Raw genomic sequence first — 243793 nt, forward strand, 5'->3', positions numbered from 1 at the left:
AAATGGAAGATAAATGGGTGGCCATGTGGTTCAAACCACAGACATAAGAAAGAAGAAGAAATTAGGAAATGAAGAAAAAAATAATAAACTTTTGGGTGCTTGGGTGGCTCAGTTGGTTAAGCGACTGCCTTCGGCTCGGGTCGTGATCCCAGAGTTCTGGGATCGAGTCCCACATTGGGCTCCTGGCTCAGCGGGGAGCCTGCTTCTCCCTCTGACCCTCTCTCCTCTCATGCTGTCTCTCTCTCTCTCTCTCTCTGTCTCTCAAATAAATAAATAAATAAAATCTTAAAAGAAAATAATAAACTTTTTTCAGAATGAGAGAACAAACCTATGATTCTAAGTTGAGTCCAATTTCTTGATGTCAAGTAAATTGTTTCTAGAAAATATTCTGTTGTGAAACTTTATGGAATGAAAATGTCTTCTCACCAGAGGATTACTTGAAAGCCCAATACCTTTCTAGATATAGAAAAGCCAGTATACTTGCTTTAAAATAAGCTTCATTGCTGCTTTTGGAATCTATATTTCATTCGGTCATTTAAATCATTTAAAAATAACTGACATGGGAGTACCTGGGTGGCTCAGTCAATTAAGCATCAACTCCTCATTCTGGCTCAGGGTCCTGAGAGCAAGCCCTAAGTCCTGCTCCACACTCAGAGGGGAGTCTACTTGTGATTTTTTCTCCCTCTCCCTCTGCCCGGCACACTCTCTCTCTCTCAAATAAATAAAGCTTTAAAAAAATAAAACAATAAAAATAACTGATACAAAAGAGTGTTATTTCATAAAAATTGCAATCCATTTCTCTAAAATAAGGGTCAGCAAAGTTTTTCTGTTAATGGCATGTTATTAAATATTTAGGCTTTGCTGTCCAAAAGGCAAAATCAAGGATATTATGTGGAACTTATATACAAAGAAAGAACATTTCCACCATCATTTAATTTTAAAAATTCAAAATTTTATGTATATACACAAAAAGTTAAATTTTATATTATTTTAAACTTTTCCCTAAATAATATCATTTCAATTTTTTTCCAACCATTTCAAAACAAAACAAAAAAAAAAACATTCTCAGCTCACAGCTGTACAGAAAGGGGCAGTGGGCTGGATTTGGCCCTCAGGCTGCAGTTTGCTCATTCTTGCCCTGAAATCAGTCAAGTACTCCCTTTGAGACAACCTACCATTCAAAAGAAATTGAGATTTTGATAGTGAAATGTAACAGTAGGAAAGAATAGCAAACTCAAAGACAAGTTGCCATATACACTTTCAAGAGTGGGTATGCAATATGTAGTCATTTGAAAAAATGAAATGATTAATATGAGTGAGAAGGCAATTCAAGAAAGGAAAACAATCCTTACTTAAAAGCAAAAGAATGGCTTAATCTTTAATTCCATTATTTGGAAAAATATATAATGAAAGAAAGCCAGCAAACTAGAATAAATTTCTCAAAGTATAATGAGATGTCATTGAGACTCATAAAAAAAAATGCACATGAAAAACCACCAAAGAAGCCCTTCTGAATTCCATAACTCTCATGATTTGTTGCATTAATTATGAATTTTGGACTGAAATTGTAAAGAAGAAAAACTCAAGTAATATACATTATGGTAAGGCATTGTATCATATGACACTCAATATCATTGGTTACTGTGTCAGTTTTCTTAAGCTACTTAAATATCATTTTAGTACTTTATAATAGAGTGCCATAAAGTTATTATTTCTTTAAAATAAATGACATTTTGTTTCATTTCTACAGTACATTGGGCTTTGAGTCTGGTTAATTAGATTATTCTTTAATGCTAAAATTTAGATTTTATTTGTATTATTCCCATTTACAAAATAGAAAATTTCAGAAAAAGAATTGATAATGTGAAGACTACTCAAAGTTGAATTTATCTATTCCATTCTCCTCTTGTGAGAGAATTAAGAAGTTTATTATTCACATTTAATGATCTCAAAAAGTATAATAGAGTTTAAATGAAGCAAACACTAATTCAAATTGTACATTTGCAATCAGTTCACTTCAAAAAGTTTTTCTGTTTTGCTTCAAAATAAATATGCTCTATGTGTGATGTTTATTAGCTTTCTAAATTAATCCTTACAATGCAGAGAAACACCTAGTGAAGCAAGGCCATTAAATCATCACAGGTGAGGCGTATTTGGCTTTACAACCTAGGCAGGGATAAGATATCCAACAATATAACAATTTTTACAAGAATACTTGGTGAGATTTTAGTTGGGGTTATGTTAAATGTATAGATCATTTTGGGGTAAATTGACATTTTAATAATGAATCATCTGACCCATGAACAACTTTGCTAAACTCACTTATTAATTCTAGTAGCTTTTTTGTAGATGTCATCAGATTTTCTACACAATCATGTCATCTGTGAATAAAGCAGTTTTATTCCTTCTTTTATTTTTGATTTTATTTTATTATGTTATGTTAGTCACCATACATCATTAGTTTTTGATGTGGTGATCCACGATTCATTGTTTTCTTATAACACCCAGTGCCTTCTTTTTTATCTGAATGCCTTTCATTTCTTTTTTTTAATCTTTCTGTGGCTTGTCTTTTACTGAATACCTTTCATTTCTTTTTCTCTCCTGATTGCACTGGGTAGAAACTCCAATACACTGCTGAATGGTAGTGAGAATGGATGTTTTTCCTCCCCCTTTCCTGACCTTAAGGGGAAAGTTTTCACTGGTTCACATCAAATACAATGTTATCTGTAAGGTTTTCCATAGATGTCCTTAATCAAACCAAGAAAATTCCCTTCTATTCATAGTTTGATGAGAGTCTTTATTGGCAGAGTATTTGGGATTCAAAATATTTTTTCCGTACCATCTAAGATGATCATATAATTTGGTTTTTTGTTTGTTTACTTTTATGATGAATTACATAGGTAGATTTCATATGCTTAACTAATCTTGTATTCTAGGAAAACTCTTGCTTGATCATAATTATCCTTTTAATATATTGTTTGATATGATTTGACATGTATTTTTTAGTTTTTGCATCTATGTTCATAAGTGATAGTGATCTGTACTTTTATTTTTTTTACTTTTTAAAAATTTTATTATGTTTTGTTAATCACCATACATTACATCATTAGTTTTTGATGTAGTTTTAATGTCTTTGTTTGCTATCAGAGTAATTCTGGACTCATAGGGTGAGTCCCTTCTCTTTATTACTGGAAGAGTTAAATAAAATTGGTATTATTTTGTCCTTAAATGTTTAGTAGAATTTACCAGTGAAGTCATTTCAGGCTGGAATTTTTAACAACAATTTAATTTCTTTAATATATATATATAGTACTATTTAGGTTATCTATTCCTTATTGAGTGAACCATGGTAAATTGTGCCTTTCAAAGATCTATCTATTGCATTCAAGTTGTCAAATTCATTGCCATAAAGTTATTCAGTCCTTTACAATCATTGTAATAGCTACAGAATCTGTAGTCATGTTAACTCATTCCAGATAATTGTAATTTGCTTTTTTTTTTTTTTTAATGATCAGTTTTCCTAGAGGTTTATCAATTTCACTGATCTCAAGGAGCCAGCTTTGGATTTCTTTTACTTTCCCTTTTTTTTTTAAGATTTTATTTATTTAGGGCACCTGGGTGGCTCAGTCAGGTAAGCCACTGGCTTTGACTCAGGTCATGATCTCGGGGTCCTGGGATCAAGTCCCACATTGGGCTCTCTTCTCAGCGGGGGGTCTGCTTCTCCCTCTCCCTCTGCCCCTCTCCCCCAGCTCAGGCTCTCTCTCTTTCTCAGATAAATAAATAAAATCTTTAAAAAAAAAGCGATTTTATTTATTTATTTGTCAGAGAGAGAGAGCACAAGCAGGGGGAGCAGCAGGCAGAGGGAGAAGCAGACCCCCCCACTAAGCAAGGAGCCCAATGCAGGACTTGATTTTAAGACCCTGGGATCATGACCTGAGCCGAAGGCAGACACTTAACTGACTGAGCCACCCAGGTGTCCCACACTTTTTTTTTTTTAATGAAAATTTTATTTATTAGAGAGAGAGAGCATGCACGAATTGGGGAGAGGGGCAAAGGGGCAAAGGGAGAGGGGGAAACAGACTTCTTGCTGAGCATGGACAGGCAGGGCTCTATTCCAGGACCCTGGGATCATGACCTGAACTAAAGTCAGACGCTTAACTGACTGAGCCATCCAGGAGCCCCTCTTTGACTTTCTCTTTAATTTTTCTGTTTGTAATTTATTTGTTGGTACTCTTCTCTCTAATCCTTATCCTTTTCTTTCTTCACTTACTTTCAGTTTAATTAGTTTTACTTTTCTTATTTTCTTAAGGTGGAAGCTGAAGACCTTGGTTTCACGTATTTCTTATTTTCTAATCTAGATGTTTAGCACTATAAATTTTCCCCAGAAGAGCTGCTTTAGTGGCATTTCACAAAAATTTTGAGAGGACTGAGCTTTCATTTTTAGTCAATCAAAATAATTTCTGATTTCTTGTCTGATTTCTTTTTTGACTCACAGGTTATTTTGTTATTTTCTTAGTTTGCAAATAATTAAGGATTGATCGTTGTAGTCTTCATTGAGAAGGTGCTTCTTTTTAAAGATTTTATGTATATGAGAGAGAGAGAGCAGGGGAAGGAGCAGAGCTGGGGGATGGGGGGGAGATTCTCAAGCAGACTCTGCACTAAGCACTGACCCCATGCAGGGCTCCATCCCAGGACCCTAAGATCACAACCTGAGCCCAAAGCAAGAGTCCACGCAACTGAGTGCATCATCCAGGTGCCCTGAGAAGGTGAATTTGGAACAGAATTGAAGGTAATCAATGCAGAAGTAAGGTAGGTAATCAGAGCACACACAGCCACAGCAATGTTTTTATTCCACATGGACTCATTTAGAGAATACTTTTCTATAGGGAAAAAAGGAAAGAAAGATTTTTAAAAATTATCACTCTATTGCCAGCAAACTATTTTAATGTCTCTTTCTTCAAGGACTCCTATTTCTGAACCAATAGTTTGCACAGAAAGTTTTAAAATTACTCTTTAATTAAATGTTTTGAGGTTTTGTAATCTGGAATTTTCATTCCAAATTTCTGCTGTTTCTTAACTTTTACTGCATTTAAACAAACAAAAAAACCCAATAATATTGCTCATTGTTTTGTTTTTCAAAACAATGTACTTATCAAAAAAAATTTTTAAATGCTTATATTTTTACCATGATTTTATTTATTTGAGAGAGAGACAGACAGACAGACAGAAAGAACACAATTGGGGTGGAGGAGCAGAGGGAGAGGGAGAAGCAGACTCCCCACTGAAAAGGAGCCAATGTGGCCCTCAATCCCAGGACCCTGGGATCATGACCTGAGCTGAAGGGAGACGCTTAACCAACTGAGCCTACCCAAGTGCCCTAATATACACTCTTCTATTTTTTTTTTTAAGATTTTATTTATTTGACAGAAAGAGCACAAGCAGAGGGAGCAGCATGCAGAGGCAGAGGGAGAAGCAGGCTTCCCGCTGAGCAGGGAGCCTGATGCGGGACTCGAACCCAGGACCCCGGGATCATGACCTGAGCTGAAGGCAGAACTTAACCAACTGAGCCACCCAGGCGTCCCTATACACTCTTCTAATGTAAACATTTTTTCCACAATTTTTTTTATTATAGCTATTTCCCTCAACATTGTATATGTGCCAAAAAGCTGGAAAAACTGGGATTGTCTTAGTAATATGTGAATAAATAGTCATAGCAATCATAAAACCTCCTATCTTTATTCATGAAAAATAATTTATTTTTTCTTTTTTATTCAGACTGAAAAGGAGCCAGAATCATTATTAGCTGGCAGAGAGGAAGGGGAATCTTTAGTTTATAATCAGAGACACCAAGTCTAACAAAAGATGTAAATATTTCGGTGCTTTGCAGATACAGAAAATACATATAAGGGCACTCACTTTGATAAATATGACTACAATATGCATTTCTTCCAAATGTAAAGTAATAGGAAACATGAAAAATACTGAAAATGTTAATGGTGTATTAAGGCGCTGTAAAATAGGAATATACAACTACATGATTTAAATATCCTTACTGTAAAGATATTTCAAAGTAGTGAAAATTGGATATAAGAATAAAATTTGGTTAGAATCAACAAATGGGACCCAAAGGGCACATTTTTAGTTGCTTGTATAAACAATTCAGACTAATATAAAATATTCAAGGGGTAATTAAGTTTTTAAATCAAGAAAACTCAATTATTTTCAAATTTAGAGTGTTGTACATTTTCCAATGTTAATCTTGGTCAGGGTTTTTCAGGCCTACTTTGTATATCTTGTATTATGTTTCCTAAATTATATATTTTTTAGCACATGGATCTCATTAGTATTTAAAGAGCTTAATTTGTATAATATTAATTGGCAATACCACATTTATTAATTTTGCTTATGGTAAAATTTTAGAGCATAAATTTAAAGATTCATATGAAAACATATTAATGTAAAAGAAATATGGATATGGTAACTTTGTATATTTGACTGAACCATATTTTTATTAAAAAGTAATACATTGTCATAATGACATTAAATCCTAGAGCAAGAAAGGAAATATTAAACGGCAAACTAATGAATTAGCAAAGCATAAATCCAGCTCTCCATCTTGTTAATTATAAATAGATTATTATTCACCACTTCATGATAGGTAATCAACTATATTTCAATTTCTTTTTTTTTTATTTTTTTTTTATTTTTTTATTTTTTAAAGATTTTATTTATTTATTTGACATAGAGAGAGACACAGCGAGAGAGGGAACACAAGCAGGGGGAGTGGAGGAGGGAGAAGCAGGCTTCCCGCTGAGCAGGGAGCCCGATGCGGGGCTCAATCCCAGGACCCTGGGACCATGACCTGAGCCGAAGGCAGACGCTTAACGACTGAGCCACCCAGGCGCCCTTATATTTCAATTTCTTGATCAGAATAATATTCTTAGTAAATATATCTTTTTCTTTTTCTATACACCATTTAATACAATAAGTGAGAAACACAAGAATATATTTAAAATATGAATAGAGGAATAATTTTGGAATTACAATATGGATTTATATTACTTTTCTCAAAAAGACTGAGGTCACTGGATTGAGAGTCCTTCAGAGGATAAGAAAATGTGATCACTAGCAGGTTATATCAGTACAACACAGTGGGGATAAGGTAGTGTAGCCAGAATGCAAAAGCCCACAATATAAGAGAGTTTTTAAATGAAGGCTGAAGGGTGAGGGAAGCTCTCAGTGGGAATTCTAGGCCACGGCATTATGGAAGGTGGAAAATAAGGCAGTCTCGTAGAGGTGGCTACACTGAAAAGCCAAGTTTAAATGAAGGTAAAAGTGTAGCAAAAGCATTTCATCGATAAATTAATGATGTGGGGTATCTGTTTACCAGGAAATGGTATTCCATAGGCAAAAAAAAAGTGAACTGGGAGACTGTTTTACTTGTTGAGTGTTAATTAATATTTTGCATTTAGTGAGTAAATAGGTATTCCAATAAATTTTATCTCATTTAATCCTTAAACATCTCTCTAAAGACAATACTATTACATCATCCCAGTTTCAAAAATAAGAAAACTGGGCCTTGGGGATGTTATTGACTAACCTATCCAAGTTTGCATAACTAGTATATTCAAGAGCCAAAGCTCATACCTAAGGAACGTGACTTCAAAGTGTATCCCATAGAGTCTATTCTATGCTTCTCGACAATAAGGTGTGGGATAACCAGTACACCTTGTAGTTTTTCTGAATACTGTTTCTACAAACATAACCTAAGATTTTATGAGCACTATAGGCAACACCATCACACTAACACAAATGGAGCATACAATAAACCAAACATCCCTAAATCTTTTTTTTTGCCCCATTATACCACTAAGCTACATTTTTCTGAATTTGTAATTTTTAAAGCTGTAAACATAGGATTTTACATTTGTCCCTTTTACAGTTCATTTTATTGGATCTAAGACATCATTCCAAACCATCCTAAAATTATTCAGTAATTAAATACATAGGTATCTTTCCCAGGCAAATTTTTAAATAAATTTTAACTAAACCTAGCAGGATGTGAGATGCAGATTATACAAATTTAAGAATGTAACATTATTTAAGGAGGTATTACAAAAGATATTCACACCATTACCAGTAATATCAAAAGGAAAGAATTATAACTGAATGAGGCTCTTTCCTAATTAATCAAAGTTACATGTGTATCTTCTGGGTTACATATTAAATGGAGAGAGGAAGACTCCATTTTAGAGGATAAATACCCAAGAAAAGGGCCACAGGTTGTATTTGGGCCTGGATGTAAAGATTACAAATGGGGGATATGTAATGACTAGGGCAATGGCTATTTCTTTAAAACCAAAAATGGCAGGGGTGCCTGGGTGGCTCAGTTGTAAGCATCTGCCTTCCACTTGGGCCCTGGTCCCAGCGTCCTGGGATTGAGCCCTGCATCGGGGCTCCCCGCCCAGCGGGAAGCCTGCTTCTCCCTCTCCCACTCCCCCTACTTATGTTCCCTCTCTCGCTATGTCTCTCTCTGTCAAATAAATAAATAAAATCTTTTAAAAAAATAAAACCAAAAATGGTAAAGGATCTTTCTATGCCAGTTGTTTGTGGTAATATTAAAATGTTTAAAGTAAGTATATGCCTAGAGTCATGTGCAATATATATATAAAAGATCATTATCTTCAGAAGTGCCTGCTCTATTAAAAAGATTGAACTGAATATCGGGGTAAAGGAGATTCCATAATGTCTTAACTTTGTCAGGTTATTAGAATGAGCCTACTTTCGCAGGAAATGAATCATATCTTCCAATGTTAAACTATGTAATATTTTATGCACAGTTGTAAATTAAACACGATTCAATTTTTTATGTTATAAAATTTACTAGAATCTTTGTGCCCTTACTAATCCACTTGTAGCTTTTTGGCCCTTTTGGAATCACCAAATAAATAAATGAATAGATTAAATAAATAAATAATTCTAATTTTATGTACAGTGTTTTATTTTGTTTTTTTTTTAAAGATTTTATTTATTTGACAGAGAGAGACACAGCGAGAGAGGGAACACAAGCAGGGGGAGAGGGAGAAGCAGGCTTCCTGCAGAGCAGGGAGCCCGATGCGGGGCTCGATCTCAGGACCCCGGGATCATGACCTGAGCCGAAGGCAGTCACTTAACCAACTGAGCCACCCAGGCACCCATATGTACAGTGTTCTTAAATCTTTTGACAAATATTTAGTCTTCAACACCTACCATAAGCCCACCTATCTGTATTTAGAGTACTTTGATAATGTAGAAAACAACGGAATGCCTTGTAATGGATTATCTGCACTTGTCCACAAGTCAGTTACTGAATATATTTCTGAAACCTTCCGTAGCTAATTAGAAATTCCATCAAACCCCAAAAAGGCACTAAGCCTGCTATTCAAAACAGAATTAAAGTATGCACTGTTGTTACTGTTGCTATATAATTCAAGCAGAGTCTTGAAATATATTTGTCCAGCCAGAAAACACGTGAAAATTATTTTGACTCTCCTCCCCCGGCAATGTACAAGTTTGAAAGAGAAATGCAGTTATCTTTCATGTCATATTGATTGCTTTTGGCTTTCATGGACTCAAACAAGGTAGATCAATGTGGGATTTTATACTTTGCTGGAAACAGCTACAGCAAAACATGTTATTATTAGCTTCATTTGCAATTACAATTTTAAAGCCACACTCTGCTGGAGCAGGAAGAGAGGCCAAGGAAAATAGAAACAGTAAATGAGACAGAACTTGGTCATGGATTCAATGTCAGCAATTTATTCAGCTGGTTGGATTCTGGTTGCCTCTTCCCAGTTTTGTGAATAATTCCATTTCCCTCACACACCCTTTATGAATGAATTAAGTGATTGTTTTAAAGGAATTTTAAATTGGGGGAATTACTTTTATACAACAACTAATATACAGGTCCTGGAATATTCATCATGGCCGAAAAAGTTGTTTGGATTGTTCTCATTTAATCCTCTTTATAAATATATAATAACTATTGTTATCCTCCAGTTACAATATTAAGAAGCACCTTAATTTCTTTGTGCCTAGCCATGTTTAGTCAGTTGGTAATAAATTACTTTAGTCAAACTATATAACACCTCTTCCAAACCCCTTGTACTCAAGGACACAGGGTTTTTAGCCTATAACAGTGGTCTTTCTTCCAAGTTAGTTCAGAGTTTGGGGTTTGTAGAACAACCTCTAGGAGTTTTTATTAATGAAATATAGAAATACAGTTAAATTATCAAAATTTTTACTTTGATTCTTCTTTTTGCCTTACAAGTACTATATATATATGCATATATATATATAAGATCAGCATATATAATCAGTATATATAATAATCAGTATATATAATAAGTATATATATACATATATACATGCAAGATCAGTATATATAATCTTTTGTACTTGCAAGGCAAAAGAAAAATCAAAATCAAAACTTTGATCAAAATATATACAAGGTCAGTATACACACACACACCACGCACACCGATCTCTCTCTCTATATATATATAGAAAACATATTTAAAGTATGTGTATTTTGTCTCAGTAAGATAATAAGGGATATTGCTCAAGAATAATTTATTTTGGATTTTTTTTCCCTTCCAATGAATATTGGGTACTAATCACTCACCACCATTTATCTCTGTTGTGACAGAGAGGATTACAATGTACTTGGCATAAAAAAATAATGGTGACAGTAATAGCTTTATTAGTTGTTACTATAGTTGCAGTCGTCTTGTTATTGCTACAGTTTTTGAACATTTCTCAAAGATTTTATTTAATATATCGATTAATGAAGAAACCAGTAAGAGACTAAAACTGGTTCCTATTATTATTTTTAATGGGTGCCTCGGTTTCTCACAACTTTTCCATTATTCCCACTGAATTTGGAACTTTGGCTGACTCAACCTATTTGTCAAACTTACTAGCCTTTGGCAGTCTTTTCCCTTTGGGGAAAAACTCTGTTCTCCATTATTCAGATAGTTTTCCCTAAATCATAAAGCTCTTGTCTATTTAACTTTAAGTGTTGCCTTTCCGATAAATCTGGCTACTGTATCTCATCCATCAGATACAGACTTTTTAATATTTCAGCTGCTATTAACAAATCAAGGTGCTATTCTTCCATAGACCATATAATTTAGACCCCTACTAGCCTCCTTACTCAGGGAAGTCATTCACCTATATAAATTTTTCCCAGCCCAATCTTAATAAATTCTACTTCCCTCTGTTTTGCTACCAGTCCTTCGTTGAGATTCTGGTTTACTCATGGTAGATTAAACATGAGGCTAACAAGAGCACACTTGCAAAGAAGGACCAGCAGTCTGTTTTCAGTTATAGGTTCTTCCACCGGTTCCTAAACAATTAGATAACTCTGGTATCTATTATTATTATCTAATTACTATTAGATAAACCACACCTGTTTTCTCACATCACTAATTAAAAGATACAGCTATGCTGGTAACTGAACACACATTCGTCTTTCGTCACATTTAACCAACCGAATTCTGATTTAGACTAACTAAAAATTGGGCAGTATAATTTTGTTCTCATATTTTATTTTTATTTTTTTAAATTTTTTATTGTTATGTTAATCCCCATACATTACATCATTAGTTTTAGAGGTACTGTTCTCATATTTTAAAATGAACTAATTAAGTTAGGCATAAAAGAAAGAAAACTTAACATGTGGCCCTTGTGTTTCTAACAATAGAAAAAGAGGACGGTGTGAGCCTTGGGTGGGGGGGGGACACGTACCTTTTTTGCTCATGTATTTGCCTACCAAGACTCCCTTCCTACTGTGATTATTAATGTAAGTCCAGGGAGAATATAAAGGAGAAAGACAGCATTCAACTTACAAAATCTTATGATATTTGTTTGGATTAATGATTCCTTTAAGACTTTTAATGTCATAAAGTATCTGGACATTGATTTTATCCCGATTCGTTTCCTACCAGTGTTCTATTTCCCTGCTTATTCCTTATCCTTGATTGAGCCATGCTAAGTTTCTCTAAGTTCCTCTAAAGTGCCAACAAATTTCCTACCTCGAGGCCTTTGCATGGAATATTCTTTCCCTAACTCTTTTTTTTTTTTCAGATCTTATTTATTTATTTGACAGAGAGAGAGAGTGAGAGAGAGAGAGTGAGAGCAGGAGCACAAGCAGGGGGAGTGGGAGAGGGAGAAGCAGGCTTCCCGCCAAGTAGGGAGCCCGAAGCAGGGCTCGATCCCAGGACACTGGGATCATGACCTGACCCGAAGGCAGACACTTAACGACTGAGCCACCCAGGTGCCCCTTTCCCTAACTCTTTACCTAGTAAAACTATACTTTTGATCCCACTTAACCATGATCTCTACAAAGAGGCCTTCTTGGACCCCTAAACTAAATTTCCTATCATAACTAGTTTGTTTTTTTTCATAACGTTTATGTTTTTTTAGTATGCATATGCTTATGTGATAATCATTTCTTTAATATTTATCTTTAATATTTACTATCATTTCTTTAATATTTATCTCACTAAACTGGACTTTCTTAACAGTAAGGAAACATATTGGCTCACATGAGAGCAAGAGCAGAGGTAGGGCAAACCTCAAGGTTGTTTGACCCCGTGAAAAATCAGACTGTAGAATGACAGCCAGAACTTCATATCCTCTTGCTTATATTTAGCAGAAGGGAAAGAGCTGATCTGCAGAGACTTAAGACCAAAGAAAAATTTCCCCCAAAGATTCCAGAAAACCGAATCTATTGAACAATATTGGATCACAAATTTATTCTTGAGCTGATCATTGGCAAGAGAGGTGGGATTTCTTTTAGTCCAATCTGAGCCATCTTTGGAATTGAGTTTGCAATCATATTTCCCTCAGGCAGCGTAAACCATGTGGGAGAGAAATACATACATAAAGTAAGTTAGCATTCTGTTATAAAGAAGAAAGATACTACTGGGTAAACAACTAGCTTATCCACCCTATTACTATAAATGCAGAACTTGTTTATCTTGTTTAAACTGTATAATGTTGTCATCATACTTGATTTTCATTTTTTAAAATGCCATGATCCCATTATTTACTATTCATGTTAAACCAACAAATGTCATTCTGACTATTTTGCAGGATGAGAATTTAGATGCACTTTTATATGTAGCCAGAAGCATATTTCCCATCAAAAACTGCCTATTAAACTTGTTTCCAAAATCTGTGTCCCTCAAACTAAGGTTGAACATAAATAATGCATGATGTTATCTATCAGGAAAGCTGTTTCAATCCAAGACTCTGAAAAATTCAGTTTACCAAGCAATTAGAAGATAAATTCTAGAAGAGGGAATTGGAAAATCTATGTCAAATCATGTACAATTAAAACATCATTAATTCTGCATAGGATTTATGCAGCCACATGGTTGTCTAACATAATAGTTAACTATGAAACTGTATGAACATAAGAATTTAGGGTAGAGAGGGTCAATAGAAAAGAAGGGCATATCTGTGCCTTCCCTCGTATATCCCAAGGTCACATAAGCATAAGAGTCAAAACTGCATCTGAGGATCCATTCACTAGAGTCAATGGGGTAGTTCACAGAATCTGCAAGAGGTTGGATTAAAATCAAACATTAGAAGCTCAAAATCTGCCCCTAGGTCAGCCCAACTCCAGCAGCCTGAGCTATCTTTGCCACTGAAATTCTAATGAGAAAGCAGAATCTAACCTAGAGTGACAATATAATGAAAATAAAATACCTTGTAAGTTCCTCTCTAAAACAAAAACTATTAAAGCCAACAATATAGAAAGCATTTGTGTTTGAAAGAATTAGTAGAGATGAATCAGATTTCATGATACATGCATATGACATCAGCAATTTCAAAGAAGTACAACTAATCAGCTTTGTAAACAAGATCTGTACACATATGATGGATACACACAAGTACACAAACACATATATGTAAATGCACACTTGAACTTAGACCCATTGTAGCTGTTAATATAGTATCCAGGGTCTCTGGATAAGGAAGAGAAATTACAAAACACAACAATAATAATTCAAAATTGATTATCATATATCAGTTGCTACTTCTCTGCTATGTATTATGACTCATCACTGCCATGAGGAAGTTCATAACTGGCTATGAAGCTCCACAGGCCTAGCCTGACATCATCATTTCAGGGCTCCATTTCTTTGAACCAAATCTCTTATCTGAATTCCTTTCTGGTTCGCCAAAACAACTCTATTGAGGACTAGCAGATGGCTCACAATTTATTAATTCTTTATTATACAAAATAATTAAATTCTTGGTTTTCTCAATTTCCTTCATTAAGATGAAATAGGACCAACCCTATCATAATCACTTTCCCTTGGATTAAACCCCTGCTTTCCTGAAATGGAGAAGTGTTCAATTGTTATTATTTTAGTTAGCATCACTTCTATGGATGAGAGAACTGAGACTCAGAGCTCCTGTAACTTGGATGACATCACTTAGAATTCAAAGTCTACTGTCTTTTCATTAATCACTATTTGAAACCAATTTAGCAAACAAGAAGAGACCCCACACATGAACAGACCCTTATATTAATATTTAGGGGAAAACTATTACATGGACTCCATATATTCAACATAATAAATATGATTGAGCACCAGTAGGCAGATCCCTACAATTCAAGGCTATGTTCCACTAGAAGACATTGAACAAATAAACAAACAAATAAATATACAATACAGTTAATGCTAAATGATATAAAGAGAAAGAACAAGACACTGTAAGTCAGTAACAGAGAAGACCCATTTGAGAGTGCCATAAACTATTCTATGTTTTTGAAATAAAATATAAAATTCTTTCAGAGAAATTTTTAATACCTTAAATATTAAGAAAAGCTTAAGAGCTACATGAGTCCAACAGACATATTTAACCATTTTGTTCCTCTCATTTTGAACCTATGTCAAACAAAATATAGGCACATAAAAACAAGCAAGCAAAAACTACAGGCAACCACTCTGAATGAACCACCTACATTCTCGTCTCTATTCTCCAAGCTGCCGACTACAAGTTGAGTGTAAAACAGTGTACTTGTACTCTGTTTATTCCTTTTTAAAAAAATTTTATTGTTATGTTAATCACCATACATTACGTCATTAGTTTTTGATGTAGTGTTCCATGATTCATTGTTTGCATAAAACACTCAGTGCTCCATTCAATACGTGCCCTCTTTAATACCCATCACCAGGCTAACACCCACCCCCCTCCCCTCTAGAACCCTCAGTTTGTTTTTCAGAGTCCATAGTCTCTCATGGTTTATCTCCCCCTCCAATTTCCCCCCATTCGTTTTTCCCTTCCTACTAACTTCTTCTTTTTTTTAACATATAATGTATTATTTGTTTCAGAGATACAGGTCTGTGATTCAACAGTCTTACACAATTCACAGTGCTCACCATAGCACATACCCTCCCCAATGTCTATCACCCAGCCACCCCATCCCTCCCACCCCTCACCACTCCAGAAACCCTCAGTTTGTTTCCTGAGATTAAGAATTCCTGATATCAGTGAGATCATATGATACATGTCTTTCTCTGATTGACTTATTTCACTCAGCATTATATACTCCAGTTCCATCCACGTCATTGCAAAAGGCAAGATTTCATTCCTTTTGATGGCTGCATAATATTCCATTGTGTGTGTGTGTGTGTGTGTATACATACACATACACACCATACCTTCTTTATCCATTCATCTGTCGATGGACATCTTGGCTCTTTCCATAGTTTGACTATTGTGGACATTGCTGCTATAAACATCAGGGTGTACATACCCCTTCGTATCACTACATTTGTATCTTTGGGGTAAATACCCAGTAGTGCAATTGCTGGGTCATAGGGTAGCTCTATTTTCAACGTTTTGAGGAACCTCGATAATGTTTTCCAGAGTGGCTGCACCAGCTTGCATTCCCACCAACAGTGTAGGAGGGTTCCCCTTTCTCCGCATCCCTGCCAACATCTGTCATTTCCTGACTTGATAATTTTAGCCATTCTGACTGGTGTGAGGTGGTATCTCATTGAGGTTTTGATTTGGATTTCCCTGACACTGAACAACGTTGAGCACTTTTTCATGTGTCTGTTGGCCTTTTGGATGTCTTCTTTGGAAAACTGCCTGTTCATATCTTCTGTCCATTTCTTGATTGGATTATTTGTTCTTTGGGTGTTGAGTTTGATAAGTTCTTTATAAATTTTGGATACTAGCCCTTTATCTGATATGTCATTTGCAAATATCTTCTCCCATTCTGTCAGGTGTCTTTTGGTTTCGTTGACTGTGTTCTTTGCTGTGCAAAAGCTTTTTATCTTGATGAAGTCCCAATAGTTCATTTTTGATCTTGCTTCCCTTGCCTTTGGCGGTGTTTCTAGGAAGAAGTTGGCTGAGGTCGAAGAGGTTGCTGCCTGTGTTCTCCATTAGGATTTTGATGGACTCCTGTCTCACATTGAGGTCTTTCAACCATTTGGAGTCTATTTTTGTGTGTGGTGTAAGGAAATGGTCCAGTTTCATTCTTCTGCATGCGGCTGTCCAATTTTCCCAACATCATTTGTTGAAGAGACTGTTTTTTCCCCACTTGACATTCTTTCCTGCTTTGTTAAAGATGAGTTGACCATAGAGTTGAGGGTCCATTTCTGGGCTCTCTATTCTGTTCCATTGATGTATGTGTCTGTTTTTGTGCCAGTACCATACTGTCTTGATGATTACAGCTTTGTAATAGAGCTTGAAGTCCAGAATTATAATGCCATCAGCTTTGCTTTTCTTTTTCAACATTCCTCTGGCTATTCGGGGTCTTTTCTGGTTCCATACAAATTTTAGGATTATTTGTTCCATTTCTTTGAAAAAAGTGGATGGTATTTTGGTAGGGATTGCATTAAATGTATAGATTGCTCTAGGTAGCATTGACATCTTCACAATATTTATTCTTCCAATCCATGAGCATAGAATGTTTTTCCATTTCTTTCATAAGTATTTTATAGTTTTCTGAGTACAGATTCTTAGCCTCTTTGGTTAGATTTATTCCTAGGCATCTTATGGTTTTGGGTGCAATTGTAAGTGGGATTGACTCCTTAATTTCTCTTTCTTCTGTCTTGTTGCTGGTGTATAGGAATGCCACTGATATCTGTGCATTGATTTTATATCCTGCCACTTTCCTGAATCCTGTATGAGCTCTAGCAGTTTTGGGGTGGAGTCTTTTGGGTTTTCCACATAAAGTATCTTATCATCTGCAAAGAGTGAGAGTTTGGCTTCTTCTGTGCCGATTCGGATGCCTTTGATTTCTTTTTGTTGTCTGATTGCTGTGGCTAGGACTTCTAGTACTATGTTGAATAGCAGTAGGGATAGTGGACATCGTTGTCGTGTTCCTGACCTTAGGGGGAAAGCTCTCTTTTTCCCATTGAGAATGATATTCCCTGTGGGTTTTCCATAGATGACTTTTATGATATTGAGGTATGTACCCTCTATCCCTATACTCTGAAGAGTTTTGATCAAGAAAGGATGCTGCACATTGTCAAATACTTTTTCTGCATCTATTGAGAGGATCATATGGTTCTTATTCTTTCTTTTATTAATGTATTGTATCACATTGATTGATTTGCGGATGTTGAACCAACCTTGCAGCCCAGGAATAAACCCCACTTGGTCGTGGTGAATAATCCTTTTAATGTACTGTGGATCCTATTGGTTAGTATTTTGGTGAGAGTTTTTGCATCCATGTTCATCAGGAATATTGGTCTGTAATTCTTTTTGATGGGGTCTTTGGTTTTGGGATCAAGGTAATGGTGGCCTCATAAAACTAGTTTGGAAGTTTTCATTCCATTTCTATTTGTTGGAACAGTTTCAGAAGAATAGGCATTAATTAATCTTCAAATGTTTGGTAGAATTCCCCTGGGAAGCCATCTGGCCCTGGGCTCTTGTTTGTTGGGAGGTTTTTGATTACTGCTTCAATTTCCTTACAGGTTATGGGTCTGTTCAAGTTTTCTATTTCTTCCTGCTTCAGTTTTGGTAGTTGATACATCTCTAGGAATGCATCCGTTTCTTACAGATTATCTAATTTGCAGGCATATAGTTGCTCATAATATGTTCTTATAATTGTTTGTATTTCTTTGGTGTTGGTTGTGATCTCTCTTCTTTCATTCATGATTTTATTTACTTGGATCCTTTCTCTTTTCTTTTTGATAAGTCTGGCCAGGGGTTTATCAATCTTATTAATTCTTTCAAAGAACAAGCTCCTAGTTCCATTGATCTGTTCTACTGTTCTTTTGGTTTCTATTTCATTGATTTCTGCTCTGATCTTTATTATTTCTCTTCTCCTGCTGGGTTTAGGCTTTATTTGCTGTTCTTTCTCCAGCTCCTTTAGGTGTAGGGTTAGGTTGTGTATTTGAGACCTTTCTTGTTTCTTGAGAAAGGCTTGTATTGCTATATACTTTCCTCTTAGGACTGCCTTTGCTGCATCCCAAAGATTTTGAACAGTTGTGTTTTCATTTTCATTTGCTTCCATGAATTTTTTTAATTCTTCTTTAATTTCCTCATTGACCCATTTATTCTTTAGTAGGAAGCTCTTTAGCCTCCATGTATTTGAGTTCTTTCCGACTTTCCTCTTGTGATTGAGTTCTAGTTTCAAAGCACTGTGGTCCAAAAATATGCAGGGAATGATCCCAGTATTTTGGTACCAGTTGAGACCTGATTTGTGATCTAGGATGTGATCTATTCTGGAGAATGTTCCATGGGCACTAGAGAAGAATGTGTATTTGTTGTTTTGGGATGGAATGTTCTGAATATATCTGTGAAGTCCATTTTCTCCAGTGTGTCATTTAAAGTCTTTATTTCCTCATTGATCTTTTGCTTAGATGATCTGTCCATTTCAGTGAGGTGGGGTGTTAAAGTCCCCCACTATTATTGTATTGTTGTCGATGTGTTTCTTTGCTTTTGTTATTAATTGGCTTATATAATTGGCTGCTCCCATGTTAGGGGCATAGCTATTTACAATTGTTAGATCTTCTTGTTGGATAGACCCTTTAAGTAGGATATAGTGTCCTTCCTCATCTCTTATTATAGCCTTTGGTTTAAAATCTAATTTGTCTGGTATAAGGATTGCCACCCCAGCTTTCTTTTGGTGTCCATTAGCATGGTAAATGGTTTTCCACCCCCTCACTTTCAATCTGGTGGTGTCTTTGGGTCTAAAATGAGTCTCTTTCAGACAGCATATCAATGGGTCTTGTTTTTTTATCCAATCTGATACCCTGGGTCTTTTGATTAGGGCATTTAGCCCATTTATATTCAGGGTAACTATTGAAAGATATGAATTTAGTGCCATTGTATTGCCTGTAAGGTGATGGTTATTGTATATTGTCTGTGTTCCTTTCCGGTCTATGTTACTTTTAGGCTCTCTCTTTGCTTAGAGGACCCCTTTCAATATTTCTTGTAGGGCTGGTTTCGTGTTTGCAAATTCCTTTAGTTTTTGTTTGCCTGGAAGCTTTTTAGCTCTCCTTCTATTTTCAATGATATCCTAGCTGGATAGAGTATTCTTGGCTGCATATTTTTCTCATTTAGTGCTCTGAATATATCCTGCCAGTCCTTTCTGGCCTGCCAGGTCTCTGTGGATAGGTCTGTTGCCAATCTAATGTTTCTACCATTGTAGGTTACAGATCTCTTGTCCTGAGCTGCTTTCAGGATTTTCCCTTTGTCTCTGAGACTTGTAAGTTTCACTATTAGATGTCGGGGTGTTGACCTATTTTTATTGATTTTGAGGGGGGGTTCTCTGTGCCTCCTGGATTTTGATGCCTGTTTCCTTCCCCAAATTATGGAAGTTCTCTGCTATATTTTGCTCCAGTATACCTTCTGCCCCTCTCTCTCTTTCTTCTTCTTCTGGGATCCCAATTATTCTAATATTGTTTTATCTTACGGTATCACTTATCTCTCACATTCTGCCCTCGTGATCCAGTAGTTGTTTATCTCTCTTTTTCTCAGCTTCTTTAATTTCCATTATTTGGTCTTCTATATGACTGATTCTCTCATCTGCCTCATTTATCCTAGCATTTAGAGCCTCCATTTTTTATTGCACCTCATTAATGGCATTTTCGATTTCAACTTGGTTAGATTTTAGTTCTTTTATTTCTCCACAAAGGGTTTCTCTAATATCTTCCATGTTTTTTTTCAAGCCCAGCTAGTATCTTTATAATTGTCTTTCTGAACTCTAGTTCTGACATCTTACTAATGTCTGTATTGATTAGGTCCCTGGCAGTCCATACTGCCTCTTGTTTTTTTGTTTGTTTGTTTGTTTTTTTTTGAGGTGATTTTTTCCATCTTATCATTTTGTCCAGAGAACAGATGAATGAGAGAACAAAATGCTAACAGGATAACAATGACCCCAGAAAAATATACACTAAACAAATTAGAAGAGACTTGAAACCAGGGGAAAAGAAAGGGAAAGAAAGAAAAAAGAAAAAGAAAAAGATTTAAAAAAAAAAAAGAATATGATCAAATACGATCAGGCTGGTGAATAGATCAGTGCCACACACTAGATTTTGGGTGTACTTTGGTCTGTTAGAAGAAAGTGCCTCCCAAAATTTTAAAGAAAGAAAAACTTATATATGTACAAAAATAAGGGTAAATACAATGAAGGGATAGGATATGACTGTAAAGAAGAAAATTATAAAAGATTTTATAAAAGGAATTGATAAGAAGTTGGTTGAAAAAAGAAGAGGATTAAAAAAAAAAGGGAGAGAATGTGATCATGCAGGAGACTAGAAAAGAGCCATACACTAGAGATTTAGGATATATTTTGATTTGTTAGAAGAAACTGTATCCCAAAATTTTAAAGAGAGAACAACTTATATATATATATATATATACCAAAAATAAGGTTAACTACTCTGAAATAGGATATATTTTGATTTGTTAGAAGAAACTGTATCCCAAAATTTTAAAGAGAGAACAACTTATATATATATATATATACCAAAAATAAGGTTAACTACTCTGAAGGGATAGAATATGACTCTAAAAATGAAAAATAAAAAAGATTTTTAAGAAAGGGATTGATAAGATGTTGGTTGAAAAAGGGAAAAAGAAAAATTCAAAAAAAAAAAGAAAAAGAAAAAAAATTTTTTTAATTAACTTTGAAAGACTAAAGAATCAAGGGGGAAAAAAGCCATGAATTCTATGTGCAGTATTCCCTTAGTGCTGGTGTTCTGTCGTTCTCATTGATCAGTATACTTGGTCTTGGCTGGCTGTTCTTGCTGATCTTCTGGGGGAGGGGCCTGTCGCAGTGAGTCTCAAGTGTCTTTGCCGGAGGCAGAATTGCCCCACCCTTGCCAAGGGCGGGCTAAGTAATCTGCTCGGGTTTGCTCTCGGGAGCTTTTGTTCCCTGCAAGCTTTCCATACAGCTTCAGAGGACGGGAGTGAAAATGGCGGCCTCCCAATCTCCGCCCCGGAAGAGGCAAGAACTTGGGGCCCCACTCCTCAATGCGCCCCCAGAGAAAAGCAGTCAATCACTCCCATCTCCCCAGTCTCTGGCCTCACTCTGTGCTCACCTGGCCTGTGATGGAGCATTTCTATCTCTGGCACCCAACCCCGTGTGGAGTCTCCAAACCCAGCAGATCCCTGGGGTGAGCTCCCATGCTGTTCCTCCCCGGGGAAGAAGGGGTGTCTCCCCAGATCTGCCGCTTGTTGGGTCCCTGCTGGAGGAGCAGGGGCCCGACTGTGCTGCAGATCACAGTTTATGGCAAACCTGAGCTGAGAGCCGGCACCTCGGCTCTGTCTCTGCCGCCGGCTTCCCTGCTCCAATACCTGGGAGCTCTGCCACTCAGGCAGCCCCTGTCTTTCTGTGACCCCGAGGTTCCTGAGACCACACTGTCCCAGCAGGGCTTCCAGCCCCCGCTTAGCCACCGGAGTGACATCCCTCAGCGGAGCCGACTTCTAAAAGTTCCGATTTTGTGCTCCGCGGCTCTATCACTTGCCAGAAGCGGCCCACGGAGGCCCCCGCCCCCGCCGTCTATCCTCCCGAATATCACCTCAGATTCACTTCTCCGCACGTCCTACCTTCCAGAAAGTGGTCGCTTTTCTGTTCAGCGAGTTGCTGCTACTCTTTTCTTCAATTTCCTGTTGAGTTCGTAGGTGTTCAGAATGGTTTGATCCATATCTAGCTGAATTCCTGGGACCAGACGAAATTTAGGTCTCCTACTCCACCGCCATCTTGCTCCTCCAGCTGTGCTGTGTTTATTCCTATGAGAGATTTCAAAGGGATGGTTGCATCTTCATTGCTACTTTGCTTTCTTACATGAGTTTTGTGTTGTGCTTTTTTCCTCCAGAGAGATCTTATAGAGCCTTTTGTTGTAAAACAGAATGATAATGATATTATATACTGCTTCTAATGCAAGCCTTATTTTGCTTAACTTCTTTCTCCCTGAGAGGATTTGCTGTCACAGAGTAAGAAATAGTTGTGGAATGCTGTGTCTTTGTCTAAATACCATCTTGTTTAATTCCTTTTTTTGTTATTGCTTTTTCCTCAAAATGTCAGTAAAGTTTGTCTTGCATCCAGGAAATTGTAAGACTAATTACTTGTTTCCATTCTTGTAACATGTTGCAAAAAATATTACTATACAGCTTGTCATGGACTAAAGTTTGTGTTCCCCAAAATTCCTGTGTGGAATCCCTAAACCCCAATGTGGCTGTATTTGGAATAGGATCTCTATGGAAGTAATTTGACTTAAATAATGTCATAAGGGTGGGACCTGGCCCAACAGGATTAGGGCTCCTATGACAAGAGTCACCAGAGAGCTCCTTCTCTCTCTGCACACACAGAAGAAAGGCCATGGAAGAACACAGTGAGAAGCTGTCTGTCTACCAGGCAGGAAGAGAGTGATCGCACCAAAAACCAAATCTGCTGGCACCTTGATCTGGGACTTCTAGCCTCTAGGGTATGACAAAACACATTTCTTTCTGTTTTTTAAGCCATATAATCTGTGGTATTTTGTTATGGCTGCCCAAACACACTAATACCCAACTCTTGGAAAAGTCACTAAAACTACCATGTTATGAATCCAACGGGCATTCTTAAGTTCTCATCATACATAAACTGTTTCATTCCTATTGACTGAACAAATACTTTTGAATACCCACCACTGTATTAGACACAAAGAACACTGAAGTGAACAGAAGTTGGAGGTCTCTATACTCATGGAGCTTATATTCTAGAAAGTGAAAGAATGACAAAAGACATCAAGCAAATGAATAAAAATAATATCAAATAGTGGTAAGTTCTATGATGACAATAATTGTGTTACTCGATGACTCTGTTCCCTTGAAACATTTTTTTTGTTGTTATTATTCTGGCTTTTCCCTTCACATCTCAGGCCATTTTTTTCTTTCTCTTAGGTTCATGTTCTGGCTTGTGTTCTCCTAACCATAATTTAGATATTGCCAGTCTTCTAGTCCTGATCTTGAACATTATCATCTTCAAATATGACATCATATTTGTTTATATATTTCAAATAACTCTGAATTTTATACTTTCAGCTTAGACCCTTCCTTGGGGATGAACCTATCCATGTCTTCCCTTGAATATCTTAAATACATCTCAATCTGGTTTGTTCTCAAAAGGCCTGAAGATATCCTAGAAAAAATGTCTCAGCCATCATAATTAATTAATCATTTATTCAAATCCTAAGTGCCTTCCAAAACATTTCTTCTCAAATCTTGGTTGTTTCTTGACTACACTGCTGGAAATCTCAAATAGTTTCCCTCCCCCCACTCATTACTCCATCCTGTTGTGGATCCAGGGTTCTTTTTGTAAATGAAAATATGATTATGGTGTTATCCTATAAAAGACACATCCAATTGCTTTTAAAATAATGAATAAAACATTTAAAATATTCTAAAAGATGTGAAAAATCTCTAGAATCTTTTAAAATGTTATTTTCTAATCTCCTCCCTCTCTAAACTCCACACAGGTCTTTCATTTTTTTGGACACACCATTCTCTTTCCCACCTCCAAGCTTTTGAGCAGGCTTTTCCTTCTGCTTGAGAAAAGATTTTCCCAACTGTATTGCATAATTAGGTACCTAGTCATCCTTAACATTTCAACTCTAATTTATTTCTCCATGAAAACATTCCCTACTCCACCTCCTAACATTACAGACAAAACCCTCCATACTCATTAAACTTTACACATCCTGAGAGGAGAAAGAGGCAATAATCAAATAAAATAAGTAGAATATCAGCAATCCAGAAATTTCACTCTAGAACATATAACCAACAGAAATGTATATATTTCAGGTCGATACATAAAATTATCAAAGACATATACACTAGTGTTTATAGCAATATGATTAGTCCACCACTAGAAAAATCCCAAATGCTCATCTACAAGAGAGTGAGTAAATTACAGTGAATTCAGTGAATTCATATAAAGGAATATCATTCAGCAATCTGCATGCAGCAAATCTGCATATACCAACAGTAATGAATCTCACAAATGTGATATTTAATGAGATAAATAAGAGAATATAAACTTTCTGTCTTATTCCATATATGGAGAGTTCAAAACTAGACAAAAATCCATGCTATTAGAAATCAAGAGAGTGGTTACCACCGCTTTGGGTAGTGGTGACAGAAGAGGATAATGAAGAGTTTCTTGGGTTGTAGTGATATGCTGTTATTTATTTTTGGTGTAGGTTTTATGGGTTTGTTCATGCACTAGGCTGAACTTTTATGGTCTGTGACTCTGCTGCCATACTTCAAAGAAATTATTTAAAATATATATGTTAGATGCTAATTACATTGAAAAAAACAAGCAAAAAATGAAAATAGACATGGGGGGATCATGGTTTGGTAGCATTGGTGGCTATTTTAAATAGGGTAATAAGAAAACATCTCACTGAAGTGACTTTTCATCAGAACTATGAGAGTGAGGGAAAAAGTTATGTAAACATCTGGGAAAGAGTGTTCGAGCAAGAGGAAACATCAGTGCAAACTTCCCTGAGATGGTTGTCAACCTAACAATTTCAGTGAACAATGAGGGAGCCAGAATAGCTAAACGGCAGGATCAAGAGTGGGAAAGGATAGAATTAGGACATGGATTTAATAGGGAAGTAAAGCTTGAGATTTCAAGGTCTTTTCATTTGAAGAGCTTTGAACTTGTGAGTGTTAGGCTTCCCAGTAATCACACTTTTGTAAAGCCCCTTTCCACACTGAAGCCAGAACCTGTGTAAGCAATAGTGTGGCATCCAAAACTTAGTCATAAAATGTCTTGCTTCTATCTAGGTCTTTTGGAATGTTCGCCCTTGGGAAGTTAACTATAATAAGAAGTCTACCTTGATTGAGACTTGTATATTCTAAGGAAGCCCAAGCTATCCAGTGGAGAAGCTGCATGTTGAGAGAGATTCTGGTCAGCCCCATGCTGCTCTGGCCATTCACACTTACTGCACATGTGAGTGCAGAAGTCATCTTGAATGTCCAGTTCCATCAAACCTCCTATGAATCTAACCCCAGCTGCTTTAGACTGAAACCACATGAAAGACTTCAAGAGCCATGCATCCAAACCTAGCCAGTCCCAAACATAAGAGATAATCAACTGTGCTTTTAAGCCACTAAGTTTTGAGGTGGTCTATTACTTTCAACAAGTAATCAAAGTAGGATTTTTCTCTAAGTGAGATAGAAAGCCATTGGAAGATTCTGAGCTGAGAAATGACATGTTTTCAAGGACCACTCATTTATGCTATGTTGTGGAAAGACTACAGGAGCTGTTGGAGGGCAATAGCAGAAGTAGGAAGACTATTTAGTAGGTTATTACTCTCTTTGCACTTATAACCATTAATCACAGTTTTAATTAACTAATTTATTTTGTAACCTTGTAATATATTTCTTTCTGCTATGTTATAGCTTTATGAAAGTAGGGAACATGTGGATCTTAATCATTCACAAATCCTCAGTGTCTGGTAGATGACCAATAATAATTTACTGAAGGAAATTATAACGGTTTGAATGAGTGAATGAATGAATGAATGAATGAAATGAACGCTTTAGGTGCTTGACTAAATAAAGACTTTGTTCCTGGATGTTATTTGTGTTTTTTTTTTTAAAGATTTTATTTATTTATTTGAGAGAGAGAATGAGAGAGAGAGAGAGAGAGAGAGCATGAGAGGGGGGAGCATCAGAGGGAGAAGCAGACTCCCCGCTGAGCAGGGAGCCCGATGTGGGACTCGATCCTGGGACTCCAGGATCATGACCTGAGCCGAAGGCAGTCGCTTAACCAACTGAGCCACCCAGGCACCCCCGTTATTTGTGTTTTTGGTTCCTCATTGTTTTCTAATTTCCATTTCTGTTTTTTTTTTTTTAACTTAATGTCTGGTTTTAAAAATAAACACACAAATAATGCATGAAAATGAGACTTTGGTAAGCATTGACTGAAGAATTTGAATACAGAATAATTTTCACATTTTTAAATCCAAATGCAGATATTTCAGGAAATGAGACAAAACTCTGCACTGAAATACATATTTCTTTCTCTTGAACAATTTAAAGTCTACAGCTTATTAATACATTTTCTATAATACTTTGTAGAATGAAACTGATCATGAATGAAATATCCTGCAAAATCAAAGGGATCAGCACTTTGGAAAATTGCAACAGAATAAAAATTGGCTTATTCCCATATGGCAGATAAAGAGATCACTGCTAAGAGGACATAGAAAATAATATTCAAAAAAGAAGAAAATTAAATATCCACATATCCAATCCCATCAGTTTCAAGAACTATCCACTTAACCACAATTTATCTTTGTCTTATTTTAAATTATTTGTAAATGATTTATTTTACTGTATATGGTTTTACATTTCCACATCTTCCCATCATTACTATAGGCCATTGTTTTACCTGAGCTTCAAGAAGTGATACCAGCGCTGTATTAGGACGAGCTTCAGGTATCAATGACAGGATATTAAATCATGAGGTGTGGAAGAGTTAGCTTTACAGCAAGAACTTTCTCATATCCACTTTCTTATTCTGTCTTCCCTATTTCTATATCCCCCAAATATGTTCTAAGACATGTTCTCCTGCTTGCTGCCAGAAAATATTGGCAAGGTCCTATACCATTTTTAGTTAATAATCTCTTTCTTCTCAAAGAAGATACTGTACTTTCCTAGTTGGGCCAGGTGACATCTTCATAACATCACACTGGTCTAGTATGTCAATGACACCATACTATTCAGAAGCATAAGCAGAAACTGCCAAGTACTATGTACATGAGGGTTAGCCACATGTGGACCACAGTAGAGGAAATAAACCCTAAAAACATACAGGGTGCTTGCCACACTAGTGAAGTATTTAGCAGTCCTGTGATGTGGGGCATGATAGGACATTCTCTCTGTTCCAATTATCCATTGCTACATAATAAATCAATATAACACGTTGTGACTTAGAAAAACAAGAATTATTTATTTTGCTGATAAATCTGCAATTCAGCAGGAAATGGCCAAACTCACTTCTGTCTGCTCCATGCAGCATCAGCTGGGGCTGGAGGCTCACTCACAAAACTAGCAAGTTAAGGCCGGCTGGTACCTGTGAACTCAGTTGGAATTGTCAGCTGGAGACCTCAGTTCCTTTTTACAGGGACCTCTCCTCAGGACTTCTTGATATTTCTCACAACACAGCAACTAGGTTCCAAGAGTGAGTGCCCAAGAGCCCTGGACAGAAGCTACAAATATCACTTGGCCGCAAAAGCCCTGGAAAGTTAGTTTTGCTGAATTATATTCATACAGTAAGTAATTAAGGCCAACCCAAATTCAGGGGAAAGGGAATTGGATTCAACCTTTCAATGAAAGGAATAGCAAAATAAAATTACAGCTATCTTTTAGCTACCGTGTCATCCACAGAAAATGGTAAATTACTGCACTTTGAAAATTCTACAACTAAAATAGCAATAAAGCTGCTAGAAGACCTCTTCGGATTTTGGGAATAGCACATTCTACACCTTGAAGGACTGCTCCATCTCATTTATTGAATGGCCTGAAGAGATGTAAGTTTAGAGGGGAGCCCAGAGCAAAAAAGTTCAGAGTACAGCACAAGTACTGGGTCCATATGACCTTGTCACTTGGGCTATATGACCCAGCAGATCTCCTGGGTTCTACAGTTATGAGTGGTAGAAAAGAACCCATGCAAAGTTTTTGGTAAGCCTTATAGGAGAATTATAGCAGACAGCTCCAAGATGCTGGGGCAAGGCTGTCTGCAGCAGAGGTCTAATCAGGTTTAGCAAAGTAGCTACTGGCATGACACTTGGCCCTAAGACTGGTTTCTTGACTATGGGACATAAAATAATTATGCAACTACCACCATCTTTCATAAGCTGGTTACTGTCGGATCAACCAAATTATATGATGGAAATGGTATATTCAAAGTGGATCATGAGCAGTTTCTAAGGGCAGAAGATTCTCTTATTACTTCTGTTGTATGGACACTAATCCCTGAGTTTACTCCTGTATCTTCAGAAGGTTGTTTACAATCAGCTGGTAGAGCAGGGGGAAAACCCAGGCCTGGTTCATGAATGGATCACAATAGTTGCAGTGACTAAAAAACAGTTATATTATACTGCCATTTCTCTCAAGGAGACAATGGTGAGGAGAAATCTCCCAAGTTTGCAGATCTTTAAGCAGGTCACCTAGACAGATGACTCATCAAGAGGAGTTCAGCCAGCCTCTTTGTTCATACACTCCAGTGCTTATACATTGGGCCCAAGGATGAAACAGCCATGGTGACATAATACATGAGCTCCCAGCAAGGACTCTCTCTTGCTAAGGTGGTACTAGGTATCACTGTTATTGAATGTCAAACCAGTTGAAAGCAGAGACCAATGTGGAGTCCTTGTTGCTGTATCATCCATCAAGGAGACCAACTAGCTGCTTGGTAGCAAGTTGAAAATATCAGACCAGTTCTATGCTCAAGGGAGTAGTGATTTGTTCTTACCTGTTATGGGCATAGAACTGCCTTTCTTTCCCATAGTATCTTGGACAGCATCACTGTTAAAGGACTCATAGAGTGTCTGTTACATCACCATAAAATATCCAAAACCTCTCCTTGGATCGAGGGTTCTACTTTAAAGAAAAGGAGGGATAACAATGGTAAATAAGTATATGCTGTTTCTACCATTTCATACATTATGTGGCTTTCTAAGGTCAGAGATAAGGCAACAGCTTGAGGATGACCCTTTTGGCTTTAGGACATTGTCTTTCAAGGTGAAGTATATTATTTGAACCAGTGACTATTATGTAGGACTGTGTTCTTAACAGCTAGGAAACACGAGTCCAGGGCGAAAGTGGTAGGATTAGGATTGGTCCTTATCATCATCATTCCCAGTTACCCACATGAAGAATTGGTGATTTCCATGCCTGCAAACCTGAGGCTCTTCTGGACTGAAGATCCTAGTTCTTGGAGTGGAGAGGGAAGAGGAATGTATTCTATCAGCATCTTTGGTAAGAGTTCTCACCCCTGAGAGATAGCAGCTCAATAAATATTTGCTGGTTGAGAAAGTAAGTATGTGTGTGTTGGGGGGGAGGATTTTTTCTGTGCTCTGCCTATGTCTTCCATGCCCTTGTACTCTTTTACCTGAGCTTTTTAAGGCTCTCCTGTCCTTGGCTTTCTGAACCTGTCTTTTGGAATTTGTTTTAGTTCTCTGCTTGTAGATAAGGTTTGGTATTCTCTTTCTCTTACTGATGCTGAAGTTGTGGGCTATATGTAGTTTTATTTGCTGTCTTTGCTGATTTCATGTTTATTTATTGCTTTGTTTTGTTTATTCCAGGGAGTGTAATGGAGTATTGGAATCAGATCATCACATTATCCTCCAGACCTAGAGGCTTTCTTCAAGTACGTATTTATAAATTTCTTCAAACTATCTGTGGGGAATATATTACACAAGAAGGACAAACAATTCTACCGTTAAATTGTTTGTTCAAAATATTTAAGATTGTATGTTGCTTTTATAATTATAATTCAAAACAGATATTTTATAGATGTTTAACAATAACAATTTATATTAAACATAATTTTTTGTTTCCCTAGCCATAAAGTTTTATCTTTTGGTAGGTCTATAAAATTATTCATTTTAACAACCACAATGGGATTTCATTTGATTGATCTTTTACTAGTATTTCTGTAACTACCACATCAGGTGACATAAAATGTAACCTAATATAATCTATTTTTTTATTTTACTGCTTGAGGGAATCACATCTTATTTTAAAGTTTTTAACCATCACTCAATACAAAGTAGTATATTAGGAGCCTCAACTGGTTTCCTATTGCCTATTAAGAATTAAAACAAATTGAAAGAAAGTCTGAGTTTATTTTCACCTGATGTTATTGTGCCAACATTTGTTTTCACATAATACAAACAAGGAATTCATGAAAACAATGATTCAAGAAGCAATTAATTATATATTCCATTGTTATACCTCTTGTATTGTTCTTTAGAGTTGGTGAGTTATATTCAAATCCCAGCTCTGATATTTAATAGCTGTATGATCTTGATGAGTTATTTATCTTCTCTGACACTCAATTCTCTTATTTGTAAAAATGACAATATTAATCCTAGAGGCTATTTTAAGGAGTGAATTTAGATGAGTAAGTGAAAGTATTTAACATGTTGCCAGTGGTAGGCCTTAATAAATATTTAGTTGTTTCTTCCTATTTAACTGCCTATCATCTTCTTTCTTGTTTTTCCAACTTTCCTCCTTACTTGTGTTATTTAAATTTTACTTTAATTATGGAGGTATATATAATATACCACTCATACACATATATATCAGTCCAAATTTAATATCATTTTGATATTTTGTCCTTTCCCTGGAGGGCAATGACACATACACTATTTTTAAAAATAGTATACTACATACTATATAGAATGTAACTTTTATGCATCTCCTCCTGGAGCACCAAATCTTGAAGGAAAAAATAATATATCACTATAAAAATATGCTTTTATTTTTAGTTTATCTCTGTATTAATTTGCTAGGGCTTCCATAACAGGTACCACAGACTAGGTAGCTTAAAAAAAATAGAAATTTATTTTCACAATTTTTGATGCTAGAAGCCCAAGATCAAGGTGTCAGCAGGGTTGGTTTCTTTGGAGGGCCATAAAGGGTGTGTTATCTCCTTGTTTTACAGATGGCCATCTTCTTGTATCTTCACATGGTCTCTCCCCCCATATATCTGTGACCAAATTTTCTCTTCTTATAAGGACACCAGTTTCATTGACCTAATGCCTACCCTAATGACCTCATTTTAACTTAATCTCCTCTGTAAAAAGCCTATCTCCAAATACAGCCACATTCTAAGATACTTGTGGTTACAATTTCAACATAATTTTTTTTTTTTCGGCCCATAATGACTCCTCAGAGGTCCCAGAAGCCCTTTTCTAGCTCATCAGTCAACTCCCCCCCATTCCTAAAATACAATTCCAACCATCTTCAATGTCCAAAAACTAACAGAGAACAATTAATCTATCAGATGCTAACTTTGTCAACATTCCTATCTACAAATTCATCTAAATCCGAATCCACTCTCCCTTATTTCTCCCATTCTCAAAAACATTGCCTCCCTTCAGCTCATTCTTCTTCCTGTTCTCATGATCTGATCTTTTGCCCACTCATGTCAAAACTTGCTCTGACAGTCCTTTTCTTATGTTTGTCACTTCTTCCCACTTCCTGGAGCTTGATCACTTTTCTTTACATACGGCACCCAGGCTCCTCCACCCTGTAATTCTGTCACTCTTCTGTTCAAAGCAAAGCACCTGAAAAGAACAGCCCACACTTATGGACTACAAAACAGTCTGTGCTTATTAACCACATTCCCTCTTCCCAGCCACACTCAATTTTTAGTGCACTGTGGAACTTCTACCACAATTTCTCCACCGATACCTCTCTAGTAAGTTTACCAACGATACCTACGTACAAGTTCAATGAGTTGTTCAGTGACGTCATCTAGCTTTATCAGCCTTTGACATCTGATAACATTGGTAATTCTTTTTCCTCACAATGCCTTTTGGTAACTCCTTTTCCACTTAAAAGAAATTCAGTCTATCTTCAAAAATTTCGATCTTAGCCCTTCTCTTTCTCTATTGAAAAAAATATACCTGCAACCATAGATCCCTTTTTTTTTATTTGACCCTCTAATATATTTCTTCATTCCATACTTTTTTTTTCTGGTTTCTAGAATCATATACTGAACTACCTACTTTGAAAATTATGTATTGTGGGCGCCTGGGTGGCTCAGTTGGTTAAGCGACTGCCTTCGGCTCAGGTCATGATCCTGGAGTCCCGGGATCGAGTCCCACATCGGGCTCCCTGCTCGGCAGGGAGTCTGCTCCTCCCTCTCATGCTCCCTGTCTCTCATTCTCTCTCTCTCAAATAAAAAAAAAAAAAGAAAATTATGTATTGTAAAGGAACCTAAGAGTTAAAGGGCTAAAGTGTTTACCTGTAAATCTGCTTCTCCTCGGATCCTTTTTATGGTAAACCCAACTCAATCTACCTAGTTTAACAAATCAGATATGAGATATGCTGACTTTCTCTTTGTCAAAACTTTAAATTCTACGAGTGATTAATGTTCATCATATTTGCCACATCTTTCCACCCCCACTACTACCATGTTAGTTCGAAACCTCATTATACCAAAGTAGGACTGATGCAGTGCTTACCTAACTGCTTTCCAAGCTTTGGTTTTTACTTTATCTTCCATGTGGTAGACAGATATTTTCTAAAATAAAAAAACTTGTTCATGTCACACTGTTATTTAAAGTGTTTTATTGGTGCCTAAAGCTTATAAGATATAGTATAAAATGAAAGTCTGGTAGAGAAGACCTTGATAATATTGTTTTTAAGTGTATCTCTGGTTATGTCTCTACATTCTCTATACTTCTATGATCCCTGTAGTTCTGTAGGGGACATTAGTTTGATATTAATGAGCCTCCATTAATGCTACTCCTTATGCTAGAATAGCTTCTCTGAGGCCCCACTTTTTCCTTGGATCCTTCAAGATTCCTAAACGTTATATCTCTTATGAAGAATTTCTACCATGCACATACCTTACCTTCCTCCCCAGGGAAGACTAACTATACTGTTCCTTTTCATCATCATTTATCTTTTCAAAGTATCACCTCTAACTTTGGCATACATGTTGTCAATCTATTAAACAGCAATCCTTGAGGTTAGGGATCATGCATTACTTAATAATTATAACTTTGTGGGGCACCTGGGTGGCTCAGTTGGTTAAGCGACTGCCTTCGGCTCAGGTCATGATCCTGGAGTCTCTGGATCAAGTCCCGCATCGGGCTCCCTGCTCAGCAAGGAACCTGCTTCTCCCTCTGACCCTCCCCCCTCTCATGTGCTCTCTCTCTCTCGTTCTCTCTGTCTCAAATAAATAAATAAATAAATAAATAAATAAATAATAATTATAACTTTGTTTTATGGTGCCTGTCACATAATGGATACTCAATGAATATTTGTTGAATATGTTGAATTAAAAGATCTTTGTGGGCATTAATTCCAAATGTCTGTATAATGAAGGAGTCCCTTCTACAATATTTCACAAAGATGTTGATTCATCCACTGTTTGAAAACTTATATATCTCATTTCTTTTGATTTTATTTCATTATGTCACTTAAAAAAATATTTATCAAAGACCAATCTACTGTTATGCATTTGGGTTATAAATTGCATAGGAAATCAGTTTATCAATCCTAATTAAATAACATGTCCTATTTTAAAAAAATTAAAGATTGTAGTTTAATATAGGTTAACCAACATGGTAATGCAATTATCAGTAGTAGTAAGTACATTATAGTTTTCAGTTTAAGATATTGTCATCCATGACCCTCTACATAGGGAATTCACAACTGGGGTATCATGTGCAAGCCTAAATATCTTAGAAAAGAAATATTGATGAACTAGAGCTCTAGGAAGAGGGTTTTTGGAGTTGAGAGGCAAGTAGAAACCGTACATGGTAGAAGTGTAATATATACATATTTAACTTATATTTTCCTTCCCCTTAACTTATATTCACCTTCCCCAAAGATGTCACTTCACTCATTTCTTTAATCCTTACAAGAAGAAACAAGCATTAGATGTATTAAGCCTAGAGAAACTTGGTATTAAAACAGAATGGCATAAGCCCTATAGGCAATTCAGGATACTTTAGAATTTTCAGAATTTTTCATTCATTTTCCATTCACCACTGTGGATTTGTTAGTCACATATGAGATAAAATAGCTTGATTCACAGACAGCTACATGTAGACTTTGCTTTTGTTGTTTTTGTCATAGCTTTCCAATACAATATTGCATGCATTAAACAATGTATCCATGTTATATGGATGGTGAAAGGGATTTCAAATGTAATTTTTATTTTAATTATGTTCATTTCCACCATTCTTGCTACCTTCTCAGTCTAAACTACCACGCAAGCTGTAATATGAGAAATTCTTGAGAATCTTGTTAGTTAAAACTGGAGAAGAGATGAGTTGAAAGGAAAATGATAAATGTATTCAAATACTTAAAGAATATCAAATCATGCTCTGGAGAGTGGGGAATAAGAATTTGAACAATTGTGAAAGTCACAAGGAGACACATTTCTACTTTACAGGAAAAAAATGAGTTAACAAGACAGGACTTAACTTTGCTTTAGTGGTGGAACTGAGCTAGATATATATACATAGTTACATACACATAGTTAACATTATATATATTATATACTTATACACATTATATAAATATGTATAATACTATATATAATATTACATATGTATACCTTTATTCGTTCATTCATTCATTCATTCATTCTCTGGATCCAATACCCACCATTATCAATCTTCTCCTTTCTTTTTTTTTTTTTTTTTTTAGGATTCTATTTATTTATTTGACACAGAGAGAGAGAGGATGAATAGGAGAACAGACAGTGAAATAAGAATGAGATCAGAGTATCCCCTGGCTCCCACCTAGGGGTGAGAAGGGGATGGCATCATCTTTCAGTCGAAGTTTGCAGTTACTATCAGGCAGCTCTCTCTGCATAGGTCTCTGTGCCTCTTCTTCCAGTTACTTTTCCCTCTCCTTACCACTTAGGCCTTGGGAGGTCTCCTCTACTATGGTCCAAGCCCAAGGATATTGTGTTATTGAGCATGATTTTTCTACACCCTCCCACTGCTTATAAATAGTCCCCTATTTAAATCTTTCAGACTATCCCAACTTGTATATGACATCTGTTTCCTGCTGTGACATTGATTGATATAGGATCCCTTTGAAAATTTTATGAATGCTAAGAACTTCACTTCCAGAAAAAAAAAATATATATATATATATAATTACAATTCTCTATTTCTCTGTTCATGAACCCAACCAAAACTGTGTATTCATAAATATAAAAAAGAACTAAAGTAACATTTTGCAGCATTAAAGAGAGAGATGGTGTGTCCATTCAATTTCACCAAACAAGGAAATTAATATCAACCCATAGATAATATCAACTAATCTAACAACCGTACAAAATACAGATTTCTTCTGAATATCTGATGGGTGAATCATTGTCCACATGAAAAGCAGAAGATAAAACGTAATTCTCTCAATTCTTTTGACCTTGGCTGACATTTCTGACCTTTCCAGCCGCTAAATGACTTCTGTTATAGTTGGAAAGCTCTTTTGCCACGGTTTTTCAAAGACCACTTATGATCTTTTGACAAGTGTAAATTTGATTCCATAGATTCTACTATAATAAAATGTCAACTTTACTTTTTTTGGGCTGTATTTTTAGAATACATATTCATCACTTGATATTATCTCCTCATATCCATGCAGCAGATAGAATACTAATAGCACAATGCGTGAGCAGAGGCTTCCGATTAATCTGGAGCTTGAAGAATGCAGGAGAACATTTCTAGACAGCATCAGAATGGAAGGCGTCCTTGCCTTGTCACTCACAGTGATTGCTAAAGGAATGCGCTATTGTTAACAGGGCTCCCATGAGAGGAAAAGCACTTTAGTGTCATTTTAAGAGTCTCTTCTCAAGTACTGAGAATAAATGCTAAGACAGGGAAGCCAATGGCTAATGAAATGCTCACCCTTAACCAGGGCAGGCCTACAGTAAAATTTCGAAGCAAGTGGACTTGGTCTTTTACCTCTTGCCATATCTCCTATGGAGATCTAAGATATTCTTTGCTGACACTTTTTAAATTCTCCCTTTGAACAAACATTTGTTTTGCCTGCGCTGCTGCCCTTTCAAAGCTTATTTCTTTAGCATTAAACTTATCTTTGGATATCAGCTGGTAAAAGATTAATGAGTATATTTACATTTTGATAGAGATTTTTAAGGTCCCTGTCCTTGACATGGCCCAAAAATATTTATTGATAAAATGTCAGAATTTCAAAGAAATGACCTCCTATAGAATGTTGTCTACTACAGGCCTTGCACATCTGGTTTCACAGCCAAGCATTTCTTCATGTCTCATTCTATTTCTTTAATTCTCTGGGACATTAGAAGCCGTCCTTGAACCCTGCTCCATCCCCACCCCACTTCATCACACAGCTCAGGTTAACTTTAAAACAGTCCACAAGACATATTTGAAAAGCTGTAAGGAAGATTTCGAGGAAAAACCCTAGTAACGATATTTAAATTTTAAAAAGTTAAAGCTACATTTTAGAAAAGCAAAGAAAACTAGTTGGCAAACTGTCCCCATCCTACAGAAAGGTGTTGGGTAGTAATGCTTAACTGTGGATTCTATCCTGTAATCCCGCAAAATTTATACTGACTGTGCTAGCAATTTTCTTCTTCCTCCTGGAAAAATCCAAAGAAGTCAAGGTTCTGAAAGAAGGAATTTTGAGAAAGGTTTTATTAATCATGACTTTGAATAATTTATTCAAAATTCAAGTATGTTTTTAGCCAGACACTGAGCTAGGTGTTATAGGAAGAAGGAGAATATCTAGCATGTGCCCAGTCTGGAAAAATGTACTTGTACTCAGCAATAGATTAGAAAGAACTATAAATTACTCTAGAGTAATGTAATTCATTTCAAGTATCTCAAGATTACGCAAAGTGCTATCAGATTTCAAAGGAGGAAATGAGGGAACATTCAGAGGAAAGAGATCAATACAAAACTACATTTTTCTATTCATTAAAAACCCTCTAATTATATACACTTCAAAACAAGACACATATGCTGTGTTCAAACAAAATCAGCCATTTTAATTCTCATTGCATTTTTCACAGGTGCTATTTTTTCTTATATTATCAGTAGATTTAACTGGTAAAAATGATTGACTTCTGTCTGCCACACATTCACCCAGCAAACTTATTTATTTCATATGATTCATAAGAATCCCTAAAATAGGAGTTGTACCGCTCATGAAATTGCTAAATACACATGAAAACGGAAATGTTATTAGTCAGATAAATCCTGATTTGAGAGGTAAAATGAAAATATTATTTTATTCCGGTTCTTTCAGCCTAATATTATTTTCTAAATTCAATCTCGATGGAGTTTCTTTGGCATTTGCTATGAAGATAAATCATGAGCTTGAGAATCATTAAAATAAAGTCCTAGAGCACTTTGAATATTAATTTTCATGATGTTTTCACAGTGCTACATGTTTGTTTCCTGAGTAGTTTTAACTCACTTTCTTTGCAAAGTGGTTTAAGGCATTAAGAGGGAGGCTTGTGGGGGCTGGTCAGCCTGCCTGCTTCTGCCTTAGGTTGTAGGAGGAAGGAGCAATTCTTCTGAGTATTCAGTCATATTCAAAACACTTGTCAAAACTGACAGAAAACAGAAAAACTAAGGGACTGAACACCAGAAGGGCTGTTATTGATTCATTCCTCCTCCCAATACCTATCCTACCGGACAAATGCTTCACCATATCTGTATATCAGTTCTGGCATTTGTATATGGGAGTGAAGGTACCATCTTTATGTGCTTTTTATTAGATTGTTTTGAGAATAATGTGATAATGGGAAAATGCTGTACAAAAAGTAGACATGTAATGAGGACAAGGAGGACATGTAAGAAATGTTATTATTGCTTTCCAGAAATATATTTTTGCTTCATTTAGAAGTTCAGAAATAGGCAAAATTCGGTGTAAGTATGAAAACAACTTTTAAGAAAACATGGCATGACTAGAAATCTGTTTCTAAGGCAGTGCAGGAAAATTAGTTTGGCGATTTCCAAGTCTAAGAATTTTTATGGCCACAAGAAAACAAATGCTTTTACCTAAACGAGATGAACTCCAAAATAGAACAATTTGGGCAAATGGATACTGGGCTTAATCCCAGAGATCAACTTCTGTTCCAGAGGTTAGAGGAAGGACTCAGTTTAAATATGTGTCCAAGAAAACAGGTTAAGAAAAAAGGTAAGGGAAAAATTTCTCCTTGCTCTTCATAAAAGGATAAAAATTATTTTCATTTACCCTTTTACCTTATAAATTGGGAAACTGAATTGCCCACCTTCCAGGCTCCTCTCCCTTCCCCAGGGCCCTCTTTCCTGAGTCCTTGATGTTTCTAGTAAATATTATTTATCACAGAATTTTGCTATTTTGTATAACTTTAGGTATCTAAAAGGAGATCAATGAATGTTTGGTGAATCAAGTTAATCACAATTCAATCACCATAGCTCAAAAAGTTGTGATTCCGTAATTCTTCTCATTGTAGATTTCAGAGATGAAAGAGCCAATCTAAAACAAAACACAGCTGAAACTAAGACAAATATCACAGATACTAATGACAGCAAGGTGGAATTACCATTATAAAAGATCACAAAATCATGTGGCAAGATAACTGATAAAAAATAAGTGAATTGGGTTTGTATAATTGGTTTAGGTCCCAATAAAATATGCTTTTCTCTTACCAATATTTTGGATTTGGACAGCTTTGGTTCAAATCCTGGTGCTGTGACTTTTATGTGTGTACAATCTTGGACAGCTTTCTTAGCATCAATTATGTCTACCTTATAGAAGTGTTTGAAGATTAAAGAATGTAAGTAGAAGATTAAAGAAAGAATGTAAGTAAAGTACTTAGCATAATACCTGGAACTTCAGGATGAGGAAAATTGGGGGCTAGGTCTAAAAAGTTTTGATTGGAATTCCTTAGCTAGAAATGGAGGAGGACTCTCCAAATGAAATAATCAGATGAGAAAAGACATATGATGTTTGTTTCATCTTGGAATATTTAGAACAGTGGTTTTCGAACCTATCAAATATCAGAATCAACCAAGTATCTTTTTGTAAAAAAAATTTGATTTTGTTCCTACTCTCAAACATAGGATTCAAAATTCAGCAGCTTGGATATTCTGATCATTGGCTACATTTGGGAACCAATAGTGTAGAGTCTGTGTTAAGTTCCCTTTTAAAATAAAAAAATTCAACTTATGGCCACAATCTTCTATTCCTTTCCAAATTCATTATTAACATCAGTCTCCCCATAACTACTTTTTCTCCCAATCTGACATCCTCTTTCTTCACGACTTTTTCTTGTTATACTGCTGCATACTTTATGGCTTTGACTTCTCTTTTCTGTATTCTCAATGCCCTTGTCCATGTATCTTAGTGCTTTTCCCAGAATACCCTGGGTCATGAGTCAAACTGCCTTCTCTTCTTTTATACCCAAACTGTAGGACATACTGCAGAAGCTAAGAGTTTGACCAAATTGATATCACCACAAATTTATGACCACCTCTTTAGCTGGGCCATTAATATTGCTAAGAACAATTATATTTTAATATTCCTTGATAGGTGCCCTTCACCATCCTCAGAAGTAACAAATCATCCTGTCCCAACAAATAAAATTACCAACAAATTCACAGTGAAAATTGCTGCTTAACAGAGTGCCATTAGCTTTAAATCCCACACCTATATGAATACCATGTATATTTATTTCTATATATTTACTTCTTTCCTCAGTAGTCTGAAAGGAAAATTATTTTTTGCATTCAAAGATAATGCATCAAGCAATTCTACAAATCTTATCCTATCTCCTCAGGGAAGCTGATCCTTCAATTACTCACTCTTCCCCCCCTGTGATTTCCACATCAAAGTATCTGCTAGCTCCCTCTATATAAACTGTAAGTGCATCCTTTCTATCTTTAAAAAATCATTCTCTATAAACCTAAGGATATTTTGACGAATTAAAGAATTCATAATGAAGCACAAATAAGGACATACATAAAAATATAAGTATAAATGTAGTTTCTAATGATTTTAGAGGATGTGTGGAATTATAAACATAAAGATAAAGTTGAAGATAAGGGAATCTTGGTCATCGCTGACACCAGGATACACTACAGAAAGCCTGTCCTTACTAGATTTGTAATTACTGAACTATCACATAAGTAAGCCACTTTTCTTTCCTGGAATTCACTGCTGAATTGAATCCTGCTTAATATACAGATCTCAATGTGTCTACCCTTACCATGTTTTTAACATGTTTACTTTATTTTTCTTTTTCCTCTTGTACTTAATGCAATAGGGTTTTCATCGACATCACTCCACCAAAATGGTTCTGGCTAATGACCTACAGACAAATTACAGGGTTTGTTTTAACTGATGTCTCTATGACATTTAATATTTGTTTGGCTTTCTGTTTGAGTAGCTTCCTAACTTCATTAATTCATTCAAGAGATATTTATTTATGTTTTAAGCATTATTTTGTGCTAAGTTTGAATATATAATGATTAAAATTTTGTTTTGCTTCCAGGGTTTCAGGGTGGGCAAAATGGACGAAAGTGGTCAAAAGGTACAAGTAGCCAATTATAAGATAAGTCAGTCCTAGGAGTATAAGTACAATGTGATAACTACAGTTAACAATACTGTATTGAATATTTGAAGGTTAAGAGAATGGATCTTAAAAGTTCTCATCTCCGGGGGAAAATATATGTGTGGTAATGGGTGTTAACTAAATTTATTGTGGTAAACACTTCTCAATATATACATATCCCAAATCATTATGCTGTACCTCTAAAATTAATTCAATGTTATATGTCAATTATATCTCAATTAAAAATAAATATCAGTAGGGAGAGCCCCTCCTATATCCCTTTGATAGGACCAATGATAATTAAAATTGACAATGTGATTGTGCCTATCATGGTCATACTATTTATATCAAACCATTGATTTTTACTTGTATTAAAAGCTTGTGAATTCTGCAGCTAGTGGATTGTATGATGGAAAAATATTTTTTTAAGATTTATTTATTTGAGAGAGAGAATGCATATGTGTAAGTGGAGGAGGGGTAGAGGGAAAGGGAAAGAGAGAATCTGAAGCAGACTCCCTGCTGAACGCAGAACCTGATTCCACAACCCTCGAGATCATGACCTGAGCTGAAACCAAGAGTCAGACCAATTGAGCCACCCACGTGCCCCACTGATGGAAAAAGATTTTGAAGTTATAAGAAGATTTGGCTCTGTCACTAGCTCTGTGATCCTAAATGAGCTATGTACTCCAAGGGAGGTTTCTGAGAGGGCATGAGATTCCAGTGAGAATAAAATGATAAAATATACTAATGCCCTTTGCAGAGTAATACACATATAGTGCTGAAACCAATAATTCAAATCCATTAAGTTACCAAATCAGAAGACAACTTCTCATTCTCTTACATACTTTGTCTTTGGTACCTGATGCACAAACATTCATAACTACTCCAGACAAACTTGCCTGAGTTGGGCAGTTTCTAAAATAAAAAAGAATTAGGTGGTGGGTATGTTCAGGCTCCTAGCATGGCTTCCTCTGGACTCTGCACACCAAAACCCACCCTGGGTATGATTGTTCTGAATGGTTGCAATGAGGATAAAAATAATTTAAAAAGAATAAATTCTTCTGCTTATGAAGCTTGCGCTCTAGTGAGAAATAGACATATTAGCCAACCAAACACTAGCAATAGAAAGAAAATGGTGACTTTTATAAAGATGAACTGGTATGAAAATTGTGCTTTTGCTATAAGCACATGGAAATCTAGACAAAATATGTGAAAATCTTTTCATATATTGCACACCTGGATATGCAGGACTCTAATTCCTGAGACAAATGAGGTGAGCTTCATGGCTGTATCAACTTACTGTCTGGAGGCAGGTTCCCAGCTTTAGTACAGGGAGGAGGAACTCAAACAGAGGTTGACCATCTTCACAGACTGAGGAGAAAGGAATTGGAGTTAGAAATTGGTTGGGGGGCAGGTCGAGCTGCTAGAATTTGTGTAGTAGAGTACTGAAGAGGAAGGTGCTGCATAGGGTGGGTATTCCAGAGTTATACAAAGGTGATCCCCTCAAACCTACAGCTGACTAATCTGTATATGCATGGGGTACTTATGTCCTATGCCATGGTGCCCCCAAAAAATCTCTTCCCCAAACATATACCTATATTTTATGCTTTAACTCACAGGAAATAGTGCTTTAATTTATGCATACTTTAATTCCAAACAATATCTTTTTCCTCCTGTGAGGTAGAGCTTATAGAAAGCCATGTTTTTCGCTCATTGCCCCACCAAGTAGTATTTCTGAAATGATTATCTGACACGTTGCTTCCTCAAATGGTCCCTTATCCTTTTGACAATTAAAATCAAACTTCCTTAGCAAAATAAAGTCTTTCATGACTGTCCCCATACTTTCATCTCTTATTCCATCTTCCTTGTGCTCTAAAATCTGGCTATAAGTACCTCCTTGTTTCATTGAATGGATCTCGATTCATTTTATTAGCAGTAGTCAAACACTGAAAACAACTAATGTTCATCAACAGGTGAATGAGTAAACAAATTGAGATATATTCATACAAATGACCTATTGCTCAGAAATAAAAAGGCACAAACTACTGATTTGCACAAGGACATGGATGAGCTCAAAAACATGAGTGAAAGAAGCCAGAAACAAAAGAGTAACAACTATATAATTCCACTCTAGCAGGCTTGGAGATCTGCACAAATCACCTAAACTAATAGAGGTCAGACTAGAAGTTGCCTCTACTCAGTGGGAGAGATTTGTTGGAAAGGAGCAAGGACTTTTTCTAGGAAGATCAAAATATCCTATATCTTGATCAGGTATGGGTTACATGGATGTAATCATTTATCAAGACTCATCGAATTGTACATTTAGAGTGTGCACTTGTGCACTTCACTGCCCATAAATTAAATCTTAATTTAAGAAGAAAATTGAGAGATCTCAGATTAGAAAAAAAGTAATGGCCTAAGAAAAGTAATAAGAATAGCTGACTTTTACCAAACACTTGTTCTGTGCTAAAACCATTACTATTCTCTTATTGAACTGAATCTTCCTTTGCTGATGCATTTAGGTTGGTGGCATCTCATATAATGTGCTCAGGTGATAGTAGCTATTATTATAAATGTATAAAATATGTGGAAATACTTTGAGGATAAGGGTGTTATAATACAAACTTCACGGTTGTTGGTCACAAAATAAAACTTTTCTTACTCTTTTATATCCAAAGGGGATAATATAATTGCAATGATACTACAATATCCTTTATAGAATTTGTTTTCATAGCATGCTGGGTTTTTTTCCCCAAATTTTTATCTGTGGCACTTCAATTTCTGATAGTTACTAAAAACTTGAGATGTACTTTTACTTGCAACAGTAAAATGGAAAACCAACTAAAACTGAGGAGGTCAGGACAGTTGAACCAATTTGACTAGCTTTTATAAAAAGCTTAAAGAAATAACCTTCTGAGGCTGGGAATGCCTTTTTCTCTAGAAATGAAAAAGGCATCATAAAAGGACATTTACTGGGCTCATAAAATTCAAATGAATATATTATTACCAAGTTTCATAATATTAAAAGACAGATGATGGAAGGAAAAATAAAATACATGAAAGCAAATTGAAATTGATCATCAAAAAGCCAGAAATAAGAACCCTAAAAAATTCACTGGTAAACCAATTAGAATTATATTACAGTTCAAATGATTACCATAAAACCCAATATAATTTAATATGAGATTTCATTTTTCTATTTTCCCAAGCAAATGACAGAACTTAGCCACATATACTTAAAATTCTTGTCATTTATCAAGTGTCTGGTAACCTAAAATAAATGAAACTCTGAAATGGTTATATGACATAGTTATTCAATAAGATTCTGGTTAATTTGACTAAATTTATGTGCCCTTTATTCATTTTTTATCTAGCAACAAAAATGAACAAAAAGCTATCGTTTCTAGCTCAAATGCTAATCATCATTTGTTCTATGCTCACATCTACTTTGTAATCACTTCAGTGCTATAAAATGAAAGCAGAAGCCAAGTGAAGTTGTCATTGCTTCCTTGACCAATATTAACTACAAAGTAGTCTAAGACACTGCAACTACCCATAAAATCATGCCTTCAGGTAGGCTACCAACCAACAAAATAATTTCTTCTCTTTCCCATCAGCAGCCCTTTGTCATTTAAGTGCTGCTAAAGGAGCAATCACTTTTTTTAAGTACATGGCTACAGAGTTATTCTATACCTTACCACACTCTCTGATTTTTTTTTAAGTAATGCAATAACAGTGCTATTTCTTTTATTAATTCTCTTCATGAAATTAAAGCTTATTTAATATAACAACAAGAAAATAAAGAAGAACTTTTTAAAATTAAATAGACTGCACTTTTAGAGCAATTTTAGGTTTATAAAAGCATTGAAAAGAAAGTACAGTTTCCATATAGTCCCTTTTCTCCCCGCCCCCAGTTTCCCCTTTTATTAACATCTTGCATTAGTGTGTTACATTTTTTACAATTGATGAACAAATATTTATACACTCGTATTAACTAAGTTCATAGTTTATATTAGGCTTCACCTTGTGAATGCATAATGTTTTCTATTCATCATTACAATATTATACAAAATAGTTTCACTGCCTTAAAAATCTCCTGTGCCTCACCTATTCATCTTTCTCCCTACCCCGTGGCAACCACTGATCTTTTTACTCTCTCTACAGTTTTGCTTTGTCTATAAAGTCATATAGTGGGAATCATATAGTATGTAGCCTTTTCAGACTGGCTTCTTTCACTTAGCAATATGCATTTAAAGTTCCTCTGTGTCTTGACAGCTCATTTTTTTAATCACTGAAAGATATTCCATTAAATGGATTACCACAGTTTATCCATTCACTTACTAAAGGATATTTTGGTTGCTTCTAAGTTTTGGTAATTATGAATAAAGCACTATAAACATTTGTGTGAAAGTGTTTATGTGAACATAAATTTTTAACTAAATACCAGGGAGCACAATTGTGGGATTGTATGGCAAGGTTGTCTTTAGTTTTGGAAGAAACTTTCAAGGTGTCTTTCCACAGTGACTGTACCACTGTGTGTTTCCACCAAAAATGAATGAATTCTTGTTACTCCACATCCCCATAAGCATTTGGTGTCATCAGTGCTTTGGATTTTTGCCATTTATTGGATGTAATGGTATCTTGTTTTTTTTGTTGTTGTTTTTTGTTGTTGTTGTTGTTTTGTTTTGTTCTTGCAACTGCCTAATGACATACGGTGTTCAGCATCTTTTCATGTGCTTATTTGCACCAGGGAGTTCACTGGTTAACTACCAAATGATGTAAAGTAGAATGACACCATTTCTCTACAATCTGTTTCAGAAAATAGAACAGAGGGAATATTCCCTAATTCTTTCTATGACTCCAGCATTATCCTTATACAGAACAGGCAAAAACACCATAACAAAGGAATGCTGGAGACCAATATCTCTTATGAACATAAATTGAAAAATTCTCAATGAAGCATTAACAAGTTGAATCCAACCATGTATAAAAAGAATTATGTACTACAACCAAGTGAGATTTATTTCAGGTATCCAAGGCTGGTTCAACATTCAAAAATCAATTACCGCAATCCATCGTATCAATGGGCTAAACAAGAGAAATCATATACCCATATCAATAGAGGCAGAGAAAGCATTTTCTGATGTTGCAACCTATTCATGATGCAAACTCTCAGCAAACTAGGCCATGTTTAGTGCACTGATGAGTCCATAGAAGACATTCTTTATCTCTGTTAGCAATTTTGATTTCTAGCATTTTCTTTTGATTCTTTTCTTGAGTCCTATCTCTTTCCTTACTTTGCTCATCTGTTCTTGCATGTTGTTCAGTTTTCACATTAGAGCCCTTACCATATTAATCACAGTTACTTTAAATACCCAGTCTGATAATTCCAAAATTTTTTACCATGTCTGAGTCTGGTTTTGATGCTTGTTTTATCTGTTCAGACTGTGTTTTTTGCCTTTTGGCATGTTTTGTGATTTTTTCATGGAAAGCCACACGTGATGTGTCAAGTAATAAGAACTGAAACAAGGCCTTGAATGTGAGGCTTTGGGTTTACAGCTAAGAGTTAGGTTGTGTTTACTGTTTCTATAGCTGTGGTATTAGAGGTTAAGGTCTCTCTCATTACTTTGTTTTGTTGCCTCTGTTGTCCTTGGGCTTCTGTCCAGACTCCTCCTTAAGTAGGTTCTGAATCTGTGGTTCTTCCAGCTGTAGCACCTCGTTACTCGTTACTCGTGGGAACTGTATTCATGTGGTTGGACGGTGGGGGGAGGAGAGGCATTCTATAATCCTATTTCAAGCCTCAGGCTTTCAGGAGACTATGTCCCTAGTCTGTGACATTCACAAGTGCTTCTCAGCTTTGTTTCCCCCCACCTGGTGAGACAGAACGGCTAGAGGGGCCAGAATTGGCCTTTTCCTTTCCTCAGATTGGTTAGGGTCTGGTAAAACCCGAATTAGGGTTTTTACCAGTGTTGCAGCCTGAAACCAATCTGGCTCCAAACAAACAAAACAAAAGCAACAACAAAAGGAATTTTTGATGTAAGAATATTGTCCGACTTCCCCCTCAGTTTTACTTTTTGTTCACCCCTAACCCTGACTGACACTCACTTCCTAGAGTCTTTGAAGACAAGTTTCTAGTCTTCTATGATGTAAATTCTATATCAGAGAAGGATCTAGGCTGTTAGAATGAGGCTTCTCAAAGTCCCAGGCAGATGGGTGAGGGTGGGCTAGACTCAGTGGAGAGGAGCTGAGGCTTAGATTGGGGGAGGCACCTAAGGAGACTGATGAGCAAATGAGAGGTTCTAGATGTAATTACACCTGGGAAGTGAATCAAGGGCTAGAGAAGCACATTTTGGAAAGAAAAGCAAAACAAACAAACAAAAAACAAACACTGCTGGGATTATATTTCTGATTTGTATTGTGTTTTTAAAGTTGTAAAAAATTGGAATTCCTTTTAATTGCTGAATTATTCCCTTAAACAATAAGCATTTTATTTCTCCTATTATATATTTTTTAGCTTAAAGCTTCAAATATAAAATAGAAACTAAATTTTGAAAGAGTAGAGATTATCTTGATGCCTTTAGCATAAGACAAGATTACTTAAGTAGGTCACAAAAGTATAAACCACAGTATGGGACTGTAGAGAAATTATTTTTTGTTTCTACACAATTAGAGCTTCTGGACTAAAACACAGGTATGAAAGTTAAATTATGATTGACTAGACAGCGAAAGCTCCAGAGATTTACCCCCCGTTGAGGTATTCGTTCCCATTTCAAAGAAGAGATGACACCCGGCACCATGGAGACATCCTGTGGGTTGTAAACTGGGAGACACTAGTTTCTCCCTGGAGATGTTTATTTACATTCCAAAGCCTATAAACCAAAGATCCTTCTCTATGGGTTCAAATGAAAATTTGTTTACACTGGGGAGATGGAGTTTCTCCTTGTCTCTCAGAGGAGGGGGGAAGAGACAACTGCCCTTGTCCTGTATAAGCTCCTAGATTCTTACTTTGTGGTTCCTTGCCCAGGAAGTCAACACCAGTTAGGTAGACTGACATCAGGCTCTCACTGAGTCACCCCAGAAAGGGGAAATTGGAGTGTGGCAGAATCAGCAGAGTTATTACTATATGTAAGCAAGATTCATCTGACCCTGACCCGGGAACCTTGTATCTACTTTCAGGACAATACAAATACTACAGATTTTTAAAAGCTGATGACCAAGAGAGAATGATTGATAATCTTGACAACATTAAAATTGATTTTTTTTTTGTAGGATGAAAGACATTATAAATAAGTTGGAAAAAGAGATACTCAGTTCTTGGTAAAATATTGATTATGAGCGAAGAACAGAGAAACATTAACAAGGTTAGCTATATAATAAAAACTTCTACACTGTAAAAGATATTATCCATAAAGCTAAAAATAAAGCTGAACCAGTGACACTCATCTATGCATATTAGTATCATCTTGGGAGTTTTTAAAAATTACCAATACCCAAGGCTACCCTGGACCAATTAATTCAGTATATTTGGGGTAAACTGACCTGTGATATATAAAAGAAATACATAAAAATTCCTATGAAAAAATAAGCCCGATATAGTAACATAATAATTTGAAAAATATATAAACAAGCAGTTCACAGAAAAAGATGTAAAAATATTTTCAATCTTGCTAAAAATCAAGAAATGCAAATTAAACAAAGTATAATTTTTATCTATTATGTAGAGAAGATTAACAAGATGGATAATACCCAGAACTTATAGGGGTTCCTGGGTAGCTCAGTCAGTTAAGCGTCTGATCTCAGGGTCATGAGATCGAGCCTCAAGCGGAGCCCTGCACTCATTGAGTAGTCTGCTCTCCCTCTCTCTCTCTCTCTCCCTCTGCGCCTCCCATGCTTGTTCTCTATCTCTCTCTCTCTCTCAAATAAATAAATAAAATCTTAAAAGAAAATACCCAGCATTCATAAATCTAGGGAAAATGGAAACTCATGTAATTTTGATGGAAGCATACATAGTTTGGAGGAAATAAAAAATGGTGATATCTATGGAAATCTTAAATTGTCAAATTCTTTGAACCCCTAATTCAATCTTTGGTCATACAGAGGAAGTATGTAAAAATGTACAGAAGTTCTCCTAACTGACCTCCACTTAGCTAATACATCGGGTTAGCTGACACTTGTTCTCATTTATAAATCACTTAAACAATACCCATGCCTCGTCACAAGCTGGTGAGCCAGCCACTTTCTAGTATGCTTAGAACTAGTATGTGAATTCCTGTTCACACCAATGAATTTAAAGTTTACCAAGTTACCAAAAACCAGTTGTGTTTGTTCACAAACCTGCTGAATTTGTAAATGTAATTATGTAATTTTATTAAATATTACACACACCAGAAATAATATACACCAGAAAAAAAGGGATGCACTTGTTTCTGTTAAAAACAATTTTTTGAAAGTTTTGGGAAGATCTGCAAAATACAAGATATTAAAATACACTTGTCAAATTGCATGCAAAAGAAAAAAATCTAAAATTATCCTGTAATTAATACACTTTAAATGTGCTTAAATTCTCACCGAACTTTTTACAAAAACTGGATGCAAAAGAACAGTGGCTTATGCAAAAGAAGATGGCATGGTAAGCTAATTAGTGTTGGTCCAATATACAGGTAGCAAAAAGTTGTACATTCATATGCATTCATATTTAAAGATTAATATTCTTATATACCATTTCTTATAAGTCTTTAATTATCTTTGAATTTTTCCAACCTTAAATCCCTTATTCACTGAGTAGGAGCACTTCAGTTATCTGCATAAATATTTATTGTACCATTGTAACAAGAAGAAACTGGAATCAAAGTTAATGAAATACACCATACCATTATAAAGAATCAGAGCTAATATAAAGGACCAGGAAAAGATACAGAAAATAAAATGCTAATTAAAAATCCAAAAAACAATTTGTAGAATATTAGATAGAATACATCCCCCAATTTTTTTTATCTTGAGAAAATGATGTCCCAATATAGATAGCATAATACCTAGGTAACTAAACAGAACAAAGGCTGAAAAAAATATTCGTCTAACTATAAACAGTGCTTTCTCTTGTTCTTAATTTTTTTTTTGCTTGATGTACTCTATTATCTGAAAAATGATTTGTGAAAAAAATCGGTATTTGTTTTCAAATAATCAATACCGTGTATAATCAAATTATCCTTTTTTCGTTTTTCTAAAAACTGTTAGTTTGACACTAATAAAATGTATTTCAAGTAAATGACATTTCCTTTCTCTACCACTTTTGCATTTGGAGACTAATGGATGAGCATATAAAGTTGCATGGCAGAGCCTTCGATTTTAAGCAACATGTCAGTCACTTAAATTGCTGATTAATTTTGGCTTGGCACCACTTATCATTTTAAATTGAGTGCCTGATGAAATAATCAGTCATCTGTGCCTCCTCTGAGAAATTAGCACGCATGTTTATTTGTCAAAATGTCAAAGTGAGTCTTTAATTCCATAAGTACTGTCCTGGGTAGCATAAGCCAACATTTCTCAATTTTAAGGGAGTAATACTGTCAAAGCAAGGAGAAGCACAAGCACTTCTAGCAAGATCAGCTTTGTAAACCTTCCTCATCTGTTTTTCATTAGACATTAGGTAGAGCTAGAGCCACAGACTGATGTGATGAGCTCCTCAGAATTTTCATCAGAAACCATCCTAAAACTAAACAGGGTTTTTTCTTTTTTTTTTTTTTTTAAAAAAAAAGGCTACCGGCATTCTTTTATTTAATTGAATTATTAAATGTTAAACAAAGTGCTAATCTAGGCATTCAGGGAATGAGCCAGAAATTATCCTCCTCACTGGGAATGGGGAGTAAAGAGTGCTGAGCTTGGAGTGAGCACTTTGAAATCAAACCAGTTGGTCAATATGTATTAATAGTTACTGAGATCATTATCGGTGTAAAACTTTACCTCTAAAGAAAGCCAATGACAAAAGAATACAGAACTGGCAGGCACAAATTACAACCAATCAATGTCAAACATCAATATAATATGACTTAAGAAAAGGAGTGATGTCATTAACCCACAAATAGAATCTAGGGTTTCAAATACTTTTCCAATAGTAGATGAAATTTAAGCTGATGCAATGTTTCTGCCCTAAGAATAATTCTATCATTAAAACTTGTATTTTTATTCAGCTGTCTGTGGTAAGCTAGTAAAAGTTTTACCATCCTCTAAAGTGTATGACCTGCATCTTAAATATTCCTCTCGTATAATATATTTAGATAAAAGGAAAATGAAGCCAAACAGGAATTTTTGTTAATAATTATTTGTAACTAGATGACTATACTTCCATAAGGGCAAAAAAATTAAATATACTTGAAAAAAAATCACTACTGTCATGATTGGGAAGTATAAAATCAATCCCAGAAGTGAGAGATAGTAGTGTTACAGTTTCTTACTTTTATACATCTTGTAAATGAGATAAATAAGAAAGTTGAATGAGAGAGAATCTAGAGAGTTAGAACATATCAGAAAAAAAGTGATACATAATCAAGTTGATTCCATAAATAAATATTTAGTAAGGATTTATGTTATTATGTTCCAGACACCTGGATGCTCAGCAAGCAAAATCTACTTTCATGGAATTTACTAAATGTAAGCATTAAAAATTACAAATAAGTCTCTATGTGCTGCTTTAGCTGTAGCCCACAATTTGAAAAGTTGTGTTTTCATTATCATCAGTTCAAATGCTTATTTTAGTTTCCCATGTAACTTATTCTTTTACTCATGAGTTATTCAGAGTTTGCTGCTTAATTTCCAAATATTTGGATTTTCTCCAAATATCTTACAGAAATCTGATTGACTGATTATTGATTACATGTAATTGATAATTTTCTAATTTTACTTTATAGTGGTCAGGAAGGATTCTGAATGCTTTCAACCCTTTTAAATTCATTGAGGTTTGCTCTATGGCCCCTCCTGGGGTCTATCTATCTTAGTGGACCATATGCTTTTGAACTGCAGTTGCTAGGTGACAGGATTTGATGGCTTATTGACTGAGGAGTACATGGATGAAGTAGAGTAAAAAAATAATACCATATTTCTTTCTTTGGATGGCATTGCTTCTCACTGAAATGAGAAACAGAAATTAGGTAAGATGTATGGGATGTGGATAAGAGTGAAATTGTGCTGTGCATATACAAGCATGCTGCAGAAGAAAAGATGGTGGAGAGGGGCGCCTGGGGGGCTCAGCCAGTTAAACATCTGCCTTTGGCTCAGGTCATGATTCAGGGTCTTGGGATTGAGCCCCAGCATTGCGTTGGGCTCTCTGCTCAGCAGGGAGTCTGCTTGTCCCTCTCCCTCTGCACCCCCGACCCCTGCTCCTGCTCTCTCTCTCGCATGCGCACTCTCTCAAAAAATAAAAAAAACAAAAGCAGACTTCTTGCATCTCTTGGACATGCTGGATTTTAGCCAATGAGAAACCCAAGCAGATATGTCACTCAGGAGAGAGGTTTAAGACAGAAATATTACGAAAAGAAAAGTGAAGCAGATCCAGGTGAGGCCATATATGTTGAAAAAAAAAAAAAAAGCAAAGGACAAGGTCGTATTTCCTGGCTCGAATTTTGAATTTTGTCACTATTTTGATCAGAAGTTTGTCTTCAGATGAGAAAAAAAAAAATTATTAGTTGCAACTCTCAGACAACATTTTTAATTATTTCATGTAAGGAAATGTAATGGCTTTTTCATGGCATAACATGAGAAAAAAACGGCAAATCTCTTTAGCCAGAGCATCACATTTCCAAAGGCTTTCCTTCCTATAGGAACCAAAAATCTGGGCTTCTCTACTGGGGAAGGTCTTCCTTTTTGGAAGAAACAAATATAGAACACAGCTAAGCCACCGAAATCAGTCAATCAACATGGTCATCAGGGCAGAACAGAGGCCACTGACACGTATCTTCAGGTCTTTCACACATAGGTTACAAAAGCCTTTTCTCTTTATTTGAGTTATGGCCATGAATAATTTTTCCAGGAAAATACGAAGCGTTCGTCATAGCTTCCTTAAGCAAATACGCTTAAAGTCCTTGAAATCACAAGTCAATTACTCTAGGTTTGGAAGTAGTGACATCTAATTAGAATGTTAAATTAAGTTCACTAGGGATACTGCACTTTTTTATACATTCCAACTAATTTCAGTAAAGTAAATTTAGCCAACAGGGATAATTTATTTTGTCACCACCCATTACAATAAAATTATGAAGGAGATTTAGAGGTTAGAGGATGCGTAGCTTACTCTTCCAACTTCTCATTGAAAGATTCATTGAGAAGAAGGAGGAAGAGGAATAGAAGGAGAGGAGGAGGGAGAGGAGGAAGAAGGAGAAAATGTATACCGGAAGACCAAAATTTCTGACTTCCTCGGAAACCAGCAATATTAGTCAATGTTTTGTTAGGCCTCAACTGAATTTCCACTAATCAAAAAATAATTGAGTTCCTAAAAATGCACTAAGAAAACCCCACACATAGCCCTACCACAGTGATAGAGAACATCCACAGGCCAAAAAGTTCCTGTAGACAGCCTTCAACCACTTTACACACTTCCCAAGATTCTGTTTGTTTCTCATGTTTGTAGTGAGAGATCTATGCATGCACCAGCTTGGATGTATTAATCAGGAACTACTCTGTGCCTTTATGACATGAATCAGGGTTCTCCTTGAACTTTCACAAAGCAAACCACTCAAATCTGAATATGTTCTATTTTTAAAGAGATTCAGATATAGATACTAAATCTTTTTTCTGTTCAACAGAAAGTCCTATTTTTATTATGTAACTGAAGTATATTTGTATATTTCTTTTTATGCCAATTCTAATGCAAAATACTTGGTCAATGTCATCTAAACCATGTTATAATTACACAAGAGGCTAACCTTCAGTAAATTTGTGAAGTTAATTTTAGGTTACCAAGTTCCTTAATTTTACACAACTTCCATGAATTTACCTCACAAACTGCAACCCTGTCCTCTAATCCCACTGCAGTGTACTTGGTCAGGGCATCCTGAACTTCCAGCCTTACAGAGGAGTCCATTGTCAAGCCTGAAATGGCTTCATTGGAGAGTAAAAAAAAGCATGTCATTCCTTGTCATATACAATCTTAGAAACTCATCCCAAGGAATGATATCAGGTAGATATAAAGGATGTTGCCACCATGGGACATGGGGGATGTTTAGGAGGCAGAGTGAAATGTTGAATGGGTAAATTTTAATAGAGGGATAAAGTGAAAAAAATCCAAAAAGTGAATCACTGCCTAGAAGTACAAGCCTTGGAGGGCCCCAGATCTCCAAGACAGAGCATGAGGAAATCCAAAGAAGCAGTAAGAAAATGAAGCGAAGTGGCATTGAAAATGTAGCTGAGGAAAGTAGAAAGTAAATAGTTCTAGTATAAATATGACCAAATTGTGAAATAGTGGTCAATATGTAGGTCACGGCGATCTCTACATGTTTTCATCTTACTTAGCAAAGCAATTCATTCATATCTCCTCATCTGGTTGAGTCTTTTCCCCCATCCCTAACTCTCCTGTCCTACAGGGCATCCACTGCATTTGATGGTGTTGATTTCTGACCACCGGTTTGATTGCAGGAAGAGTGTTACACCTTTTCTTTCTTCTTCCTCTTTTACCAAATTGTTATTCATGAGGAAGAGTGATTAGATCTCAGGCAAGTGCAGAAGCCTCACTTCAAACGCAAGATAAAAGTAATCTTTTCCTGAATTTTTCTTTTTAGCTCTAGTCCCTGTATGTGCTCAAAAACCCCAAATCAAATTTTATTGTTAATAAAATACTGGTCAATAAATTTTCCTCTCTCACCTGAGGCTTCTGTGCTTCATATTATAAAAACGTGTTCTTCATTATTTTTAATAAGAGACACAAAAGCTTACTGTTGAATTAAAAATATTATTGGCCTTTATTACCAATGGAAATGAGATTGAAAAAAGGAACTGAATAGCACGATGCCAAACAAGTAGCCCCTATTTTTTATTCTCTTGTAATTTACAAAACAATTGTCACAAAGAATTTTTTTTCTAATAAACAAAAACATCTTGACTTGGATAATTTCATCAAGAGTCTGTGAGTCATTCAAATAAGTTATATTTCTTTGTGTAAGAAATAGCAACAGCAAGATAGCTAAATCCATTGACTCTTTTCAGTTTGGATCCTGCCCAAGTTCTGTATGAAATCAGAAATTATTTCCAGCTTAGCTTGAATGACACTGGATTTTCTTTTCTTTATCCTCTCTTCGTTAACGAAAATGACTACATCTGTATCTCTTATTGTAAACACAACTATTTCACCATTTTAAATATATACATATATAATGGTGAAGACTAGTTTGAATTTAGCTAAAGATGGCCTTAAAATGCAGATTTGTTGAAATCATCGTCATTTTCTTACAGAATGATTGATTGATAATTGAAATTTCTTTATCTGGACAAAAGATCACCTCTCCCAGTCTTAAGTGAAAATAGCCATCTCCGACAAATCATTTCACTGCTTGGGGCCTCCATCTCCTGGCCAGTAATATCTTATAGCCAGATATTCAACTAACATTTTTACATTTTACTCTTAGCTGTTTTAATCTTTAAGCTCACTGATGTCACCATATTTTACCACCTAATTTTCTCACTTCTCAGTACAAAAGAAATCCTAACTGGATTCCTAGCATGGATTATCTCAGACATCTCCACTGAGATCTGTAAACTATTGCCAGACTAACACGCCTTGACATCATCACTGAGTCTCTGGTACTGAAATCTCTTTCTTTCCACACCTTTGGAATATAATTGTGCTCCACTGGTACAAGGAACCACCACTTCGCAGAAGGATTCACTTTCTAAACGTGGCTTTGCAAACTAAGAAATGTGAACTCAGGACAACTTTTCCCTGTTGAAGTTGCAACTAGTGGAAGCGCAACGCCAGCATTTACACTTAATTCTGAGAGAAAAATGTATTTGTCTAGTGGTTACGTTCTCAGTGGGTTTGAACACAGCTCTATGGTCTCCCCTTGTTCATGTGACAGGAAAGTATCCTGGACCAAACTTTGAGGCAGGCTGGAGAAGGGGAGGAGGTGGACTAAGATGGTACTGTAGGATGAAGAGGGGCAAGAAAGAGGTGAGGGTAGCCAGGGACTGTCCTCTTGCAGTAGGCTGTTGGGGTTATGAGGGAGAAGGAAGGTTAGAGATGAGAATAGAGCTGCTAAGTATTTTAAAAATATCAAGTGAGAAAGAAGCATAACTCTGTGTGCCGGAGAAAATTTCCCACAGCCACAGCAAGGATGGACGCACATGGTGAGGATAACCCACACTGGGCATGTTTTACTAGGGAACTACCTCAGTTTCATTGCTGTCTGGAGCACTCATTCCTGTCCCAGAAGGGGATATTCTGAGCTCCCTGAGCATCAGCAGAGTATAGGAGCCTCCTGCTTCTACGCTTTTTTCTCAGTCTGCTGCTTGGCCTTTTGTTCCTCTGGTACAAATCAGTTCATCCTAACTCCGGTGCTTCTGTATTCAAGCCTTAAATAGTTCTCCCAGGACAAAGACCATAAAGTCTTAGTTACTAAATTGAAAAAAAAATGAGTCTTGAATCAGAGGGAAGTTTTAAAAAAAAAAAGTAGGGAAAGGATATATATAATAGATCTATCTCAGCTACATTTGAATCACTCTGCTGTCAGGGATCATGTGTTATAATTCTTCAGTCACCCCCATAGCACCTGGCACAGTGGTGCCAAAGAAAAGCTTGCTAAATTTGTTCCAGCCATTCTTTGAATAAACAGAGTACTCACAAAGGTGCCTGATCCTGGGAATGGTCAGGCCCTCCAGAGGAAGTCCTTCTCTAAAGGAGCACTCAGTCAAGAGGGGGAGACTGATAAGCAAACTAAAGGGTTATGATATGACGTGACAAGAGCTAGAATAAAATGGAATAGAATGCACAAGAAGGGCACCTAGGTCAGCCTGTGAGTAAATCAAGGCAGACTTTTCAAAGGAGGTGATGTTTGAGCTGAGTTTTGAAGGATAAGTAGCAGTGAGCTAGATAAAGGGATGTGTGTGTGTGTGTGTATGTATATATATATGTGTGTGTATATATACACGCACAAGATTGACTCTATTTATAGTAGCAAAAACTAGATAGGCAAAACCCAGTGGGTTTGGTGAAGAGAGTGTGGCAAAATATAATTACCCGTTTAGGTCCTAGAATGTACCAGTAACCTGTTTCTTGTCTATGATTTTAGAATCAATTTTCCACATTGGAATTTCAGTGTAAAGTATGCATTTCATTAAGTCACTTGAGTGGAGTCCTTAGTTCACTGTAGTCAAATTCACCACCACCAACAAAAAACCTTTGTTTTAAAATATATCAGTTTTTTCCCCCCTAATTATTAGCAGAAACAAATCTATACACAAAAAGAAGTAGTGGGTCTCCAGCTAGATCATCAGAACTTCTCTCTTTCCTAATTTCTTCCTCATGTTGAAGACTACTGATGGGTCTGTTCCCAGCCTTCTTTCTTATAGTTTTCATTGTTCTCCTAACTCCAAGGTATTCATGGAAAGAGGTCACCATTTGCATCGTAAAATATCCTCCAGTAACCTGGTGCTTGTGACCTTCCTCTGGCCACACCAAACTGTCTTTTATCCTTTAAATGGCAGTGCTTAGCTTTCCCCAAACTGCAGGGCCTCTCCTGGCTCAGATTTGGTGACCATTCATTCTTTGCACTGATAACTTGAATTACATTTCCCCACCCCATTCCTCCTGAGTTCCTTCTCCAAATGGATCAAGGTCAGTCCCAAACCAACACCAGGAACCGAGTCCTTTCATTTTTCCTTCAAGAGCATCTGTTTCCATTATTCCTCTCACTTGATTACGTTGCCCACTTCCCAGCGTGCATCCACCTTCCCTTACTAACTGGGATTTAAGTTGGTTTTCCTACCACCATTACGGCCACGACCATCCCCACAGCAGTTGGAAGTTTGAACCTAACCCGTCCCCATTCATGTCATCTTCTGTGGTAACTGTATTAATGACCATTTAGCATGTTAAAATGAGAAGCCAACTCACTTAATCTTTCAACAAGCAGATATTGAATCTGTGTTTTAGACACTGTCCTGAAAAGCACTAAATGTTGACAATGCCATTGTCTTTCATGATGCAAAAATAATCTACCTTTCCTGTCAATATTGTGGGATGGCAGAACTTTAATTATGTATTATTACCTACATTTAACATAAAATTTGCTAAATTGGTTAAAATGTGCAGGCATATCACTTGTTTGGGAGAGTCATATATTACTTTCTCTAATTTGAGATAATCTAGTCAATAATTATTATATTACATTGTGCATATTCACATATCCTACAGGGCAAATATTTTCTTTTTTCTTGAAAAATAGACTAGATCAGTTAGTTTAATGAACTATCTATATCTTAAAAAGAAGTAAGGACTAACTCTAAGATAAGCTAATCTATAGTTTAAAATATGCTTACAAGGATTACTTTTATTTAAATATATTATCATCTCTAATATCTATGTTTTTCTTTAAAAATTAAAAGTAGATATTTGCTCTCTGGTCTTTGGAATTTCTGTTATCATAAAAGAAGTAACAAAGCATCATTTCATCTCTACAAATTAGTGTCCCTTACTTTTCTGTGCAGAGATGAGGAGAAGAAAATTAAAGCATGAAAGTGATCACCATTTAAAAATGAAAAAGAAAATGTCTCACAGCATTTTCACTTCCTTTCAACTAATCTTTTAACTTGAGCTCCCAAGATCCAGTTTGGGAAAACTTTTCTTGTTCTCTCCAAAGAGTCAGTCACATAAGCCATCCCACTCCCCTTCTCACTGCTTTCTTCAACTAAATTATGAGCCACACATTTTTTTTTTTTTTTTTAAAGTAGGCTCCATGCCCATCCTGGGGCTTGAACTCATTACCCTGGAATTGAGGATCGCACGCTCTACCAACTGAGCTGGGCAGGCACCCCCACACGTAATTTAAAGTAAAATTCTGGGAATCAAAATAGAAGAGTTTTTATTACCCACCAGTAAGAATTTAATGGCTCCTAGTTGGAAGGCATTGCATGTTACTTTGTAGATAGATAATTACAAAAATTATCGCTTAGCTTCTGCCCAGAGCTGCCTGATCCTTAATACATAGTGAAGTGAAAATTTTGTAATTGTCATGATTTTAAAAGGTGATAATTTAAGTAGTTATCCAGAGGGATCATATGGTCCCCTCAATTGGCAAGATGTGATACCAATGCACACCTAAGGATGAATACAGAGGTTGTCATGGCAACACTGAAATTTGGTGAACTGCTCAAAAGAGCAAATATATTCCTGTGAATCTCAGGAACATGTGACTAATGATTTCTGTTTGCAGGCCTCACTGATCACCTGGTCAGAGTATTGAGAGCAAGGTGCAGTCTGCTTCTTGGCTGTATCTTTGGTTCTCCTGGCTTATGATTGTGAGAAGCTGTGCTCTTTTTTTTTTAAGATTTTTATTTTATTTTTGAGAGAGAAAGAGAGTATAAGCAGGGGAAGCAGCAGGCAGAGGGAGAGGGAGGAGCAGGGAGCCCAATGTGGGGCTCCATCCCAGGACCCTGGGATCATGACCTGAGCCGAAGGCAGACGCTTAACAACTGAGCCACCCAGGCACCCCAAAGCTGTGCTCCTCTTGACTTTTGTTTCACTCCCTTCATCACCATTACTTTGGAAAATATGTACTATCCAGTCAATATCGAGATGGATTGTTGACTTAGTTTATAACAGTGGGTAATTTGAAAAATATAGATAACTTAATGTTAAACACAAATATAAGGACACCTGTAATGTATTAGGAACACAAGAAATTATTTCAAAGGTTACTCCAACTGAAAAACTGTTTGCTTGTTTGGTTTTTTTTTTTCTTTTCTGGGGAATGGAGAAATACAGTTGAGACACATTATTTTATAGACTCAACACAGTTTAGAGAGAAACCAAAAAATATTAATTATTGATTTCACATCTAAGCATACTTGTAAATAAATGCAAAAGGCCTTGCAAAGCAAAGATCTAATTTCCTTTCCTACAAAACAGAAATAGTAAAATGTTTTGTAGAAATTCAATTAAAGAGTCAAGATCATCCTAGCACCTTATTTGGTAATTTTTAGCTGTTTCTAGAGTGAATTTTAGAATACTTTTTTAGAGTTTTTAAGATGTATATCATATTGCACTTTCTCATCAAATTATTTTTCAAAAATATCTCCAAATTCCCCATCCCTGAGTGTTTACTATGGACTTGGTACTACTTGACCTGTCCTCAGAAAACAAAATTAAACAGGGTAGTCGGACATTACCTCCAAAAACTCTGCAAGTGTACGACGCTAAACTCTTAAGTGTTTCACGGCATTGCAGGTGATGATTTCTGGAGGAGAAATTGGAGGAGATGCAGGCAGAGGAGGATGGGACACAAAGTCACTGCACACAGTAACACGGAGCAAGGGCAGGAGCTGCCATGTTCACAAACCAGCCTGGAAAGGAGCAAAGGACCCTTGAAGTGTCAGGCCTGGGAGCACCTGGGAGTGGTTTCAGGAAATGAATTTAGGAAGATAGGTTTGAACCATATGATGAAAAGCATTGAATGTTTAAAGAAGGGGTGTGATGGAATCATACTTGTAACTCTAGTGTCAGTGTGGAACTGGATTGAAGTAGAGAAGATCAGAGCTAGGGAGACCAAGCCAAAGAAAGGGAATAAGGACAGAACCAATAGGGACCAAGAGAAGAAAACTTGACCCATTACAATGTCGACAGACACTAATATTCCCCAAGGGGGCTTACCGTGCCTTTTCAAGCCAACTGCTGTTCAAAACATCCTCTCATTCAATCTACCAGTAGACTCTCCTCAAACGGGATTAGCGTCCCTATTCATAGACAAGATAACTTTCACTGAAAGTTGAAAGAACTTCCCCCAAGACCTTGTCCCCCAAGGTCATACACCAGAAAGAGATTTGAAATCAAATATGACTGATTCCAGAGCTACAACCATTGAATAATTGTAAAGAAGACAATAGTGAGTTAATGGGTTTTTTTTTTAGCAGATCATTCCTCTCCATCTCTGCTTCCTATAAACAGTACCCCTTTCATTAAACACTTTCATTTAAGTAGAAAAAATAATGAATCCTTTGAAATGCTTTTAATTAATTTCTCAAGATAATAAAGAAACTATGGTGCAGTCTAATGGAGACTCATTAACAAATATCAGGATATTATACTACTTTAGAGGCTGGAAAAGACTTATAGAGTATAATGGGGTTTTTTTCCCTAATTTTATCTCCTCGGCCCCAGTACCTAGCACAGCGGACCAGGGAGACACACAATAAATTGTTCAGTGGAGAGGCTTGGACGTCATCTAAACCAATCCCCTTTTTTTCACAACTGAGGAACTTGAGATTCACTTGATCCTGTGATTTGACAAGGCACAGCATGAAGCTCACATCTGACTTCGGTGAGCCCAGGGTAATTTTTATGAAGAGTTCATTTGTTTTAACAGAACACTTACAGGAATAACACAGAGAACCCACATTACAAATGTGTGCTTGTATGTACAAGAACTCAGCTAGAAAAGTATAGTCAATAGATGGAATGTATTATATAATAAGAAGTCTACAAAAACCACTTAGCTGCCACCAATAAGAAATTTCTTGGTTTTAAAATATCTAAAAGCTGTCATTGTGCAGAACAATTTTATAAGTTTATTTATACTTGTTATAATGTGGCATTTCTGAAACCTATTTACTGAAACATTTTGGCTTGCCTTGGTCCTTTATGTCCATGTACTGTCTTAAAATTCACACACAAGTGAAAATGGAAAATTTAAAAACTTGCCAAAATATCTGATTCTGTGGCCTGTTTTCATTAACTATCGTATACTTAGGTACCTTCTGGCTCCATTGGACCACACTGGAAATTACCAATAATAGAAAGAAAAACTTTGTTGTTCACTTAAAAATGAAGTCTTTCCTCTCATGGATGACTTTACCATATTCTCCACATATGCAGTGTGCTAGCATGACAGCTTTTGGCATAATTGTTACACATTTGTTCTAGGTAGCAGATAGGTTGGTGTTTTTAAATGAACCAAGCAGATAAGCTCCACTTTGCTCCTGTGAGTAAGTGCAGTAATAAGTGCAGAAGTAAGTGCAGATAAGCCCCAAGCAAGGTTTTTGCACCAGGACCCAGAAGTGAAGTCTATTAGTCAGTAGACTTCTGATATTATCAATTTCAGAGTGCCGAATTATGGAACAAGTAATCATGAAATGTCTCCATCCCTCCAGCAGAGGGCGCAAACTCACCAGCAGCTTTTGCTAGTTGCCCTCTTGGGTAGAGTTCACCCCATTAGTTGATTTGTGGGCAAGGAGCCCCTGTGGCAATGCTATCAAAGTGTGGATCCCAAACTGGCTGCTGACTGCAAACTGTCTGTTCGTTAGATTGACTATAGATAAGGAGCTGGAGCCAGAATATAAATCAACTATGTAACTAAGTGCACTTTGTATTTCAACTGACTAAATTGTGTGTGTTGGGAAGGGGCACGACTTTCTCAGTGAAGGCACAGGTGTGCTGATTTTCATTCTGGAGCAAGCCAGAGCAAAGAGCAAGCCATCTTTGATCAGGGCTTCAGAGAATTCCTTGCATAGCCCCTTCCTTTCCAAGGGAGATCTGCAGGCTAGAGGCCAGACTGAGGCTAGAAAGCAAAATTTAGGCCCCAGGAGAATTTTAGATGATTCATTTTCTTGACTAAATTGTACATGGTATTATAGTTAACCTAACCAAAGTAAGCATTGCATATTATGATCTTGGGAATAAAAAAATACATACCTTAATTTGCCTTTGATTGAAGATAACATTTGACTACTTTAAATCAATTAAGTTGTTTTCTATTGGCCTTTCATAATTTATTATTTCATCCATATTCATACTAAGAAGAATTGAAAATTAAAGGCGATCCACAGCTCCTAGAAGTTGCCATTAAGTGTGCATACTGAGGTGTTGGAGGGATTAAATACTGATGGCACATTCATGATTTCCAAACTTAGGATCAACCTTTAGATTGTACAATTAAGGGAAAGGAAATTTTGTTTTTAGGCTTTCTATGGATTTCACCCTTGATGCAAAACAGATTTCTCTTTCTTAATATGGGCAAAATCGAATTTTTTTTAATTATTAAAAATGTCTTATAATATTCTAGATTGTCACCCTAAATGCTAACCAGTTGCACTATAACAGAGATTCAGGGTTTTAATGATCCTCGGAAAATAAATTAGATGTATTTGTCCACTTCCTGAGTCTCGAACATATTTTTTTGTTTTAGTTTTTCCCTTCAAAAATCAATTTAAAAAGTGGAGTCAACGTAATATAAATATTTTTGCTTTCACATCAATTTCAAAGATAAAAGAGGCAGTTTAATGGAGTGTGAGAAATAGCATCAGTTATAAAGACTTCTATTATCCGTGTGGAAGTGTTTAAGGACATTCTCTTTTAAAAAGAAAACAAATATAAGAAAAAAATTCAGACGTAACTTTTTCGTCTATTGTTTTACGACTATCGTACTGTCATGTTTTGCACATGATTCCAGATTATTCAACGATCTCATAAGTCTATAAAATTGAGCCAGAAAACCAGCACCATTTCAGGACTAAGCAAGAGCATTATGGAGCACTAACATAACACACTTCATAGTCATAAAGGTAAAACTAGATTCCCTTAATAAGATATGGGATTACAAATTCATAACAGTGTCCCTTACAGATTTTCTTATCCTTCTGATCAGATGTTCAATGGCTTGAAAGCTTGAGTGCTATTAATCAGAGAGTTATATATTATACACCATCTCCTAAAAAGACAACCTTATTTGAAATAGTGGTTCATATGGTTGGTTGCAGACTTTTCAGAAAATGAATTACACCAATTCCAGTAAATTCTTAGGATCAACTAAAATAATCAAATACACATTTGAGCACATTTCATACAATGACTATGTAGAAATCATTAGCTAAAGCATCTGTTGATGGTTAAAATTAGCAATCTTATCTGTCTGCAGATAATAAAGTTTGTGAAAAATCCCTCCAATTAACAGCTGTTGCAAATTATTTTATCTTTTGCATGTTGAGCTGTTTTGAAATCTTTAAAAAAAAATGTTTAAGATGAGCTTTTCATTGGGAAAAAAAAAACAGTTTTGATAACTTCACACATAGGTAAATCTAGCTGGCCCTACTTATAAAAAAGAGGAGTGACCTGCATTCCAAGAGGCAAGTTTTTGCTATTTTATTTTATTTTGGTGAGGTTTTACTTATCAATTTTCCCTCCTATAGATTGTTTTTTTAAATCAAGTCTAAAAACACTGCCTAGCACTAGGTTCTGGATATTTTGATCAATGTGTTTTCCTAAAAATTTTATGGTTTTACATCTTACATTTCTCTAGAGTCCATTTTGAGTTTTGTTTTGTTTTTGTATAAGATGTGAGATTTAAGTTGAGCTGCCTTTATTACGCCTAGGGATATCCAGTTGATATTTCAGAGCAATTTCTTCAGCGAGCTGTCCTTCCTCCATTGAATTGCTTTTGCATCTTCAAAAATTCCCTGAATATGTGTGTGGGCTTATTTTTGTGTTCTCCACTCTGTTCCATTCATCTGCCTATCTCTTCACCAATATCACACGGTCATGCAAGAAGTGCCTGAATTATCTTTTTCTCTCGACTATCCTGTCCTCTCTAAACCTAATTATTCCTTATTTTCCCCCATGACATTTCCAAAGTTTTCTTTCCTTTGTATAAACACTTTGTCAATAAATAACCTATTACACTTGCCTCCCGAGCTTAAGCTTCTTTCATTTATGCTCAGTTCAAATATTAGTCCTGAAACTTTGATTTGACTTCTGTGGTAATATGATCTCATTGCCTTTAGGAGTTTTAATATGTATATCACTTATTCATTGATGGTCTACTCTGGATTCTATAACTGTACAAAGAAGTGTGTAATCGTACCCCTAAAATTAATTTTTTATACCCCTCAGGAATTACATCAGTCTTCTATATCATATTATTTGGCATTGAAAAGTCAAATAACATTATGAGGCAAGATATGATCAGAACAAAATGCATATTGGCAGTTGTACCCTGGACAATGATACCCAGCCAAGGGGCTGCTAATGGCTCAAATTTAGCTCATGCTCCACCTGCCTAACTATATGCACTAGTCGCATCTTCCAAAAGAAGCATGGTTTTCTAATTTTCAGAAAGGTCTAATATAGGCATATAGTTACCTTGTGTAGCACAGAAGAAGTGGTGGTGGCCTCCAAGCTTCCCTCCAGCTCTATAATTCTACGGAAGTTCTTAGGAGGCAGACATCACTGGAGGCTAAGGTGTTGGAACAAGGTTTCATGTACCATGTAGAACTTGAAATGGGCCTTGAATAATTGGCACAGTTTGACTGAAAAGATTAGGCAGAAAGTTGCTAGTGGAAAAAAAAAAGTTAATACCCAAAGGTGAGAATGTATGTAGTGTATTTAAGGAACAGAATTATTTCTAGAAATCTGAAACCCATATTCAGATAGCTATTTTCTCAGTAAATAAACACTGAATGTAACACTATTTATAATATACTGGTCTGTGAAATTTTTTGCCTTCAAAAAAGTGTCTTAATATTTGGACAGGTTAGGCATGACTTCTAAGAACTATAAACGTGACTTCTGCACACCTATAATGGCCACTTTTACTTTTACGTCTAGATAAGGTTAATATAATTAGACTAACATAATATTTTTTCTGACTTGAAATGTGAAAAGATCTGATCCCTTTCCCTGTTTGATAGAAGTATTCCATTCTCTTTTAAATAATGTGACTTTCTATCACTGTGTTTAAAATTATTATTCCATTGCTCTCTTTTAATTTCCATAATCACATTTATAATCCTCTAAAACAACTGCAACATTGATCCCATTTTTTGTTAAAGAGCACTCCTCAAGATTAAGGATGTACTTGTTTGAAGAAAATAATATCCACAAGTATTCTTACTTTCTATATTCATATGTGCATTACAGTTTATTGAGAATGCTAATATATTCATTATAAAAAAGTTAATGCTCTATTACTTTTCTTTTTTTTTAATGTTTCTGTTCTGTGTAAATGAGCCAAATAAAAAAGTATCTTTTAGGAACTGTCACTACTGATGAGATAGTCAATACTGAAATCACCTAACTAGAAAGAATTTTGGGATCTTGCTCACCAAACCCTTCTAGACTACCTGAAACAAAACCACCCAATCTCTTGTCTCTGTTCCTGTTCCATTGGTTTCATATTCTGTTGCTTCCATTAGTATATTGTTAGATATCTGTCAGTTCCACTAGACTGGGTTACCATCAGTTCATACATGAGGTCTTGTACCCAAGCACCAAACTCTAGTGCCAGGTGTTACCAAAAAATACTTGGTAAAATAATGTTGACAAAACAGAAACAATTGGTAGCTTGTGACATTTCACTGTCACATGCATTGATAATGGCAGAATCAAGACTAAAGCCTGTTCATTTCTAGACCAGTTCCTATGGTTCTAACTTTTTTCTGGTTTTTCTGTAACATTTCTTAAAATTTTTTGATTACGAAACTCATTCATATTTATTGTGAAGTATAAAGATAAGGTATAGTAGATATAAGAAAAGATAATATCCCAAAGACAAATACCCAAGGACAAATATCATTAATTTATTGATGTCTTTTCTGTGTGTTTGTGTGTATGTATGTTTAACTGAGGTCATTAGCTATAAAATGCATATTGTTTTCTGGCATAAATAATTACTGGTGCCATTAATTTTGAAATAGGAAATGGTGGGTAGGAATGGTTTAGAAATGTGTATTAAATTTGAGGTTTCGGGCACCTGGGTGGCTCAGTTGGTTAAGCAACTGCCTTTGGCTCAGGTCATGATCCTGGAGTCCCTGAATCGAGTCCCGCATCGGGCTCCCTGCTCGGCAGGGAGTCTGCTTCTCCCTCTGACCCTCCCGACCCTCCCCCCCCCCATGCTCTCTCTCTCTCAGTCTCTCTCTCAAATAAATAAATAAAATCTTAAAAAAAAATTTTGAGGTTTCTAAATTACATCTAAACGGAGGTATTCAAGTAGATTATGCATTTTCTCAAGTAGCTCTCAGCACATTCAGGTGTAAGAAAAAGGTAGAACTAGTTGAGAGTCAGTATTTTGTCAGGCAGGTAGTACAGAAAGGTGGTACAAAACAACACCTTTAAGGCTTGTGCACCTCTGGTTACTATACTCAGGAAGGGAATGATGAAAGCAGGCAAGGTTGTAAAGATAGGACATAAATGTATGACATTGACATCAGTTTGGAAAAATGAAGATAGAAAAGAAATATAATTGGGGCACCTGGGTGGCTCAGTCGGGTAAGTGTCTGTCTTGGGCTCAGGTCATGATCTCAGGGTCCTGGGATCGAGCCCCGCCTCAGCTCCCTGCTCAGCAGAGAGTCTGATTCTCCCCCTGTCCTCCCCCTGCTTGTGCTCTCTGTCTCTGTCTCTCTCTTTCTCAAATAAATAAATAAAATCTTAAAAAAAAGAAATATATGAAGAAGAAAAAAAAGTAAATGAACAGACAAGAGGGAATAGCCAGAAATTAGAAAGAAAACAATGAGAACAATATCCACAAGGTCAAGGAAGGAGATAATGATGGTAAGACACAAGTTTCAGTCAACAGTTTAATAAGAAACATCTACTGTAATTTACCATATGTCCATATGTCAGGTATAGTATTACAGTGTTATAGAGCTAAGTGTGAAGAAAGGAGAAATACAAACAAAAAAAATGAGAAAAGCAAAGCTCCTGATCTCAAGAAGTCCACAAATCAGCAAAAGCATAAGACAAGTACCTCAATTACCATATTTCACATCTAGTAACACGAGCCCTGATTAAGGCACACAATTGTAAGAGCCCTGAGTGAGGAACAAAATGAGATATCAAAGGCACAAATGAGATATCAGTTGGGAAATCAGGACAGATTTCACAGAGGAAGGGTAAAATAAACTTTGAGGGATAAATTGGAGTCCAAATGTGTAGAGTTGAAAACAGGAAAGCAAACAGAAAAGGCTTAGAAATGACTGAGAATGAAAAGCTGGAGCATGGCCAGATGGCAGCAAGCAATGCAGGTGGGAGAACTAAAGGTAGCAGACAATTAAAATAAAGACCTTTTGAAATTTTGAATCAATGGAGGTATTATTTCTTTTGCAGGGTTTTAGCAGTTCAATGCTTCTGTTGTGTAAAAAGGAATATATATATATTCCTATCTGCTAAGCCTCCATGGATGCTGAAATGTTTTTGTCACTGATATTATGGAGAAATTGTTACTCACACACGCAAATAAATCAACCATTATGGCATTTTCTGCTCAAACATAGCTAATTATTGACTATATATATATATATATATATATATATATATTAGCATATTGCCTACCATGTTTGGCAACAATCCACAAGACTAATACCATTTTATGCTTCAGGGTTTTTGCAAATATAAATACATTTTTCAGGGTAGGAACAATTTGAGAAACCACAGTGTTCCTTAGCTCATCATTGGAAATGGTAATTAGCACATCAGTAAATTACCTGTAGAATTTTATTTCCATGAACAAGAAAATAATGTTATCTCACTCAGTGCAGCAGGCTGATGTGAATTATGACTTTCAGAAAAATGAAGCCTTATGATTATCCACCAAAGGTGCAAATTCATGCTGATGATGTTGCTGTTCTAGCAACTTGTTATTCTGAAGTACAGAGTAGTGCTCATAGAATATTCTGAAGAAGTCCCTAGAACAGCTTGAACACAAGTATGTTCTGGTCTATTTCCTTCCCTCTGAGATCAGGGTGCCGAACATTTTACTATTTCCTTTTGTTTAGTTGGTGCCTTTAAATACTGCAAGAAAGCCTCTTCAAATGTATCTACAACAAACTGCTGTTGTACCATAAATAAATTTTGTTAATTAAATTTTAAGAAGAAATACCATTAAAAGGCTAATGAAATTATATGGGCTACTATATATGTAATATTATATATATATATATAAAATTACCATCTTCATAGCATTTACAAATCACTTAAATCTCAAAGTAGCTTTAAAAACTTTTAAAATCTACCTGTTCCTTCTTTTGTTAATGATTATTTTATTTTTTTATTATCAAGCAATATACAGAAAAAAAAGACATGTATATTTTTTCTCTTTATCTGCTAAAAATTACTAAAAAGAAAATACGTCTTATCAGACTGCTTTGAATTTCCCATCTAAGAATCTAAAAATTCCCTTGACTAATTGTTTTGCAGAAAAACAAATCATGAATTAATGGAATTAAAGTACCGAAGTGGGACCTTAGAAGTAATCTAATTTTTAAAAACTACCATGTGCTTAAATCCATTCTACAAGGATGCCAGCAAGTTCTTTATGTCTCAATAACTACAATCACAAAGGACTTATTATCATTAATACAGATTATTCCTTTTTTATGTACTTGTGCTAGTCATTGTTTTTATCCCCATAGGCTTTATATACTGTTCTATACTCCACCATTGTAAGACAAAATAAAATAAAATCTGCTTGTACATTATATTCCTTTACATATTTTTAGTTGAAGATGATAGGGTAAAATTTACATTATCCTAACCCCTCTCAGAAACTAACTAAAAGCAATATATAAATAATAAAATTTAAAGGGGAACTTCATCTTTAATAAAACTAGGAAATAGCTACCAACTCATATCTTAAAGTGGGATGATACATAACAAATTTGGGGAATGGGGCTAAATCATGAGACGATGAAAAAGTAAACATGGACTTTAAGCAACAAGCTGAAGTCTTCAAAAATTGCTGGAATTTGCTTGAAGAACCTACTCAAACGTTGCTGTGTCGAAAAGCAAAGTCTAGAAGAGGGTTTATGTCATGAAGGCAACCTCTGCTCATTTCAAACCAGAGAGAACAGAAGAGGTAGGGCTTATAATGAGTCACCATAAGGCACCATAATAAAAGAAAACCTAAGCAAATTCTTGAAAGAAAGAAAGAAAGAAGGAAGGAAGGAAGGAAGGAAGGAAGGAAGGAAGGAAGGAAGGAAGAAGAAAGAAAGAAAGAAAGAAAGAAAGAAAGAAAGAAAGAAAGAAAGAAAGAAAGAAAGAAAGAAAGAAAGAAAGAGAAAGAAGAAAGAAGGAAAAAAGAAAGAAAGAAAGAAAGAAAGAAAGAAAGAAAGAAAGAAAGAAAGAAAGAAAGAAAGAGAGAAAGAAACTACTGCTAGCATTACCCTTATACCAAAACTAGACAAGGCTATCACAAGAAAAGAAAATTACAGGCAAATATCCCTTATGAACATAGACACAAAAATATTCAACAAAATATTAGCAAACCAAATTAAATAATACAGTAAGAGGCTCATTCACATGATCAAACCTGATTTATTCCAGGAATGAAAGGATACTTTAACATCTGCAAATCAATCAATGTGATACACCACATTAACAAAATGAAGGAAAAAAATAATAGGATTATCTCAATATAGAAAAAGCACTTGATAAAATTCAACATCCATTTATAATAAAAACTCAGCAAAGTGGATATAGAGAAAATGCACCCCAATATAAAGGCCATATATGACAAAGCCCATAGCTAACATCATACTCAAGAATAAAAAGGTGAAATCTTTTCATCTATGATCAGGAATAAGACAAGCATGCCCACTCTCACCACTTTTATTCAATATAGAATTGGAAGTCCTAACCAGAGCAAATAGGCAAGAAAAATAAATGAAAGTTATCCAAATTGGAAAGGAAGAAGTAAAACTGTCACTATTTGCAGATGATATAGTATATACAGAAAATCCTAAAGACTCCATCAAAGAAACAAAAAAACAAAAACCAAAAAAACAACCTGGCAGAATTTATAAAGTTGCAGGATACAAAATCAATACACAAAAATATGTTGTTTCTATACATTAATAATGAACTATCAAAAAGAGAAATTAAGAAAACAGTCCCATTTATAATTTCATCAAAAGAATAAAATATCTAGGAATAAATTTAATGAAGAAAGTGAAAGAAAACTGTAAGATGTCAAGGAAAGAAATTGAAGAAGACACCAAAAAATATAGAAATACATTCCACACTCATGGATTGGAAGAATTCATATTGTAGAAAGAAAGAGAAAGAAAGAAAGAGAGAGAGAGAGAAAGAAAGAAAGAAAGAAAGAGAAAGAAAGAAAGAAAGAAAGAAAGAAAGAAAGAAAGAAAGAAAGAAAGAAAGAAAGAAAGAAAGGGAGAGGGAGAAGGGAAGGAAGAAAGAAGGAAGGAAGGGAGAGAGAAAGGAGGGAGGGAGAGAGAAGGAAAAGAGGGAGGGAGTCTGGTTGTCCCTCTGCCTCTCCCCCTATTCTTGCAAGTGCTCTCTCTCTCAAATAAATAAATAAAATCTTAAAAAAAAAAAAACAAATAGCAAAATTAAATGTATAGTTTAAAAGGTGAGATTAAAGAAGTTTTCCTCATCTTCTCAGTAATCATCACTAAATAACAAGAGAGCTTTAGAAGCACAACTCCATCCTTTAGATCTTAGACAAAGCTCATAAAGCACCCTTCTCCAAAGTGGCATCCTGGGAAAGAAACCAATAGTTTCTTACTGGAACAAGAGAAACAAATACAAAGATCGGATAAGAAAGATAACTTCTCTGACCCCAGTTTGGCATGAAGGCTTGAGAGGTATAAATAAGTGGAGCTGTATGTAATATTAAATTGAAAAAAAAAAAACCAAAAAAACAAAACGTATCTTCATGGAACAGTCTGCTGGTGAAATTGAAAAGGGGAAAAGGCTGCATTGAAAGATACAGCACTCTGTATTCAGACACAACACTCCTGTTATTCTGGACAGCCTGACATTTAGCTCTGGCCCCACTCTATCCCCATGAATCATTTACAAATGGCTCATCTAGAGCAACTCATCATGAACAAGTAAAAATGTAAAATAACCATCATAAGGTATTTCCAAGGATATTCCAACCAAAAGGTTAAAAGGGAACATGGAAAAAACAAATAGCATATTAAGATTGCTCACTAAAAAAAAAATTGCCACAAAACAGATGAAAATATTAATTGAATATACTGCTACTAATAAGTAGGGTTTAATAAAGAAATCTACATAGATCAATAGCACAAAGTATTAACACAAGAGTTTTAAAATGATGTGTCAAGACCTAAAATATGGTCAGGTTTTTTACTATTTTAAGTTGATTGAAAAGAAAGCACACCATATTGGGGTGTAAACTTCAATACACATATATAAGATCTGCCATATTGATTATGTTGTACATGTCTTGCAGGTCTTATTTTTTGTCCTTTTGAGTTGGATTGAGAGAGGTGTGTTAAATATCTTAACATTACACTGTATCTTTACATTTCATTTTGCATTTCTTGTAGTTTCTGCCTTATAATGAATAATTACTGTGATATTTGGTTTTATTCATAGGTTTTACAACTTCATTATAATTTGTAAACTTTAGCATCATTAACTACTTTTCTAGTCATATTTTTCACATTGGTACTCCTCTAGCCCTATGCATCCACCATTCCAAATATCTTTCAATTTCTTTAATGTGCCATGCTCCACATCTGGAACACTCTGCCCCAATTAGTTCACCTGGCACTTCAACTCATCCATAGAGACTTTGCTCAAGGTCACTCCCTTCCTTTTTCTCTCACTAGAGAGAGTATATAAATATCTCTGTGATGGTGTATACTAATATAAGCCAACTATTATTTAGCATTTATTCCCTCTTCAGATAATGGCTGAATGTATTATTTACCTCTGTGTCCTCAAGACCCAGCCTATAGCAAAGTCTCAATGGATATTAATGATTCTAGGTGATGTGACGAGTTTAAACTATATATCAAGCATAAACAAATGCATAGGAAAAGGGGTTTAGTTCCTATGAAAAGCACAGGGCAAGATGTTACTTGACAAAAGCTAAGTGAGTTATAACCACAGCCAGATAGGCTGGCATTAGACTCAGAGAAATCAAAATATATGCTTAGTGCTTAAGTAAGTGAATAATGCTTGATATTAAATAATACCTGGCACAATGTTTCAGTAAATAAAATAGAGTTTAAGAGGACTATTAGCTCCCAGGAATGTGGAGTATACATGCAAAGAAGTCCATCTCAGATACTGGAATTTTGACAGGTATTAGCAGATTTCTAAGATGACTCCAAGATCCTGATCCCTGGTATACATACACCTTCTTTAAGTTATTCAATCAAATATTAATCTAGGTGGTTCTGTGAAAAGATTTTGTGGATATAATCAGGTCCCAAGTTAGTTGACTTTAAGAAAGGTAACTAGGTTAGCATGACCTAATCATGTGAGTCTTTAAAAGGAAATGGGTTTAGGGCGCCTGGGTGACTCAGTTGGTTAAGCGGCTGCCTTCGGCTCAGGTCATGATCCTGGAATCCTGGGATCGGGTCCACATTGAGCTCCCAGCTCAGCAGGGAGCCTGCTTCTCCCTCTGACCCTCTCCCCTCTCATGCTATTTCTCTCTCACTCGCTCTCTAATAAATAAATAAATAAAATCTTAAAAAAATAAAATAAAAGGTAATGGACTCCTTTTTTACAAAAGGAAATTTGAAGCGTGAAAGGGATTCAACACAACAAAAAGTCACCATCTCTGGCTTTGAGGATGGAGAGGAACATGTGGCAAGAGACTGAAAGCGGCCTCTCCCAGCTGAGATAGGCCTTGACTGACAACCAGCCAGGGAATAGGGGCCCCAATCCTATGACCATAAGGAGCTTAGTTCTCTAACACTTGAATGAGTTGGAAATAGGATCCTGAGCTCCAGATGTAAACACATCCTGCAGACCACTTGATCTTGGCCTTGTGAGACCCTGACCTACAGAACTCTGAGCTAGTAAATATATAGCGTTGGTAAGTTTGTGGTACTACACTGCAACAATACTAGATAAATACAACAGGCAGCTAATTTTATATCCCAATCCCTTCCTTAATGTGTTTAGGATTATGTTGAGAGCTATAGATAGGACTTAGCTTCTAGCTTACAGATCTTTGACATTTACATCTGGACAGGTTTAGGAAGGCAGGACTAACTTTAGCAAGGCTTCTAGAGACTGAATCCTGCTACTGAGACTCTGTCCCTATGACTGAAATCCAACCTCTCGAGGTAGAAGGAGATACCTGCTACTTTCAGTGGCCTGCAACCAATCTTCTCCTATGAGTTTTGAAGCTTCACAAATTTCTTTCAAAACCCATTCTATCTTTTAGTTGCTAAATGATCTTGGGCAAGATATTTAACCTTAGCCTGTATTTCCTCATCTGTAAAATAGGGATTAGAATAACTATTTCATGAAGTTATTATGAGGATTAAATGGAATTATTCCTCTAAGCTTTAAGTGCATCCCCTAGAAGGTAGTAAACTCCCATAAGCATTAGCTAATACTAATTCACTATACCAGGCAAATATCTTTCCTTCTCTAATGTTCTTTTCTGGCTTAAAAAACACAAATATGTGTATAACAGCCAGAATAAATACCCATGTGTTTGGGATATAATAAACAAAATTTTGTAAATAATGTCTGTCTGTAAAGGTTAGCATATAAATGCAAATAAACATTTATCTGGCTTCAACAGCAGGTGGATTTAGGTAAGCAGAACACAGTTAAATGAGTGGGATTGTGTCCATTTTATCAATACATTTTGTAATATGCTGTCTGTATTTTAATTGCAACACCTGCTACTGATTTCTGAAAAGAAAAATTTTGTTTATTTATTCTTTAATTAGATTTGGCTGATAAAAATTTCCATGTTGCTACTCATCACATATTCTACAGTTATTTATTATTTCTAGAAAACTACTCACAGTTTTAAAAAGTTCAGTAGTAAAATGCAACTCAAAAATTCTATCAAGTATCCTACTATGCAAGGTTAGTTAGTCTACGTGAAGATATTAAGATAAGTCATTGCCCTGCCCTAAAACTCAGGAGATACTGGGGGTAGGAGATAACTTAGAAAGCTTTTGCAATAATTACTAAAAGAAGCAATAAGGAACTAAGGAAGCATGAGCTAAATGGAAAAGGGAAATAGTGAAGAGAAGATGTTGCTAAGATAAATCAAGCACTTGGAAATTGGCTGGGTGTGGAGAATGAGGAAGAATGAGACATGAGAATGTCTTTCTTCTTTTCCTTATCCTTGATCATTGAGTTAGCAAGCCCTATCAAACCCATCCCCACCACTCTGAAATCAGAGGTAAAAGAACACAATCCTTTTAAATTAGACAGACCTGAGTTTGAGTCTCAGTTCTAACATTTGTGATCAAAATGCCTATGGGAAAACCTGTTAATTTTCTTGAGATTTTATTTTGGTGATGGTAAAATGGAGATAATAACGGTATTTCATTCTCTATCACTCATCTTGTTCAAAGTGAAATGAAGATATGCAAAAGACCCCTTGGATTTTTAGGAAGATGGCAATGTCACTGACGGCAGTAGTTGTAAGAGGTAGGAATGCAGATTCCTGGCAAGCATTGAGAAAGACTGGGCGTTCAGATCATGGCATGTTATATTTAGGAAAACAGCAGAATGTGCAGGTGTGAATATCAAAAAGGCCATTTGAAGATATCCCTGAGAATCAGGAAAACAGTCATGGCTAAACAAAGAAACAAAAACACAAAGCCAAACAGAAAAAAGATTTAAGAATCAACTGTGGAGCACTGATGATTACAACTATGAGATTATATGAGACAGTAAAAGAAGTTTAAAGAATTTGTCATGGATTTAAAAAAGGAGAATAATATGACTAGTTCTTCATTCATTCACCCTTTCATTCACTTAATAATTAAAAAAATATATTGAGTATCTACTATATGCTAAATACAGAGTTAAGTCAGCCAACACAAAGATGATTACGATACATTAGGATGCATTCTTTACCCTCAAGAAGTTCATGTTTTTGTTTTTTATTTTTACATTTTTTTATTGACATGTAATATATTATTTGTTTCAGGGGTACAGGTCTGTGATTCATCAGTCTTACACAATTCACAGCGCTCACCATAGCACATACCCTCCCCAATGTCCATCACCCAGCCACCCCATCCCTCCCATACCCCCTCCAAGCCAGCAACCCTCAGTTTGTTTCCTGAGATTAAGAGTCTCTAATGGTTTGTCTCCCTCTCTGGTTTCATCTTGTTTCATTTTTCCCTCCCTTCCCCTATGGTCCTCTGTCTTGTTTCTAAAATTCCTCATATCGGTGAGATCATATGATAATTGTCTTTCTCTGATTGACTTATTTTGCTTAGCCTAATACCCTCTAGCTCCATCCTGTCGTTGCAAAAGGGAAGATTTCATTTTTTGATGGCTGCATAATATTCCATTGTGTGTATATATACCACATCTTCTTTATCCATTCATCTGTTAATGGGCATCTAGGCTCTTTCCATAGTTTGGCTATTGTGGACATTGCTGCTATAAACATCGGGGTGCACATGCCCCTTCGGATCACTACATTTGTATCTTTGGGGTAAATACCCTGTAGTGCAATTGCTGGGTCATAGGGTAGCTCTATTTTCAACTTTTTGAGGAACCTCCATACTGTTTTCCAGAGTGGCTGCACCAGCTTGCATTCCCACCAACAGTGTAGGAGGTTTCCCCTTTCTCCGCATCCCTGCCAACATCTGTTGTTTCCTTACATGTTAATTTTAGCCATTCTGACTGGTGTGAGGTGGTATCTCATTGAGGTTTTGATTTGGATTTCCCTGATGCTGAGCAATGTTGAGCACTTTTTCATGTGTCTCTTGGCCATTTGGATGTCTTCTTAGGAAAAAGTCTGTTCATGTCTTCTGCCCATTTCTTGATTGGATTATTTGTTCTTTGGGTGTTGTGTTGAGTTTGATAAGTCCTTTATAGATTTTGGATACTAGCCCTTTATCTGATATGTCATTTGCAAATATCTTCTCCCATTCTGTCAGTTGTCTTTTGGTTTTGTTGACTGTTTCTTTTGCTTTGCAAAAGCTTTTTATCTTGATGAAGTCCCAATAGTTCATTTTTGATCTTGCTTCCCTTGCCTTTGGCAAAGTTTCTAGGAAGAAATTGCTGCAGCTGACGTCGAAGAGTTTGCGGCCTGTGTTCTCCTTTAGGATTTTGATGGACTCCTGTCTCACATTTAGGTCTGTCATCCATTTGGAGTCTATTTTTGTGTGTGGTGTAAGGAAATGGTCCAGTTTCATTCTTCTGCATGTGGCTGTCCAATTTTCCCAACACCATTTGTTCAAGAGACTGTCTTTTTTCCATTGGACATTCTTTCCTGCTTTGTTGAAGATGAGTTGAACATAGAGTTGAGGGTTCATTTCTGGGTTCTCTATTCTGTTCCATTTATCTATGTGTCTGTTTTTGTGCCAGTACCATACCATCTTGATGATTACAGCTTTGTAATAGAGCTTAAAGTCTTGAATTGTGATGCCACCAGCTTTGCTTTTCTTTTTCAATATTCCTCTGGCTTTTCAGGGTCTTTTCTGGTTCCATACAAATTTTAGGATTATTTGTTCCATTTCTTTGAAAAAAGTGGATGGTATTTTGATAGGGATTGCATTAAATGTGTAGATTGCTCTAGGTAGCACTGACATTTTCACAATATTTGTTCTTCCAATCCATGAGCATGGAATGTTTTTCCATTTCTTTGTGTCTTCCTCAAATTTCTTTCATAGTTTTCTGAGTACAGATTCTTTTCCTCTTTGGTTAGATTTATTCCTAGGTATCTTATGGTTTTGGGCACAACTGTAAATGGAATCAACTCCTTAATTTCTCTTTCTTCTGTCTTGTTGTTGGTGTATAGAAAATGCAACTGATTTCTGTGCATTGATTTTATATCCTGCCACTTTACTGAATTCCTGTATGAGTTCTAGCAGTTTTGGGGTGGAGTCTTCTGGGTTTTCCAAATAAGTATCTTATCATCTGCAAAGAGTGAGAGTTTGACTTCTTCTTTTCGATTCGGATGCCTTTTATTTCTTTTTGTTGTCCGATTGCTGTGGCTAGGACTTCTAGGACTATGTTGAATAGTAGTGGGCATAGTGGACATCCCTGCCGTGTTCCTGACCTTAGGGGAAAAGCTCTCAGTTTTTCCCCATTGAGAATGGTATTCGCTGTGGGTTTTTCATAGATGGCTCTTACGATATTGAGGTATGTACCCTCTATCCCTATACTCTGAAGAGTTTTGATCAAGAAAGGATGCTATACTTTGTCAAATGCTTTTTCTGCATCTACTGACAGGATTATATGTTTCTTGTTCTTTCATTAATGTATTGTATCACATTGATTGATTTGCAGATGTTGAACCAAACTTGCAGCACAGGAATAAATCCCACTTGGTCATGGTGAATGCAATTAAATTAATTCTATATTTTAAACCAAACAATTAACTTCACCTGAAATCACCATGCCAACAAATACCCTATGTGATGAAAAAGAGAAAAAGAATAGCTTATTTTGACAACTGATATAATAATATTCTGTGTTTAAAAAAGAAAATTCTACCAGTCTGTGGCATATTGCAAAAATGGCAACACAAGTGGCTACTATCAAAAATAGATGAAGGGGATTAAGAAGTACAAATTTCCAGTTATAAAATAAATAAGTCACAGGAGTGAAAAGTATAGTATAGGGAATATTCTCTCATATTTGTATGATAACAAATGGTAACTACACCTATCATGGTGAGCATTTTGTAACATATATAAATGTCAAATCACTATGCTGTACACCTGAAATTAATACACTCTTCTATGTCAACTATACTTCAGTTAAAAAAAAAATCCATGCATTCTGAGGAACTTTTAATTTCAAAAGATAAATATGCTTGTTATCTTTACAGTGCATCTGTTAAGATCCTTACCAAGTCAGAAGCAGCACCACTTTGTGTTACTACATTTGTGTTAAACACTCAATGGTAAAAACCAACAAACAATAAATAAAGCCAAGAATTCATAGACTTTAAAAAGAGATTGAAATCTATGCTCTACCTCTTGGATATGGAATGATCTTGTTACTTTTGCACTGGCCATTCAAATGTGGACTCAACAGTTTCATGTGAATGCCACACCTGTCCCCTATGCACATATCCAGTCTCTTAGACTCCTCCTGCTACTATGTGAGCAAGTCCAAGCTGGCCTGCTAGGGGGTAAGAGACATGTGGGGCAGACATGAGCTGAAGCCATCATTTACCAACTCTCCTCCTGCTGCCCTGCTCACTAGCCACAGTCATATGAATAGGCCCAGCCACGAATGACTGCATAGATAGACCCAGCCCACATTGCTGATCCATAGAAGCAGAAGCAAAAGAAAGGATGTTATTGTAAGCCACTAGATTTTGGAGTAACTTGTTACACAGAAAAGAAAACAGACACAGTCTATAAATTACATGTCAGCAAATGCAACATTTTCATAAACAAATTTCATTTATTGGTCTTTCTCTAACAAACTTAAACCACACCATTTGGCAATCAATCATTCATGTTCAGTTGGTGATTCTCTTATACAATGTAGTAAAAGTAAGGTAGATTCCAGTCATTTGAAATGGTTTCATTCAAACATGGACTGGGGCTGTTTCACTTAGTCCAAGGAAAAGGTTTTGGTATAGCCAGTGAATAATATAAATAGGATTTGAGAGGGAGAATTTATCCTACTTACTAAAATAAATTGTTTTTAAGTACTTAGAATTTTCATTAACATACAGATAACAGAAAAACTAATGGGCTAAGTCAAATCATCCTTATATTCACACCAGTTCATTAGCTTAGAATGTTACAATTTGTACAATAAAGTATTAGAATTGCAGTTGAAAAAATATTCTGTTCCTTTCTTTGTTGATTCAAATGGATTTTCCTGTCATCTGGTATTAAATTAGTGAAATGTTCTGATATTTACCCATCAATAATTCTCCCACTGACAGGCAGTCTTGAACATATTTCACACTTAGGATGCCCTATCTCTCTGTGTCCAAAAATCTAAGTCTCTCTCCTGAGTTGTGTCTTAGCCCCTTGCATTTTTTTAAATTAAATACTCTATTGATCATCTCTAAACGTCAAGTCCATGATCTGAGTGCACCATTCTGTGACCATATTCTTTCATCTAACCTAGAAAGGAAAGTACTGTGGTAATAATTACAGGCTGTGAAATCTAGACAAAGAGGAAAAGAAATATGGGAGAAAGATTTTTTTTAATATTTGACCTTCTAACATCATGACCTTATAATATAGAGTGGTATTTATTGTTTTTAAAACATTCATACTTTCTTTTAATACACATTCCATCAGCAATATCTAAAAATTACTATTTTACTGTACCTTCTATTATATAAGAAATCATCATTGTTAAAACTGTCAATTACTTAAGTAGAATCTGGTACTTTATTATTTCTTTAATTTGTATTTGTTTTGTTATCAGTGAGATTGAATATATTTTTGTAGGTTTATTTGAATCTTTTCTATTCATTTCCTAGCCCTATCCTTTGAGAGTATCTTAAATAATTAGGTTTTATTTTGCTTCCAATACTCCCATCTCTTCTCTCTCTTTATCTCTTCCCCTTATCTTCTTATTTCTCACTTATATTTGCCTTTAAACATTGGGTTTATAATAGTAAATAAAAAGCAGAGTAAATAAATAAAAGTGCAGAGTTGGTGATAGTCAGAGAAAATCTACACCAGGAACGGGCAAATTTGGAAATGTTCTTCCCCTATGCTTACCCTTCAGAAGACATCCATAGTTTAGCCAAGCCCCAAGAATGGACTACTCAGTCCTCTTAAGGAAGACATTTCAAGAATCCCCATTCTGGACAACTTCAGAGAATGAGAAATGAGAAATGACTATAATCCTACCCAGATGATTTAGTTGACCTGTTGGAATGTTGCTACTTCCTGAATTCTTATATATAAAGAACTGAGTGTTTCAGAATCCCAAACTTTGCCAGGAATCAAGCATCTAAAGGAAATGGTAGGAGAGAGGCCGGCCAGGCAGAAAAGCACAGAGGAAGCAGTTATTCAATTCTCCAATTAAAATTCACAGGAAGAGACATGACAAAGCAATAGTTCTCAAAGTATGGGTGCTTGAACAAACAGCAGCAGCAGAGAACTTACTAGAAATGCAATTCCTTTGGCCCTACCTCAGAGCTACTTAATCAGAAGCTCTAGAGTAAGACCTGAAATCTGTGTCAACAAGTCCTTCAGGTGATTCCGAAGCACACTCAAGTTTAAAGACTATTCGTCTTGATAACTAGGTGCTTACCTGCATAAATAAATAAATAACATCTTCTTTCCAAATGGTCCCAGTTTGTCTTGTCTCTCTTGGTACGCAGTGCTTTCATGCTCACCACCATTATATGACAGTTAATTTAAAGTTTCCCAGGGTGGGAGTAATCTAAAATTACCTTTTAAGACAGAAACACACTCCTGCCTAGAAACCAACCAACCTTCCTTCCTTCCTTCCTTCCTTCCTTCCTTCCTTCCTCCCTCCCTTCCTTCCTTCCTTCCTTCCTTCCTTCCTTCCTTCCTTCCTTCGCTCATTCCTTCCTTCCTTCCTTCCTTCGCTCATTCCTTCCTTCCTTCCTTCCTTCCTTCCTTCCTTCCTTCCTTCCTTCCTTCCTTCCTTCCTTGCTCATTCCTGCTTGCCCTGCATGCCAGGGTACTTGCCTTTGACTGGGATACATATAAAAGTTAGCCAACAGATATGGACCATGCCCTCACAGTAACTAAAGTCTAGAAAGGATGATTGATGTGCGTTAAAGTCACACATTCTATATAAAGTCACACTATAGTAAGTATCATGACGGAGAAGTAAGAAAGGGGATGTAATCTCTAAATTCAGGGAAACGTTCCCCAAGTCAGTAGCAAGCATAGTATCAAGACTGTCCTCTAGATGTTTGTCCATCTCTTTAAAGGATAAAAAGAAACACTTCTGGGAAATTTGAAGGGTGGTAAGAAGGGGAAAAAAATATTTTCTTTCTCTTCCTTCAGATGAAGTAAACATAGGAAAGGGAAAAAATGTTTCCTTTATAGTAGTACTGATTATTTCTATCTATCCTGATTACTTTCAGGATTAGTATTATGTAAAAGGTGCCAACAACCCATCCCTTTTGAATGAAAAGGTAAATATGTGTTACATCAACAACCTCCATTTATTATAAAGATGAAGGTGTAAACTGGGTTTTCAACTGAGGGGAGGTGGGGCAGTTCTTATCAGCAGATATGACATCCAGATATGATACGCAGCTACGATCTGCAGCACATGATATAATAAGAATTGAGTCCGTCCATCAAAGCTAAATTCAAATAATTGAGCATATTCCAGTATCCAAGTAGTCAAAACAACACTTTGTCACTCAATCCAAGGAACTTGAAAATAAAAAGAAAGAAATTTTGGTTAACAGCCACTGCAATAAGTAAAAGTGGTCAGCATTGATGAACTCTAAAAAAGCAGATCAAAGGGAAAGGAGCCCCAAATTATTTCATAACAAGTCAATAGAACAAAATCACATTATGATACTCAGTTCTTGCAGTCAGTTGAGGTGGAGGAACAAGTCAAGGTTAGAGTGGTTAGAAATATCCAAACATCTATAGAGGAAGATCAACTTGAAGGTAAGAAAAATGCTTTCTATTTTTTGGATAAATATAATGTGTAGAGTTGTTGAATCACTAGATTGCACACCTGAAACTAATATAACACTATATATTAACTACACTGGAATTAAAATATAAAACCATTAAAACACGTACACACACAAAGAAAATATTTTCTACTGACCAAGATAACATCATTACGGTTTCTACAAAGGAGAGATTCTTCTGTGACCAGAGGGAAAAGAGTACCATCACTCTCCCTGGAAAATGTCAATGTAGGGGTACCTGGGTGGATCAGTTGGTTAAGTGTCTGCCTTCAGCTCTGGTCATGACCCCAGGGTCCTGGGATCGAGTCCCATGCCAGGCTCCCTACTTGGTGGAGGGCCTTTCTCCCTCTCCCTCTGCTGCTCCCCCCTGCTTGTGCACTCTCTCTCTCTGTCAAATAAATAAATAAAATCTTTAAAAAAACAAAAGTTGATGTAAAGTTGGGCTAATCTTATGAGTAGGCAAAATAGAGTGTGACCTCTGCAGTGAGATATATTTTTATATTTGTTCTATGGCTATCCTTTTATTGCATTTTCTTACCTCCAATGTTTTCATTTAATCTTTAAAAAACTAGTGCATTTTACATGTTTCCAAAACAAAGAAATGTAAAGAAACGTATGGATGAAGAAAATCTCCTTCCCACCACAGTTCTCTGTTTGCTCAGCTCTTCTCCCCACCCCATTCTTACCAGGTACTAACATTATCACTTGGTTGTGTATCTTTCCAAAATTCCTTCAAGCATACACAATAAAAATCTCATATATATTTTTTCTACCATTTATCTACTATTTTTACACCAAGCCAGCATGTTACACCCACTGTTCTATTCCTTGTACTTTTCATTTGACAATATGTAATCTTACCATGATGATACAGATAACTTCTTATATTTTACAGTAGGACATCACTGAATTACATTGGACACACAGCATTATATACTTAGGATGAGCGAGGCTGAGGAACTTCTCATATGTTTAAAGAACATCTTGCATTATTTTTATGAACTGCTTATATTATATGTCCTCTCCTCTGCCAAGTTATTGGAAAGTTTGATGTTCAAACATTTGAACAATCAGTTTGGCACAATCACCAGCCAATAGCAAAGGATGCCAGCCTAATCCAAATGGATGCCAGGTGTAACCTGGCATGCCTTTGGCACCATGTTCCAGTGGAAAATTAGACCTGATTGTTGGTCTTTTCCTAGATGCTTTCAACATACAAAGAGTATTGAAAATAACTTTTTCCAAATGTGTCATTTATCTTCTGAATTTGCTTATGTTATTTTTTTGGAAGGTAATACAAACGTTTTTAATTTTAGATCATTAAGTTTTCAAACCCTTCTTTTATGCCATCCACATTTTCAATTAGAGTTTTCCACTCCAGGAATTTGAGCAAATACTTTTATTACATTTTTGGTACACATATTTCAAATTTTCACGCATAAACTTTAAAAGATGTTATCCAAGTACACGCTGTGAGATATAAATATGTCTAAACTTTCTTTTCCCCAGATAGTTACTTTATTGTCTGACCCTACTTATTGATGAGCCCATCCTTTCCCCACTGACTCAACAACAATCTTGCCCATATATTAAATTCCCATATGAATTTGGGCTTAATTCTATACTTTCTATTTTATTTCATTTATCTGTATAAATCCTCATGTACTAGCACCACAGTGATTTAATTAGTAAATCTTTATGCTTTAAATCTTTTAAGTCTTCTCTACCCTCATTGCTCTTCTTTTTCAAAGTTTTCCTATTTATTTTTATTTCCCCATATTAGATTTAGTATCGGTTCAAAAAACATGTTGGTGCTACTCTCATACATTCCTGGTGGGAACAAAAGTATGGAAGGGAAGTTGGTAATATCTAGCAAACTGCATGTTCTCCGACCTTTGAACAAGAAATCCTAATTCTAGCAATCTATCCCTAGAGATTCATTAGCAAAAATGTAAAAAGATGTATGTACAAGAAAATTCACTGAAGCACTATTTGTAATGGCAAAAAAGCCCCCCCAAAACTAGGAAATCTTAAATTATTATCAACAAGTGACTTGTTGAATAAAATATATATATATACACAATGGAGTAAAATAAAGCAATAAACAAGATTAAGCTTGATCTCTATATACTACTAGTGATCTGAGTAAAATTATATCTAACGGGGTTTCTTAGATTCCCTTTGTTTCTCTGACTTTTTTACCTCCTGTCATTTCTTTATGGTCATTTTCTCTTTCTTTCTTCGGTAGATTAATGATTTATCTATTTTTTTTTCTCTCAAAGAACCAGCTATGGTATTTATTAATGTTTGAGGTTGCTTTGTGACCTCTTATCTGATCAATTTCATGAGGATAACAAGGACACTTGAAAAGAATAGGCATTCTATTTTCAGGGTTCAAAGTTTGATATATACCAATCAGACTTAATAAATTATGTTATTTGGGTCACCTATAATCTTACATTTTGTGCAGTTTGATCTACCATAGATTGAGAGAGGTAAATAAAATTCATCTACTACTAGTAAGTAGATACATTTTTCCTTTTAATCTCCTGTATTTTCACCTTTTTATAGGTACTTGTATTTGAGTCAATAACTACTCATAATGTTTATCCCCATTATAAATTCCTCATATTAGCATTACAAAGGAGGCTCCTCTTTCTCCTTGAGTAATTGTTGGCCTAAACTGCATTTTGTTTAATCTCTTAAAAGTCGAGATCCTCACATAATTTTTGTTTGCACTGCATGAGAATACAGTTGCCCCTTTTTACCCCATATTTTATGGATTATTTACTCACTGACTTTGACTTCAATCTAGAGTTAGGTTTTCTCTATTCTCCAATCTGAAAATCCATGTCTTTTAATTGGTGTACTATTTATTGACATGCAGATGTCAATAAACATTGCCTTGCCAGAAATATCTATCTGCTGCACCACTCCAATGAGTGCTCTCAAAAATCTTCCTTTTAGGTTGAGATATTACCTCTCATCTCTCTTTTCTTGGCACCTCTGCCTCACTCTCTACGCGGTTCTCCCCTGGAGATAATGCTACATTCAGCAATCAATTGTACGAGAATACATTAAAAGTCTACGTAAAATGTGCAACAATGAAATGGACTTTTGTATGACTTACGAAGTCATATTCAACACCACTTGGGCTTCTGACCTTTCCAATCCTGGTCCCAAGACTACAGTCTAAGATTTCTACTTTCCTTGGAAATAAACTGAACATCTTGCCTTCCAAATATAGCCAAAATAAAATTCAAAAATCTCTGCCAAAGCACAATTGTCCAATATGAGCCCTGCATTATCCCCCAAAAAGAATCCAGCAAATTGACAGACCACTGTCCCTTCACTTAATTTATTCCCCTTGCCTACAATATCTTCATGGCAAGGAGCTTACTCTTCCTTTAAGACCCACCTTCAGTTTGAAACTTTTTCTTGCCCTCCAGTCAAGTATGCTCTCATCCTCTCCAGAACAAAATTCATTTCAGATATACCACTGAATTTTGCATTTATAAAATTCCTCCTTGGACATATGATATTGTGAAAAATATGTGAACAATATTTTTTTCCACCTTTAAATTAAAATTATCTCAGGAAAATGGAATTTCCTTAAAATCTTATAGAAACATAGTTGTCAGCACTAGTCAAAGAGAGTAGACCTCATTAAATTTTGTCTATAGTTACTAGCACCTTAGTGTAAATTGCCTTTTCAGTTAACTGATTTTAGTGCAGTGAGGAAATGAAAAACTTAAGAGTTGAAGGAAGAGTTATTTTGAAAGAAACTTTAAGGGAGAGATTTAGTGATGAGCAGAAAGCTCATAATCAGCTGGAAGCAGACAGGAGGCAGCAAGAGAAACAGAGGAGCAGATAAAGAATGGGAAAAAAGGGAAAACAGTGTACTTTGTTTAATTCACATTTTTACTGGGGCAATCCCCTTCTTCAAGGTCAAAACTATAAGCTATAGCACACCTGATAAATCTATAAATTTCTAATGTGCTGTTAAATTTCAAACGTTAAACTTTACACCCAGGACCAACTTGTTTATTGATCTCTTAAACCTGGTGTAACTGGCCAAACACCCTGACTTGCCTATGTGACTAGTGAAGCATAAAATACTCTGCTGGGGGCGCCTGGGTGGCTCAGATGGTTAAGCGTCTGCCTTCGGCTCAGGTCATGATCTCAGGGTCCTGGGATCGAGTTCCGCATCAGGCTCCCTGCTTAGCGGGAAGCCTGCTTCTCCCTCTGCTCCTCTCTCTCTCTCTCTGTGTCTCTCATGAATAAATAAATAAAATCTTAAAAAAAAAAAATAGTCTGCTGGAAATTTTTCCTCATGGTCTCCTGAAACTAAGATTCTCCACTCATTTATCAGTGGCTCATAATCCCAGACTAAGTGCATTCTATGAGAGTCAGACGGACCCCTGATGAGCTGACCCTGGGAGTTTCTCGGGCCCCATGATCACCTACACTTTGCTATGTCATTCTCCTTGCCTTGATTAAAGCTTTATGTGAGTACGGTCTGTGAAGTATTATAAGTCTTTTCATTTATCTAATCCTGTGAAATTGTTACATTTATTTACAACAAAATACTTAAAGTTTAAGTGATATTTACTAACTTTTGACAAACTCCCATCAAGACAGAATATTATTCTTGACCCCAGAATATTCCCTCATACCCCTTCCTAGTCAAATATCAAAGGGATAAACTCCAGGGTCACAGGATAAGTGTATGTTTTATTTTATGGCAAATTGCCAACATTTTCCCAAAGAGGCTACTGCATTTTACATCCCCATCAGTAACATAGGAGTGTTTGAGTTACTGCACATCCTAGCCAACATTTAAGTTATCAGTCTTCTTAATTTTAGCCACTCAAATGGATGTGTGTTGGTATCTTATAGTTTTAATTCGTATTTCCTCATGACTACTGTTATTGAGCAATTTTGCATATGTTTAATGAACATTTGCATATGTTTTGTGAGGTGTCTACCAAAAGAGTTTGCCCATTTTTTAATTAGATTGTTTGTCTTTGCATTATTCAGTTGTGAGAGTTCATTATATTCTGGGTGCCAGTTTTGTTTTGTTTTGTTTTTTTCCGCAGTTGTATGTTTTGCAAATATGATGACTGAGGCTGTGGCCTGCCTATTCATTTCTCTTATTAATGATGTCTTTTGAGGAACAGAAGTATTCAATTTTAAAGAAGTCTAGCTTATCAGTTCAAACTACAGAGAAGTAATAAATCAATGAAAAGTAAAAAATCATTTTAAAGTTTTGGGGGTGGCTTGGTATTCAGTAATAATAACAATACTATCCTATGTCCACAGGCTAAAAGTAAAAAGAGATGGTTTAATGTGAAGAGCTCTGAACTATGACTCATGCACACCTAAAAAGTACTGGACAGGTAGAAAACTGAACACTTTTACCATGAATAAATATGAATTATGACTTTTTAATATATTCCCCCATCCATGCATGAATAGTAAAAAATTCAAATCCTTCATGCATTCTACAAGAACTGACACAGAAACTCTTAAAACCTCACAAGAATGGAACTCCACTTTATAATCTTGATCAGCACTTTTTTTAAGTGCTATCTCTTGATAATTTGCTTGACATAGCCAACAACACCTCTTCATTGTGAAAAATCAGTTGACTAAAATTATGTGAACCACACAAAAAAAAACTGAGACTCGAGTTATATAATTATGGTTGTCCTGTTATAATGTAAAACAATAAATTAAAAAGATTGTAAGAGTGCCTTTTCTCATTCACACCAGGGGATAATACTTAATGATATGATAGACTCTTACTGAAGGTATTAACTAATGTCAATGAGGATGCTGAATTTTTTCCCCTTGAGAACACAATTACAAACTATAAGCTGTGCTTGACTGACTTATATTTTAATACAAAGATGTTAACATAATAAAAAAAAAACACTTTGTAGAGAAATTATTTTGTTTTTCAAAGCCCCATGCCTTTTAGAAAAGAAATTAAAAAATCTTCCCAGAGGGCAATCTGAATCTCAGGCAAAGTAGTAAAAAGCTCAATAATTTTCTACTTTACATTTAAAATCATGAAAATATACAGTCTAATTATGAAATGATTAGGTGAGGAGGATAAATTTCTATTTAGTCGTATTTTATTCAGGCTAGATTGGGTCCTTTAAGACTTTATTTTTATCCTGAAATTGTAGGCTAGAATCCGTGTCCATTCATTCATTCCACAAATATTTAGTAGACCAACTGCATGCCAGGCATTTTGAAATCTCCAAAAATAGAACAGTTAGCAAACTAAAAATTCCCTATTCTCATGGAGGTCATTTTATAATGACAGGAAAGATTTAATAAGTAAATGGCATGTCTAGAGATGCTAGGGATCAAGAGCAAAATAAATGACGAAGAAATATTTAAGGGATGTGAGAAAGCAAGTCATTTAGCTTGCTTGAGGAAAAGCAGTCTAAGAAAAGTGAAAAAAAAAAAAAAGGCAAAAGCCTTGGGATAGGATTATACATTCATCCTCCATGAATCCAGTAGGTTGGAGCAGAGTGATGTTACAGAGGTGTAGCTAGGGCTAAGTCAGATGGTGTCTTTCAGACTACTGTAGATTCTTGTTTTTTCCCTGAGAAGGGCAGGCATTATGATTTTGAGCAGAGGACTGACATGATATGACTGTTTTATAATTCACTCTGTCTGCTCCATAGAAAAGAACATAGAGGATAAGAATGGAATAACACCAGTTAGGGGACTACACAATCCAGTTGAAAGATGACTTTGCCTTGGACCAGGAGGGGTAACAGTGGAAATGACCAATAGGTGGTTGGATAAGAAAGTCAAGACTTCAAGGCAGAAGACTGGATTGGAGATATAAATTTGATGGACTACATCAAATGAGTGATATTGAAAGCCTCAAAAGTGGGGTGGGGGTTGGGAGGGATGGAGTGGCTGGGTGATAGACACTGGGGAGGGTATGTGCTATGGTGAGCACTGTGAATTGTGCAAGACTGTTGAATCACAGATCTGTACCTCTGAAACAAGTAATACAATATATGTTAAAAAAAAAAAAAAGAAGAAGATAGCAGGAGGGGAAGAATGAAGGGGGGGAAATCGGAGGGGAAGACGAACCATGAGAGACGATGGACTCTGAAAAACAAACTGAGGGTTCTAGAGGGGAAGGGGGGTGGGAGGATGGGTTAGCTTGGTGATGGGTATTAAAGAGAGCACGTTCTGCATGGAGCACTGGGTGTTATACACAAACAATGAATCATGGATCACTACATCAAAAACTAATGATGTAATGTATGGTGATTAACATAACAAAAATTAATTAAAAAAAACTGGATGAAATCACTTCCTAAGTAGGTGTGGCTAGACAATAAAATGTTGAAGAAGACAGAGAAAGAATTAGCTAAGAAACTAAGAAGTAAAGCCAGAGAGACTATAGGTAAACTGGACAAATGTGGTATCCCACCATGCAGATGAAGAAAGTATATCAGGAAGGAGGTAGAGAGAAATCAACTGTGTCAAATGCTGCTGAATATTCCCCCATCCATGCATGAATCATGCACCGTTTCTCTAAACACACCCACACTTTTTTCCCTGCATCCTGTTTTCAAGTTAGGCTCTGGGTCACAGTAACAATCTGTCATATTTTATTTCAAATACATTTCCATATTTTTTCATTTAATTCAGGCTTGTTTTGTTTTACTTTATTGATTTGAAGGAGTTTACATACAGTGAGAAGCATTGGTCATTTCTATGTTAGTTCTTTCATCCTTTTTAAATTTATTTGGATGAAATAGAGTGAAGTAAAATCAAAATGGATTTTTTAACTAGCTCCTCAATATTCGCAGCAATACATTATGAATGATCCATCTCGTTCACCTGATTCATCAGGTCTCATTTATCATGAATTACACTATAGGATCTGGTTCCATGATAACTATTCTATTCCATCGATCTGCCAGTCTATTTTCACCCACTAATTACTATAGTTTAATCATTTAAATTACACATTTAATTATCCTAGTCTTAGAAAAAGTTTTATCTTAGAGGACTAGTCCCTACATATCATTCTTCCTTTCCAAAAGTTTTGCAATGTTTCACATCTTCTCATCCTTGAAGATATGATTAAAGTCCCTGTTTTTGTTGCCATATTGTACAGTGATTAAGAGCATTGAGTCTAAATCCAGTCTGCATAGGTTCAAAATCCCAGCTCTATCCCATAGCTCTGTAAACTTGGGCAAATTATATAAACTCTATATGCCTCAGTTTTACATTTGTAACATGGGTATAATAATGGAACCTATCTCATAGAGCTGTTATAATGATAGAGTGAATGATTAAATATATATAAAGCACTTAGAATAGTACCTGGCAACATAACATAGCATATTACATAGGAGTGTTTCCTATTATTGTTTAGTGACCTCCACTTCGCTAAGCTTTATATGCATCCATCACTGAACCCCTGCTTGGGCCCACTTCTCAGGACTCTCTCCTTCTGACTTAATGATCTTGTGAAAGCAACCAAGTTAAAATAATTTCGTGTTTGGTCATAAGAATAAGAATAAGCTCACAGGAGCAAAAAAGAAAATCCAAGATTTATTTTCCTATTTCTACTGAAATTAATTCATAGGTATTGTCTCACCTGAGGTTACTGATTCTCTTGACTTTCCAACCCACAGGATGGGAAGAAAACACACAAAGGCTCACAAAAGTGTGAGTGTGTATGTTTAAAATCATTCCCAATTCATTTTGTTGAAACACTGCATTATCATCAGTCTTCCGTTATGATTTTATGCAAGAATAACTCTTTGCAGCCTATAGTTTGTGCCAAGGATGCACTTACATATACATGATATTACCTTAATTGGCCTGTTATGAGGAAGGCCCAATAGTTTGGGTTCTCGATTGCTAAGGGAGAGACAGAGAGGAGATTTACGAGAAGAGCGGGTTAAAAATGAAGATTCCAGAGATTCTGACTTAATAGGTTTGCACATTGAATAAGTCCTTGCCTCGCAGGTGACAGAATACAGATGGTTTCAAGGAGAAGATTTGAGAAATATTGCCCTAAGGAGGGGCATAAAGGCGAGCATTGGCAATATAGCATTGTCTCTAATTGTAATTGCTTCCTTAAGAAAGAAGAAAGAAGACAGACTTCTCAGAATAAGGTAATGTTATCAGTTTACAGTGTGAAACACAATGAGGTAGGGATGGAAAAAAGAGAGACGAATGTAGACATGCTGCTGGCATTGCAACAAGAGCTGCTTAAAATCAGCCGCTGCAATGTCAAGCAGAGTCTGGAGATCATTTCTCTTTCTCCAAGATGTGGAATCACCTGCTGCAGGGAGCTTCCTTCCTCGGTGCCACCTCTTCGGATTTCCACTTCCTTGACAACAACAAAACAAAAACAAACAAAAACAAAAACAAACCACACAAAAGTGACCTGTTAGGAAAAGTACAACCTCCACCTTTTGGATAGTATCTCAACACATTCCCTGTTTGAATTTCGTCTCTTCGTAATGACCCCAAAATTCTGGGGGTAGCTTTTGTGTCTTCACCATCCATGGCTAATGCCTTATTCAAGGATGGCCAGTTTAAGAGGAAGAAGGGGATATCAATAGATCTTTCTATACTTAAACATAAATATGTGGGCATTCTCTTTCAAAATGCTTCCAATGCATATCCAGAATCCTACATGCAATAATTTCTACACGAATTGAGATTTTTAACTCTAGGAATACTATCACCAATATGTTATATAGTATGAATTAATCTGTCCACTTTTCCAGGTGGCCAGCATAGATGTCTTCTCTTATATATATATATTACTTCCCTCTCTTTGCTCACTTCTCCTACCAATAGCACTTAATGGTAATGAATTCTGCATGTCAGTGAGATCCATGGTATTTTGAGAACTATTCTAAGGATTAATGTTTCAGAAAGTTCAGAAAAAGTACAAAATTTGAGAAAGAATTATGAGAGAAATGGGTTCCCAGAGAAGTATTAATCATGTTTAACTTGCATCAAGTTAATATTCCTATGGTCTAACATGCTTCAAGTGTCCGATAAACTTTTATAGGCAGAAAATTATGCCAGTTTTTCCCCCAAAATTGGTTATCATTCCTTGAGTTTCTCTTGATGGTTTATTATTTGCTTAGATCTTTACAGACCATTCATTGAGTTCTGTTAGAAATATTCATTTTTAAAAGATACTTAAGGATAGTAGTTTTAAATACAGTTGTTATCTGGGCATTGATAAAATAGTCTTAGGTAATTACATCCGTCATCTTCAACTCACTGAAGGCAGGTGGCTTTAGTGAATGAATTGTTCATTTCACTGACCAATTTGCTTCACTTAGGGACCAACGTTGGTAGTAACATAAAGCCTGTGGAGCAATACTTTGTAGAAATACAGAATGGGCAAAAAGAATGACATGAAAAGACAATGAACCAATACTTAGAACCAATATCTAAGAACAACAACAAAAAAGGGATTTAGTGAACATTTAAAGTCTGAAGTGTGAAAATAATTAGCTTCTAATAAGAATGAAACAGAAACACTCTTTTTTTTTCCTGAGGCTATTTTTAAGATGCTTTTATGATATTAACTATATCTGAGAATAATTTCCACCATGTCAAGGAAACAATTAGGAACACCAACAACTGACAACATTTTAAGATTACTGGATTACCATTTAGGAAGCGTAATAGGACATTTTAATAGCCTGATAACTCTTTTTATAAGCAGGAATCTTCCCTCTGAAATTTGCCATAGCCTAGTCAATTGTACATACACCAATCATCTAGTCTCTGTGACTCTGGCTTTCCTCACCCCCCAGACTCATCTCACAGACTGGTTTCATGCCGATGGCTACTACAAGATTGTATGGTCACTCTCCTAGAATGCCAGGGGAAACTTAAGAGCTGAAACAGAAAGCAGTTAGCCTGGGAGCACCACTTCCTGACAAGGTCAGGTTTTAGCTGGCTAAGGCACAGTGAGACTAACTCCAGACCTGGGGTCAGAAGTCCCAGGTTCAATTCAGATTCTTCTGTGTTTTATATGTGCCATTTTGAGCAAATCACTCCACCCCCAAGCCTCTGTTTCCTCTCCTAAAACAGTCACGGCTACATCTAAATGTGAAATTGACATATGACACTTGACATATAGAAACTACTTGGAATTGTGGGTGAACCTAAATCTAAATGTTGAGAAGATTCCAGAATCCCTCATCTAATTTCTACTCTCACTCAAACCTAAGAGTTTATGTCCACTTTAAGTGGACATATAAAGTAAGGGACACTTTTTATATGTTATTGATATGTATTGATATACTTAAAAAGAAAATATGTCGAATGGGGTTCGCTTTAAATGTTCACAAAATGGAGGTGCCTGGGTGGTGCAGTCGCTAAGTGCCTGCCTTGGGCTCAGGTCATAATCCCAGGGTTCTGGGATCGAGCCCCACATCAGGCTCCCCGCTCGGCAGGAAGCCTGCTTCTCCTTCTCCCACTCCCCCTGCCTGTGTTCCCTCTCTCGCTGTGTCTCTCTCTGTCAAATAAATAAATATAAATAAATAAATAAATAAATAAATAAATAAATAAATAAATAAATATTCTCAAAATGGATGGGAGAATAGGTGAAATATAAGATTGGCAAAATATTCTTAATTGATGAAACTGGAGGATAGGCAGTTGGGACTTACTACACTATTTTCTCTAATTTGTGTATGCTTAAAATTTCCCATGATAAAATGTGTTTTTTATACATTTTACGCACACACACACACACACAAGGGACACTTCTCCAAAGCATACACAATTTTAGTAATTATCTTGTTTGTTATATACAGGGGGTACGCAGAGCCCTGCCATATATTTCATGTGCAATCCATTTACTGGCAGAAGTGTTTAATAAATGTTACTGACTTGAATACAAATAATAGCAAACACTATGTGCCAAACACTATTCTAAGTGCATTACCTGTATTAATTTATTTAACCCACACAATAAGCTAATGGAAAAAAAAGTTAATTTATTTGTGTGTATGCCTAAAAGCACAGACAACAAAGAGAATAGAATCCCTTGTGTCTTAGAAATGCTTCTAAATAATGAGGAGCCTGATTTTGTGCATCTGTTCTCTGCATCCCCTAAGCTCGTTTGTTTTGAGAATGCAGGGAATCACTCCAAATCCAGGATGCAGGAGTCCATAGAAATGGTCCAGGTGGCTGGCTGTTTAAGAGAGAGGTACATAACAGTTACAGCTATAAGCTTTTGCCGCTAAGGAAGAAAAAAGGTCAACCTAATTCTATCACAATACATTAATCAAAACAACTTTTCCATAAATCACTGGGGATTATAAAGGATAAAGAGCAATTTTCTTCCCTTCACTTCTTAGTCTTTTTTGATTTTGTGTATACTCCAAATCAAGAACTTTTTTTTTTTTTTTTTTACTTTGATGGCCGGTATAGTCTTTTCTCAGGTCCTATCAGATGGTTGGGAGTATTAAAACGATCTCATTTTAAGATGTCAAAGAAAAAGACAAGAAAGATAGGTTCATGTTGAGAGCATACAGTGGCATTTGGTGACACTTTCACCTTTGAAATAGCTGTGCTTCTTATTGTTCTTTTCCTACTAAACTTGAAGCTCAAAAATTTTGCTTTAAAATATGAAATTTTAAAAAATTAGTGTACCATCTACCAGCAATATGCAGCATTTATTATTCAAAATAGACATAAAACACTCAAAGACATTACCAGAATACACAATGATTTTGAAAAATCAACAAATTTTGACCGCCTTGTTTATATTAAATTTTCCAGTATGGTAAAGAGAGAATGCAAATTCTTCTTCTTCTTCTTTTTTTTTTTTTTAACAATACACTATTGTTAATTATAGTTACTGTGGTGTAACTTAATTCTCTGGAACTTATTTACCTTATAACTGAAAGTTTGTACCGTTTGACCACCTTCATCCATTTCTCGGCACCACACACCAAATTCTTCAGCATGTGATTACTCTATTTTCAAAAGTATGTAGCTCATTTTTTATTTAATGTTTTCTTTTTCAGTATAATGCCTTAGTACAAATCCAGGAACTATGTTACTATGCTACCAATGCCTATTTTTCCACATAAATTGGATTCTCTTTCATTATACAATTAATTTTTTGAAAGGGAAACTGTGTTCCTGCTTCTCCAAGTTTATTATTGATAAAGATATTAGGCAGTCATAAAGCTTTAAATAAATTTTTACTGAAAGATTATTTTAATGTTAAGAATAAAGTAGATTTGGGCGCCTGGGTGGCTCGGTTGGTTAGGCGACTGCCTTAGGCTCAGGTCATGATCCTGGAGTCCCTGGATCGAGTCCCGCATCGGGCTCCCTGCTCAACAGGGAGTCTGCTTCTCCCTCTGACCCTCCCCCCTCTCATGCTCTCTCTCTCTCTCATTCTCTCTCTCAAATAAATAAATAAAATCTTTAAAAAAAAAAGAATAAAGTAGATTTCAATTGTTTAAATTATTCTGTATCAATATGATGTAAAGGCTATAGTTACCATTTATTTGGAATATGCAATTAAGAATTTGAGGATTATGGGACGCCTGGGTGGGTCAGTCGGTTAAGCGTCTGCCTTCGGCTCAGGTCATGATCCCAGGGTCCTGGGATGGAGTCCCGCATCAGGCTCCCTGCTCCGCGGGGAGCCTGCTTCTCCCTCTGCCTCTGTCTCTCATGAATAAATAAATAAAATCTTAAAAAAAAAAAAAAGAATTTGAGGATTATGCTAAATAAGATAAAATGGTCATATTCCACATTGCTCTATTTGGACATGCAACTGCCTTTAAAATCCTGGATTACAAAAATGGTTAAGCAGGGGTGCCTGGGTGGCTCAGTCAATTAAGCCAAGGACTCTTGGTTTCAGCTTAGGTCCTGATCTCAGGGTCATAAGATCCAGCCCAGTATCTGGGGGCTCAGTGCTTAGCAGGAGTCTGCTTGAGATCCTCTCTCCCTTTCCCTCTGCCCCTCCCCCTACACTCCGTTCTCCTCTCCCCTGTCTCCCCCAATGCTCTCCAGTGTGCTCTCACTCTCTCTCTAAAAAAAAAAAAAAGGTTAAGTATTCCTCTGATAAAGAAATGGGGAACACTGAAGATGGAAGGAACAATGTCTGGCAAGAGAAGATAGAGGGAGAAAGCAGGAAAGAAACTTAATTATTGCCATATGCAAAGGGCCAGTTACCAAAGAGGACTTGGTGAAAGCCAACAATCCTGAATAAAGGAAATGAATGCATTTTTTATATTGCTGAGGCAAGGAATTCAAGTTGGAGAGCAAGCAAAGGAAGCTTAGGTGAGAGGTAAATCAGAAAGGATTTTTAGAAACCCTATAAACATTACAGGAGTTTGAAGTTCACCCTAAGTCAGTAGTTCTCAAACTTAGGTGTGCATGGGAATCACCTGGAAGGCTTGTTAAAACAGACCCCACCTGGACCCCACCCCCAGAGTTTCTGATACAATAAGTCTAAGGGAAGGGCCTGTGAATTAGCATTTTTTGCAAATTTCTGGGAATTGCTAATTCTGTTGATCCCCAGATCACACTTTGAGAGCCTCCTTTTTAAGAGAAACCACTGAAGGATTTCAATGGGAGAAGAGACTTTCTCTTTAGAAAATTCACCCTTACTGTACAGTAGAAAGGGGATCAGAAAGGAAGCAGTGTGGAGACTACCAAGAAGATGTTGCTGCAGCCCAGGCAAAGCATTTGTACTTACCTGAACATCACTAGTCAAGAGTTAAGAGCACGTCACAGGTAGAGGTCAGAGATTGTTCTCAAGGCCCTGGCTTGAACACCATAGGTGAATGGTTGCAACATTTCCTGTAATAAAACTGGCTGAGGAAACACTTTTAAGGAGAGGAGAGTGTTGAACAGTTAAAGGTTGAAGGATAGTGATGTCCTGGTAATTGTTTAACACTTGCTGTCCAGAGTGGGGGATGAGGGAGGGGAAACCTGATTTTTTAGGGCTTGCAAATTTACATAGGGTAAATATTCCCAGAATGGCTGATTCCGAGCTCCCAACGTGATGGGAGAATAGGGAAGAGGTATGCAGCAACACCTATTACGTAGCATTTCCTCCATCTAAATACAAAGCCAAACTCCAGAACCGAGAGTGCTACTTTGGAGTTGTGAGCATCATTTAGGAGCATATTAAGTTGCAAATACAGCTGTTAAGTTTTCATCAGACAAGCAAAACACAGGCAAGGGTCTATTTGTGACATCAGATCACAGTCTAGATGAGGCCATGGGTGACCAAGGCATTAAGGGAATGTATCTCGGGGCGCCTGGGTGGCTCAGTCGTTAAACGTCTGCCTTCGGCTCAGGTCATGATCCCGGGGTCCTGGGATCGAGCCCCGCATCGGGCTCCCTGCTCCGTGGGAAGCCTGCTTCTCCCTCTCCCACTCCCCCTGCTTATGTTCCTGCTCTCACTGTGTCTCTCTCTGTCAAATAAATAAACAAAATCTAAAAAATAAAAAATAAAAAATAATAAGGGAATGTATCTCAAGAGATATGGGAAGAGAGGGGTGGAAGGGGTAGTCCTAGAAGAACAGGCAGAGTCTCAGTGGGTACAGTGGGAGTCAACCATTAGATAGCATGCCCTTAGCAGTGACCTAGCTGTTGTTTGAGGCCAGAGTTCTTGTCTCCCCAGAACAGTAGCTAGAATAAAGCAGTGACTTAATGTTAAGGAATAGGGATAGTAGCTCACCTAAACAAGGGTTATGGTATGAGGCGAGAGTCCAGGTAATAGAAGAGAGACATTTGATAGGAGTAGATTTCAAGGAAAGTGAAAAACCCAGTTATCCAGACTGGTGTCCAAGGTCAGAGGCATACCAACTATATGGTGTGAAAATGCTGAACCATACAAAGCTGGGTTAAACCAGCCTTGGATCCTGATAGACTGTAGAGTCTAAGAGATTCAGCAGTCAGACATCCCAGGTGAGGCTAACGGAGGGTTTTAGAGGTTGAGAATCAAGGAGGGAGTAATAGTTATTCAGTTTGTATTAGCCCCTTTTAATTATCCTACAGAGTACCCCTTCCCTGTGAGTTATCCCTATCCATGGCCATGCGATTGTTTACTCCCAACATAGAGAAGAAAATGTTTTCTCAAAATGCAGTTTTTATATGTATTGCTTATGCTCACTAGTTAGCAGATTCCATGTAAAATTAGAATGTAATAAAACATAGGCTTCATCAAGTCCTAAATACAAGGAGAGACGTTGAGTGTCCTAATGTTAAATGTGCCATTGGAGGAGTCAGAAATAATCATTGTAACTTGTAGATCTCATAATAAATAAATTCAACAAAAGCAATTGCAAATTATCTGAATTAATAACATCTTGAGGAGGAGGCAGAAACAGAAGAATTTTGTTTTCAGTCTAGCACTGTTTTGGACTATTTCTGTATTGATTTCCCTTATACCCAACTAAAGAGCATGAAAAGTCTGGTCTATTTCTTTTACTGAAACAAATAATTTCAGGTTCCTACTTGTATATTTATTGCACTTACAACAATATAAATTAAGTTAATTTGTTTTTAAAGCAATACACAATTTCAAAGTCAACTTGAATATATTACTTAAAAAAAGAAAAAGAAAGAGAAAAGAAAAAAAAATTATCCAAAAAAACTTTTAAGGGCCCAGCATTTTCACAATGCTGCCGTAAGGGGAAAAAATTAAGTGTTTTATTTTCCCTAGTTTTTTTTCCTTTAGTATTCTGTTTTTACCTCACTTTTAGACTGTTTCTTTAAAAAGAAAAAAAATTAAGTCATTCCGTTTGGTTTCTATAGTAACAAAAACTAATTTCTGGCTTTCTTCATGAGCTATGATCATGTTGAAACAAAAGAGGACTCATGGGTCTTGCAAAATTCATAAAGTTCTGAACAAATAGGACTGCCATCTTCTGGCATTCATCTGAAATGACAGATAATTGTATCAATTCTGCCTCCTAACCTTAAAATTTTCCCCCTCATATTTCCTTCTGTTATTTCTAACACAGCATAATGACCTGGCCCAGTTCAGACAGTTCTTAGGTGACCTCATTAAGTTGCAAATAAGCCTTTTTGTCCCAAAGGGAACATGAAGAAGTGAGGATGTCTTAATGCAAATATTTGTCCCAGAAAGTTGGAAGATAAATACACTGGGAACTGAAAGAATTAAAATCTTTCCATTTCTTTCAAGAGGTTATTTAATTGTTGTAGATTAAAAACAATTCACAACATAAGCCATGAGGTTCAGAGGGAAATTTTACCAGTGACTACTCTGACAGAGCTTTTCTCTCCAAGAAGGAATGGAAGGAGGACTAATGGAAGAGGGCATATAGGACCAGGGGACTTCCTCCCACCCTCTTGAGCTGACAGCAGTGAGTTATGAGGTGTTACTGAGTGAAACAGAGTTACCGTAAGAGCTGTCCAAATAACTTATGGCATTGAATCACAACACCATCTTCAGGAGATAATTCATGTCACCAGTGAATGTTCAGTAATATGGATTTTCTCCAAAACACCATATTTAACAGGCAGCACCATTAATGGCAGAGTGAATTATTTAATAGAATTGAACTATACTCCAACATGGAACAAGAGCTGATTAAAATGTATGCATAGTTGATAAAGCCATTTAAACTAAATACTGGCTGTGGGTAGCAAATAATAATAGGTCCAAAATGTTAAAAGATGTCAGCCAAATCAAAGATTAAAGAGGGTAAAGAGTAATCTAATTAGAATGTGTCTATATTTCAACACTGCCTTTTTATTATTACAGACACAATAGTAAATTAAACTTTAAATGCATACAGCAGATATTATTCCATCAGAAGAGTTTATTGTTCCAATATCTGTTCTTTACAATATTAGGCACAATAAATAATTACTTGAATAAATGATTCACTTACTCTAATATTGATAAGATATTACCATTCCTAAAAGAGAATATTCCTCCATGATTAAGTCCAGAACAGTTGGGAATTTCAGACTCACAAAGTAAAAATGCTTCCATGAAACCTTTAATTTATGAATTAAAGACTTGTGTAAGCTGTCCCAAATATGAGTTAGAAGCTGCTCATCAATAATAGATTGAGATAACTATGGAACATTATAATATGCAATAGTAGTAGTAAAATATTATTGATTCCATTTGAACAATATTACTACCACTTGCCTCAAGCAAAAACTGACTCAAAAAGACCAAAATGAGACTTTAAAGCATTTACCCCCAGATCAAGCCTCTATGAAAAGAGTCAAAGTATTATAATTAGCCACTAGTTTTGGCTCCATGATCAATATGGCATTCCGTCCCAGTAGGAATCCCCACCTCTGAACCATTGTTAATTGCATCTGGTCAGTTTACCCTGCGGGACTATGGACATTTCCCTGTAATTGTTGATGCTACTGAATTTCTCTGCACTGTATAAACAACGAGTTTCTTTCTCTGAAATTTCAGTCTCAGAGTGCCCTTGCACTCTTTCCAGATCAAATAATTTTCCATTTCACAATCTGCTTCAATAAAAGAACTAATTGTACTAGTCAGTGGTTGTATATACAAGCAATTACAAAAGTAAAGAGCAAGTGCCTAGGGGCGCCTGGGTGGCTCAGTCGTTAAGTGCTGCCTTTGGCTCAGGTCATGGTCCCAGGGTCCTGGGATTGAGCCCCGCATCGGGCTCCCTACTCAGTGGGAAGACTGCTTCTCCCTCCCCCACTCCCCCTGCTTGTGTTCCCTCTCTCACTGTGTCCCTGTCAAATAAATAATTTTTAAAAGAAAAATCTTAAAAAAAAAAAGAGTAAGTGCTTAGTACAACTCTATTTATCCTATTGAATATTCTGTGTCCTCTATTTATCTTTAAGTTATCTTTTGCACTCACCATCTTCTTTGTATTTCCACTTCCAGTACCCTCGTTCAGGTCTTCACAGATGTTTTTCTGCACTATTCCGGGCAATAATCTCCACCTTTCCCTAACTACTTCTCCCCTCTACAAACAGTCTTCCATTCTACTTTCATATTAGTCACCTGAAAAACAACTCTGATTAAGTCATCCCTTTGCTCAAAGTCAACAATTGCCCTTAACTTGCAACACAGATCCCAGTCGTGGCATGTTTTACAAATGTGCACACTCTGACAGCAGCTTACTTTCCTAACTCTCCCTTCTACAATTCCATCTGGGGAGTTTATGCTGTAGCCAAAATAGACCACTTACCATTTCCAAGACCTGCCTACTGTATGTTATTCCTTCCACCTGACATTACTTCATCCCAGATCTTACTTACTACCTTGTAACTGTCTTCAAGACCTTGCTTAAATGTTCTCAAAATAGTATAATTATTAGTGCTTATTGTTAGCTCCACCTGGAAGAAGACGAATCCCTTTAGTCAGCTACAAAATCAATTCTCATTCACTCTTTTATTCATAAAGTCAATAAACACTTGTGGAGGACCTACTAAACACCAAGCCCCATGACAGGGGCTTATGCCAACAAGATACCTGCCTTCATGGAACTCACAGTCAGGTAGGCAAACAGACTGTACGCAAAGTAATAAATAAGAAGCCTAGAAATTGGTACAAATTCTATAAAGGAAATAAATATGGTGGTATAAATGTGAGAGGTAATTTTACCTAGGGTAACAGAAAAGACTGCCCTGAAAGAAAGACAAGCTGAGACTTGAAAAGTAAGCAAAAACTGGCTTATGAAGTGCTCGAAATGATCATTTCACCTGAAGAAACTACAAGCCCTGGATATTAATGGTCTGGTACACTTTTAAAAGTCCAGATGGAGTCTTTAATAGGGTTTGCTTTCAACTTGGAAATTTTGTTCTATCAAGTTGTGCAGTTCATGGATAGAGTTTGGGTTTTGTTTTAGGAGCAATGGGAAAACAGTGAAGTTTATTTATAATAGTAACCTTTCATTCATTCAACATTTATTAAGTACCCATTTTATATCAGGAACAATGCTAGCTAGTTATTAAGAACTTACAGTTGAATAAATGAATATTCCCTCTAAGAAAGAGATAGACATTCAGACAAATCATGTAATCTATGTACAATTCAGTCAGAGCTGGTTGCTAAAAGAACACACAAGAAGTAACAATTTCAACAAAGACCATCCTGAATCTGTCCATCCCCTTTCTAAGTGGCATAAAATACTTACCTTGCCTTAACCTGCTTTAATGGCCATGAAATAGACATAAACAAAGGTGATTTCTTTTTCATGGCTATGGTCAATTTTTGGCTGGTACAGTCCTAGAGAAAATTCTGGGGAAAAACATGAATGATTAAAATTAGAGAAAGCCATAGGAAGCTTGATGGTATTGTGTTATCAGATTGATAGCTAAAGTAAAGCACCATGCCTTCCTCATTCATCAAATAATTGGGACAGACTTTATGTCACAGTGGAGCCAGTTAATATATGTAAAACATGAGGAGTGACACAGTATCTCATACAAGATCAAGTGCATCACCACAATAGTAATGACATGGTGATTACTTGTCTCTAGGCTCCTCGTTATTGCTGGCTTTTGCAATATTCCCCAAAATGAAAAGATGAGGAGAGAAAGAATTCCAAGAAGAGCTGGATGAAATTTACTGGTTGCTACTTGGTTATTTCTCTTAAACTTAAATAAAGTTTTGGTTGTTATTGTTATTGTTGTTTGTTTTGTATTTATTAATGATAAAATTACTGATGCCAATGCCCTCTGCTAAAGACCACCAGGAATAACGTTATAGCTGAATGAGTTGAGTTTTTGCTTGTTGCTGTGAGGATAAATGCATATCATAAGGACCCAGGGGTTTCTCAGTAGGGAAGTATTAGGAACTACTTGTTACAGGATTTGGGTTTGTGTTAGGTGATGTGGGGAGAGGATCTAAGAAAGCAGGACTGGGCTCTGGATTGGATGCTCTCAGGAAGCAAGGGTAATTCTACGATTTGGTGTTGTAATAAAAAACCCAGGCTAACCCTGCAATTGGTAAAGAAGCTGTATCTACTCATAGTTAGTCAAGATAGCTTTGGGGCAATTTGTGTGGCTTGGGCAGTACACATATTTTATCTGTGTTCAGACATGACTACATGGTATTATTTTTTCTTGAGCCATAATGGTCACAGTGTTGCCTTATCAGATGTTTATGTTCTGCAAAATTGTTTATATCCGACAGAAGAACACTAAGGGTCTTGCTTGAGTCCAGGCCAGCTCCTGAATGTCAAGGACTGTTTTTTGTCTTTCTATATAGTTGCAGTGGATTGCCACGGCTTTGTTTGTTTGTTTTGGTACACAGAGTAAGGTTTCCCTCATACCTCCATAGAGTAATAGCTGCTTCTTCCCAAGAAGTAAGCATATACATCAGACCCTAGACATAATGCTTTGTCACTGATGCATAGGACACCCAAGAAGGACTTATCAGAATCCTTCTCAGAGACACAAAATGCAGATTGTGAATGAGGAAATTTCTCTGATTCCTCTGATGTTTTTAACTTGGTGCTGCCTGAGATCGTGTGCCCTGAAGCTTGAAGAAGGGTGAGTAACATATTTTTTTAAAAAGACAGAAACAAAGAGGTTGATACAACTTTCAAAAATCATCTATGGGCTTGGGCACAGTTTTGCCTAAAGCCCTAGTTCACCCTTAGATTTCCCAATCATACCAGCCAATAAATTCTTTTTTTCCTTAATCTAATTGTAATTAGATTTTGGTCATTTGCAGTCAAAAGACCTGAAATAATGCAGATATATCATGCACGTAAGTGGAAGTTCTCCATTCAAGAACTGAAGGCCACTCTACTAAAATTAGTATATAATCTGTCAACAATTCCTGACATGTATATTCTCATCCATATCTTGAATTTGACCACTTCTCTCCAATATACATTGCCACCATGTTGATGCAAGACATCAGTGACATCAGTCACTGTCATGTGTAACATTGCTCATCTTCCAGCTTCTCTCTGATCTGTCTTCCACACAGCAGCCAAAATCGCCTTTAATAAATAGAAATAATAAACATACACTGGGCTGGTTAAAACTCTTTAAAACTTCCAATTTTCCCTCAAATAGATTCCAAAGTCTGGAGTTAGGATCACTGCCTAACTCCCAAACCTCATCTCAGTTTATCCTCTCCCTCCCCAACTCAGCTTCAACCACACTGGTCTCCTTTAAGCCCATCAAATAAATCCTGGCTTGCTTTCTCCTTCCTTTCTTCCTTCTATCCTCCCTTCCTTCCTTCTTTCCTTTTTTAAGATTTTATTTATTTTATTTTAGAGAGAGAACATGCAAGCAGGGACAGAGGGACACAGAGAATCTTAAGCAGACTCCCCGCTGAGCACAGAACCCCACAATCTCAGGACCCCGAGATCATGACGTAAGCCAAGACCAAGAGTCAGACATTCAACCAACTGAGCCACATAGGCTCCCCAATCCTGGTTTTCTTTCTGCCATGACAACTTTATAAGCACTATTTCCTCTACCTGGAGCCCTTCCCTAATCATCACTGCCCACTAGACCCAGCCCTAGCCCCTAAATATCAGTCAGATTTCTTTCAGGTAGAATGATGCAATAAAACAATATTAATAATAAGATAATTTTAAAAAATCATTTTGGAAAAAATAAATAAATAAATAGATAGATAAATAAATAAATAATCATTTTGGGAGGCTTCTTTTCATCCTTCTTCTCAGCTTAAACAGGAGAGTTTGTTTTCCTATTCTCACCCAGACATTGTTATTCTCTATCTTGGCCCTCTATTTCTTTAACAGCACCAGCATCACATTATAATGATATGCTGATACTTTTTTTCTTGGTTATTGTATTTCTCCCACACTTCTCTATAAGGCCCATGAGGACTGACACTGACTATTCAGTATAAATAATTTGTTCTTGACTAGTTTTCCACTTTCCATTAATTTTGGAGAATTCTTAATATCCTTCCCCAAGATTTCTCTTCCACTTGAGTTAACCACTATCTGTTGCTGACAATTAAGATGTCTCTGTTCATGTCTGTTTTATTTACACTGTACACCCAGGACCTAATAGAGCATACATTACATACTTGTGCTACATAAATATTTATCAAAATGAAATTTTTATGCTATTTCATGTAGAAAACACAAATCTAAGCACTGTTGCTATAATCCCCCACCAAAAAAGAAAAAAGAAAAGAAAAGTAATCAAATCAATATAGCTGAATGCTTTCCCTGCACAAGTTTTCAGGCAAAGAGGCTTACTCTAAGACCTTGATCTCAGGCAGAGAGAGATTTCAAAATCCTGGAGACCAGTGATTTTCTACATGGCTGGGGCTCCAATCATTTGGGGACTATGAGATTAAAATCAACATCATCAAATATAAGTAGTCATAATAGTGCAGAGTAATAATTGGTTTACAGGAGTTTCATAGGCTTAAATTGTATTGTTTATACATGCCTTTCTTACTATTTGGGTCTGTTGAGTAGTTGTCACAATAAAGTGCCAAAACATCTTGGGAAGCTTAACCTTGAGGTTATCAAAAAAAGTCTTTTCCTCTCTAAGTTGAACAATAACAAAAAAAAAAAAAAAAGGGAAGGGAAAACTATCGAGAAAAATATTCTGACATTGAAGCTGTACATTGCTATACATTACCAGGAAAGCTGTACAGTTGTTTCTCATGGAGCCATTAAAGATAAGATACTTATCTTACACCCAGATAAAGCTTTGACTCAGATCATGATTCTAGTGATCTATGGTTGTTTATGAAGCTAATACAATGAATCTATAAGAAACCACCATATTTAAATTTGCTTTTCAACTCTACAGTTTAAATGCCATTTTACCATGCAGAATTTAGAGATAGGAATAGGATTAGAATCTACATTAGACCAGCAAAGGACAGTCCTGAGTTAGCCTGAAGTGTTAGACTTCACATTTATGCCAAGGTTGATTATTTCCCCCCTTCCTAGTGTTTTATCAATGTCTGATTCTGAGCAACTTTATTTTTGTTTTTATTACTAAGCATAAGAAGATAAAAAAGAAAAAAGACGATCCATGTTAATCTTCATCTACATTTTTTGTAAGTCAATGAAATAGTATCTCTTGATCAACAAAACACCTGGTACCCAGCTGGAGAACAAAAAAAAAGAATTATAATTCTAGCCTTTCTCAGTGCTGTTACTCAATTATACCTGGCCTTTTTTGGGCAACATGCCTTCCAATGGATAAAATAACCGAATGTGGATGGGTGGAAGATTGGTAAATCATTCAAACTATGGAATTTACAGCATTCAAAAGTTTAGAATTTTCAATTCAAGAACTCAATCAGAAAAGCAGACACTCACAGTAGCAAATGCCCACACCTGACCCAAAGTCTCTGGCCTTTGTATTCTAATCAGTCGACTATATCCAACCATAAGTATTTAAATCGGAAAATATTTGACAGGCATTCATAACTTTTATACATTATCTTTAAAAACTTATCTGTGCTATATATAGTGTTAAGAATACAATCTAAGATCATATTACACAGTGACTCTTTTTAAAATATTTCTCACTTACTGTATCAAGCAAAATAGAATGTAGTCAGTTTTTAGTTATAAATTCCTAAAAAGGGAAGAGATTTTCATGAAGATATATGAGTCATATATATGACTCATGAAGATATTTCATGAAGATATATGAGTCATATATATATGACTCATGAAGACCATGAGTCAGTGGATTACTATCCAGCTATAGTAGAGTTATGGTCCCACAGAATGGTTGCTTTTACCTGCAGGAAGGATTTTGGGGTACACAAAGAGATGTTTCCTGATGACCAACTGTGAGCTTTCTTCTCACTTCAAACCACAGAGCATTTAAGATTAAGGTAAATTCGGGGGGGGGGGCGGAGCAAGATGCCGGAGGAGTAGGAGACCTGGATTTCCTCTCCTCTCAGGAATTCAGCTGGATAGGGATCAAACCATTCTGAACACCTACGAACTCAACAGGGGATCGAAGAAAAGAAGAGCAGCAACTCTGAACAGAAAAGCGACCACTTTCTGGAAGGTAGGACGTGCGGAGAAGTGAATCCAAGGCGATATTCGGGAGGATAGACGGCGGGGGAGGGGCCTCCGTGGGCCGCTTCTGACAAGTGATAGAACCACGGAGCACAAAATCGGAACTTTTAAAAGTCTGCTCCACTGAGGGAAGTCACTCCGGTGGCTAAGCGAGGGGTGGAACCCTCCGGGACAGTGTGGTCTCAGGACCCTCGGGGTCACAGAAAGACCGGGGGTGCCCGAGTGTGGCAGAGCTCCCAGGTATCGGAGCAGGGAAGCCGGCTGCAGAGACGGAGCCGAGGCACGGGCTCTCAGCTCGGGGTGGCCATAAACCGTGATCCGCGGCACAGTCGGGCCCCTGCTCCTCCAGCAGGGACCCAACAAGCGGCAGATCCGGGGAGACTCACCTTCCTCCCCCAGGAGGAGCCACGCGGGAGTGCACCGCAGGGATCTGCTGGGTTTGGAGACTGCACGCGGGGTCGGGTGCCAGAGTTAGAAACGCGTGATCACAGGCCGGGTGAGCACGGAGTGCGGCTGGAGACCGGGGAGATGGGAGTGACTGACGGCTTTTCTCTGGGGCCTCACTGAGGAGCGGGGCCCCGAGTTCTCGGCTCCTCCAGGGCGGAGATTGGGAGGCCGCCATTTTCACTCTCCGCCTCCAAAGCTGTACGGAAAGCTCGCAGGGAACAAAAGCCCCGGAGAGCAAACCCGAGCAGATGACTTAGCCGGGAGGGGGCAAGGGCGGGGCAATTCCGCCTCCGGCAGAGACATTTGGAAACCACGGCAACAGGCCCCTCCCCAGAAGATGAGCGAGAACAGCCAGCCAAGACCAAGTTTACCGATCAATGAGAACGGCAGAACTCCAGCGCTAGGGGACTACTGCACATAGAATTCACGGCTTTTTTACCATGATTCTTTAGTCTTTTAAAGTTAATTTTTTTAACTGTCTTTTTTTCTTTTTTTTCTTTTTGAATTTTTTTTTCCCTTTTTCAACCAACATCTTATCAATCCCTTTTAAAAAAAAAAAAAACATTTTTATTTTTCATTTTTAGAGTCATATTCTATCCCTTCATAGTAGTTACCCGTATTTTTGGCTTATATATATAAGTTGTTCTCTCTTTAAAATTTTGAGATACTTTCTTCTAACAGATTAAAATATACCCTAAATCTCTAGTATATGGTGTTTTCTATTCCCCTGCCTGATCACATCCTCTCCCTTTTTTTTTCTTTTTTCTTTTTTTAAATCCTCTTCTTTCTTTTTTCAAACAACTTCTTATCAATTCCTTTTATAAAATTTTTTATAATTTCCATCTTTACAGTCATATTCCATCCCTTCATCATATCAACCCTTATTTTTGTACATATATAAGTTTTTCTTTCTTTAAAATTTTGGGAGGCACTTTCTCCTAAAAGATCAAAATACACCCCAAATCTAGTGTGTGGCACTGATCTATATACCAGCCTGATCATATTTGATCACATTCTGTTTTTTTTGTTGTTGTTGTTGTTTTCTTTTGTTTGTTTTTGTTTTTATCTTTATCTTTTTCTTTTTTTTCTTTTTCTTTTTTCTCTCTTTCCCTTTCTTTTCCCACTGCTTCAGGTCTTTTCTGATTTGTTTAGAGTATATTTTCTGGGGACATTGTTATTCTGCTAGCATTTTGTTCTCTCATTAATCTATCCTCCTCTGCACAAAATGACAAGACGGAAAAAATCACCTCAACAGAAAGAACAGAGGTAGTACCGACTGCCAGGGACCTACTCAATACGGACATTAGTATGATGTCAGATCTAGAGTTCAGAATCATCACTTTAAAGATACTAGCTGGGCTTGAAAAAAATATGGAAGTTATTAGAGAAACCCTTTCTGGAGAAGTAAAAGAACTAAAATCCAACCAAGTAGAAATCAAAAAGGCTATCAATGAGGTACAATCAAAAATGGGGGCGCTAAGTGCTAGAATAAATGAGGCAGAAGAGAGAATCAGTAATATAGAAGATGAAATGATGGAAAATAAAGAAGCTGAGAAAAAGAGAGATAAACAACTACTGGATCACGAGGGCAGAATTCGAGAGATAAGCGATACCATAAGATGAAACAACATTAGAATAATTGGGATCCCAGAAGAAGAAGAAAGAGAGAGAGGGGCAAAAGGTATAATGGAGCAAATTATAGCAGAGAACTTCCCTAATGTGGGGAAGGAAACAGGCATGAAAATCCAGGAAGCACAGAGAACCCCTCTCAAAATCAATAAAAATAGGTCAACACCCCGACATCTAATAGTAAAACTTACGAGTCTCATAGACAAAGAGAAAATCCTGAAAGCAGCTCGGGAGAAGAGATATGTAACCTACAAGGGTAGAAACATTAGATTGGCAACAGACCTAACCACAGAGACCTGGCAGGCCAGAAAGGACTGGCAGGATATATTCAGAGCACTAAATGAGAAAAATATGCAGCCAAGAATACTATATCCAGCTAGGCTGTCATTAAAAATTGAAGGAGAGATAAAAAGCTTCCAGGACAAACAAAAACTAAAGGAATTTGCAAACACAAAACCAGCCCTACAGGAAATCTTGAAAGGGGTCCTCTAAACAAAGAGAGAGCCTAAAAGCAACATAGACCAGAAAGGAACACAGACAATATACGGTAACAGTCACCTTACAGGCAATACAATGGCACTAAATTCCTATCTTTCAATAGATACCCTGAATGTAAATGGGCTAAATGCCCCAATCAAAAGACACAGGCTATCAGACTGGATTAAAAAACAAGACCCATCGATATGCTGTCTGCAAGAGACTCATTTTAGACCCCAAGACACCCCCAGATTGAAAGTGAGGGGGTGGAAAACCATTTACCATGCTAATGGACACCAAAAGAAAGCTGGGGTGGCAATCCTTATATCAGACAAATTAGATTTTAAACCAAAGACTAATAAGAGATGAGGAAGGACATTATATCCTACTTAAAGGATCTATCCAACAAGAAGATCTAAAAATTGTAAATATCTATGCCCCTAACATGGGAGCAGCCAATTATATAAGGCAATTAATAACAAAAGCAAAGAAACACATTGACAACAACACAATAATAGTGCGGGACTTTAACACCCCCCTCACTGAAATGGACAGATCGTCTAAGCAAAAGATCAACAAGGAAATAAAGACTTTAAATGACACACTGGACCAAATGGACTTCACAGACATATTCAGAACATTCCACCCCAAAGCAACGGAATACACATTCTTCTCTAGTGCCCATGGAACATTCTCCAGAATAGATCACATCCTAGGTCATAAATCAGGTCTCAACCGGTACCAAAAGATTGGGATCATTCCCTGCCTATTTTCAGACCACAATGCTTTGAAACTAGAACTCAATCACAAGAGGAAAGTCGGAAAAAACTCAAATACATGGAGGCTAAAGAGCATCCTACTGAAGAATGAATGGGTCAACCAGGAAATTAAAGAAGAATTAAAAAAATATATGGAAACCAATGAAAATGAAAACACAACTATTCAAAATCTTTGGGATGCAGCAAAGGCAGTCCTAAGAGGAAAGTATATAGCAATACAAGCCTTCCTCAAGAAACAAGAAAGGTCTCAAATACACAACCTAACCCTACGCCTAAAAGAGCTGGAGAAAGAACAGCAAATAAAGCCTAAACCCAGCAGGAGAAGAGAAATAATAAAGATCAGAGCAGAAATCAATGAAATAGAAACTAAAAGAACAGTAGAACAGATCAACGAAACTAGGAGCTGGTTCTTTGAAAGAATTAATAAGATTGATAAACCCCTGGCCAGACTTATCAAAAAGAAAAGAGAAATGACCCAAATCAACAAAATCATGAATGAAAGAAGAGAGATCACAACCAACACCAAAGAAATACAAACAATTATAAGAACATATTATGAGCAACTCTATGCCAGCAAATTAGATAACCTGGAAGAAATGGAGGCATTCCTAGAGATGTATCAACTACCAAAACTGAACCAGGATGAAATAGAAAACCTGAACAGACCTATAACCACTAAGGAAATTGAAGCAGTCATCAAAAATCTCCCAAAAAACAAAAGCCCAGGGCCAGATGGCTTCCCAGGAGAATTCTACCAAACCTTTCAAGAAGAATTAATACCTATTCTTCTGAAACTGTTCCAAAAAATAGAAATGGAAGGAAAACTTCCAAACTCATTTTATGAGGCCAGCATTACCTTGATCCCAAAACCAGACAAAGACCCCATCAAAAAGGAGAATTACAGACCAATATCCCTGATGAACATGGATGCCAAAATTCTCACCAAAATACTAGCCAATAGGATCCAACAGTACATTAAAAGGATTATTCACCATGACCAAGTGGGATTTATCCCTGGGCTGCAAGGTTGGTTCAACATCCGCAAATCAAACAATGTGATACAATACATTAACAAAAGAAAGAACAAGAACCATATGATCCTCTCAATAGATGCAGAAAAAGCTTTTGACAAAGTACAGCATCCTTTCTTGATCAAAACTCTTCAGAGTATAGGGATCGAGGGTACATACCTCAATATCATAAAAGCCATCTATGAAAAACCTACAGCGAATATCATTCTCAATGGGGAAAAACTGAGAGCTTTCCGCCTAAGGTCAGGAACGCGGCAGGGATGTCCACTATCACCACTGCTATTCAACATAGTATTGGAAGTTCTAGCCACAGCAATCAGACAACAAAAAGAAATCAAAGGCATCCAAATTGGCAAAGAAGAAGTCAAACTCTCACTCTTTGCAGATGATATGATACTTTATGTGGAAAACCCAAAAGACTCCACCCCAAAACTGCTAGAACTCATACAGGAATTCAGTAAAGTGGCAGGATATAAAATCAATGCACAGAAGTCAGTGGCATTCCTATACACCAACAACAAGACAAAAGAAAGAGAAATTAAGGAGTTGATCCCATTTACAATTGCACCCAAAACCATAAGATACCTAGGAATAAATCTAACCAAAGAGACAAAGGATTTGTACTCAGAAAACTATAAAATACTCATGAAAGAAATTGAGGAAGACACAAAGAAATGGAAAAACATTCCATGCTCATGGATTGGAAGAACAAATATTGTGAAGATGTCAATGCTACCTAGAGCAATCTACACATTCAATGCAATCCCCATCAAAATACCATCCACTTTTTTCAAAGAAATGGAACAAATAATCCTAAAATTTGTATGGAACCAGAAAAGACCCCGCATAGCCAGAGGAATGTTGAAAAAGAAAAGCAAAGCTGGCGGCATCACAATTCCGGACTTCCAGCTCTATTACAAAGCTGTCATCATCAAGACAGCATGGTACTGGCACAAAAACAGACACATAGATCAATGGAACAGAATGGAGAGCCCAGAAATGGACCCTCAACTCTATGGTCAACTCATCTTTGACAAAGCAGGAAAGAATGTCCAATGGAATAAAGACAGTCTCTTCAACAAATGGTGTTGGGAAAATTGGATAGCCACATGCAGAAGAATGAAACTGCACCATTCCTTACACCACACACAAAAATAGACTCCAAATGGTTGAAAAACCTCAGTGTGAGACAGGAGTCCATCAAAATCCTAAAGGAGAACACAGGCAGCAACCTCTTTGACCTCAGCCGAAGCAACTTCTTCCTAGAAACATCGCCAAAGGCAAGGGAAGCAAGGGCAAAAATGAACTATTGGGACTTCATCAAGATAAAAAGCTTTTGCAAAGCAAAGGAAACAGTCAATAAAACCAAAAGACAACCGACAGAATGCGAGAAGATATTTGCAAATGACATATCAGATAAAGGACTAGTATCCAAAATCTATAAAGAACTTATCAAACTCAACACAACACCCAAAGAACAAAGAATCCAATCAAGAAATGGGCAGAAGACATGAACAGACATTTTTCCAAAGAAGACATCCAAATGGCCAACAGACACATGAAAAAGTGCTCAATATCGCTCGGCATCAGGGAAATCCAAATCAAAACCTCAATGAGATACCACCTCACACCAGTCAGAATGGCTAAAATTAACAAGTCAGGAAATGACAGATGTTGGCGGGGATGCGGAGAAAGGGGAACCCTCCTACACTGTTGGTGGGAATGCAAGCTGGTGCAGCCACTCTTGAAAACTGTATGGAGGTTCCTCAAAAAGTTGAAAATAGAGCTACCATATGATCCAGCAATTGCACTACTGGGTATTTACCCCAAAGATACAAAAGTAGGGATCCGAAGGGGTACGTGCACCCTGATGTTTATAGCAGCAATGTCCACAATAGCCAAACTGTGGAAAGAGCCAAGATGTCCATCGACAGATGAATGGATAAAGAAGAGGTGGTATATATATACAATGGAATATTATGCAGCCATCAAAAGGAATGAGATCTTGCCATTTGCAACAATGTGGATGGAACTGGAGGGTATTATGTTGAGTGAAATAAGTCAAACAGAGAAAGACATGTATCATATGATCTCACTGATATGAGGAATTCTTAATTGTAGGAAACAAACTGAGTGTTGCTGGAGTGGGGGTTGGGGTGGGAGGGATGGGGTGACTGGGTGATAGACACTGGGGAGGGTATGTGCTCTGGTAAGCGCTGTGAATTGTGCAAGACTGTTGAATCTCAGATCTGTACCTCTGAAACAAATAATGCAATATATGTTAAGGAAAAAAAAAAGAAGAAGAAGAAGGTAGCGGGAGGGGAAGAATGAAGCGGGGGAAATCGGAGGGGTAGACGAACCATGAGAGACGATGGACTCTGAAAAACAAACAGGGTTCTGGAGGGGAGGGGGGTGGGAGGATGGGTTAGCCTGGTGGTGGGTATTGAGGAGGGCACATTCTGCATGGAGCACTGGGTGTTACGCACAAACAATGAATCATGGAACACTTCATCTAAAACTAATAATGTAATGTATGGGGATTAACATAAGCATAAAAAAAATAAATTAAAAAAAAGATTAAGGTAAATTCTAATGGTATGAGCATCCCATGTGGCTTTCAGGAAAAATATTTCAGTGTTGCTTTATGCCCTCGACATTTTCCCAGAAAAATATAATCCAGATGATATTTTGTAAGAAACCTCACACACTGTGACACAAAAGACACAAAACTATAAAGTTGTATCAGTACCTGACATGGGGAAATCCATGTTTATTGTTGTAGAGTAGTGCAGAGGATATAGGTAGAGTAAAACATAATGAACCTAATACTTCATAGAGTTGGATCAAGTATCTTCTAAATCTTGTTCAGAGGAAGTGTTTCCATTTAGTTCAGTAAGAAGAAGGGGTGCAGGATGATTTCTTGAGACATTGCACAAAATGTTTCCACTCTTTATTTCCAAGTACCTTCTTTATCTTGTAACCCAGCACCATTCTACCCTTCATTTATTCAGTCTACAGTTAGTTCGTGAGCACCAGCTACATTAAACTGCAGTCCAAGAACTGTTTTAAGCCTTGGGGATATAGTATACATCAACACAGATAAGTGGCTGATTTTACAGGACTTTTATTTGAGATGAAGGAGAAAGACCATAGAAGCGAGTAAAGAAAAGATAAGTGCTATAGGAAAATAAGTAAGGACAAGAAAATGTGATGGAATGATTGGAGAGTGGCTACTATAAATTTTTGACCACAGATAGCTTCTCTGACAAGAGTCAACCATGTGAATATCTCAGAAAAGAGAGTTCTAGACACAAGGGACAAGTGCAAAAGCATTGAAGTCAGAAGTTGTCTGTGTGCTGCAGGAACACAAATGAGGGCCAGTGAGGCTATAATTCAGTAAGCTAAGTAGGAAGTGATTTAAAAATGTAGTCAGGAGCCAGATTATGTAGCCCAAGCAAGTAATTTTGGTCTTATTCTAAATGTATTAGAAAGCCAAGGTGTGACACGATTTCTGTTTGCAATATGGAGAATGGATTTAATTGGGGACTAGGGTAAACAGGGAGGTCAGTTAAGAGCTTACTGCATTAATCTAGGCAAAAAAGAATGGTTGTTTAGAGTACATGCTAAGAGTTGAAGAGGAGAGAGAGTGAAAGACTCCAGATACACTTTGGAAGTAGAATCAGCAGGAGTTGCTGATGGATTGGACGTAGAGAAGTGGGGAAAGAATTAAATTAAATTAAACCCAGTCCTGGGCTTATTTTCCTTCCGTAAAGGGTGAAAGGCATGGCATTTACCAAAATATGGAAGAAAGAAGGATCAAGTTTGAAAAGAGAAGGATCAAGTTTGCGAGTAATGAGTTGGCTTCATACACACCAACTTTGGGGTGACTTTGAAATGTCCAGAGCAGATGTCCCCCTAGACAGTGAAATTTGCAGATCTGGCCCATAGCCACTGCCCTCTTCAAGGCCTGCCCAGGACCCATGTCTCTTGCTCTTGGGAAAATCAGCCTCACAATGACTAAATAATCCCTCCCCTTTTCTTCTCTTTTATTTTCTCACCCTTAGTGGAAATCTTTCTTTTCTTACTCCCAAAAAGTTAAAACCGTTCAGCCTAGGATACTATAACATAATTGAGCATAGCTTTGCAGTTTTAAATGACTCCCTATTTGATCCTAAATATACTCACTCTACCAAAAAAGAGTTTATTCTTACTTCTGTTTTAGTAATGACTGATGATGAGTCCCCTTCCATCAGGCTACCCTTAATGCACCAACTTCAGACTGCCACTTCCAAATCAAACCCGTACCCACCCCATCTTTAGTTTAATTGGCTGATTCTACTTAAGTCTTAGGATCCTCTTTAAAGTCTTCACTGCAGGTTAAAACAATAAACAATGTCCTCTTGATTTGTTTCACAAGTGTGGGCATTTTATGAAATATTTATTTACCACAACTATAAAGGGCAGTTTTTAAAGTTTTCTGGAACCTTCATAAAGAATGCATTAAAGATAGCTTATAGTCCATATTAATATGATAGAATGCTCTTTGAAATACATAAAAGCTATCATAGAAAACATTCTGTTTCCCTGATAATACCCAGTAGAGTAAGCACCATTAATTATATTTCTGATTTTTGTCTTACTCTATGAATATTTTTAGGTAAAATAAAAACAAAAACAAACAAAAAATGCTAGTTTCTGCCTTTTCACAAGAAGTTATATATAAGAAGGCAATTTCCGGGGTGCCAGTCTACTAAGCGTCTGACCCTTGGTTTCAGCTCAGGTTTTGATCTCAGGGTCATGGGAATCGAGCCTCGTTTCAGGCTTACTGCCAAAATAGTGTTCTAGGAAAATTATAGAACTTGACCCTAAAACTTTGTGATTTTTTTGTCCTCATATTTGTAACTTCCAACCTAATTTTATTAAGTACTATTTTATTAATTAAAATGAAACCAATATGGTATTCTAAAACTGAGATCAATATAAAATGAAGAACTAAAAAGCATTAACAGTGTTCAAACATTTATCTTTATTTCCTATTTCTTGATTTCATTCACTAATAAATTCTTCTAAAGAAGATGTATCCTCCTGCCCTGTGCAGTGAGATATGCCGAATCATTTTATTTAAACAGTGATAGCTTTCATTGATATGCTTCTTGGAAAACGACCTGGAGAGGGGAAATAGGTTCTAATTTATACTCTAGACAGCTTATTGTAGCTTAGGCTGAAATACAAAACTAATGTGGATCAAGCACAACTGAAATCCAGCATGCACTGTAATATGGTCCTTGTTGAGTCCAAGAGATTTATTTAATTAAACGCTTAGGGAGAAATAATGCTGGTCTTGGTAATTCGGTATTTGGATAAATTTATGTTTTTAAGATATGTTAGAAGTGTACACTAAACTTAATTTCCTATTGAACTTTATTATGTATCTGCAAGATACCACACAGTTGTTTAACCAAACTCTTCTTGCTATTCCATGGAGAAGCTTTTCCCATTGAAAACCACAAACTTAGGTGAATGACTAAGTCTAATGGAGACAATAGGGTTATCTTAAAATGATATGTAGGATTTTTTCCTCCTCCTTCTGCATTCTCATAGGACCATGTTTACATACTCTCTTTTATACAGGCACATTAATAAATGTGCAAAATGATAAAAGATGGGTCATATTGGTGAGGACTTACACTTTTTGGTTTGAAGAATGCAGCAAAATATTACATAAAGTAAATAGATACATTTCTAACATTTAGCAGAAAATTAAAAGCTGTAAGCACCCTCAGGCTCGCAATTAAATTTTTGCAGCATATGAAAACAACAGTTTGAACATTCTAGTACTTGATTTTCATTTTTGATTATGTACAATTGCCAAAATACCTCGAGTGATGACAGGCTTCTCATTTCAAATAGTTCTAAGTACCATTAAATATTTTGTAAAATACTTTTTAGGTCCCTAATTGGGTTCAATTTATATTATTATTCTACTCTTAGGAATAAAGGGTAAGTATTATCTGTTTGTTGCCCAAGAGTAGAATTAGTTCCCAGAAATAAAATCTTGGTTAAATTTTACTATACACTACTTCAAACACAAATTACCCCCCACAGATTAAGACTTGGCTCTGTATATAAGAACATTTCCTGTTTGAAATTTTGGTAAGACACAACATATGGAAAAAATAGGGCTCTTGGAAGAGCTTGGTAAAATAATTTAGAAAATGAAATGGTGTAAAATGCTATAACCACAGAATGTAAGTAATGTTTCCTCCAATAACCATTAAAGATCCACTTACAATCAGACTTTCTTTAGCACTCTTGTTACTCTTTTATAACTTTACAAAAGAAATAGTTTTCTGCACTAAAGCTGACCATATTTACTTACACCTCGTGCCTTGCTTTGAAAAAGTCTAAGGAAAACTTGCACAAATACTAGTTTATTTAAAGTTGAAATACATATACTTATTCTATCTAAGAGAAGCTTAATGGTTGAAACATTTCATTTCTCAGAAATTTAGTGGAAATATTTCCTGTGTGTGCAATGAAGCCATTAATAAAATATTAGTAAATGGAAAAATTATACTTGTTTAAAATCCATTAAGTGTTTTACAGCTCTATACAATCATATAAACATTTAAGACATGTTCTAACAAGCAAATAGTCAAATAAAATATGTGTTTTGGATCAAAAAAGTTCCATTAATTTTTATTATTTCTCTTCTTTTTTTATATATCATGCACAAAATAGAGGAAAAAATTGGGAGCAGAAATTATGGACCCATATTTTTATATATGAAATTATTTTTATAAAAATATTCATATGGGGGCACCAGGTGGCTTAATCAGTTAAGCACCTGACTCTTGATTTCGGCTCAGGTCATGGTCTCAGGGTTGTGAATCTGGCTTAGCGCTAGGTGTGGAACCTGCTTAAGATTTTCTCTCTCTCTCCCTCTGCCCCTCCTCCCTGAGCTCTCTCTCTCTTTAAAAAAAAAAAAAAGTATTCATATGGGTGACCCAGAATTTAAGCTATTATTCTTACTCTAGAATGGATAAACATAGACTCAAAGACCCATTTGTTTTTGTCCTCCATCATCAGGTAACTTCTACATTCCAGGGAAGAAAATGTTCTCATACTTATTTCTATCTTCCATTCTATCTTTCAATAAATTAACTGAAATTCAGATTCTTGGCAGTACTGACCAGAGATAGAATATATGAATTTAAAGTCAGATAAGAGTTTGACAAGCTCTTCCATTTGCCCACCAGTGTATTAACCCCCAGTGTCCACACCCATAGAATGGGAATCAGAATAATGCCTGCCGTTTGAGGTATTCCTGTAAAATACAGGATCTGGCACATAGTAAATTTTTAGTACATTTTGTTACTTTACTACATGAAGAAAGATAACTTTTAAATATAATAATAGAAGCTACTCTTATTGAACGCTTATTATTACTCCAGGAATCATGTGAGTACTTTACATGCATTGCCCAATTTTACCCCTACAATATTGTGAACCCATTTCACAAACAAGACAATTAAAAAAGAGCATTCTCTGGTCCCAAGCATTGCAAAGATCCTATCATGCTGTAGTTCTTTTGAAATACACCTGGTTTAAAGAAGAGATTAACATAAAAGGACATTTATCTACATGAAAAATCATAATTGAGTGGAATTTGCCTCCATTATGGCAGATATTACCACACTAGACATATTTTTTTTCCTAATATTACCTTGAAATAAGATACTACTAGACAGAATTATATAAATCAGGAAACTTACTACCTTTTCAAAGGTCTGTTTCACTGTTTATTTTAACAAATTTGGTTTTGCTTTTTGGTCTACTTCTGACTAATATGCATAATTAGTTTGATTTCCTTCTGTAGTTTGATTTCATAGATAAATTTAGGGTATACTTCTTTTAATTTCACTCTCTGGTATTAAAAACAGTCTTCAAATGCCCGGCAATAAATATTAAAAGCTCAAAAATAAATATGTGAAGCATGTATAAACATATAAAATCTAACCAATGCCAAACCTTGAGTTCTGTTTTAATATGAATTCAATCTCATATGTGTGTGAGAGTATGTATGTGTGTATTAGGCATGAAGTTTTGTTTGACTTGAAAAGTATATGAAAAAAGTAAATATTAAATATTTGCCCTCATCATCCTGTATATGGAACATATGCTAATATATTAATTCTCAAGTGTCTCTCCCAAAGAAAATATTTGAAAAAATGGTGCAATTCACAGGACTTCTTGAAAATGAGAAATCATTATAGTTAGTGAGTGAATTAGGATTATAACCCAGGAGTGGAGGGCAGCAGCCAGATTCAAAACAAAAGTTGCACAATCTTCGGGCGCCTGGGTGGCTCAGATGGTTAAGCATCTGCCTTCGGCTCAGGTCATGATCTCAGGGTCCTGGGATCGAGTCCCGCATCGGGTTCCCTGCTCAGTGCAGAGCCTGCTTCTCCCTATCCCTCTGCCACTCCCTCTGCTTGTGCTCTTCTGTCTATCTCTCTGTCAAATAAATAAATAAAATCTTAAAAAAAAAAAAAGTTGCACAATCTTCAACCTGCTTAATTTATGAACAGAGTTCAAAGTATTGACAGAGTCTCCAAACTTCAGGGCTCAACATTAAGAGAAAGTCTGACTTTCAGTATTAATAGCAACCAGAAAGAAAATTTTTAAATGTAGTCAATAAATAAAAACTTAATAAATAAAATGCAGACCAAAGTTTGACAATATTGATAATATTATATAATCAGACGTGGCTACTGTTAAAAGTCTTTGTTTAAAAGAGGATAACTGAAGTTTGGTGCTATTTTTATTACATTAGTGTCATTACAGAAAAACATTTTTAACAAAATAAGTATAAATTTAAAAAATTTTCTAAAATATTTCCTGAAAATATGTTTTTCATTCCTGAAAAACAAATCAGATAACAGATTATATAAAAACATTATTCTCGTAAACTTTAAATTCTCAGGACTTTATAATTAAGATGAATGTATATCCCTTTAGCCTCATATATATATGTATATATATAGTTTCATACATATATAGCATATATCTCATAATATATGTGTGTGTGTATGAGAAATTAAAAGGATCTTGCAAGATATATTTGCATATACCTTGCAATATCCTTGTATTTACTTTCACCATCACCTTAATACTAGCAAAGAGAAAGATTCTGCATGGACCAAGGATTACCCTTGGTTCTTTAGATTTTAATGGATGAGCCTTAAAAGATTTAAAGACACTCAGAATCCATGTAAAATTTGTGTGTAATATTTTGCACCTTTGTGATGAGTAGATCAACAACTTTTGCAAAGGTTAAGGACAACTAATCCAGATAGAAGAGAGTTACAACTGAGTTGTGATGGAATAGTGGGAGCATGCACCATGGTGAAGCATCTGGTTTTAGATCTCACCTTTCCCACAAGGCTGTGTAAATCCTCTTTAACTTTCTTAATATTTCTGATCTCAATTTTCTAATCTATAAAATAAAGATAATGAAAGGATATATTTCAGAGATGAACTTACCATAAAGTGAATAAAGCCTAAGTTCAGTGCCCTGGCAATGTGTTTATGTGATGGGGTATAATTGTGTAAAATTTGCAAAATTGTGTATTTTTAATAGAGATATTCCTCAAATTGTGTAACTTCATGGCCTACCAAAAATTGATCTTTCTCTTTTTCATGTTAGGGTTTATACTGAGTATTAAATTAGATAAATAAAAAAGATAAAGCTTTAGGATTATGCCTAGAACAGGGAAAACACTTGATTAATGTTCACTACCATTATTATTATCAACCACGATAGGCAGTTTGCTTGTGTTTATTTTTCCCATTGCTACATACGATTGAATATTTCACATCTTAAAGAGTATGGCTTAGGGGTGTTTAAGAAAGAGCTTAGTATATTAATAGAATTTTCCATTTAGCAAATTTGGAAAGAGAAATAGTATGAAATATATTAATTCAAATGTTAGACTTACTGATACAAATTTAAGAAGGGTAGCTTTTAGAATTTAATCAAGGCCATGTTTGCATTTTGGTGAAATATCTAAAATACTTATTCAGAAAAAACTGTGGTACTACACAGAGTAAACTTGCTTAAATGATGTGAGATGGCTGTTGCAAGAGAGGATGAGTAAATGATTGAATTCACCAGAATTATACTAATTATCGTATCTATAAGAAACATCTAAATATCCAGGGATTTAGCAATGTATACAAAAATGGCCATGCCATTTTCTAAGTCATAGTTTGGGGACATATGATAACTAATGTAAAATCAATCATATTCATATGATATCTATTTTACTATTCATAATCAAATGTCATCATACCTTTTAATCACACACCTAAAAGTTACAGACATAAGCTGTCTCTATAAATTATGATTAATCACACAAAGAATCACAATAAATAAATATGGACTTGTGATTAAGCTCTACCTTTTGAATTTTCTATTTTATTTAAACAAAGGAGATAAATACATGCTCTGGTTATGAATAAAATTCACCAGGAAAATATGACTTGTATTTCAAATAATAGGAGTTTGAATATTATCCTCACTGAATCATCAAGTCAATTTAGGAATTCATTTCATGCTTCAAGATGAAACAAATTTAAGATAAATACACTAGTGTTGGCTCTAACAACAGCTTAAATCCTGAAGCAATATTAATTTATACATATGTAGAATTGCATCTTGGATGACTTTTAATGTGAGATATATATTTTTCAATGTAATTTAAAGTCCTGCTCAGAGAAGAATGCTAGCTGTGTTTGTCTTGCCTTTTCTGAGTCAATCATGAAATCACCTCATGAATTAGCTGAGCAATAGTAAGAATGAGGAAATTGTTTCTGCTCTGCTCAATAGAGATAGAAAGGTAAGTTCTTTCCAGGTAGTGAGTTGAATCGCTCAAATCACAATGCCATTTCCTGCTTCATGCTGTGCCCATTTAGTAAAACTGAATTGGTCATCATGTTCTTAGCATTGCTTTTCAGAGATGTCATACGCACTGCAGAAGAGCTGGGAAAGTAGCTGGTTGATCTCTCTTGATAGGACTTCCTCCCACAGCAGAGCTGGCTATTGAAATGTCTCCTGAAGCTTTCACTGAGTAGATAAAGAGCAAATGGATTGACACAAGAATTGCAAAAGCTCAGAACACGGGCAACTAAGGTGACAATCATGTGGCCTAGAGATGGGTCAATCTCATTATAATTGAAAGACCTATACATGTAGAGAATGTGATTTGGAAACCAACAGAAGACAAAGCAGCCTACAAAGACCAGCACAATTTTAGCCAGGCGCTTCCGTGTCTCCATCTGCAAATACAAGGAAACAGTCCCATTGGTTAAAATGAAAATGGAACCATCTGCATGCAAAACATCATGGTGCAAAAAGAGTAAAAACTTACCATGGCATGCAAATGCATCCAAAAATACAAAAATTATTTTCCTCAACAAAGTGATAATTTCAACAATTTAACAAAGCCTGTTTTGGTCTTATACCCTTTCATCTAAAAATATTTGACAGCCTCTATGAGACTAGATGATAAATTATTAATAAATGGCTATGTCTTTTTTTTAAAATAATTTTTTTAAAGATTTTATTTATTTATTTATTTGAGACAGAGAGAATGAGAGACAGAGAGCATGAGAGGGAGGAGGGTCAGAGGGAGAAGCAGACTCCCTGCCAAGCAGGGAGCCTGATGCAGGACTCGATCCCGGGACTCCAGGATCATGACCTGAGCCGAAGGCAGTCGCTTAACCAACTGAGCCACCCAGGCGCCCGGCTACGTCTTCATTTAAAACCGTGACCTATAAAAATTCTCTCTTATTTTTAACTACTTTCCTGTTGCTTACAGTCTTACTGTGTACACTTCAAATATAAATCATTTGTTTGTATTAAATCCATTGAATTAATGAACCACACAATATACTTAAGATTAGATTTTTTTAATCAGGGTAATTGAAATAGAGCATGACTTTTTTTTTTATTTTTATTTTTTTAAAGATTTTATTTATTTATTTGACAGAGAGAGAGAGAGAGAGAGAAGGAACACAAGCAGGGGGAGTGGGAGAGGGAGAAGCAGGCCTCCCGCCGAACAGGGAGCCCGATGTGGGACTCGATCCCAGGACCCTGGGATCATGACCTGAGCCAAAGGCAGACGCTTAACGACTGAGCCACCCAGGTGCCCTAGAGCATGACTTTTTAAATCCTTATTCCACACACACACACAAAACACCTTGAGATTTAAACTTCTGACTCACATAAATCACAATCTTCTGATGTAACTATTATCCTTATAAGTATTACTATATTAGATTACCTTTAAAAATAAAAAGATATTTTCTTTCTTTTCAAAAACTTTACATACTGTGTTCACTGTTTTATAAGAAAGTCTTCAGGAATGTGATAGATAAAATTCAAATATTGGAAATAAATCTTTTTAATCTAAAAATCATTTTCTAACATCTAGAGTTCAAGGTTTAGCTCTTATATGTCTTACTTGCTCAAATATTTAAATAAGGCAACATGAATGTGAAAACTTAATTTATCAAAGGATATTGATAGTAGGCAAAATGATATTTTCTGAGCTAAAACTATTGATAGTGAATTAGAATATTCCAAAGAAAAGTGTAGTGAGTGGTGATGGGGGAAGCAAATAAAGGTGCAGTAAAGAGAAGGAAAGCAAAATGTGGTACCCCAGATGTATCCTGGTGGCATGAGTTAAGCAACCTGGCAATATTAAGGGGCTCAACGTGAAATTTATTATGAAGCAGTGTCCACCCTACAGGTGGAACATGGGTGCAAGGATTTTAGGGCCACCTATACTTGGAGACTCAAATGCACAGGCAGGCTGTTGGCATTGAGAGTACTTCTTACTGATATCAAGCCTAGTTACCCAGCCAGAGTTTATAAGTCCCAATAGAGAAATTCACAAAAACAAGGCAGAACTAAGGCCACTTTAAAAAATAAAAGTGGAGGTGGGAGGGTAAGAGGAACTCAATTTTAGAAACCAAAGCAAAAACTCAAATACCCAAATTGAGATACAAATTGGATCACAAGGCAAAGGAAAAAGTGCATTGAGCCCATGACCTGAATTTTTTTGTTGCAATGATGCTAGATATTTAGATAATAAATCTGTTAACTTATCTACAATTACTTTAGTGACTGATTGATTTTTTAGCTCTTAAAGAAGATGTGGATCTCTGATGTTGATGGTCATTAATAAGTAGAGGTTACTTTCCATGCAAGAACTCTTTCGAGATTCTGTTGTTGTTGAAGTGTGCAACACCCCAGCCTGTGCCTCCTTCTACAACCCAGCAAATTTTAATGATCTGTCATTCAACTTGCCTTTAAATTGGTGAAGAGCCAACCAAACCTCCTTGTACCTATAGAACCCTTTGGAAGAAGTTCCTCCCGAAGAGTCCACAAAAGCACAACTTGAAACTCTGTCCCACTAGACAGTATTTCCATCTATTTGTGGATTAACACAATTTGTTTTACCTTAAGTTAGTATCTCTGTATATTCCTTAAGGAAGAAAGACTATGTAAGGTGCATTTGTAATTTTAAATTAGTATATGATTTTTATAGGACAAGCTATAAAGTTGAGTTAAAGAAAGTATGACCTCTTAATCACTCTCACCCTTGTTCTCTGCCCTCTGTTCCCAGAGCCCCATTCTGGCATCCTACCCAAATGGCATCCCCAGTTCCCAGACCATGTCCTAGAGTCCTTTCCTGATGAATCCTTGTCCAAGACTTTCTGTCATCCTTAATGGGCTAATGGGAGAAGAGACAATAATTAAATAAATTTATACTTGAAATGTGATAATTTTCTGGTTTATTATGTCATTTTTTTGCATGAACATTTGAAGGTAAAGAAAAGCCTTCAAAGACTTTGAATTTTAATAGCTCTGGCCCAGATGGCAGAGAAGCTGGACTTCAGTGGATCTCTACAGAGCTATATATAACATGGCCACATATTGGAGATGCCTCCCCTCCTCCTCCCGGCACAACATCCCTTCTAGTTCAGGCTAATGCAAATCCCGGTGCCCTGGGACTCTGTTTAATCTTTCACGGCATTGAGAACCCACGAAATAGAACAGAAAATAGCAGTTACTGCCTCTGACCCACACACCCCGAACACACACACACACACCCCTACCAAGCTTACCTGTTTTTTAGCATGTTCATTGTATTCTCCAGGAAGATTATGTGCACTTTTAATTAAGGTCTTTGCAATATGATAATAATAAACGCTAATAATAGCAAGTGGTATGAGGAAATAGACCAAGAAGATGAGCACCGAATGAATCTTTGGGTGTAATTCGTCCGTCTGAGGGTAGGGTATGCACGCCGTGAAGGTGGCATTTTCCAAGCTATCAATGCTTGTCACTTCCGAAAACACGGCTTCTGGGACCGCCAGCAGCACGGAGATCACCCAGATCCCCACCGCCTTCACACAGGTCCACCCCACCGCCCTGGACGTTTGGATGTCCATGGGGTTGACAATGGCTCTGTACCTGGAAAGACAACACGCCTCACATTACTCTCTTAGAAGGAAAATGTAAAGGGAGGGAGAAAGAGAGAGGAAGGAAGGGAGGGAAGAAGGAGATCCTACTTGCTAATACTCCATTATTCCCTAGCTGTTTTGTAGTGTATGGAATATTTCATATCTCCGATGTCTGTCTGTCTACAAGTCATTCCACTGCTTACTAGCACAGCAGACGGGAAGAGAAAGGGAAAGATTTTAAACTGTCATTCCCCAAATTGCATTCATTTGCTTACCTCTTTCACAAGTCTTATTCTAAATCAGTAATACAAAAAGTATCATTTATTGAATATTTTTATTTAAATCATTACATTTTCAAAAAAGGCTCTCAATAATGAAATTGCTCTAATATACAATAACTCTAAAATATAAAATGTCTACAAAATAATGTTACTAAGTTCTGTCTTGATACCCTTCTTCAGCTTTTGAGCCTGAGTCTCCTACTTTTTTCCTGAGGACATTAGGAAAAAAGATTAATCGAGACTGGGATTTCTGAGGTAATTCAATCATAAGAACTGAAAGAACTGAAGATGAAATGACATTCTGTCTTTGCAGCTCAAATTTATTTCATGTTGAGACCTCATGAAATCCTCTCTTCCTATATAAAACCATCATAATGGTAAAAGGAACCACACTCCAGGACACAGGGCTTAAACAATCCAAACAGCTAACTCAATCACACACGTTAGGGTAATAATAATGCAAACAAACCAAAATTATATGTGAACACCAAATTTTTATATTTTTCTAAAAGTATTTCAGCTTACAATATACCTAGAAGGTTAACACGAGACAGTAAAAACTGATTTTAGTCAAACAAATCTGAACCATTGTCTCATCTCTGATATCCTTTGGAAAATCACTTAAGGTCTTCTTCATCTGTAAGGTGGGGATAAAAACATTTCTCTCAAAGTTTTTTGATTATAAAAAAATGGAGAGAACACCTATTACTGTGCCTGCCGATTAGCAGATATTAACCATACCATGACTCTGTACCTTCTCCATATTTACATTTGATTTAGTCTGGTGTTCTAAAAAATTCAGAATATTTCAAGCACCATAACAAGCAGGTAAGACATTCTGAGGTTCTATAAAGCTGTTTCCCATTGCACACAGGAGAGGAACAGCTCCCAGCCTGAGGGGAGCCTCGCTTTCTCCTTCCTGATTTGCATCAAGTGTCCTTCCCAGGACCTCAATAAGAAAAAGTCCATATTTTTATCTAGAGAGTCTTCCCATGTATAACAAGAAACATATAAATTTTAAAGTAGAACAACAGCAAAGGGCCTTGACACCAAAGTAAATAAAAAAGCATGCGTAATGCATTTATTTTACCCAGACTTTGCACATGGCAGAACACAGTATACATGTGTTCCTTCCCCATTCTGCTTAATTGCATGTTCTTAAGAAACTAAAAGAAGCATTACAATCGGTAACTAGAATGAACTGTTTTTTTCTGTTTCTTTTTTGTTTTGTTTTTGTTTTTGTTTTAATCAGAGAGCACTATGAGCCTATAAAGAACAATAGAAGCCCCTGATTTCATTTCAGGTCCTGCTCCTGGGTTGAACCAATTTCACGTCATTACCTCCATATGTCTAAGAAATGTCTCTTGAAGTAAATATTATCGACATTTGCTCTCGACTCCTGTTATTAAAGGTGAAGATTTTCTCTCTTATATCACCTCTATTCCCCCCATTACCAACTTCCTGATTTAGTACGCTATATTCAATGTTTATAAAATAGTCCCTATACTGTTATTATGAGTAAACAAGTATCTCCCACTGTAGGATTAAGTAATATGTTATGTTGTCTTTCTTAAACATGTCTCTGATTTATCTAGAGTTGCTACTTGATCATTGTTTTGTTTGCATAATTTTCCATGTTCCTGAATTTACTTTTTTAAAAAATGTTCTTCTACCACCTTGTTGAATAATTGGAATCCCAGTGCTTGAATCTCAATTCCTCTTTCTTAGTCTTTTACTTTATCAAGCTCATCTCCACCTTCTTTTTGGTTTTACTTTCTAAGATACTTTATTAGCTTTAGCTTCCATTCTTTCTTTTGATTTTTTAAATTTCTGCTATCATATTTTTAATTTCTAGAAGTTCTTTCTAGTTTTCAAGTCACTCTTTTACATAGCATCCTATTCTTATAAATACATGTTCTTATTACATATCTATGGAACTAATTCAGAAAATTTTGTTTACTTCTCTTTCTAGTATAGTTTCAATATGGCTAACAATAATAGTAGCACAGCTTCTCCAAAGTTTCAAGCAAAAATTTTTTTTCTCATATTAAAATCCAAGTATTGAATAACTGTTAGAAGAAAACCATTCCCTTCACAAAGTACAGTAACTATATTTTAGTACCAATATACATTATTTTCACTGTGAATCCATTTTTTTCTTTTTACATGTTAAGATGTCCCTCTTTGTTTTCTTTTAACATTAATTGCAAGCTGTTATTCTTGGAATTCATGGAAACATAATTAAAGCAGATATTGAACAAACAAAAAACAAACTAATACATTCAAAGAGTTTTATTTGTTTGGTTTCTTTATGCTAGAATTTCTCCTCAAAAGTTAGATATCTACTACCTGCCAACTCATATTTAAGATCAAAGTACAAAAAGCTAATGGTAAATTCTTTTGTACATGGAGGAGATGAGAAATGACCAGAGAAATTTTGGGGGTGATGATTACTAAAAATTGATCAAATAACTAGCTTTCCTTGTTAGATTTTAGAAAACTCAAAGAATATTCTGAACTTTCTTTTGTGGATTTAAAAAGAAGGAAAGCAGGGGCTCCTTGGTGGCTCAATCAGTTAAGCATCTGCCTTTGGCTCAGATCATGATCTCAGGGTCCTGGGGTCAGGTCATGATCTCAGGGTCCTGGAAACAAGCCTAGCATCAGGCTCCCTGCTCAGCGGGGAGTCTGCTTCTCCCTTTCCCTCTGCCTCTACCCCTGACTCATGCTCTCTCTCTCTCTCTCAAATAAATAAATAAAGTCTTCAAAAAAGGGGGGGGGAGGAAAACAAATGTCACTCCCCACCCCTTATTCCCACCGCATATCTAACCACATAAACATAAAGCATGTTAGGGAAACTGCGAAGAGGAATGAAGGTTATAACTCTTTCATTCTGACAAGATTGCCATAGTAGAGCTAGCAACAGATCTAGAATTCTTGTTTTAGGAGAAGCAAGAAACCTAGTAGGAATGTAAGATATGGGTACAGAAGGCCTTTCCAACAGGGACGATTCCTGGTCATGTCTTGTAAGGAAGGGAAATAGACTTTGGATCTTTCCCTAAATGACATACATGTAATGGAAAGGGGAGTACTGACAATTCTATAAAGCCAGAAATCACAGTTTACATCAATAGATTACTTAAGTGTCATTATTAGTACTTAAACATCACATGATTGCCAGAGAATAAGTTTTACATTGATGTTTCATGTGCATCTTTGAAAGGATAAAAAGTCAAGCAATACAGTGCAAATTAGTATGGACATGTTTAATCATCTTTCCTTCAAATATTTATAAAAATGTAGGAATGAAACAGTCCCTCAGTATGTAAACTATCTCATTAAATTTAGTAGCATAACAGATATGTGTGAAAAGTTATGTTTTTTTCATTCAGATAGTCTCAGAAAGGTATCCCTAATGGAAAACTAGAAAATAATCAATCAAAAGGGATTAAAGAAAACATAATTACCATTTATGTATTAAATATTAATAAATAGTATGCTTCTTCATTAATTTCTGTTTTGAATCTTGCCTTATCATATCTGTGTATAGTCTAAATTTAATGTAAAGGGATAATGGAATATAATCATATTACAAAATATATAATGAAAATTAGATCATTTTAGCTTATATAAAGTCATCTCAATATCTCAAAATCTCCAACTACACATTTCTATAAACCTACTAGCTACATTACCTATAGTTTCTTTCTTTTTCTCATCATAGTTTCATTTATCAGAGGACAACAAAGAATTTAAATGTGAACAATCTGACAAAGGAGAGAAAGGTATTGTGGAAGCAAGAGAAAGAGAAAATTTCAAAAAGATGTATAGACCCTTTGTGTCAAATACTCTGTAAAAACAAAAACAGAAACCTCCTTTTGCTTACTGTTGTATCTAAAGTGCATAACAATGCCTGACCCATAGTCATTTCTCAGTGAACATTTGTTGAACTAATAAGGAAATGTGGCCTGAGCAGCAAGGAGATCACTTATTAAAAGCAGTTTTGGTAGAGTGGGGTGGTCATTGGATAGTAGGTTAAGGGGAGAATGGACGTTAGAGATGGAGACACAGTCTAGTCCAGTGATGCCCAAGCTTTATCAATATTCAGAATCACCTGGAACTGAAAACAGATAAAGTATTAGATTTTTCCCCAGACTTACTGGCACAGAGTCTCTAGGAGGTAAAAATATGAGGTTCTGCATTTTACTAAGATTTTCAAATGATTCTGAATATAAACCAGGTTTAGAAACCACCTTTCAAGAAGATTGACTGTGGCAGTGTGCATCTTTCCACAAGACCCCTGTGAACTTGTCTGGTGCAAAGGACACACATTCATCAGCGGAGAGTATCTGGAATCCAGCGAAAGTTCAGTGTTAAGAATTAGATGCCTGCCCTTTACAATATGTCACATCATGTTTTGTTTTGTTTTGTTTTTAAGATTTGTTTATTTATTTGAGAGAGAGAGAGTGCACACAAGCAGGGGGAAGGGCAGAGGGAAAGGGAGAGAGAGAATACTCAAGCAGACTCCCTGCTGAGCATGGAGCCTGATGCAGGACTCCGTCCCACAACCCTGAGATCATGACCTCAGCCAAAATCAAGAGTCAGCCACTTAACCAACTGAACCACCCAGGTGCCCCACATCATGTTTTATTATTTTAATTCAATTAGCCAACTTATAGTACATCATTAGTTTTTGATATAATGTTCAATGATTTTTTTATCTTTTTTTTTTAAATTTTATTTATTTATTTGAGAGAGAGAGAATGAGAGACAGAGAGTATGAGAGGGAAGAGGGCAGAGGGAGAAGCAGACCCCCTGCTGAGCAGGGAGCCCGATGTGGGACTCGATCCCGGGACTCTAGGATCATGACCTGAGCCGAAGGCAGTCGCTTAACCAACTGAGCCACCCAGGCGCCCTAATGTTCAATGATTCTTTAGTTGCATATAACAGCCAGTGCTCACCACATCATGTTCTAAATGTATTTATAGCTTGTAGAAGTAAAACTTTTTGTGAATAAAATTAATAAATTTATTATTTAAAAATATCTATTCAAGACCATAGAACAGAATGTCTAAAACAATAATCTTTTTAAAATAATGTAATAAGTGGGATGTTACTTTGGAAAGAGTGAGAAATACAGGATTCAATTACAGAGGGCTCAGCAATTCCATTTGTTTTTTACACTCCCCCCACCAAATTACTTTGTTCTTAACCCATTAAAGTGTATGATTTAAATGACATATGAAAGTGTCATGAGGAGGAGAATGACAATGACAAACCGTGTCGGTGAAGGCAACAGGTTGGAACTAGCCAGTCTATGATTAAAGGAATTGGAGAAGGCCTATAGAAGGTAAAGAGCTCATTTTCATTAATTTTACAATAAGCTCATTTTGTTCTTCACTTTAATGTCTATTATCTAATAATTACCTGCATATGTGAATAAATATTGGCTTGAATTAATGGGTTATTTGTCATCCTGACACACAGTTGGCATAGTATAAGTAGTTACACAGCTACATACTGTTTAAAAATGCTTTCACATTAATTATGTCATTTGATAAAATAATCCTGTGCAGTAAAATTAATTAAAGTACCCATTTTACAGAAAATCTCATTGAGATTAAAGGATTAAATGATGTTGAAATGACTGCCAGTATGCAGATGATTGGGGATTCACACAAGACTATCTTGTGACTTCAGGCTATATTTTTTCAGTTTATGGCACATCGCGGAAGATGCAGCTGAAAAATTAAATGCTTTATCTGTTCTACTCATTTTTAGACATTCGATCTCCTTGTCCTTTAAAAGTCAGTGGTATTTTTAAATGGAAAGACTTGACGTATGTCTGTAATCACATTTTCTCAATTTAATGATCATTTTATGGGAGTATTACTTGCTAGTAGTATTGAGGCTCAGTTACTCCCATACTCAATACTACTAGCAAGTAATACTTCATATTTTTTTAAAGATTTTATTTATTTGTTTGTTTGTTTGTTTGTTTAACAGAGAGAGAGAGCACAAGCAGGTGGAGCAGCAGAGGGAGAGGGTGAGGGAGAAGCAGACTCCCTACTGAGCAGGGAGCCCAACAATGTGGGGCTCGATCCCAGGACCCTGGATCATGACCTGAGCCAAAGGCAGACGCTTAACCATCTGAGCCACCCAGGTGCCCCATTTCATATTTTTTAAGTCATCTCTAAAAACTGCATTTTCATCAAATCAATGTAAATACCCACAGTCACCTCCAGGTCATGCTCTCATAATCTAATGCTTGGTTGTCTCTTAAGATGTGATTCCCTCGATCTCGGACTTGTAGACGCCGAGCTGCTCTGCAAGTCGCCGTGCCGCGTGGAAGCCGGAGCCGCACCTCCCGCATGGCCCCTCCGGCCAGCCGGGCACCTCGGATGAGAGCGGCCCCTAGACCAGCGCCGGCAGTGGCCCCACCAGCTGCTGTCGGCTCGGCAGCCAGGTCTCAATGGCCCAGATGGCAACCCGGCAGCCAGGTCTCAATGGCCCAGATGGCAACCACTGCAGCTGGCGTGGCTGTGGGGCACACCAGAGGTCATGCCATCACTGGGGGCTTCAGTGGAGGAGGCAATGCTGAGCCTTCAAGGCCTGACATCACTTACCAGGAGCCTCAGGGAACCCGGCCAGCACACCAGCAGCAGCAGCAGTTGGCCCAGGCCACTCCGAGATGAAACAGTTTCTGGAGTGTGCCCAGAACCAGGGTGACCTGAAGCTTTGTGAAGGTTTCAGCGAGGTGCTGAAACAGTGCAGACTTGCAAATGGATTAGGCTAATCAAGAAGTTCAAATTGAAGATATGGAAAATCATCTCTCATAACCAAGTTGATTTAGCATAAAAATATAATTGAAGGTGAATCTATAAGGTGTAAAACCACCAGTTAAGCTTCTCCTTCATCACTAAATACAGCTTTCTTTGGAATTGGAATGAAAAATGTTGTTCTCACTGTATAGAAGTTCATTGAGGTGGTTTGAATTTGGGGTTGGGCAGATGTTTGTGTGCCTCCTTAAATCACCTTTTGTGATGTTCTCATTTGTGAATTAATTGGAATAAAGTGATTTTCTCCCCCCCAAAATGTGATTCTCTCCCCAAAATTAATTTAAATTAAATCACAATTATTAAAATTTTCATTTTCAAAATATTCCCCCCAAACTTCCACAAACAATAAAAGTAAAGAAGGCCTACACTGAAAGTTGAAAGAATATTCTTTTTTAAAAAAAAAAAGATTTTATTTATTTATTCATGAGAGAGCTGCACCTCTCATTTATTTATTTATTATTTATTTATTCATGAGAGAGGCAGAGGCAGAGGGAGAAGCAGGCTCCCCACGGAGCAGGGAGCCTGATGTGGGACTCGATCCCAGGACCCTGGGATCATGACCTGAGTCGAAGGCAGACGCTTAACTGTCTGAGCCACCCAGGTGCCCTGAAAGAATATTCTTAATGAAAATCTGCAGAAGACAAAAATCAAAACCTAATGGCAAATAGAAGAATCAAGGGAAGGGCTAGGGATAAATAAATGGTTAGCATTTATTCTTGTTCCCCTTGAAGTTCCATGAGTAACTGGAAATAGAAAATACTGCCCAGAACCTCAATAAATCAGTGGTGTTCACAAAGACAGGCTATTAACCTAATAACAATGAGTATTTTGTATCAATAATTAAAACAATAAGTTAAGAGATAGCTCATTAAGTTTGAACCTAGCAATATTAAGCTGGTTCATCACTTGGAGCCTGGACTGAAACTGAAAATAACATTGATCATACAAAAACAAATAAGAATACAGGAACAAAAACAATTTAAAAAAAGGAAATGTAATGAAGACATGTATCTTTTTGTATAGAAAATAAACAAATGAACTTTCCAGTTACCAGTTGTCAGCATATTTGGAATGTGGGTGGACTTAAAATAATCTACTGGCTACATAAATATTATCTAAAACCTATATATTGATTCAAAAGTAAAGATAATAATGGCAAGTAAATACACAAATATAGCATATAACTATCTTGTACTGAATATTCAATCAACTGCTTCCAGAAGAGAATCATATACACCTCATATCAACATCAACTTTTCCAGAAATACAATAAATAAACAAGTCAGGACTAACTAAAAAACTTTAAGTATGAACTTATTGAATGGAATATTATACAACCACAATAAAGGATGAGATCATGTCATTTGTGACAACATGGATGGACATAGAGGGTATTATGCTAAGAGAAATAAGTCAGATTGAGAAAGACAAATACCATATGATTTCTTTCATGTGTGGATCCTGAAAAACAAAACAAATGAATAAAAAAATCAAAAAGCAGAATCAGATCCACAAATACAGAGAATGAGCTAATAGTTGCCAGAGGGAAGGGAGGTGAGGGGATGAGCAAAATGGGTGAAGGAGGGTGGGAGATATGGGTTTCCAGTTATGCAATGAATGTCACGAGAATCAAAGGAACAGAGAATACTCCCCACTTGCCCTTTTACCAGAGTGAGGACTTTTTTATTGTCAACTTATCCCAAAAAAATTTAAGGGAGCTTAAAAATAAAGATACAAACAACATACAACCACAAGAGGGAGAGGGTGAGGGAATATAATCAATGTTATTGTAATAACGTTGCATTGTGACAGATGGTAGCTACACTTGTGGTGAGCAATAGAATAATATATAGAGAAGTTGACTCACTACATTACACACCTGAAACTAATATAACATTGTATATCAACTATACTCAAGTTTTAATTTTTTTTTAAAAAAGAACTTGTTGAGAATGAGAAAATAAAAATGCAATTAAAAATTTTAAAAGACCTTGGAGACTGGTCAACCCTCCTGAGGAATCAGCAACTGGCAGAACAAAAGTAAATTGTTATTTTCATTCCTGAAACACACACAGAACTGTACTGCTGGGACAACTAACAATAAGGAAGGTGTTGTTGAACTTCACTGTCTCACCTCCTGGCTCAACCAGAGCAGATGGACCCTATTTAAATGTAGCACCACAGGCAGAAGACTGACAGATACATCTTAGAGTGTCTTTGTTTCCACTAAGAAGTGGGCCAAATAGATCAGCATAAATTATTAACTGAAAGACTTGTCTGAGATGTTGCAACATGGAGTAGAGTGATAGGTAGAGCCCCAGAGACAGAACTCACCATCCAGCTGCCTTACCAATACTAATGTCCCTTCTCCTCTTTTGGTCTTTCTCCATTCAATACCCAGGTAGGGAAATAATAGGATCCTGGCTATAGTCCCTCAGCTCTACAGTTGAAGACATCATTCTTAATTTGCAAATGAAGAAAATAACCACCTTAAGAGCATGTGTTTTGCATTATTTTATCATCTTCTCCAACTAGAACATCTGACCCTAACAAAGGCAGGACTAGCACCCACATTCCTGGTGCATTCCTTCTTATTTATAGTGTGTCCCAAAAGTTTCAGATCAAGGTGAGTGAATAATCCTCAAAAACTATAAAGTTTTCTCAAAAGCTAGAAGCAATGAATAAAAGATATCTGACTTATTGGAGTTAAATATAGCAACTTTTGTTTAAAAAAAAATGCCCTTTTTGCATCGGCAGATAGAATGCTTGCAGACAAACATGTGACTCACATTTTGTGATAGTATAAGTCAACTTATAATCTTCAACTTTTATTTTTCCTCTACCTGGGTTTCCTCCCTTTTTTATTTCATTGTATGTTGTTTGTATCTTTATTTTTAAGCTCCCTTAAATTCTTTTGGAACAAGTTGACAATAAAAAAGTCCTCACTCTGGTAAAAGGGCAAGTGGGGAGTATTCTCTTAGGAGGTACTGCCAGTCTGTACTCTCCAGAAGAGTTGAGAAATACACTCAAAGTGCTAATGTCAGCACAGAGAAGCAAGGGCTTCTCACCTACTACCCAGGGCTCCAGACCAAAGAAGAAATCATCTGCAGTCCGGGCCAGCTGGTTAATCAGTATCTGAGCTTCAGTCAGGAGTTTTGGTGAAAACCCAGCAAACAGATTATGGCATGCCCTCCCCCCCCCCCCCCCCGCCCCATTACTGGACTGAGACTGATAAAAACGCTTCTGACAGCCTAGGAAATATAGATCCAGGGCCTACATTTGATCTATTTCACTATTTTAACAAATAACTACACTGAAGAGAGTATCTGTTTGCATTGGTATAATATCCAAATAATGTTAATGATTCAAGGTTCATACCTAATAGAACTAACTCAGTTATGGAATTAAATCTGGTTATCTTAACTAGCAAACAAAGGCTTGAAACCATTCATATTTTAGCACTTCAGTCAGATTTGGTGCAAAATTATTTTTACATTCAATCCAACATTGGCTATTTAATATCAGAAAAACAACTTGGTCTGATACATTAAATTAATATTAATTTCACTTTTATTTTTATGGATTTTTAATATTTAATTTATAAATGCATTTTAGTTAACACATAAAAAAGAATAAGATATCTAGTTTTACATTTGTAAATATACAAAATTATAAAGTTTACAGATCAGCACTAGGAATCTGAGAAATTTTTCCTATAAAAGAAAAAGAACTCATTCTTAAAAGTTAGTTGCATTCTAATTAGAGGCCTTTAGAGGCCAAAATGTCTTCAAGAATCAAAGAAATTGTATTCTAAACTTGGAAATGAAGCTACTGTAATAGATAGTGAAGGAGAGATCTATAATGCCAGCCATAAACAAAGTATGTTTATGGGACCCCACCTACTCAGTATCAGCATATAGGTGAGTGTGTGAGTGTGTGAGTGTGTGTGAGTGTGTGTAGAACTGTTATGTGTTTTAACCACAGAGAATATGCAAGTGCCTATAATTCGCTATTTAATGTGAGCAAGCAAACAAGTACATTTTCAAAATACAAAAAAATTCATCAAGATAAAAGTAGAAAACAAACTGAGGTCACCATTCCCACCATCTCAGACCATGCTGTTTAATTTCAAGAGTTAGTTTTCTTCACTTCAAAATGGTAATAATATTAATACCTACTTCATAGAGTTGTGAGGGTAATAAACTCACACACAAATAAGCACAGTGCTAAGGGAGATTAGTCTTCTACTTGTTATCAAATTGACAGGAAATCAAAATATTTGCTTAAATAAAATGTGAGGAGATCAAGTACTTATCAACAGTTGATTACTATGTTCTGGAAGAAAAGTAGACGTGTAGACAATATAGAGCAAAACATTTCCAAAGCATTTTAATTGAATATTGGGATATGTTGGGTCATTTCATCACCAGGGATTCCAGTTCCCTAATTTATGTTTCCAAAACATGCACTAATAAGCAAATCTGGACCAAGTAGAAGAGGCAACCCAGCTTTTTTTATCCTTAGTAAGTTATCTGTGCTGCATTTACAGAGTACTTGACACACATAACAAACCAAAAAGTCAGTAAGTACATGAGGAATAGCATGTTCTCGCAGCTTGGTCAGAGCCAATTTATCTGTGGGTCTCCATGATAATAGGCTGAGAAAAATGGCATGAAATAAACTCAAGCCTTGGATCTTGCTACTCATGGAATTAAAGCACAACAATAGTAATTTTAACTAGTGTAGTGATAGCTATTCATTAAGTTTTATTCTAATCATTAAGTAGAATTCTTTTAACTTTCTAATTAAAATAGGTCCTATAAGGAAGGGGAGCTAAACTAAAAAGTCACATTTTAATTATAGGAGTCAAAGAAAACTTCATAAAAGGTAATAGAAATGGTGTCATATTAGCAAGATAAGGTACATAATTTACCCGAAGTCACCTATTTTTATAGGAACGTGGTTTTAGAAAGAATATGACACAAACCAAAATGTCAATAATATTTGGTTTAAAAGGACAGAAGCTCTCAACTCCCCAGTGATTACTGTCTTTCCTTCAACGAAGAACAGCTCTTCAATGCCAGAGTAAGGGAAGGGTATTATTGCAAATACCAGGAAATTTAGATGGACTCATTTTCCATTAATAACAACATGTAAATTGAAGAAGAGAGTGACCACCACCTTAATCATCCAAGTCCAATTGTTTGTCTAAATAGCTTACGTCCATACCCCATCCCCAAGGGAATTAGACCAGGGTTCCATGCACAGTTGCCTAATTGGACATTTTGTCCCCACCCCCATTCAGACATCCCTCCTGCTTAAAGGCCTGAAAGCATGATCATAAACAGACTGAGGTAGGGGCACTGGACCAGGAGTCAGCAGGCCTGGATTCTTCTCTCTGCTCTGCCAAGGGAACTTAACATTCCCTGGGCCTCAGTATCTTCACCTGGAGAATGACATAGTTGAACTTAGCTGATCTGCAAGGTAGAACAGTGGACACTTCCCCGTGTTTAAAATATGTGAAAAGCAGATTTGATATCAAAAAAATCGGAGGGGGAGATGAACCATGAGAGACTATGGACTCTGAGAAACAAAATGAGGGTTCTAGAGGGGAGGGCGGTGGGGGGATGGGTTAGCCTGGTGATGGGTATTAAAGAGGGCACGTATTGAATGGAGCACTGGGTGTTATATGCAAACAATGAATCATGGAACACTACATCAAAAACTAATTTTGTAATTTATGGTGATTAACATAACATAATAATAAAAAAACAACTAATGATGTAATGTATGGTGATTAACATAACATAAAAAAAAAAAAAGAAGCCTCCATAAAACTCCAAAAGGATGGGGTTTGGAGAGCTTCCAAGCTGGTGAACACATGGAGGTGTTGGGTGAGTGGTGTACCTAGAGAGAGCATGTGCATGGAGGCACTGTGCCCCTTCCCATGTACCTTGCCCTATGTATTCATCATCTGGCTGTTCATCGGTATCCTTTATAATATCCTTTATAATAAACTGGTAAGCATAAGTAAATGTTTCTCTAAAAAAAAAAAGATACTGTTTTAAAGAAAACTAAATATAATCAATATGAATTTGTCTTGATTTACGAAATAAAATGTATTTTAAATGTCAAAAAATGTATTTTTACAGCACCATTTTAAGACACTAAAATTGGGTACCTACCTGTTGGGGGCGTCACTTGACTTGAGGTATTAAAACAAGAATGTATAGTCATCTGTCTGAAGAGCATTTACTATTGTAGTTGTTTGACTCCAAATAGATAACAGAATTTAGTTAATAAGTGTAAACAATGTTTCCCCATATTTGAAAAAAACCTCAAAATCAAATATTTCCCTAATATTAAGTCAGACTTTCTTACCTATCAGGTTACTAAAGTACTGAATAAGGAAAGTGCACTTCTAAAATTTGGGCACACGAGAAAAGTTTCTACATGATAGTTGCACCGCTGCCCAATTTTTCTATAACTTTTCTATGAAATATTAATAAAGATTTCCAATGTGCAGGGGAGGAGGAAGACTGGGATATGCAATTTTAAAACTGCTTTCAAACTAAGGCAGTGTTAATTATTTTAGAAGTAATAATTTTCTTATATATATTTTCAAGCTTCACATCTCAGTCGTTTTAACTCCTTTTACTCTAATTCCCGGATACATTCTCTCTCCCTCTCTCCTTGCCCATCCCCAGCCTTTCCAAACCACCCCCGCCCCCGCACTCCTACGCCTTTCCACCTCTTTTCCAGACCACACCTCCACTTCCTGCGCCCCTACCTGTCGGCGCTGAGCGCTGTGAGAGTGAACACGGAAACCCCCACGGAGGTGAGCTGGATGACCGGGATCAGCTTGCAGCCCACCTTCCCGAACATCCACTCGTCAAAGAAGTAGCGCAAGGCATCCACCGGGACGCAGGTGAGCAGCAGGAGCAAGTCCCCAGCGGCTAGGTTAGAGATGAAGATGTTGGGGACGCTCCTCATGGCGCTGTTGGTGATGAAGATCTTCACCAGCATGATGTTGCCCAGCAAGCCCACCGTGATGATGAGCAGGTAGAGGGACGCGATCGCGCAGCGGATCGCGAACTTGGCGCTGGTCCCGTCCGAGGCGGGCAGGAAGTCCCTCTCCGACACCCCGGGAACGAAGCCGCTTGGATTCTCGTCCGCGGTCTGGGAGAGGTTGCAAAGAGACTTGGGGGGCATGTTCTCCTTCCCAAAAGAGTCCACTGGAGTTTTCATGCGCCCGGGTGCCCTGAAAAGTGCAACACACACTGGGGCTCAATCCATTTCCCTGTCCCAGGCACAAGTGCACTGCCTGGGGCGAGCTAGTCACACCGCCGCGTCCCAAAGAGGGAGTCTGTCCACGCTCCTCCTATGCTTCACTTCTGGAAGGGGCACATTGGCGCCCGCTGCCTCCAAATTTAAAAAAAAAAAAAGGCAAAGCAGTTGCGTCTTTGTTCTAATCCTCAGTGGTTTGTTTTCCCTTGTAGCTAGCGGAGAACAGTCCTTTTGTGAACAAAGATTTATCCCTCCGGAATTAATAAAAGTACCTGCCCCACAGTTCGCGGGGAGGGGAGGAGGTCATCCTGCCGCTGACCAGCGAACCGCAGCTGAAACCTTGGGCGGGCACTTTGCTCTTTCCACAGCTTTGCTCTTGTTTCTGCAGTTCCTGCTGGCATGTGCGGAATTGGGGGGGATCTGAGTCCTCTCTCTCACTCTGCGCCCCTACACAGTTCCATCCTCACCCGCCTCCGAGCGGGAGGAGCTCCAGACAGTTTTGGAACCTCCGAATTCAGGGGCTGGGCTGGCAAGGCCCTGACACTGGAAAACAATTTAGGAAAGAGAAAGTGACAAGGATGGAGCAAATGAATGGAATTCCCTCCCCATTCTTCTTCCTTGACCCAATTTTTTTCACCCCAAATAGGGAAACTCTTTCCAAAAGCTGGCGTATGAGCTTTAAACATATTTTATTGAACTAGAGTATGCACACCGTACACAATTCTTAAATGTACAGCTTAATCTAACCACCATTCAGAGCCTACAATCTACCCACTATCCCTTGAAGTGACCACTATTTATTCTGCCTTTTTTTTTTAAAGATTTATTTATTTATTTGAGAGAGCGAGAATGAGAGAGAGAGAGAGAGAGTACATGAGAGGGGGGAGGGTTAGAGGGAGAAGCAGGCTCCTCACTGAGCAGGGAGCCCAATGCAGGACTCGATCCAGGGACTCCAGGATCATGACCTGAGCCAAAGGCAGTCACTTAACCAACTGAGCCACCCAGGCGCCCCTATTCTGCCTTTTATCATCTGAGATTAGTTTGCTGCTTTTGAGCGTCTTATAATTGGAACCATAAAGTATTTAATCTTGTGTCCAGTTTCTTTCACTCAACATTATGTCTGTGAAACCCACTTGTGATTTTGTGTGTACCATTTTTCATTGCCACAGAGTATTCTAGTATAAACATACCACTGTATTTATCAGTTCTAATGTTGACGTTTGGATTCTTTATAGTTTTAGCTAATTTGGACAATGCTTCCATAAATATTCTTTGCCTGTCTTCTGATGCACATTTGAATCCCAGGTGTAGATTTTTTAGATCACAATGATTGAATATGTTCAACTTTAGTAGAAATGGGGAATTTTCCAAAGTGAATTCCAACTTTTTTTCTTTTGGAAACTTGCTGGACAATATCTACTAAGGCTGAACATATGATTGCCTATGACTGAGCAATGCTACCCCTAAATATACACTCAATACATATAGAATGCACGATTTTTTTAGTTTCAGCTGTACAAGAGAGTGATTCAGCAATTCCATACATAACTCAATGCTCATCATAAGTGTACTCTTTAATCCCCATCACCTGATAACACTATTTTAAATAGGATGTTCCCCAAACCAAAACAACTTTCCAAATTAACACCATCTGATTTTAATGTAAACTTCTCAGAAGTGGCACAGTTCTGAAGTTAGCCAAATAACACTCTTCATTAGAAATGACATTAGGATGGTTCTTGTTTACTAAAGAATAAAATTGTGTGATAAAAAGAAAATTAGTCAAGAACTACTTACAATGATCTAGACATAAGCTGATGAAATGTGCCAACCCATTTCTAAAATGTAAGCAATTTTTAAATATTTCTGGCCAATAACAGCATTTAAACATCACAGTTTCATTAGACAAGATAAACATTTGCACTGTAGTCAATTTTATGTTTTCTAACTTGATTACAAATCCTTATCATATTCTTCTTGGATCTCATTACTTAATTTGTTATTAGGTTAAGGTTGGCTAAATAAAATAAGTTTGAATATACGTATATAAATCACTTTTATATATCATATATATCAAGGCAATTAATATTACATATAAGTTGAGAATGTCTCTAGGAATTTTATCTTCAAAGTTATTATTTACATTTTATCTTTTAACATCCAATCTTATTATGCAAAATAAATTAACTACCAAAGCAATCTCCTATATTATGAAATCTCTCACTTTCAAACTGCAACTATCCCATTCTAACCTTTTTTATGTGAAAACATATTGTAGTCTAGATTGCTGTACAAATATCTGTATTCTCCTGTGACGATGTCTGATGATGCTAAGCATTTAGATGAGAAAAATGTTTAGTCTAAAAACTGGATTAATAAATATGCAATTGTTGGCATTGTAGAAATGAAGCATCTAGATTATTGAATTTTTGCATTTTAAGTGAATCCATATGTATTTACTTGAAGTCTTAGGTTCATGAGATTGGAGAGTGTAATGAATGCTTTAATAATAATAACCTTACTGATATTTTATTAAAATATTATAAAATTATTATAATTATGTATGTACCATTTAGACATATCATCATATTACATATAGGTGCATGGGTATTGTCTCATTTGTATAGAATCAGTATACATCAGAATAAACATCTACCAAATGGGCAATTTTTTTTATTATAGTCTATGTTCTATACATCACATTAAGTTCCTTAGAGTCATATCTAATTTAATGTTTGTACATCTTCTATGAGATACATATTTGAGTCTTAATTTTGCATATGAGATGATCAAAACTCATAGAGGTAAGGTAACTTCCTTAATTTCCTAAAGACTTTAGTAAAACTGTATTTTGAAGTTTATTATATTTGACTTCAAAGTCCACTGTATCTCATTGTTCCAAGAGAATAAAATTGCATGAAAAAATGTGATTTCTATATAATTGAAGGACACATTTTAATACTGAAGTATTCAATGTTTATAAAATATATATTATACATTTCATTGCCCTAAACTGAACAAAATCTATTCAGAAGTATATATAAACATTCTTTGTTGTTTAAAATTCATGAAATAAGCTGGAAATCACAACCAAAAAAAAAAAAAAGAAAAAAAGAAAAAAAAATCAGTCAATGGAAACTAAACCAATAATTATACACATGACACAATAAATAGATAAAGATATTAAAAATGTAACTAAACCTTATACATGTGTTTGAGAAGGAAGAAGAAAACATTAGCATTAACATAGAGAAATGGTGAATATAAAAAGACATATTCAATTTCTACAGAGGAAAAAACAATGTGATGGGAAATAAATTTTATAGGATTAAGAGCATATCAAACACTGCAGAAGAGATCAGTGAATTTGAAATATAGTAATAGAAATTATCCAAATTAAAATACTGAGAGAAAAAAACTTGAAAAAAAAAAAAACAGTGTATTAGTGCACTGTGGGAAGCATTCAGTGACCTAATCTTTCTGTAATTAGGTCCCTGAAGGACAGGAGAGAAAGAAAAAATCAAAATAGTGACCCAGTGTTTTTTCAAATTTGATAAAAGCAAATCCCAGGCAGAAGAAACATGAAGAAAATTCTACCAAGAAGAAAAACTGGAGGCTTTCCCACTAAGATTGGGAACAAAGAAAGGATGATCTCTTTCACCACTTTTATTCCACATTGTACTGGAAGTCTTAGCAATGCAATAGGACAAGAAAAGGAAATGAAAGTTATACTGATTAGGAAGGAGGAAATAAAACTGTCATTGTTCAAAAATGGCATGATTATGTAGACAACCCAAAAAATTCAACAAAAAAACTCCTGCAACTAAAAAGCAATTTTAGCAAGGTTGCAGGATACAAGGTTAATATATAAAAGTCAATTGCTTTTTTATATACCAGCAGTGAATAAGTGGAATTTGAAATTAAAAACACAATACCATTTACACCAGCACCCCCAAAATAAAATACTTGTACCAACCTGAAAAAATATATACAAGATCTATATGAGGAAAGCTATAAAACTCTGATAAAATAAATCACATAGATAAAGGAATGAAATAAATGGAGAGATAATCCATATTCATTGATAGGAAGACTCAATATTTTTAAGATATCACTTTTTCCCAACTTGATCTACAATGCAATATCAATCAAAATCTTAATTTGTGGATATTGACAAAGTGAATCTAAAGTTTATATGGTAAATCAAAAGACCCAGAATATCCAACACAATATTGAAAAAGAACAAAGTCAGAGAACTTACACTACCTGATTTCAAGATTTACTATAGAGCTACAGTGATCAAGACAGTATGGTATTGGCAAAAGAATAAACAAATCAATGGGACAGAATAAAGAGTGCAGAAATAGATTCACATAAATATAGTAAACTAATCTCTGACAAAGAAGCAAAGGTAATACTATGGAGCAGAGTGTCTTCCAGCAAATTGTGCTAGAAAAACATATCCACATGCAAAAAAAAAAAAAAAAAAGGAATTTTACACCCTACACAAAATTAACCATCAACCTAAGTGTAAAACATAAAACAATAAAACTCCTAGAAGATAACATAGGAGAAAGCCTAGTGACCTTGGATGGCAACGTTTTTTTAGATACAATATTGAAAGCCCAATGCGTAATCAATAAGCTTGACTAAATTAGTGAGTCGAAATTATACTTCTGCTCTGCAAAAATACAGTCAAGAAATTGAGAAGACAAGCCACAAACTGGGAAAAAAATATGTCTAAGACACATAGCTGGTAAATGACTGTTATCCAAAAATAAAAACACTTAATACTCAACAAAAAACTCCAATTAAAAAATAGGCAAAAAGTCTGAACAGATAGCTTTTCCACCCACTAACCCCTCCCCCAGCATGCCTTCTGGCAGCATACCATTTACTTCCAGCTCTGGGCTCCTGCTAGGCTAGAACTACCATTGACTCTCTCTAGCCATTGTCATGATCATCTATTGGGACCTCATCAGTCCCGTGATAAGCTGAGTAGTTCCTGTGGGTGGAGGGGAATATGGCCAGTAAGACAGAGTTAACACTGTTGAGTCGCTCATTGGTGAAAATGTCTTCGTTGAAAGCCCCAAGGGCAAAGGTACCCAAATCACAGTGATCACTGGAGTTGATATTGTCATGAACCATCACTTGCAAGAAACCAGATTCACAAAAGAAACCCACAAGAAGTACATCAAAGATTATATGAAATCAATCAAAGGAAAACTTAAAGAACAAAGACCAGAAAGAGTGAAACCTTTTATGACCAGGGCTACAGAACAAATCAAGCACATCTTCACTAATTTCAAAAACAACCAGTTCTTTATTGATAAAACCATGAATCCAGACGACATGGTTGTTATCCTGGACTACCATGAGGATGGTGTAACCCCATATGTGATTTACTTTAAGGCTGGTTTAGATGTGTAAAAATGTTAACACATTTGGCTACACTTTGGATGTTATCATGTGTTATCATAACTGACTGCTATTTTTCATCCACACAACACCAGGACTTAGACAAAGGGACTGTTGTCATCTTGAGCTCTTCATTTATTTTGACCTTGATTTATTTGGAGCAGAGGCATTGTTTTTAAGAAAGAAAGAAAAAAAAAACATGTCATGTAGGTTGTCAAAAAATAAAAAGCACTTAAATTCAAAACAACAATGAGATACAACTACACACCTATTAAAAAAACCAAAAAACTGATAACAGCAAATGCTAATGAGGATGTGAAACAATAGGCACTCTCATTTATTGCTGCTGGAAATGCAAAATGATACAGCCACTTTGGAATAGTTTGGACTTTCTTACAAAACTAAATATGTTCTTATGATAAAATGTATCAGTCATGCTTCTTAGTATTTACTCAGATGAATTGAAAACTTAATGTCCACACAAAATCCTGTGTATGGAAGTTTATAGCAACTTAATTCATAATTGCCAAAACTTGGAAGTAACCAAGATGTCCTTCAGTAGGTGGACATATAAACAATGGTATATACAGACAATGGAATATTATTCAGCACTGAAAAATGAGCTATTGGGGTGCCTGGGTGGCTCAGTCAGTTAAGCATCTGCCTTCGGCTCAGGTCATGATCTCAGGGTCCTCCAATCGGCCCCGCATAAAGCCCCCTGCTCAGCAAGGAGTCTGCTTCTCCCTCTGCCCCTCACCCTGCTCATGCTCTCTTGCTCTCTCTCAAATAAATAAATAAATATTTAAAAAGTGCTATCAAGCAAGGAAAAGATACGGAGGAAACTTAAATGCATCTTACAAAGTGAAAGAAACCAACCTGAAAAGGCTACATATTGTATGATTCCAAATGTATGATATTCTGGAATACACAAAACTATGGAGACAGTAGAAGGATCAGCAGTTGCCAGAATTCACATTATGGAGGAAGCAGAGGAAAAGAGACAGTGCACAGAGACTTTTTAGGACAGTGAAACTACTCTGTATGATATCATAATGGTGGACGCATGCCATTATACATTGGTCAAAAGCCATAGAAAATACAACACCAAGAGTGAACTCTAATGTAAATTATGAACTCTGGGTGATAATGATCTGTCAATATAGGTTTATTAATTATAACAAATATATGAACACATGCAGGATGTTGATAGTGAGGTTGTGTACCTATGAGGGGAGGGGATGTAGAGAAAATCTCTGTAACTTTCCATTTTTTGTGTGAACCTAAAGCCACTTTAAAAATTGCTCTAAAGGGGGCTCCTGTGTGGCTCAGTCAGTTGAGTGACCGGCTGTGGATTTCAGCTCAGGTGGTGATCTCATGGGTCGTTAGATGGAGCCCCACCTGGGGCTCCACACTCAGTGGGAAGTCTGCTTGCGATTCTCTCTCTCCCTCTGCCCATCTTTCCCCACACTCTCACTCTCTCTAAAATAAAGAAAATAAATCTTTTAAAAAATTGTTCTAAAAAATAAAGTCTTTTTTTAAAAAAGATAAATAGAATAAAATCATATTTAGTTATAAGGTGCTGCATTTAACCTAGATATTTGTATCTATAAGAACTCCTTGATAGAATTATCTGTTCTATATTTTAATGTCAAAAGAAGTCTTGTTTGGGATTGTTTTTGTTTTTTTTAAATAAACTCAATAAACTCTACCTGTGGCTTAAAAAAATTGTACCAAGGTACATCATAATCAAATCAGCATTCAATGAGAAAGAGATTTTGCGCAAGGAAGAGATAAGCTATGAAAGCAGAGAACTCCAAAGCTCTCCCTAAGGAAACTTACTGTATCAGGAACAGAGTATGAGCAAGTTCAAGATGAAAGACACTCTGAAAGACAATCAAACAAAGAAAGTGACTCTCACAGTAGTTCAAATCCACATGAAAATCAAAGAATGTGGGTAAATTTAGTTAGAAAGGACAGCATGTGCATATTTCTTCCTTTTTCTTCTTTTAACTTATTTTAAAAAGCAATTGTATAAAACAATATGTATAAAATTATATTGTTGGGCCTATAATATATAAAATATAATAGTATTTGACAATTAATGCCAGAGTAGGTGGGTGGGAACAGAATTATACAGGAGTAAGAAAAGACACTAGATGAATCCATAAGAACAAATAAAAAGAATCCACAAGAATAAATGAAGAGAACCAGGAATGGTAAACAGGAAAGTTACTATAACAAACAATAAATACATACTTGGTCTTTCTTCTTCTCCCAGCATCTTTAAAAGGAATAATTATATAAAGTAAAAATTATAACAATGTACTGTTGGGTTTTTACTACACATAAACTAGTATTAATTTAGTATAAATCTGAAGTAGATTCTGATAAGATATATATGATAAGGCCTAGAGCAACCACTAAGAAAATAACACAAAACATACAGTAAAAAAATTATTGAGTAAGGGACAGGTGGGGCTGGGTAGGGAGAGATAGATAAGGGGCTATGTAATCAGGCTTACAGAAATCCCCAAAATGTGGAGGTGTGGGGAAACCAGAGATAAGGGAACAAACCAGAACACCCTGCCCTAGGCATGTGGGATGGCTGTCTTTTTTATAATAATCACCTGTGTCCAACAAAGAATAACCAGACCCTAAAAAGGAAGTAAGCCTTTGAAGGTGTTATCACTAGTCCTTGCTCAATGGTGATATCAATAGAGATGTTAAAAGGATTTAAGTTCCCTGGTTAGCTTTCTATAAAAGACCAACCCTAAAGGCCCTCAATGGCAACCCTGTTAGGACCCCTCTCACTCTCGAGAGCTTTTTCTGTATCTTCACTTAATAAAGTTCTATTTTACTCACTCTCCTTTGTCCACAAGATTCATTCTTCGACTCCATGAGACAAGAACCTAGCTCTCCTGCATCATTATTTAAAGAATTAAAATGTTAAACTAGAAAATATTTACTTTATACAAAAGAGAGCAATAAAAGAGGAACAGAACAAAAAAGTATGACATGCAAAAAAACAAAAAGAAAAATGTCACACAAGATCCAACTACATCAATAACAACATAAAGGGTGAGTGGATTAAACAATCCAAACAAAAAGCAATGGTTGGCAGACTGTGAATCACAGACCTGTACCTCTGAAACAAATAATACATTATATGTTAAAAAAAAAAAAGATAGTAGGAAGGGAAAAATGAAGGGGGAGGAAATCGGAGGGGGAGACGAACCATGAGAGACTATGGACTCTGAGAAACAAAATGAGGGTTCTAGAGGGGAGAGGGGTGGGGGGATGGGTTAGGCTGGTGATGGGTATTAAAGAGGGCACGTACTGAATGGAGCACTGGGTGTTATACGCAAACAATGAATCATGGAACACTACATCAAAAACTAATGATGTAATGTATCGTGACTAACATAACATAAAAAATAAAATAAAAAATAAAAAAAAACAAGATCAGGGGCAACTTAAATGTCCCTCAACTGATAAATGGATAAATAAAATCTAATATATCCATACAATAGAATATTGTCTGGTATTAAAAAGGAATCAAGTACTGATACATGCCACAGTATGGATAAACCTTGAAAATATTATGGTAAGTAAAGAAGCCAATCACAAAAGACCACATACTGTATGATTCCATTTATATGAAATGAAATGTATAAAATTTAAATGTAATGTCCAGAATGGACAAATCTATAGGGATAGAAAATACTTTAGTGGTTGCCTAGGACTGAGGAGTTAGAGGGAAGGGGCTGGGAGAAAATGTGGGGAAAGTTTAACGGGCTTGGGGTATGTATGAGGGTGACGAGATATTTTCAAATTGATTGTGGTGATGGTTACCCAACTGTGAATATATTAATAATTTAATTGTACACTGTAAATGGAGGAATGATATGGTGAGAATTATATATCAATAAAAGTGTTGAGAAGATGAAGAAAGAAGAGGAGAAAGAAGAGGAGGTGGCTCAGTAGCTTATCATGTTTAATGCTTAACTATGTATAGAAAATCTATGGACCCCCTAAATTATGGAAGTTTCTAACTAGGGCATGTAATTCACATCAGTCTTCTTGACAACAGCTTCCATGGATAGATCAAAATAAGTCATATTCAATTAGGGAACTTGTGGGGACAAGAAATATATTAAATTTTTCTCAGACAATCCTACTAAGAAGTTGATTGGCTATCTCAGCAGACTCTTCCCATTGTGAAACCATTTCAACTTGATCCTGTAACATGATCAAAGATCCTGGCTATGCCCACAAAATACTTGAATTCACTGATGCATGGTCTTTGGTTTCTATCACTGTTGATTTATATCACAACAAAATCTGGTACCTGAGAAGAGGTCATTTTTGTTGAGAAAGGGCAATGAATACAACAGTCATAATCTCTGATTTGTTGATAAAAACCAAAGTTAGATACCTTTCTTAATGAGAAGAAAAAAATGCTCTGATTATATAATAATGTGATTTCTATGAGTTTCCAATCATTAATGTTACTTATAAAAAAATTAACTCAGTTGTCCCTTATGTAACAGTCTCTTAAACCTTAGCCATCTAGAGGAAAGTTTTTTGAAGTAGTTTTATGCATCACTAGTTTCAAGTAGGAGTCACAAAAATGTGAAATTGATCACTTTATTCAAATTAGAACACAGAATTGGGATGGGATTGGTTTTTATTGGAAGGAAATTGAGCTTTGAAAAACTGAGGATACCAGAAATGTCAATGACCACATAATCTGTGTAGAAATGTGACTTCAGAGAACATGCATTAGTATGTTCTTAGTAAACTCTGCTGAATTCCCCATTTAAAACGCAACTCTTTCTTCCTTGGTGAGATACCTCTCAAATAACTTGCTCAGAAGCCACCAAGTCACTTCCTAACACATGAGCAGATGTTATTTGTGAAGCTTAATTGCTAAATTGACAAAATAAGCAAACAGTTCCATCCTTTCTAATTAAGTAGCCTTTTCTTATTCTGAAAAATTAATTTTTCATGGTTCCCATTCTGAATGTTTAGTGGAGCTACAAAACAAAAGGACTCTTCCACCTTTGAACACGGGGCCTAAATGTTGATCTGGTAAACAGTCTGCTAGGTATCCCTCAAAGATAAATAGGATTATAATTTCTTGGGAGTTAGTAGCTCCTAAGAATCTCTTTTGAATTCCATATTTTGTGCTTAAAGGAATAACCACAATGTCATTCATTTTCCCCCCTCTTCCAGCATATGAATGCAAGGAAGTTCAACAGGCAAATGACTAGGCTTAGTTTTCAAGTGAAAGAAGATACTCTATTTTTTTTTTTTTAAGATTTTATTTATTTATTTGACAGAGAGAGAGACAGCGAGGGAGGAACACAAATGGGGAGTGGGAGAGGGAGAAGCAGGCTTCCCGCTGAGCCGGGAGCCCGATGTGGGGCTTGATCCCAGGACCCCGGGATCATGACCTGAGCCGAAGGCAGACGCTTAATGACTGAGCCACCCAGGCGCCCGAAGATACTCTATTTTTTAAAAATATTATGAAGTAGACAAGAAAGATGTTATCTTCAATCTCAGTATAAAGAAGGGATTGGATAAATCTCTAAAATTATTTGATGTGGCATCACTACTCCTCAAATGAGAAACAATGCAATCAGGCGGTTCTTATCCTCCAACATCCTTATTAACTACCAAATCTCGAGCCTTAGGAGTTGACGACTCAATATTTTGTGTCTCATTAGCGCCACCTGCTGAGTGCTGCTCACACTTCGTAAATCTCAGTTATGAATCAACTGCTTGTAAACACATAAAGAACAAAATCAAAATAACAAAAGAATGACAATAGAATTATTATATCTCCAGCAGTTTCTTTTCATCTGCGCTGTTTGAGTATAGGTGCAATAACCAGAGCCGTGACTGTCAGGTCAGAAAAAGAATTAGCTTTGAATTTTATTTATATAACTATGATACTTAATTTGATTAATAGGGGTTTTGCCTTGGCAAAAGCAAATATTATTAAGCTAAAGCTGCCTTACCCATGTCATGAATTTATAATATAAGTTATATAAAATAATGCATGCAAAAAATCTTGGCAAACCACAAAATATTAACAATGTAAAACATTCTATACAATTTAACCCATAATGGAATGGCATTTTCAGTTTTATTTTAATTTTTTTCAAAAATTTTTAAAATGCCATAGCTGAATTTATGATCCAAGCTAGGCTACTACTTTAGGTTCAGCTGAAATATTTCATTTCGCTGAAAAGAGATTTCCTACATTTGATGGTTTGGAAGCCATTTCTTCTATCTTGTCACTTCTAAAAACAAAAGTAAAGGGGTTAGTCTTATAGCCTAAAGTATTTATTTTTCAGTTCTGAAAATGCATTGAATCTCTGAGATTCTGTATGCATAAGAAGACTTCATTAAAAATGCATAAGAAGACTTCATTATTGGGGCGCCTGGGTGGCTCAGTCATTAAGCGTCTGCCTTCAGCTCAGGTCATGATCCCAGGGTCCTGGGATCGAGCCCCACATCGGGCTCCCTGCTCAGTGGGAAGCCTGCTTCTCCCTCTCCCACTCCCTCTGCTTGTGTTCCCTTTCGCTGTGTCTCTCTCTGTCAAATAAATAAAATCTTAAAAAAAAAAAAAGAAGACTTCATTCTCAAAAATGGAGTTGGTAATTCAAACTTCCGATATTGCTGCAACTACTGAGTCATGAAGCACATGAAGAACTTACTGAGTACATTGACTTTTGACTGTTGGTGAGTTTTATGAAACAGAATGATTTCTTGCAAGAAAAGTTCCTCTCACAAACTTTAGTTGTTTTACAATCTACCTGTGGATCATGTCTGAAGTAATAAAATAATAATAAAAAACAAAACAATATAAAATAGTAATTAATAAAATAAAAATGAAATAATCCCATATATTTTATTAAATGCATTCATTACACTCATTTTTTTCAACTATATACATAGTACAGGTAGAACACCAGGACTGAGGAATCAAACAATGCTAACGTTGCTTATTTTCTTATCCACAGTATCCAATTATATAACAAGAAGCCAACAGAATCTGGAAGCATCTAAATATCTCTAAACATTCAAATATTTGTCATTTTTGCCTGAATTGTCAATTTTTACTTGAATGTTTCCTTTTCACATGGAGGTTTTCATATTTCATAAATATAAACATAGCCCAAATATTGAAGTCACTTACACTCTCCAAATGCAAATATATGAATGCTTAACAGATACCTTCCTTTGGCCCAATTCCCTCCAACATTCACATCTTCCTGGCTGTCCCTCTGGATCCCCCAGAGGTTTCTCAGCATGAAGAGCCCAATTATGAAGTAGGAAAGTTTCACTCAAAGCCAATACACGCAGTTACAAAGAGCTCTGGAGAGGTTAAAAGACTGATATGAATTTGGTCCACCGAATATAACCTGCAGCAATATTGCCAGAGAAGACAAGAATTTGAATGAGTCTAGGTTAGAAAAATAAATTACTTTGTCGCCTTGAAGGCAATCTCCATGGGTCAAGGTTAAGGTCTTTTTCTTTGGTGTTGTATAGAGAATCATCTCTATTGCTGTTTTTTCCAGATAACTAGGTGGTTTTGACATTTTTGTGGTCAGTAATCTGATATTTTTTCACAAATTGTCTTTCAGAAAATGGAAAGTGTTCTCATTAGTTGAGTGGGAATGTTTGATCATACTAACAAATGTCTTTCTCAAAATTTACCATAACTTTAAATCGAAGTCAGGGTATTAATAAGACTACTACCTCCCTCATATCTATTTTCTGTGTCTGGTCTTGTATTTCTGTATGTATTGAGCTAATGTCAACAGCAGGAGAAAATAACATCTTGGTTCAAGAAATGTAGTCTTGTTAATATTTATTTAGGAAGTACTGATCTGATAAAGATCATCAGTAAACATTCCAGTCAAAAAAACAAAAATGCATTTGTGTCTACAAATATATTTAATTTCCATACCTGAAACTTTAATTCAAGGAGAAAAACAGACTAGCCCTGAAACTAAGGATGGTAGCATAAAACATAATAATTATAAAGGTCATTACAATTCACTGATTAGGGTTTATATGCCAAATATCCAGCTAGACAATCTACGTTCATTATCTCACATATTAGTCTTAGCAATGGTATGAATTTCATATTATTATCCCCATTTTCCAGGGAAGAAAACTAAATCTAGAGAGGTAAAATACTATACCCAAGGTCAGCCAGCTAGACAGTGACAGAAAAGATAACTGAAGTCTGGTGAATCTGTTCATTAAGCCCCGCATTTTGGCAAAGAGCTCCATCTGCATGGATTAAGAGGTACTTTTCTGGGGCGCCTGGGTGGCTCAGTTGTTAAGCGTCTGCCTTTGGCTCTGGTCGTGATCCCAGGGTCCTGGGATCGAGCCCCGCATCGGGCTCCCTGCTCAGCGGGAAGCCTGCTTCTCCCTTTCCCATTCCCCCTGCTTGTGCTCTCTCTCTCACTATGTCTCTCTCTGTCAAATAAATAAATAAAATCTTAAAAAAAAAAAAAAAAAAGAGGTACTTTTCCCTACCTCACTTAGAGTCATAGTCTGCTCACCGGTTTTTCTAATTTGTTCAAAGATGTTAAGTGGCCTAATATTAGCCCTGTGTATTGCCAAATGTTTTGAAAATTCAGAGAGAAAATTTGCTGTTAGTTCAGTTGATCAGGGATGGAATCATTGACATAAGAAATGTAAATTTAGCCCCCTAAATGGGTAGGACTTTAGTGGGGAAAATAAACAGTATGGTGGGAAGATAAAATAGGGTGTTTTGGAAAATGCAAAGGATCTCCATATGGAAAAGAAATAAGGCACATTTGAGGTGTAGGAGATAGTCTGAAGTGGCTGAAGCATAGATTTTTCTAGAAGAATGGGAGAACAGAGTGAAAAAGGCCAACTTATGGAATACTCAAAATGCTAAATTAAGGTGTGTAGTCTATGGTCCTTAAAATTTGGGAAGCAAAGATGATTTTGGAGGGAAACAACAAAACCATATATAGAACAATTACTCCAGCTTTGGGTGTAGAAGCGTTTGAGCAGGTAACAGAGCAAGAAGAAGACAGTCTCAAACTATTAATACCAGACCTGAACTGCACTAGTAGAAGTAGAGGAACAGGAGGGGAGAGATATTCAATCACTAGAAAGGCATTATTGTTCTTTCTTTCTATGAATGCTTTTTTTTTTTAAGTTCTTAGTTCTAATATTTGGCATCAAATTAAAACACTGAGCTCTTTTGGAATTTGACATATGGGTAATGGTTGTGAAAAATTATCCAAAGACCTTGAATTATGATTTCACAGAAATGTTAAATCAAAGAAAGAATTTCAATACCCATTGCTCTCTGCAGTATCTTAATCTCACACAAAAAAATACACTTATCTAAGCACATATGCCCACATCTACACAAAAATTTATCTTCAGCCTAAAATTATTATAAGAAGCTGTACATAGAATATTTGGCTCCAAGGGGGTATGAAGAACTATTAAAATCTTTTTGGATACCAAGAAATTCAAGGATTTCTATACTTAGAGCCTTTTATAAAGGACTCAAGGATAAATTACTGGAACCATACATTCACCAACAGTCTTGAAACGCTCATAGGTTGTTGATGCTTCTGCTTCTGACAAATCAGCAATCAATGGAAGGTCTCTATAGCACATCTGTGCTACCATTCAATTCCAAATTGCTCTGTCTACTGACTCCAGGGAATACACCCCAGCAAGGTCCTGCTTTTTCACAAGATCTTTTGTGTCATTTGATAACTGATGAACAATTTTCCACTGGGTACTATGGAGACATTCTTTTATTTTCTTATCCATTTAAGTTTCTATTCATAATTCAGTGTTACATATTTTTAACAGATCTGTTGGCACAAAATCATCTTTCAGCTTATTGTTACTGTACATTTTAACTGTTGTTAGCCAAATAACCCCATAATTATTTTCTTTGTCCTTAATACCTTAATATAATTGCTTTTAATAAATTAACTTCTGACATTATCATGGTTAATATAATTAGAAACCTGCTACCTCACCCAAAATAAGCAGTCCCATATTAATTTTACAGATAAAAAGGGCTATTAGAAATTTGCAGCATACAACTCATCTTAAGCTATTTGTATCTCAATAACAAACAATAAAAAATGGGATTGGTTTCCATTCACTGGAGTGTCTAAAAATGCTTGTGATGACAAGTTCATTAGATACTCACAGGGCCTTTTAATACCTTGAAAAGTTTATACCCCTAACATATAAAGCTGGAAAAATCACTCCTTCTGAAACTATCAGAGAATATGCGATGGTTTTAGTTCATATGACTCATAAAACTGAAATAATTATAGTTAGTAGCATATTAATAATGTCATCTCACATATGGTTTCATATTTTACTAGCTCCAGTACATTTCCATCCCAAGATCTATATTAACATTTTAAAGATAAATTAGCACATTCCAATACTTAATAAGTAGGAATTCATAGAAAAATAGCCATTAAATTTTCTTTACAAAAAGAAGCAAAGGTGGTTTATATATTAGGTGTTCAAAACAGAGAAAGGCATTAATCAGCTTTCAAAAGCTAAATTTGTCTCAAGCTCATTATTATTCAAAGCAATGAATTTTCCCTGGTAACATGTCACAAAGGGAATAAGGAATGGAAATTCTAATGATAACCCAGCAATTTAGCACAGGGTTTTAATTCAGTAATCTGGGATTTGTGCACATAAGACTGAATATATGCATTGAAGTTTGATTCTATAAGCATTTCATAAATTAAAGGAATGCTATGTATTTCAAAAATACAAAACATGATTCAACATATACTAAAATTAAGCAGCAATTACAGTACACCTTACCAAACATAGAATCATTAATTTTTCCCACACTAAAGTTTATGACAAAAGTACTGACAATTTCTCAGTATGTCCAACGTTGAAAAATTACAACAAATTGATGACTTATGGAACTTACGCTGATGAAAATTGGAGTGAAATCAGGGACAAGCATCAACAAAGAGTAGCACTAAGCATGAGTTTTTTGAGTTTGACTCTATAGCAAATGATTTTACAAAAACCATTTGATGTCAGGCATGTACCTCCCTACAGATACCTGGTTCACAAAAAATAAAAAAATAAAATTTGGCATGCACGAATTTAATAATTCCGTATTTTTTCAGAAAGATGAAAATAACCCTCCAACTAATAAATCTAAAGCATCCAGCTACAGTGCCATAATACTCACTAACTCTTTTACCATTTAAATAATTTGAAATCACATGAAAACTTGAACATGTTGAAAGGCTCTGCTAATACACCCATATCTGTAGTCATCACTAAGTTACTACTAAGAATATTAATCATGCACACATAGGGGGCGCCTGGGTGGCTCAGTTGGTTGGGCGACTGCCTTCGGCTCTGGTCATGATCCTGGAGTCCTGGGATCGAGTCCCGCATCAGGCTCCCTGCTCAGCAGGGGGTCTGCTTCTCCCTCTGACCCTCTTCCCTCTCGTACTCTCTGTCTCTCATTCTCTCTCTCAAATAAATAAATAAAATCTTTAAAAAAAAAAAATCATGCACACATAGCCAATCCTGATGCCAAAGTTTTTCATTTGTCAATGGCAATTTGTGGTAATTTCAAGATAAGAGCCCTCCAAAATCACGTTTATAGGATGCAGGTTATTTTATAATGAAGAAGCTATTCATTGAGAAATTACCATAATATCCCTTAAGGTTTATCTAGGAATCACTCTTAGGAGAAATGCCTATGTTCTAAAGATCTTTTGGGATATAATGACTATTTTAAAAGTGTCAGGGGGCCTAGAAGTCTTTGGGAAGTTAATGTGAATCTGACAGCCAAAAAATATTCCATCTTCTGGCACAGCTGAGGGACAAACACCTAGGCTGCCTCCAGGGCTTTTTTTTTTTTTTTTTTTTTTTTTTTTTTTTTTTTTATGTCAGGGGACTAATTGGTCTAACTACTGCCCCCTCTTCTACATTTCCTCCATATATTTCCTTCCTTTTTAAGGTCAGGTGCATCAGGCTTGAGATGTATTCAGGAACACATGCTCAGTTTAAAAAGATAAACATTTCCATGTTCATTTGGGTGGCAGAATGTTGTAGTTAAGACTCACAGGGAAGGGAGGCATAGGAAACCATCTGAGCAGTTATACAGTAACGCTTGCTGTCAATACACCCAATTCAGATGCCTATGTCCGGTCTCAGAGAGCGCCAGAGCAATGGGTTTTTCTGCACTGAGAATACAACATCCTCTCATTTGTGTGTGTTTCACACTCATGTTCCCCAAGCATCTTAGGAACAAATTATGAGATGACAATGTGTATGCAGGAGGTTTATTGAAGAATGCTTTTAAGAATTGACCCCAGAAAGAAATGAGGAAGGCAGGACTGAGCAGATGAAGAAACTCCTGCAAAGCAGTTGCACCTGAAGTTTCCATCATCCCAAAAGCTGGGATGGCCTTCAGAGTTGTTCTGAAATAGAATGGGAGCAGGCTTTTAGCTCTTCATCAGCCAGTTTCTGGCTACGTGTCACCCTCTGGGAAGGAACACTTGCTCAGGTGAGACATTTCCCTGCAGCAGAGGGCCTGCAGACTCATCTTCAGTACAACAATGAACAACTTCTCAAAAACAATCATATCAACAACAACACAATAATGTTTTATGTTAATTTGGTACTTACAGTGCTAGATACTATGTTAAATACATAATCTATCACCCTATGATGTGGGTATTATTATTATTTTTTGTTATAGATGGGAAATTGAAACCCAGGGAAAAAGCAGAAATGTATCCAATATAACACAACCAATCAGTCACAGAGATTGTAATGAAGCATTTCAGACTCCCTCGTGCTAAGCAACTGTACTAAATTATCAACACAGCCTGACTTACTGCTGACCCTAAACTACTTGACACTCGGATAGAATTCTGTTGACTTCTTAATTTTAAGTGTAAAGTAAGATCTACTGTATTACAAATACTGTAAAAGTGAAATTATATTTGCTCAGAGATCCCATGATCTTTACCCTTCAGAACATTATTGAGAATGATGAAACTAGTTTTAAAGGCTTTTGTGTTATAGTAGAAATAGAATGATACAAATTGGATGGGAAAACTAGAAAACTGGACCAAAAAAAGTAGCAATCTTTGTAAAATTTGGGGCAGCCATTGGAAAACAAGCAGCACAGTACTGAAGTCACTGAGAAGAGAGAAATAAACCAGGCAAGCTCAGACTGCATGAGCTTATTCCCTAGGGGCAGCTCAGCACCCCTCCCCCCAGTTTAGGAAGTGGAAACCCTAACATTGCTCAGTGGCCTCACTGAATCGAGGAATCAGAAGTCAGTGTTTGAAGAGACAAAATGGCTAAAATTTAGAGGACAGAGTATTATAGAGCCAGGAGCTAAACAGAGAACTCTAGAGATCAGAGGGGGTCCATCTGAGGCTTTGACTGAGTGCAGATCTGCTCATGAATAGAAGAAACTTCTCAAGGTCAGAGAAAACCACCCATAAAGAGTTGAAGTGCAAACTGGGTTGAGAATAGTTTGTGTTTTCTCAACCAGCGTGGAAAGACTTTGTAATGCAATGTGTATCCTATAGAATACACATACATACACATACATACACATACATACTTCTTTAGTTGTGAGCCTAGATTTGCCTGACTACAAGCTAATCTAAACCCATCTTAACACGCTGAAATCAAGCCTGAAGGTATCCAACTGACTCGAGTAGTCTACCTGTGTACCAGGACAAATTCTAATACCAGTGAAAGGAAATCAACAAAATACAGCAACCAACAAAATGTCAGCAATTCAGTTAAAAATTACTAGGCATACAAAAAACAGGAACATATCATTCATAATGAGGAAAAAATTGATTAGAATAGACAAAAAAGAAAACAATTATTAAAATATACCCCATCTACCTTTAAAATGGTAGAGAAAAATATTACATGATGATTGAGAAATGGAAGATTTAAAAAAAAAAAACCCACATTCAACTTGTAGAGCAGGATTGGCCCTAGAAAGGTTGGCAAACTTTTTTCTTAAACGGCCAGATGGTAAATATTTTAGGTTTATGGGCTGTATGACCTCCGTTGCAACTACTCTGACCTTGTAGCACAGACAATACATAAATGAATGGGCATGGCTATGTTGCAGTAAAACCTTATTTTACAAAAGGGGTGGCTGATCCATGGGCTACAGTTCACTGACTTTTGTCCTAGAGATAAATATACAATATCACAGATGAAAAATGCCCTGAGTAGGACTAACTTCAGATGAGACCCTGTAGAAGAAAATATCAGTGACATTAACATAAGAACTATTCACAATGAGAAGAAACATTTAGAGAGGGGATCAGGTACCATATAAAGCACTCTAGCACCTATGTAATTGGAGTTTCAGAATAAAAGGGGAAAAGGACAGAAAGATATTTGAAGAAATAATGGCTGATTTTCCCCCAAAATTTGTTGAAAACAAATCCACAGATCCAGAGAGCTCAACAAATCCCAGCAGTTGAGGAAAATGAGGCTTTGTGTTGTTAGCTAATTTTCCTGAGGCATTTTCATCACAAGCTGTGATTCAAATCTATGTTTGCCGATTCAAGAACCCACGTTTTGACCTATTTGGTGTACTTCCTCTCAAGTTTGATACAATGAGTCTAGTCTCTGTAATAAGAGCAAAAGTAGTATTTATTGAGAAATCAACTAACTAGTGTCAGGCATTGTGCTAGATATTACCTCATATATTCTCTCATTTAATTACAGCAGCTATTGGGTAAGAGTTATTTTCCCCACTTTACAATTAGAAAAACTAAAACTTGCAGAGTTAACACAGAATGTTTAAATAACAACCCTAATGGTAGAAAAAGACACAAATTCAGGTCTTCTCGATTTATAGACTGTATTCCCCTATGGGGCTTGACTGTATGGATGAAACATCTGAAAAAGAAATAAGGCATATGTGTTATATAACTAGAAACCATGCAATATAGGCATATTGGAAATAGGAAATGCACAAACTCATTGATGAAGATGAAAAATGAGGCCTTCAATTTAACCATTAGGTCAAGCAATTATGGTAACATACAAATTACTCACAGTAAATCTCACAGCAAGTATAATAGCTCCAAGTATGGTTATAAGACTTAGAATCATAAAACCATAGAATTGTGAAATTATTGATTGCGGAATCCAGCCTATTCCTTTTGGAAAAATGGAAATGCAACCCAGGAAGTTAAATCATTTGCCTAAAATAACATGATTGTTTATTGACCCTTTCTGCTAAGGCATCCCCAGTTCCATTCCAGAGAATATAAATTATTCATGCAGAAAGACAAACCCAATTTTGGCAGGTCAGAGATTTCAGTGAGATGCGAATTGGTTAAGGATTGTGATTTATGAATTGAGGCACCTGTCCAGATTGCGTATCTCAGCTGTCCTTCTGTGAAATCTACTACTGGGAGTACCTAAATTGATCTCTATTTCATCCCACTCAACAGTCATTGGATATCTCATGAGGAGGAGAGTAAATTACTGTAACACAATGCAAAACTCTGAGAGTCAAAGGAGGAAACTTACAGAGATTATTTCTCCTTGTTTGCCAGATGTAAAATAAGCCAAGATAGTTTGTGACCGTACTCTGAAGGATTAACTATAAATCATGCTTTATTTCAAACAAATTATCAGCATGATAAACGTCAGTCACATATATTTATACATTCATACACACATGCTCTGCTATAAACCCAGTGAAGGCAGGAGCTATATTATTCTCACACATTTCCAACAATGTACATAGGAGCTAATATTTTAGGTACTCAATATTTACTGGGTGAATGAAAAAAATGAAGGTGAATAAGCACAAACATGTAAAAAAACATAGCTCTAAAACAATACCTATGACTAGGTTTAAAGCATTAATTTAGAACAGATTGCAAATAGTAATAATGAAAAAATATTTATGGGTTGATATGTGTTAGCCATCCTGACTAGTGCTTTTCTACACTGTTATTTCATTTGATCCTATCTTGAGTTCTGTGCAAAATTAGAGGTTTATCCCCTTTCTGGGCTAGACCACACAGGTCTTAAATGTTTTTAATCTCAGAAATTTTAGGACTCCAAGAATATCTGGCAAAAGATTATACGTGACTCCTGTAGTTTAGAGCAGGACCGGAAAATAGTAGTAATCAATAAATGTCAGCAATTTGTGTATGCATTTGTGTGCGTGTGTGTGTGTGTGTGTGTGTGTGTGTGAAAGCAGTAGTAGTAATAGTAATAACAGTAGTAGTAGAAAAAGATCTGAACCTGTTTTTACTCCTCTGCTGAAGTTAAAAGCTTTAAGCAAGTTTGAGCAAGCAAGCCTCAAATTTTGGGCCATTTACTCAGGAAATTGATGGAGGTGACTGGGTCATTTTAAAATCTTTGGAGCTGGGACAGCAGAGTTACGTTTTAGTGATTAAATTTACTCAAAGCTTCCCTGGGCTTCAATCCCACTAGTCTTGGCATCTTAGTAGACTTCCCAAAAAAAGATTAAACAGAGACAGAGGAGAAACATTGAAAATAGACATGCATATTTCAAAGTTACTGAAAGAATAAATCTTAAAAGTTCTTATCACAAGAAAAAAATTTTTGTAACTATGGATGGCAACAAATATTAACTAGATTTACCATGGTGATCATATTGCAATATAGACAAATATCAAATCATTACATTGTACACCTGAAACCAACATAACGTTATATGTCAATTAAACATCAACAATTTTTTTTTAAAGTGGGATTTCCATGTTATTCATTCTTCCCAAAAATGTTCTTCGTGGCCAATACAAATGTTCTTTATGTTGAAGAAAGCAGTGACTCTTACTTGCTTAAAGTGGATTATTAATTGAATATTCTGTAGTCTGCGTAACTAAGAAAAATTAATAGAAAATAACAGATGATTTGGGGTCTCATTAAGCACAGGAAGAATGTTTTCCCAAATACTTTAATAATCCTCATACAACAACTCTGTGAGGTAAATACTGCCATCATCCCCAGTTGGAGAAACTGAGATTCAGAGATGGTAAATAATTTTCCCGAGATCTCAGATCTAACCAAGTGGTAAAACTGGTGTTCAAACATAGGTTTTTTGATTCCAGAGCCCGTATGGTCTGCCCTCCTCACATGGATACCAAATGAGAAAGAAATTTAGCTGACTTCATTTCTGTGGAGTCCTTCACATTTCTCAAGTACTCCCCTGGCACGTATTATACTGGGTTAGTTCTCTGCTTGGCTTTTCCTCTTCACATTGAGATCAGGCCAGGAGCATGGGAAAATGGCCAGCCTCCACAGCACCAATAACCTCTGAGCTTTTTGCAGGAGAAATAAGAAAGTCTGGACTTACTCCCCCCTAATTCCTCATGTTTCAGGGTCCTAACAATCAGCCTAATAATATTCTCATGTGCCTACAGCTCACCAGTTAACAATAAGCAATTCATTCACTATCTTTCACTACCTGGTTTTGCCATCTACTAACTGTAACTTAAACTCTCTAGGCTTTGTCTGTAAAATAGACCTATAAGAGAACATATATCACAGAGTTGTAAGAATTCAGGGAGATAATTTGTTTAAAATACTTAATAGCAAATAGAAACCATTCCATAGGCTAATATATTATTATTGGATTTTTATTATAGGAGAGTTTTTTCCCATTTGCTCTCGTTCTTCTCACATCCTTTTCATATCAGGAAAGAAAGGCTCAGTGGACAGCATACAAGCAGGCCCCAAACTTTAGTTTTAATTAACTGATTCTCTAGGAAGAATGCACATATCCTTGACCTCTAAATTGCATTATGAAGCAAGCAAGATTCTTGAATATTAGATTTCCTCACTTAATTACCCCAGTCATGGGGTTGATTGTAAAATCACTACACATGCTTCACATTTCCATGTCCCTGCCATTGGAATGTAACTTCAAATCTTCCTACCAAGAGCTGGAATCCACCCAAGGTTGCCATGAAACTTGCTTTGGCTAGTTGGACCTTAGCAACTCTGAAGCAAGCAGAGGCTTGAAAAGCTCTTGCACTTTTGGCTTTTTCAACTCTCTGTTTTGGAAATTCTGTAATTCCCACCACAAGCAGAAGTCTGGGCCAGTCTCCAGAATGACAAGAGACATGTGCCTTAGTCACCCCGATCACTCTGGCCCAAGTCTGCCAACCTCCAGACATGTGAGTTAAGTCATCCTGGATAATCCACCTGGCAGCTGACCTGTTGACTAACCACATATGCACGCAAGAACCCAACAGAGATCACTAAGCCAGTCCAGACAAGGAGAAATAACCTCCTAAACCATGAGCAAAATAAATGCTTTCTACTTTGGCCATTAAATTTGAGAGTGGCTTGCTATGAAAAAATTCTTAACTGATACAGATATTGGTACCAAGGATCAGGCACTACTAGAACAAAATCCTAAAAATGTGGCATCATCTTTGGAACAAGGCAGTAGGCAGAAGGTGAAAAAGTAACAAAGAAACTATTACCAAAGGCAGGAAAAGCAATGTGAAACTATTAGTGGAAGCTGGAAAAGCATTGAGAAAACAACTGTAGCAGGCTGGAAATATGGTGACTCATATGATATAATACGAAGACAATCAGCACAATAGTCACCTGAAATAACATGAAAGATAAAAAACATACTAATGAAAATTTGACTCTGGCTAAGAAGCAATTCAGAAAGAACTCTAGAAGTTAACAGTTTGGTACTCCTAGCCACATTTGATAAGGTATCAGAAGAGAGTGATGACCTAGTGAAGGGACCTAGAGATGAGATTGCAGGCAAAATTTGGGAAAAATACAGAGGAATCAGGACTTGCAACATGGGAATTCTTTTTGGTTGGTTTGTTTGTTTATCATTTCTAGTGTCCCTGGCATGTAAAAATTCCTAAAGCAAATCAATAGTATGACTATAACATCCTTCGATAAAACTCAAAATATTTAAGACATGACTAATGACCATCCCAATTAGACCAAAGCTATTAAAAATCTTTAAAAGCATGGTCTCAGAGAAGCTTAATCCTTTCTTTAAAACAATTGTGGGTATAACTTTTTTCAAACTAAGTGCATTAAAACTGATATATTGGAAACTAAAAAAGTGATTAAGAGAGTTGTACCAGCAAACAAAACAAACAAAAGCAAAACAACTACTAGTTCGAATCAAATGGATATTAGTCAAACTAAAAAAAGACTTCTGGCCCTCCAAATTTCTGCAGGGAGCAGTCTGAGGAAAATATTCAGCTTCAAATGCAACCATTTTTTGATGAAAGTGGTCATATATTTTCAGCAAAGAACACAGAGGATGGAGCCACAGACTATTGACAACAATGCACCAGGAAACCACTTCGATTAAGAAGTATAGTACAGTAGACTGGGAAGCATCTTTCAAGGAGTAGCACTGTGCCTTAATCATGGGATATTCTCTGCCTTCAGGATAGGGAGAACTGGCATTACGTCCTATGCAAAATTTCAGAATTGCTATGGGCCAGTGACAGCAGTGTGCCTCCTGCTCTTCCACTTTGGAAGTGGAGGTGTCTGTTAGAGTCATCCTATCCCTGTATCACTACTGTGCATTAACGTTGTGTGGAAGATAACTTTTCCTTTTGTTTCATTAGATTCTAGATCACAAGGAGCCACATATCAACCACATCCAGATTTGCACATGAAGCAAATACAAAACCTTGAACTTCAACCCTAATTAGAGCATTTGATAAGACTTTCACCATTCTGGAATGAGGGTGAAAACATGTGCGAGAGATATGAATATATGTGATCAGAGGGCATATTGTGATAGAATATAAAATTAGTCACAAATTTTTCCTATTTCTGTACCTATACCTCTGCAATGTGACTGCAGATCCGTCAAGAGGTAGTAGCTATTTCTCGAATCTGGGTTGGCGGTATAACTTACTTTGTCTAATGTAACATAAGCAAACATGAAGCAAGCAGAGGACTAAATAATGCTTGCATATTGGGGATTGTCCTCTTTTGCTGCTTCTGGTACCCTCAGCTGTTAGCATGTAAAGAAACTCAGGTTGTCATCCTAATTAACAGCCCTACCAATTGCTAAACATGTGAGGCCCAAGTCACTATAGCCACTGTCTTAGCTGGTGACTTTACCTTACGTTTGGAAGGCAAAACTGGGCATTCATCATTTACTTCTTAGCATTTTCCCCTTGGAAGCCAGTTGTCCACAGAGATCAGCAGGTCTACTCTGCTCTTCTCATGCAAAAATCTTAAAGAGGCAGGGAGGCACTCCATGTGGGAAAGGCAGCCGTGATACAGCATTGACGAGGCCTGCAGCTGTGTCTGCCTCAGAATCACACTTTCCCAAAGAGATAAACCACATCCCTCTTCCAACATAATCTTTATGGTAATGAGAGTATAATAAGGGTGATATTTTGGCCTCCATGTGCTTTATCCTTTTGTCTTATGACTTGATTGGATCATAACCTATAAAGGGAAGAGCAGTATTATTTATCTGGTCCCTCATAGATCCCAACAATGAAAATGATACTGTGTTTCTCCCATCTACACATGCAATTAAGGTTCAAGCTAATTTTGTTCATCTCTGAAAAAACACAGGAAGACTTTGATGATTTTTACATGTCTCACCATAGTATATAATGGTCTAAACAAACACATTCATTTTTGCACATGGTAGAAGTCAAAGCAAGATTCCTGCCATGCAAAAGATAGTTTGGCTTTTGGATACCCCTTCATAGAAACCGATACATAGCAAACCTGGAATTCTGTTTCTGAGAAGATGAGAATATACAGCAATTTCTCTCATCCAACAGCTCTGAGAGAACATTACATTGTTTATTTTCCCTATCCAGTACAACACCCTTATTCAACAAGGCCACTGCCCCATGCCCATTGGCTATAATTGCATGTGTTATACAATCACTTCTCTGCTTGCTAAGCAGTGAAGTTGTCAAGAGTTACAACTTTCCCAGATCACAAACAAAACTAAGATGAGGAAGGCAGGTGAAGAAGCAGATTTGATCCACCATTGGCTGTATGGAAGTATAGTGGATAGAAGATATTATACAGATGTATCATTTGGAAGGCATCTCCTTGTCTGTTCTGGTCCCTGCTGATCCCAGCACTCATAACAATCAATGTCTAGCACTTGATGTATTTATTGAAGGACAAAAAAAAAGGAAGGCAGGATTGTTCACATGATTTGTGCTGATCCTGGTCTCATCTTAGTTGGCAGGACACTATCTTTTCACTCAGAATAGAGATCTACTACAGATTTTTCCACATCCACAGTAAGCATTCAGCAAAAAGACAAATATAGCAACATATCCATAATATTCGATGCTGTAATAGCTGTCATAACCTGTGTTACAGTTTCTTAAATGTCCCAGAAATTAGTCCTATTCCATAAAAGTAAACAAGAAAGAGTCAGGAATATTTCCCATGTAATTATCTTTTCAGACATACCTAAATGGTGGGGGGGGCGGGGAAGATCACTGGAAATTTTGGAGAAAACTCTAAGCTTAAGAATCCACTGATTTACATATAGGCAATTCTCAGGTAGTTGAGAGGCACTGAGTGCTCAGAGGCCTTGTTGGACTGGCCTCTTGCTTTGCTGGCACTCCTGTCTGTCTGGCTGGCTCTGCTGACGGTGTAAGTAAAGGGATTATTACATTGACCACATGCCCTCTGCTTTTCTTTGTTTTTGTTTTGTTTTGTTTTGGGACAGAGATAGGAAAGTTGACTGGGGCCCCAGAGATCTATGAAAAAAAAAAAAAAAGAAAAGAAAAGGAGGAGGGGAGAGAAATTTGCAGGGATAAGTGTTTTCTGCTGTAAGAGTCATGAGAGAATATGAGTTTTATTCTGGCAGAAGCGAAGTGGCAATGTGGGTCAAGAATTAACCCGCAGGGATGCCAGGATAACAGCTCCTGAGACATGTCTCTAAATTACATCAAAAACGTCTATGAAGGATGTGTAAGTATTATACAAACAAACAAACAAAAAACAATTGTTTGAGTCTTGTCTTGTATTTTAACCTGATTTCATAAGTGTTGATGAATAAGAACCTCTACATATATGGAGAATAATATAAATATCAACCGTATACTTCAGAATATTCTGAATTTAAAACTATAACTAGAATAATTCAGGAAGTACTTTTAGCTGTTAGTGTTTTAAAGTAGCTCACTCTCTTCTCAATCTGATCATTAAGAAGTGGAAAATAAGCTGTAATGACAATTAAATAAACATCATTTGGTTGTTAAGATACTGTGCATACCAATGAATTTAATATTAGATTTGTTATCTAATTTTCTAAAAGAGGTCCTAGATATTTTAAGATTCTCTTGATTTTATTGCAAAAGGATTACAGGGGTAGGAAGGATAGTCATTGAATTCAGAGCTTTTTAAATATTTCCAAGATTATACATTTGATTAGCAACATGTCCCTATTTGACTGTTGCATTTCATACTTTCAGAGTGCAAAGTGGTGAGCAATCTCATGATGCAGAATTTGCATTGGGCTTAATGAGGTCTAAAGTTCTATCTTGCTTCAAAAATTCATGAATCTTAAATATTTTAAAATGTGAAAATGAAAACATCCTTTAAAATGTATTTCTTTAATGTTTGTTTTCAAAACACCTTTTTCTCCTAAAACCATTAACAGGTGAAGCCTCCAACCGTGATCGGTCAATTCCACACCCTTTTCTTTGGATCAATAAGAATGTTCTTCCTTGGGGTGTTAGGTTTTGCAGTCTATGGGAATGAGGCTTTGCACTTCAGTTGTGATCCAGACAAAAGAGAAATAAATCTCTTCTGTTACAATCAGTTTAGGCCAATCACTCCACAAGTAAGTTTTTCTGTGTGCACGTAAACCTTCCCCTATGCCAGATAAAAATTGTTTTCTTTTTAAATGTAAAATAATGTCATAATAAGATGAAGAATACCCTAACAGGTATTGTTTCTAGAATCATTACTTGTTCTCTAACTGGCTATATATTTCACGTAAATTAATTTTAGTTGGTCAAGAGTTTCTTCCATCTCCACAATTCTGTTATCTATTGATGTTAGTATTATACTCTAGGCCTGTAATTAGAAAATGGAAATTGGGTAGCTACTAAAATAAAATACTTCATTATTATTCATAATTGGTAAGTGAGGACAGCAAAATAGGAATACATTTTTACAGTTACTAAAATTTAAAATTTTAAACATCTTAGTAATTAAATATGCTCAACATTACTATCTTCATTATATTATTTTTATTGCTCATAAGACTTACGGAACGTAGAATTGTTAAGTTTGCCTCTGTTGAGACTCAGTCTCTTTCATGTGTTTTTGGTAATATGTTGGCTGATTTGACTAAGATATTTCTGACATGCTTTAGGTGTTCTGGGCCTTACAACTAGTGATTGTCCTGGTTCCTGGAGCTATTTTCCATCTTTATGCTGCATGTAAAAGCATCAATCAAGAATGCATTCTTCAAAAGCCTATCTACACTGTGATTTATATCCTCTCTGTTTTATTAAGAATTAGTCTAGAGGTGATAGCATTTTGGCTTCAGATTCACCTCTTTGGTTTCCAAGTTAAACCCCTCTACCTGTGTGATGCTGGATCTCTCGGGAAAAAATTTACTGTTATAAAATGCATGGTGCCAGAACACTTTGAGAAGACCATTTTTCTCATTGCGATGTATACATTTACTGTGATTACAGTAATATTATGTGTTGCTGAAGTTTTTGAGATCATATTTAGAAGATTTTGCTTTCTAATCAGGCAATGACCAAAAGGGTAATTACCTACTGTCATGCCATAATTCTTTATCAATCATTTTTTTTTAGTTTCATCTCATTCAGTGAGTATCTCAATTTCAAACATAAATATCTGTTCTTTAAACTTACTTCAGTGTGTCTGAACTTCATGTCTAATATAAAATATTATACTAAGTTCTAAGGCAGGTATTCTCGAACAAACATTTCATTCTATTTTAATTTTGTCATGTAGTAGAAAATATATACAGAACTAATGTTAACTCTTTTTTAAATAGTACTTTTACAGAGTTCTCTCACACAAAACATCTTAAATAATCACAGTATTTTGTGGCCAGAGAAACTTTTATTATCTCTTTTACACAGAGTGGAAAATTGAGTCTCAGGGAGGTAAATATATATGCCCAAAGTCATATAACCACATTAGAATTCAGATCTCCTAAATGTAAAGGCTGAACCCTTTTGGCTAAACTTTGAGGGTGTAATTATACTTGCATTCATATAAAATGTAACTTAAGCACAAAAGTTGTAAATTAATTATTAAGAGTCATTCTATAGTTTGATCACTAACTTAAAGAAATGAAATAATTACATTTTTAGCATTATACTGTTTTCTTGACATTTTTAACATTAAATGATATGGTAATATAGCCACCAAATAAATTTAAAATGCTATGGCAAATATTGTGAATGGTTTCCTTGTTTCTTGTTGAAAAAAAAAAAAAAAACACCTCTCACAGATATCCTAACAACTATAGCTTTTATGTTCAAGATTATTGAACTGAAAAACTATATATTAAATTATACTTCCTGAAGAGCTATGAAATTATTTCAGAAAAACTTTTATCAGTTCAGTGTATTCTTCTGTCTCACCAATAATCACCTTTATTTGATATCATTTAAAATCTTTATGACTGCCTTGTACCGAGGCCTTATTAGTATAGTCAGTCAAATACTGAGATTTTCAATTTTTTCTTAAGCATTATTCAGCCTATGTTTAATATTATGAATTTCTAGATTTAGGATTTTAAATCATTGAGGCTTTCTCCACATAGAAAGCACAGGAAGAGAGCCAACTTATTTTCATTCAACAAAGAGCTGTTAAGTATCTGTTATTGAATATACACTGTACTAAGAGTTCATAGACAAAGATAACTAAGATTTAGTACCTTTATGAGATATTGAGTGAGTAGTCCAGTGGCAACTTAAAGAGTGGAGGCTGTGGGGTTAGCCCACCCTGAAAGGAAGGAGTATTTATTCAGTCTTTGTTTAGAATCACTGGCCCTATGTGCTAAGAAACAGCAACAATGTTTAGTCCACTTTATTATTATTTTTAAATTCTCTATAGATAGCCCACCTTTTATTGCCTGCACCCAGGGTGGATGGCTTTCACCAATCCTCCCACAAACACAAACATGTTTATCTTGGATCTATTCTCCTGCACCTTTGGAAGTAAATTTTTTATTCGATGCCAGACATTGTGTGTTTTACCTTGTTGGATGAGGGATATTTTTTTCTTCTCTTGAATATTCTTAAACTTTATTCTGGGGCACAGTTAAGTTACTTGGAAATGGTTGATCCTCTGTGCTTCCTTTTAAGTTTTGTTAAATGGAACCAGTGTAGTTCTTACTGAAGGATTAATTTTGCCACCTTACCAAGGCAAATTCTTTCTGAGATAATCCTTTGGTATTTTGGAAATGTTAACTTTCCACCACTCTCAAAATTCTACCCGCAAGCTGGTTGACTCCTCTCAGGCTATTCGGAGTGTTATAACAAGGTACCATAGATTGGGTGGCTTATAAACAACAGAAATTTATTTCTCACCATTCTAGAGGCTGGAAGTCTGAGACCAGGGTGCCAGTACAGTCAAGTTCTGAGATCCCTCTTTGAGCTACAGACTTGTCCTGGATCCTCACATGGTAGAAAGAAAGTGAGGGAACTCTCTTGAGTTCATTTTATCAGGGCACTAATCCCATTCATGAGGGCTCTACCCACATGACCTAATCACTTCCCAAAGGTCTGACCTCCTAATACCATCACATTAGGTGTTGGGATTCTAAAACATGAATTTGGGACGCCTGGGAGGCTCAGTCGTTAAGCGTCCGCCTTCGGCTCAGGTCAGGATCCTGGGGTCCTGGGATCCAGCCCCGCATTGGGCTCCCTGCTCAGTGGGTAGCCTGCTTCTCCCTCTCCCACTCTCCCTGCTTGTGTTCCCTCTCTTGCTGTGTCTCTCTGTCAAATAAATAAAATCTTTAAAAAAATAAAAATAAAAAAATAAAATATGAATTTGAGGGGGACACAAATAGTCAGTTTATTGCACTCATGGTTGCTACATAAATTGTTGTAGCTACAGGAAATAGGTCTCTATTTCCCAAAGAAAGAAGGGAGAAGTAGCACAGACATTGTCTTGGTTTGTCTCTTAGGATTTTTCTCAGGGAAGACCTTTTTTTCTCCCTGCTCCCCAAAAAAACCCAACAGGCTTCCTCTTAATATCATTGCCCACTCATAGATGAGCACTGATTTATTCTTATTCTGATTTATCCTCTAGTACATTGTCAAAGTATGACTCTTTGTAAAGAGATTTTTTACCTTGGCTGTTGGGAAAAGCAACTAGTCTCAATCTTGTCTGAATTTTGGATAATGTTTCTTTCAATCTTTTCCTTGAAAGATATTTAAAGACGTTACACTGAGCAGAACTCAGTTGGAGACACTTTACAGGTCTCTGAAGCTCTCTTGTTTGCAATTCTCCCCTCCAAGGTATTCTGCCCTCCAAAATCTAGCCTCCTTGGCCCCCCTGGACTCTATCTCCTTGCTGGACAGGCGATGGCATTTCTAAGCCACCATAGAAACCCTGCTTACCCCTGTAAACAGTACCTGTTGTTATGTATAAGGATACAGATCCAGTGAGAGAGTTGGTTTGGATAATCTTTTTAATTCCTTACTGATCTACTACTTTATGATTTCATTTTGTTGGTAACTATATCAGGATTGTAAGCACACAGTTATATACACCTGAATAATAAATGATATATATAAATATGACATTTATACAGTGTAAATATAAAATATTTATAAAAACTGACTGCTCTAACCAAAATGCAAATGTAGTAAAAATTAATAAGACTATCAATATTTCATAAAAAGCCCATGGATCAAACAAGGTAATTTAAACTAGTTTTTCTGTATTTATAAATGAAGAGCAGTCAGAATACTACTTATTAAAACCCATGGGATAGGGCCAAGTCTGTAGTACACAGAAAATTGAGAGCTGAAAATACATTTATTATTAAAAAGAAATAGTAAATGTAATATAAAAAGTAAAAATAAGAACTTCAAAATAAAACTAAAAAATACTAAAATAATCTAATAAGGATAAAGGCAGAGAATACAGTAATAAATTAGAAAACAAACATAAAAAAACAAAATATAAATACAAAATGGTAAAGGAAAATATAAAATAGACAAATTTGGTGAATCAAATTAAGTATGCAAATATACTAAGATTCTTATATGTGAAGTTTTATATTATCACCCGAAGTATACTGTGATGATTTAAAGATGTATACCGTAACATATAAGATAACTGGTAAAGCAAAACAACAAAATTTGGGCTAAAAAGCTAATGAAGTTAAATAAAATCATAAAATTAGTTAATTAACATTCAATTAATCCAGAAGATGGCAAAAAAGAGAAAAAGGAAACAAAAAATGATGGGGCAAATTGAAAGCAATGACAAGGCACTAGACCTAAATCTAAAAATACCAATAGTAACAATAAATATAAAATGTCTTAGCACCCTAAACAAAAGCAAAGATTGTCTAGATGTTTTTTTTTTTTTAGAAACTAGACCAAACCATTAACAAGAACACCACCTTAAATATTTTTGAATATTTAAAGATTTAGTATTTAAACCATTCAAATATTTTTACAACTAGATAATGAGAAAAAAATGGAAAAAATAGATCATGCAAAAGCATAAGAGAGCTGAAGTGGCTATAATATGAGAAAACTCAAGTAGGTTTCAGGGCAAGGGAGATGACAGGGATAAAAGAGACATTTAATAATGATTAAAGGATAATTTCATCAGGAAGCATAACAGTTCTAAATGTGTATGTCACCAGTTACAGAGTAGCAAAATATATGAAGCAAAACCTAACAAAATTCAAAAGAGAAATAAATTCAGTTACAATTAGAGATTTCAACACCCCTCTCTCACTAATCAATTGACAAAGTAGAAAGAACATCAGAAAAGAGATGGAGTACTTACACGTTACTAATAACTGACTTGCACTGATTGATATTTAGAGAACCCTTCACCTAACCAGCAGATTATACATTTTTTTTTTCATGTACATGTGGAACATTCACCAAGAGGGACTCTTCGCTGGGTCATAAGAAAGTCTGAATAATGAAATCATATGGTGTATGTTAGCTGGTCACAATGGAATTAAACTAGAAGTTAATAAAAATAAGATATCAGGAATATGCCCAAGTATTTGAAAAACTAGCAATAGCATCTATTAACCTATAGATAAAGGAAGAAATTGTGTGGAAAATTGAAAACTACTATAAACAAATACTAATGCACACAGTTTCTCAAAATTTGTGGAAAGCAGCTAGAAGAGTAATCAACAGAATATTAGAAGTTATAAATATTCTGTTAGAAAAATTAAGTTATAAAGTGATTTAAACCTCTCATCTTAGGAAATTATAAAAAGAACAGCTTAAATACAAATTAAATAGGAGAGAGATAAAAAACACAAAACCTTGAAGTAGAAAACTGAAAGACAATAGAAAAAAATCAATGAAATAAAAAGTGGTTCTTTGCAAAGATTAGTAAAACTGTTTTCTCACTAGACAGGTTGGGATAATAAAAGAGAAAATGAAAATGACCCAGATCATAAATGGAAAAAACAGGGATATCACAACAGAATATTTAAATGATCATAAGGAAACATCATGCATGAACAATGTTATGTCAATAAGTTTGATACTTACATAAAATGAATACATTCCTTGAAAGGCACATATTACTAAAAACTTAACAATTAAACAGAAAATATGAATATCTTTATACTTATTAAAGAAATAAGCTTTCCCACGAAGAAAATGCCAGGCCCAGGTAGCTTCACTGGTGAATTCCATCTATGTCCTCCCCTAACTTGCCAAGATTTAAGCCCCAACCTGGAGGGTGATGTGAGATCCTTCAGCAACTGTTCAGAGCTGGATGGAGGAGAATTTAGGTCTTTCTTCATAGTAAGTTCTTCATTATAAAACATCAACAAGAAGAAACAACCTCATGTTATTAATATTTATTTTCTTTCACACCATAATTTTAATGTGCTGTTATGCTAACAGTCTCTGTTACTTTTCTTCCTCATATCAATACTCCTCTCATGATGGGAGTACAGTACTTGGAAAGAAGAGAACATGTGTTGGCAGATGGCATAAAATCCATTTCACTTACTTGCTTATTTTGCCCCTTTCCTCCTTTAGAACACATGCAAATGAGAAAGGGACCTGAGCAACCTCCAGTCTCAAAGGGAGAGATCAGGAGAATAACAGGAAGGTACAGCTTTCACTAGGAATAGAACACATGATTTTTCAGACATAGGATCATTCAATAGGAAAAACTTAAAGTACAAGGATATATTGGTATAGAGAGACATTAAAGTCAATAGTGGTTAGATTCACAGGCTCTGAAACCAAAGGACATGGATTTTAATATCAAACACTCATATTTACTGGCTTTGATCTGCTGCAAGTTACATAATTTCTAAGTGCCTCACTTATCTATAAAATAATGAAAATGATAATACCTTCTCCATAGGGTGTGGTAAGGATTAAATGAATTGATGTTAAGTCCCTAGAAACATACATGATTCATAATAGATGCTCAGCAAATGCTAGCTCGTTATTACTATTCTGTCGTACCAGAGGAGAGGTAAAACAACTCATATCTCATGACCTTAATCTCAATAGCAGGAATTGCAGCTTCTGATCAAGGCAATCAGGGCAGAGAGTCTAGCTTAAAGAGACTGGAGAAACATCAGCTACATATTGATGATTCATTGGGGCATTGGTCCTGAACCCTGGATATACCATTAAAATTTCCTGAAGCCCTTTTAAAAACACTGATATTTAGGCTCCAACCCAGAACTATTACATTGGGGTGGCTTGGGGGTGAGACCTAGATAGGTCTTTGAAAAAAAAAAAACAAAACAACTTATTAGGTGAACTTTAAGAACAACCAGAGTTGACAATCAAGAATAGGAAAAGAATAAATGAGAATTCATAAGGACAGAGAGATGACATTTACGGTTATCACACTTTGCTTTAGTTCCTCTACCAATCCAACTATGCTGACTGGAAGATCCAGGTTCCAGTATGGTCAGGTTCTAGCGAGCCCGCTCTTCTAGGCTGCAGAATGTTGCTTTCTTATTGTATCCTCACATGGGGGAAGGGCCAGCTAGCTCTCTGGGGTCTCTTTTATAAAGGCATTAATCCCATTTATAAAGGCTCTGCCCTCATCACCTCTCAAGGACTCCACCTCCTAATACCATCACATTGGGCATTAAGTTTCAACATATGAATGTTAAGAAGACCCAAATATTCAGTCTGTAGCATATACATTATCAAGTGGTAGTGAATGTTACTGAGATTGGGGAGAATACAGGTCTCAATTTCTCGTCGGGTAAAAAAAAAGGCAGACCCAGAGTAAGGTAATGTACTCTGCAAGCAGAAATAGACAAAGGATGTGGAGTAGGGGTAATCACAAGGACACAGAGCAGTTTCTGCAGTGGGGGGGGGGGGGGGGGTAGATGTTTTGGTGATTAGAGAAGAGCAGGCAGGACAAATTTCAGAGGTTGAGATCTTTTTCCTTGGAGATAGTGTGATTTCAGTGAAAACTAGGTTTTTATTGTTTTGTTTTGTTTTTTTAAAGATTTTATTTATTTATTTGACAGAGAGAGACACAGCGAGAGAGGGAACACAAGCAGGGGGAGTGGGAGAGGGAGAAGCAGGCTCCCCGCCGAGCAGGGAGCCCGATGCGGGGCTCGATCCCAGGACCCTGGGGTCATGACCTGAGCCGAAGGCAGTCGCTCAACCAACTGAGCCACCCAGGCGCCCCAATGAAAACTAGTTTTAAGATGAACCCTCAAAACTGGGAACTGAGAAAATAAAGCAGTACAGATGAAGGTTATTGGAGGAGGCAAATAAAGTGTAAAGTCCTGGAAAATGACAGAATGGGATGGAAAAGAGAGAAAAAGAAGTCACTAATGGTGGAAGGAAAAGCTGATGCCTACAATGGTATGAGTCAAAATACCTGACATATTATTGATCATTCTCCAGAAATAAATGATCTTCAGATTCTTCATGCACCAGTTCGGAACAAAAATTCAATTTTCTTTAAGCTTAATGTGCTTAGTATTTAAGTTGAAAAGAGTCCGGTTATTTTATCCAATATGTCAATACAGAAGAATTCAATATAAAAAAATCAATATAAAAAATTAAACACATCATCTCTCATCTTCCACAATAAGTGAATTTAAAGTTTCCAAAATCAGAAAAGGACGCTATTAAGATAATCTGAGAAACTGGAAGTGATAATTTCTGAATGATATTAAAGGCAATTCACGCCTTTACCCTTTCTCCAATCAACAAACATTATTCTCTTCTTGCTTTTCCTTTCTACCTTCCGTTTTGCGGAAAGAAAGAGGAAGGAAGGAAGGAAGGAGGGAAGGGAGGGAGGGAGGAAGGAAGGAAGGAGGGAAGGGAGGGAGGGAGGAAGGAAGGAAGGAGGGAAGGGAGGGAGGAAGGAAGGGAGGGAGGAAGGAAGGGAGGGAGGGAGGAAGGAAGGGAGGGAGGGAGGAAGAAAGGGAGGGAGGGAGGGAGGAAAAAAGGCATGGGGGACACAAGAAGGTAAAACAAAACAAAAACTCTTTTCCCTCCCACCCGCAGCCAGCAGAGAGCGCTGGTGCCACAAGCGGCACAACGGCGGAGCCGCTTAGCCTTCTCTGGGTTCTAACTGCCAAGAGCGAGATACATTGAGGCTGTCCCTGTTGGGAGCCCGTAGTTGACTTGCTGTCGCTGAGCAACAGGAGAGTGGGCGGGACTTGCCATTCGCGTTCGTGCGCGCGACCTACCAGACGGAAGCGGAAGTGTCGGTGGCGCGCGAGTAGGAAGTGGTGATTCCTGGAATAGAGATGGCCGAGCTTGCTCCGCTGCCCCCACTACCCCCCCAGTTTAAGAGCATACAGCATCATCTGAGGACGGCTCAGGAACATGACAAGCGGGACCCTGTGGTGGCTTATTACTGTGAGTCTTTCCGAGTCGCCGTGCCCCTCTTCACGCTCCAGGGCCCACACACCACCCCTTGGTCTTTAAGGCAGGCCCCGCCCCTTCAGCTTTAGACCTGAGCTTTGACCTCTGGCCTGCCCTGGGAACCCAGGGGAGCGCCGCCCTTTTCAGGGTTTACCCCACCGCACCAGCTCTCCGCCCCCTCGCAGGCCCCAGAGAGGCGAAACGTAAAAAGCGCGGCTGGTGTTCGCCGCCTCTCTGGTCTTGTGCTTAAATAGTCTCCAGCTGGCTTCATGGGCTCCTGAGCTAACACGCTGTCTTGAGGTTTTCTGTGCGTACTCAAGAGAGTCTCCTGTCTCGAAAATAACCTGGATGGTTAAGTAACTGTGCTGAGGCTAAAACGAAGCTGAGTGTCCCAAAGACAGTAATGATGTGAACAGAAGGAAGGTAGACTAATTGAAAACATGGTAATAAGTGCAGGTTAAGTAGGACAACATGCAAGCTCATTAAAAAACTCAAAGATGGCGAAATGGAGAGTAGTTGCTACAAAACTAGCCCTTGAATTTGACCATTTTCCCACCCATGAGAATTTTTTGTCTTGACTTCTTTGAATGATACTTGGGTTTGAGACATTTGGTAGTAATACTATGACTTTGGTTGGTTATGAGAAATAGAGTCTACAGTTGGAGAACAGATTAGGTTGTTCAGACTTTTTCCTTTGCAGTAAGTCCAGTAGTTTTATGTAAACTTTAAACTGACTGCAAATAAAACAAGTGACCAAGCAACTGTAATCTTCTGTAAAGGGTTTTTAGCATTGACAGGCTCAATATAATGTGTCCTCTGCTGTGAACATTGTAAGGTTTGCTAAAATCTGGAGTATTGTCTTCCCTATCATACTCCAGTACCCCATTTTCATTTCTCAAGTGTACAAGGCCCTTTTAAACCTCCATGTTCTTCAGTACCTTGGAATGTCTGTCTGTCTTTTTCTTTCTTCACTTGGCAAACTCCTCATGATTCAAGATTTAACTCCAACGTAATCTCTTCTGTAGGCAGTAAGTTGATTATGCCCTAGGCTCTACTTCATTTTGTTCAAATCATGCAGTATGAGTTCCATTATATTTGTTCTTCCAGTTCCTCAAGTAGGGACTGTTAATCATTTATTCACCTTTTATTTATTGGGTTTTCTTCCTGTGTATCAGACATTACCAGGCACTGTGGCTACGGTTCCTGCCTTCATGGAGCTGGTACACAAGTGGGGGAAAGGGGATTAAACAATAAAATGAGAATATTATATGGAATATTAGAAGATTTTGAAGAAAAATAAAGCAGGGAAAAAGAATAGGGAGTACCAGGATTAGGGTGGTAGGGGGTGAGAAGCGGATTTCACTTCAAAGGTACTCGTGGAATGCTTCACTGAGTTCACATCTGAGCCAAGACTTGAAAGGAGTGAAAGGCAGGCTTTGCATCATTGGAAAAGAGTATTCTCAATAGAGGGAATAACATATGCAAAAGTCATGAGGCAGGGGCTTGCTTGAAGGAGGGTCAAGGAGCCCATTGTAACTGAAGTGGATGGAGGGAGGAGAAAAGTGATAAATGTCAGAGAGGTAATTGTAACAATGAGGTAGGAACCCTTATTCCTGTCTAAAGCTAACTGCTATTCATGAGCTCTGTATTATATACCTGTGATAGCCAGGGGCTTTTATTTTCTGTGTCATCATCTTCTCCCTTTTGCTGTATCTTTCTAAATTTGCCCCCGTTTCCTTTATTTAAAAAATAAAATAAAATTTTAAAAAACTCTCACTGTGACATTCTCCTAAAGTTATAGTTCTGTCTGCCTAACCTCAAAGTTAAGCTTAAAATAGTTGTCTGTGTTGTCTTTACTTTCCTATCTCATAGAGCCTTTCAGCTCATTGCAGCCTACTTTTCATGCCTTTTATTTCACTGAAACTGCTCTCCGCAGGGCCATAGACAAACATTTTCATTGCTAAATCCAAGTGGTACTTACAAAATATTTTTTGTTATAAAACATGCATATTAAAGAACACATACAATGTGTATACAGTTTAAGGAATAATAAAATGAACACCAAGGTACCCACTGTATTTGAAGTTATTAGACTTTTTAATTTTTGTCAATCTGGTGAGCATGAAATTCAAGCTAAATTTGCAATTCACTGAGTCTTAATGAGGTTGAGCATCTTTTCATATGTTAATTACCCTTTGTGATTCCCCTTTGAAATACCTATTTATTGCTTTTGTCCTTTTTTTTATTTCAGTGTTTGTCCTTTCTTAAATGTAGATATTACTCTTTTGTTACATGCATTGCAAATGTCTTCTCCAAGTTCATAGTTTGATTTTTCACTCTATTTATGAAGTCCTTTGATGTTCAAAAGTTCTTAATTTTAAAGTATAGCTAATTTATCACTCTCTTGTAACTTATATTCTGATTTTCTAGGACTTGATTTCTTTTCGTCTACCTTCTTTGGGACTTTGGCTTCCTGGATTTACAGATGGGTATCATAAATTCTGGAGAATTCTCTGCTATTATCTGTTCAAGTATTCTCTACTGAAATTTTGATTAGACATGTGTTGCACTTTTCTCCTTTATTTGTCTCTTAATATTTTCATAGTTTGCATCCCTTTGTCTCTCTGTGCTACGTTCTATGTAATTTCTTTAGGTCTGTGTTCACCTCCATATATCCTATTGTATCACCCATTTATTGAGTTTCTATTTTCATTTTTTATTTCTGGATGTTCTCTTTTTTGTTGTTTTTAAATCAACCTAGCCATTTCTGATAGTCTTTTGTTACTATATTTTTTAAACACTTGTATTTCTTTAAATGCTTTAAAAATACTTGTTTATACTTGCAGTCTCGTAATTCCTGTAGCTGCCATATATATGGGTCTGATTTCTGTTGTGTAAGAGAAGACTGCTCTTGGTGACTTATTGTGATTTGTGCTCTACACATACCAACCAGTGTTCTTCAAACTTCAGTATGCAAGAAATTCTATAGGAATCATCTCCCCAATTCTCAGCTTGTTGCTTCTCTGACAAAGCTCCTTTGATCAGGGTAGCAAAGTAGTATGCTGCTTCTCTTTTCCCACATCCTGTTCAAATTGCTCTTCTCCTACTTTAAAGAAGAAAGGCAAGCTCTCATGTATCATGAGTATTTTTATGGTGTGTTGCCCTGGGAAGGAAGGTGGAAAACCTTCCACGGTGTCCAGAAAAAAGGGACAATTCGAATTACTGGTGTAGTGAAGTCTCTGTTAATTAAGGTATTAAGGAGAGCATCCTGTCTTTCCTGTTTTATATGGAAGAAGATCAGAGTAAAGAATAAGCATTTATTTGAAAATGCAGGGCATGAGAAAGGATGTCAAAAGCAACATTTTAATTTGGGGAATGAAGACAGAACATTTTATGAGGGGGAAGAGGAGGAATTATCCTTAGATATTAGTAGCCATTGTTTGATCATTTGGGATTTTATCTGGAAGGGCGGAGAGGAACAGTTTGGGACCAGAGTCATGTATGAGTGGGTGTGAAAAGATTTAGCTGTGGGGACGAGGACAAGGAAGGACCACAGTGGAAAAGTCTCTTTCATATGTTGCTTACATTTATAAGTATATCTGTTAAGGGTAAAGCCTCATGTTAAAACCAGGCCTGTGTTGCAGTGTTCTGAATTCCCAAAATGTAAGAGTTTTCATGAAATGACCTAACCTTTTCATTTTCTATTCATTATTTTAAAGAATATCATTCCTGATACAAGAGCCAAACAACAAAAGAGAAATGCTGAAGTGGGTAGTGCCTTGTTTCATCCAAGTGCCTTAAGGATCTGTGGCTTACTGAAATTTTGGAATTAGAATTCAGATGAGATGAGGCGAATGCAGATGTGGCTTAACATATTTATTCGAATTGAAAAATTATGTCATATTTTTCTGAGAAAGTAAGCCTCCACTGGCTGGCTGGTTTGGCATTAACAACAGGTTTTACTCTTAATGTTATATGGCAGACATTCTCAAACTAAATGAGCCTAATCCTCAGCTCTGAGGTGTTTTTTTTTTTTTTTTTTTTTTTTTCCAGAAATACATTAAAAACAAGTGATAAGAGAAAAACATTTAAATTGTTTTTGAGTTTTGTTTGTTTTGTTTTGGTTTGGTTTTCTTTGCCAAAGGATGTTGAACAGTATTTCAGTTTTCCCAATCCTGTTGGTGTCTTAGAATAATCCTGTCTCAGTGTCATGAAAGAAAATGATAAATCTTTGTAAGATTTTTTTGTATGCTTCACAGAATTGAGAAAGTGAATAACTCTAATGATGGGGTGACAAATCCTTTTCTAGTTTTAAAATAAATTTTGAAGCTGACCTATATGAAATGTCAGCTAAGAGATTATTAAAAATAGTATTTGATGATAGGTGATATATATGCTTTTTAGCCTATAACCCAGAAGGAAAGGAATTAAAAGAATTCAGTGATTTTGCTGTGATAAAACTTCCATTCTTATCTGCTGCTTTATATGAATGAATTTTCTCTCATGTTAAATTTGTAAAAATATAAGTGGGAACAGAACCAATTCTGGTTCTGTATGACAATAAATCATACTGATTCCTAGATACACAGTTTAGCTGTGTATAAGATGCATTTCCAATAAATTTTACCCTTTTTTAATGATTGAAATGTGTAGCATTGATACTGTTTTGATCAATTATGCATTACAATAATCACATAATTTTAACACTCAGAGGAACTCCAGAGGAAAAATTTTTAACACTTAGCATCTTATCTCACAGGAAGTTTTGATAAGTTTAAACTTCAATTTTTATACATTTTTTGTTGCAGAGGATTATGATAACCAAGTTAGGACTTTTGAGCATACAAATACATTCTTTTAATAAATTCTATAGGATAAGTAAATGGGAGTATAGGTTAAAAAGTTACAAAATGTATTATTTCTGATGTTTAAAGAAGGAGCTTTGTATGTTTTAAAATTATATCAAGTTGTTATGATACAGTTGAAAGAATACTATAATTTTTAGATGTATATATCTGATGTACAGAAATTACATCTTTTATACTTAAACATCTGATGAAAAGTGGTAGGTACCAACTTAAAAATGTGTGAAGGGATGTATTTCTATAATCTTAGTGCAAACAATTTTCTAAATTTCTAGAGCAAAGAATTTTTGGTGAGAAAAAAATCAAGATTATTACACTGAAATACTTGCTGACTGGTAAAGCTCCATACTCTCTTTTACATGCTGCTCCTTACCTGGAATCACTGACTTCCTCTTAACCTGGCTAGCTTATTCTTACTGACTCAGTACAAATTACACTTTTTGAACCGCTTTCATTACCTCATAAGGATGGTCTGGAAGTTGTTCCAGTGTGCCTCTCATCTTACTTACATTGTATCATATACACTGATTTACCTTTTAATCTTCTGGATTCTCCTGGAGGACAGGGATTAATATCTTGTTTTCTCTTACCACCTGGCACATAACTGACACTCGTAAATATTTAATAAATGCCATCTCTCTGAATGTTATTAATATTTCACTAGAGTGTAAGCTCTATGAGAGTAAGAAGTATGTCTTATGTTGGTGATCTTTGAATCTCTAACTCCTAATAGGGTACCTAAGACACTGTGGATGTGTGTAAATTTTGTCTGTTGATTGAATAAATGAACTGTATAGTAACTATATTAATTTATGGCTTTTAACATGTTCTAATTACGGTGAGAAAATGCAATGGAAAGAATTCCAGTGCTCTTTATTTTATAACTTACCCTACTATATTTATAATGAGTTTTAGATTAAGTTATAGGTATGTTCTCAGGATGTACCCATTGTGCCTCCTCCATTTCAGTATTAAATGATTTCCAAAAATGATTTATCTCTGGCCTTAGTGTGAATACTCTAATGTTTTATCATTTTTTAATTGTTACCTTAATATTTCTATATTTCTTTGTTGTTTGGTCTTTTGTTTTCTTTTTAAATCAGGAATGTATATTAAAGTGCTGTGTATCAAATTACTTTTTTTACTATTTGTGCAAGTGCAGATATGCTTATACTTCTTTGAACTTATTAATGGAGTATGTAATAAAAAAAAATAGTAAATGTCCTTCTATTTGAAACACCCCTCCATCCCTGGAAAGAATCCCATTAGTTTTTTTTTTTTAATTAAACTTTTTATTTTGAGGTAATTATAAATCCACATGCATTTGTCAGAAATAAGACAAAAAGATCCTATGCCCTTTACGCTGTGTCTTCCAGTGGTAATAACTTGCAAAACTATACCATAATATTATGACCAGAATATTGACATTGATAAAATCCACCAATCTTATTCATACCTCCCCAGTTTTATGTTTATTCCTCTGTGTGTGTGTGTGTGTGTGTGTGTGTTGTTTAGTTCTAAACAGTTTGTCAGGAATAGGTTCCTATATCACCATGGTCAAGATAGAGAACAGTTCCCTAAGAATCCCCTGTTACTCTTTTGTAGCTACACCCATCTTTGTAGCCACACCCATCCCTTCTCAACCCATTGCTGCCCCGTCCCTTAGCAGCCACTAACCTATTCTCCATTTCTAAAATTTTATCATTTAAAAAATATTATATAAATGGAGTCGTATGTTACATACCCTTGTGGAGTTGACTTTTTGTCCACTCAGCAAGTAGTAATTGCCTGGAAACTCATCTCAGTTCTTGCATGTACCAATACTTTGTTTCTTTTTTTAATGCTCAGTAGTATTCCATGGTATGTATGTACCAGAATTTAGCAGTTTAACCATTGAAGGACATTTGGGTTGTGCTATGGTCTGAATGTTTGCCTCCCCTCTCCCCAATTCATGTTGAAATCCTAACGCCCCAAAATGATGGTATTAGTAAGTGAGGCCTTTGGGAGATGATTAAGTCATGGAGCCCTCATGAATGGGATTAGTACTATTAGGAAAGAGAGCCCACAGAGTTCCCTGCCTTCCTAGTGTTTTATTTTATAAGAAACCGGCAAGTTGTTTTCAAAAAGATTGACTGCACCATTGTACATTCCACTCAGCAACATGAGTGGTGAGTGAACCAGTTTCTCCACATTATCGCTGGCATTTTGTGTGTCACTGTTTTTTATTTTAGTCGCTCTGATATGTTGATATCATGGCTTTAATTTTTATTTACCTGATAGCTACTGAAATTAACATCTTTTCTTGTGCTTATTTACTATCTGTATATTACCTTCAGTAAAATGTCTGTTTTTGCCCCTCCCGCTTTTTAACTTTACTTGGTTTTTAGAGTTCTTAATATATTGTAGTTACAAGTCCTTGTTTTGCAAATATTTTCTCCCAGTCTGTAGCTTCTCTTTTGTCTTTATAACAGGGTGTCACAAAGTTTTGATTTTGGTAGTACCCAGTTTTATCAGTTTTTCTTATATCATGCTATTGGTGTCAACTCTGTGTTTTATCATGTATATTTCTTAATGTCCTAGTCTTTATTTTTTGTTTTTCTCCTGCAAGAAGAGTTCCTAAGTAATACTGATTGAGTCTTTTTTTTTTTTTTTTAAGTGTTGCCATTGTCAGATTTTTAGTAAAGATGTCATGCTAGCTTCCTAAATATTGTTAAGAAGGTTCTCATATCTGACCTGGATTAAAACACAGATTTCTCTTTTTTTAGATTAAAGAAAAGTAATTGATAAAGCAGAACTTTGCGCTTTTGCAGGGGGAATTATTTTACATATTTATCAGTTTCTTCAATTTGAAATATTTTTGGCCCAGTATTGATATATTAAATAAAGTTTTCTGGAATATCTCCCATTTCTGTCAGATTTGAAAATTTATTAGCTAGAAATTACGAATTTTTTGAGATTCATTAGAGAGCACGAGCTGGGGGAGTGGCAGGAGGGGAAGAGAGAAGCAGACTCCCCACAACCCTGAGATCAGGACCTGAGCCAAAATCAAGAGTTGGATACATAACCGTCTGAGCCACCCGGGTGCCCCAAATTACAAATTTTGCCTTTTCTCGCTTCCCTCATATCTCTCACAATCAGTCAGTCATTAAATTTTTAAACTTTTACTTATCTCCTCAGTTTGTTTGGTATATCATGCCCTCATCTTACACCTAAACTACTGACAGGGCTTCTTCCTAGGTTCTACTTCAAACAAGTAATCCCTTTAGCCACCAGAAAGATCTGCTTTAAGTGCTTAGTTTAAAAAGAAAAAAAAAGTAAAAGAATGATAGAGTTGACTGGAAACACTTAGAAATTCTGTATGACCCAAACAGTACAATTAATTTGAAAAACATTGCAAAGGAAAAATATTTCCAGTAGATGAGACAGAGGCCCAGTATCCCGGATATATAAAATACTCATACAAAACTATTTTATAAAAACTAAGATCCCCATAGATAAATGGACAAAGAGCACGTATGTGTAACTACTAAAGGAGGGAATTATTAACATTCAGTTTAATTAGTAATGTAAATTAAAATGTTAATTAGTAATGTAAATTAAAATTAAAATAAAATACAAAGAGCATGTATGTGTAACTACCAAAGGAGGGAATGCTAATTATTAACATTCAGTTTAATTAGTAATGTAAATTAAAATTTTTTTGGCTGTAAAATTGTAACTCAGTGCAAATGAATATATGGTGAAATCGCCATTGACAAGGCTGTGTGAATTGGTACAAAGTTTTGGAAACCATTTTGGCAAAATGAATGGAATTGTAAAAATATCTCTAATTCAGTAATTCTAGTTTTGGAAAGTTTGTGCTTAGGAAATAATCACAAATATACTGAGAGCATTATGTGGAGTCTTCTGGATGATTATTTATACATTTGTGAAAAATACAGAACAACCAAAATATATGTCAATGTGGAAATGGTTAATTAAGTTATCTTAATCTACTGGGTGGAAAGTAATATAATCAGTTAAGAATTACAAAGCATCTTTTGTAACATGGGAAGAAGTTTATATGAAAATGCAGGATATAAAATTATATAATATGAATTGAACTTTTTAATGTGTATATACTTGGAGAAAAAAATTGTGGCTTTTAGGTTCATGGATACTGTTTCTTTTGATTGTCTTTTTTGTTTATTTTCTGTTCTATAAGTGAACATGTTCCATTCCATAAAAAATTTAAAAACAAAAGCTTTATTAAGGACAGATTCATTTTTAAAAGCCACCTATAATAGCTCCATATAAGTGCCCTTAGTGATTTGAACTCTGAATCATCTTTAGCAGTTCTGATCAAGCTGAATTTTATTCTGTTTCTGGAACCTCTCTCATTTTCTCTTGTCTTCAAGCCTTCCAACATTGTATTCCCTCTGCCGTGACAACTCTTTCCTTCTCCACCACCCCCACTCCACCTTATCCTTAGGCACCAGCTTGAATGTCACTTTTTCAGGGAGGCCTTCTCCTAAACTTCCAAAGGTGCTTCTTTTCTGTGTCCTCATTGTGTCTTGTAAGGCTACCTTAATTGCTTTTCATTCATCTATTATTTCTTCCATTTAAACTTCAGGCTTGTACCCTTCTGGGTGCTTTTTATTTATTTACTATGCCATGTAGTGCTAGGCCACTAGAGATATTTACATAATAAAGAAAAGGTGCTCAAAAAAAAGTTTGTTAAATTGATCTGTATTTTAAGGCAACAGTGGTCCCTAGAGGGAACTATGGCCACATAGTTGTCACTGAATAAAGAAACCAGACAACTAACATTCATGTAGTTCTTGGCATTTGTAACAACACTTTCTTTCAGGATATCTGATTTGAACCCCACAATCATCCTGGTTCTTCTCTTAGGAAGTGATGGAACCAGGAACTGAATGGTAAATGCTAGATGAGAAATAACTTATGGAAAATTGTTGATGGTAGGTAGTAATTAGAAAACCAATTGTGGAGTGAGTGAGGGTAAAGGGCCTAGTCAAACTGATGAAAAATGAAAGGGGGGCAGAAAGGCAGTGCAGTAATCTGGGAGATTTCTAATAAATGAAGAGTAGAAATGGAGGACAAGCTTGATGTTATTAACATAACTCTGAGCAGCATGTGTCTCTTTTTTTTTCCTTTAATGAAGCCAGAAAATTTTTGAGTCTCTACTAAATGTGGACACTGTATGATACATATTTTGATTCTATCAGGTTTGGTGTTGTAGATAAAGCTAAACCCATAAAGATTCTGTCCTTTGAAATTTGGTTAAGTAACTAAACATAGTTTCGAGTGTGATTTTTCAAAGTTTCCTCTAGGGGGTGACAGTGTATAATTAACAGACTTTGAATGAAAAGTGTGTAAGTGCTCTTTGAGAGTCATTTGTTTATATGATCACTGGAAAATTAAATACAGTCGTTCAGGAAGTTGCAAATAGGTATGGCCATTTCAATTCTGAGATGTTACAGGACCTACAGTGTAAAATTTTTAAGTTTAATTTAAAGGCTAAATAATATTGGATTTTTTTAATTGCTGTGTTAAGTCAGATGGATTTTAGGATTAATAATCAGTTGCCTATTATTTTTTCTGTTGTTAATGACACTGAAATTGGATCTTTTAAAGCCAGTGAGACAAACTTAACTAAACCTATAAAAGATAAGCAATTTTTCCCTGTTTTTACTGATTCCTGAATCTCTGTGATTAATTGAAGCCCATAGTCCTGCTGTCTAAGTACTTATTTTTTATTATAGGCTGACTCAGGATCCTTTACTGTAGCAATGACAAGTTAATAATGAAAACACAAAGAGTTGGACACCTGATTTATCCATTAACATTCCATTTATTTACCTTATGTTTGTTTTTGCAGACGTGCTGTAAACATGAGTTTTACTTTGTAAAAAATGGTCATTTTAATAGTTACTCCTTTTTTTGAGTAAAGTAAATCAGTTTTTAGACTCGCCTATCCCTGAGGTTGAAGGGACAGGGTCAGTGGTGTCAAGTAATTCGTCCTTCACTGTTACTGTCTTTCTTTGGCACCCATGCAAGTTTAAAGCATCTTTGGTAAGGTTCATTTTTTATGACAATTATGTTTGATGTTCAAAGTGAAAACTGACTTTTTAGCAGCACGTTATTATATAAGAGGTTTCATTGCTTAAGTTCCTGCTTTCATTCAATCCGTCATTTATTTTTCTGTAGCTTGTCAAGGTTTTTTGGTGGTTAGATATTTTTTAACATTAGTTACTGCTTCTCTTTGGGAGCACTTTGGATTCTTTTGTGCCTCCACTATGGGCTTATTAGATACTCCTCTTTGTTTTTTTTTTTAGTAGTTGCTTTAGCATTCATGTTAATTTAGTCTACTACCGTATAATATACCCCCTCACATTCAAGGTAAAAACTTTACTTTCTTTTCCCTTCCCCTGTCCTTTGGCTATCGTTGTCATACATTTTACTTATAAATCTGTCATAAGCCCTAACCTACATTTTAATTTCTTTAGTTGTCATTTTTTTGAAGAAATTTATAAAACAAGGAAATGGAATTTTGAAATACTTTCCCACATAATTACCATTCTCAGCACTCATTACTCCTTTCCCTATATCCAACTTTTAAATCGGGTATCATTTTCTTTCCTGTTGAAGAGCTTTACCATTTCTTATACAGGCTTGCTGCCAGTGAATTCTGTCAGTTTCTATTGTGTGAAACAAGCTTTTATTTCATATTTATTTTTGCTAGTTTTGCTGGGTAAGGAATTTTAATTTTTCTGTTTATATTTTTCTTCAGCACTTTTTTCTTTTTCTTCTTCTTTTTCTTTTTTTTGGCCACACCTGTCCACCTGTCCTCTTTGGGGAATCCAGTTACACCTATTTTAGAACACTTGGTATTTTTTCCTAACTCACTGAGACTCTGATTTTCTATTTCTTTTTCTTTTCGATCCTTTTTCCCTGCTTTGAGTAGTTTCTGTTGCTACGTTCTGAAGTTCACTTAATCTTTCTTTTGTGGTGTCTAAACTGCTATTAATACTGTCCAGTAAATTTTTCATTTCAGATGTTTTTCATCTCCAGACATTCCATTTGTGTTCCTTTGTGCATGTTTTGTTTCTCTCATTTTATTCATGGTTTCCATTAAATACTTCATCATGATTTCCCAGTAATTTAATGTCACTGCTGTTTCTGGTATTTTGTTATTGTTCAATCTTAATTGGGCTATTCACATTCTCCTGCTTATTGCCATCTGTAGTAATTTTTGATTGGTGGCAGGACATAGTGAAGTTTAAGTTCTTGAATGTCTGGATATTATGGCCTTTGAACAGATTTGATCTGGCCAACAATTAAGTTAGTTGCAGTTAAGTGTGATATGTTTGTGTCTTATTTTGTTTGTTTTTTGTTTGGGGGCAAGTCTAAAGTAGCTCTAAGGACAGGATAATCCTACTAAAGCATACCATACCACTTGGGGTCTCCACTAAATATCTTGGGGGAGCATTTAGGACTCTTCACCCTGGTCGGACCTTGAATGCATCTAAGCTTTGGGGATGGTCCGGCTCACAGCTTCCACTCACTCTTCGTCTGACTTTGTGGAGTTCTCATCTACATGTGCATCTTGTAGTATTCAGTTTAGCCTCGAGTTTATCCCAGTACAGATTTCTGGGATTCTTTCCTGCATGGCTTCTCTTCTACAGAACTCTGCCCCTCCACTTAATTGCTGCTTCAGTAGTCCTGAGCTTTAGTCTGTTTTCTCAACTCTACTAGAGTGTATTCTGCTTGAGGCTCCCCCTCCCCGTTCCTTAGTTTAGAATGTGCCTCCAGGAAGAATGCTGGACTGATCATTGGTGGAGTCATCTCATTTGTTTCCTTTCTCCAGGTGTCATGGTTTTCCCATCTATTTCTATTTGTGAAAAAGTGGTTCATATATTTTGTCTAGTTTTTTGTTGTTTATCGTGGAATGTCAAGTCTAGTTACTGCATCGTGGCCATCTGGTCTCATTTTAGTAATCAAGTAGTCGCTTAGCTTTTGCTCTGTACCAGCACAATCTTTTAGTAAGAACTCAAGAGTAGCTCACTTTTTCTTAAGGCTACTATATTATGACAGGAGCTCCAAAAATATTTGTTTAATGAAGGAATGAGCAAAGTAAATACCCTTTATTGAGTAGACCCTCATTCATACTGTCCTTTTTATCTTTGACTCAGTTCCTTCACAAAAGCTAATACTAACCATATAGCAGGTATTTACAATATACTTATGAAGAGAGTAGTATATTCAGTTCTGTTTATTGGAATAAAATCTTTTAAACATCAGTATAAATCATAATGATTCCTATTTGAGTGCCATGTTTATTTAACCTGTCAAAGCATCACTCTTCATAATTGCTTTTATATATCTTTTTTTGTGTGTTTATATCATGCATTTCATAGTTTTATATTTCTTATGTATAAGCAAGGATGTGTTAGAATGTTAATGTTTAGATTTTATGGAACTTTGAATTACACATACCTTCAGGATTAGTAAATGTTTATCTCTTAAATGCCTCACATTAAATTAAAGTTAGGTTGGAAAGTGTTTAATCCTTTTGCAAATGTGCCTCATTACTCATCTTCAAATAATATTTATTCATAAAAATAAACACATTTCTTTGATGAAATAAATCAAATATATTTTCTTATAGATGATTTTAGCTAGATATTTATTCTGTTTTAGTAGATAATTTTCCATGTTAGACATTAATTTTTCATCATCCTGCTGCTGCTACAATGAATTACTTGTCTTGAGCTCTATATGAAAGTGATTCCTTTTTCCATCCTTTATGGCAAAAAGATCTTCTGGTGTACTTATTAATTTTCACAAGTAGATTTAAGGTCTTTTTGCTTTTATTAATATTAAAAAATGTATCACAAGATAATTTTCTGCATTAATTTCCCTGTTTTTACTGATTCCTGAATCTCTGTGATTAATTGAAGCCCATAGTCCTGCTGTCTAAGTACTTATTTTTTATTATAGGCTGACTCAGGATCCTTTACTGTAGCATTTTGAATATGAGATATTCAAAAATGTTAAAGCCAGGCCAGTTTTATCGTAAATATTTCCAATTCTGAGGTGATTCTTCCCAGTTCTTCAATTAAAGGTGTTATTATGTTATTATGTAATAATGTCCTTGTAATTGCAAAGACTTAAATATGCATGTAAACCAAGAAAGAAAGTGCGTGCCTGTGAAACCAATTAACTATATCATCATTACATTGTATTTCAGATAACAACCATCTGTGTTAAGGTTAACTTTTAAAGGATAGGAGCTGATACTTGTTTTTATTTGTGTTGTGAGGGAGGATGATAATGGCTGTGGTGATATGAATTGGGAATAATTTGATTTTTTTTGTAAACAACAGAAGTAGTTAAAAATAATAACAAACTAGAAACTGAGAATTGTACTTTTTACATATGAATAAATCACTTAAATCACTTTCTCATGGTAACAAGAGAACTGCCCAATTAATTTCTGCACGTTTGCTTAATGGTTAAGTCCTAGGTAGATGGCTGCCACTAAAGCCAATGTGAACCTAAAAATCAACCTCATTTTTTCAACCTATCTATGCTGAATAGCCATTTATCCCCAAAGTTGGTTCACCAACTACACTCTACAACCTACACTTCATGGATTGTAGGATTCGTACAGTATTCACTACTCTGTTAGGAAGATAGGAGAAAGACCTCCTAGGAACATGAAACTGTACTGTATTTCCTCACATTATCATGATATCCTGTTGGCCAATAGTATATATATAGGTAGTGAATAATTAATTAATGTCTGTTAAGTTTTCTGTGCATGTTTTTGGGTGAGATGGTTATTAAAATAGATTGACATGTGTTTGAAATAGTCATTTGGGAGGTTGGGAAGGCAAGTATTAAGCTCATTTGAGGTCGATATATTTATATTTATATTTATATTTATATTTATATTGGTGCTCATCTGCCAGTGGTCTCTATTGCTCATAATATAGGCATAGAGAAAGAGGATAGTTGGGTTTAAATATGAGTGTCCTTTTGCCATAAGACTATAGTAAAAAAATTAAGGGGTAGAAGGAGCTAGCGCAGTAAAGTTTTAGAAAAATACAAAATCAAAGCTGGTTGCAGAGAGAAGTTAAAGGAGAAAAGACTGTAATTAAGAAATAGACACCAGTGAACTGCCCACCTGTTTTAACAGACATAGTTTCAAGTTGGAAGAAATGGAAATTGTGTTTAGAGTTGGTGCTTAATATATTGATTTTGGAAGTATAGCAGTTTGAGATTGTAATTTAATTATGGAGTGAGTGGCTTGTATGGGAGAGTGCATATAATTATTAGAGTCAATAAGAATTGAGAACATAGTTCTGTGTATTAGGATTAGATTTGCTTTCTTATTGCTGAAAATCTAAAATAACAATAGCTAAGTTAGATAAGGACTCATTCCCTCATTTAAAACAAAGTCTGATGTTGTCAGTACCCAGCGTGTGTCAATTCCATGAAGTTATCAGGGACCCAAACACTTTCCAATTTCGCAACTACAAGCCAACACATGATTACCATTTCCAAGGTTGCCTTGTGGTCTAAGATGTCTACTAGTGTTTCAGTCATACCATTTCTGTTTTAGACAGCAGGAAGAAGAGGGAAAGGGTCAGTAAGATCTTTCCTTTCCTGTCATTTCCCCTTTAAGATTACTTCCAGAATTCTCTCCCAACAGCTTCTAACAACATAGCATCAGTCTTAGTTGAATGGCCATATGTGGCTTTGAAGAATACTGGGAAATGTACTATTTGACTAGGTACATTACAACCCCCCCTTAATAATATAGGGATCTCATTAGCAAAGAAGGTAGGAAGAAAGAATGTGGGCGGGCAGTTAGTAGTCTCTGCCACAAGTATTGATTATCCATGTGAACAGCCAAATTTTCAAGATGATGGAAGGACAAGGAAGGACCTTGAGGTCCTTGGTCAGTTACAAGAATTAACAAGATCAAGTGGAAGAAAGGGGCTTGAGCTTTAGGTCAGACATGGAGAGAATACTGTAAGTAGCAGTGGTATGCAAAGAAAAAAAACAATCATACTTGCCAATCCTGACATAGGAAGAATTATGTAAGAGAATTTCTTCAAGTGACATCTAGGGTTTAGTTAAGACAAAGAGGGAGAGGAATCTGAGGAGATACAGGGGATATTGCTGATTATAAAGCAGTAATTTCATGTAATATGGTAAAAGAATGGGGCCCTGAGGAAGAAGTATGGGGTAGGTTGGGGTAAGAAAATATAGTTTATAGTTGAGGGGAGTAAGGATGTAATGAGTAATGATTCTTAACCTTATGATCTCCTATCCATATGAGTTAAATTAATCTCTAATATATCATATAAATTATATATTATATATATTGATGCAGATACTATATTCTAAAAATACTGCATGTATTTTTTTTTTTTAAAGATTTTATTTATTTGAGAGAGAGAGAATGAGAGAGAGAGAGCACATGAGAGGGGGGGAGGGTCAGAGGGAGAAGCAGACTCCCCGCTGAGCAGGGAGCCTGATGCGGGACTCGATCCAGGGACTCCAGGATCATGACCTGAGTCAAAGGCAGTCACTTAACCAACTGAGCCACCCAGGCACCCAAAATACTGCATGTATTATTAAAGATACAGAAACATAGACATTTTTAAAGAATGATTAAAAATTACCAGTAGAAATGCTAAAATTTTTTTTCCTACACTCTAGCCAGTCCCTGGGATCATGTAGGTCCCAAGGGCGCAGTTTCAATATAGCATAGGGTAGGGACTCTGTTAGGGGAAATATGAGTAACCTGGCATGGAATTGATCCCTACTCTCAAGCAGAAGCCTTCCTCTTAAAAATAAGATCAAGAACGCATAAAATTCTTGGTAAAATTTTGGTAATACAGTAAGACATAGCAAGATTAAATTTGGAGGACGTTAAAGCATATTATCAGTGGAGATACTGTCATGTGCTAGAGATGGCATTTGATCTGTGATCTGAGCAAATCAAACAGCCAGGAAACATAAAAAGTAAAAATATGCAGGGGCACTGGGTGGCTCAGATGGTTAAGCATCGGACTCTTGATTTCAGCTCAGGTCGTGATCTCAGGGTCTTGGGATGGAGCCCCGCATTGGGTTCCGCGCTCAGTGCATAGTTCGCTTGCCCCCCCCCCCCCCCGCTTCTTCCCCCACTTGCACGCGCACATTCCCTCTTTTTCTCTCAAATAGTCTTTTTAAAAGTAAAAATATATTAAAGAGGGAACCACAAAATCATTAGAGAAAGGAAGGATCACTTATTAAGTGTATTTGAGATAGGTGCCCGTAACTTGTGGAGGAGAGGAAATGCGAGTTGAAGAGTTAAATTTGAAAATTTAAAACCATAGGAAAAACTAGAAAAATCATGTAATTGAATATCTGGTCCCTTGGAGAAAGAACTTTCCCAAGCTTAGAATTTACATGGGGGAGAAAAAAGGAAATAATAACTTTGAGTACATAAATATTTCAAGTCTCTGTGTTTTAAAACAGATTCAGAAATTGAAAGATGGCATATTTGCAGCCAATATGTTTGTTTTCCAAAGAGTTCATGTGATGCACTATAGAAGAAGAAATGCAACAAAAACCCTGGGAGAAGAAACCTGAACAGCTCACAAAGAGGAAGTGTTGGGGAGTTCAGTCACAGATCTAAGAAGAAAAGGACCTAAGACAGGCACAGATCTTGAACAGCTCAAAAGAGATGTGACTGGTTTAAAAGGAGAGGGTGTTCAACCATGCTTTAAGAGGTGTGGGGAATGGGGAGGTGGGGAGAGATCATTAAAACATTATAGACAAATGGGTAAAGGACCTAGCCATGTTGCTAAAAAAAAATATGACTGGTTAAAAAAAGAAAGAAAAAAAATTTGGTCACATTTGTTATCAAAGCAGGAGACATTTAAAATGAGCAGGTTTTTCTGTTTTTCAAATTAGAATTGGTCTTGGGTCAAAGTGATACCCTGTGCTGACTGGTGTGCAGAGAAAAAAAAAGCACTATGCTTTTTATACTGTGTGGCAATGTAAATCTGTACAGTACTTTTGGAACTCCCATTTTTCTTGTTAATGACTAGATGGATCAAACCCTGAAATTTGATCTGTGAAAATAAATACATTAATAAATTAAACATCAAACTCTGTAATATGAGATAGTCCTAAAAGCCTGAGTATTAAAAAGTAGTATCTTCAGATAAAGCTTTTAAAATTAAAAACATAATAAATAACTGTGTATCATGTATATCTTAATATATTTTTAAAGAAGATATTGAGTAGGCATAATTGAATTGGAAATCTTGAGAGTAACTAGCAGATACCAAGCTATGTTATAAAGCTCTAGTAAATAAAGCAGTGATAGGCCAGTAGACTAATGAAGCAGGATAGACAATATACAGAATTGGGCCCTTTTATCCCGTGGAAGCTTAATATATGATAATGAATGATAAAAGTGGCATTTAAATCAGTGGGGCAGAATGAGCTATTCTTTCATCCATGTATTTATCTATTCAGAAAATGTTTATCGAAGTCCAAGCACTATCCTACATGCCAAGGGTACATCAGCAAACCAAATAGATTAAAATCGCCATCATCACAGAATTTAAATTCAAGTTGGAGTAGAGATGGTGGATAAATAAGTAGAAGATGATTACTTGCTGAGAGAAAAGTAAAGCAGGGAAGGGGGATAGTGTTCACAAGATCTCATTTGAGGGGAAAACATTATATCCCTCCTTTATACTGTGTAAAGAACTACCACAAGGCAATTTGTTGAAAAGCAGACAACCCAATAGAAAATTTGGCAGACGGGACACCTGGGTGGCTCAGTCCGTAAGTATCTGCCTTTGGCTCAGGTCATGATTCCCAGAGTCCTGGGATCGAGCCCCGCATAGGGCTCCCTGCTCGTCAGGAAGCCTGCTTCTCCCTCTCCCATTCCCCCTGCTTGTGTTCCCTCTCTCACTGTGTCTCTCTCTGTCAAATACATAAATAAAATCTTTAAAAAAAAAAACTTTTAGCAGTTTTTTTTCTTTTATTTTCATAGCTACTCCTAATTCGTTAAGATGGATATAGAGCTATCCAGTAAATATGCAATACATTTTTAGTAGTGAAAATGAAGTACCATGTAAAATCTTGACACTGATAAGTTTAATAATACCAGTTTTTTTGTTTGTTTTGTGGGTTTGGAGAAATGGTGCTTGCATATGTTGGAGATATAACTGCATATTGGTAATCTGTTTTGGAGGACAGTTTAAGAGTAGCTCTCAAAAGTGAAAAAGATACACATACTATGACCCGGGTATTACATTTCTTTCTTGGTATTTGCCTCCGGGAACTCTTGAATGTGTGCACAAGAAGGTATGGTAACACAACAAGATTTGTAGTAATGAACATCTGGGAACTACCTAAATGTGGTTTCATTAGAATGATGTGTCCATAGCGCTGTCACAGATTTCCAGGACATATTTGGAGAATGTAAGAGTAAATTACAGTGGTATGAACACACCAATGGTAACAATTACCACCAAACCTTTCACAGCTCCTATCACTGGAAAAGCTATTAGGATCATGGTGTCACAGGGGTTTTTTTTAGATTTAGCCTTCTCTCTAATGTTTTTATTAACTTTTTTAAAAGGGTATATATATATATTTTGTATATATAAAAATAACTAAAATAGTTCTCCCTGTTAGCCTCAGCTCAAATTATGTTTCCCAGTCTTCTAGCTCATATTACATATTTTATCAGTATCACTTTCAGGCACTGGTAAGTGCTCTTGTACATGTCATTTTTCTGATTGCCTTAACTTGCCAATTACAGGTCTTTTTGACAGCTTAGGTTCTGGTCTTTTCTTTTCTTTTCTTTCTGCCAAAAGAGAAGGCCTTACTTCTTGATTTAAAAAAAAAAAAAAATTGCTATTATCATGAGTCTGTTTCATTCTTTGGATAATATCTGTGTGTTCTTTATTTTTGTAAATAAGATCCATAGTAAATCAAAGTTTTATTTTTAAATTCACTTAAATTTTAAGTTATTTATTAGAACATGTATTTTAAACATTCAGTAATGGAAATTGTTCAAGTCATCTCATTTTTCTTTTTTTTTTTTTTTAGGTCGTTTATATGCAATGCAAACTGGAATGAAGATTGATAGTAAAACTCCTGACTGTCGTAAATTTTTATCAAAGTTAATGGATCAGTTAGAAGCTGTAAGTTAAACACTGATCATTTATTTTCTGATTAATGTTTTAAGTGGCACTTTATTATATTTGTGTATGTATATTTTGCCATTTTAGTTCTTCCTCTTGGCAGCCATCAAGCCATGTCATTACAGCTGAGGAAAAGCTAGACACAATTTTTTTTTAAGGATTTTATTCAATTACTTGGCACAGAGAGAGAGAGAGCACAAGCAGGGGGAGTAGCAGGCAGAGAGAGAGGGAGAAGCAGGCTCCCTGCTGAGCAGGGAGCCCGATGCAGGGCTCTGTGCCAGGGCCCTGGGATCATGACCTGAGCCGAAGGCAGATGCTCAACTGACTGAACCACCCAGGTGCCCTGACACAATTTTTTCATTTACATCTTACTGCTAAGGGAGTTGTAAGAATAAGTTAAAGTAGATTTCAGTGTCTTTGCATATACCACTATATCTTGTTATCGTAGATGTTATTATAGATGACCTTTGAGTCATTCTTTCATAAGTGACAAACGCTTTGTAGTCTACTTCATACAGTCACATGGATGATTGATTTGGGAATTCTTAAATAGCTCTTACAATAATGAAATGGGCTACTTATTTAGTGAAAGGGACAACAAAGGAAATGGTATCAGTTGCCTATAGTCTCTTTGTCTCACTCTTGGTACCAGGACAAGATAATTTTATGGTCCGGGCATTCTTCCCTGCTAGCAGAAATGTGGTAGGTGATTAAAGTATGAGTCACCTTCTTGAACCATGATATAATTTCACAGGTTATATAGAGGCAGCAATCCAGAGAAAATTGAATGGGTTGGACTGGGTGTTAGTGCAGGCAGGCATGGGTAGCCATAGTAATACAACTTAATAATCAGGACTCTACCCTGTCCTCCCCTGCCCAGCTGTCCTGGTTTTTCTTTTAACAATGTCAGGGTCTACTCCTCATTAATGTATTTCTTTAGAGGCTGTTATATTAATAGCTGCAGCTTTTTATTTATTTAATTAGTATGTGACCTGCTCAAGAGAATTAGAAACCTAAATATTTGACTAGTTGAATAATTTTGTGTGGAGAGACAGAATTTTAGATATATTAAAAATCAAAACATAATAGTCAGCCCAGAGGTTTTATAAATGTTGAAAATTACTCAGATCAAAACCTAGTTACATTAAACAGCCATGGGCAGTAGGGTTCTAACTGGGTATGGGTGTCTGGCCTTCTGACCCAGAGTCCCTGTCACTGCTACTATTAACCATCCATTGGACCTAGTGGCACCGCTGATGGAAATCCAGCTCCCTTGAAGCCTGTCTGTCCTTCCACTTCTAACATGGTTTCTGTAGGTACAGGAAAAATTTGAGTATTCTTTTTTGGAAGGTGAGATTAGGGGGTAAGAGGAGGAATGTGTCTCACACATAGCAGTACATTTATAAAATCATGTTGCTAACAGACTTTGTATAGAATATATCTCTTTATTAATTTTACAATATAGCAGTAATAACTAAAATACCTTATGGATAAGACAACTCAGAATAGTTCTTTATAAAAAGCAAAGTATAAAATCACATTTGTAAAGGGACTCAGCAGGAGTTTATTATTATCTAAATTAAATAACAGGTAAAATAAATCTATTCCATGGTGAGTCTATCCCATCTGCCTGTGCTTTAATATTTAGATTACAGTTGGAAAACTGAGTGTATTATGTTTTTGCTGCCAGATATTTCATGTTGAAGATGAAATGAAGTGACATATTTCCACTTTTTTCTAGAATTAAATCCACTTCTAGAATTAAAACACTTTATAGTGTGGAAATAGTAAACTAGTGTTACATGTGGAGTTTTTTCCTGCTTTTGTTCAGGATAAGTATAGCTAAAACATCCTTAAATTCCAACATTAAATCTCTTCTGGAACTTACATTATTCTGTTGTAATTATGAGAATATTTACTTTGCTGATTTTCTGAGGAATCCTGAAGCTTTTTTTAAATTTAATTTTTTAGTTTATAACGTTTTTGAGAAAAGCCATCTTTAAGCAGTAGTGTGGTACTCCGATCTAATATTCCAGAAAGCCCTTTCATTGTAGAACAACAGTCTGAGTAAGATGTAGGAACTTTGTTGTGTTTAAAATATTTTTTTTTTTTTAAAGATTTTATTTATTTATTTGACAGAGAGAGACACAGCGAGAGAGGGAACACAAGCAGGGGGAGTGGGAGAGGGAGAAGCAGGCCTCCCGCTGGGCAGGGAGCCCGATGCGGGGCTCGATCCCAGGACCCTGGGACCACGACCTGAGCTGAAGGCAGACGCTTAACGACTGAGCCACCCAGGCGCCCGTGTTTAAAATATTTTGAATTATTATATGTGTAGGAAAAGGATATACTGACTGAAAATTTACAGTTGTGAATTGTGTTAACGAGGTATATATTTGTCTAAATTTTAAAAACTTCTGTAATCCTTTTCTGAGTTTGTGATCTCATACTGTAGAATTATATCTGTTTTTTTACACAGTATGCTCTGGGCGATACTCTTTTAGGATATAATGATTTCCATAATCATATTTTTTTATATTTGATAGAAGAAATTGAAATGAGAATAAATTAAAATTTTAAATTATGATTAGAGAATTTCCTGATTCCATTTTTAGGATACCTCATAGTATATTGGCTATTACTTTGAAATATTTGTCTGATGCTTTACATAGATTGTTGGATGTGTTATCTTTTTATCCTTGGTTATTTTGATTTTTAGAGTTAAATTATCCTTTCAGGTTATCATGGGTGTGTTTCTTCATAATTTTGTAAACATTGGTTTTTATTCTAAAAAACCTTGGGCTGAGGCAGAGCAGTTTTTGTGAGATTTCATTCATACCTCTTTTACTGAAATGAATATAAAATAATTTTTAAAGTTTAAAATGATTCTTAGGATTATTTGTACTTAAGCGTACATTTCTGTGAGTCCAAAGTCTTAAGCTTTGTATCTGATTTAATTTTAGCTTAAGAAACACTTGAGTGATAATGAAGCTATTACTCAAGAAATAGTTGGCTGTGCCCATTTGGAGAATTATGCTTTGAAAATGTTTTTGTATGCAGATAATGAAGACCGTGCTGGACGATTTCACAAGTAAGTAAAGCAAGAGAAAAATTAAAATTGTACGTTTTATTACTGTGTAACTGGAATTACCCGGTTTTCCATTGGACACTTTCAGACTTCTTAATTAATGATTTAGATTTTTTTTTTAATTACTTGTAGAATGTCAAAATGATTTTGGGTACAAGAACAAGCCTGTCTTTTTAGGCTGACAGAAGAATAGCCAGGGCAGATTTATTTTTTCAGTAATTATACCTCAAGTAGCAATTCTTTAACATTTAGTAAAATCTAAGAGTTGATTTTAGCCAGTGACAGCCTGGTGCAATGATACTGATTTTTTAAATTATCACAACCTGCTAATTCAAATGATTTGTCATTACTTAAATGCAAAGAAACGCACATGGCTTGATACAGGTTCAGATAGTACTGTAATTGCTTTTTTTTTTCCTCAGAGTGTGTGCATGTGTCGGTGGGGGTTGGGGGGCAGAGGGAGAGGGAGAGAGAGAATCTTAAGCAGACTCCATGCTCAGAGCAGGGCTCGATCTCACAACCCTGAGATCATGACCTGAGCCAAAATCAAGAGTCAGACAATCAACTGAGCCACCCAGCCACCCCTATAATTGCATTTTTTAATAAAAAGTATACTATAAAACCTTGCTATAGTATATTTATTTGTAATATGAATGTTGTTACTTTCTCCTAATAACAGATTACAGAAGGAGTTTCATTGTGTTCTTCAAATCTGATTTTATTTAAAACATTAATTTCAGAGTACTTTTGTAAACACTGGAATTTTTTTTTTCTTATAGTTACATGACTAATTCTGCAGCTTAATGTTTTTCATTTAACTAAACCAGCTTTCTCTTCTCTTTTAGAAACATGATCAAGTCCTTCTATACTGCAAGTCTTTTAATAGATGTCATAACAGTGTTTGGAGAACTCACTGATGAAGTGAGTGTACATTTTTTATTGTTTTGTTAGCCTAAGCTCGGTATTGTTGCTCTTTATGAGTTTTGTAATCGCATTGCTTCCTTAGAGCAGCATGCCTGTCAGAAATGTAGTAGAAGCAAAAAATGTTATTTTAAATTTTCTACTGGCCATACTTGTAAAGTAAGAAGATGAAATAATTCTTAATAATATTTTATTTTTTGTAGTAAGTTCTTTGAATCTAGTGTGAATTTTACAGTTTAGCAGATGCACAGCTACTGTGTTAGGCAGCACAAGTTTAGGGTTTGATTTTATTAAGTGCTTAAATATTACTAATCCTGTATGCTGTTAAATTACTGCACTGTTACCTGGTAAGTAGACTGGAGGCAGAGGCTTTTGGGACTTTTGTTTCTTAATTTCATTTTTAATCAGAAATATTATGATTTGTTTCATTGTAAAGTACACACAGAACTTGATATTTTCTGAGATATTTCATATCCATTTTAGCATTTTGTTTTTCATAACCTCTAAAGTAAGTAGAGCATATATTCATTTTATACATGAGCAAATTGAGGCTAAGTGACAAACTGAGTTTATTGCTGTGAGTTCAGTGTTGTTTTCACCGTAGCACGCTTTACCATTGGCATGGAAAATGTGTTTTTTGAGAGAGATATTAATATAGAAATAGAGAAAAAGCTACAAATGAAACTGATAAAGGCATGTTATATTAATGATTTGATATTTATGAAGAGTATTGCTTTCTGTGACATGATTTTTTTCCCAAATGATGAGCAGCTCATAGTAAAGTTCCAAATAAAACAAAGTATAATCTATCTATGAGATGTTTACATTTTCATAAAACAATATAGCAAAACTATGCAAAAAAATTATTTATATTTAAAACAAAGTTAAGCTCTGGGCTTGATGATATAAGCTAGGTTTTTACATTACTGCAAAAGAGATGTGCAGGACATTTCAAGGTTGTGCCCAATGAAAAACAATTTTTTATTATGTGAGACTATCCCTTTTGTTTCAAAACATCAAGCATCCCCGGCCTTGCCTACACAGCATTTCCCAATCATTCCGCTAACCAGAAACCACCCCCAGATATTTCCAAAACACCCTCTAGGGTATGGGGCAATGCCCGTCGAAAAGTCATGTTTTCTAGTTGCCTTGAGACAGAGCAGTAAAAGAGAAAACTGAGACGTGCAGCATGAAACCTAAAATGCTTCCTAGTGGTTATACCTTTTTTGTATTCTGAAGGCTCTATGGATCCACTCTGTTTAGCTCCCTCTCTACTCCTGTCTTGTGTTATGGCTGATCTGGAGTTCTTTTTCCTCTGTTTTTCTGGTGTGCAGCACTATACTAGCTACTTGAGGATACAGAAGGGTTTAAACATGATGATGGGGTAGTCCTCTTTAAAGTTTTAGATAGTTAAGTATGGTTTTAGAAAGTACCAGGTAGGGTGAAGGAGAATAGAGTTCAGATTAAAAAATAAGTCATAAGACAGATCAGACAGACTATAAAAGGCCTGGAATCTTCAGTTGGTGGGTTTTTTGAATAAAGAACTATACTCTGGTGTGCTTTGTATGATAGGAATCTGTGGAATGAACTAGGCTGAGGAAGAACTACAAGTCATTTGACAAAAGAACTAGTTAATGATTATTGTGGAACTTTGTACAGGGTGGGTTTTTTATTTGAGGAAAAACAATATGGGCAGACAGATTATAAAATCTGAGGTGTAGATATGGCATCCAAGAATAAGTCAGCACAAGTCTCTTGGAAATAAGAAGACAAGAAATCTGCAAAGCAGAGATGGCAATTCAAGTTAGATTAGACACACCCTCACATAAGAGGATAGTTTTGAAAGAGAAGATGGTCATGTAAACATCCTGGTAAACACTTAACATTGAAAATGCAAGAGGAAGACGTGCATACAGAAATAAAGAAGTGGAGACACTCAAGATATCAGAGAAGATCATGATACTGCAGAGCGGCAGAGTAGCAGATCCATTTGCCCAGTACTTCCAAGAGGGCTCTCCTTGCATCACCCACCTGCTCTTACTTAGGGAAAGTGCTCCCCCTATCTCAGAAGAAAGACCACGGTCCTTTGAACTTACAGATGCCAACCATGAGGACCCCAGATAATAGGTAAAGTAATAGATACAGGAAAAACAAAATATCTAGAAGTCTTAAGTGAGTAATGCAGGGTTTGCTTTAAAAAAAAAAAAAAAAAAAAACTTAAAAGATACATACATAACATGCATGCATAATTAGTGTGAGGTTCATCTGCATTTCAGAAAAAAATCTAGGTTTATATTTAGGTATCCTTAACAAAGAACAATTTCGTTAGTTATTTGAACATAGCAACTAGGACAGGGACTCTGAATGGGGCAAATGATAGGGCTTCAAAAGGTATGGGGGAGATTGTTTAGGGACTGAGGATGCTAAAGGATATATGTAGCAACAGAGTAAAGGGCCATGTTCCCAGAATGTTGGCACTCTTTTCTTTCCCTGTCTCACCACGCAACCTGCTACCCGAGCTCTTTTACCTTGCACTGGTACTAGACTAAAGTAGGAAATAGCATCTGTGTTGGTTAAAGGACCCAACTAGCTGGAAGGGTCTGAAATGGTACAGAGAAAAGAAGTTAGGCATTCTAAGGCCAGCCTGAAAGGGAAGTTCTTGTTGTTATTTGATTGGGGTGAGGTTATTCCTTGGGCCTTCATCATGTAAGATGCCATGTAAGTCGTACATACTTAAATCAAGAAATGTGTGTATGCACAATTAGTGTGCAATTATATGTAGGTGCTTTTCACGAACTTTTTTTGTTCCATTATTTTCCATGTCTGGAAATGGCATCTTCATTGTCATTACTGAGATTTCGGTTTTTCAGAATGATGGTGTGAAATGTCAAATAATTGTAAATAAAGTTCCACTGAGTGGAATAGGGAGAAATCCACTCTAGCTGTGGCTTTACCAGCTTGTCATCAGTACAGATGAGCAGGATGGTGATTGGCATCAACCGTTTCCCCTAAGTCCTCATTGTCGTCTTAAGAAAATCTAGGGCTTGGGGCGCCTGGGTGGCTCAGTCGTTAAGTGTCTGCCTTCGGTTCAGGTCATGATCCCAGGGACCTGGGATCGAGCCCCGCGTTGGGCTCCCTGCTCCGCGGGAAGCCTGCTTCTCCCTCTCCCATTCCGCCTGCTTGTATTCCCTCTCACTGTGTCTCTCTCTGTCAGATAAATAAATAAAATCTTTAAAAAAAAAAAAAGAAAGAAAGAAAATCTAGGGCTTGTACTTATTTACTTGTGATTTAAGCCCAGTATGCCTAAAACAAGGCACAAGCTCTTACAACATTTCTTATCTGAAACTAACTATTAAAAAGATGAGCTGTTTTAAAAATTATGGGTATAAACTGGTTACTCAAAGCATTTAGCAGTTTTAACTCATTCCCTGCTTTCCACTTCCACTGTAGTTACAGCCTGTACTTGGAAAACACTAGCAGAGACACAGACAGGAAACAAAGGTGGGAAAAGAATGAGTTTAAGGATTTCAGGTAGGCAAGGTTTTGTTTTTTTTGTTTGTTTTTTTTTTAATATATCCTCCTATAGGTATAGTTCAGGACTCTAACTTATTTGTTCATTTATAAGGTAAGTACAGTACTGCATTTAACTAGAGAATATGCCATAGTTTTTAACAAAGCTAAAACTTTCCTCAAAAATAGTTGTTTTCCTTGCTTCTCAAAGAACGCTGTTTTGAGAAACACTAAAATTTGGAACAACAGAAAATGGGGAGGGGAAAGGCATAATTGTCGCATAATTTTTATTTGTGTATTTTTAAATTCTTTTAATTTTATCATCTTAATATAAACAAGGGAATGGTGGTTTTTAAATTAATGTTTTCTAAAGTTTTTAATTACTACATTTTTTCACTATCAGCTCTGATAATTTATTTTAAAAGAAATAGTGGTTGTGAGAGGCAAGCCCCACTGAACTCAAAACCAAGAAGTCATTTTACTTCTTTGGACTTGGTTTTTCTTCTGTAAAATGGGAAGCCTGGATGAGCAGCTCTCTGCGGTCCTCTGCAGCTCCACCAGTCTCTAGGAGTATATGTTCCACATGTGGAAGAGGTGATGGGAAAGGAACAAAAAACAAAGACGAACAAGCAAAAAGAAAAAGAAAAGGGGAGAGGCAAAAACAGTTTTAGATTAGAAGCTACAAAAGGAGGGGTGAAAACTCTATAGGAGGTTATATAAATGAAAGTAAAAAGTAGACCCACTGAAAATATGATAGCACAAAACAAATTTCTAGTAGGAGGGAGAAGAAAGCCTAGCATTGCAACACGGGGAGTGGGCAAGCTAAACACCTGGGCCCTTCTGTATGACATTTGTATGTGAAGATTTTGAGTCTTCTAATTAAATTCTTTTTAGCTCATGTTCCAGTCATTTTTTTAGAAGTCCACTGGTTCACAAGCTACATGACTGCGGTTTACCTAATTTATCTTCCTATTTGGGGTTCTTTTTCTCTACAACGTATTTCCTCTGTTACTGTTTTATTGAAGGACCTAACAGGGACTGTTCACTTCCTGGCATTGCAAGTCCAGGCTCCGACCTGTGGTACTTCTTCCCAGTCCTCTTTTATGTTCATCAGACCAGTCTCCTCGCTGCCTGCTCGGTTTCTACCACTGATAACTGTTGCGTGTTTTGCCTGCTTGCCTACGCCTTACCTTCTCTTTGAGTCAGCTACATTACTCTCGCCCTTACATGAATTTCCCCATTCTGTCAACTTCCACCTTCAGAGTCTTAACTGAATGAATATTGCAGTATACTGTATTGCTTTAAGTTTTATAGATTATATTTTGGAATAAATTATACCGCAAGTCCTTACAAGAGGGGACTTTGTCTCATTCTACTCTTACATCTTCTTTGGCATTAAGTGTAAATTTTCACCCCGAGTAAAATCTCAGAATAAAAAACAGTGGCTGATAGTTGATATTTTGGATGTTATTCCAGTTCAGCTTTTCATTTTTCTGTCTGTAGATGGAGATAATGTTCAGACTTGTTTACACAGAACTTCTTTCCTAAGTCTTCTAAAATGTAATAGATCTCTTTTACTCACAGCATTTTTCTTGGTTATTTCCTAATATTTTTTCACATCATTATTCATAGATGCACAAAAATAAAGTCTACATTTTCTTTAGTCTGCAACTGTTTTTTTAAAACATTTTATCTGCCACTATTCTGTTTTTTAATTCTCCTATCTCTGTTTTAGTTATACCTATTTAGCTCTTTTAACTGTGCTTTGTATAAGTCCATCTCATTTAAATATGTTGTATAACTTCTAGCATTTCTATAGCTATATAGAAATCAGTGTCCCAGTTTAGGGATAGAATCACCAGAATATATATTAAAATTTTGTATTTTAAAGCAAGGGATGTTCAAAACATAAATATTTTGTTTTCCTCCTATACCATCTTGTTGTAGTCTGTTCATGGCCAATGCTATTGATAGACTTTTATTGTATTTTAGATTTGTTTCACTTCTAGCATGTTGGGGAGCAGACAGCATTTTGCCTTTTTTCCTTCATAAGTCTTTTGTTTAGGTTTAATAGTGCTGATTTAGGAAGAATATAAAAATCGCAGATAAAAGATTCACTTCTAGCATGTTGAGGAGCAGACAGCATTTTGCCTTTTTTTCTTTCATAATCTTTTGTTTAGGTTTAATAGTGCTAATATAGGAAGAATATAAAAATCTCAGATAAAAGATAATAATACTGTTCTTGTCTATTGAGTTTCTGCTAATTTAGGGGGAATCAAATGAATATGGTATGCTTTCCTGCCTTCACAGAACTTGTGTTCTAACGTGGGAAGAGAAGCAAAATAACTAATTATGAGGACCTATGGTATAGTGATGATAGAGTACAAGGAAGACATTTCACTCCTGCCATTTGCCTGGCACAGTGCGTAGACAGTTTAGATATACCTTATTTCACCTTTTACAACTCTGAATTACATTAAGAAAACCAAGAGTCAGGAAAATATAAGTACCTTGTCCCCAGATGCTATGACCCAGAACAGTATTCTCAAACTCTGTGTGATGAACATCCAGCTTTTTTTTTCTTTGTAATTTCCATTCTGTTGCAGACTGATAGTTTTGTAAAATACAAGTAATTATTGAATTATTAGAAAAGTGAAATTTAAAAAAAGACCTATAAAACCCAAGCCTAATTTGTTTTAAGTTTCCTAAATACTCTCGGTGTCTGTACTGTCTTGTCACAAACTTGTAAACAGTTCACACAGTGGGACTGGGACCACATTTTGATTGGCACTGATCTAGAGCCTTCTCTGGAAGCCCCCAGGGAATCCTGTTTTTATATCAATCTGACTATCCCTGCTCAGAAAACAGAGGTTGCAACATCTCTGCAGTGATTATGTATAGGAATAGCAGGTTGGGAAGGAGGTAATCTGTTTAAAGTATCCATTTGCACTGAAAGGTTCTGAATTAAGCAGCATCTTATTGGTAACCTAGAAAGCCATGGTAGACCAGGAGAAATTCATCTGCTTACAAAAGCATGTGTTCAGGACATACACCATACCTTAGGTTTTCATGCTTTTATTGTATGTACATTGAAGGTCTCATTCTTAGCAGTTACAATAACAGAAAAATATGAAGGTAGTATCTCTCTTACTAGAGTAGGAATTCCACATACTTTGAATTCATTTCTGTGTAATAATTGCCAAAAACAGTGTCTTGCTCCTAATGCTTAATTGTGAATGAATGGTGTATGTTTGCATGCAGTGTTAGGATAATGTGACTAAGAATACTACAGGCATTGGCCTCAGAAGTCCATACACCACTTCATAACTGTGTGACTTTGGTAAGTTATTGGAATTATGTAAGCCTGTTCCATGTCTATAAGGTGAAGAAAATTGTAATATCAATTTTATCAAGTACTCCTAGACTTCAAATGAGAAATGTATGTAAAGCCTTTAGTAAATACCAAATGCTTAAAAAACATGAGTTCTTGCTTTTACTACTAGATGAATAACGTTCTAGTGTGCTATACTTACAAAGGGCATCAGCGAATGCATGAAAACTATAATGGAAACTATCCTAAACTGCTCAATTTTATGTACTTATGAATCTATTCAAAAATAGGCATTATATATTATTACTACTATATTTAGAGGTCCAACATGTGCAATTGGAGTCCAAAGAAAGAGAGTAGAAAGAAAATGTAGAAGAAAAGGTATTTGAGGAAATAATGACCATAGATTTTCTAAATTGGATCCAGCAAGTTCAGTGAACCCTAAGTAAAAGAAACCATACCTGAGAACATTATAGGCAAACCAGTGAAGTTGGCTGATGGAAGAGAAAATCTTGAAAGAGCAGTCTTGGCAAACAATACATTATACACAAGGTAACAGTGCTTTGAAGGATGGTTGACATCTCATTTTTTTAAAAAGTGGTGGCAAAAAGATAATGAAATTGACATGTTTAAAGTACTGAAAGAAAAAAAATAAGCAAAAAACCCTGTGAATTCAGAATTCTATATAGAACAAAGCTATCCTTCAAAATATGAAGGTAAAATAAAAGACATTTTCAAACAAATTAATTCACTGCTAGCAAATCTGCTCTAAAGAACTAAAGAACAGCAGAAACAAAGTTTTTTAGGCTGAAGGAAATGATACCAGATGGCAACTTAGATTTATAGGGGGGAGTGAAGTACACTGGACATAGTATGTAGGTAGAAATATTTTTTAAAAAGCTATATATTTTCTCTTTTCCTTAATTTCTTTAAAAGATAGATGCCTATTTAAGTAAAAATTATTATAACTATACATATTTGGTAAACCCAAAAGAAGGCAGAAAAAGAGAAGGGAGGGTAACAAAAACAGATGGGACTCATATAAAACGATCAGCAATTTTAGGCCTGAATACAGTTATATTAGTACATACTATAAATGTAAATGGACTAACACTCTAAAAAAGAGACCTTCAGACTAGATTAAAAAGCAAGCTATAACTCTATACTGTTTACAAGAGATACCTTTTAAGTACGGAAACACAGATATTTTGAAAATGAAAGGGTAGAAAATATTCAATGCAAATACTAAGTAAACAAAATTTCAAGTGAACACATTAATATTAGACAAAGTAAACTTTAAGAAGATGTGTTAGTAGAGGTAAAATGGGACATTTAATAGCAATAAAGGGTTCAGTTCATCAACAGGATATTACAATTATAGATGTGCACATAACAGTTTTAAGTTATATGAAACAAAAATTGATAGAAATAAAAATACAGAAAAATTCATAATCATAGTTGAGATGTTAACACTTCCTCAGTCATCGTTAGAATAAGTAGTTTAAAAACAGTAAAGTTAATAAAGACTGGCCAAGTATTGGCTAGAATGTGGAAAAACAGGAGCTTTCATACATTGCTTGGTGAAAATGATAAATGTTATAACCACTTTGGGAAAAGATTTGGCAGATTTTTATGAAGTTAAATATACACCTACCCTTTTACCTAGCAATTCCTCCTTGGTGTTTATCCAAGAGAAATGAAACCTATGTCCAGAAAAAGACTTGTTCAGGAGAGCTCATAGGAACTTTATTCATAATAACCCAAAGCTGGAAACATCCCAGATTACCTACCAGCAGAGGACTTGATAAATGAATTGCTCTGTACTGTGATCTAAAAAGGTAGTACTGACGCCCTTACAACATGGATGAATCTTAAAGGGATTATGCTGAGCAAAAGAAGACTCACATAATACAAACGGATTCCCTTCATACAAAGTACTCCAATATACATATTTGTTCTAGTGAAAAAGTTAGGATTTATATGGGGGGGCAAATTGATCTGAAAAGGAATATAAAGGAATCTTCTGGGGAACTAGAAGTATTATATTTTGATAGGAATATATTTTATACAGGTATATCTATTTGTCAGAACTACTTAAATTATACATAAGATTTATGCACCTCAAGGTATATCAGTATTACTGCAAAAAGTTAAGTATCGATCTGTTGTTTGTAGGTTTGATTTTTCTTAATGCTATTGGGTTGGCAATTCTAAAACTGCTTACTCTGTATTCTAGGATTGAGCAAATGAGTAAGTATATTGAGAGAGCTAGGTTTCTCACTTCTGGGGAAAGAAGTTACAATGGATGAGAAAAGACTAGATTGTATTATGGTGTTGGATTAGAATTGGAGGTGTCCATATTATTCATGCTTTTAAATATATTTGATAAATAGAGCAAAGTAGATACACGTGGTAGTAGTAATCGTGTAGTATAGGTAGTATATATGTACACTATAACTGTATATTACAGTATGTATGTTTGTATATACACATAAAGCATACATACAGATGTGTATATACATGCACATGAAATTTAGTTCTTCTATCTCTGTATTGAAGGGACCTAGAAGCAATGATGCACCAATAGCGGTGAAAGTGTCTGATTTGGGGTTCTAAATAACATTCATCTCTAAAGGAACCAGGACTTTTGCAGAAAAGGCTGAATTTAGGACTGGGTCAGGGAAGGTACTAGATGAATTGGACCTTCGTCTTGTGCCAGAAAGTAAAATCTTCATATGACCTTGGGGACATGTCAAAAGGATCCAGAAGCCAGCTGGAAAAGGTTTCCACTGTCCATGTCAGGGACAGTTTGAGCATCAAAATAAGAATGATATTAGTGGATAAAAACTCATCGAATAAAATAAGCAGCAGTGGGTCTATACTGAAACATACAGAGAAATATGTGAATGAATGAATGAATGAGTGAATGAATGAATAATGGAAAAACAGAGAAAGCCCTTTATAATAGGATTCTAACAAATACAGAAATAATGATGAAGGTAGAAATCATTAATGGGTTTTAAAACTAATAGGTGTGAAGTTTGATGAAGAGCAAGATATTTACTTTAGTCTCTAATGTCTTCCCTCAAATTGCTTATTAATTTTAAAGGGGGAAGTAGTAAGTCTCTAATGGAGAAACCTGACACCACTTTAACCAAACGTTAATACAAACGTTAATCAAATGTAACACAACCAAGTAACTTCAGTATTTGAGTCATCATGGTAAATAAATTTGTTGAATATATACTTTTCAATCATTTCTCATTGTATTTTGTCCATTGTTCTGGGAGTTTAATAGAGCCCTTGTTGTTTGTATACTATATTTGGGAGAATTGAGGGACTAAGAATATAAAAGTATTATCTTTGATGTTACCACCACGTTGGAGATAATTCCTTTCTTTTGTATCATTAACTGCTTTGAAATGTTATGAAAACTATGGATTCTCTCCCGTGCATATATGTATTGCATTTTTCCATACAATTCAGGGGGTTTCACAGACACCCTCAACCCTAGCCACTGACCTTTCTTTTCTTTGTAAGCCTAAGTCAAACTGTGTACTCAAGTGTAATGTTCACACTTATTGATTAGCAAAAATGTTTTACTCCAGGTTTGTGTTTTTCAAAGTGTGGTTCCAAGACAACCACCTTCAGAATCATTTGAGGTATTTGATTTTAAAAAAACATGGATTCCAGATCTACTATCCTTTCCTTCATCATCAAATATTTATTAAGCTCTACTATACATCAAGCATGGTTCTAAGCACAAGTAATGCAGCAATGAATAAAATCCCTGCCCTCATGGGAATCCCATTCCTCTGGTGAAGACAGTGAACAAATTAATAAATTAATAAATAAAATGTATGGCAGAAGGTAAGTTCCATGGAGAAAGTCAAGGTAGGGGTAGGAAGGTTCATTTCACTAGGTGGTTGGGGATGGCTTCACTGAGAAGCAACATTTTTAGCAATGTCTTGAAGAAGATAAGGAAATGAAATATAAAGATGTTCAGGAAGAGGCAAGACAAAGTGCAAACCTTTTGAGATTGTAAAGAGGGTCTGTCCAAATTTAAGAAGTATCAATGAAGATAGTGTAGTTGAATCTGGAGTGAGAGAGGAAATAGGAGGTGAGGGTGAGGAGGAGTTCAACCAGAATTGATGGGATTTAAGTGCTATTTTTTAAAGTATTTCATAAATAATTTATTAAAATAAAATAGAATATTTCTTTCTAATGGTCAAGGATGGAAGTAGGGAGACCCATTAGTTCATTTTTAAATAATCAAAGTGAGAAGTAATACTGGCTGAGACCAGAATTTGTAGTAGATGAGGTGGTGAGAAGTAGTTGGACCCTGAATATATTTTGAATGGAGAGCTGACAGACTTTAAAGATTAGTTGGTAGATTTTAAGAGAAATAGAGGACTAAAAATGACTCCAGTGGTTTGGGCTTGAACAACGGCAAGAAAGGAGTTGCCATTTACTGACATGGAAGAACAAAATTAGTGGGAGAAGATCAGAAGTCGGTGTTGAACTTTGAATGCTTTGAACTATCAGGCGTACAAGTAAAATGTTGAGGTGAATTGAAAGTTCACAAGAGAAAACTGAGCAGAAGATATGAATTTGGGAGTTGGCAGCATAAGGTGATATTTAAAACCATTACACTTGGGGCACCTGGGTGGCTCAGTCGTTAAACGTCTGCCTTCGGCTTGGGTCATGATCCCGGGGTTCTGGGATCGAGCCCCACACATCGGGCTCCCTGCTCGGCAGGAAGCCTGATCCTCCCTCCCCTGCTCCCCCTGCTTGTGTTCCCTCTCTCGCTGTGTCTCTCTCTGTCAAATAAATAAAATCTTAAAAAAAAAATAAAACCATTACACTGGATAAGATTGCCCAGGTAAAGTGTTAGAAGAGGGGAAGTCCAAGAACTGAAGCTTGTGGCATGTTCCCCACCCTGTAGATAAAAAGAATCAGGAGCACCCAGCAAGGCAGAGAAAACCGGAAGACCCTGATAACCAGGAAACCCAGTGAAAGGACATTGCAAGGAGGACGAAGTGCTCACCTTTTCATGCTGATAGAGTCAAGTAGGATGATCTCTAAGCTTTGGATTTTGCAAGAGAGAAGTAATCTGTAACCTTGACAAAAGCAATTGTAGTGGGATAGAAACTTGACTAGGTGGGTTCAAGACAGAAATCCAAGAGGAAGAATGGGAGCATTCTCTTTCATGGTGGCTTTTTGGCATTATAATAGAAAATGATTTTCATCAGATTTTGCATAGTTTGGGCTAAGAATTTTTTTTTTTTTATTATATCCTCATGTGATCCTTATATGTACCAGGTTTGAGAACCCCTGCTGTAGCCTGTGGTTGGCATTTGCTAACCAGTCATTCTTGCGTGTAGCAAGTGCACATGATTTAAAAATAAAATGAAAATCCTTACCACTGCTGACTCTCATGGCCAAAATTTGCAGTTGTCAGTGACTCTCATCAATCCAGTTACAAAACAGGAACTTAGAGGCCAGGGACAAAAGTAAAAGTTCTTTTTGTAATTCCTGTTTCCCAGAAAGGATGTCTAATCAGCCAAAAGGAGTTAAAAGATCTCAAAAATATTGACATCTTGAAATTTTCCTCTTCAAATATTCTTTGATACCTAGCATCCTTTATTTTAAAGAAAACAAAATTAAAAAACAAATTAATTTTGAGTTACAACTGCCAAAATCTTCTGTGAAGTAGTATAAGCTCCAGTTTGCAGGGTTGTCTTGAAATAATTGCGGAGTAAAAAATAAACGGTTGTATTGATTTATCTGCTCTGGGGAAATTTTGTAAAATGTATTTACTAAAATGAAACCATCTCAGGTTAGAGTAACGTTTTTAAACTTCACATACTAATGAAAGAACCCAACGTGGTTTAAACATCTTTACACTATTTTTTACTATGAAATTAGGAATGAAGGAACCTCCTGAAGTTATCACAATACAACTTAATCCAACTTAGTCTTTAGATGGTGTTAAATTATTTTGAGCGAAGAATAGTCTGTCCTATTTTAAAGATCCCAAAAGAAGGCAAATTAAACTTTCCTAAGCAATTTATACATTTTCTTTCAAAGGGGTCCTCTTAATATATACCAAGTTATAGCCTATGTTAATATGCATTAAGTAGCTGACGTTTTAAAGCCAGTTTTACCTTATTTCATATATTCCCATCTGAGTTGCAAATTGTAGTATGCTTATCAAGGTAGCCCTGAATTGAGTGGATCGCTTCACTGCAAAATAGTGTGACCTTGGGTAAGTCATTTACTTTTGTACTGCCATTTCCTCATATTTATAATAATGGGATTGCAGAATCCTAAGAGAAAAAGGTGAAGAAAATACCGTAGATTTCAGGTAATACAGATGCCACATTTAGTGATGGAAATTACTGCCTAGCTTTCACTTTAGATTCTGAAGTTCAGACCTACCTTGTTCATCCTGTTATCCCCAGCACTTATCATCTGTAACTGACTTGAATAAATGATTACTTCACTTGCTGGTAGTCAGGGAGGTTGATAAGAGAGTAAACATTTGAAAGTCTGCGGAGACTTTTATCAGAAGAGGAAGCCATGTTAGATAGGAAGACTAGCATGAGAAAAGATTGCAGGTGAGACAGAATCTCATCTGGATTGAGGGGAGATATTAGGAAGTAGAGCAGACTGAAACAGTATCCACAATGTGGAAGGCCTTGAATGCCAGGTTAAACTGTATTTACATTGACCCAGTCTTTTAATGTCTCAGAGCCTTGGAGTAAAATGTGACCTGCCTAAATTTCAAGTTTATTGTGAGGACTGATTAAGAGAAAAATGTGTAAGTGCTTCAAAACCTATAGGGTACTATAAAGATGTTGGTCCACAGCTTTACTCTTGTCTTGGATTTTTCTTACTTATCCAACTAGTCCGTAGTATGTATCTTCCACCAATGGCAAATTTACTTTTTCACCATCATTCTCTAAACACTTCATTTACTTCTGCCTTTCTGCCTTTGCTTATTCTTTTACTTCTCCCCAGGATAGTCTTACTGTTACTTTCCATCATACCCATCCTGTAAGACCAAGCTAAAAGTACCATTTACTTTATCATTTGTCCATTATTATGGACGTATTAAAGAAACAAGTTCAATACTTTCTACCTACTAAATTTTTATAGTAATATTCTTTTGTATTTTAGATCTATATCCATAATAAGATGATCAGCTCTCTAAGGGCAGAAGTCACTGTATTGGCTTGTTTTATGTCTCCCATATTACCTATCTGAAGGTCTTAACTAATAGCAATTATTAAAGAAGCCTAAAAAAATGTTGAGGTTATCTGTAGCTTAGGTTTTCCCAAAAATAGGGAAATTTTAAATCACTGGAAATTTGTAGTAATTCCCTTCATTAGTAAGTGACTTTCCTAGTACTTAAGTATGTAGAAACATAATTCATATTTAAAATTATATATGAATCCATTGATTGAGCCCACCCATTTACAGTATCTGCTAGGACAGGGTGTGTAAATTTATTTGGAGATGAGACAGAGGATTAGTACCCAAAGATAGGAGGGAAAGCAGGAGAACAAGAGTGTCACAAAAACCTGTAATAGAGAATGTTTCAGAGTTTGGAATGGTTCGATGTTTTGTATGCTGATGAAAGGTTTGGTAAGGTGATGCTTACAAGTGTCTGTTGGATTTGCCAGCGTGGAGAGGGCTGTTGGTGACACTGAGCACATTCCTTAAGTGAACTAACAACTTAAGTGAGGTGGGGGCTGGCACACGTGGGCTCACTGCCATTAAAAGGCATGGCGCATTCAAATTCTCTGACCTTTTATGTGATGAAAATAAGAACCAAACGAAAGAAACTCTTTTCTCTCTAGAGTGAATTAGCTGGTGAGGAAGTGAAAATGTTAAATGTGGTTGCTTCTTTTGAAAAGCTTCTTTGTGAAGTAGAATAAATTATAATCATACCTGGAAGAAAATGGAAATCAATGTAGAAAAGTTGTTTTTAGTGGAATATAGAAGAGGATTGTTTGATAAGAAAAGGGAAATTAAATATACAAATTCAGTAATTTGGGCGTTACTTCTTTTAGGTTTCTATATACTTATCTGTAGTAGTATCTAGATAATTTTGCATAAAATGCTCAACTAAGTATCTGTGCTGTATACTATGTTTGTACTTATCCCTGATGTAGTGGTTCTTTGCAAAAGGCACATTACAGTTGTTTTCAACATAATGAAAAGTGTCTTATCTCAAACTCTAATGTGCATACAGATCACCTGGGGATCTTGTTATAGTGCAGATTCTGAGTTAGGTCTGGAATGTGTTTAAAGATTATGCCTTTCTAATAAGCTGCCAGTTGATACCAGTACCACTGGTCCATGAGTGTCATAAAGGTCAATTGAAATATAAAGTAAAAATTAACCCATCCAAAATTCTAACAGATACTTTTTTTATATTTTTAAAGCAAATTTTTGTCTTAATTTTATAGTGTGTGGCATGAATTTTAAGGCAGAAAAGAAAAGGCAACTAGCAGGTTCTTTACTGATATTTTCAGTTCTTACAACAACCCCATGAGGTATTATTTTCCCCTTTTTGGAATTGAGGTAACTGAGATTCAGAGCTGGTAAGTAGCGTGCTATGGGTTAAAAGGTCAAGTTTGCTTAGCTGTCTGTCTAGTGTTTGTTTGTTTTAACCCCTGCATCATCTTAGTTTTCCTTTTGTTTTCACAGATGTGTTTTCATAGATTTGTTCAGATCAACTTTTTCCTCTTTGGTGGAAAGAGCTCAATCTACTGTTACTATCTTTTATATTTAATTTTAGAATTCCATTTAACCTAGTCCTCCCAGGTGCATAAGAGTTACAAGTTTTGCTGAAGGACACTTCCATATTTCCATTGCAGACCTTTTCTGAAATACAGAATCATAAGAGAGGACTAGGCATGTGTTTTCAGGAAGATAGCTTTTTGTGGTCTGTTGAACCCTGGACAGTTGGTAGAATCCAGTGGTAGGGTGGGGAGGTTGCCAGATTGTTTCAGAGATATAACATGCAAAAATGGGTTTTATCTCAGAAATACCATATAGGTTATCATAAATACATATTTTTACTTCTTACTGAAATTTAATATTGATATAAAAATATTCCTTCTAGAATGTGAAACACAGGAAGTATGCAAGGTGGAAGGCAACATATATCCATAATTGTTTAAAGAATGGAGAGACTCCTCAAGCAGGGCCTGTTGGAATTGAAGAAGATAATGGTATGTATTTATTTATTTAAGTAAAATGATTTAGTAGAATCATAATCGTTCAGAATATTATCTAAGGTTTTGGGAAGAAACTATACATTTTCATTTGTCCCGTCAGGTCCAAATTCCATGAAAATTGTGTAAAATAAATTTAGGGACAGTGAGAGATTAAAGCCAAACTACTCTAATATCTGTCTTTGTCAACAAAGATGGCCTGGCCATCTCCTACCTGTAATCAGATTTCATTCTTACATAGAACAGGTAATCCATTTATAATTTATAAAATATTTCCAAACCACAAGGAACACTATTATTTTTTACATATCTATTTGAGGTGAGTTTTTTTTTTGTCAGAGGAGTAGGTAGTACATTCACATGGCTCAAAATTTATAGAGGATATAAAAATATGAAATGAATTTCTCATTTCTACCACATCCCTCATTGGCCAGATTCTACCAAAACCCAAATAAGTAAATACGATTTTTTTTTTTTTTGGTTTTTTGTGTCTCTTTACAGATGATTTTTTTTATGAATTTACAAATAAATAGGAATACACATCCTCCTTTTTTTAATACAGTTGGTAATAATAGACACTTCTGCACCTGAGTTTTGTTTTGTTTTGACTTAATAAATGCATGAAAGTTTCACCATTATGTAATAAGTAGTTTTATAAAATTAAATCATGAAAAAATAAGGGTCTTATTTCACTTCACCTTTCAGTTAATGTGTAATTGAAAAAAAAGGAAAGACATTTTTTACTTGTTTTTATTGATTAGACATACAGGAAATTGACTGTTAGGAGAACAATCACTGTACTCTGAATTAAAATTTTAGGTGATCCTTGCATTTTGTTATACAGATTTTAGGCATCTATAAAAATGATCATTGAATGCATGAGTTGGTGAACTTTTTCTTAAATGGTCAGTAAATATTTTAGGCTTCTAGGTCATAAGGTCTTTGTGGCAACATCTCAACTGCTCTTGTAGTGCAAAAGTAGCCATAGGCAATATGTAATCAAATGAGCAGGTCCCTGTTCCAATAAAACTTTACTTACAAAACAGGCAGCCAATCTATCGGCCAGAGTTGGCTGACACCAGCCTAGTCCATCTCCTTAGATGTTATTACACCGAATTCTATTAAAAGATTGCCTAATACTGAACCAGCTTTACATTGTGTAATAAACCTCACTTGGCTCTGTTTTTTGTTTTTTGTTTTATTATACTGATGGATTCAGTTCACTGCTGTATCATTTAGGATTTTTGCATTGATATTTATAAGTAAGATTGGTCTACAGTTTTACTTTTTGGTGTCAATATTCTGCTTATGTCATAAGTATAATCTGAAGATTTCTAGTTTTTTTTATGCTTTGGAATCACTTTAGAATTTCCTTTCCTTTAAATGTTTTCTAGAATTTTTTTCATGAAACCAGCTGGTCCAGGTTCTGGGATGGCTTGTTGGCACTACTCTTCTATGGAAATTAATCCTCTTAAATTTTTTTTTTTAATTTTCTCAGTGCCCAGTGAATGAATGTACATTGATGAAATGAATATTTTAGTTCTTGTAGGCCATTTTAGTGATTTCTGCATATATGTGCTGTCCTCGCAGTTTTTCAGATGACAATTAGATTGCAGTTCTGCATAGTGGTATATTTATAAGTACATGCTGTATATGTATCCATAACAAAATATAACAGCTATGTTGAGTATTTCCATATATCAATTTAGAACAAATGGGTAGCAAATAAGCACATGAAAAGATGCTGAAATCTTTAGTCATTAGGGAAAAACAAATTAAGACTATAGCGAGATACATCATACCTACTACTAGAATCTAGGGCTAAAATTGAACAAACTCATAGTCCCAGGTGCTGACGAGAATGCCAGGTAGCCGGAACTCTCATACATTACTCATTGGAAAAGAAAAGGAAAACGGTCTGGCAGTTTTGTATAAAATTAAAAATATACTTGACACAATGTCTAGCAGCCCCACTTCTAGGTATTTTTTTACTCAAGAGAAATGCAAACATATGTCCATACAAAGGCCTGTTAACTATTACCGCAGCTTTATTTGTAATTGCCCAAAACTAGAAATAATTCAGATGCCATAATCTGTTGATATTTGCAACAGTATGGTATGGACTAATTTCAGAAGCATTTTGCTAAGTGAAAGAAGCCAAACACAGAAGACTACATATACACTATATGATTGTATTTATATAACTTTCTAGAGAAGGCAGTGCTCTAGGGACACAAATCAGGTAAGTGAGTACCTGGGGTGAGGGAGGGATTTACTACAAAGGAACATGGGAAAGGTTTGGAGATTACCAGAAGTAGTGGTTATACATTATATAAGCTTTATGTCAAAACTGTATACCCAAGAGGTATGAATTTTACTGTATGTAAATTATACCTCAATAAACCTGCCTTTAAAAGAGCAAAGGAGATAGGAGGAGAGAACAAGTGGGGGAAGACAAGAAAACCTTTTTGTTCTATTTATTTATTACGCAGAGGGCTACTTAGAATGTTACAGTGCCATTTGGTGAAAAAGGTACACTGCAGTTTTATATATGGATACTCTGTAAATTATTTGCAGTTTATCTTCTAGAGATGCAAGCTTTCATACAGCAGTTCAAGTTCACTTTTTGCTCTCTGTTCCTGAAGCACACTTCGTATGTCCTTATCTAATGTTTTAACAGTCTTTTTCACACAGAATTCTCCTTACAGTCATTTTCTGTAATAAATCCCTTGCGTTCATATAGTGCCTTAAAGCTTACAAATCATTTTCACTTATCGCATGCCCATAGAAATCCCTTGGGAATAGCTTATGTTTTTGCTCTTGTCCACAGGAGGAAGTTGAGGTTCCACATGGAACCTGCCTAAGGACATAGAATCACAAAGGAGAACTAGAACTTGAGTCCTGGCCCTCTTCCTCTTGAGTCCTATGGGTGTTTGGGTTTTTTTGTTTGTTTTTTTATACCCAGTGCCTGTGTTTTTTACATCCTTCCTTTCCTACTTTAATACTGACCATTATCAGGAATGTTTTATGTCTGTCCTACTGTTAACAAGTGTCCACAAGAAAATACCCAAGATCCTCAGGCTACCAAGCAAGAATCACCACAATGTGGCATCAACCTACTTTACCGGTTTTATTTTCTGTTCCTGTCTTGTATTTTCTTGAGTGGGTCAGGCTGCCATAACAAAACACCATGGACTGGGGTGGCATTTATTTTCTCAGGGGCCTAGAGGCTGGAAAGTCCAATATCAAAGTGGAGCAGGGTTCAGTTGCTGGTGAGTGCCCACTTCCTGGCTTTCAGACATCAGCCTTCTCTTTGTTCTCATATGAGAGAGAGAGAAACAGATTTTTCCTTCTTCTTCTAAGGCCACAGTTCTATTAGAATAGGACTCCACTCTTATGACTCATTTAACCTTAGTTACCTTCTGAAGAGCCTATCTCCAAATATAGTCACATTGGTGATTAGGGCTTGAGCATATGAATTTGGGCGGGGGCGGGGGGCACAGTTTATTTCCTAGCACCTGTATATTATAGTCATAGATGTTAATAGCCAGAAAGTACCTTTGTCTCTTTAATTATAAAACCATTTCTGCCCCCTAAATTGCTCATCTTTTTTTTTACCTATCTGAATGCTGCATATCTGTGATGTTTTCTCCTTCATCTGAATTTCTGCAGAGCTATTTTATGTATGTATATAAAGTCTTATAAAATGTATAGCACTTAATAAAGTATCTTCATAATTTATGTTAATATTTATTATTTATGGAGCACTTGGTATTATTGGGCATTGTGCTAGATATTTTACATGTATTAGCTAATCTAGTTCTCATAGCTTCTGAAGGTAGCTGGGCATCCCTGTTCAAGCTCTAATAACTAGTTAATGAAATTCAAGATTTGAACCCAAATCTTCTAATTCTAAAGTCTGTGCTTTTATTCTACATTTAAGCAGATGCATTTTTTTCCTTCAACCAGTTTGATATTCGATATTAATACCTATATCTTTCCCACTGAGTTTTATAAGAAAATTTCTCAGCCAGGAAACATAACTATTAATTTCACATTCTCTTGAGAACATAGTACCAATATTATGAGAAACATTTCTGTGCTTTAGACATGATGTAGAGCCCTAAATTTGGAATGAACTCCCACTTCCCAGGACATATCCTTGTTCTTACATTTTTAAAATGTAATTGTTTTTCATTCATTTTTAAAGAAACTTACTTTTTAATGTCATTTTGTCAGCGTTAGCTGGATACCGGGGATGAATAAAAGACATGATCCTTTACTTACAAGAGCTTACATCCTCATGGGGTACAACAGTTTTAATAAGTAGTTGTAATACATGGTAGTAAGAGACTGTGCCTGAGCTGAGTCTCAAAAGAGAAGTTGAATTAAGTCAGGTAAACAAAAAGGAAGGATGCCACAACTTTAAAAACAAAACAAAAACACTTCAAAAGCAGCAGGGAGGCAGATTGAGAACTGGCTAAGACTGTAAGATCAGTGTGTGGGGGGCTGATTTTTGAGAGTGAATTGGAGAAAGATAATTCTGCAGATTGTGAGATGAATTCAGGGGCTATTAGTGACCTAAATTACAAATAACAAAAGCCTGGGTGAGATATAGACCATGGGGATAAAGAAGGAAATGTAATCAGTAGAACATAGAACACAGAACACTTTAATGAGGGAGGAAATGGAAGATGATCCCTAAGTTTCCAGCCTTTCAAAGAAATGACTAATACAAGATGAGCAGGTTTGGTGGGAAAAATTAAGAAAAGATACTGAGATGCTCATGTGATTACTACTTGCAGAACTCCCAACTGGCAATTAGATACTCTTCCAAAGATTGCAGGAGAAAATTCTGGGCTAAAAATAGAACTTTGGAGTTGTCAGCCTAAAAGCAAGAGATGAAGCCAAAGTAAAATGTTTCTTCACCCAGGGAGGATGGATAGTTTAAGAACTAAGGCCAAAGATGGAACCTTTCTTCACATTTAGTAATTATATTAAATTGGAAACTGAAGCTGAACCACTTTTATTACCTGATTATATTTAAGGTACCTTTTACATACACATATTTGTAGTAAATGTAATCATCTTGTATTTATCATTACCTTCAAACATCTGATTTGAAAGATACTTTATTTCTTGTATATGGTTATACATATATTAAATATACCATGAAAATACATTTTTTGTTTTAAACATATTTTACTTTTCAGAAGCATTTCAGATGTGTCATTTTAGGTACATTGATATGCCTAATAAATAATCAGTGTTTTGTTTTTTTTTCCCTAGATATTCTTTCAGTATCAGTGACTTCATTTTGATTATTATCATGATCTCTTTTGTTGTGAAATGGTGGTTTTAGGCTCTTTATAATACTAACTTAGTAGATGATTAGATATATGTAATTTTTGTTATGTTTTCCAAAAATTAGCTTAAGTAGAGCTTGTAATTTCTATTCATTATTTTTATTCAGTTTTTATAGAGCCTCTAGGTAGTAGAAAATAGGGAGTTAAAGAATACCAATAATCCTTTAAAATATAAAGGAGAATATTTTCACTGTATGCTTTTTCAAATAACTTAAAATGTAACCTGGTAACTTAATCAAGTGTTAATGTCATAATATCTAACAATATCTGCTAAGAAGTGGTTTATGGCTCTAAGAAGATGTTCTCAAATCTGAATATGTAAGAGAAAAGTCTTTAAAACCTTGATTTTTTTTTCTCAGTATACCATTATATTCTCTTATGTTCTTAAATTAATAAAAGGTATTATGTTTAACAAAAGTCTAATTCTCTGTTATTCTGGAATTGAATTTCTAGTAAAACCATTAAAAAATAATAGATATTATACCTTAGAGTAAGAAAAAAGAGAAAGATACTTACTTCTGAAAATACTGCTATGTGGAATTAAGTCATATTGTCAAAAAGTACATAAGGAAACCATATGATTAGTAAAAAAAAAAAAAAAATAGTGTTCCAGGAAAAAAAATAAGGCTCAACTGAAGGGAAGGAATTCTGTTAACATTCACACTCTAGGTTTCATGTCCGTTTCATTTCAGTACCTGCAAATTGGTATTATTTTTAAGTGGTCGTAATTAACCAATTATATTCAGTAAAAACTAAAGAAGGTAATTTCTTATATTTCTACTAATTTAAAATTTTCCTTTTTTGGGAAACCCTAAGATACAGTTAACTTCAACATTTTTTAGTCTCAATAAGTATTTGCTGCTAATTAAGACCTGTAGTTGGAGAACATAGGAGATACAAAGTAAGTCAATACATTGTTCATCTAAAATGTAATCTTAAAGTGCCCTAATCTAGTGTTAATGTCATAACTTTTAACAGTATCTCCTCAGAAATGGGTTATGGCTCTACAAAAGGATATAATTTTACATATATACATTTTTTGAAGTATTTGAAAATGAATTGGAGTTGCGCTCTTTTGCTTCTAAGTACTTCATTCGAGTTTGATACAATTGATTCAGTAATCTCCTTTGTGGCTTTTTGTCCCTCGTCCAAGATACAGTCCAGGATCAACCACTGCATCTAACTTTCATGTCTCCGTAGTTCCTTTCATGTGGAATGGTTCTTCAGCCTTTCTAGGTGTTTCTTGGCCCAGTGTTTTTGAAGAATACAGGCTAGTTATAGACTGTCCCTCAATTTGGGTTTGCCTGATGTTGCCTCATAATTAGATTGCAGTTATGCATGTTTAGCAGAAATCTGCCAGAATGAGATTGTGTCCCCTACCTTGCATTGGAAGTGTCTAATATTGGTGAAATATTGGTGATATTAACTGCTGCTCAGATAATGTGGTATTCTCTCAGTTATTACACTTTAAAATGATTTTCCTTGGTTATTAATAAGCTGTTTGTGTTAATAAGTTATTGTGGAATAAGTCCCTTTGAGACCATGTAAATACCCTATTTTTAATGAAACATTACCCCATTATCTTTAGCATCTACAAATACAAATTAAAGTTTACTGTTTGCTTAGTAGTGTAATTCAGTGACTCAGTGAATTTTGACACACACACCTTCTAAATAAAGAACATTTCCATTATCCCCCAAAATTACCTCATACTCTTTCCCAGCCCATTCCCACCTTGAGAAACAACTGATTTAGTTGTTTGTTTAATCAAAAATTAGTTTTGGGGCGCCTGGGTGGCTCAGTTGGTTAAGCGACTGCCTTCGGCTCAGGTCATGATCCTGGAGTCCCGGGATCGAGTCCCGCATCGGGCTCCCTGCTCAGCAGGGAGTCTGCTTCTCCCTCTGACCCTCCTCCCTCTCATGCTCTCTCTCATTCTCTCTCGCAAATAAATTAAAAAAAAAAAAATCTAAAAAAAAAAAAATTAGTTTTGTCTGATTTAGAACACTGTGTAAATGAAATCCCACGATGTTGTTATGCACCTAGCTTCTTTCAGCACGTCTGTGAGATTCATCTGTTTCTTGTGTCTTGTGTATCAGTAGTCCACTCTTTTTTACTGCTGAGTAGTATTTCATAGTATGGATACCATAATTTGTTTATCAGTTCATCTGCTAATGAACATAATGGCTGTTTCTAGTTTGAGGTTATGATGAATTAAGCTTCTTGACATTTAAATACATACGGTTTTTAGACATACTTCACATTATATGTGAACAGGTGGATGTGTTTCATTGCTGTGGGTCAATAGCTAGAATAGAATTGTTGGGTTATATATAAAACTCCCAAAGCATTTTCTAAAGTCCTTGTACCATTTACAGTTTCATCAGCCATGTATTAGAGTTTCTGTCTCTCTCTATCCTTGCTAGCCCTTAGTAATTGTCAGTATTTTTAAATTTAGCCATTCTGATCCTTATATAGTGGTTCTTCATTTGTGGTTTAATTAGCCTTTTTTCCCCAATGGCTAAGCGATATTGAACTCTCTTCTATGTGTTTACTGGCTTTTCATATATCTTTATTTGTGAAGTGTCTGTTTAAATCTTTTGCCCATTCTTTTTTGTTGGGGTAAATTATACATAACAAAGTTTACCATTTTAATCATTTAAATGTACGGCTCAGTGGCATTAAGCAAATTCGTATTATTCAGCCTGTCACCACCATCTATCTCCAGAACATTTTTCGTCTTCTCAAATTGAAACTCTGTACCCATTAAACTGTAAGTCCCCGTTACCCTATCCATTCCTAGCCCCTGGTCACTGACGACTGTTCTGTTTTCTGTCTTTGTGAATTTGACTATTCTAGGTACCTCATATACATGGAATCCTACAGTATCTGTCCTTTTGTGACTGGCTTATTTCATTTATTGTAATGTCTTCAAGGTTCATCCATGTTACAGGATGTTTTAGAATTTCATTCCAAAGGCTGAATAATATTCCATTGTATGTCCCTACACATTGTATTTCTTCATCCATTGATGAACATTTTGGTTGTTTCTACCTTTTGGTTGTTGTGAATACTACTGTGGACATTAATATACCTGCCCATTTTTCATGGGTTGTCTGTTGTTTTATTATTGAATTATTTATAAATTATGACTAGAAGTCCTTTGTCAGATACCTGTTTTACAAATATTTACTCCCGGTCTGTTGTTTCCCTACTTGTTTTCTTAACTGTCTTTTAATTACCAAAAATCATTAATCCTGGTGAAGTCTAATTTATAATTTAAAAATTTTTAGGGCTACTTCTTATGTCCCATGAAATCTCTATCTACCTCTACCTTAAAAATTCTTTTATATTTTTAATCCTGAAGATTTATCATTTGAGCGGTTACTTTTAGGTTTGTGAAAGACCTTAAATCTTTTCATGCGTATAGTGGGAGGTAGGCTAGATTCAGGATTATTTCCCCCCTAAGGATAGCCTATTATTCCATCACCATTTGTTATGCATTTTCCTTTCCTTGTTGAATTTCTTTGGTTTCTCTGTCAAAAATTCAATTAACCATGTAAGTGTGATTCTATTTCTGGATTCTGTTCAATTACATTGGTCTATTTTTCTGGTCTGTACCAACAGCACACTGCCTTCCACCTTTTTACAGTAAACCTTGGAGTCAGATGGCATAAGTTGTCCAACTCTTCTCTTCTTTCTCAAGATGTTCTTAGTTATTCTGTGGCCTTTGAGTTTCACCATAAATTTGGAAGTAGGTTTTTCAGTGTCTATTAAAATAAAAAACAGCTGGCTGGAATTAGGATTGATATTGCATTGAATTGATAGATAAATTTAGGGAGAATTGATACCTTAACAAAACTGAGTCTTTCATTACATGAATATGGTGTATCTTTGCATTTATTAAGCCTTCATTAATTTCTATCGGCAATATTTTGTATTTTTCAGAAAAGAGATTTTGTGCCTCTTTTGTTAAATTTGTTTCCGAGTATTTGGTTTTTTTCATTCCCTTGTTTACTTCTAATGTATGAAATACAGTTGATTTTTGTATAATGATGTTTTATTGCACAACCTTGCTAAATTTACCTATTCTGGTGGTTGCTTTATAGATTCCTTGGGAGTTTCTGTGTAGATAATCCTGTTATCTGCAAAGAGAGGCAGTTTTGCTTCTTTCTTTCCAATCTTTATATCTTTTCTTTTTCTTGTCTATTGCACCCGCAATACTCCTTGAAATGAATTCTGTTGTGTCTGTTACTGGATTTAGCTACTTCAGCTTTTGTCTGCCTGGTATTTACATAATTTATCTATGTTCATCCTTTTACTATAAATATATCTGAGTCTTAAAGCATATAGGTGTTTTTTGGTTTGGGTTTTGTTCATTTGTTTGTTTAGTCTGTCAACATCAGCCTTCAAAATTGTGTTTGGTCCACTTAATTTAATGTAATTATTGCTGTAGTTAGATTTAAGTCTATCGTTATCGTTTGTTTTCTGTTAGTCCCATCTGTTTTTGTCTCCTCTTAGTTTCTTTTCTCTGGTGAGTATTTCCTCTTTCATTCATTATGACTACATTTGTCTCTATGGCGTTGAACATATTTATAGTACCTGCTTTAATGTTATTTATTTATTTATTTTTCACTAATTTTTTGCTAATATCTGGGTCATTTGGGTCTTCTTCTATAGACTCTCTTTTTCTCCTAACTCGGGTCACATTTTCTTCCTCCCACCCCCCTTTATTTCTGTTAATTTTCATTGTTGATAACGTCTTGTAGCTCCTCTGCATTTTCTCATCTTCCTCTGCAAGTTCTTGATTCTTGTTCTAGCAGGCAGTTAACATGCCTGAACTCAAACACTGCCTGTCCTTCTTTCAGCTTTAAGGCTATTGCTCTCACCAGGACACTCTAGAATCTTCCCAGAGTGTGCATGCATAGTTCAGGGTCATACAGTATTTAGTTGGGGTTTATACACACATTTCAAGGCTCACTTCTCCGCAGCTCTTTCTTTTGCACAGACTGTTGAGTGCCTGCGGGTGAAAAGCCACATGAAAGCAGACCTTACCCGGTGAGATTTCCTCTCCAAAGGGCCACCTTCACTCTAGTTTCTGCCAGCTTTTAGTCACTTTCTAGTGCCTTTAAAAATTGGAGGGAGGGGCTCCTTCCCAGGATGTATAAATGTTATAGTTCTCTAATATAAGAGAGAATTATTTTAGTGTATATAAAGTATGAATACATCTACAAGGTTACTTAGTAAAATGTGTATTTCAGAGTAGGTAGGATTTTTTTTTTGGTTGTTTAAAATTATCCACATTGAATATGTAATATGGTTATGATCAAACAAAAAAAGTTATTTAAAAATGTGATAGGAAATAAATTGATTTCAGAAATCTCTTGCTCTCGCTTACATTTTAAATTATGAAGATTCCCAAAAGTGGCTAATTGTCATTTTAAATAGATTATCAATATTTAATTTTCCCAGAGTAGCTTTCAGATTCGGCTAATAATATAGTATATTTTAAGTCTGTATTTCAGAACTTACCAACACAGAGTCTCTACACTTGATCGTAGCCAAAAGACCGAGAAGCGATTCAACACAAAGTCTCTTACTACTTACTACTTTCTGTGCAGGTAGCTCTGTGAAATTTCATTCCTTTGTTTTTGTTGATTAACCTACAACAAACACACAGGTAATCATTTAATAGCTAGTGTGAACAGTGAATACTGATTAAAAGGCAGCTGTCAGAAAAATAAAGTCTAGGGGCGCCTGAGTGGCCCAGTCGTTAAACGTCTGCCTTGGGCTCAGGTCATGATCCCAGCTCCTGGGATCGAGCCCCACATAGGGCTCCCTGCTCGGCGGGAAGCCTGCTTCTCCCTCTCCCACTCCCCCTGCTTGTGTTCCCTCTCTCTCTGTCTCTCTCTGTCGAATAAATAAATAAAATCTTAAAAAAAAAGAAAAGAAAAAGAAAGTCTATGGATAGCATAAATGTGACATGTCTTGCCAAAAATACCCTCTTCATCTTAAGTTTAAAGAGTGAGTTTAAAGAAAATTTAGTTTTAAGAAAAACATACTATATGCAAAGATTTTAATAGAATTGTAAAGTATTAACTTGAAGTGACAGTCATATTGCCAGGCATAATTAAGTGATTTAAGAAACGAAAACAATTAAAACTATTATTTTAAGAGCTAGAGCCTACTCATTAATTGCATTAAATAGAATTGCATCAGAAGGTCTGTTCATCACGTCTGTATAGCAAAATAAGAATGTTTGGCATTTTTCTTCCAAATACCTAATTTAACTTTACATGTAAATTATATAATAGATGTTGAAGAAAATGAAGATACTGGAGCAACATCCCTGCCAACTCAGTCGCCTCAGCCGTCATCTTCGACTTACGACCCAGGCAGCATGCCATCCAGCAGCTTCTCTGGCATACAGATTCCTCCCGGCGCGCACGCTCCAGCTAACACACCAGCGGAAGTGCCTCACAGCACAGGTAGGAAATTGAAGCTTAACGAGTTTTGAACTCTCCTTTCATAAATAAGGACTGCACTTTTTATTGTGTTTTTGACTGATCGTGATGGTCATGAAGCATAATAAGATCTTTAAATTCTATTTGAACCTACAAAAAATGTACAGTCCTTTTTGTTTAAGTTTTATTGTTGTTTGTCCTTTAGTTTTTTGAGAAGTGACCAAACATTTACATATGTTACTATTAACTTTATATTTTATTACTAAGAATAGCTTCTGTGCTTTTCGTGTGTGGTACTGTTTTCTCTTTCTTCCCCTCCCTTTCTTTGCCCTTCACTGTCCAAGATTAGCACTGAGTTGTGCGGATCTATCATAGTATGTGTTGGTCAGCGTCCCACTGTGTCAGCAAGATTTGATTTTTCTTGCCTTATTTCCTTAGGACCTCTGCCCTCAACGTAGATATTATTGATGAAGGGAGCAGGCATTGAGGCAGAAAATCTCAATAGCAGGGGAATCACAACCAAAAAGAGGGGGTGTGGGTTATTTCTTTTAATATTATAAACAGTTGACTGAAGAAAAGAAAGGGAAGTGATAGCTACTGTCTTTGAATAATCAATACTGTATGTCTGTGTTTTCATGGAAAAGATCTAACAACACTAGTCTCTAGTAATGAGTCAGTGTCAGTAAATGAAAGATAATTTTTAAAATTGCAGACAGATACTCTTCCATTTACTTGTATTGTTGACAAAGTGTCATCCTTACCTTGAGATAGAAGGGCATTTAAAGCCATAATTTACATGTTGAAGTTTTTCCAAAAATTGTTCTTAAAATACTTCTTTTATCTCAGCATAAATGTAATCTATGGTAGTAAACCATACAAACATTTCAAAATATTTAATTCATAGGATAAAAGTCATTCTTTGAGCCCTCATTTCTGCGGTTTCTGTTAAGTACCACACCATTTCTTCACTGACTTTAAGATTTTCAGCCTCAGTTTACCCAAACCATTTTAGCTTATTTTGCATGAGTTGAATAACATTTAAAAGTTTTCTATTTGACTATTATAGCACCAATTATTATTAATTTCTTTCCTCCTATTTTAAAACTTTTAACTTTATATTATCTACAAATATTGCTGTTATTTTTGTCTTGAAGAATATTGATGAATATGATTATTTTAACACTGATCTCTTTTGTGTCATCATTCTGTATATTTTACTCTGACTTTGCTTTGCTTTATGGCTGTATGATGAGTTTAATAGACCAATTTGAGTTTGTTTTGTAAGTAAAATTTCACAGAACACTGTTATAAATATTTTATTTTCTTACAGAAATATTCAGTATTTCCAGTGTAGAATAATATAAGCAATACCAGCTACTTAGATGTATTTGCCTTAGATAAATACTACTCTATTCTATTGAATTTAAACACTAACCAGGAGCTCCTGACACACTATTTTTATAGAAGGGCAAAGTGTGAATAAAATGTATTTTGAAGTCAAATAGTATTGGTTATTAGTTCCTGCCCCTTGCTAAACCACAAACTCAGATGTTATTCAGCTTCTCAGTCTAGGTTTTGCCTCTTTCTAAAATGAAATTAACCATACTTCTCATAGTGATTTTAATTATTAAAGGAGAAAAAATTTGAAAATTCACTACTGTGCCTAATCACAAAATCAGTGTTCAGCAAATTAGCTTCCTTTTCCTTTTTTTTTTTTTCTCTCTTCCTTCCTATCTCTGTGCCAAAGACAGGGTATTTAAGAGCAAGCTAATGAACACTTAAAATCATTTTGTGAATCAAGGGAAGTGTCACCTTTGGGGGTAGGATATTGACCTTAAAAAAAAGTTGCCTAAAGGGTACCATGTTAGACAATTTATCTTAGGGCAGAATTCTGATACAGGCACCTATATACATATATTTTATATATAGTCATACAGTGTGTATATAGAAGAGAGAAAGCTTACTTCTGGGAGGGCTGTATTCGGTTGAACCATATGAAATTGCTGCTTTTATATAACATAAGTGATAAAATCTTAGTAGTTTCATATGTTCAAACTAATAGACCGTTATCTCCTGCTTAGAATATCTTTGACATACATAAACAGATATTGAGGAGGTAGTCTTCTATTAGAAAGTTTTCTGGCATGAACAGTTCATCTTTCTCCAATTAACTCTGGCATGAGCCTTATTTTTTTTTCTTTTTTGTTCCTCAGAGTGAGCACATAAAACTAAAAACCTTGAAACTTTTTTAGGGTGAGGTCCTATCTTGTTGCTTTATATACACTCTTACAGACTTAGCATTTACAAAATTATCATAGCTATTTTATGAATTAATTCTTACAGCAACTATATTAACTATATTAGATATTGCTGTCCCTAGTTTACACACTGTAAAGAAATTAAACAATTATCCCATGAACATAAACATACAAACATATCTATTAGTGACAGAGTTTGAACCCACGTCTTTCTGACTTTATGTTTTGCCACCTCCTTTCTGTGTCTCTTCCTCCAAGGAACTAAAACCCTGTTAAATCAAAATCTACTTTTCTCACAATATTTTGCCCCTTAAAATTGGTTTGCGATATTGGAATCTCCTTTTAGCTGGCAGATTTTTTTTCTATTATATTTAAAACAGTAAAACATTTTGGCTAATAGCAAATGAAATAACATTTTTAGTTTATAAGTATAGCAGATGTTTCCCCTCTTACTCACTTTAAGATTGATTTACTTTCCCTCATATAAAGATCCAGGATGTACTTTTATCAAAGGGAAATCCTCAAGATAGCTGAAAAGAATAGTATGTACTAATATATGGTTTTTAGTTCTTCCACCAAAAAGCACAGGGGTGCGAGGAGTGCAGTGAGCGATTGTTTAAGCAGGCAGAGTGCCTCTGGGCTCTTAACCACTGTGGACGGTCAGATGGAGGTGATAGAGCGGATGGTTTGTCCTTTCTTTTGAAACACATGCTTTATACAGCCTATACGTATTGAGGACGAAGGTCTCAGTAATTAGATCAAATATTAGAATTATGTTACAATGAATGCTAGCCTTTTGATTATAAATGCGGCTCCTTATACGTAGATCAAAAACTTAGCTCTTTTATTGTTGTTCTTTTATGTATGAGAAGTACTGCATTTGAGTTTTCCTACACAGCTTTCACAGTTGTTAATATTTTGTCCTGACCACTTCTATCAATGCTATTTTGCGTGATTATACTGAGGTGTAATTGGGTTATTCAACCTAATCCTCCTATTTTCTCAACTTTGCTTATAGTGTCCCTTGTATCTAACGTGTCTTTCTCCCTTTTTCTCTGCCTCTCCAAATGCTACTCCCCTAAGGGGTCTGTTTAATTATAATGCTGGATAATCTTCTCTAGTTTTCTAACCAACACCCATTTCTCCCTTTTCAGAATCCCCAGACTGTGTAGACAATAGAACAATTTAAATTCAGTACTTAATTAGAAATCTTGTAATGTTTAATTCTTGAATGTGTATTAATCCCACTTAATAGGCTACATAACCATCTACTTAAAAGTTAGCCAGAACTTATTTGTTGACACTTCTTTTTTGTTAAATAATAGAAAGGAAGAAATTTCCAACATAGTTCTGCTTTCCCCCATGAATGTTTTTATGGTCACATCACTCCCAACATATTCCCAACATACTGCAGTCTTTGGGGTTGCAGTCCATTTGTGAATTGACATATGAGACCTTTCCAGATCCAGAAAGAAAGAAAAACAGATTTGGGCATCTCAAAAAATAAATAAATAAATAACATAAACTAAAAGCCACTTTTACTAATTTAACAAGTATGTATGAGCTTATGTTGGACCTATACACTAGGCCCCCATGGAAATGTGTCATGACGGCTGCTGAAAGGACAGGCCTTGGCTCATGTGCATCAAGACAAATGGAAGCGGCATCTTCTTACTGCTGCTTGAGGTGTGTTGAGCACCCTCTGCTGTCAGTTCAAGCTTTAGTTGAATGACTGTAACTAGAAGTTCTTAATAAAATGCAGACTACCTATTTTTTTAATATCACTCAAATAAAATTTTGCTACATAACTAAATTTTCTCCCTGTAAATTCTGTTTTGTTCTTGTTAATTAATATTGCCTACTTAATTAATCATATGAAGATGTACTAATAAGCATTTAAAAGTTAATAATATAAAGGTGCTGATCAGTAAAAATACTTCTTTTCCATAGAGAAACGGATTTGTTTGGAAAATTTTAATTTAGACAAAAACACAAATTACCTAGCAAGGAATGGCTTGATACCTAGATTGATCTGTGAGTGGGTTGTAGACTTACCTTTTTTTTTTTTAACGTTATATGAAAAATTTATAATCATCTGCCTATGCTTTAGGTGCAGCAGCTTCAAAGCACTAGGCTTGACTAGGTAGTCTCTGAAGATCCCTCTCAAATCTTGCATTCCTTTTTTTTTAATGTAATTATGTGTCTTTAAAAGCAAGTGTTGTGGGGACATTTATGTTGGATGGTGATACTTTAATATATTTGGTTAGCACTTACCAAAATCAAGCAAAAGATAGTCATTGAATTGGTCAATTTAAAACTTGTATGTCCCCTGACTTTGCAGGTACACTTCTTTAAATTTTTTTCCCATAAATGAATTCATATATATGTGTGTGTATATGTACACAGTGTGTCAGATTATTCACTGTAGTATTATCTATAGTAGCAAAAGATTGGAAACAACCTAAATGCCCATCAGTAAAGGACTGCTTTGTAAACTGTGGTTCATACCTGGAATGGAACTCTGTGTAGCCATGTCAAATAACAAGGTAGATATATATATATATCTAGAATTATTGCTAAAACATACTAAGTAAAAAATGCATGAAATAGTATAGTATGCAGACATAACGACCATCTGCATTAGACATGTGTGTATGTAAACACTCAGAATATATTTCCTGCATATTTTCTATACCAGCCTCCAGCATCAAATAAGTATGTCAAATTACAATTCATTAAGATTTCAAAAAAGTAATTAAGAAATGGAATTCCTTCATGATCCTTTAAATATTTTCCTAGTATATAATTAAGAGGTATAACTTTTATACCCATTTGTGGTTTTCTGATGCAGGTGTAGCAAGTAATACTATCGAACCTACTCCACAGACTATTCCAGCTATTGATCCTGCACTTTTCAGTACAGTCTCCCAGGGTAAGTCAGTTGACTGTTTTTTGAGATATATTGTACCTCTTGTTTTGGGTGTTGTTTTCTAATTGTAACTTAAGAGTATTATATATTGGAATGTTTACACATTTCTTTGAATGTCTGTATTCACTGGATTCTCCAGTGAACCAAGATTCTTTCATATTATCAAAAATATCTAAATTTGAAGGCATTCCCCCCTTTTTTTATAGTTCCTTTTTTTGGTATACAGTGGATATAGTGGCAGAAATAGCCAAAGCTATCACGAAAGCTGATATTAGATTACTTTAGTTCAAAAATTACCATGTATTATGATTATGATCTTCCTTATCTATACTAAATTATTAGATTATCCAAAAAGAGGAACTGACCATAGTTAAAAACAAAAAGGGACCTGTAATAAATTGGCAAGTTACCCAAGAACATAGTGGAAAATATTTATCTGTTAGTAGACAGACCAGATAACCTGCCCAATGAATACTATATTCCTCTGTTAAACTTGGTTTCCAAACTCCCCTCTGGAGTCCCACCCAATTTTAAAAGCCCCACCTAAAATCTGATGTGAAAATACCTGAAATAGATAGATCAGTGAAACAGAATAGGGACTCTGGAAATTAGACCACACGTTATAGGAATTAAATTAATGATGAATGTGGCATTTGATCAGTGTGGCAAGAGTATATATTCAAAAGTGGTGTTTGAACAATTGGTTATTCGGGGGGCACCTGGGTGGCTCAGTCAGTTAAGTGTCTGACTTCAGCTGGGGCTGTGATCTTGAGGTCCTGGGATGGAGCCCCACATTGGGCTCCCTGCTCAGTGGGGAGTCTGCTTCTCCCTGTACCTCTCTACCCACTCGTTCTTTCTCTCTTTCTCTCTCAAATAGGATCTCAAAAAAAAAAAAAAGAACAATTGGTTATGAGAAAAAAATATATATTAGATATTGTCTCTCAATACTTGTATGTGATTTAGTTGTGTCTTAACAGGTTTGACAAATGAAAAATGAAAAATTCATACCACAGAAGACTCCTTCTTCCCCATTACATTGTTAGAATGCAACTAATAGACCAGGAAGAAATTGAAATTTAAAAATAAAGAAGTAATGTCCAGAGCATATATAAAGAGCTCCTACAAATGAATAACTGAAACTTAATTCGATAGAAAAAAACAGGCAGAGAAAATGATAGGGAATGCAGATACTCAGTGAACACATGAAAGCTTTCCCAGCCATATTCATAATCAGGGAAATTGAGAATTAGAATGAGTTGGGTTTGGTTTATGTCAATAGATAAAAAAATATTTTAAAGGATCAATAATCTGTAGTGTCATCTAAATTTGAAGGCATTCCCCCCTTTTTTTATAGTTCCTTTTTTTGGTATACAGTAGATATAGTGGCATTGAAGTCCTAAGAAATGACTCTCACATGCTGTTGGTGGGAAATGTACCTTCGTAAAGTTTTCGCAGCAGCACTATGTCACTATCAGAATTGCAAATGTAATTTTTTTGAACCTGCTATATTCTACTGTCTTGAAAAAATACTCAGACATGGACACAAAATTTACAAGGATATTTTATTTCAACATCATCGCAATAGTAGAAAATAATCTTTTAAGTGCTAATTAATGGGGTATTATGGTTCATTTGTCATATGGAATACTGAGCAGATATTAAATATATATATATGGTAACTTTGATGTGAAAAGATCTCCTAAGCATATTAAGTAAAAAAAAAAAACAGGTCGCAGAACATTATATATAGTATGACCCTATTTAGGAAAAAAAATATTAAAACTACCTTCCTGCATGTATGTATGTGTTTAAGAACATGGAAAAATTCTAGATAATACTCATACCAAAACTAGTAGTTTCATAACCATCACTGTCTTCACCACCACCTCTAATAAATACTCGCTGAACCCCTTTCCTGCTAACATTTTTCTCTTTAGTGCTTAGTACTTACCACCTTTAATACACATAGTGTATGTGCGTTAGTATTAATACATTAAACATTTCTGTAGTGAATTTGTGACTGACTGTGGAAAGGCTGACAATGGAATCGGAAAGGTGGTAGGTAGTTGAAGCAGAACATTTCCTTTTTTAACTTACATCTCTCTCTCTAGTATTAGAGTGTGAATAACCGCTTACCTCATGAATTTTTTTGAGAATTAAATGGAATATCTGAAACAAATTTATTAGCACAGTGCCTGACCTAATCAAATTCTACCTCTAATCCTTCTAGTGTTGCCATTTCTAAGAAACATATCTTGGCAATGCCTGGATATAAGGGTTCAGTACTGAGCTTTATCTTTACTCCCAAGATTTACTGCGTATCACATGGTTCCCCTATGATTCTGCCCATGCTTTCCATTCAAGTCCGAGGATAATAGAGTACATTAGGATCAGATTATCCAAGGCCCCTGACATGAATTTCTAAAATTACCTAGCTAAGTAAGAAAGAGTCTCTAAAGACCCATTTGGGTAATCTTTACAATTAAGTATTCTATGGTCTATCATAACATTAGATAAATTAGCCTTAGAAATGGATGCTTATGTCAACTGAGTGTGCAGGGATTTCTCTTCACACCAAAAATGTTATCTTTGATCCAGTGCTGACCCAGGCTCTTCCCACTGTGATAGGGAACTTGAGTAATAGCTCTAGCTGTCTTCTGCCTTCTTGTTCTGCCCCGTGGAGGAGAAAAGCAGCCCTGTGATGAGGACGGTCTTCTCTGAAGCCATTGGCAACATATTAAACATAGAGTTCAGAAAAGAGACACTCTGTTAGACAACATCTTTACTCCTTCAGACACCTTTTACATCCACAGTGTGCTCTCTCTCTGGTCTGATTATGGCCTCTAGTAAATTTTAATAAGAGAAAAAACAGCTTTTATTTGGGTGCTCTAAGCAGTATTTACTATTTTGTATATAACATCAGATACTGAAATTGAACAGTTGTTCTCTTCTCCTTTTATATATTTTCCACTTTATCTAGTTTTCAAATGCTAAGTTAAAAGAATCATAATTAGGCAGATTTTCTTTTTATTTAATTTAAAATTTTAATCACATTTTATTATTAATGACTCTTAGATGATATTTGTTAAATGAAGGGAAGCCTGAAGTGTTATAAAATAGCAAAAGTAACTATTTGACATGGCTTTTTAAGTTCTTTATATTTTTAATTAATAAGTCTTGCATCTCTATTTAAATCTATAAGTTACATTTTATATCTGAGTCTTTGAGTTGGTTATTATCTAGTTATATTTTATATGATAGTTACATAATTTCATACATGTTTATAAGCTATATATATTACATACATGTAATGATATTTTTCTATTAAAATATTTTCATTCACATTTTCTGAATATTGAAATTGTTATTTCATGAAAAGTGCAATATTTGTGTTTTAAAATAGTTTTATCATTGGTGGATAAGTTTAGCTTATAAAAACTAAAATAGTAATGGAGTTCTTACCACTACATACATCTCATTAATAAATAAGTGATATATCAGCAAAACACTGCTAAGGCTAAGGCTGTAAAAATAAGATTAGTTCTGATCATTGGGGCTTTCTTCCAGCAGGTCCGATAAATTCTGAATGGTTTCCCTACATACTTAAAGATTGCCCTGAGATAAGAGGACGGGCTATTCAAGCACGAAATGAGTAGTGGGGTAAACTCCATTTTCAAAGGCGTCTCCCTCACCTAGATAGGATGTATAGCTTTAGATGACTAGAACCTCTTAATATATTTGGAAAAACCATTGAAGAACCTAAAGTGTCCTGACTAAATTGTCAACAGAACAACTGCAGGATAATTGTTTTTTAGGTTTAATGGGTAACAAATGCCAAGGCACTAAAATACTAAAAGATTTGTGGAAAAATGTTTATACATATTTATATATATATATAATAAATACAAATAATATAAAAATAATAAACATAAATATAAATAATATAATAAAAATATAAATAAATATAAATATATATGTATAATTGTATTTTACTAGTGTATTGATTTGTATTTCTTGCTTTTTAAGCAAGACTGAAATTCAAGAAAATTGAAACGATCTGTCAAAATTGGAATATATAATCTCTTATTCACAACAGTAAAGACTACCTGTGATCTTTAATAATCAAAAAATTTTTAAAGACTTTATATGTCACACACTGGGCTAATTACTGCATGTAGATCTATGTGTATTATCTTAAAATCTGAAATTTCATTAATGTTTAATTCTGTATGAACTTTATTTTAAAATGTAGGAAATAATGTACACACAGCATTTTTATATTCATTCATTAAAGTTATTCAGTACTTATGAGTGCCTGGCTTTGGCCTAGAAACTTTAGGATACATTGTTTCAGAACTCTTGAAAATTTTAGAAAATAATGATTTGGATCAGAACTTAGTATCTGGATACCTGGAGTCATTACCTACTTTGTAATATCGGAGTTTTCATTATATGCCATGTATTGTATGTATGTATGTATGTGTGTGTATGTATGTATACATACATATAGCAAAATTAAAAGCAACTATATAAAGGTAGTCTTTATAAGTACATGCTTATAAACAGAATAGAAATATATTAACTTCATTTATAAACAGAATTTGAAATACATTATTTGTTATATTCTGTGCCCCAGCCTTCTTTCTGATCTGTTCTTAATATCCTTATAAAGAATTCTAAAGAAAATGGTATTTCAGAAGTCAAGGCACAAAGTCAGTTTTTAATTTCATCTTTAGAAATACATATTCAAACCTTAGATTGATTAAGTGAAGTTTTTTTGTTTGTTTTCTTAAAGATTTGTTTTATTTACTTGGAACAGAGAGAGACACAGTGAGAGAGGGAACACAAGCAGGGGGAATGGGGGAGGGAGAAGCAGGCTTCCCGCCAAGCAGGGAGCCCGATGCGAGGCTCGATCCCAGGACCCTTAGGATCATGACCTGAGCCAAAGGCAGATGCTTAACGACTGAGCCACCCAGGCGCCCCAAGTGAAGTTGTTTTTTTGGTTTTACCCAGATTATTTAGTCGGGTTCTACCCTTATTAATCATATGTGTAACTGGAAAACTTGGTGAAAATAAATTTTGGACATAATTTGTAAAGGTTGTTTATATGTTTAGTTTTATAATTTAATGATAATTAAACTAGAGGTTTTTATATGGATGGCACACAAACAAAATATTTACATGCTAAAAAAGTTAAATGACTTATGTAATTTTTTAAATAATTTTATTTATTTTTTTCATTGAGAATTATATTTATATTCTAGTTCAAGTGAGGGTTGAATGGTTTAGTCTGTGTGTATTGTTCCATGAAAAGAGAGGCTCAGCAATTCTAGTATGAAAACCAAAGCTACTATTCTTTTTTTACACAGAATATAATTTTTTTGCAGTTAATTTATCAAAATATAAAGGCTTCTAGTTTATTACCTCTGGAAGAAAAATCTTTTCATAGAAGTTATTAGTATTGGCACGTGTATGGTTTATGTTAGTAAGAAAAAAAGTGAAAAGCATGAAAATACTTAGTTAAATATTTACACCTGGGGTTGAAAAAAAAACCTTCATGTTTTTATATAACCTACAATCTTAAATGTAAGCATTTACCTAACCTAATAGAATACTTTTTAGATTCCTACAGATATCTTAATCACTCTGTTTTTCTTCTAGGGGATATCCGTCTAACACCCGAGGACTTTGCTAGAGCCCAGAAATACTGCAAATATGCTGGCAGTGCTTTGCAGTATGAAGATGTCAGCACTGCTGTGCAGAATCTACAGAAGGCCCTCAAGTTACTAACTACAGGCAGAGAATGAAGCCTTTGTACAGTAGATCCATGCATTTTTGGCTTAAAGAACTAACAGTCCATTACTCTATCTTCAGCCTATCAGGAGCACAGTTTTAAGGAAGACTTCAGTTGCATTGACTATAACAATGAAATCTGTGTCTGTGTATCAGATTCCTGTTGAAGCATTCAGCAGCAGCCTCAACCAGTTTTCATTGTCCATTTAGTGGATCCAGTAATCTCCGGATATACAGGGCTGATGTGAGCAAAATCCTAAAAATGCCCATTGAATCCTGCTTCAGGAAATGAAAACACACTTCTATAAAATGTATTGGGGTTCGCATTGTATCTTAATATACATAAATTAGGGATTTTTTAATCATAATTTGGACACACAGACTATATTATTTTGCTATAAAATTCTAAATTTAACTTTTAATAAAAATTGCCAGAATATGCTAGATTAGAGATCATGTTTTTGTTTTCCTCTGGATTTATAAAACAAATATGAACATCCTAAACTGTTCGATAAATCCGAAAGGGATTATGTTCAAAATTAAATTTATGTTCATGTTTAATATCACTACATTAAAAGTTAAAATCTTTATGGAAGAAAATACAAGGTAAAGAGGTGGAATCACTCTTAGATGTAAGAATAATGTTGGTTTCCCAACTGCTTTCCCTTCTCCATTGAAGCTTAAAGTGAATTGGTATTTATTCATAAGCAGTTTGACTGCATGTACTAGGGAATGAAAAAAAGACATTTGTAGTAATGCCTGGAAATTTGGTGCTTAAAGTTAAGGTTCTCCTCTGCTGCTATGGAATGGATTCCATACAGTGTATAGCTAGGAGCGATGCAGAAGATTATAAGAATTTAGACTCAGTTGTTAAATTTCTAAGTTTTGTGGGAGATTATGGACTTACTGTGTGTCACCTGCATTTGTGCTGTGTAAAAAATAAATAAAAGGATTCTTTTAACTTGTTCAGCTTATTACAGAGCCAGATGTGTTTTAATTTGCATGCTAGAGTTTGTCATTATTGAAGTCATTATGTTTATATAGGAATATGGATATTTCTATAGTAAAAAAACAGTTTTTAAAAGGAAAGAGGTAAATTTGCCAAATTTATCTGGTCCATTTCGTTCATCCCATTGAGATTGGAGTCATTTAACATAGGGGTCCACAAACTATGTATAGTCAGTAGGCAGACCACCTGTTGTGTAAATAAAGTTTTATTGAAAAAAACCCATACCCATCATTTATGTTTAATCGGTGTTTGCTTTCCCTGACTGCAGAATTAGATGGCCTGCAAGTCTAAAATATTTACTATTTGGCCCTGTAAGAAGAAGTTTGCTGACCCCTGTTCTAACAGTCTCTTTGAAAGAAAATGAATCATTAACTCATAGTCATTTGTCTTTTAATTTTTCTTTGCCTAAGTGTAATGCTATTGCATAGGGTTTGATAGAATGAACATTCAGACAGAATAAACTATTCTAAGGTATTGAAAATACAAGCCCCACAAACCATGCCTCCTGAAAAATGTGTTCATATCTTTCAGAACTAAATTCTTAGAACCTCTGTAGAGTTCAACATTTGCATCTAAAACTCTGGTGCTCTGATGCATTCCTCTGGACCTTTATTGTAGTAGAAGAGAGTCTAGGATTATCTTCCGTGTGTTACAAGAGGTAAATAAATCCAGCAAATTTTAATTGAGATCTTAACATGTCTGGACACTAGAAAGAAAACTGTCAACTCCTATTTTACATCCTACTTTGTTGCTCCCAGTTGGGAGGGCACATTGAGGGGAGAAGATAATGTGGAAACCCTGGAGTTCACTGATAAGTGGGCTGTGGTGTAACAGCACTTATTTAAAATGGAAGCAACATCGCTAGCTTCCTCAGAATTTGTTACAAGATACTTTACATGAAGTGCTCAGCAGTTGGTAGCAGACCACAAATGTTTATTGTTATTAACCTTAATATTAATAATGTCAATTATCAACAATTTATTTCCCATATATCAGGAAATCCCAGTTGTCTCTGTGTCTTACTGCTTTAAAATGCTTTCTTGCCTGAGAGGATTAAACTATAAGTACTTTTAGCTTTGTATTTCTTCATATGGAATCTGGCAAGATAAAGTTAGACATTTTTTGATATAACACTAGGATAAGCGATTTTTATTTAGTCATTCAACATGTATTTATTGAGCAGCTGCTATGTACCTGGTATTGTCCTTTGCATGAGACAACAGCGGAAAATAAGAAAAAAATTCCTGCCTCACAGAGTTTATATTCTTATGGAGAGGAAACAGAAACAAGGAAACCAGTGGTTTTCAAAGGGTAATTGTTAGAAATGCAAATCTCAGGCTCTTGCCCCAGTCCTAC

General features: G+C 35.8%; 3 protein-coding genes and 2 pseudogenes across 3 annotated transcripts; 4 read left to right on the top strand and 1 right to left on the bottom strand.

Moving 5' to 3' along the window:
• Nucleotides 1–121081: 121081 nt before the first annotated feature.
• Nucleotides 121082–178376, bottom strand: NMBR (neuromedin B receptor). Its single transcript, XM_045865639.2, has 4 exons — nucleotides 178254–178376; nucleotides 140373–141412; nucleotides 126127–126475; nucleotides 121082–123270 (listed from the first exon to the last, which is right to left on the bottom strand). Exons 2-4 carry the CDS (start codon nucleotides 140828–140830, stop codon nucleotides 122869–122871), a joined length of 1209 nt encoding a protein of 402 aa, XP_045721595.1. The 5' UTR covers nucleotides 140831–141412; nucleotides 178254–178376; the 3' UTR covers nucleotides 121082–122868.
• LOC123837129 (coiled-coil-helix-coiled-coil-helix domain-containing protein 2-like) lies at nucleotides 132014–133634 on the top strand (annotated as a pseudogene).
• Nucleotides 145893–146308, top strand: LOC123836672 (translationally-controlled tumor protein-like; annotated as a pseudogene).
• On the top strand, nucleotides 168213–170123 carry GJE1 (gap junction protein epsilon 1). The gene is made up of 3 exons (XM_045865642.2): nucleotides 168213–168316; nucleotides 169008–169190; nucleotides 169728–170123. Exons 1-3 carry the CDS (start codon nucleotides 168278–168280, stop codon nucleotides 170121–170123), a joined length of 618 nt encoding a protein of 205 aa, XP_045721598.1. The 5' UTR covers nucleotides 168213–168277.
• Nucleotides 178259–242402, top strand: VTA1 (vesicle trafficking 1). The gene is made up of 8 exons (XM_045865640.3): nucleotides 178259–178425; nucleotides 198432–198526; nucleotides 201487–201614; nucleotides 202457–202532; nucleotides 218510–218618; nucleotides 230299–230472; nucleotides 235558–235638; nucleotides 241297–242402. The coding sequence occupies exons 1-8, from the start codon at nucleotides 178314–178316 to the stop codon at nucleotides 241440–241442; spliced, it is 921 nt and encodes a 306-aa protein (XP_045721596.1). The 5' UTR covers nucleotides 178259–178313; the 3' UTR covers nucleotides 241443–242402.
• Nucleotides 242403–243793: the final 1391 nt, after the last annotated feature.

The sequence above is a fragment of the Mirounga angustirostris genome, unplaced genomic scaffold (genome assembly GCF_029215605.1).
Source record: "Mirounga angustirostris isolate CCGP_5_RB_7025 unplaced genomic scaffold, mMirAng1.0.hap1 SCAF_8, whole genome shotgun sequence".
Lineage (NCBI taxonomy): Eukaryota > Metazoa > Chordata > Mammalia > Carnivora > Phocidae > Mirounga > Mirounga angustirostris.

Bases quoted from the DNA above. Each gene is read 5' to 3' on its own strand.
- GJE1 (XM_045865642.2), top strand. From the start codon at position 168,278: ATGTCTCTAAATTACATCAAAAACGTCTATGAAGGATGT. The intron at 168,317-169,007 runs GTAAGTATTATA...AACCATTAACAG, and splicing joins AAAACGTCTATGAAGGATGT to GTGAAGCCTCCAACCGTGAT. The intron at 169,191-169,727 runs GTAAGTTTTTCT...GACATGCTTTAG, and splicing joins TTAGGCCAATCACTCCACAA to GTGTTCTGGGCCTTACAACT.
- NMBR (XM_045865639.2), bottom strand. From the start codon at position 140,830: ATGAAAACTCCAGTGGACTCTTTTGGGAAGGAGAACATGCCCCCCAAG. The intron at 126,476-140,372 runs GTAGGGGCGCAG...TTGTCTTTCCAG, and splicing joins ACAGCGCTCAGCGCCGACAG to GTACAGAGCCATTGTCAACC. The intron at 123,271-126,126 runs GTAAGCTTGGTA...TTGTATTTGCAG, and splicing joins ATGAACATGCTAAAAAACAG to ATGGAGACACGGAAGCGCCT.
- VTA1 (XM_045865640.3), top strand. From the start codon at position 178,314: ATGGCCGAGCTTGCTCCGCTGCCCCCACTACCCCCCCAGTTTAAGAGC. The intron at 198,527-201,486 runs GTAAGTTAAACA...ATTTAATTTTAG, and splicing joins TAATGGATCAGTTAGAAGCT to CTTAAGAAACACTTGAGTGA. The intron at 230,473-235,557 runs GTAGGAAATTGA...TTTCTGATGCAG, and splicing joins GGAAGTGCCTCACAGCACAG to GTGTAGCAAGTAATACTATC.